This window comes from Copadichromis virginalis, linkage group LG11 (assembly GCF_057382275.1).
Source record: "Copadichromis virginalis isolate Kocher_CV1m ecotype Utaka linkage group LG11, C_Virginalis_male_GT1.1, whole genome shotgun sequence".
NCBI classification, from domain to species: domain Eukaryota; kingdom Metazoa; phylum Chordata; class Actinopteri; order Cichliformes; family Cichlidae; genus Copadichromis; species Copadichromis virginalis.
In genome coordinates this window covers 16427946-16716303 of record NC_140628.1, presented here as the reverse complement: position 1 = coordinate 16716303, position 288358 = coordinate 16427946, and the positions used below count along the sequence as shown (strand labels likewise).

Below are 288358 nucleotides of genomic sequence, written 5' to 3'. Positions count from 1 at the left end.
CACACGCTTCAGAAAGTAGCAAGTGATAATCATGCCGTTGTTATTCTCCCTGTTTATTTATCTTAACCCCTTCCATGGTTTTCCCATTATGGTTTCGTGGGTAGAGGCTGGTGTAAGGATAGAGAAAAACTTGCATAACAAACAAAAGTTTGTTATGTGTGATGTAAAAGTGCATACATTTCATAAGGCACTGATGGCTTTGTGCTCTTCGGTTCACCTTGTCTCCGTCATCTGTTTCAAAATAAATGAAACAAGGAGCGAAGCTGAGGACGAGGAAATCCATTTTGAACTGCAAGTGGAAAAGATGAATTATTTTCCAACATGAGAAATAAGGTGAGCAATAAAACCTCTCATGACACAAAAGGGTGAGAAAGGATAACAAACAAGTGAGCGAGATTTGCTGCCTTTCAGCAACCCTCTTAAGTGGTAATAGGATAACCCTGGACACGTCAAGAGCCTATCAAACTGCCCCTCACATTCGACCCCTGGGTGAGGCAGGAAGGGCCTGCTTTGTTTGTAGCAATTGGGTCCTGTGTGCGGGGCCGTAATGAAGTGACCTGAAATAATGGAAAGCCCTGGGCCCCGCGCCGATGATTTTTGCTAGGATAAGAGCAGGGATCCTGATTCTGAGTCACAGTTCATTTCATTTTTCGCCTCTGATGAGATCTCCTCCGTTATCTGATAAAATTGAACAGCCATTACCGGCAGGGGCTCAGGCCGGCCAAGCGGTAAAGCGCTGCCGACTGCTCCTAACAGAAATCCTATACACTCCACTTTGTCAGCAGTTTTGAATTCATCGTTCGCTGGGGGTTGAGCCAGATGATAGAAATAATCTTGGCCCAACCAAGATTGACACTTCATTTCAGAAATCAATATTTACAATTTACTTCTTTCAAAGTTCATTCTGAGAGAAGATTCCATATTATCCTTTCCAAATAAGCTGATCATATCTCTCTCTGGTCCTGGAATGGGTTTTCCCAAAATGTGAATTTTTTGGTTTAGAAAAAAAAAAATCAATGTCACCATTGTGGGCTTTAATCTGCCCTTTGATGACAGTAAATCTTTATCTTTTTATAGGCAAACGGCTGTGGGCCACTGACACCATTTCCTCCCAGAACAAAGCCCCTCGCCCCATGTGGACGCTGGTAGATACATGGAGCCCTAATGTGGCTGGACACGCAACCGACGGGTCATTAATCAGACACTGTGACAGCCACCTCTTCCCAATCCAGCCCCGACTTCAGCCACTAGACAAGCCTACTCAACTCCTTACCCACAGGAGCCCACGCAGAGAGCAAAGCGACAGAGGAGAAGAGGATTGAATGGACAGAAGACAGGATACAAAGGGATGAAGAGAGATGGTGCAAAGCAGTGGTATAAAGGAACTCGGGAACCACACGCAAGACTCAGAGATAAGATGTGTACGATTCAGAGAAGAGTTGATATTTGAGGTGGAATATAGTGTGGGATTAGTTTCTAAAGATCATCATGGCTTGATCATAAACTGATGTATAATACACACGTATTGACTGAAATGTACACTTTACCACACTGCTGAAGCGTGTACTGCAAGACCAAAGGCTATTGCATAATTCTGGCACCCAGCTGTTCCCAAGCACAGCAGTGCTCTTGAGCTGCTACTAGCATCAGCATACTAAAATGCACCCAGTGACAAAGCTATGCTAACATTTATAACACATATAATATTTATTTTACAAAGGCAATTCAGCATGTTACCTACCTATCATTGAGTGAGGTATATAAAAACATTGGTACTACTTTCTGCCAAGTATAGACTGATGGGAACAACTTCAGTTTTGAAGGTAACCTTATTTTGGTCATAAACATGTATGATTTGCCATACACGAAGGGATCTCTGAAGAAATTATGTGCATGGGTTGTTGGATTTGCAAGTGATCATGCATTTGCTCCGAGGTGCCCTAATCTGACTGTTATTCACTGCGTCAGTCACAAGTTAAAACTTGTGGTCCATGATTGTTACAGAGTCATTTTTACATATTTATTGACTCAAAACTCTGCTGCTGATCTCAGTAAACGTAACAGATTTGCCTCATTCTGCAGATTTGGGTAAAAGATGCTCTACAGAAAGCAGAAATAGTCCATCATTAAAGCAAACTGTTTTCTAACTCTGATATGTGGGATTCTACTGTAGCAGAATATGTATGTATTAATTTTTAAATTAACATCACAGTGCAGTGTTCAAATTTGAGAATATTTTGCAATGAAATATGAAGTTAAGTGACAAAGTGCTAAGTTGAAGGGGATTTAATTCTAACATGTTAAATCGTTGTAGTCTTTTTGCGTGACGGAATCACCTGTATCTAAAAACATGAGACTAAGAATACTTATTTTATACTACTGAATTTGAAAAATGATACACTGTTCTTGGTTATAGGCTCTTGATTATATGTTTAAGTTCTGAACTTGTTTTGTTGAAGATTGTTCTACAAACATTAGATAGCGACAGCTGAAACAAATAAAATCTGAAACAATCAGATTGTATAGGAACACCGACTCCTGAATTTTTGTTGCCACTCTGTTAATACAAGGAGATCACTAAAATTACATTTACACAGGGGAACATTTCTGCACCATATTTCATGTCAGTCTATTTGTTGTTGCGTTTTTTCATATGCCAGCCTCATGGTGGCAACACAGGATGTTAGCAAACGCTGATGGGATTCATCCGTAAACCATAAAACAATCCTATGGTTGAAGTTGGTATACTACAGACAGACTGACCCAACCAACAGATTAGCATTTTCAACTGAACCTAAATACTGTACAGTATAAGGTTATTTCACATTTGCAAAGCAGTTTGGTCATCTGGTGCAACTACAGGATCTGTTTAAGAGATAGGGTGCTAAGAAGAACAGCAAACCATTTTCTAGTTCCAGCATTGCACTCCTAAAAAAAGGTTCACCTAATACCATTCTCACTAAGGCCTATTGCTCTGTATTTTGAATATGGCTGCTCTGCAGTTACAGGAAAATGTCAAAATGATGTCAATTGTTAGATGAAAATGCTGCATTTTGGAGTTCATGTCAAGACATTACCCAATGATCAAAGCTTTTATTTGGGATTAATTGCAAGTACTCCCACTTTCTGCGTTGTTTGTTTCTAGGCCTGTGTGTCTTTGAGCTATAGAAAAGCGATAAGAACACACATTAACACAGATCATCACAAGTAAACCCTCAGAGGTACAACTTGATGCAGTTAAAGGAGAAATAACCAATCACAACTTTGGCTTTACTGAAAACCTTAACATGATTTGCAGCTAAGTTAGAGCCCAGTGAGCATGTGTGTTATCCAATTTTCATTGTTCTTTGGGATTGAAGTGATGTTCCAAATCATCTTATAGGCACAGCTAATGCAGTTTCAATTGATCACAGGTTTGAAGGAGAACCATTTTCTCATTGTCTGTCAGGCGCCCGAGGAAAGCATGGAGCGAATGTATATATCTCTGAGAAAACTGCATATGTGAGCATGAATATTTGGGTTTTTCTAACTGCACCCAGGTGATAACCACGTTTCTCTCCATTTTACAACAAGCCACTCTTCCTGAGCCAAGTATACTCCATTAAAACCCCACTTCACCATAAGCCCCAGTGGATAAAATAAAATACTGCACTTCTCCGTATTGACTGAGTAAAATGAAATAATCTATGATGCATGAACAAGCTCTAAATGAAATAATAATGTCCTTAGCAGTGAAAAACGGATTGGTGGTACAGTAATTGAGCAGATTTATTTCCACCCGTTGGAAAATGGAGGAGAGGGAGGTAGCGGTAGTCTGCTGAAAACTGCCCTGCTATTTTATTTAATCTCATATTGGAGGAATTATTGGCTGGTAATCTATTGTTAAACATCATTTAGAGTGATGGATTGAGAGCGTCAAGCTTTTCCCCACGTAATCAATTCATATCTCATTAGCACATATTATTTATGATTCTCATAAAGTCCCTGCAGGGACAGGGCTGGGAGAGAGCCGGCCCCACTGGAGGCCTTAGCTGTTGCTAAAATGAAGTGTGACATACTGTAGCTTATGACCTAATAACTGCATATATAAAAATGCTTTTGCTTGCACTATTGATTTGTTTCTGGCCGTTCTAGAAAGGAATAGGGAAGATTAAGGGTCATAAGGCTCCCGCTCCCCTTTAGCACTCAGAAAACAGATTGTGAGGAAAGAATAATAGCAGAGCTCTATAGAGAGGGCAATATGTGTTTCCTCACATTACCAAAACAAAGGCTCTATATGTGTAACTGATTTGGGTATATCATACTCAGAAAGTAAACTCATTATTATAATTACCATGTAAATCTGCAGAAGGGAGTGCTTATCACACAGTGAGTAGAAAACGAATTACTCTTTCAATGGGGAATGTAAAAGATTTGCAGAGAAACAAACGTATTAATGATATGGTTTTTTATTGTTAGCATGGAAACGCCAAAAACAACTGATCCTACTGTCTCGTTCGTCAAACTCTTGCTGAAAACACATCTTAAACTGGGAGGGAAGTGCTTTTGTTAACATGGACGTAGCACTGTAGAACCCACCTGCACTAGTCAGCTCTTGTTTTGTGTATTAATGCCCGGCTGTCACTGCAACAAAGGGCACCTCCCAAGTACTTTGTTATTTAAAGTGCGGTGCAATCATATGCTTTACAGTATTCAGATCAACAAGATCCATTTTAGAGATCGAAAAAAGACTGGCTCATCAAATATTTGACTGCAAGAACAACATCACCGTCTTCTCAAGAAAGAGAGAGAATTAGTGTGCTTTCTTTCAAGGTAAGAAAAAAAAAGCAGAATGATTTTTCCCTGACAAGCTTGAGAGGTCTTAGGTCTGAGAAATGTGATCAATATCCTGGACAGGGGCATGCTGAGCTGCAGGAGCTTTCCTTCTGTTCACTGAGCCAGCACAGAAAAGGAAAAGTGTCATATTGTGATCTTTATCCAGTAATCGTCCTGACACACAGTCAAGTGATATATATGTCCACTCATTTGCTCCGGGGCTCTATGAGTGTCCGCAGTGTGCAGCACAGATATAACATCTCTGCTGAGCCCCAGGGATGCTAGTTGATAGAAAAAAGCTTGAAGACAAAAGGGAAGGGGCGTTGAAGCCAATTATGGACGAATTATGTTAAATTAAGAATTGCCAAAAAGACAACATTGTGGGGATATTAAACGTTCCTAGGTAAACAGACCGCCTATTGCAGAAATATCACTCGAGGTTTGGCAAAGAAAGTAAGCTTGCATTTACGAACTGACTTCTTAAATCTAAACCAGTGGTTGCTGACACAAACTCAGACACATCATTAACTATGTTTCTGTGCAATCAAAAAAGAGCAGAGGTGTGTTATATTTAAAAAAGTAAAGAGTTAAACTTGTTATGAGACATTCTGCAGAGAGAAAAATCAGTTGGCATAACAGTTTCGTCATTATAAATCAAAATGCAACAAATAGCTAAAAATAAAGGCATGGAAAATAATGTTTTCTTTGTAAACAGCACTTCTCAGACAAAATACAGTGTTTCACATTTGGCTTCACTTACAAAGTGGCACATAGATAGTAAACAAAGCTAAAAACCAGGCTAAAATCATATCTCGGTTGCTTAATTTAATTCTAGTACAGGTGTGTGACAGCAACATGACATTACAGATGAAGATGATGATGGCTGAATTGTCAAGAAAGAAAAGTCATCAATTTAAGATCCTCTAATAGTGAGTGAAACAAACAGGAAGAACAACCTGACGTTGTCTGTGAAATCTTTCCAGCAGTTCCTCCCATTGCTACTGATGTCAGGGGTTCCAGGTTTGGGCCCAGGAGTTGTGTGGTGCTGTGCTACTGCCAGTTCATTGGCACCATCACCAGTCTGGTTTTGTTTAAAGAAGCCCATGGTTCTACAGTTGGCTCCAACAGACACTCCCAGACAAGCAATAACAGATTTGGCTGTATACATATAGTCTTAATCCCCAAGAGAGAGTGGGTCAGCTGTAACCCAAATTATTTAGGAAATGTTTTAAGATACAAAATTGAGTGCTGCCCCTGATACATTATCCCATAACATTATATCATTTTTATTGCCCCAGTGGAATGTAACCACAATATAGCATCCAGACAGACAGTGCAAGCAATATTGGAGGTCCAAACTAAGAATGGCATTCAACTGAGAATCAGCTCATCTATATTCATCACACGTATTTGTGTACAATTTCTGCTAATAAATAAGAATCTGTAATTTATCTATAGGTAGGATACAAATAATATCACTCAAAACACAAGTTGCATTACCAGGGGCTGAGTACTACTTACTGATAAAATACAGGGACCCATGGAATTGTTTATTTACAAACAATGGACATTTTCTGCTGCCGATTAGGTTTTAAGACCAAAAAAGCAGATATATCTGAGAGTATTCCTTTTAAAACCGAACCCTGAATTTATCTCTACAGTTACAGTGGTTAGCATGTCAAAGTGGCTATAGCAATAATTCGTGGAGCAAAACTAGTTTGACTGTGGAACATTTGTAATGTTTGTCAAAAGATTATCTAATAACAAACATGAACACATTACTGCAATCAGTGAAGCTGAGAAAGTCATAGTGGGGTCTTGTTAGAACAAACAAGATTGTTTCTATTCATTTTTGCCAACAAATAACTATGAAAATTATTTTTTTTAAAAACTGAAAATATGAGTTTTGTGAATCTATGAAAGTTGTTTGTTTGTTTGTTTGTTTGTTTGTTTGTTTGTTTGTTTGTTTGTTTGTTTTCTTAAAGTCGGCAGAGTTTTCTCAACATATCACACTATGGTTTATGTATTTCCTATACACAGTACACTTTCATTTTTTAAAATGTGACACCACAGTGTAAAGTGTAACTAATGACAGAATGCGCTGATGTGCAAATCATGTAAATTGCAATCAGAATTTTTTAGTTTCTGGGATGGTAGGACAGGTGCATGCCCCTGTCAAACAACCAGAACATGTTTGACGGTTCTCACTAGCACTAGGAAACCTGAATAAGGTTTTCAGCTTATCATAGGATTTCATGCTTTATATTTTTATGCCATTTTGCTTCATAAAACACCAGTCGGTGTAAGCAGAAGATAAGCCCGTTTAGTGCCATGCTCTCATAAAACAAATAATACGTGGTTTAGCAATGTCTCACTAAAATAAGCAAGGCCATCCTCATCTTACAACAAGTACTTTAATATACTGTAGTAGTAGAAGAGGGAGTTCTCTGAACAACACAGGGGGCTTGGTGGGTAGGTAATGTTTTAACTTGTCATATGACAGAACAAATACGGACGTCTCAAGATTTATAAAGCTATGTAATGTATGTGCAGTTTGTATGACTGTTAGAAACTACTGCAAATGTCATGTAAAACTTTCTGACTGCGAATTTATAAGGCCACTGTATGAATACACCGTTGGTTCAAACGCTCAATAAAATCTCAAAGAATAAATATACGGTATGCATAATACAGTATATCATGGATAGTGAAATATATGGCAAACTTGGAGTGATTGAGATGAGGCCTTCGACTCAATTAGGAGCCACTGAAGTTCCACCAAACAACATTTTCAGCAGGGGTAAAAATACAATGCCAATACAATACAATTGTCACACAGATAAAATGTGTGCTGACCTGCTTCTGTGGACATTTTTGGTTGTTTTTATGTGTAAGGCAAATCTATAAACATCAATTTGCACATTATAGTTGCAAACCTTGTTTTTTTGCCAGGCAACAACTGTCTTTATCTTTTAGAACAAACACCAACCCAGCAGCACAGTTTGCACTCATCTGTTCTTACCCACTGTTAACTGCAACACTTCGAAAAGTTCCATCATGAACACGGAGGAACCGAAATGACCTCTTACGAGAGGCTGTAATAAGTAACCTATAATAAGTTACATATATAATAATATTCCAGTTAATTTATTTAAATTAATAATAACTTAATAATCAGCATAAACTAATATTATAATCTGTGCAGTAACCACGGTTACATGGTGGTAGGATGCTCCAAATGAAAAACGGTAACTGTAGCTGGTCTCAGAGGTGAGGTAGCCGCCACGAACACCTTCTCTTATACAAAACTGACATCTGCTGGTCACGTACAGTACAAGTGGATGATGAGACATTATGAATAAAGACAAATGTAATGCAGTTGGACCAATTATAAAACCCTGTCATTTAACATTAGGTAGCATGTACATTAAACATGTGTAGTATTAATATAAGAAGTGATGTTGTTTTGTTTGTGAAGACCTTCCAGTATTGATTCAGCCATGCTTGTTTTTTTACAACCTTCAGATTGAAATTGTTTGCTTTTCCTTTGCTGTTACATACACTCTGTTGTACATTAACAGTGTCATATTGTGTACCTTTTCTGTTCTTTCACCATTCTCCAGCATGTGAGATGCATCTTCTAAGTTATTCATAAAGCCCCATTACACCTTATGCATTTTTAATCAGCCAGACATAGCCTTTATGCCATGATATGGAGGCTCGCAATGAATATTTACTGTCCGATTATTAATGTCCTGGACAACTATTAATAACCTGAGAGGTTGGCACATTAAAATCCACCACAGTGCTCAATCTCCAAGGGTCTCTGTCATAAATTTATCATAGTCTAAAGCATGATTTTAATGACTGAGCATATTTCTTAGATTTTAACATTTATTTAAGTCATTAAATATTTTACCTGTTATCACTTGGGCTAAAGTAGCTCTTGGTATGAACCTGGTCAAAAAGGAAAAGAAAAATCAAGTCACTCTGCATAAGGTCTCACTTCATTTGGCCCTCGCTGGATGCTGAGTAGAATATCATTGATTTTCTTTTTTCCACACCATATGTCCTTACCTCGAATGTCGGAGCTGTTCATCACCTTTTTTCCAATATTTGCTCACCATCGTGCCATCCCATCCCTCACCCTGACTTCCAGTGCGTTTAAAGATGCACTTTCAGCAACCGAAGAGAACCCAGATGACTGCACGCTTTGCTTTTTAGAAAGAGAATGGGAGATTTTCTTTGAGTTCAAATCTGAAGCATCAAATGTTTTGTTTTAGGCTGCAGTGTCCAGCTTATTGTTGGAGTTTCTGTTCATATATCGTGTTTAAATTTAAAAGCTTCCACTGTTCGGCAGTGCCCCACGACACACATGCTCGGCTCTTCCTTAACAAGAGCTGCCTTGTCTACTGTCTGCTTCTACCATTTCTTTAATCACATTTACAGCTGTAATACCTGACTGGTGAAGTGACAAGTGATACAGTGGTGATACTGGACAGGAGGGAGCATGTCTGCAGTCATGTAGTAAGGACAGTAAAGCACTGGGTTGCACACATTCATTTCCAAAAAACAGTATTACTAGGTAAACATATGTATTATATGCTTATGAGGACTGATTAAAAACAAAAACAGGAAAAGAAATTATAGAAGATGTAGCATCATGTACACAGTTCTGATCTTCTTTATGGGAAGGTATTGATATCATTCTCGTTATTTCATGGAAGCCATTTTTGACGGAGCTTTGGCGATTGAGTTTCTAGATGGATGTCCTCTATTCTACAAGACACCTGTCTCTTATCTCTCGCTTATCTGTGAGGATCGAAGCATGCAGACTCTTGAATTACCTAGCCATACAATGTCATCTGTTTGTCCCCCAAGTTGGTGTAACCTAACCTTGAAATCAGAGCCACCTAAAATAAATAAATGAAACCCTAATCAAAAATGCTACTCTCCTTTGGATGAGTGTCAAAGGGGAAGGATGATCCGTCCTGATTTGATTTTGTTTCCAAACCACATGATGCATTCGGACAATTAAAATTTCAGCAAGTCATTCGCTGATAGCCCTGTGAGTGAGTGCCGCTGGGCCGGGTCCTGGTTTTGAATTTCTTGCGGTTCGGCCGACACTCTGAGGGCAGGTTATTTATTTTGGCCCGCTGCCACGTCTGAGAAAACCATGTTTCTCTGAGTGTGTGTCTGGAGTCAAAGCAAGGTCAAAAGTGTTCAAAGTCCGTTGAAGAGTCTCGGCTCACTTTGGCACAGACTAGTCTTGCTGTATATTGGGAGCTTTGTCCACCACCACAGCAGTGGGACAACGACAAGTAGTGTTTCTGTCTTTGTATTTAATCCACAGTCTTAGACTCAGTGCAGCATAAAGAAGTGGGTCTGCTACATTCTTATTGTGCAGTTGAAAACATCCCAGTCATGTCCCTTGTTGTTTATTCTAATAGCTATTAACTTTACAAAAACAATACATAAATTGAAGGTGACAAAAATACAAGATAAGCTGCATTTATATCAATGCACTTGTACGTATATGAATATGTCTGACATCTTAGAATAGCACAAGTTAAATGCAGCAGCATAAAGTGAAATGTGCAAAGCGTATGTGTTACTGCGGTTTGATGAGTTGTTTATCTGTTTTCAGTATGAAAACGTTAAGTAGAATTAAAGCAGTGACTGGATTTGCACATACATTCTCTTCTGTGAGGTAGCTGAGGTACTTCCATTTCAGTGCTATGACTTTCAACAAAGTAGATCCTTTATACAATACATATGGTGCAATATAAATATGATTTGTTTATATGATATCCTATCTAAAGTATAAAGAATAGGTGAACTTAAAACAACAATAGCAGTGAAATGCCACGTGTTTGCAATGCCCCGTACACTGGGGGAAATTATTTGGTCCCTGCTGAATTTGTAAGTTTGTTCAGTTACATAGAAGTGAACAGTCTCTAATTTTTATGGTCATTTTAATCAAGCTAGTTAAGCAAGACAACATAAAAGTTACAGACTTTACAGACTGGCTGTCCATGTGGTGCACAAATTCCAATCGGTCAGTTAACTACAGATACTCCTAATCTCGACTCCTTATGTATATAGAGCACACAGTGTATAGGCCACAGAATTAATTTCTTCCATTCAATCTTCTTCCACACCATGGACGAAACCAAGATCTGTCAAAGGGTGTCAGGGTTGAGATTGTAGACCTGCACAAGGCCGAAATACGCTTTTTGGCCTTTTTCAATGTTTTATTTGTTCATGAGTAAATCGGTTTGGCTGAGATTAAAGTTATTAGATTAGATTAGATAAAATAAAACTTTATTAATCCCTCGGGTGGGTTCCTCCGGGGTTTTCACACAGCTGAATAAACGTCAAACAGAAAACTGATTAAACAGAAGTGTGAGATGGTTGAAAATTTACGCCAGCGTCCAGTTATATTTTAGACAGCAAGGAGCAGACGGTGACGTAATTCTGAAGGCTAGACTGTCCAATTTCACAGTCGCTCATTTCCGGTCTACCTGGCTTTCGGAGGACCCGGCCCACTTAGATCGCGAAGGCCGGGTCCTCAGGTAGACGCAGCCTCTGAATTTGGACACCCCGTTGTTGTGGCTGATAAATAAACATTGTAAAATTTCCCCACCCCAACAGCTCTTTTGAATGTCTCCCTAATTCTGAGGTCTCAAGGTTGGCAAGTATGCTGGTGATAAGACTGATAACCTCCACTCGACTGGTATTCGACTACATATAAAGATTAGCAAACTTAGTTATTATGTTTTTTCTTTACCTAACATCATTCACAAGTGGTGAAGTTTAGTATTCGATTAATTCCTAGCTAGTACTCTTTCCCATCCATTTCTTTCTTGTGATCAACTAAAAACATTTTTTTCACCAATGCCACCAGCGTGGCTTTGTAGGCTGATGCGTAGGTTTTGGTTTACTTCTTTGAAAGTATTGTTTAGCATGAGGGCAGAAAGTTTTCCATAGATAATTAAACAAAAGCAGACTTTCTCGTGTGTGTGTTTTTCTGTCCCTGTGTGTGAAGGCCTCTGCCTGTGTGAGAGACTTGTGTGCACTCACTTGTGGAGTGCTTCACAGCCAGCGCCGCTGTTCAGATAAAATAAAATGAAACTGAATGTGATTAAGATGAAGTCGTCACATATAATCGGCTGTGGCAAACCAACACTGCAGGGAGTACTGCTGTGCTGGGCAATGGACGACCAGATATGGGTGTGCAACAATCCGTGACACTCATTCACTTGGGGGGGTCAGTCCACAATGAGAGTGACAGCAGTGATGATGTCATCAAAATGGGCCCTGGCATGATGTTCTTGAGAACAATGCACAGCTACAGGGGGAATTGTCAATTTAGTACGCAGTGAAGCATTGCAACTCCACTACAGGCTGTGCATAATTCTAAGAAAGAACATGTCTTTTTTTTTTTTAAAGTGTATTGGTTCACCATAAATAATGAAACACAAATGGTGCTGTGTGCCTCCTGGCTGGCTATGCAGGGCTATTTTTGTTTTTCCTCTCCAATGAGTCTTTTCCCCTCCTCTTTGAATTTTAATCTGGAAGAAGCAAAAAGCCACTCTTCAAAAGCAAGTCAACAGGAAATAACTAAATGAGCACTCCTTAAGCATTAAAAACCATCTTGGAACTTTTTGCATGTGTTATAGCATTATTGTCTGATTGTGTGAATAGGAAAGGTGCTCAGGTGAAAGGATAGAGAAATTATAGAAAAATTAAATGACCTAAACAAGTTCACATGCTAAAGGTATAACAGTCAAAGTAATTAATTATATTAAATAAAAATATACGGAAAGAAGTAACCCTTCACTGATTAAGTCTGTTTTGTCTATTAAGGTATCTAAACACACAGCCTGGTTAGAACTAGACACATAGACATAATTATATTGGTTAATACAGAAATACATGCAGTAATATTAATAACAATAAAGCGATTTCACTTCACAGCTTTACAGATTATTGTATAAAGTTTATTACAGTATTAGCATGTAAACTTAAATGATGCCATTAATGTTGCACTTTTAGTGTTTCTAAAGTCGCAATGCTGCCATCAAGTGGAAAACTGTCAACAGTACAAGTTTAATCAATTAAGTTCAAGGAACGTTTGGCTATAGTACTTTTTGTATTTATGAGTTTGTAAGTTTCTAAGCTTATTGTTGCTGTAGCTTTAGGTATCTGTGAGGTATTATGTAGCTGAGTGCCAAGATCAAGAGTTTATAGTTGCGCTAGATGTGAGGGTGCACTGGTGCTTGCTGACACTCTAACATGCTTGCAGTTAGAATGGTAGCATGTTGTAGGAAAGAGCAAACCACCAGCAAGGAACATAGAAAAGTTATTAGCTCTATACAGCAAATATTTTCCAAAAAGGTCAAATATAACTTTGACCTATTGGTGGTGAAAAAGCTGTGTAGGGGATTGTAAATTGCATGTCAAATATTTGTGAGCTTGTAAACTACAAATGTGGAGGACGTACTGGTGCTCCAAGAGCGTTCATCCTCCATGGACACCGTAAATATCTGTGGGAAATTTGCTGTTATCCATCAGATGAAGTAGACAGCAAACATGCGGTAAAAGAAATTAGAGGATTGAATCATCAGACACCACTGATACCTAAGCAGAATTCATACCCAAGATAGGAAATTATGACAGTAGTTCACTCACGAAATGATTTTATTGCAATAATGTATGCTGAATGGCATATATTGTGATTTATCACCCTTTTTAACTGTCTAAAAGTTAAACATTGCAAATATTTATTTTATTCAATAAGATAAATTTTGCATTTTCACATATTTTGAATCTAGCTGTGTTTATGACCATTTTCAGAAGATCTTTTTATTTTTATTTTAATGGTTTGTTTAGCCACTTAACACTGAACTATGAATCATTCAAGCATACAAAGCACCTAACTCAAGAGATGAATCAGTGTTGACAAAACATTGATTCATCCCTTGAGTACACTTAGCAAAGAACCCATTTTAAATTGTATCTTTAGGCACTTTTTACCAGCATAACAAAGTAAAACACATACGATAACACATTATCCTTTGTTATCACGCTTATGAAAAATGTCAAAGACAACACTGTTTATAAGGCACCGACAAGAGCTATTAACTCACTCGACATATCCTGAAATAGTGTGCAGTGTGACCTTAAAACATCTGGGGAGCTTGGATGAGAGGAGGACTGAAGAAGAAGTGGCAGGCCTTAAAAAAACATCTACAGCAGATGAACAGCATCTATATTATTTTAGCCAGTGGTGTCAAAACCAATGCAAAAATGAGTTCAGGCTGTGCCGAAGAATAAAAGTGGTCATACCAAATATCGACTTTTCAAACTCTTTAGAACTGTACAGACTCTATTTTGCTTTATTTACTCCATGTACGATTTAATTAAGCACCGCACCCATTCTCCATTTTACTTGCAAAATGTAAAGAAATGAGGGATATTCAAGGCATTTGCACAGTAATGTGCAAAAACTCTCAGTTATGGTAACAACTCTAGGCGATGGTGGCCACATACTGCCTCTAATAAGGATGGGCTAGATGCAGAAAATATGTTTAGTGCAGGGATGAAAACAAGGTTGCATCAGATGTGCATTTTAATCTTCTCTGACAGCCAAGTAAAATACACATTTAAGGCCATGTGTTGAGATAAGGCCATGAAAGATTCATTGAAATCTAAAATTTCATGTGCTAATTCATAGCTTATTTAAATGGTGACCCAATTAGTAACACTTTGCTAAAGAAGAACATGACTAATGGCATCATTCTCCAAAAGGATACAGAGTTCAACCTGCAGAGGTCACCAAAACTCTGTCAAAGAAAATCCAGAGAAGATTGGCTTATTCTAAATTAGGTTAAAATGTTTCCTTAAAAAAAGAGATCAATCTTTTTAATAATACCAATATCACCAGTTATTAAAGTAAGATTAGAAATTAAGGCATTCTGTACATCTGCTGTTATCCTTTGCTTGAAGGAAGGGTGCAGGAAGGCTTATGATAAATCCCCATAATAAGTCACAAAAATTCAAGAAATAAACACGAATTCCTCAGGAACATTTTAGTGCTTGACTGCATTGAAATGATAACAGCATCTTTGTGAGCTAGTCTTCATCGTAACCATTATACAGTAGCTCTGTCTAGTGGGTGCCTAGTGGGCAAATGTGATGAACTAAAGGTTTTTGCTTTTAAAGTACGAGAAATTAACTGCAAGCTGTCAGAGAGACCGTAAACCTGATTGCACTTTGAACCAGACAACATGACAATGAGCATCCACAAAAAAGAACATAAAAGATCAGCTTTTTCTACTTCATGGGTCTGACGACACACACTCTCTCTCTCACACACACACAAGTATATCTTTTAAAAAGGCCTAAAAACATCTAAATCAGTTGCAGTAATAAGAAATCAAATCTGTCTGACAATCTGTACTTTGTATCCAGTTAATAAGGACTTTAGAACAAACATCTTCAGCTATGGATACCCCTATTTGCAGTACCTGAATTGTATCAGCTCAATCTAAAAATCAAATTTAATTGAAGAACTAAGTAGATCAACCCAGAGGTTTGAGCAGATAATGTAACTGGTAATAATCACCACATAATCGAATGAGTTCATCATTTTAAGCTGTAGAGGATCTAGTCAGTTTACATTCTTTTCAACAGAGATGTTCATTACAGTTGTGCTTCTAATTACTCTGCATCTCAGCAAAGTATGTGGGTCATTCTTACTATTCGGTGCCATTTGAGTCCTAATGACATAATATGGTATATTTAGTGTAAAACTTGTCTAATGCTTATTTCTAAACCATTTTCTTGTATGTTTAACCCCCCTCTACCATAGAACACATTGATATATACACAGGATAAATACATTAAAAGTAAATTACTTTTATTTTAGCACAAGTCACTAAAGTACTATGTCCCCAGTCATGCTTGCTCGACTTCAGTTACAAATATAACTTAAAAAAAAAAAAAATAAATCTAGATTTTTCATCATTTCTGGATTGGCTTATTTCTAATGTTCCTCATCAAATGTTCTTTTTTATTATTAATGCATGTTTAATACTTAAAATCTTTAAAAAATGTTGTGTCCCTGAATCAACTGTCACCCCTGTTACTCTGATAAGAATTCCATAGAACACATCACCTGATTATTCTTTTAGTCACATGACACTCCCGGATGTAACATATTTTGGAGGGAAAACTTTCAAGAAGAAGACGAGTAAGTACCACTCTTTAATCAACCCTTTTTTCAATGTTTTAGCAAGATTTTGTAATGTGGCAAAGCATAACACGTCCAACCTGTTACGCTTATAATAGTGGAAACAATTTTTTTTTTGTAATTTTTATAATATGGCTAATAAACATGTTAAAAATGGTTCTTAGTGGTCACCATGTACTAGCTTGTTGTTCATCATACTAGTAGTAATGGCTAAGTTTAGCATAAAATCTCCCCCCTGTTACCGTCACCCCTGTTATTGCTATGCACTGTAACATGAAATTTCCTTGCAGATTTTAAAAAGGGACATTGTAGCTTTTAGAAAATGTAAATATTACTATAACTGTGTATTCAAAACAGTTATTAATAGAAAATTGAATGTCCTGTAACAGGGTGGACATTTGGCACGTCATGGGTAAAGACTTTGATTTTAAAAAATATTATAATATAATATCCTTAGCTGGACCAATACATTTTTCTTATAGGTTGAAAATCCCTCTTTTAGATGAAATGTTAAAATAATTCAAAATTTTGTATTTTTTGATGAAGAGTGATCACACTGAAATGGCACCGAATAGTAGGAATGACTCATGTAGCCCTACTGAGTTCACTGTCTATTCTTCCCATTGTCACTAAGGCTGATTTTTTTGATAAGTCAAGCACCAAACACAACCTTTGAAAAAACGTACGATAGCTAAAGGGACAGCCACTCCACTGAGGTACGTTTTAGTTCATTGTTCACAGTTTCTCTGAGCCGAGTGTCTGCTTGAAATTTGTAGGCTATGAATACAGGACATAAAGAGCTACTGTGTTGGTACTTAAATATACTTGATTATTGAACCCAAATCCTATATCACCAAAACTTGGCCTGTTTCTCTGAATATAAAACACCACACACATCGCTGTACTTGTGTGTTATATCATTCTAGCCTTTCAAAACAAAATATTAGTGATAGCAAGTCAAAATTCTTTCCATTAATCAATGTTTTTTTGCTCTATCCTATACAACTGAAACCATAAAAACACTGTGTGCAATGCTCCCAACATTTGAAGGATAGCTGTTTAGTGGAGCAAAGCAACCACCAGACGTTCAGAGGAATAGCAGTTCAGCATCAAAATAGTTAACATAAACACAAGACTAATCATACTAGTGGCTCTTTGAAGATGTAATTAACACTGTTTCCTACGTTCATGACTAGGCATTGGAGGTTAAAGACTAGATCATCATTTGGAAGCAGTACAAAAGAAAGAGCAACTGGGAATTGATGTGTTTGCTTTTTGGGGGGAGTTTTAGATGCCTTTGAAACTTGGTAATAGCCCCACTGACTCCTAGGGCAACAGGAGACTTTCACATATCAATATAAAAATACAGTAACTTATGTGAATGAAAACCAGTATGGCACGGGTCAACAACTGGCTTGGAGTTACAGTTTGTTGTAGAAAATACTGAATAAGATCAACTATGGCAAAAGATAGGTGAGGTTTAATGTTAAATTGCATACCAGTAAGATGCACTTCACAGATTTGCTTTACTAAAGTAAGTATACTATGATGTATATCTCTATATTCCCCCAGCAATAGAAAAACTGTGCAAGGTCATGTTTAAGAGTACAGTCGACTAATTCTGTCTTCTTCTCCATTCTATGGACCAAACTATGGGGCCACCACTCTTTACCTTTGAATTCAGGTGTTTTCAGTACCATTGCCGCGTCTATCGATGCAACCTGCCTTTCTAAACATTTGTGAAAAATGGGTTGCTCTACAGAGCTTCCGGAATTTGAGCACAGAACACTAAAACTGTAACAAGTCAGTTTATAAAATTTCTTCCCTTCTAAATGTTCCAATCATTTGGTGGCAAAATAAAACAATTTAAGAACTCAGCCACAAAGTGGTGGATCACAATAATTCAGACCACAGTTTTCAGTTTTATTTGTCATATGCAAGTTAGCACAAGGTCAACATCGCAATGAAATGTATTTGACGAGCAGAAGACAGTCACTCAGCAGAATGGTACAGTAGAAGGGAAAAAAACAATAATAAAAAATAAATAGAAAAAATAAATAAATAAATAAAAATAAATTTTAAAAAAGTGTTGAGACATACATTGCCTAAAATAGAAAATAACTATTAAAAATAATAAATTATAGAGTTTCAAACGTCATTTGGCATTAATGTCAGCATAGAAATTGTGCACGAGGAGCTGTATGGAATGGGTTTTCCTGGCCAGGCCTTTTTTGTAGGTGCAATGTGCAGATGGCCCACTACTTTTTGTCTATAGATTCTTTGGGTGTCCATGTTTTCACATGTGACTGGATAAGTCCAACAGTCCTCTGCCACTGAGAAAGACAGAACCTGTAGAAATCTGTGAATGCAGTGTTTAGACCAGGGGTGGGCAATTCCAGGCCTCGAGGGCCGGTGTCCTGCAGGTTTTAGATCTCACCTTGGGTCAACACACCTGAATCACATGATTAGTTCGTTACCAAGCCTCTGGAGAACTTCAGGGCATGTTTAGGAGCTATTTAGCCATTTAAATCAGCTGTGTTGGTTCAAGGACACATCTAAAACCTGCAGGGACACCGGCCCTCGAGGCCTGGAGTTGCCCACCCCTGGTTTAGACTAAAAGAAAAGTCTGTGACATTTATCCATGGAAGGGCTAAAGGTTGAATAGGCTGGAACCTATCCTAGCCATAGGTCCAGAGGCAGGTCTCACCCTGGACAGGCTGCCAGTCTGTTGCAGGACTAAGACTGTGACAAAAAAGTACCGGTGAACGCCAGTGCTGCTGTTCAGCCTCCAAGTGGATGCACCTCTGATATAAATTTGAAAATACACATTTGAATATCCTACATAATTTTCAGAAAAGTTGTCCTTAGACTTTGACATTGAGTTCAAATTCACTGAGATTTGAACTCGTTCAGGATTTTTAGTAGATGCACCTATGAGATTAATTTCAAAAGCCTGCATCAGCTCCTTCTCCAGTTATCATATTTACAAACTTGCTTGTCCACGCCATCTGCCCACCTGTCGAAAATGCTATGAAAGTGCTATTAAAATGCTGCATAAATAAAAAAATAAGTTCACATTGAGGTACTTTCTTAACAGTGGTGCGATACATTATTGTGAATGAATGGCACTCATGCACTATGTCACTCAACTGACCTGAGTGTCTGACAGTATTGTAGAGAGGCAGATATAGTAATACGGCCCATCAGCTTCTAAAAGAAAGTACAACTTTGATGGCTCCTCCGTTTAACTTTAGCTTCTGTACACGTTGCTCAGTTCAGAAGTGGAAACTGTTCAGACTATAATCTGATATCATCCACGTCAAAAACAAATTTAATTTGAGCACCCAGAGCCTGAGTGAAGCAGCTGATGGGTGTGTTTTCTACTTAGAATTTTCCTGGTAAATCCTAATGTCATCAATATATGGCAAGAACAAAAACTGTTTGTGGTTCGCACAGCTCTACCTGTCCCAATTTAATTTGCTCTAAAGTGTTCTCATAAATGGCCTATTTCCTGTCACCCATTTCTCAACAGGCATTAGGCAGCTGATATGTCCTTGTAAAACTGGAGAGTGCCCTTGACTTACAAAAAGTCAGCAAACATACTGTTCAACCAAATTTATCATTCATTTATTCATTCATTTATCTCAGTATTCCAAGTAATACTGAGATAAAATAGGGAGATGCTTCACTTTGACATTTTAGTACTCCAGAGTCTTTAAAAGTTTTAAATGTCATTAAAAAATGTCAACAAAAAAATGCTACTTTTTTGAACCAGTTTTCTAGTGTAATTATTCCCAATTAATCCTGGTTAATTTTATTTTATTTGTGACACTGTATCCTATGACTCATCCATTTTAATAGGTGATACAGATGAATGTAGCATTTTAGGTCCTGATACAATTTAGCTGTGATGTATTTGCTGTGAATGATGCTGTGATAAATGTAGAGTTCAACTCTTTTCCAGGATTGGAGAAGCCAGCGATTGACCCACTGACTCCCAGTGTAGCAGACTGTTTACTCTAATGCTTTAGTTCCATCTACTGATTCCAAATAAATCAGATAGTAGACACAATAGGTTGTCTAGTCTTAATAATGTAATAGTAGATGCTTTATAATAGTTAATTTTAATTTTATTTATTTATAGGCACTTTAGAAGGAAGTGAAAATATTCATTTTTACTGGTGACTTTCCACGGTAATTCAGTTCAATTCAATTTTATTTATACATCGCCAAATCACAACAACAGTCACCTCAAGGCGCTTTATATTGTACAGTAGATCGTACAATAATAGATACAGAGAAAAACCCAACAATCATATGGCCCCCTATGAGCAAGCACTTTGGCGACAGCGGGAAGGAAAAACTCCCTTTTAACAGAAAGAAACCTCCGGCAGAACCAGGCTCAGGGAGGGGCGGGGCCATCTGCTGCGACCGGTTGGGATGAGAGAAGGAACACAGGATAAAGACATGCTGTGGAAGAGAGACAGAGGTTAATAACAGATATGATTCGATGCAGAGAGGTCTGTTAACACATAGTGAGTGAGAAAGGTGACTGGAAAGGAAAAACTCAATGCATCATGGGAATCCCCCGGCAGCCTATGTCTATTGCAGCATAACTAAGGGAGGATTCAGGGTCACCTGGTCCAGCCCTAACTATATGCTTTAGCAGAAAGGAAAGTTATAAGCCTAATCTTAAAAGTAGAGATAGTGTCTGTCTCCCGAATCCAAACCATTTATTTGTTTATTTGCCCATGAGTAAGTTTGCTAATAATGTTGGTTGAAGCTAACAAAAGCAGACAACAGAAATAAATAATAGTGCTATTTCAACAGATCTCTTCACATCAATGGGAAACGTTTTTCATGCATTTTCAACCAAGCCAGTGGATCTTCATCTCCCCCCTACAACCTCCTCGCTGAGGTAACAGTCCATATCTGCACCTTCTCATCCAGTGTGCAATTAGGCAATTAGTTTGTCCATGTTTGGACATTACTGTCCTACCCAATCTAAAATAAGATCTTAGAGTATCATCTGGGTTAAATAGTTTTTTTATTACATTTTGGGTGTTATTTTGCAGACTTCCAAAGGTTATGAATCCCTAGTGTCCCTGAGGTGAAACTATGCTTGCTTATACAAACAGCATTGCAGAAGTTTAAAAACTAAGGTTCTGGATACAAAGCCTTGTTTTTAAGTACACCTTTTGCCTATGATATTTAATAGAAGTGCTTTTCTTACAGAAATTGGACCCATCGCAACAGGCTCCTTCTGCAAGAACAGAGCAGCTTGGTTAGGCATTTGTGTCCTGCCATTATATGTGTGCAGTTCTGACCTTTTATGTTGCTATGACAACTAATTCAACAACTGCTTTGAGGAACACAGGATAAGACCAAATCATCAAAAATGTAATGCTGTTCAAATCCAGCAGAATCATAATATTCAGAAACTGTTATATTCCTCACATCAGGTCATCAGAGGAATACACTCATTATGCACTCGCACACAAATCACTATAGAAGGACATGCCTGCAAAGACTCCCAAACTTGGATTGGTATCAATGCAGTGGCATTCAATGACCTTTACAGAAAGACAAACAAAGACAATTAACCAGAAAAGAAAAGTTGCTGGCCTGTCAGCTTCCCAAGCTCATGTCATTGTTAACGGGACATGGACACAACCATGAAATCAAGACACACTACAGATGTTAATTAAACCTACTTCTGACAATAGCTAACTGTGGCCACAAGATGGCAGTAATATAAAACATGGTGAAAGCAGACAATGAGAAAAGCTTGTTCGACAGAGTGCTGTTTGAGATGATATGCTTTAACTGGTGTCTATTTTTGGATTTCCTGGGACAAGCATTGTCTCTCTTGCTTTCCCTAAAAGAATGCATTGCCGATACACTTGTATCTCAGTAAAGGCCGAACCCTCACTGGCACCTGCACTCGAGCTCCATGCCCAGATGCAATTCATGCAAACCACGAGTGATATAACTGCAATAGCTAGTTGCAGTTCTCTCTGGTTTCTGATGGCCAGGATAGGGGTAGCAAATGTGTTTTTTAGCCAACAGCTGTAGACCGGGTCATTGTGTTTGCCTGTGCTTTGAGTGAAGTTCTTTAAATTTGGTGAAAAAATGTATTAACATTCAAAAAGAACAAATTCACTTAGAGTACACAAAAGTTAAGGTTACTGTGATTTCATGTCCTTCATGTTCTTGTGAATTTAATTTCTCAAGAACATGCATTTATTAAATCTGGCACAGATTTTCTCTTTAACTTAAGGAACAATTGATTAGTGATTGAAGACTGAAGGTAAGGTCCAAAATACATCTGACATAAATGGGAAATTAGTGATATTTCACAGTTTGTTGGGCACTGAATTGGTGAGAACAACCTTGGGTGCCTAATTTCAAACTATAATGATTGCTTGTCCATTGAAAATTGGTTGTGTAGTAACTGTCATATCATGAATGTAAGCCATAATTTGACTGGTGTGTTTTCAATATTTTTTTTAATTCCAATACTGCATAATACTTTTTGATATGATAGCATTTAACCTATGTATGCTGGCCTGGGAATCCAGACTAAGACACTGTGTTGATCTACAGAATATCTCTGGAAATGTCTCAGTTTCAGCCTTCAATATGTTATCATTTTACTATTTTGAATTTATTATTGCATTTGGACTAAACCACAGCATTACTAATGTTAAAATTAATGTAATGTAATGTTGTATGAGCATTACAGACATTTATTGTATGTGTCAACTGGGCAGCAGTCTAGATTTGACTTTGCCAGTGCCCACTAATTGAACAGCCAGTCCTGAGTGTGAAAAGTAATTCTAATTCCAATTCATTCTGTCCACCTGGAACAATGTAGACAGGATGAATTAGAGTTGATGACATTTTCCTCCAGCTCCATTTGGATATTTCCCCCCTCTCTAATTGATCATTAGGAAATCCTGGTGGGGAGAACAGATTTACAGCCTCATCACTATGCCTGTAATTTTTGGGCCTTTAGACAGTACTGCATTGAAAACAGGCATGATGGAAATCACTGCAAGTGCTGCAGAAACCATCTGTAAACACAGTTCATAGACAGCCGACCACAAACGCAAGTTAAAGCTCCATACTGCAAAAAAGAAGTCATATATGAACATAATCCAAAACCACTACCAAGTTCTTTTGGCCAAAGTTTATTGGAAATGGCTTAAGGCAAAGTGAAAAACTGTTCTGTGGTCAGATGAATCAAAATTTTAAATTCTTTTTGGAAAACATGAACACCGCGTTGTCTGGACTAAAGAGGAGAGGGTTTGCTATCAGTGCTCAATTCAAAAGCCTGCACATCAGTTTGCATATCTGGAAAGGCATCATCAATGCTGAAAGGTGTTTATAGGTTTTGCATATTTCAGCAATGCTAAACTGCATACTGCATCTATTTTGACACATTTGCTGCATAGTAGAGTTAACAGGCCTTCCTGCAGTTCATACCTTTCATCAATTTAAAAACATTTTGTGAATCACAAAAAAAAAATATTAGAAAAAGCCAGGACTGTTGAGCAGGTCGAATCCCATATAAAAAAAGTCCAGTTCCAATTTACTGGCAATGGTAATTTTATTTATATGAGATGCAAACTCAATGTTCTTAACACAGAAAATAAAAACACAAAAAACTGATATTGCAGCAACACATATTGGCATGTTTTGCTGCAGCCATCAAACTCAAAATGAGCTTCATTTTCTTATGATTCTACATTTCTTCAGTTTAAACACTGATTATGTGTTTTACATTACATTCTTCATAAAATATGGGTTTATATGATTTGTAAGGCATTGCATTTTGTTTTTATTTACATTTTACATATCACATTTTTTTTATTGGCGTTGTACCTTTTCTTGCTTGTACCAACTAGTTATGACCGATTGTATCTGCATTTTGATATTGTCACCACCTTCATCACCAGAATGTAAGCAATCTGGTTTTTAAGAACTGCACCCACATAAACAAGAAGGATCATATGTTCTGTAACTAAATCAGTGGTAAATCAGCATCTGAACTTTGGAAAAGTCTATATACATTTTTTAATCATGAATAGTAGACTAGTATGTTCTGAAATAATGAAAGGCTAGGCTATCACTTGAATCAGAACCTAAGCTCCCCTCAGTCATTCTCCTCTCTTGTTCTCCAAGTCCATTTTGTTTCATCTTTGAACCACTGGAGTGTGCAGTGTTCAGTTTTCAGCATGTCATAAACCACATGATAACCTGATAACCTACTGCCATTTTCAAATTGCTGTGAAGCTCAACATAACATATTGTACATGTATAAGTTGAGAAAGCACTTAGGAAACAGTAGGAAAGAAAAACTCCCTTTTAACAGGAAGAAGCCTCTGGCAGAATAAGGCTCAGGGAGGGGCGGCCATCTGCTCGGGGGTGAGGGGAAGGAGACAGGACAAAAGGCAATCATGGGCAATTCATGACCATCCTAATGATGCAGCGAATTAAAATACAAAATATACACATCTATCACACCGAAAAGCCCTTTTTAACTGTTAGTGGTTCTATCTTAAACTGAACAGTCTTTGCAATGATGAATATGCATGATTTTGGATTGCACATATAACAAATAATGAACTTGAAATTAATTTTAAAAAGCACAAATATCCTAACATATATATAATATGTTCCTTCCCCCAAAAGACAATAAGAACGAAAATTGTAAATTTAAAGACTCTTGTTCAGACTCCTCTATGTGGATGATTATGTGGTTCAGGAGCTTTTGAAATTACTCTTGCAGGTGTAGTCTTTGTTTTGTGTCCCTCGGCATGCATTTCCATTGTGTGTTCTACTTCCTGCCACTGGGGTCATCAAAGTTGAAAATTGTATAGCATTAAAGTATAGGCTTTCCACTGCTGTGTATCCCCCTTTTCCCTTATTGTGAATTTAACTGGGATTGGCAAACAGCCCAAAATGAATCGGGCTGGTTCATTACTTTGCCTGTGATTGACAATTCGGGGCAATGCTTCTGGCTGAAATGTGACCTCAAAGCACGAGCTCGCCCTCTACAGCAACAGCAGCCAATATAATGACTACAGCAGTGTGCACTATGATAGCCTGTGGGAAGACAGATACAGCATTTGTCAGTTCTCATAACACTGTTTTGTCATATTTAAAGGCAGCAAAACTTCACCTACCTCTATATGGAGAAGGCAAACAGCCATAGGGATGTTAGAAAATTATTTGATTTTCTCTCTGCTGTTGTTGAGTGATGTGTGAGTATATAACCATAGGCATTTATGTGCTTTTTTGTGCAGAGGAGTTTTTTTGTTTCCTGTTCTCATGCTGTCCTCCCAGGAGCCCAGCATGAGTAGAGGTCTCTTTTTTTCCTCTTGTACTTTCCCATTGTAGTGTATATTTTAGTGTTTTTTTTCTGTAATGCTACCGATCTCCGACCTGTATCCCCATGTCATGTCTGTGTTGTGTGTGTAAGGTCGGGGGGGAGTGTCCTATTTCACTGCAGGGCAACCTGCACGTGGCGATTAAAGCCTTGATTGATTGATTGACATTATAAAAGATGGGTCCAGCTTCTAGGTCTAAAGTGCCTAACTGGGTTGAAACTTGTAACTGGTAGGTTGTTAGCCAAAGAGGTAGCAGTTTTACAGATGGGTGACATGACAGTAGCTACGTCCATCTTTAACATTCCAAATAGCTGTCTTCTAATTTCAGCTTATAGAAAAAAATATCGTTTCATAGCTATATCACAACTAGACTTGTAAGGTTTTCACCGTGTGTGTGTGTATGTGTGTGTGTGTGTGTGTGTGTGTGTGTGTGTGTGTGTGTGTGTGTGTGTGTGTGTGCGGGCCATCATTGCAAAAAGGTCCCAGAAACACCTGTCATGTGCAATCAACACAAGTAAGCAATCATTACATTCTGACAAAACCTCACCCTCTGTTTCCCAATAATTGTGTTACCACTGCTCGCTGCAAACTGTAGTGTGCTGGTGTCTCGGGATGTGTTGATTTGATTCCTTTTTTTTTGTTTTTTGTTTTGTTTTGGGGGATTTTTTTTAGTCCACAATAGCACCTTGCTCTTCTTTTAGCTTTTATTAACCTGCCTGGTAAAAGTATCCTATGGCTTGTGTGTTGTCCATACCCCTTCAATATATGTCTGGCAAGTCTCTGCAGCCAATATTGCTATGAACAGAGCTTTCCCTGCAGCATAAAATGGTTTAAATCAAAGTGCTTGATCATTTACTGCTCTGATTTGGTGTAATGTTTCTGATAAATCTATCTATTTTCTCCAAAAGATATCTCGTTGTAATATTAAAAATATTGTGGACACTATTGACACAACAGTAAAAGAACAGTAAAAGAGCATCAAAGTCAATACAGACCTCATTACTGAAGTGTCCAACCTTTGATGATTGGTTATTGTGGAAAAACTCTTACTATAAAAGCAATATCATTGAAGGACGATGGGAAGGCAGGAGAAGAAAGGACAGAAAGGACATTTCCAAGTTAGCAAACATCCATCAGTACCCAGAGTTAAGTAAAAGAAAATCATGATGAATTTGGTAAAACTGCAATTCCTCTCCCAAGAACAGCATCGTTTCCACTAAACATCATGGCAGCATTATGCTTCTGTGCAACTTATTATCAATTGATATGTTCTCCAAGAGACCTGTGACATGACCGTCATCTGAAGCTTAACACATACACATTTTTGTCTTAAAAAAACAATTCTGGGGCTGAACTTGAAAAAAAATGGTCCATATAACATCCCTGAATGTCTTTGGCCTGTTTGTGAAAAGAAATGGAGAGGGCTTGCCTTTCATAATATATTTGGTGGCAAAGTTAGTAACACAGCAGAGGTCAGTATTTAAAGTTAGTTGTTTTCTTCTCTTATTGATTTATGTTGCATCAAAATGAAATAGTACTATACTTGAAATCATAGCAGTCACACGTGATATAATGTAAGTTACCGATGCTGGGTCTTGTCAGTGACAGTCTAGTCTTACTCAGGTCAGATAAAATTACTTCCTTTGCTCTATAAATACTGACAATAATGACCGGCCTTATTTCATTTGGTTCTGCATTGGTCTCCAGTCTAGTTTGAGAAGGCAAACTCTACCTGTCCTAAATGTCACTGCCATGACATTTCACTGAGACGTTAAAGCCATTAGAGCCGAAGCAAGGTGAGGAGAGACATTTCTCAAATGAAATGGAATCTGGTTTTGAAAGTGAACCATGGGCTGTCACTGGAGTTATTAATGTCGACACACCTCCAGAAGGCTCCACTGTGACTTAGGGCATCTAAAATCCCTCCTTGCACTATGAAAGTCACGATGCCAGTGCCTTTATGTGGGCTCCAAACTTTTTACAACTCTTTCAGCTGGTTAAGGTCGCTACACAAATTTTAACACATCAGGCTATTTACATTTGCTCGGTTGCTGACCTTTAACTGTCAACTCTTTCCCAGCCTTCTGTATTTTTAGCTTTGGCTTGACTGCACTGCCATTGAACATCTATGGCTGACTGTAATGTGTAGAGAATAGTGTATAATAGAAAATAATGAATGCAGTACTTTAAATGATAAAACATCAATGATTATGCCAGGACCATTTTATCTAAGCTTTTTTTTCAGTTATAGAGCTGTTCAGATTCTTTTTGTAGTCACACAACACTTTCACTGTCAGAGTTCATTCAAATGTGCCAATTGACTGTCCCTGTTAATCTGATGCTTTCCCTTGACCCTTCTGATATTTTTTGTGCCAGATTTCTGCTGCCTGCTGAATAGAATAATAATTTTTTAACTTGTTCAGTAAAACCAATGGTTTCTCTTACTATACGTGAATCGGGATTCTAAAATGGAAAATCATTCGGCACTCTGAGCATTGCAGCAAATTTGCAGCAAACACATCTTGACATATTTGCCACACTAATAGATTAGTTCATTTTTCATCATTGTTCTGCACATATGGTTTGCAAAAATCTAACTCAACTGATAAAAATCTTATCAGAGTTGCACAGCAGCTTGGTGACAGAGATTTAGTTGCTGTGGCTTTGGTGCAGTAGTGATGCAAGCACTGTTATATATTAGGGCCTTGAATTCTTGCCACTTATCTCTCCCTCTGCCTTGCTGATAACAGAAAATGGATGGTATGCAATGCAAAGAAAGGAAAAAAGCATAAGTACTTTTTTATGTTACCCTTGTTAACCCCCAAATATGATACACGGTAAAGTATAAACTTTTTTCTTCATATTTCCTTGTAAGAAATTGATCACGATTGAAGGAACAGTGCTTTGTAGGTTCTAATCTATTTTAAATTTAGATTTTATTTGAAATTTTCCAAAGCATATTAAAGGAGTGGTACAGCCATCCTGTGTGAAGCTGGGGAGTGTTTGAATTATTAAATACACTGATACTTCACAGATTTGAAGAAGGGACGTGTCTACAATTATTAACACTTTTCTTCATCCTCTTTAATCTCCTTTATGGCTCCATGACAAGCCTTCAGTGTATCCCAAAAGCTGTAGCATGGTTTTGGATAAATAACTGTGCCACCAGCTTGTCTTAAGTATTAAGATCTTATTGACCTTCAAGCAATGCATTAGCAAACTCCCCAAAATACATGGAGTATTATACATTTTTGCTGCTATTGAATTCCCAATAGGCTAACTGGAAACACCAAATGTACCAGTTAGGGTGACCAGATCCCCACAAACTCAAACACTGTGTTTGTGTGTGGCAAGCAGGACATGTTAACAATGTTGGGAAGTAGTAAATGTATTATATTTGAACTTTTTCAAACATCTTGCTATATAAATACATAAAGAATAAAAGGAAACTGAAGTTTAGTTTCATGTTCCCATGTGATGGTCTATATATACTCTTGCATTCTCTGTTATTTCACTGTTATTTCAGCTGCTGTTCAGTGTAAGATTCAGAATTCAGCAGGGAGGCGTCCATAGACTTGCAATTTCTAGACAATCATGACACAAACACACATACTATTTCACTTCACACCACATTTTTTTACTGTGCGAAATTGAAAAATGACACCAGCAAAAACAAAACATATCTCAATATATACACTTTGTTTTATTTAATTTTATTTTGTGGCAATGTCCATCATATTCATTAAAATCTGCAAAGCTTCTAACTTTTTGGTAACGTTCACTCTTTGGGAACAGCATTAGACCAGCTAAACTTAATTTGACTAAAATAAAAAATAAGAAAAAAGTGCCAAAAAGCCAAACTTTAGAAAAGTTAATGTTCTGCAGAACCAGTAATATGGGACATTGTCTCAAGAAGTAGGACAGGTGGACAAGGAATAAAATAAATTTAAATAAATAATGTAGCAGTATATACAGACAAATGGTCGTTGTTTTTCTTTCCTAGCGTTATTTTTCAACGCTACACAGGAGAAAATATTGTGTGAAGTTAAACAGTATGTGTTTCATAATTATCTAAAATTGCTTGTCTTTCCCGAGTTCGTGTACATTCAATATACAATTTTGGGGGATAAGTAGCAAGCAAGTAGCATGGCAACTGTTACAATCAGTTACTCACCAATAGTAGTAATAGTTCCGTAATTAATCGAGGTGGTCGTCTTGAGGTGACACAAAAGTTTTATAAGCAAATCATGTAGTTAAAATTTAATTGACAAATGTTTTTAGAGAGAAGATAAACAAATACTCTAAAAAATAGTCCTATTCTCCTCTTATCAAACCTAAGTGGCTGTGTCGGGGGTTTTGGGGGGGCAGGGAAAATGTTGCGCTGCCACATTTATTTATAAACGCTTTGCTACAATTGGTCACGTGATCATACCGCTGGCTAATCACGTTGTAGAACTGATGTGACGCACGAGATTCAAAGTTGCCTGCAACGTTTCTGCTGAGACTCTTCTTCTACTTAAGTTTTTGACAAGCTTAAAAGAAAAAAAAAAAGAAAACTGTGTCCATGTCGGTGTCCAAGTGAAGCGGGGTTTTTACTATTACAATGGAAAACCAAGTTATTGGACCGGGTCCATACAGGGCGACGAAACTGGTGAGTGTTGTGAACTAAAGCACGTTACGTTGAAATGCTTTAACTTAATGTAAATGGAGAGACTAGGTAGTTTTTCGTGTGTGGCTTAACTATTTAAAAGAACTGCGTTCTTACAAATGTAACCGAGTCGTAAATTGAACTAATAAACAGCTCTCGCGTTATCAGTTAGTTTTATAAGCGTTTACAAGCCTGTTTAGAGTGAGGCTAAATTAAAACTAAGTACACATAGATATAGTGAATTTGCATATTATATGTAGTTACTTATCACAAACACACTCGGCACTCTTTATTTCGTGTAAGAGCTCGATACACAACACAGTTTGCTGTTAATCTCTGTTCGCCTCTGTCAGTGCGCCCCAGGACAGCTGTGGCTACAATGTAGCTTGCCATCGCCAGTGTGTGAATGTGTGTGTGTGAATGGGTGAATGACTGAATGTAGTGTGAAGCGCTTTGGGGTCCTTAGGGACTAGAAAAGCGCTATACAAATGCAGGCCATTTAATGTCATCACTTTTTACGCCCAAAGTCCAAAACAAGTATTTTAAAATATCCACTGTTTTGGGAGCACACAGCACACAGTTTTAACCCCTCGGTTCTTACTTCTGTTCAAACGCCCACCTCAGTGTGCCTCCCCATTAAAAGCAGGGCACTGAAACAGAAGCAGACAAATGAAGTTGAGCTGTCATTAATTTCATGTACACCTGTTTTCCAGGGTTGCAGAGAAAAACCTTTTTGAGTTTGAACACAGTGGAAGGCTTTTACTAGCCTTGGCCTGTTTACTCAATGACATCCAGGCTGCTGGCTCTTTGATTTAACTCTTGTAAATCAGATTTCTGCCATGGGGTATTTGGATCATTTTTTTAATTGAAATTCATTCTCATTTATCGACAGGCCACAAATACACAATGGAATCGTATAGTTTTTGTTTTTTGTTTGTTTATTTTAATTCTTCTGCAAAAAGAATTTCTAGAAACTGTCAGCTAGCTTTCCACCTGCTGCAGAAGCATTCTTCCTTCACCAGTTTCTTTTTTGATGTCTCTCTTTCAAACAGTCTGCAGGCGAGCTTATTGGCTTTCGTTTTTTAAGATTTTCTGTCTTTTCCTTTACTTTAAACCTTTTTCATGATTGAGACCAGCCAGGGCAAAGGTTTCTATTTGCAGGGATTCTTCCAGGTATTAAAGACCTTGTGTCGCCTAATTCTCTCTCCCTCCCTCTTTCTTGTTCTCTCTCTGCTTTTATCTAAGCTCAAAGCCTTTTATTTTTCTCCCACACATCTACACAGTGTAACACAATGATGGTAATGCATCCCAAAACACGATGATAAGATAGTGTTTTATTTATTTTTGATAAGTAAATCTTTTTTTTTTTTTCCCCTAACAGGAGGATAATGGAGTTGTTAGAGTAGTTTCAGAGCAGGGCCTATAAACATGGAAATGGACTGTAGAAAGTTAACCATATCAGTGTCTGTTCTTCATTTGCTATTTAAATACATGCTTGTGTATGGCTGATACTGCCATCTTAAAGTAACTAATGGGCATCATGCATGCAGATTTTCTGCTGTGGCAACATCGTATAAAAGCATAACTAAAAACAGTATTGAAGTGTCCGTGAGCACTTGAACTTGGTGAATGCATAAAATGCTGTTATCACATTAATGTATTCCATGAATGATGTTAGCCTGTGTTTTAGACTAAACTTATTTTTTTCAATTTGTCATCAAAAAGACTTGCTGTTACATTTTTGTTGTTAAATATCAGATAATATCACTCTTCAGCGTTTCTCACCACATTCTTTGTTTTGCTGTTATGCAGTGGAATGAAACTATCAGACTTTTTCGTGGTGGCATGCCACTTAGAAGGCATTGGGCACACTTTCGCTGCTATGACTGCAGCTTCACGGGAACCGAGGCTGTGGATTATCTGCATAATCTTCTGAGGGACAATCACAACTTTGGTCCTGAGGTAACCCGCTACCAGACCCTGCAGCTGCTTAGAAAGTTCCTCAAGGCCCATGTGATTGAAGATGTCAAAGGCCGCCATGGGACAGAGGACTTTGAGGACAATGGCCATTTGTACAGGTGCTCCTCTGTCATCCTGCATAGCTTCTTTGTTTTTGGTTTGTTTCTTTATTTTATATTAGAAGACATCACTGATGCATTTCCACAATACAGTTCATCTCTGTTTAGCAAGTGCATCTCTTTACCTCTTTAACTGAGCCCAGTACTATTGACTGTCTCTCCAGGTTCCCAACACTGTCTCCACTCAAGTCTTTTCCAGCAAGGCCTGTAATAAAAGACTGCAGTGACTTGCCCAGACTCATCCGCTGGGATGACTATGAGGAGCTGCCTCAGCAGGAGAACTTTGTACCTGTGAAGTCTGCTGTCCTGGTGAGAAAGAAATGTTCTAGCCCAACTGTGCTTTCATTAGCTCCTTTTATACATCCTGTTTCTCTCCAGCTTCAAGACACCTCCTGTATGTTACATCAGTGCTATAGATATTTATATATACAGCACTGGTGTAACATACAGAAGGTGTCTTGAAGCTGGCATCACAAACAAACAAAAATGAATGTTAAATAAATATCAGTAAACAGGTACAATAATTATTCCCTGTGTCATTTCTAATTATTGCACGTAACTTACTTTATGAACATCTATGGTTGGATTCAGTTTTCATTAACAGACCCCTGACATGAAGTTAAACTTAAGTTAGTAAGTATAGCTTTTGTTTGATTGTAGCACAGTTTCATGGGTTCCTTTCACAGTGCTTACTCAATTTAACTTTGAAAGTAACTTTTTCATTTTCCTTTTTAATCAGACTTCAGATTTGTGGAATAAAAGGCACAGCGTTGCTATTGGAGATGTGCATGAATGCAAGCTTATACGCAGGAAGGAGATAACATCAAAACAAGTGGATCACATCTGGAAGTCAATGACAGTGGCACAGTATGTAACTATTGTACATTACCTGTTCATCACTTCCATTGTTTGTGCTGTATGGAGGTTTAATTCTAATCCTGTTTTAGTTTGCAGCGAGTGCTGGGTCTGAAGACACTGGATGGCGTTTTGAACCCAGCGCATGTCAATGGCAAGCACATTGTTCACAATGTGTTCAGTGTCAATAAAGCAGGCATAGTTGTATTGGAGAACAAAGCTGGTATGCTGCATTGGTTCCCAGAACTATTGCTTTTTTTGTTGTTGAAACTTGCTGTATGATTATAATTCACCTATTCTGTTTGCATTTCTAGAGGACATGCCCTACTGGGTGGTAACTGCAATGAAATGCCTTGCTAACTGTAAGTATACATTTTCTGTTGACCTTAAATAATTCTTGTTTAAAAAAAAAAAAAAAAAGAGCAAGAGAGAGAGAACGAAAGGAAAAAGCAGCTTTACCTTGGGACTGGTTCATTGTGTGTGTGACTGCCATAAGTAAGATTGAAGAAGAATCATTCTGTACAATTGATTTCACTTTCATTTTATTTTATATTGTTAATGAGTTTCTGACAGGTGATATTTCTCTCTGGGCTTTTAGTGCCATAAGCACTTGTCATTTTTAGGGGTCTTTTTACAAAGCCTGTGTGTGTATTTAACTTTCCTCCACTGTTCCTTGTGAAAAGCCATAAATCTGTCTTTGTTTTCTTTCTCAGGGCCTAATGGCAATGAAAGCAAACAGCCAGTGTACCCAGGTTTCGAGAGGGATGTTCTAAGAACAGTAGCAGACTACTACCAGAGACTTAAAGAACCCCTGCTGACTTTTCATCTGTATGAAGTATTTGTCAACATTCTCAGTGAGTGCCTCACAACGTGGATTCACTACAGTGTTTTTGCACTGCTGTTTTCTGGTGTTTGTTTTGCTAACCTCTAAGTTTACCCTTCCAGTGCTGGACTTATCTTTTACTATATCACTGCAGGTTTGCTGCCAGTGCAGGAGGCAGCCAGTGAGGCTCTTCAAGTAAGCTGTCTCCTTCTGCCGCCACCCAACCGAAGACGCCTCCAGCTTTTATTGCGTCTCATGGCCCGAGTCTGTCAGAATCCCCAGCTTCCTCCACTTAATGACACGATTGCTACCCGCACACTGGTACATAATCCTACAATTTATTTATTTCACTTTGTACCATTTCGGCAGGTTAACTAAGTCCATTGTTTTAGTAAAAGCTCTTAAATCAGTATTCATATATTATAGGAGGACAAATGAGCCTGTTACATAATGGAAATTTAATAGTCCAGCAGATAATTCTATTTTCATAAAGGTTATAACCATATATGTCAACCATAGATTCGTTGATACATGTACCTCAACTTCCAACTGCTAATATAAATCAAGCAAATGGAGGTATAGTCTTTTTCATGCACGCACTGAGCCCCTAACTGTACTAGTATATCACTAGGGCTGGGAATCGTCACTGATTTCTAGAATCGATTCGATTCCGATTCACAAGGTCCCGAATCGATTCGATCCACGATTCGATTCAATTCGATTCGATTTTGAATCAGTCCGAAATATTATTATATGAACCATAATATATATAAAATTATGATAATTCACCTTGTATATGTACTGTCAAAAGAACCCTCTAAGCCTTGTGAATGAATTACATAAATTTCAAAATTAAGAACAGATACTAAAGCAGTTAAATAATGTAATTTTTAATTAACATTAGTATATATATTTTTTCATACATACATTTCAAGTGGATCAGGGATCCAGTGCAAATAGAACACATCTTTTGTAAACATCAGTAAAACCTCAGAGAAATAGTTTTGCTGTTAGTGTCTCACACAGCTTTTCTGAAATCCACTATTGTGTTTTGGAGACACACAGTATAACACAGCATGTACAAGTGAACTGACAGAAACTGACCGATCAGAAAATGAAAAACTGCCTTTTAAAATACTTCAAAAAATGAAAACATATTGAACAGTATTGTAAAACCTCTGTGAAACTAATGCAATTTAGCCTTATTTATAACTACCCTCTCACTTCTTTGAGACTGTAAGGTTTTTCTGCAAGAAGAGAAAAGCTGGTCTACATGTTGTGGAGTCAGGCAGCTCCTTTGTGCGGTAACAATGTCACCAGCAGTTGAAAACACTCGTTCAGAAGGAACACTGGTCCCAGGTATGGAAAGATACTGCTTTGCTTGTAGAGCCAAGAGAGGATACTCCCTTTCATGGTCCCTCCACCAGATCAAAGGATCCTCAGAAAGTGCAACAGGCTCAACGTCCCTGTATCGATTCACTTCTTCCTTTGCCTTCTGAGTTGGTGTTTTCTGTGGTGCTGTGGTTTTTGTTGAGTAGGCTGGCCCAAGGAGAAAAATTAATGCAGAGTCCTTTGACCTCTTAATTGGAGGGGCATAATCCACTTCATCAACACCACCAAGAGAGATGTCAGGGACAGTTTCCTCAGATGTGTCACCATCAGACTGTCGCTGTAGAAAAATGAAAACTTAATTAATAAAGAAATTACTATTTATATTCTAACTCGAGTAGTGCAAAAAAACCAATAATTTTTTGTTTTTGTTTCTGTAACTCACAATAGCTGTGTCCACGTTCTCCAAACCTGCTGCTTCCAACACCAACTGAGAGAATGTGTTGTTACAGGTCTCTTTGGACAAGAATGGCAGGGCCTTAAAGCGAGGATCTAATGCTGATGCAATGTAGAGCTTGTCCTTTAGGGCCACATATCTTGAAAAGAGATTTTGCACATTTAACTCAGTTTATTATGTTGGATATACATGTGCATGGTTACATACACTCATGCAAGATCAGAAACATTAATATACGACTTTGTTTCCATAATTTATATATAAACATCTATAGATAGATAGATATAAAATCAAAAGGCCTATTACTAGACAAGAGGGCTTAACTAACATTTTTATAATATATAGATTTTTTCACTATAATAAGAATTTTCATGTAATACATGCATCCATACAGTTACACTCATTCATGGCATATACACACAATTCATAAACATACCTTGACTTCAAGTTGTCATATACAGCAGTCTTGAGGTCTTTAATCAGTGAGGAGTCATGAGAGACACTGATCATCTTCTCCAGCAGCTGTGCATGCAGAGGTGCAATGATGGAAAGGGTCGGGGACTTTTCTTCAGACATAACCAGTGTGGCTGCTTTCAGCGGCTTCAAAGCTTTCACTATATCTTCTCCATCAGTTATGTCAGCCTCTGTAAGACTACAGAGATTACTGTCACTTCTCCTCACTTCAGGTGAGAGTAGAGCTGCAGAGATTGCTGGTTGTTGCTCTAGGAAGCGTTCCAGCATCTCCAATGTGCTGTTCCATCTGGTCACCCCATCAGTCACCAGCTTATGGGCAGGTAGATTCAGTATCTTTTGCTTCTCTTTAAGCTTGCGACTTGCAACAGTGCTGCGATGAAAAAAGGATGCTATGCGTCTCACTCAGCCAAGCAGCTGAGCAACAGCTGGAACTTTCAGTCCTGCTTGTGAAGCTAAATTGAGTGTGTGGGCAAAACAACCAATGTGCAACCAGCCCGTTATTTCTACAGCTCGCACCATATTTGCAGCATTGTCAGTTACGATGACTGGATTTTTGTTTGTAAGCTCCCATTCTTCGATTGCTTTGAACATAATTTCAGATAAATTAGCTGCTGTGTGGCTTGCTTCGGTGGTTCTTGTCTGTAAGACATGAGACACGAGTCTCCACTCCTGGTCGATATGGTGTGAGGTGATAGTCAGGTAGTTATCTGTTGCTCTGGATGTCCAGCTGTCACAGGTTATAGCGACTCTCTCTGCTGACTTGAGTGAGGCTGTAACATCGTGTTTCACTTTTTCATACATGTTTGGGATTACCACTTCACTCAAATGTTTGCGTGATGGTAAAACATAGCGTGGTTCTAGCGTATTAATGAGGTTTTGGAAGCCATCATTTTCAACAACGCTGTACGGACGTATATCTTTACATATGAAAGTTGCCACAGACTGGGTTATTTTTTGGGCACGTGGAGAAGTGGATGCCAACTTCATTGCAAATGCCTTTTCGAGTGAGCGTTGCTTGGTGTCGGCCGTTTTTGCTAGCGGGATATCTGGATGATGCCTCGTTAAATGATTTCTGAGATTTGTGGTATTTCCACAGTGCTTTACCTCCATTTTGCACATCTTACATACGGCTTTGCTTTTGTCCGGCTCTTCACTGTCTTCACAGTTCTTAAATCCAAAGTGTTGCCAGACATCTGCCTTTAGGCTCGGTGGCACATTCCCGGGAGTAGCCATGATGGTTCATGCGTCCAGGTCACTTAACTCTCGCGTGACTTCCTCATGTTAACCGCTTGCAAGTTTCATACGCGGCAAACTACATATGTATAAAAAAAAAAAAAATCGATTTCCGGATTTAATGAATCGATATCGTTTTATTCCAGTTAGAATCGATTTTAATCGATGAATCGATTTTTTTAAACCCACCCCTATATATCACTGACAGAGGTACATGAAAGAATGAAAATAGCTGACTCCATCAGATCAGGACATTAAATGTTCCTTAATGTGCTAGCTCCCCATTATAAAGTCTATGTAACTGATTTTGCTAGTTCATGTGTAAAAACACTTTATTTCAACACACTCTTTTATAGATATTTCTATATAATATTGCACAGAGTGCCAGCTCATGTTGTAATAAAACAGATACAACTGTGATAATTCATAAAACTGTTATATGAGCGTGAACATTGTAACAACATTTTAATAACTCACACTGATGCATATTTTTGAGTTACTTGGGTAAGTCTGAGGTTTTCATTTTTACGCTGCACACTTTCTTTTCAGAATGCACTTTGTTACAATTTGCTTACTGGCTTTTGTCCATCGCCTACAGTTGCCTCTACCATTCCTTCTTGTCAAATGATTCTGGTACATTTGGTATATTGCCTAATATAGTTGAAGAAAAAAATCATGCATTTGCAATTAGAATTTTGAAATGATTAAAACATGTTTGGTTGGAATTCTGGAATTGACTATTTGACAGCTTTGATCTTGAAATGTGTAAAAGTAGAAAGAAACCTATATTTTTGTCAGGCTGTGATGAATTATGGTAAGGAGAATACATTCTCCCATAGCTTCCTGTGTGGTACCAGGAAAAGGGATGAAGAGAGTGAAGCTCTTTAGAAACACAGTTTGTGCAGAATCATTGTTACCTGAAAAGAGTAAAGAGTAAATGGACTATAGTGCAATATTGTCAGGGATTTGGACAGTCCTTTATTCTTAATAACGAAAGGGAATAAAAGAAGTTAAAAAGACTCAAAATTGCATATGTGGTAGATATACAACACTTTTTTTGTGATAGGCCTATAAACATGGAAATGGACTGTAGAAAGTCTGGCTGCTTAATAGCTGCTTTTTAGTGAGAGTGGGGGAGTTCTGGGGGATTTCAGGGAGGTTGATGTGGGTGTATTATTTCCACAAGTTCAGTGTTTTTCAGTGCAGTCATTATAATGATTATTTTGTCTTACTTTGCAACAACCCCCAGGCACATTAGACCTCTCACATATAAAGATTTTATAGATTTAAGATTTTTATAAAACACTCTTCATAACAACATGCTGCAAGTGAAGCCAGTTAAAAACTTAATGAAAAAGGGTATTATATCGCTTTTATTTTATAACTCCGTATAGTAGTGTATCACTTTATTAAGTCTTCATCTTAGCAAGATAATGAACCCAAAAAATCTGTGTCTTTAACACTGCCTGCATGCAAAATTCACCCAATATAACTTTCACAAAGATGTTTATTACTTTGGATTTATGATGGGTGCTTAACATATTTGATAAATCTTCAATATTGCTGTAGCGTAAGCGGCATACTTTCACTGGCAGTGACCCCCTTATCCAACTCTCACTGTGGTGTCTGTCTAGATGGTGCAGATGTTCTCTCAGTGCGTTCTTGGCTCAGCAGACGACATGGACTTGGATGAGTTACTTGCCACCAAATTGGTGACTTTCATGATGGAGCATCACAACACCATCTTCCAGGTGCCTGCCAAGCTGCGTTGCCAAGTTGAAGAGCATCTGTCCCACCTCAAAAGAGCACAGGTTGGTACACATTCAGTCACAATGAAATTGAAATTAAGTTTAGTGTTATATTAACCAGAGCCCAACCGATTTAATTTGAAGATTTAAACAGAAGGGAACAAAGGCAACACAAGAAATGAGTGATTTATTTTTCATCTTGATGGGGTTTACAGCTTATACTAGTGATTAGAATGGCCACAGCTGTTTTTTATCAAGCACTGTGTGAGGGAAATTGAAAAGCAGTTTCAAGCTGATCATTGAACAAAGAGAGGAGCCACTTGTGTGACAGAGACAGACCTTGCGGGACAGTTTTCTGTAAAACTTTGTCCCTGCGCTCTTGATCGGCTTGGTTTGATGATGAGGGGCTTCACTTATAAGTGTGTGCACACAGTTGATTCATATTAGGTGTGTATATGATTAATTTTGGCTCGTACTTTAGTACATGAAGACTATATTGATGGTACATGTTCAACATCAGATGAAGGCCCAAATTCATTATTATCTTTTACTCCATCAATGGGCCTCTGTCCCACACTGTTATAACTATAAACATTTTTTAATGTATTGCTATGTCTTTGTGTCTTCCATCAGATCAAATATGCAGGGGCTGATACAGATTTCAGTGCATCTCCAGCTTTCTACAAGCAGATCAGCAGGGTGGAGTGCGAGGAGCAGAGGGTGATAGGCACTCAGACCCCGCTGCAGCAGTTGCTAGAAGGCCTGATTGCAGACAAAGAACTCCCCGCTAAAGACAAGAGGAAAAGACTAAAACAGGTATGCCTACACACCAAGGATGTCATTAGAGCTAGATTCAACTGGATCTGTCTCATTAGATTTTGAGGGGAAAGCCAAGCTGCTCTCAAACAACAAATTACAAGCATTTATGTAAAAGCCATTTGAATTTTAGGAATGCGTCAGAATCAATTCGCTCCAGAGACCGTGAAAGATGTGATTGCACTCTATTCGTTTTCCTGTAGTACTCTTGTTGCCATAGATGCAGTAAGTACTGGAGAGGATGCTAATGTGAAACAACATGGCACTGTCAGGTGCAGGAACAGGTCTGTTGGTACTTCTCTGTGTCTGATCATATTTTGCATCCTGGTCAGATGATCAGGGACAAGTTATATACAACTAAAAGCAGCTGATGTCACAGAGCTGTTAGCAAAAAATAAGGTAACACCTCAACTTTAACTTAAATTCATAAAGATAGGATATGTATTCAGAACTTGTAGTAGGTTTAATCTTTTGATTTTGACACAATTTTTTAAATGAAATGATTCTATAGCTTTTGTATAGATGTCAATGCCCTATATATAACCTTTACTGAGGCTAACCGTACACTAATAAAGTAAATAAATAAAGGCTTTGTGCCACTCATCGAGTCAAACATTACCTTTAGTCTATCACATAATAAATAATGTGTGCCTTTGTTTGCAGATCTAAGTCAGAATATATTTATTTGAGTGGTATGGCTGTGGTACTAAATACTAGTATCATGACATTTCTCTTGAATTTTAATCAAATTAAGGTCTAGAAGGAATGTGAATTTAAAATCCAAAACAATGTCGGTTTTCTTATAGGGTGTGTATACTGTAAAATAACGATGCATTTCCCATCATTGCAGTTTCAGAAGTCCTACCCTGAAGTCTACCATAGTCGATTTCCCACTGAAGAAAGCAAAGCTGCTGTCATACCCGAGAAAACCCCACGACTCAAACCTAATCTTATGTTCTTCAGCATCAAGAAACCCTTCCAGCCTTTTCAAAGAAGCTGGAGTTTCAGGGCATGATCTGCTACCACTAAAACATTTACACATCTTAACCTCAGAGTTGCAAAATGAGGAGTGAGGCTATAATGGTGTTCTCACCACAATTACAGCGCTCTTCATTAACCACTACAATTTTTACTAAAAAAAAAAAATTAGTCCTTGCAGCCGATGGTAAACAAGGATGATGAATTAAAGAGCCTGTTCACTCAAGTTATAGAAGGATTATAAGAGATTTTCCTCTTAATAGGTCATTTTCTAAACGGAAGCAAATGCTTCATGCAGCAAATGCAGGGGGTGAACTTACCACGCTTCTGTTTTAATAAGAAACTTGAACTAAACTATGATCCACTTACACCTAAAGAGTTATTAATCGTGATTTGTTTTTTTCTTAGATTTCATTAACTGGTACTTTGTATGGTTACAAAGATCCAAAACAGCTGAAAATGCAAGTAGCAACAGTAGTAAAATGCACTACAAAAGTATTAACAGGTTATCAGATGTTAACATTTGGTAAATTTTATAGATGAAATTCAAGTGGTCTTGAAAGATTGGTAGACAATTATATTGTATCAAAATATTCTTGGTGCTCCGAATATTCAGATGTAATTAATGATGCTGACTCAACAATGCACTGCTGCGTTTCGTTTTTTAATAATAATTTCTTAGAATAATCATCATAAATTTGAATTTAGGCAGCTTAATCGTTTTTACTTTGATCAGGTAGACCTTTACTTAATGATGAACATATCAAGAGTTTGCCTAGAAAGGGAACATATCCTCACTGGTCACTTTATTAGGTACGCTTGTTCAGCTGCTTGTTAATGCGGGTATGATTGAGATGGCATTCTCACGGCCAGCTGAGTGCATTTAGGCATCTTTGAATGTGCCATGGTTATCATCACCAGACGGGCTAGTCTTAGTATTTCAGAAACTGATCTACTGGGATTTTCCCACACAGCCATCTCGTGAGTTACAATAGAGTGGTTCAAAAAGGAGAACATCTCTAGTCACTCATGTGAACTAAGAACAGGAAACCAAAAATACAATTCACATGGCCTAACCAACTTGAACAATTGAAGACTGGAAACCCTCCGTCTGGTCTGTTGAGTCTGAGTCTGCTGTGCATTTTGACATGAATGTCATGAAAGCGCTGAGTCATCCTGCCTTGCTGGTTTATTAATGTGGGGCATATTTTCTTGGCACACTTTGGGCCTCTTGTTGCTGTATTGAGTATTGTTGCTGACCATGTCAAACCCTTTATGACCCCAGTGTATCCATCTTCTAATGGCTGCTGCTAGGACTATAATGCAACATGGCACAAGTCTCAAACTTGTTTGTTAAACATGATAGTGAGTTCACTGTACTGGTGGAAAGGGAGATTGGCATCATAGATATACAGCCAACAAACCTGCAGCACCTGTGTGATTCTATTATGTCAATATGAACCAAAATCATTTAGGAATGTTTCAAACATCTTGTTCACTCTGCCACCAAAAATTAAGGCAGATCTGGAGGGAAACCTGGTACTAACAAGGTGTACCTAATAAAGTGGTCAGTTAGTGTATGTGGCATTTTTACAGAAATGTGATGCTCTAGTTATAAATTTCATTTGTAACAACATAAATGTTGACACATTTGGGGAAAACTACACAGTCCAGATGAAAATCATAGACTTACAGTATATACACTTGTAGTAGTGTATGTATTTAATTGATACATCCCTTTCTCTGTAAACCCTCTGTACTGGAGTCCAACACTGCGCTGTAGAGAATTCATTTCATATCTTAGCTTGTTGGTTTTATTCTGTATATAAGAACTGTTTTGTTGATTGGTACATATTTCAGTGCTTCAAATGCCGTTCTTTCACGTTTAAATGCTTATTTGTGTTTTTTGTATGTCTTCTATTCAGTCAGGTTGTTTTGGGTTTTTTTAATCTTAGACTTAAAAAGTAGGGGTGCAACGATACACAAAATTCACGGTTCGGTTCGATACTTTGGTGTCACAGTTCGATATTTTTTCGATACAAAAAAATGTTCATGCCTTTTTAATTTGTCATTTATTAAAATTATAAATATATATTTTAACTCAAAAGTACAGTTTTTAAATTTAACCCTAACCCTTGTGCGTGTTTTTTATTTTGACAGCGAATGCGCACCTGCGGACCACTTATGTGCAGCCCTGGTTATTTAGCTCGTCATATCGCAGCCACAGAAATTATTTTGTCCATGAAACCATAAAGCTGCACTTTCTTTTTGCCTTATAGTCTGATTTGTCATAACTTCTCCGTTTTGTGGTAAGCTTTTCTTTGGCTGTCACTTCTTCACCCTGACCTGTCTTATTTGGCTCAGCAGAACTGAAATGCTTTTACACACGGACTCACATAAGCTCAGCGATTCTCTGCGCGATCAACCTCTCACATGTTTAAGCTTGCTGCGGGAGATTTCACTTGTCATGTTTGCATAGTAAGCTAACGATTAATAAGACGATGTCAGAGGAATTGGTGCACAAATTATCATCACTCACAGATCAGTGCTGTCGCTCTCTATACACAGTTCGCACGATTGCAAAGTGAAAGCAAAAAAACAAGCGCAAATTCAAACGCGACTTCAATATGTCACATATTGACAGTGGCTCACCGATGCCAATGACATAATTACCCAGCTACATTTCTGAAAATGCAAAAGCATTGACATATATTTTTCCTTCCTACAATAGCCCGACGGGCAGGGAAGAGATAGATTTTGGTAGCCCGACTGAAAAAATCGCTAGCCCCAGGACGTCGGGCTAGCGATATTGCAAGCCCTGTATCTGATTGAGGAATCACTCATCTTTGGAAAAGAGAGTTTATTACAGAGAAACGTCTCTTTCCAAAATAAAAGCTATACTATCCGCTTCTTCTGGGCTATATTCTCAGCAGCATAAGGAGAATCATGTGCTAACAGCTGTCTAAATGACTCGGCTAAAGTTAGTAGCATGCTTGTTGTTTTTGTCTTTGCACTAGGATGATGTAGGCGTAAATGTGCAGTCATATTCGTTGTGTTCCCACTAGTGCTTTCAGGTTAATCTGGTTGGCTAGACGGCCAACACGTTAACGAGCTAACTGCGCTAACACACTAGTTCCCACCCATGTAATTGAGCATTGCGTGGCACATCCAACATACTGTTTTACTTTCGTCCATGACTCGCTTACCTTCAGGGTCATACGTCACATGAAAACCAAAATAATTCCAAACGCCAGATCTGAATGAGGGTGGGGGAGGTCCATGTTGCAAGGAGAGCTTAACTTCTGTCTTGCTAGCTTGCCCTGCGCTCTTCCTTCTGACTATGCTGTCTGTGTTGAGCGCTCAGTGGATCTGCGCTCGACAGTGCAGCCTAGGCGGAGTAGTCGAACGCAGATTCACTGAGCGCTCAACACAGACAGCATCGTCAGAAGGAACGTTGATAAAATAAATTACAAATGTTGTATTGTTCAATACATATGCGTACCGAACCGAAAGCACTGTATCGAACGGTTCAATATCGATACGAATATCGTTGCACCCCTATTAAAAAGTGTTTTATTTTTATAGTGATTCTGTCAATGACTGGGTTTTTAATAATATCCCTAAACCAATGCTGGAATAACTGTTACACTCAAATTGCTGCTCTGTTGTGGAATTAAATAAATGTTTTTAATTTAATTTTTTTTAAATTTTGTATTAAAAAAAATAATTGGCATACATAACTGTTTCTTTTATTGCTGTTTTTCTGTTGAATGTTTTGGCTTTTTATGAGTTTGTTTCTACAGCATAAATATTTATATATCTCTATGTAGATATACAAATCATTAACAGCACTGGTAATTACCAAAATCCTGTTGCATTTTTAATGCTAAAATATAATTATTGTTTTACAAAAACACTTAAAAATATTAAAAAGCACATTATTTTTGATCACGATTTCATAATCACAGTTATTGCATTCGTGAACAGAAAAAATATGTTTAGTGGCTGAATGTTCAGATGATCTGTTCTTTGAAGCAAAATTGTCTCTGGAAGCCATTCTTCAGGAGGGGAAACACAGAAAAGGCTGAGGTATGCCAAATTACTCAAGAACTGGACTGAAAATCAGTTGTGACAAGTCTACTACAGTGAGTTTCTACAGCCTTCTGTAAAACACAGTGGAGGCTTTGTAAAGGAATGAAAAGCAGCCAACATCCAAAGAGAGGTAAATGTCCTTCAAGAAGCCTGGAGAACTATTTCTAAGGACTGCTTGTTTTGCACAGGGACATAAATATCACTATAACTAAGCCGCAGGTTTGCATCAGAACTAAAAAGTGCATACTTGAAGAACACCACCTGCCAAAAAAGAGATAAAGTGCAAGAGCATAATTAGCAAATGCAGAGCAAAATCATTTGTTATAATTCCACATTTGGGAATGTTTTTATTCTTACCGTTACGTCCCCATTCATAGCATTCTTAAGATAGATCTTCATATTTAAATAGTGAAAGAGTACTGAGTTCTCTGTTTGCTCAGATGCAGGTGTGCCAGGCTATTGGAATTCTTGTGAAGATTTATCTGACATGTGCATTAAGAAACAGCGAAAGAATAAGGAGTGTGATGCGGTCTGCTTGACCTTCAGTTATTGACGCTTCTCCGTCATCTTTTACCTTGCTGTAAGTGCATACGAAAAGCTCTTAGCTGATAGTGATAATAATAGAGATTATATGAAACTACAGAGTGCTTGGATAGCAGTGAGATGTTAAGCAGGGGCTGGTAGTCGTGACAACATAAGAGTTCTCAGAAGTTGACACCTGCCTGATCTCACAAGCAAATAATCCCAGACTGCAAAGTCTTTGCCCTGTACTCAAGGTGAAAGAACACTTTTACCTCGGTCGCCAACTTAACTCATCATTACTGATCATTCACAATAATCAAACCATCAAGTTTATGTTTTGGGGGGCGACAGCAAACATAAAGCCAAGTTGTGTCAGATTCCTAAAAACAAATAAAAGGCCAAAATGGATAAAAAGTTTGTGATTTTGCATTAATTACAAGTCGCAAAAACAATTTTATTTTTCCTGTCTTCATTGAGCAACTAAGTCATCACTCAGTGCAAGCTGGAAAAAAAATTAAGTGGACTCTTTAGTATTTAGTAACTGGTAGACTCTTGGGCACAGCGTGCTCACAAGTGCAGTGCTAACATGCTGATATTTAAAAGGCTGTTAACCTTCTTACTCCCACACTGTACAGCTGAGGCTGATGCAAACAGTTCATTTCGCGGATGTTTTGTCACAAACCGTTTTTTTTTTTAAATGGATTACTTAAAATGTAGACCTGAAAAGTCTTTGAATTCAGATGTTTTCACTCCCACTGCCACAGCACCTAGCCATACCTGCCTTTAAAAACATTTGTGAAAGAATGGTTTGGATGTCACTGTTTCAGCAAGTTTGGGAAAATTCTTCCCTTCCCTTGTAGATATTTCATTTTTAATGTAAAGTGGAAGCACCTAGAAACTACAGCATCTCAGACACTAAGTAACAGACACTAAGTAACAGATGCATACCTCTGGCTTTACACTTGGCACCATTGCACTGATAGGCTTTCTTTTCTCTTTTTTTTTTCTTTTAAGCGCAACACCTATAATTTAGCTTTCACTTAATGATTGCAGATCACAGTTTAGGAGGCATTAGTAGCAAAGTAATGACTATGGGGAAGTCATCATCTCTTATTAATTATGTAATACTGAGAGGAAAAAAAGTCTATTACATAACTTTATTGAATGGTGCTGCAGAGAAGTCTGTGGTCATTATTATGCTTCAGGTATTATCAGCACCTTATTATTCCAGCCTGTTTGCCCGCAGATACAGTATGTGTTTCATTCAGGGTGATTTGTAATAGCTGATGTCTCAGCAGAGGAGTGAAGGAGAGGGAATTAACTCCATCATCAGGGATCTCTTCAGCCTTTGTGGCAATGAGCACAAAGCCTGCCCCGAATACACAATGGCCAATTTGCTTTGATAGATCAAGAGTGTACAGATGGCATTCAAAGATGCCATGTGTTCAGCTCAGAGACCCTCAACATATATGATTTTCAAGTGTTACGAGCAGTCTCTCTATTGTAAATTGTCTAAAACATACTTGAAAGATGACCTTGAACAAAGTGGAAACAATCACTTTTCAGTTTACTGGCATCTATTATAAAAATCGAATTGGCTGAAATGGGCAACTTGTCAAAAATAAAAATGCTATTGTTTCCCTAATCAAGCTGAAATCATCGCCAGTGTTTTCAGTGCCTTCAGTTCTGAGCGGTTCATTCCCCCGTAACCTTGAAGGTTTTCTCTCGTTTACTCTCAATTCTGTCAGGAGCGGAAATAAAGCTTAGCAGTTACTTTTCACTTTCTTCTTCTTCACTTCTGAAGCTGTATAGGTCACATGCGCCTTCATAGCATTTTTCTGGTGTTACGTGTCAGTGACTCAGCCCATGCAGTCCATTTGGGAAAGCCCATGCTGTTTCCCTAATGCATTTCTGGGAACAGACATGTACCTGTTGTAATTGTTTTTTCACTCCATTTTTGAAGTACAGGTGTATTATGCGATCACAGCGACCTGAAAGCACACCGGCACAGGAGGAAAGGTGATCCCGCTCGATGTGTGATATTCTACTACTGTCAAGAGCAAAATATGCAGAAAAGTAGATATTGGATGCCACTGCTGATACTCATTTGGATGACCTTAGATGCATTGTGTTTTCAGTTGAATTAAGCTATTATTCTAAACTAAGGAAACCACTTACTTTAATTGATTCTGGTTTACACAAGCTGCACACTGTTCAAGTTTCAACTGCTCATGCATCACTCATAATTACAAGAGCACAAATATTCACAGTGTGATATCCACCTAATCTGCAAAAAGTCATCATAGCTCATCTTCCAGCAAACACCGTGATACTGTAACACAAAAAGTGTAGAAAGAGAGAGAGAGTTCTCAGCAGATACGATGCAGTCGCTGTCTTTATTAAGCACACCCTGCTAGTACGGGGTTGGACTCCTTTTGTCTTCAGATTGATTACAGTGATCTCATTGTAATGTTCAAGAAACCAGTTTGAGGTGATGTGAGCTCTGTGACATGGTCCATTAACCTGCTGGAAGCTGCCATCAGATTATGGGTACACTGTGGTCATAAAGGAATGGACATGGTCAGCAACAATACTCAGGTTCGCTGTGGTGTTTGAAAGATGCTCAGTTGGTACTAAGGGCATGAAAGTGTGCCAAGAAAATATGGCCCACACCATTACACACTACCAGCAGAAACCTGAACTACTTTTACTAGGCTGGATGGATCCATGCTTTTCATGTTGTTCACACCAACATGACCCTATCACCCAAATGTTGCAGCAAAAATTAACATTCATCTGACCAGGCAACATTTTTCCTCTTCATAGCTGACAAGTGCGGAACTCAGTGTGGTCTTCTGCCACTGTTCAAAGGTGCTCTTCTGCATACTTTGGTTGTAATGACAACCTGGATTGACGCAGCCCATCAGCACATCATTCTTGACCACGTCTATAAGACTAAATATGTTGACTTGCTGCAATGTGACTGATTAGGTATTTGTGTTAAAGAGCAGCTAAACAGGTGTGCCTACTGAAGTAGCCAGATGTGGTGCACACCCTGGACAGATCACGAGTCTGCCCCACACATTCACATCTATGGGCATTGACGTAGTCCCACTGAGTGCTTTTGGACAGCTTTGGAGGAAGCCAGAGTAACCAGAGAGAGCATGCAAACTCCACACAGAATGGTCCCGGCAAGACGGTGAACTTGAACCCAGGCAACAATGCTAGTCACCGTGCCGCCGGGCTGACCTATTTCTAGTGCTAATACAATACAAAAAAATTGATTAAATGCAGCTCATATTCACTATGAAATTGAGAAACAGAGCAATCCACACCTCCTTCGTTGGCTGACTTTTTGATATCCTCTCTGCAGTCCACACAGCTGCTCAGGGAAGTCAAATTTCTCTCTCCATCAGTGTCAGTTAGATAAAAGCCAATTCAAAGGAAATGAGGCTGCACTGTCTGTGCTCGGATGGAGTGAACAGCATCTTTGAGCGACTGACTGACTGATGTGTTTTTCTACCAAATGAAGTGAGGGTGTCTTTTTTGTTTCTTTTCCCCTTGTCGTGTGGAGCAACATGTGGCTTTGATGCTGATTTTGATTTGGATCCAAATGTAAAATTAGCAATAATAGCTTACCTTCAAGAAAGGGAACCTCATTAATCCCAAGCTGCACACGCAATTTTACCCCAACTCTTTTGCATCAGAGGCAGAGATGCTTTTATGGCAGGAATACGATCGCTTTGACGTCAACAAGAGTTTGTAGTTCTTCTGTTGCTGCAGCTGCCTGAATAGACGCCATTCAAGCAGGCAAACATGAATGGCAAAGATGATTTATAAATGACGCTGACGTCTGTTGCATTCATGCGCATGTATTAACGATATTGGACAATAAGCACACATGTAAACTCAGGGGCCGGCAGCAGCGGCTACTTCCGTTAAGGTGCACATCTCTGTGCAGGTGAGTCCATAAACAGACAATGAAAGAATGAGTCAAAGGAAGAGCAAGAGGAGTCATTCACCATACTACACCCTGTGACTCAGGACAGCCTTACACCGAGACAAGACACCCACATCATCGTCAGACAGACATTTAAACCACGAGTAAAAATGTGTTGCTGTGTGAGAATAAATTGGTAAGCAAGTTATTTTCTCCATGACAGCATATTTAATCAGGAGTAGCAGTTACTCTGACAATTTGTGCTTTGCATTAAACATTTCAGAGTTTGTCTAGTGCCAACAAAACATCACACAACAAAGTGATTTTGTCATCTTGGTGTTTAAATCACGCAGAAAAAAGAAAGCTTTCCTTGTGAATGTTTGAGCTGAGATTTACATAAAAGGACATGAATTTATTAGTTTATTTGTGTGTGTGTGTGTGTGTGTGTGTGTGTGTGTGTGTGTGTGTGTGTGTGTGTGTGTGTCTCTGCCTCTTTTTGCCTCTGTTACATTATCTTCTTTTACCTTGACATTATAGCTGAAAGTTCACCTCTATGGAGAAGATCTTTGTAAGACTTTTCTTAAAAGATTTTAAAATTAAGACAGCAAAGGGGGAGATATTACATTTTGCTTTTTCTTGGCACCCGAGTTAATTGTAAAGTAACTCGAGAGCTCAGAGCTTTCATCAGAGATTTGGGAGTGCTACTGGTGACTAACGAAAACAACCAGTTTGCCAATGACAGCATATTAAACTGTCTTGGTTCTTCTCTCACTGCTCTTAACTCCAGCCTCCATCCTTCTATTCTCCATTTATCTACCAGATGCCCTCAGATTTGCTTCCAGATCCAGTCACCTGGCTTTGTCCCCTCCTTATTAACGCCCGTAAAGGCTGATCTTCAGCTTTACCATGCACCTGCTTCCCATTCAGCATTCCCATGAGGAATGCTCAGACCTCTACATTGGAGAGACCAAACAGCCACTTCACAAGCGCATGGCACAACACAGAAGAGCCACCTCCACAGGACAAGACTCAGCAGTCCATCTGCATCTTAAGGATAAAGGACACTCTTTCGAGGATGCCAATGTTCACATTTTGGACAGAGAGGACAGATGGTTTGAAAGAGGAGTGAAAGAATCCATCTATGTCCACTGTGAGCGACCATCTTTGAACAGAGGCGGGGGTTTACGACACCAACTCTCTGCCATCTATAATCCAGTTTTGAGATCCCTTCCCAGACGCCTTAACACCCACTCACATCCTGGGCCATCTGATTTCAGGAATTCGCATGATAAGGTGGGGCCAGGTTTCACAATGAACACACCCGAAACTCTGGCTGATTGGGACCCACACCCAGTTTCACACCTTGGCTCAGGCGATTAGAGGATCATCAGGGGGTCCTTTTGTCCCTCTGTGGGGGGTTACTCCCACTAGGTTTATATCTGGGACTCTCCACCATTTGACCTTAGAACTGAAGAAGCTTCTCGGATGAGAGGTGAAACGTCTTCAAGCAACTTAAAGAAGTCCAGACGCTTTTCTTTGCAAGCTCCTTTGACTACGATGACCTGGATGACTGAGAACCTTCACAGACACTTAGGCAACAACTGGTGTCAATTTGGCAGCCAAGGCAGGAAAACTAGACAGTGGCTCAATGCACTTGAGTTGGAAGTTAGGATTTAAGATACTTAGAAACAGCCAACTACAAAACATGCAAACTCATCTGTGAAAAAGAAGTGGATTGCAGGGGGCACCTAGCAACAATCAGGGCTTGCAGTTTACTCAACTATATTTCCACCTCACTGGTGAGGAAGTGTTGTGATTTTGCCATATTGTAAAAGAAGACGCATTAACTGAGTAAACTCATACCTGTCAAATGTCTGGTAGGAGATTTCTTGCACAAACATGATACTTATTAGTCTGAGTGGGGTTTATTTTCTGTACACTTTGAATAGACAATTTATGCAAAGGGAAACTGAAAGTTGATGGCAATATCACTCGTTTCACTGCTATTTGATCTACAAAAACTATCACAGATATTTTTTGATTAATAACCTTTATTATAATGAGTGTCACTTCACAAAATGTTCGCCTTGATGCTAGAATGTGAAGGGATCATTGAAGATATTGGTCACATGATGATCCAAAGTGGTGGGATAACAAAAATTGCCATTTGTCAGAACCCTCAGCAATCCAACCTCATAGAAAGGAAAATCAAATTCCCAGTTTGCTTCTGTTTACTGTTAGGCTTAGCAATTTCATTAAAGCTAAGAGGAGCCGTTTCTCTTATTTGTACTGATTTTCAAAGCAATAAAAAAATGTCCTTTGGGTGATTTTTATTTCAGCTGCACACCTGTGGATATACTTGGTGTTTCAAAGGGGATTAAATTACTGTTTTTATATTGATATTTGGCATCTTTGTACATAGAACTGCTTTGAAAAAGCTACATATTTACAATAGAAAACATCATTGCAAAGAAACCGGTCATTGGGTTCACTGGGTGGATTTGATGCCAGGACTCTCTATACTGTGTAATCTAAAAAAACAAACTGGAGGGATCTGAACTGGTGTGGGTCTGCTCCATGGTTTCATTCTTTTGGCACTTTGAGTTATACACAGTGATAATCAAGAAGGTGAGAGTTGGTTTGGGGTATAAATGAGGCTTAAGAAAATGCTACTTTTATAAATAAAGCCTCAGTGTGACATAAGAATTCGCTTTTTGAATAAACACAGTGAAATTTCATGTATGTGAGCAAGTGTTGTTTATGGAATAAGACAACTCCACCGAGGAAATGCCAGAGTTTAATGTGACTATAATACAAGCAGCACTGCATAAGACACAATCAAAAGCCTGAATATATTTCATAATACAATCCAGATATCAATATACTTAAAAGAGAGTTATATAATTGTTTTGTCAGATTTTGATTTTATATCACAGCTGTTTTAATACAGGAATCAGAGTCAAAAAGCAAGCCACACTAAACAAAATGCACTAAAAGTTGTACAAATGTGTGTCTCTCCAGAAACTTACAGTTAGAAAGAATTACATTTATTGCATTTACTCACAAAATGGTATGTGCATACATTTGGTTTTACCATACTGTTTTTAATTCCATTTTTATTTATGAGAAAAAACATTTTACTGAGCATGGAGTAGATGAATTTTGAAGAAAAAAAAAAGAAAGAAAGTTTAATCCATAAATCTACATTTCAAAATGAAAATAAAACAATTAAGAAAATAGCCATCACATTACAGTTACAGTATATTCATTGTACTCATGAAACAGTAAATACCAAAGGGAACGCAGGGATAAAATTCTCATAGAGCCTAGAAATTAAAAGAGCTCACAGCGTTAGCAGTAATAATAAAAAGTACACAAATAAAGCAGAATAAAAGCTGGAACCACTTAGTCTGTATCCTCTGATCTTCTTCTCCTGTACTTAGATATGCCTAAACATATGATTAATATTGATCAGTAGTCTATAATTACTAAAACAGTTATACTGTAATTTGGGGACTGCAATAAAAAGTGATATCAAACTGAAAATACATTCTTGATTAAAAAGAAAAATGTTGTTCATTAACTCTTTTTACGGAAATCAGTAGCTATGTTCCCTACACCATCAGGATGTGGTTTCCAAGCACGTCCTATTTAAAAAAAAAGAAAGAAAGAAAGAAAGAAAGAAAGAAAGAAAGAAAGAAAGAAAGAAAGAAAGAAAGAATCCTGAGTCCTTTGTGGGTATAATTATCTGTGCAGTCAGCAATACAGTGAGCAAAGTCATCAACTGCATCTCTGTCAGAAAAAGCCTCGACTCTCACATCTAAGAGCCTCAATGAGAGCGAGGGCAAGACTCGGATGACCCTGATTACCGGTATTTGCTGTTCTCAGGAGAAAGATGGTGCTGTGGACTAAAATCTTAAGCAGAGTATTTGTGGTTACAGAGAATACCGAGCAGTACTGTATTTAAAGCTCTCATCTTGTGTAGTTTAAATTATTTTGTTGCACTGAGATAAAGCTACTATACGGTGATTTGGCACATCACATATATTGTACAACATTAAAATTCTTCATTTCCATTGTTCTGTTGTTTTCTTGGTTACAAAGATGGCTACCAGGAAAAGTACAACAAGCATCGGTACATTCAACAGCCAGGCTGATTGATACAGCACAACACAATCTGAAAACTGTTTACGTAGCATCATAAGCAAGTACAGCAAGATTTCCAAAGACATATGTGAATATAAGCTTTAGCTTTTAGTATTTACAACCAAATGTAATAATAAAATACATTGTTTCTCAAGCAGAGTGCAACTTAAATAGTAGGTCTTTTATTTTTAATCTACGGTGAAGGACCATCAGCAGGGATGGACAGCTTACTTGAAAAATGTTACTCATTTAATACTCATGTATATGATCCTTGTCATGAGTGCAGTTAAGATGTACCTTATTTAACAACCCCAAAACACACACAGTGATGATTACAACTTCAATATGTAGAAAAACAATTAAAAAAATCTTTTAGTTCCAGTCTTTCATATTTTTTCCTCAATGGGAGGTACAGCAGACTATTTGCCAAACAGATGGCTGTGATACTGACCACAAACTCCAGAGGTCTATTACACAAAAATATTGTCTGTAGTCATATGAAATTTGCTTTAAGATGATTATAAAGCATGTTTGATAGTTCAATCAAATCAAAACAGGCTCTTAAACCCTAAAGATGGACTACGGGGATTACAATCAAGTCATTGCCAAATAAATTAAGACAATGTTGATTTAGTCTATGGGCACCTATAGTTTCCTGGTAAACTAGTTTTGGCACTGGTTTTAATTCTCAATCTGGTGTCTGTAACAACAGACAAAATAAAGAAAAGTTATCCACTACAGAGTTAAATATTAGCCAACTTTCATTCAACTTAACTTGAAACAAAATTGTATGTTTCCATGATATTAGTGAGTCATGCTTGCTAATCTTTTTTAAAAAGGGCCTTTTTGGTACTAATTTAACTAGAATTCACAAGCACATTAGGACTATTAAAGACCTTCATATCCTAGACCCTTTTTATGAAACAAAAGAGTAGCTTTTTAGAGTTATTGCGCCATAATCACACTCCTGTCTTCGGAAAACCATTGTTTGCTTTCACTGTCCAGGTTTTCAGGGTTAACATTAGCATACCAAGCTAAAAGTAGTTAGCAACACGTAAACTGGGCTTAAATGTGTCTAGTTTATGACATGTAATTTGTAGAAACAGTTTTGGATGTAGCTAGGAGCCACCTGTTTTAGAAACAGCTAGCTAAGAGGAGCTCATTCAAGCTAGCTCAGCTAGCATGTTATCCTATACCTCTTTCATCACTAAAGAAACAAAGATGGCAAAACAACCACTGGATCAGATGCATGAATTTTGTGATCCTTTACTACTTCTTCATTGAATAATCCAAATCCTGCAAAATCATACAAGTATTTATTTATTTATTTAAACAGACTGTATTACAGGTATATATGTGTTGCTTCTTTTAATACAACTCTTACTTTTTATGAAAAATTTCCACTTATTGGACCTGCACCAATCTTGTTTTTCTTTTCCTCATGCAGAGTTTTAAATTCATTGATTTGAATAAACTCACTTTCTACAGTTTAAGAGAGGTCACTGTCGAAGAAGGATGACTTTTTCTCAGTTTCAGACAGGTTTTTTTTTTCCATTAGTGATGACATGTACAGTAGCAATCACAGCCGGATCAAAGAGGCAGTAATCGTGTCCTGCAGTCACTGGTGCCTTATCCCCTCTAGTCCAGGTGAAATTAACAGCGCTTATGTGGAATATTACAGCTTTCGCGATATCCATGCGACAGAAAAAGAAAAAGTCAAACATTTGTGCAGTTAGTTGAGGGCGGCGTATCCGCTTTGCTACGAATGTCCTTGATGTCATTGAGCGGGGAGTCACTGGTTCTAATCTGGCATTTAAACACCTGCTTATAGGCCTTTCTGAAGTTCTCCGACAGGAAGGCGTAGATGACCGGGTTGACTGATGAATTGCTGTACGCCAGGCAGTGTGCAGCCACCCGCAATACAAAGGAGGCTTGGTTTAGCGGGAAGGTCCCAAACTCCACCCAGAGGTGAACTACATGATGAGGGAGCCACGACAGGCAGAACACCACCACCACCACAAGCACCGTCTGAGCAGTCTGGGATCCACAAAGGAAAGGGAAAAAGGTAAGATTTTGTCAGTATCCACAAGGATAACAAATACAGAATTTAATATTCTATTTAAGCTTGAAGTCTTGTTTACGATAGAAGAATAAAGCTTGGAAAGTCATTGATGAGATAGTGGCATGTTTGGGACCAATCTGCATTGTAAAAATTGTGTGAGATCATTAACATCCTATAATCAAGTTCCTGCCCTCCAGTAGAAGTCTTTGAGACCATGCTCATTTTTAAGTATGCATTGCTTGAGAAACATTATGAGTTATTTTTGCTAACCAATATCTTAGATTTTGGCAGCAGTATGCACATCACTGCATTCTTATCTCTGCATCAGCAATGGAAGTGTGTGGAGAGATCTGTCAGACAGTCCATTGACAGCAAGTGAAAGAGAGAGAGAGTAAGCAGGCTCTGGCTTCAAGCCAAACTAAAGTGCGCTTCAGGAGACTTTGGATGACTAATGTCCAACAACTCAGAAGATAATGGATTAATATTCTTTGTTGATATGCCATTTTTCTTTGGCCTGAGGATCGAGGAGCTCATCACACATCAATAAACCTTCTCATACCCCCATTTACATTTAATCATTTTAGAGTTTAACAGTAAATACTGAGAACTTTGCACTGATAATATTATGATCCCATACCACAGACTTTAATTAATCAACATTACATAAGTGACTTTTAACATCTCTACATGCACATTTGGGTGATTCCTATTTGCAAATGCTACGTGTTATTTTTGTTAGGTTTACTCAGTAGCATGGCAATGTGGCATACTTGTTTAATTCTTAAATCTCATGACAGCTGTGTTGACTGTTCTGTTCTTCTGTATTACAGCTGTTTTCCCCCAAAAAAGTTAAGAGAGTTTTGAACATATTTATCAATTAGAAAACAATCAACTTAAGCACAGTGCCCAAGGCAAATAGTGCGTGAGCAGTGGATGAAGTTAACAAAGAACTGGTATGAACAAAAACAGCAGATCTGACCTTAGACAGCTGTTTAAATATTTTCAAGTACGGCCTAAAAACCTTGAAAAAGCAGACGTACTGTAAATGCCTTTTCACCCGACACTTAATGAGTCACTGGTGGCATTTCATCCACAGTCTGTGTCATAAACTCATTTCTGTAGCTACTTACAAAACCTGTAAAATGATGTGACAGTTATCATAAATCAAATTGTAATCGGAAGATTGCCGGTTCAAGCCCCGGCTCGGACAGTCTCGGTCGTTGTGTCCTTGGGCAAGACACTTCACCTGCCGCCTACTGGTGATGGCCAGAGGGGCTGATGGCGCGATATGGCAGCCTCGCATCTGTCAGTCTGCCCCAGGGCAGCTGTGGCTACAACTGTAGCTTGCCTCCACCAGTGTATGAATGTGAGAGTGAATGAATAGTGGTATTGTAAAGCGCTTTGAGGGGTCCCGAAAAGCGCTATATAAATGCAATCCATTATTATTATTATTAAATTTACATAATATCCAAGAAGAAGAAATTAAACGATGTTATTCTTCCTACAAACAAAAAAAAAAAGGAAGAAAAACTAATTACATGCTCCTTGATTTGCTGAGGTAGTAAGAAGATTTATTGCAGGGCTAATTACTTCTCATCAAAGATAACGGAAATATTGAAAATCCTGAATCAGGAATTCAGCTTTCCAAGTTTTGATGGGTATAAGTTAGAAATAATATTTAGCCAACCATCTGAGCAAGTAGCTGTCAGAAGTAACAGAGCTGATGTTAAGTGTAAAGTGAAAATATTCTCAACTAAATGAATATGAGTGCACAGATTTTCACCTCATTGGAGAGCATTCTGAGATGCAGTATTTTTACTGTTATGAAAAATGAAAAGCCTAATATGTCATTTCCTTGTATGACAACTATGCAACCTACAAGGTTTTAAAAAACATTTTTATGGCAAGCACAAAAAATGCCAGAAAGTTGCTAAATCAGCTGACTGTAAGGTCTCGATGGTAACCTAATTGTTTTGGTGTTGTAGATTTCAGCATTGCTGTTTGGTTCAGTCTAAAAAGGCACAATCTGTAAAGCAGAAAAATGACACCAATGAAGAAGTGCCAAAAACTGAAGTTCAGCTCGGTGCCACTTGACTCCAAAAAGCAAGTCTTTCGCCACAGACTCCTGTTTTGAAATGCTCAACTTTACAGCATTAAAAAGTATGATTACAGCCTATTAAAAAAGACAACTCTGAGTGGGGTGAACGTTTGTAGAATTTTTAATGGATTATCTGAGTAATTATGGCTTGCTGTGTGGAAATGTGTGCTGTGTGTGTATTACTTAGCAAAAATGTGTTGCTAGCATAGAGTTTAGCTTGCTATCCAAACTAACGTGTTTGCTATTAAAGCAACAGTTCATACTCTCATCTAAATGTGGTGCTTTTGATCCAAAAAAAAGCTAACATGACTGCCAAATGCAGAGTTTTAAACCAAATGGTGATATCACGGTGGATATGTCTTTTGGTTGGTAATAGCAGCAGGCAGCAAGTATTCACGGGCGCTAAAAGAACGCTGCTGTGTGCATCGTTAGAATCACTGTTAGGAACTTCTGAGCATAGTGATGGAGTCAAACATTCCAGCCACTAACCTGACTCCAGATACTGTTCAGTGCTGTGTGTATAGGCAACATGTTCACATGAGCGACTTTAGAGTATAATGCTATTTTATATGGCTAATATTTGTGCGGTCTGATGAAATGCCCTGCGATCCTTATTTAACTGTAACAAAATACAGTACTGCATTGATAAATTACAATAAATATAGTTTTAAAAAAATATTTTACCAGTCACATGATACTGTAGGTAAACATTTTTGTCTTGATACAAGTTAGCACTGGCCAGAGAAATCTTTCTGACCCCAACACAACTACACAACTACACACATAGACACAAAGACACGGTGACTATGAACAGGTTCTCACAGTTTTAGCGCAGTATTACAGTAAAAGCAGGGTTTTGTTTGAATGGTGTCCATAAAACATTCACATCTTCCCCTAAACCCACAGAGAGGCAGTCGTTAGGTTATTGTAAACGACTGCAGCAGAAACACCTTCTGTCATAAACTTTTAGCTCATCACTCAAGAACTGATTTACCTAACAACCCAAAGGTGATTCTTTCGAGTTTTTAAAGTCAAAAATGGACACCAAGATGACTTTTCTTCAAAGAGAAACACAAGAAAAACTGTTATCATGTTGGGAAATTATCATTTGGCAAGTTTGTGCTACATTTTTGATATTTCCACAACTAATCATCACTAGTAATCAAAAAATATCATTTGGATTCACAGTTTTCTGCAGCTCTTTTTAAATGTTCATTCAACATTGTTCTCATTACTCCCGAAGTCACTGGGAAATTACTGCATGCTGTTGGGTGTCAGTCAATTCATTCAGTCTCCCAGGCTTCAGATATGCATATTACAGCCTACACACATGCTTAAATAATTTCAGAATGACTTGGCCAAACATTTATTTTTGTAATTATCTATAACCATCTGTGTTTTCCATCTGCATAACAGACTTAAACTCCTAAGATTTAACACTGCTTACTGCATGGCTCCTCAACCTCAGATTTAAAACAGAGAAAAATATCCAGACACATATAATCAGAAAGGATTTGTAGCATATATGTGACACATATATAAAAAATCAACTCCTTGCAAAGACCTTGCAGAAAAGAAAGGTTCGTATTCCCTATGGTTTCCTAGATTTGTGTGTTGACAGTGTGTTGTGTTGTGACTTTTGAAGGCTGTGTGATTCCTCCTCTGTGAGGCTGAAGTCGATAAGAACATTGGTTGTGTTTCACAACAGCCATGGGAGCAACCTTGGTCTTCCCAGCTGCTTTTAACAATATATTTCACCAGCCTGACAGAGAGCAGCTGAGACCTAAGTTAAACCCATTTCTGCACAAATTCCCTTTGCTTTCACCAGATGCAATTTATTCTTTTTACCTGTTGATTTTCATCTTTTATGGAGGGAAACCCTTGATAATATGTCTGTGTGCTAATAGTATGAAAAAGAAGATTAGAACCAGAATGTCAGTCGGATTTTTGCTCATCTGGCTCATCAGGATTTGATATGTTTTAGACGTAATGGATTTAATCAGCATTTTGAAAAATATGCAGATTTTCATTCATGTACAGTAAACTGATAGGACTCTGATACCTCTCAGTTATAGCCTACAACCCAGAAAAAGTGGGGAACAGCTAAGTTCACCGATTCATTTTATTGGGGTGTTATTTGTGGGATTATTTTTGACAGGCAGTAAGATGGAGACAACAGGATGTCCTGAAATGGTCTGCTCTTACATAACATCATCTTATCGCAGATTAAACCTTCAGGTCAGCTTTCAAGTTGTAATTGTGAGCCTGAGAAATTTGGTGTTTTTTGGACAAAACAGTCAGGTCCATAATTTACTGGACAAAGATGCATTTTTTTTTAGTTTTGCCTCTGTAAACCACCATAGTTAATATGTGATTGAAGTACAAACCCACAGCTTTAATTCAAGAGTCTGTGTATGTTCCCAGTCATCAAAGTCATGGTAGTCTAGGCCCTTGAAAAGAAGAAGCCTCGTGGATGAGAGGTGAGGCATCTTCGAAAAACTATAATAAGTCCAGTCGCTGTCTTTTTCAAGCTCCTTGGACTTTAATTCAAGAGGTTTAACTTGACCCCAGAGGGTTTGCATGAACTGAGGACTGTTTTAAATAGAATAAGAATTGCAGTGACTGCCTGAAGTCTTGAACTCATGGACATCATGTCTTCCTCCTTTGAGATGCTTTACATTGATTTCAACCACCTTCCGTTGCTGCTTGTTTGTGGGTCGTTTTGTATTCAGTCTTGCATTTATGAACACAAAACGCTGCTCAACTTGGTCGAGCTCAGGTGACTCCGTTGGCATTTGAAGAACATTCCATGTCTGGGACTTTAGAAACTTGGATTGCTTTGCAGCTTTCGCTTATAAAACCATTTGCACTTTGATGCACTGTCTGATTGTTTTTGCAGCATTTTGCTGAATCTGACCAGAGAGTTTTCTTCATAATTCATCCTCCTACTTCTATCAGCGGTCATGTCATCAATAAACACCAGTGATACATTTCTACTGACAACCATAAGTTGTCTCCTCCAAGTTTTTACAGATAGTGCTGTATGCTTCACATCATGAGCTGCTTCTTTCATTCTCCATACTGCTCACTTGAGGTTATCCTGGTACAAGTTCATCTTTGTTTCATCTCCCCAAAGATTTCTCTGAACTCTGCAGACTCTTGTAGATGTTTTCTGGCAAAGTCTAAACTGCTGCTAGCGTAGCCAGTGGTAAATCTTCTGTTCTTGCATTCATGAAGGCGTACCGAACTCTTTGAGAGTGTTCTTTAATTGGTTAGATTTTGCAAAGTGGTTTATCTTAACCTCACACAGAATTTTGTCATCATGAACTTTAGTTATCTTCTGTTCTTACAGTGTTGCTGAGCTGGCCAGTTCATTCATTCTTTTGAAAAATGAACCAGATTATTGTTTTGGCCTCTCTTCAAGTTTTATGCTATCTCTCTGAGAGGTTTGTTTTGTTTTTTGGCCTCCCTTGCCAAACATCTGACACCGCCTTAGGTCTCATATTAAAAATACAGTGAAAAGCTATCAACTATAAATTCAACACTTTGAATTAACTTCAGATATTGTCCATCCCTCCATCCAGATAATGTGTCTGCTTCTTTTTTCATGAAAAACAAGGTAACGCTACTTACCTTCTCAGTCAATTGTCCAAATACTTTAGAGCCTCTGAAAATGGGACACTGTGTATATAAATTGCTGTAATTCCTTAACCAGTAAATTATCATTTTTACAAAGCTTCTTGAATTAAAGCTTAAAGTCTGCACTTCAATCATATCTGTTTGAATTAAAATCCACTGTGGTTTATTTGTCTAACAAAGTATAGACCCAACAGTATGTGCTACTTTGTTATATGAATTATGTTTTCAATAAATCTGTGGGAAAATGTCTGCAAAGCCCCCATAGTTTTAATTCATAGCCCAGTTTATACTGTTACGACAGGAAAGAAGTTCATTAGCACTGTACGCGGGTAATAGCAGCTTCCAGTATTTACTGTATGTTGAGATAAGCTAAGCCACCTCCTCGCTGTATTTTTAAAGGACTGATAAGAGATTTTTTTAATTAAATCAAGAAAGCTGTAAAGCATATTTCCCAGCACTCCAAGCTGCAGCCCAGACTATTCTTCATATAATATGACCAAGCCACTGTGGTTAAGTTACTGGTACCAGCCAAGTTAGTCTCTGAGTCAGGCTGCTGAGAAATCAACCAGGGGTTTGATTCACTGTTGTGCTTGTGCCAGAACACGTGTCAGTCCAAAAATAGTTTCCTCTTGAAAGTGTGTTTCATTTAGTGTCTGCCATTTCACACCATAAGAGGAAAGACAAAGAAGTGTAAGTAGCTTAAATCCCTCTAACCTGTTTGTAGATTAAATGATAGAAATAAAAGTAATAAAGTAATAACCTAGAACAGGGGTGTCGAACTCCAGGCCTCAAGGGCCGGTGTCCTGCAGGTTTTAGATATCACCTTGGGTCAGCACACCTGAATCAAATGATTAGTTCATTACCAGGCGTCTGGAGAACTTCAAGACATGTTGAGGAGGTCATTTAGCCATTTAAATAAGCTGTGTTGGATCAAGGACTCATCTGAAACCTGCGTGACATCGGCCCTCGAGGCCTGGAGTTCGACACCTCTGACCTATAAGGACTGTAGGTATTACTAAACACTTCTCCTAAGACACACTGGACTAATCAGAGAGATACTGCCAAGGAAACACAAAACATGCATATTCATCAAAAGTGCATACACATGATCCAGTTTTCAGTATAAAATTCTCATCTTTGTCAGTTTTACACCGGCTTGTATTTTTCCTCACTGCAGCTGCTGATTCCCTCTGAAAGTGTGTAAAAGTGCTCTCTTCTGACATTCATTTTAGTCTCTCAGTACCTGCAAATGTAATTTATGTATTACAGGGTTTAATGATTTGTTGGACGACCATTTATCACAAAGTTATTGGTGTGACAATCTCTTCCAGGACTCCCCGCATAGCAAACACAATAAATCATCAGAACATCAGAAATTCCCGATTCACTTTCCACAGTTGTTTAGGTTTCAGGTCATAAAAGCATGTTTCTAGAGAAGTACGCACGAAAGCACATGTAAATCCTCATCGGTCCATCTCCCCAACTGACCGGGAGTCTGTACTCCTGGCTTTGTAACATTGTAAGCAGTTATCAGATGCTGTGACATATAACAGACAGACGTATCGGTAATCAAGTAGGCGACTGCAGATAGCTACTCTCAGGAAAGTCAAATGACCTCCAAAGAGTATGATAGTCTAGATGGCAGCTTGATTGTGCATTACCTTTTGGCCATCAAGCTCAAGTGCACCAGTTAATAGTACACGTACACAATATTGCATTTATATTTATTATTCTGGCTACAAGGGAGAGTCGGAGGTAATGATTTGGTGTATGGCTATTCCTGCACCAAATTATAGGTGCTGGACTGTGGTCGGCCAAATACTTGAGTGAATTCTTATTCTTTATTCAAAAAAATGAATGCATAAACTATCAATGGCTATACTATAATGGCTATTCCCCAACCACCCAACACATCGCTATGATACGTACCTTTTTCTTTGATGCCTCTGACTTTTTGGACATATTTCTTAGTTTTTTGTGCAAGTGATTTAACACCTGTAAACAAGGGATACAGAAGTCAAATGTACATTTCTTTAGCAGTAATTCCTCTAATTATATCACTGACCTGTGTGAACAGCCTTTTCTTACCTTTGCATAACAGAAAGAAATGAGCAGCAGAGGCAGCACATAACCAAAGATAAACGTGCAAACCACATAGATCTTCTTCTGGTTCTGATCCGGCCACACTTCCCAGCAAAAGGTGTGATTTTCCCCTCTCTGAAAAATATTCTGGTAATACATGATAGGCGCAGCCATGGCCAGGGAGAGTATCCAAATCACCACCACACCAATAAGAGCGTGCTTCGCCACCCGAATAGAGGACGACTTTCTGGAGTGAACGATGGCAATGTATCGGTCCACTGACATAGCGGATAGGGTGAAGATGCTGACCAGCATAGAAACAGTGAAGAAGTAGTGGATGAATTTGCAAATAAACGCACCGAGCACCCAAGTGGGCATCATGTAGATAGTGGACTGGAAAGGGATGCAGAAGAGCAAGTAAGACAGGTCTGCTATGCTTAGGTTCAGGATGAATATGTTGGTGGTGCTTCGAGGTTTTCCCGGTTTGCTCCGGGCCAGCACGGTGATCACCATGGAGTTGCCCAGCACGCCGAGCGTAAAGATGAGCCCGAAAACCAGAAGCGTGATGAAATTATCCGTGCCGATCCCGAATAAAAGTTTCTCGTCCTCCTCCTCCTCCACACGGCTGAGGTTCCAGGGCTCTTCCAAGAGCCAAACAGAGTCTGTCAAGTTCATTATTTATTCTTTGCTCTTCGGATTAAGTTAAAAGGTAAGCAAAGGCACCTGCAGCTGGTCTGTGCTGCTTCATTGCACGGAATTTTCTGGGCAAGGGTTTATGGTCAGGTACGTTTCCATCAGCGTTCCTGCAGACAGTATTGTTGCTCTCCTGTGTCTTTGTGTCGAGACTTCGGTAAATCCCCCTCTTAGCTTTCTATATTATATTTGTGTATATTTCAAAGCGATCTCGGTTTTTGTGCAGCGTTAAATCAGCTTTGCAGCTGCGCGTTTTGGAGTCGCTCTCCCGGCGCGCACCTGACCCGAGCGCGCAGCGACCGCGCCGATACAGTCTGTTGCTTCTTTCTCCGCGTCGGGACTTTTTCCTCTCAGATTAGAGCAGGGGCTGGGCTCTACCGCTGCACGTCAGCATCAATACCACCTCCCAAGAAATAAGGGGGGGGGAGCGAGAGAGAGAGAGAATTAATGGAATACTGTTTATTCTACGTGTTTCCGAAACCATCCCATTAAAACTGAACGTCAAAGTAATTTTCCTTATCAGATTCAGTTTGTTTGTGATACTTTACGGCCAAGGTGCAAATGCTGCTCTGATCACAGGGCTGGTCTGTCAAATGTGCAATAAACCACAAAACAATATCGTTCGCCAGTCATGGTCTGATTGGCTTAAATGGCTTTTATCATAGAAAGAAAATAAACTGCCGAAACATGTTATAACAAATGGTACTTGGTTGCAGTGTCATTTTTATAATGTCTGCCTTATTTCACCCAGTAAAAAGGAAATGTACATTCTGATGCACTTTTCTGATTAGGAAAGCTCTCATTTGTCTTATTTGACCAGTTTTTAAGTTTTGGTTACTCAATAATATGAACAATAATCAAATCACAAGCAGACGAAGATTGTTTAGCAGATGTTGACCTTAGTGTGCATGTGTGTGTCTGTGTGTGTTCCCTCAGATTGTTGTGATCCCTCAGAAGACTTGGGGAGTCTTTTTTCAAATCCAAGTTGACAAGAATGTCATGCATGAACTGTTAACTTATTGTTCTGTGAATAACGTGGCGGAAAAGCGACTAAAAGTACATTATGGAAATAACACAGGGGCACGCTGACTTTTTTCCCTCTAAACAGCAACAGTGAAAATAAATTAATACCAGCCAATTTCCAAGAGTCCAAAGTGACATTTTCAAGTCGCTTGAGTTGTCTTGCAGGCAGCAATCAAAAACTAGAAGATGCGCTGTGTACTATTAAAAAAAAAAAGCAACGACAGAAATGCTGCAAATTCTTGCAAGAGAAAAGCAGTTTGACCGTTTTATTTTTTGCAGTAAAACTGCAAAATATCTGCCATTCTGCTAATAAATGTAACCACTAATCTCCAGCTCTACTCAGGATTTTTAGAATTTGCTCTTCATCTATAGAAATGTATTATTGTTGAGCACTACAGGTGAATCTCAGTGAATTTTAACCATGCATGCTCAGTCATCCTTACCTGAATGATTGAGCATGCATACAACCAGTTAATAAGCTCAAAGACCCTTAACAAGAATTGTACCTGATGTGAATTGCTTTAAATAAAGAATGAGTCTACCATGGTGCTCCTTACCCTCGTGCTGATTAGGAAAATGGATTTTACTGTGTCGCCTTTTTAATCCACTCTGTAATAAGTCAGCTGTTTGCACATGTGATTTTGTAAATTGTTGCTTGTTTATAGGTGAAGTAGCTTCAATATAGCAATATCGTTCATTTGGAGCCACATTTGGAGCTTCCTTGAAACTTTTAATTAAATCATTCAGACATTTTTTCCTTTGTGCGAGCTCCCGTGGGAACTTTTTATACAAAGCCAATTGCAAAAACGTTGGGAAAATGTTTCCAAAAATGTAATTAAAAACAGAATCCAGGAACATATCAGCCTATTTTAAATTTCATGACTGTGTGTTTCATGTGGGTTTTTACAAACTTTAGACAGGGTCATGTTTACCACTGTGTAGCATTCACTCTTCTTTTAACAACATAGACATTTGGGAACTAAGGAGACCAGCTGCTTGACTTTTGGGAGAGAAATGTTATCTTATTCGTGTCCAATACAGGATTATAGCTCCTGGAGTTTCTTTGATGTGTTTTCCTTTTCATCATGCTCCAAATGTTTTCGGTTGGTGAAAGGTCTGGACTGCAGGCAGGCCAGTTCCTCACTCTTAACTCTTCTGGTATGAAGACACGCTGTTGTGATAGATGCAGTGTGCAGTTTAGCATTGTTTTTCTCAAATATGCAAAGCCTTCCCAGAAAAGTCCCCACACTATCAGAGATGCAGGCTTGTTAAAAAGCTGGATGGCCAATCTTTGTCCAGAAGACAATTTGTTTATGTTTTCCAAAAGCAATTTCAAATTTTGAGCACAGAGCAGTATTTCACTCTGCCTAAGTCCATTTTAAGTGAACCTAGCAGCATGATCTTTATATAAGGCTTCTTCTTTGCATGACAGAACTGTAACCTGCATTTGTGGATGGCATGGAGATTTGTGTTCACAGACAGGGCTTTCTGGAATTGTTCCTGCACCCGTGCAGTCATGTCCATGTTTTCAATGTAATGCTGCCTGAGGGGCCAAAGATCACTGGCATCCAATACTGACTTTCAGCTTTGTCCCTTGTGTATACAGAGATTTCTCCAGGTTCAAAACACTAGAAGTATTTGCAATTTTACATTGGGAAACATTATTTTGAAATTATTCCAAAATATTATTTCGTAAAATTTAGATGTAGTTCTTTTTTTTCCTTTTTCCTTTTTTTTAAGAGTGATGAACCTCTGCCTCTTTAAGATGCTCTTTTTATACCCAGCCATCTTACTGGCCTGTTAGACATTTGAGAAGTTTTCTATGTTCTGTTACGATTGAATAAAATACATGCTTGTGAGATTTAGAAATCAATGCATTCTGTTGTTTACATTTTACACTGTCTTTAAACTTTTTGGGAACTGGATTTGTAATACACTGTATTACTGTTTGCCTTTCAATGACACAGACAGGAAACATCCAGGAAGAAACCACTTCTGGCATCAGCCTCAAATCCTGAAGGAACTAGAGATTTTCTTGGAAATATGGCCATCCTTTTTGATCTCAGCTACACATCTGCAGAGTGTTATTACTGCATCCTGCACAGCTTGACATTACTGTGTTAGCAAGTAGGCACCGACAGAAATCAAGACGGACCTTTGCTGAAGCATGCTAAATCTTTGAATTGGACATATGGCTGCGTTGTGTCAAAGTCATTTGTTTACAGTCTTTGTAATTAGTTTATTGCTATCAAATGCAGCAGGTTAAATTGGCAGCATATTTGTTTCACGATGCTGTTAAGCTACTTGAAAGGTTACTCGCATCCATCTAACTTTACAGCAATCTGCCGCCCCTGCCTTGAATGTCAGGCAGCCCTTGTTTAAATCCAGTTTGCTGCCTTCACCTGACGTATTTCATAACGTGGACAGACTTTTTTTGTCTTTTTTTTTTAATGCATTTACAGCATGTTCTGCTTGTAAAGCGTTTCCTTGTGGACAGTGATTGCTTCCATGTCAGAGAGTAAAGTCTTTTTTCCTGTCTATTGTTTGCCTTTCTTCTTCTCTCCTGACAGCCTTGCCGTTGGTTTTGTGCTCCGTTACCCTGAGCTGTGTTGGAAAATGAAATGCTCACGGGTTTATCGAGCTCTTCCGGCAGCAGCGGCAAGGCGGGTGAAAGGCGTAGATGAGGACAGGTCAAGGTGGAATAACTCCGTACTTTCTGCTCCTGCCAGATTTTCAGATTATCACAAGTGCAACTCGACACTCGGCGTGCCTCCCGGTGAACAGTAACTGGTGAGGCCGCAAGCAGAATGGAGTGCACTCACATCTCAACAGACATTCAATTTGGGCGTGATTCAATTGCATGTGACCTCTGAATGCTCAAAATAATTGTTATTTTAAAGGTCAGGCGCAAAACAAGCAAAGCAAACAGACACAAGAGTATTTCAGTGTAATAAAACATATCATTTGTGTGCATGCTATTAATATTTTGGATATTGTGTGCCCGCAAAGGGCCTGGCAAACAGACTTAAATGTGTTTTTTAGACCTTAAGAATTCAACAACATTCGTTTTGGTGACAATAATGAATGTAAAATCCCATTAGACGGCTCTAACTTTAACAGATGCCTGTGTTTTGGTACCAGGCTTTAGGGGGCTTAATGACAAATTGCAAAAAAAATAAAAAGAATGGTCACAATCAAAAGCAGCAGAAGCCTTTTAGCCCTCGTTTGTGTCCCACTGACTCACAGAGGATGTATTCAGGCTGCACAGAATTCATGCATGCTGCTGTTCCACGCAAATCTCTGCTGGAGGTGAAGCTTTTTTCTTGATTTTCTTGATATCAGAGCACAGGTTTTGTAGGGGTTTCCAATGAGTAGAACGTGCCTATTTTTATGAATTAGAAACACTGCATCTGGCTCTTAGCTCTTCCTGAAATGAACTGGGCATGCTTGAGAGCACTTTTTTTTTGCAAGGGGAAGGATAGATTTCAAGCATCATTGCTCTATCAGATATTGGCAAAAAGGAAAAGGCTGTTATCAGTTATTGAGAATTTCAGGAGTTAGGGCTGGAAGTAATGCAGTCTTTTCATTACTTTTATTGCTGAACTATTACAGACAGTTGCCAAGCCACAGCTTTACAAACATCTTGAGGTAATGTGTGTGACGACTGGTGTAAGACTCACAATATATTGGCTTTTTAACACACTGAATGGTGAATTTGAGGAACCAGCTATCTAACAGTAGCTATTAGCCTGTTAGTCAGACATTGCCTAAGATGAGTTTTTTAAAGTAATTTGAATTTTACCATGCATGACCATTGTGGTGGCTTCTGTGTGAGAGATCTTATCTCTTCTTCTTCTTCCCTTGTAATTAAACCTAACAGGGTGAATCCAGGTAATATTTAATATCAATCAGGTTTCTTGGAACTCATTTTCCAAAGTGTAGAGATAAAGTAGAGCTGCTTGTATAATGAGACTTTGTGCCCTTTGGGTGGTAACCTTGTTAGCCTGACCATTCAGAATGAACTCAGCATTTCCACCCTCATACCTTTGATTATGAAAGAATTGAAGCTTTTTCTGAAAATAGATAGAGCCCTTGAGTCAAAAAAGTAAAGGCCAGTGTGGAGGTGGCTCAAATCTGATTAATTTTAACAGTAAACAGTCTGGGACTAGTCAGACTGAGTATGGGTCTATGAGAAAATGTGTGGTCACATTATGTGATTTAACTGTGTATGTAGTGCACAGATTTGTGTGACTTTGTTCTTAGTTTTTGTGACGCTGTTAAGGCATTTTAGCCCCAACCAAAGAGTTTGGTGTACAAGCTTAGCTCACCACACCCTTCATACCGGTGTGGGACTGTTGTTGGTTTTGTACACATTCTCAGTGATTGAAATGAATTAATGTAATTATAGAGGTAATAAAATGAGAGTGTCCACACATCCAAACATCAAGAGTGAGCTTTTTTTTATCTATAAAAACAAAAATGCATGTAAATTGTGTGTATCAGAATGAGTGAGCAGCAGCAAGAATCCATTAGCCTATGGAGGTGATCTGCAAAGAGAAGAGGGAGGAAGACTGGTGAGCTCTTCTCCTTATATATTCTATAGGCCACACTCAACCCCTGATGGAAACCAGCTGACTAGGCCTCCTCAACACTACCCAAGGATCACATGACCTACAGTAAAATGTGGCTCATCACGCTGCATTTCTCTGTGCCTTGTATTTTTACTCAGTTGTATATAGCATTCGTATTCTATTTTTATCTTATTGTATATTTTTATTCTATTTTATTCTACTGTATATAGTATATTATTTTATTCTATTCTGTACAGCTGTGTACTGTATTTATTCTTATTGTATTCTAATTTTTGCGTCATAACTTTTGCACTGTCCACTTCCTGCTGTGACAAAACAAATTTCCCACGTGTGGGACTAATAAAGGTTATCTTATCTTATCTTATCTTATCTTAATCTCTGGAAATAGAAATATTACATCTGAGATGTGTTTTGGGTGCAATGAAAACACGAGAGAGCATGAAAATGAAGAGAGAGTGAGAAGCACATTACAAAATATAATCCCTTATCCACTGGACTGTTACACTTCTGCTGACTGAATATTTATAAAATAGGTTATCATGTCAGTCAAGTCTTTCTTAATACAACTTTATGGTCATTTTAAAAATGTTGGTGCCATTTAGAGGTCACAGCCTAAAATTAATTTTAGCCAAAATATTATTAAATAATAATTCCTTCATAGCTGAAAAGAGGACATAGTTACACTGGCAGTCTGTAAGTTCGACGCACGAGGAGGCTCAAAGTCATGTGGCAGCCATAGATCAATGAAAATTTTACATGCTAAATGGCCTGCATTTTGTATAGCGCTTTTCTAGTCCCTAAGGACCCCAAAGCGCTTCACACTACATTCAGTCATTCAGCCATTCACACACAGGCGATGGCAAGCTACATTGTAGCCACAGCTGCCCTGGGGCGCACTGACAGAGGTGAGGCTGCCGGACACTGGCACCACCGGGCCCTCTGACCACCACCAGTAGGCAAACATGGGGTTAGTATCTTGCCCAAGGATATTTGGCATGCAGCCATGAGTCAGCCTGGGATCGAACCACTGACCTTCTGATTAGTGGCTGACCTGCTCTGCCACCTGAGCTACAGCCACCCCAGGCTGCAGGATAACTGTTAGTGATGAGAAGTGGGCAAGTACTGAGTCTTAGAGGAAAAACACTGAAGCAACAGATGATGTGGTAAACACATTAGACAGTTAACTTCACATCTGCAAATCAGTGTTGTTTTGGTGACAGCGCAGCAACATTACACAGTGAATTGACAATTTTAGGCAACACTGTTACTGATGAAGGTGGTTTACAGTATATGGATGGCTAGGGATAGCTGATTGCATTTTCTTTTCATGCAATAGTGGTAATTACGTTTTTCAACGAATAACTAACAATTTGTTCTGTGGGAAGCGCAGTGGTGCACAGCGAGAAGTTACGGGGACCTTTCTGTGTGGTATTTGTTTGTAGGCAAGTCGTTCCAAATGTCCTTTCAGAGAAATTTTTCCACAGGTTTCTCCCCACAGCACATCAGCACAGAGGGGAAGCACCAGCGCAACGGGAGAATCGGGTAAATCCACAGCAAACAAAACGTTCACTCACAAAAATTCAAAGCAAGAGGAGCCTGAGTTATGCCAGCCCTGCTGGCACAACAGTCTGGCACTGACTGAGTGGGATCTTCAGCCGTAAGTAGGGGGTGAGTAATCACAGACTGCACACAGGTGAGTGATTGCCAGATTGCTTCCAAGGTATGCAGATGGAAAAATGGGAGCCGGGAGGAGCCTTTGCCCCTAAAACTCACAAGCAGAGTTAAACACACACAGACACACACAGATAGAGGAGGGCAGAGAGCAAAAGGGGAAAAAAGTGGACCATAAGACCAAATCGTGTTGGCCCTGTGATAGACCTGTCCAGGGTGTACCCCACCTTTGGCTCTGTCACACTTCAACTCAGTTCACTCCAATTTTATTATATAGCACCAAATCACAACAACAATTGCCTCAACGTGCTTTATATTGTAAGCTAGGCTCTAGCCCTGGATGGATGGATGGATGGATGGATAAAGCCAGAAACTTCCAGTGTATGAGGCTGAGTTAAGCTGTGAATCATTCAAGCATAAAAACAGCACCAAAACAAAGGAATCAACCACTTTTGTGTCTACATAGAACAGACATCTTAGCAAAGAACCAAATTTAAATCATATCTTGAGTGGTTTTGTTACTACCAGCCGGTTACAAAAACCTATAATATAGTCCCCAGAGATAACACAGTTTGACAGGAATAAAATAGCATTTTATGACCAACAAGCTGATTCTCAAAGAACTATTTGCAAAAAATTGGGCATATCTCAACACAGTGGGCAGTGTGTTCCTAAAACCTTTGAGGAAACAGCATGCAACAAAAGCAGCAGGATAGTAACAGATGAACAGACTCTGAAAGTCATATCCTTAAAAAATATAGAAGAAAAATCCAATACAGGACTTGAGAGATGTAACCGGGCGACAATTGAAGATCGCCAGTAAGGGTGGCTGTTGAGAAGCCATTCTTGTTCAGATTGATGAAATTATGAATGCAGAAAACCATAATGAGATTAAGATCCACCGTGCAATATCATTTGGAAAACATCTGATAGACACAGCCAATGCAGTAAAAGCATAACTGGATAGAAAAACATACAATCACACACATAAAACACTCTCATTCATAGCTTGCCCTCCCCAGAGCTCAGACCTTGACATCCCTGAAGCGGTGCTTCAATAATGTCATCTTCACAGAGAAAACAACAAAAGGCAGCCAACATGCAAAGAGGAGCTTTGAATGTGTTCCAAGAAGCCTGGAGAACTATTCCTGAAGACTACTTAAAGAAATTACAAGAAAGATTGCCTAAGAGCGTTCAGGATGTGTTGAAGAAGAGGGTGGTTGAAGATTTCCCCCATTCTGCTGCCTTCTAAAAATGTCAGTGTTTTTTCGGTCTGCGTGTTAGGTTTGAAGATAGCATTTGTTACACCCCCTGACAAAATGTTTAGTAACTGAGCAGAGGTTGGTATCGCAGTCCTGCAGCCTGAGTAACAATAACAGAGTCATCTGCATACTTTAAAACAGTCCTGCTTTCATACCTGCTCTGACACGTATTTGTGTATTGGGATGAATTATTATAATGGTAAGATCACACATCCATGTGAGGAGTCTGTAGAGGAGGAAGTGTGGTCAGGCAGAAATCGACTCTCATTTTTCTTTTCAGTGTGTTAGTTGAAAAGTCAAAATTGCTGCACGGATCAAATCGATCTGAAGCCCAATGGTTAAACAGTGAGGTTGAAAGGTTAAAAGTGGAAGAAACAAAATAGTAGTCTGGCATGAGACCGGATTCACTGTGTTGTGTTTAAGAAGTAAGTTAAACAAAGGGACTGAAACATCCTCTGCTCTCCTGAGGGGTCTGTAAGCAAACCTCATTGGATTAGGCACATGATCAGCTGCCCCCCATGAGATTTAAGTAAGCTAAGAACTTCCCAGTCAGTGCAGTCACAGAACTCCTGCTGGGACATACATATTCCCAGTTATCACCTTACTTGCATACAGTACATAGTTTCAACATTCCCTAAAGCTATCCGTTTTTGAGAAGCGCATTAGATGAATATTGTCAGTGTCGTGCACCCTGCAGTGATGCTGGATGTGGGAATAGTCACCCAGAGATGGAACCAGAGATAAAATGTTGCATTTTTAATATTTTAAATGTGATAAAGATATGAAGGAAGACACAGAGAATACAGTTAGAAGTGTTGCTATTTATTAGCAGAGTTGTACATGCTTATGTGGCTTTGAATCTGCTTTTCTATTTCTGAACACTTAGGTTTCACATTTCCTCACAAATGTTCACCAAAGCTCATGTGGAAACACCTGCTGCCAGTCTTCATAATGCTTTTGTCAGTTACGTGGGCAGTTAATTTAAAGGCTTTATCTAAAATAGGGGTGTCAAACATGAGGCCCTTGGGCCAGAATCAGTACAGTGAAAACTGTGGCCCAAAGGAGGGCATAAATTTTAGCTGACATTAAACTATATGCTCACATCTTTTTTGACTTTTGCTACTGATAAAGACCTCCCCCATGGCCACTCATAGTACACCAAAGTAACTAAGTAATAATTAATTCTATTGTTTTACACATTTCTTACAAAGAGAAGCCCAAAGTGCTGACTGATTTCCTTCTTTGCTACAGCAGCTTTTTCTTTATCATGTAGAAAAACTCATTGTACCAACTGCACTTCTTTTTCTCATGTTAAGATATATCACAGGGATTAAGCGTGCAGTATACCTATTTTCAAGGACAGAAAGGGGAGTTTCAGTCCGGCCCATTTAGTGACCCACGATGGGAAGTGAGTTTGGCATTACTGGTTTAAATAAATACGGAGAGTCTTACCTTCACTTTCAATGACCACATAAGCAAGTTGGACTTCTGCTGTGATTGTCCAACGTTACACATGATCATGGCTTTACTGACTCACCCTATGCTAATACTAAGAGGTGTCTGTGCTCACTGCACCTTAGCACTGAACAAGGTAAACTAAGTAAACATTCCCAGATCATTGATGTTGATGAATGATTTTTAACATTCTTTTCAATAATAGATTTAAAAAAATTAATGCTTTGAGATAAAGTCTTTTAATATGAAGCACCATAATTACTGAAATTAACAACTCTGCTCTATACCTGAACAAAAGGAAGAGGAGATGACTTGCATACTTATTTTGGAGAACTTCTTGCCTTCTGCATATGGACCTTTTATCAATACTGAAACTCCAGTGATTTATTTCCAACCCAAATGATAGATGCAAAAAGAGGGGTTGCTCTACAGGTAGATGAACATTCATAAAGAAGCTGGAAGACCTTCAGATTAGTTAGGATAATAGGAAACAGGAAAGCAGGAACTCTGTCTTGCTTCTCTATGCATGAACACTTTCAATCAGAGTAATAACCTTCCAGAAAGAAACATGAAAGTAAGACCCCTGGATTTATTCTTAGTAAATCCAGTGATACATAAAAATGCAGAATCACAAGGATGCGTCCGTTCCCAGCTCTGTAATTCACCATCTGTCCTTACAAGCAACTGCTGAAAACAGAACCTCTGGTACTCATATTTTGTTTTCAGTCAATAACCCCAGACATGATTTGTATAAAGGAAATATGACCCCCACATATCTTGCTGCATGCTTTCCTCAGCATGGATACATAAGACGACAAACAACTGCCCTCTCCCCTCAGTTACTGTGATGGATAATCCATGTTGTTTTAGACCCATTACCTCGACCGAGGGCTGGCTATTTCCATGACAACGAGTTACTGTATCTCAGTCAAAATCGGTCCAGGCTCTAAGCTAATGGGTTATTATTATATGACTGATAATGTTGAGTCATTTTCTGTGCCTTGGGCTGATCTCCTTGGTAAGCAATCAGATTGTTGATTCTGCCAGCGTCCCCCACCCCACATAATTCCCACTCTTCGCATAAGTCCCACAAAGCCCAACTTCTACAGTCACAAATCAGGAGCTCTGAGTTGGACTGGATACATTATCACAAGCTATTTGATTTCTCTGGCCAAAGCAGAATTGTGTTACAGCCTAAATCCGATCATCCTCAAGTAGGACATTTATGGGTATGGTTAAAATGTCCTGAGATAACCTATGATTCCAAAAACCTTAAAGAAAAATGGATAAACAATTGTAACTGTTGTAAAGGCAAGGCAAGTTTAGGCAAGGCAAGTTTATTTTTATAGCACAATTCAACAACAAGGTGATTCAATGTGCTAAAAGGCTCACCTTTTAGCACATTCACTTCACCAGATGCACCTTGTTTATTTTCCTCACCTTTGATTGGGTGTGGTGCTTGGCCTTAATTGCACTCACCTGTCACTCGTTATATAAGGACCGCACTCACCTACCCCTCACTCTTTCTTCACTCCCACATGGGGCGGCAGCTGAGGTGAGTTTCTCTTTGAGGCTCCTGAGTTCATGTATCATTTTGAGTTACTTAAATCATACTTTGTCCTTTTTAGAGAGAGCAGTCCATGTGTGTCTTTCTTTCCTTTACCCGTTATACAATAAAACAACAAAACCTGCAAATGATTGATGACTGCTTATTCTCATTCTAATCGGATGAGCCCATGATGATGACTACTGAAACCCTGAACCTTCCTTCCTCCAAAACATGGTCCTCCGAGCCGGAGTAGCGTTAGCGTCATGGATTCACAGCAGCCATCGACTGAAGATTTGAGACGTTCCGGTCATGATAGTCGACCTCCTGCCCACCTGCAGCAGTATGATGTTCAGTATCCTGGAAGTAGAAGTGCTAGATGTGATACAGAGTCAAACAGAATGCCAGCATAGTGACAAAGACACACATGGGCTGCAGGATCCTGACGGGGAGTCAGAAAGTCAACCAGAGACATCCCCTGCTCCTTTACCCACCAATCAAGATGAGGTGATGAGGGAACTCCTGATGACAATGAGGGAGATTAGGCAACTCATGATTCAGTTATCTCCTCCCCATTCTCGCAGTTCCTCCAGATCTTCAATTCACACTGTCTCATCTGATGAAAGCAAATCCTCTGTAAGCGGTTTACAAGCCATTCCCCAAACGCATCAGGAACATGAGTAGTTCCCAGTGATTGAGCCAGCAACATGTCAATCACCCTGTATGTCTGTGTCTATATGTCAGGTTGGGTATCAGACGCCACCTCTCTGGGGACACCTCAGGCCCTCCAAGGTTTGGAGGCCTATCTCCGCCCACCACCACTTCCCCTGCCAGTGGCGGGCGGACTCAGGTGTCGGTGCGTTGGTGGTTCTTTGTGTCTGGGGGTGGGCGTCCAGGTACACACCGGCTCACTCCTTGGCGGCCGCTTATCGGGGCCTGGAGCCTAGGGCTCGCTTGGGCCCCTTCGGAGGTTGGGTGCCCCCGGCCTCTCGGCCTGGGGCACACACAGGCACACACAGGCACACACAGACCAAACTAAACGGTTAGCTATTTCCTTTTCCTATGCTCCTGACCCATACACTCAAGCCATCAAAGCTCTTGATGAGCGTTATGGGCAACCAAGACAGCTGGCATTGAAAGAGCTACGGAATATAATGGAGCTTCCTCCTATCAGAGCAGGTGATGGTCGGACTCTGGATAACTTTGCTCTTCGTGTGCAAGCTTTAGTTGGTTTGCTTAGCACTATGGGTGATCAGGACGGACAGAACTAAATTGTGGCTCCCATGTCGATCGCCTACTTGAAAAGTTGCCCGCAGAGCATTCCAGTCGCTTCAAACGGCACATTTACAGGGAACAAGGAGATATGACGTATGACTTACCTTTGTTCTCATCCTGGTTGCAAATGGAATGCAAGTGTCAACCAAGAAAGGACAGTCCTGTTTCATCCTTTAACCAGCCACGACCTGCCCATAAGTACACCTCTCCACTCACAACAATATTACATGGGACAAATGCATCCGATCCTGTACAGGCAGCACAACCCATCATAACGACTAAGGCAACATGTGCATATTGCTGCTCACCTGAACACCACATTAGCAAGTGCCCTGAGTTCATTAACAAGACAAAGGATGAGAAAATAAACTGGATAAAGAGAAACAAACTGTGTTGGTGTTGTGCTAGAACTCATCAGGCTGCGAAGTGTGATCTGAGGAAAGCATGTGCCACCTGCATGGAAAGACATCTACAGATCCTATGTGAGGTGAATTAGAGACCTAGAACTGAAACTAATCCTGTAGTGAGGACACTGTACTTTGATAGACCTAGCGATTGTCCTAGTGTACTACTAAAGGTTGTGAAAGTGCTCCTGCGTAATGGCAAAAGAACCCTGGAAACGTATGCAATAGTTGATGATGGCTCCCAACATACCATGCTTCTGACATCTGCAGCTAAGAATCTCCACCTAACTGGGAAAGCTGAAAAATTATCACTCAGAACTGTCCATCAAGAAGTTGAAACTATTCAAGGTTCTTGTGTGAGTTTCCAGATTTCTCCCATCGCACATCCAGAGAAAACTTACACAATTAATAATGCCTTCGCTACAAGTCACTTAGCACTTTCAGACCACACCTACCCCGTATCCTCTCTTCAATGGAGATACAAGCATCTTCAAGGTATCCTATTAACCTTTATTAACAAAGCAGCTCCACTACTGCTCATAGGCTCTGATCATACCCACCTTATTACGCCTATTGCACCAGTTAGACATGGACAGTTTGGATCTCCTGCAGCAGTCAAAACCCGCTTAGGATGGACACTCCAAGGTCCAATCACAGACTTCCAACCCCAGAGCAGTTCCACGCATGCCCAATGTTTGTTCACATCTTCCAGTTCAGGTTCAGGAGAACCGCTCCAGCACATCCTTGTGTCCGCTGATGGCTCTGAATTCATTCAGCCACCTCATACTCTACCATCAGCAGTACCGGCAGTGCCCCTATCACCAGTTCCACCGCCTGTGGCTGCCATTCCACCAGTGGTCAGGGCGCTGCCTGCTCCTGCATCACCTGAACCTATATTAGACCTGTAGCATGGCTGATTCCTCTGCCCCCGCTTTGTGAAAAAGAGCATCTCTAATCTTTTGAACATATTTCTCAGTAGAAATATGGGGGCGGCTGTTGTAAAGGCTCACCTTTTAGCACATTCACTTCACCAGATGCACCTTGTTTATTTTCCTCACCTTTGATTGGGTGTGGTGCTTGGCCTTAATTACACTCACCTGTCACTCGTTTTAAAAGGACTGCACTCACCTACCCCTCACTCTTTCTTCACTCCCACATGGGGCGGCAGCTGAGGTGAGTTTCTCTTTGAGGCTCCTGAGTTCATGTATCATTTTGAGTTACTTAAATCATACTTTGTCCTTTATGGAGAGAGCAGTCCATGTGTGTCTTTCTTTCCTTTACCCGTTATACAATAAAACAACAAAACCTGCAAATGATTGATGACTGCTTATTCTCATTCTAATCGGATGAGCCCATGATGATGACTACTGAAACCCTGAACCTTCCTTCCTCCAAAACAGTAACCCTTTTTTAAAGTAGCACAACAAAGACTGGCTGAAACGGATCCAGTCTTGGTGAGCCCAAATAATTTTTCCTGAAACTTTGGGTCAAATGTTTGTCTTATTTTGAAATACATGGACATAAAGTACTGGGCCACCTACATCTTACACCTATAGGAGCTGCTTAGACTTGGAAAGCCATGCCATGAAGCTCCCAGTACAAGGTTTTTGTGCTGATGCTAATCCCAGAGGTGGTTTCCCATATGGAAAAGATAAATATAAATCTTATAAAGTTTGTATCTGTCTTGTGTGAAACTTGTGTGAAAAGCATACAAGAGTGAAAACAGATATAAGATCCCTTGAGAAAAAATTATATAATGAAACTTGTATGTTTTGGATACTTACTAAAACAATATATGAAAGTAATGAGAAAGTGGCCACTTTCAAGAGTAAATCATATAAGTTTTTACTATTTCTTTTCCATATGGGTTGGAGGTCTGCAGTTATTGAATCAGAGAAGCGTTGGCGACTTTTACATACTATGTACCTCAGCACTCGACAACTCCACTCTAACTTTATGGGTCACTTTGTGGCTGACTTGTTGCTTTCACCTAGCAGATGGATGCAGAATACTTAGGAGGAAAACTCACATAAACTGACTTATCGCCAATGGTGGGATCCTGCTATAGCAACAACTAGACTTCAGCTCTTTAGAACGACCCGTTTTTGTCATTTTTGTAAAGGCAGCCTGCATGGCTATTAGCTTGATTTTATACACCTGTGGCAATGAGACTAAAACACCTGAATTTAAGGATTAAGAGCCCATGTGGCCCAATTTTTTTTCCTCATAGTGTATGTGCACATCTATACACACAGTATGTATAATAACATTCAAATGCTTGAACAATACTCTCAAACCCTGTAAACAGATTTTATTGCTTTCTTTCTTCTTTATAGTCTGTTTTTCCATTTTTGCCCCCAGATGTGTTCCTGCATCATTACCCAGCACAATACACCACTTTCAGATTATACCAAATGCACTTTATAATGTTCCAGATGCCATTTTTTTACCCACTGCAGCAGCGATATCCCATTAAATTGTAAGAACAGACATGATGAACTGTAATGGTGGCTGTGGTGCTAAAGCATGGCATCGTTCAGTTTTTATCTCCAAGTTACTTCCAGCTAGGGTAAATTTATATTGTTGCTTACATTCACGGCCAACAAGTATAATGTCATCTTTAGATTTATCTCTGAGACCTGCTTTTGGTCATTTTAGAACTGACTTTCAAAGTCATGTGTGAATTTTTTTTTCTCTGAAAAAAACAACGAAAAGAAAAAAGTGTAAGAATGTAAGACAGTGCAGCAAACAGAAGACGAGGGAATAGAAAATGCAGAAGAGCATGAACATGCGGTGACATTTGTCACAGCTTTGTATTGTTAGTATGGTAAACCACTGTACATAGGAGCCATATGTTTCATTTCCATTGTACGTTTTTGGTATTTTTTGTTCTGTTTTGTGTGTGTGTGTGTGTGTGTGTGTGTGTGTGTGTTGTATGTTGGAGTAAAAGTACTTTCACCTCGCATGACGTGGAAATCTGAAACTATGTCGGGCAAGATCTTTAGGAAAGACAATGAACAATACCCTTCTTGAGTCTACTTATACTCTGAAAATGTTTCTAGATATCAGCATAGCTTACACAGTATGAAAGACATTTCTATTGGGTGTTACTGGCTTACAGTATTCATCTACGCAAAATTCAGACAAAAGTTTGGGGAAAGCTGCAGCCTTCTGCTGGATAATCTGTCACTGTGGTAAGTGTAAGTGTTGATTTGGCACTAAAATCTTCAATGGTGAAAACTACTTTGAAACATTTGCTGCTATCATTTGTTGCCAATTTGTATTCACTTGATAGCTCTTAAATGAAAAAAAAATCATCTTTTTGAACTTTCAGTTGGATACATTTTTTTATTAATTAATTATTTTTTTATTTTTTGCTAAATTTCGTGCTGAGTGTTTTGAGAGTGGAGTTAAGTAGCGATGGGTGGCTCTGAGAAACAAAGGATACTTCACAGTTAGGGAGATTTTTGTGAATCACATGGTAGACAAGCCCTAAAGCATACCCTGCTTTCTAATGCTTTTTGGCTCTAATAGTGACCATAAATTACAAAATTCAATTATTATTTTTATTTAATAAGACTTTTTTTTTTTTTTTTTTTTTTTTTTTTTTTGCCTGTCCCATTTGGTTCTTTAGCCATCAGAATTGTTGTCTGAAGACCAACAAGGATACCCAATGGATTTACTTTGCCAAATGGATCATCGTGGCATTGCCGTATTGGTCCATTTGGTCGATCTTTGTTTTTATTATTTATTATATTTTATTTTCAGATGTTACAGACGGGACAGACATGAGTGAGGGATAGGAAAGGGAGAAAGAAAGAGGAAGGAAAGGAAAAACAGAAGGGGAGAGGGACAGTGAGAAAGGGGGGGAGAAAAAAAATAAAAATCTCCTGGATCACCTGTTGAGAGAAGAATAGAAAACAAGCAGAAAAAAAAAACAAAGCAACATACTAAACACAACACCATCGCATTAATCTAGCTAAGTGTAAACAGCAGTAAATACTAAATATTCAATGTTGCTGTGCAGCACGCAGGACAGATGTGCTTCGAAGTAGCAGCCAAGAAAGGTGTAATTTGGGTCTACGAGCAGTGAACACCCGTGTGCATACCTGTGTGGATCCGCGCGCTTGTATTCCAAAGGTTTCTCCATGTAATGATCTGCTAGGGAGTGTGTGGGGGGGGCCACAGCCCCGTCCTCCGGGGTGTGAAGCGGGTATGGAGGAGATCAAAACTCCAGACATCCAGAGGCCCCCAGAACACAAGAGACCATGGAAGACCAACAGAGGGGCAGCCGCGCCACTGTTCCAGTAAGAGCTGAGGAGAGTCCCCGATGAGGGCTCACTCAGCAGCCGCGGAGCAGAAGCCAGGGGGAGTTGCAGTGACGCGCCCATGAGCTCCGCCGGCCCCCAGCTGTGCCTGAGTGACCGAGCCCCAGGCCGAGAGGCCGGGGGCACCCAACCTCCGAAGGGGCCCAAGCGAGCCCTAGGCTCCAGGCCCCGATAAGCGGCCGCCAAGGAGTGAGCCAGTGTGTACCTGGATGCCCACCCCCAGACACAAAGAACCACCAACGCACCGACACCTGAGGGAGTCCGCCACTGGCAGGGGAAGTGGTGGTGGGCGGAGATAGGCCTCCAAACCTTGGAGGGCCTGAGGTGTCCCCAGAGAGGTGGCGTCTGATACCCAACCTGACATATAGACACAGACATACAGGCACACACAGACACAAACATCCATTCCCCCCCCCCCCCCCCCCCCCCCCCCCCCCATGCTCTCATATGCACTCACTCCACACTCAACCAACGTGGAGACAGACATAAAGAGACGCTGTACACACGATCACACTCCCCAAGCGTACTCTACAAACCGGGTCTAGGTACCCTTGCCCCTGGAGGGGGAACTGCACCCAGACCCAGGTGGTGTTTCCCTTTTCCCTGCGGTGGGGGGAGGCAGACCACCCCGACCCCGCAGCAGCAGGGAGGCCCCACACTCCAGACCGCAGTCGGACGGCCAACTCCTCCTCCTAGCCCCCCCGCTCCAGCAGGTCGCAGAGAATGGGGGTGAGAGAAGACTCCAAACCTCCCTCCACCCGCTCATTGTAGTGTTGATGCATGTGTGTTCTAAGGTGCATTTAAAACCCAGGAGGGCTTGGAGCTACCTGCCAGAGAGCAGCAGGTAAGCGCATGGTCCCTCCTGCTAGCCCTCAATGTCTACGTGTATTTAACATTGAGAGGTGGGCAACGACGCCAGGGGTGAGGTGTACACCCTGATGGTACTTTGGATTCCGTGTATCGTGCCCACCCCCAAGATCCTATATGTATGTGTAATGAGAGTGTGAGTAATGTGAATGTCTAAGTTGTGGGATAAAATTGAGGCAGAGGCAGCCAGACGGGGGGGGGGGGTAGCCTCCTCTGCACCCTGGTGACATACCCCTACTCCAAGGTCCTGCATGTGTGGGTGGTTGTGGTGGAGCAGGAAGAGGGAGGCAGCTGGAGATGGGGAGGGAAGGAAGGGAGGGGCAAGTGACCCCTCCCTGGGGCCAGCTCCCCCGCTGACCCCAGTAGGCACCCCCATACTCCGCGACCCGCCAGAGAAAGGGGGCCCAGGCCCATCCAGACCGGGGCCCAGCGCAGCAGCACCTCCCGGCCCCACAGAGCCCGGGACAGTCCACCCAACCCCACCACAGAGAAAACTGCACCCACCCCACCATCCACTCATCTTCCAGACTACATAAGACAATAAACACCCAGGTTGAAATCTTCCTCCACCTCTCCTGTATCTCCCCCTCCTGCAGAGAGGAAAGCTCCTGCAAGATGTGACAATCTTCCCCACCAGTTGAAGAGCCCCCCAGGTGGCTCGATGCACCGGCGGCACCCTGCTCCAGGGCTGGGCCCCCATGCACCCACCCGCCCATAACCCTGGCAACACACCAACCAGGACCCAAGCCCCCGAGGCCCGGCCCGGGCCCCAGCCCAGAGACGGAGCGCCCCCAGAACCCACCCAGGGGCAGCCAGGATACCAGGTCAGTAACCCACGTCCGTCAGCACAGACCCTCCCCTAGCCCCGCTGCACGCAGCCACGAGGAAACAGTCACCTGAGAGCCAACAGAGCCCCTAACCGGACATGACCGCTACCCCGGGTTGAGCCCCCCAAGGAAGATGCCTCCGGGGAACCCCCCGACGCCCTAAGCCTGTCCCTACCCCCACACCAATCACAACAGTGAAGGCGGGACCAAACTATGACCCCCCACCCCCACTAGGTGATGGAGCTGATCAAAGGAGCCCCTCTTTTTTTGCTTAAGAAGTCGCCCCCTTGTGGCCTTTTTAAAGAATGCGATGAAACATCAATGCTTTCTTTAGGAGGTTATTGTATTAGTTTTGAAAAGTCAGACAGTGCACCACGAGCCAAATAGAGGTCAAAGCTTCAGAATTGTCTTTACACTTTAAAGATGTTCAGAAGCCCTCTTTAAAAATGTAAAAGATAATATGACGCGGCATGATACTAACATATAAGGCAATGACAGCAGTTACAGTATGAGCAACTATATGAATGGTTAAAATTCTTTAAGTGCCTGATGAACAGCAGTGTTATTATAGTTTTAATCAATCGCTTTGATGCAGTTCTCACATCAGAAATGTCAGTAACACATTTCCCCACACACATTGGCCTTTTCTCTCTGTTTTTGTGCACACTGCTATAGTTTCCATGCATACTTCACTGCTAAAGACATTTGTTATTATCTGAATCTCACAAGTCATCAAAACAGTTTGTGCTTTTGTCAGCCACAACTCTAAATCTCACACTTTCCTGAATATTCTACAGCTTGGCATTGACATTTTCAATTAAATTACTTTTGACTCATTTTGAAATATATAAAAGAACAAGGCCACTAACACATTGTCAGTGGTATGTCAGAATGCTGCTATATTATATATAAACACACACACACACACACACACACACACACACACACACACACACACACACACACACACACACATAAGAGCCTTCATCAGGAACTCAATGGGGATGTGGCGTACAACACTAGAGGCCAACTCCAAGCCCATAGCACAAGTTACCATCAAGTGCGGGATCTACCAAGGAGATGCTCTGTCCCCACTGCTGTTCTGCATAGGCCTGAACCCCCTCAGTGAGATCATTAACAAGACTGGCTACGGATACCGACTACGGAACGGAGCAGTTGTCAGCCACCTCCTGTACATGGATGACATCAAGCTGTATGCCAAGAGTGAACGAGACATCGATTCACTGATCCACACTACCAGGCTATACAGCAATGACATTGGAATGTCGTTCGGACTGGAGAAGTGTAGTCAGATGGTAACAAAGAGAGGGAAGTTAGTCAGAACTGAGGGGATTGAACTACCAGAAGGCAACATTGCAGACATAGAGGACAGTTACAAGTACCTGGGGATCCCGCAGGCGAATGGGAACCATGAAGAGGCCGCTAGAAAAGCTGCAACCACCAAGTACCTGCAGAGGGTCAGGCAAGTCCTGAGGAGTCAGCTGAATGGTAAGAACAAGATCCGGGCCATCAACACGTACGCCCTGCCCGTGATCAGGTACCCTGCTGGGGTAATAGGCTGGCCAAAGGAGGAGATAGAAGCCACTGACATAAAGACAAGAAAGCTCCTTACCATGCATGGAGGGTTTCACCCCAAGTCCAGCACCCTGAGGCTGTACGCTAAGCGGAAGGAAGGGGGCCGGGGACTGGTGAGTGTCAGCACCACAGTCCAGGATGAGACAACGAACATCCAAGAATACATTGGGAAGATGGCCCCAACTGACCGAGTGCTCAGTGAATACCTCAGGCAGCAGAAACCCAAGAAAGAGGAGGGAGACGAGGCACCATCATGGAAGGACAGGCCCCTGCACGGTATGTACCACCGGCAAATAGAGGAGGTGGCTGATATCCAGAAATCCTACCAGTGGCTGGACAAAGCTGGACTGAAAGACAGCACAGAGGCACTAATCATGGCAGCACAAGAACAAGCTCTGAGCACAAGATCCATAGAGGCTGGGGTCTATCACACCAGGCAAGACCCCAGGTGCAGGCTGTGTAAAGATGCCCCAGAGACAATCCAGCACATAACAGCAGGGTGCAAGATGCTAGCAGGCAAGGCATACATGGAACGCCATAACCAAGTGGCCGGCATAGTGTACAGGAACATCTGTGCCGAGTATAATCTGGAAGTCCCGAGGTAAAAATGGGAGATGCCCCCAAGGGTGGTGGAGAATGACCGAGCTAAGATCCTGTGGGACTTCCAGATACAGACGGACAAAATGGTGGTGGCTAACCAACCGGACATAGTGGTGGTAGAGAAACAGAAGAAGACGGCCGTAGTGATCGATGTAGCGGTTCCGAATGACAGCAATATCAGGAAGAAGGAACACGAGAAGCTGGAGAAATACCAAGGGCTCAGAGAAGAGCTCGAGAGGATGTGGAGGGTGAAGGTAACAGTGGTCCCCGTGGTAATCGGAGCACTAGGTGCGGTGACTCCCAAGCTAGGCGAGTGGCTCCAGCAGATCCCGGGAATAACATTGGAGATCTCTGTCCAGAAGAGCGCAGTCCTGGGAACAGCTAAGATACTGTGCAGGACCCTCAAGCTCCCAGGCCTCTGGTAGAGGACCCGAGCTTGAAGGATAAACCGCCCGCAGGGGCGTGCTGGGTGTTTTTTTTTATATAATGCATCAGAAAACAGACAAAGAACACATACACCATCTTTAAACAAAGTACCAACTACTGTATAGTCCTGTAAAGTCACACTACATACATACAGCAACCACTTTATTATGTACGCCTGTTCAACTGCTCATTACATTAATCCAAATATCGAATCATCCTTTCACATCAGCAGCAACTCAAAACATTTAGGCATGTAGACATGATCAAGACAGCCTGCTGAAATTCAAACCGAGCAATTAATTAAGAAAGACGACTGAACTGGGCACGGTTGCTGTACGATGTGAATAATTCAGATGTTGTTGATGTATTGGGATTTTCCCACACAATCATCTCCAGGGTTTACAGAGAATGGTCTAAAATGAGAGTGAGCAGCAGTTCTCCGGGTGAAAATACCTTGTTGATGTCAGAAGAGAACGGCCAGACTACTTCGAGCTGATGGGAAAGCAACAGTAACTCAAATAACCCCTGGTTACAAAGGTTCAAGGTAGAAACAGCCACAACACATCTGATCTTGAAGCAGATGGGCTACAGAAGCAGAAGACCACACTGGTCTTTGAAATTTTTATTAAAAACACTATCAGCAATGCTGGGAATTATTCAGGAAAGCAAGTAAGAGCTGTGACTGACAAAAGTACAAACTTTTTTGATGAGTTGTCAGATTTAAGTAAGAAGTGCATAAACACAGCAACAAATATCTATAGTAGTAAATTATGTGTAGAAACCACAGCTGTGTAAAAACAACAAGAATGTCTAGCGTGGGTGAGGCAATGCATTACTGATTTGAGAACTGCATTTGCAGTGGTAAGATCGACATTTGTGATATGAGAATTGCGCCAAAGCGATCGAGGGGGGGGGGGGGGAACCCTGTTAATTAACCTGTTGGAGGCTTTGAGTGAGGCATGAACCTGACTGCCTGTCTGTATTGTGCAATCGTTGACCCTGCTGGCTGTAAAGCTTGCTCTCAGAGTGCGCAAATCCTACAGCCGTCTGTTTTCTGTGCTCGTGAGATCCACTTTAAAATCACGTTTATTTAACCCTCCCCACCGTGAACCACGAGTCACTAATCATGCACAGACGTGCACCAGCGTGCTTTTTAGTCCATATTTCTTGGCGGATTACAGCTGCACGCCGCCCCACCCCTTAACAAACAACATCATCACTACCACTGTACCTAAATCAGGAAGCACCGACACGTTTTTCTTTTTTTCCCCTTTTTTGTTTTCTTTCCTTTTTTCGTAACGGAGACACTTTGGTGATTACAGCAACTGCGAACCATAAAGGGGGAAGAAGGCGTTATCTTCGATGCTGCTGACGACCACCGGTGACCACTACTAAAAGAAGACTGACACTTTGTTTCATCCAGTACAAGGCACAGCTGTGGATGCATTTGACACAGTCTAACCGGAGAAGGGTATGTGCACAGTCAAGGTTGTAAAATTCACAGGGAAACAAACACATACACGTAAAAGAAAGCAAGTGTAAAGACAGTGGCATACACGCGGGGGATACGACACTATTTGCATTTTATGTGGACTGCAGCTCGTGTGGTTTAGCGATAGTAAACATGTTTCACACGTCGACGCCTTTACGGCGCGTAACAAAAGCTGAAGCGAAAATATGCTCGGAATGTAGTTCCTGAGTAACTTTAGAAGACAGCGACGGAGTGAGAGCCGTGTTAGCATCCCTGTCATCACACTGTGACACTGCGTTTGTCATGTGCTTCGGTGGTGTCGCCCCACCACCAGCACTACAACAACTCCCCCGTCCATCCATCCCCGCGGCTGTCTCCTCGCGCTCCGAACACAGTTAGCATACCGTGCGATTTGACTCTTCTTCGCTTAACCGCAACATGACAAAGCGTTTCGTGTGAGAGCAACGCCTTGTTCACAGTCAGCCCTTAAGTGCCTTTAATTCGGCGTGCACCTAACTCGACAAGCTGGAATTTAATGTGGTAAATTTAAGGGTTTATTATTTGCTTCCTAATGCTTGCCACCGGAAGCCCCACTTTGTTGTTGGTAGCAGTCGTCCACTGGGCTAGCAGAGAAAGGAACTATTTAGTCTAAACAGCGTTAATATCACTTTCGGTAGATGGCTTAAATGTTTTCCGAATTTATCCGTGGTTTAAATCGACTCGTTATGTCACGTTTCCCTCGACACGAACACACGCACCGAAGTGCGGCGCCTTTAAATGGCGAGAATTCGAATGAGGATTTGCGCCCAAACTTCAGTGTGGATCACTCTGGTTACATGTTATTTACTGAGCACCTTAATGCATGCGTAAAGCTGTTGAGTGTACCTTTCACAGTTGCAGCAGTCAGCATTGCTACAACTGTTTGTTTTTAATGCTAGACAAGTCTTTAAATTGGACATTCTTTGTAGGTGTTTATCATGGGTTAGGCTTTAATTATGGTGGTGTTTTGACTAGGCTGCTGCCTTTCAGCACACTCAACCGTGTAAAGCAGAAGGAAATTGAAGTATTACATCACTGCATCCCAAGCAAAGGCTATTCTACAACAAGCTCACCTCCTTTCCTCACTTTTCATGAAACAGGCTGGTGACAGAAACCATAAGCCTCTCTGTGACTATGACGAAAGCATAGAATTTTTATCCACACACTGTTAGTGGAAGGAGCAGCAGCTTGTGCAGCTCAAGACCCAACGATAAGCTTTCCAGCTATGTGTGTATTTTTACTCTTTGCCAGTTATATATAAAAAGGGACATTGAAGCTCAAAGCTGTTATGACATGCTCACTTATTGCTGCTTTCCTCAAGCTCTAAATAAAGCACTTACACATGAGTGGGCGCCTGTGCCTGAACTACAGTGATTTATTAAAGCCTGCTGACCCTCTAGCAAGGGAACATTGTGCAAGATAACCCCTGGCTTTGTTTGATAGAAATCCCATGTAGGTTTAATCCTCACCTTTTTTCTATTTTGCTTCAGATGATGAAAAAAGTTATTAATAGTTATCGTAACATAACACAATTACACTCCGGTTTCAGTTCTGGTACAGATTGAAACGTGGATATTTTTAGTATCGCTGACTACACAGACATAGCTTTTACCAGCGGCTCCAGGTTAACCTTCGCAAAGTTTCTGGAGCCAACTCTATTTTCTGTGGAAGTACCTGAGTTGCGAAGGCCACAGGAATGCATTTGTCTAGGCCAAGAGAAAGAAATACCAGGAAGGTTTGCTCACATGTCCCGGCTGGCAATCCTTTGCCTTTATGAACATGCTGTACTTGCACCAGCAAGCCCCCCCACCCCCGTGAGTATCATGCAATCAGTTGTGCAAACATTCAGAATTTTTTCCTTCTCAGCCAACATTTTCGACCCCATTTCTGCACGTGCACTGAATCCACTTGCTACATCTGTGTTTTACAGGTGATACACTGAGGTTTGTCAACTTCCGTGCTCAGAGATTCACAAACTTCCTCCCGTTTCTCACTTCCCCCTTCCTGTCTGTGCCTGCTCTGGCAAACAGGTTGAGTCACATTACCTTCACCTCCTGCGCAGCAGTGCACTCGTTTTGTTAGTTTTACCCTAGGTGGGGTGTTGGCAGCGTTGCTCTATGAAATTCTTGACAGCATATGTTGTCATTGAAAGTAGCGTCACAGCCTTGAAAGTGTTGCTTAAACGTTATCCCTCTGGGCCAAGGATGGGCAATTAATTTTCTAAAGAAATGAAATGAAAAACTGGGACAGTTGTGGAGGGCTGCAACAGTGAGCTGAACTCAGTCCTGCTCAATATTAATTTTATGTCTTTGTAAGAGTAAATGTTATAGTTTTGTCCTAAATATAGCCCCTTGGGGAAAATGAATAATTGCCCATCCCTGCTTTAGAGTCATATTATAGATGGCAAATGCAAGCAAGTTGCTTGGGTCATACATCTTCATTGTGGAGTTCTAAGCTAGTGTTCAGGCTCCAGGTTATGTCAGTAAGGCCCCTGTGGGAGTGATGGAAAGTTCCTGTGCAAAACATCTCAAAACAAACATGAATTAACAAAGCAAATTGCTGTGCTTAGTATTGGACCACTGGGAGTATTTTTTTTCCAACTGATGTCTGGTATTCCCATAGAACTATATATACCAATTTTTTTTTTTTTTTTTAAAGACAGGAAGATCCCACAGCTGTCTTCTCAGACATTTCTATGCAATAGCAGCTCTGTATTTATACAGAGTATATTTGTAGTCTATGTTGTCATGGCCCTCCTTCGAAACATCAGAGAATCTTTGCTAGTTTAAGATGAAAAGTGCCACAGTTTGATATTTTAGTCAAAGAAAGGGGAGCTTATCCAAATAAATCACTCAACCCTGAGACCAATTATCTCATGTTAGGAGAGCAAGAAGCGAAGAAGGCAGTGACTCTGGTGTTTTAGGCAGACAGCTGGAGCCCGCAGGCTAGCATCACCTCTCTCTGTGGTGGAACTGCTGTAGTTCGGGCAGATGCGCGTGGCCAACTGCCGTTTCATTCAAGAGGAATACTGATGAAAGGGGAAAACGACTTGAAGGGTTTTCATTTAAATTCCGTTCAGCTTGTTTTGTTTTTGCTTTTAATGACGTCAATGCAAAACATGCAAAACCCGAAGCGAAGGGCGCTTTACATAGTAAGCTAAAGATGCTTTGATTTTAGAGAGAGAACTCTAATGATCTCATCTGATTCTTCTCTTTGAGCAAGCACTTAAGAGGAGGAAGAGATCTGTGGCAGAACCAGAGGGGCAGTGAAAAAGATGTCAGAAGAGCATTGAGAGACATCACAAATATGGAGAAAAGGAAAAATGTCAAATTCTGAAATTTCAGATTCTTAATATAAAATTTCAGGCTTATTTGCTTCTAAATTACTTAATTAATCCCTTTTTAATTGGCCAAGTTGTTAGTCTAAACTACAAGTTTGACATAGTCCAAGAAAGTTAGTAGGCACAAACACATTTTAATTTCAAGGGGTTTTGGCACCCTGCTCTAACTTTATCTGCATAGTCAGCCTGTACAGTTGTGCCAGTTTCTCCATATTCTAGCCTTCATAATGATTCAGCATGAAAAGGAGCTATTCAGGCAGTGCATGTGCTGAGTGCCCTCAATAAAATAGCTATTTAAAAATGTAGACGGTAAATGTGTTGTTATTGTGTTAGGCTGCCACAGATGAAAAACACTGGCATGACGTTCCATTCCCCAGCTCCTGCAGTCCACACACTGAATAGTTCTTGGAAAGGGCAGAGAACCCCAAACTTCTCCCCACCTTGTAGTGTAGAATCCTTGTGACTGCTCCAAATACCAGTCCATTTACCATTTTAAAAAGTTAAGTCTTTGAGTAAGGTGACATGTATTCTGCAAATCAGTGCTGTCTCAGAAAATGCAGTCTTCTTCTTACGGTAATGATTGCAGCGTATGTTTGTACTAGGGCTGGGCCATATTATACCGTTCACGGTAATACCGGTATAATGTTAGGCAACGATAGGAAAATGAAATATCGCGATAGAATATGAGTAAAACGCGCATGCGCAGTGCTTTTGTTTTCATACGCACATGGCCGATTGTTGAGTGAAACAGATGAACCAGAATTGGTTTGTAAAAATGGAGCAACTTCAGTGATGTGGAACTGGTTTGGTGTTTGTCCGTCAGATACACGACAAAGCACATTTCTTTGCAGAACATGCAAGCGGCCGTCGTTATTGTCGTATTTGTCGTATTTGTCGGACTAAGATGCTCTTAAATCTGGGAGTAATCTGGGTCCTAAACTCCGTAAACTTCAGGTCAAACGAACACTGCAGCATCACTGAGAGTTAAAAACTGTCTAAATTCTTTCATCTTTAATAAAACGATCAGCATTGCTGCTTTACCAGGTGAAACTATGAAGTTTAACTTCCAGGCATCCATGAAAACAAAATGTATTACATTTAACGGAGTTAGAAGTTAGCAGGAAGCTAGCGGATGTTAGCTCGCTAGTTTCGCTAGTTACCTAAGCATGATATTGCATGTTCTGACTGAGAGATTTCTGAAAAAATTCAAACGTACAGCTCTGCTATCACTTCCAACATAAATGAAGACAGGAAACTAAACAGCAGTGACGTTTGTAGGGTTACTAGAGTTGGACTAGTTGGTATATAATGATGTGCTACGTGATCGCTAGCGACACAGCTATGTTAGCATAACATAAACAGTGAAGCTGGAACACTAACACTTTACCACTTATAAAAGTTAACGTTAAGGTTCCTGATAGTTAAAGACAAATGCAATCGCATGGCAGGATGCTGTAAACGGACCAAACTTCAGTCAGGACTGAGATAATCCATCCACAATACGAGGTTAGTCATTAATATACTGCAACAACATGGGAATAGAGCAGCTGCCAGAGAATTCAACATTAATGAATCAATGGTACAGAAGTAGAGGAAGCAAGAAGAATGAGTTTAATAAAGTTTGATTTATCTGACTGCTTTGTTTCGCTTAATGTGCCTTATAATCCCGTGCACCTTATGGTACGAAAAATATGTACTGCACACTGCAGTTTAATGTTGCAAAGCACCTCTTTTTAACTTCAGTGGATATTATACATGGTTATGCTCAGGATATGTCAGCCCATTTCTACTGGAAATGCCTTTTGGTTAAACTTTCAGCAAGGAATTTGCATTTGCACTGTTACATTTTTATAAAGCTTTAATGTACATAAAAACCAGCTTCTTGTTTAAGTGAAAATAAATGGAAGGTTGTCTTTTTGCGCTAGTAATGTTGTGGAGTTGTATTTTGTCTCGCATCAATTATATCGTCAGTTATATCGTTATCGCAAATTTTCAAATATATATCGTGATAAATATTTTTGGCCATATCGCCCTGCTCTAGTTTGTACCCTACCTCCTCCTCAAAACTTGGGCCAATCTGAACGAAACTTTGCTTGAAAATTGTTACACATGCATCGATCATTAATATCCAAACAGCACAAAAGTGAGGAAATTTGTGTTTGATTTGTGCTAACAGTGCTACTTTGCAATAAATCTCATACTGTTGGAAAGCCTGTTTATTTCTCCTGAAATAGTCCCACATTTATAAGGAAAATGCATTTTTGGATTGAGGTGAAACTTGACAAAAAAAAATCTTTTTGCCAAAGAGCTTATTCTGTTACCAAATATTGTTTGGCGTTTATTGGATTGACTGAAGTCTGTAGAAACAAGTCACTGGCAAATTAAGAACTGATTCATTAACAAACGGGGGCCTCAGCAGATGTAGAGAACCATGACATTTCTTCCCCATTTCAGTCACAAGCTTGGTCACCCAATACTGTGGGATGGCGTCACATTCTTCAACCAGCATTTGTCACAAGTCAGCTAATGTGGTTGTGTTGGTCAGTCTGGCACGAACAGCACACCAAAGCTGACCCCACAAGAGTTCGATAAGGTTGAGGTCAGGACTGTAGGCAGGCCATTCCCTACTCTCTACTCCAAAATTCTGGAGGTAGTCTCTGCAAAACCTCACTCCGTGGGGTGAGCGTTGTCATCCTGGAGGACAGAGTCCGGTCCCAGTCTGTGGTGATATGGGACTGACACTGGTTGTAGAATCTCCTCTCGATATCTCTCCACATTGAGATTGTCTCCAGTGATGATAAGCCTTGTTTTTCCAGTGAGGGAGATGGTGCTCCACATCATCACCACGCTGCCTCCACCAAAAGCTGTTACCCTATCAGTGCAGCAATCAGCATAGCGTTTTCCACATCTTCTCCATACTTTGACCCAGCGATCCAGCTGCCGTAGGTAGAATCCGGCCTCATAGCCGAACGTAACGTCCCTCCACATGCTCAAGTTCCAGTGCACATCTTTCTGACACACGGGGCACCAGAAGCTCAAGATCAGCCATAAATCCCAGTGAGTTTGATTTTCCTATTCATCATCTCCCTGCTTATCCAGTGTTACCTTCTCTATTTGTGCTTATTTCACATGTCATGTGAAACCAGGGTTGTATTTATTAAACGGGTTGTTTTAAACGATCGTCTCATGTTGTTATTTTGTCCTTTGGAAAAATTGCTGGGTAGTAACTAATTCATTGACATTTTAGACTAGGTAATTGTTGCAAGTTAAATAGTTTTGTCCATTTCCATTACTTTTGCTATTGTGCTTGTGATTATAGAAAGGCCAGGGATAAAAAGGCACGAGCCTCAGAGCCCTTTAAATGTCGAGTATTGCTCTTGTGTGGTTGCTAATCAGAAAAAAGGGGGTTGAAAATGAGTTTGCATGCGCTCCTTTTAAAGTAGGACAAGTAGATTTGGAAAGAATAATTTATTTCTTTTTTTTTTTTTACATTGGTTTGACAGGTAGTAGTCAATGCTGCATGGAGGAACGGATCCCAGCCTTCGTTTTCCTGATCGACCACATATACCCCGTTTTCTCCATTTGGTGTGATTTTTATTTTTATTTTTTTTTTTGCATTTGTTTAGGAGCAGTAACGCATGGCACTCTCACATCCATTTAAATATAAATTTTTTAGTATTATATGAAAGAGAAGAAGAGAGAAAGGAGGTGAAGACGATGAAACAATCCAGTTTCTTTATAAGGATTGCCATTCTGGCATTGCACTGCCCTCCCTCTGGGACAGATTTTAACCTTTGACCTCAAAGCTATTGTCAAGAATATAGTGTACTTTCCACTGATACATAGGGAGAGCTATAGATCTCTTATCTCATCCCCTCTCTCCACTGCCTTCCGCCCAAAGGCACACATGCACACACATACGCACATGCTCCGTATTCATTACGTAATTGACTCTCGCAGTAGGGCAAAACACGGCGCAGTCACCGAGGCTTAAAAGAAGCTGTTATGTCGAACGCACAAGAGCAAACTTTAAGTGAAACAATGGAACCAAGCAACACATGCTCCGGTTAGAGACATGGGTTTGTCAGTCTGCTGCTGTGTGACGATATGCCACGCAGACGTCGTATCAAGTTATGGAAGCTAAATGAGTCCATCATACACGGGCCTCATGTGATTGTTAATCATAGGCTAGTATGTGAGAACTGCGTGCTGGGATCTGGCTCAGAGATGCAGAGTAGCTGTGTTCCTTTTTTTATTGTGTGCACACACACACACAAAAAAAGAGGTAGTGTCTCTTTGGTCACAATGATTCGGTGGAGACGAACTACAGAAATGCAGCATGGACCAAAATGAATGTGTTACTTAAAGAATGTATTGGGACCGTGCAGATTGTGGTTACAGCAGTGGTAGTAAATGAAAGTGTTTTGTTTAGGTTAATTAATGTTACAGCAAGCACTGCATGCCAGTGTGATGCTTGATGTGTTCACCTCAAAAGCTGAATACTTCACTCTGACAAAGCAAGAGAAGCTGGCTTAGACAAAAGCCGAACGCAAAATTAATGACCGGTTATCCTGAAAGCTCCTCCTTACTTACTTTTTGATCTGCTACCTTTTATATATGCATCACGAACATACTATATATGGGTCTTCTGATTGGCTTTGGTGAGGAAGGTGCAGCTTCTGGCACCTCAGTGTTGTCTGTGTCACTTTCAGGCTCATTCTCTTTCATGTTTTTGGCTAAGTGGACTTTTCGACCACACATTTCTTTGGAAGTTTTAACAGTTTGCCAGCTGAGTATTGTCACAATCTGCTTCATTAAGAGCTTTGCAGACAGTATGGTGGGCAGAGCAGAGAGCTGCAGCAAATGGCAAGAACAGGTCTTTAGTTGGATCCAAGTGCAAAAACATTTCTCCTAGGGCTGAACGATATATCGCATTTGCGATAATATCGCGACATGATCAAGTGCAATTTTCTAACCGCAAAGGCTGCGATTATACTCTGGACATGTCCAAATTCATGGGCTGCATCCTCCTGAGGCCGCATTTGTAGACCGATTACGTCACAGCGACGCGCCGAAGGCTGTCCAAATTACTACCATATCCCAGAATTCATAGCGCGGCCCAGCCAAACTCCAGTTTCCAACAATGGCGGCCGCTACTAAGTTTTAAAATTACTCATACTAATCTTTCTGGGTCACAAAATAAACTTTTAAAATATTTTCAGGCGAGAAAGTAGTTGTGTAAACATCAAATATCTGCTCGGTTTATCAAGATATCCCATATTTGCAAAAGTGCTTCGACGTTTTCAGAGGCGTCTGCTACCCACCAGCTCGACAGCTAGCCGGGAGCTCGAGGGTTACTGATGCGGCCGAGAACGGCACAACTCCCGGCACATCATTTTCAGATCACCGCGGAGTTTCGCTGCTCGGGTTAAACGTGATATATAAGTCACTTAGACAACCTAAAAATGTTATTGTTGGGCTTTTTTCAGTGTTTTGTTTGTTCGTGAGTAAATCGGTTTGGCTGAGATTAAAGTTATTAGATTAGATAAAATAAAACTTTATTAATCCCCCGGGTGGGTTCCTCCTTGGTTTTCACACAGCTGACTAAACGTCAAACAGAAAACTTATTAAACAGAAGTATGAGACAGTCGAGAATTTACGCCAGTGTCTGGTTATATTTTAGATAGCAAGAAGCAGACGGCCGAGTTTATTAAACTCCACCGAGACAGCGGTGACGCTAATCAGAACTAGACCGTCCAATTTCACGCCTTAAAACTTTAAAGGCGTGTTTGTGTGTGTGTTTATACAATTGCTATTATGTTTGCACTTTATGTGTAATGTTACTGACTGCAGAGATCAGTAAGATGTGTGTATTTTTTATTTATTAGTTTTATTTATTTAATATTATTTTTTAATTGAATGACTGTCTAGTAGTTCACAGATGTCGAAAAACTGAGTGTGGTAAAGCCACTGATTTTGTTTATGTATATTTCTGCAATCTGCACATTGTACTGACTTTCATTTTAATGTTTACACCAGGGTTCCTTGTCAGCACTTTATGCTCAGATGTTTGTAAGCTAAAAATAAACTATTGTGTATGTTCAAATATACTGTTGTGATTGAAGAAGTTAAATAAAAATGTCAGTCATCAATTCATGCATCACCTCATGTTATCATAACAGAGGTCTGTCTTCCAGGAAAGAACAGTTTAAAATTAATGTAATATAGTATTGGCCATACTATATGATGTATTGCTTGTCTTTTTTTAATAATACAGAAGACAAAGACCTTAAAAAATAATCGCATATCGCATCGCAATCGCAATATTGGGGCAAAAAATCGCAATTAGATTATTTTCCATAATCGTTCAGCCCTAATTTCTCCCTGTGTGTCATATTCTGCACTGGAGTTCTGAGGTCTTAGTAGCCACGGGTCTGTTATAAATCAGTTAGGTGATGGAGCAGATCAAAGAGAGCAGGGAGCAGCAGAGAGGTGTGGTCGTGGAGCTAGAGGATCACACGTGCGTGCAGACACAGTATTAGAGCACTAGTGTAAATTTACTTATGTCCAATAAAGACAGAGAAAAATGTGTTGGGTTTATTGTAGTTAACACAAAGCTGTCATGCATTTTTAACACAGATTTAAAGCCAGAGGTCATTTTAGTTTTATCCAAAAGTCAATACCAATAGATCTGTCTGCAGCAGCCAGTCGCTTTTTTGGAATATTTGCCTTTGGTTGTTCCTTAAATTTGCTGCTTTTAAAGCACTTTGAAGAGCTGTGGAAATATTCTCCTGGGATGCACTAGCTTTATGTGGGCTCAATAAGCCATCGTGATGACTTGAAGGTGTTTTAGCTACCCGAGAGGCTGAATAAAGAAGGGAAAAAAATCTATTTCTTCAGCTGTTGCTCTCACCCACTCTGACGCATATTTGTCGTGTTTGTCACATTTTAAGCATGCTGTATTTTCTTTAAATGGTTATTTCTTCCTTTGGTTAGATATTAATTTCAATTTGAGAACAGCAAAACTACCTGATTCTTATTTTTAGAAACTCATTCACTTTTTGATTTTCAGTCTAACGTTAGCAACTCTGATTAGAGAAGCAACACTTCTCTAATCAGAACAGGGGGTTTGTTAGTCTTGAATTGTGTTTAATGAAAACACATACAGGTTTTGCTTCTGTGTTAACTATGTTATTTTTCCTGATCCTTATGTCCCCATTTATTAAAAATGCTGTAAACAACTATGAAGCAAAACAATTTACCATAAATGGTACTGTAAATAAGCTAGGTTAATAGTAAAACTCAACAGTTGTCACTGCTTTTAGCTAACAGGCTTCTGAAACTCAGGTGTATGGCCATGATTTCACAGTGCTATCCATCATAATCGTTAACCTGTTGCATTTAGAATTCCTGGAAAAGCTTGAGCCACTCGGGCGCCGGCGAAAGAATTATTATATTTTGGTTTATGCACGCGCATTAAACACAAATCTTGGATGGCTGGGACAGCAGTTGGATTTTTAGCCATGTCTTCCAACTCGTCCGAACTCCACCTTCTTTGCTGCAGCTGGCAACTGTAATCCTTGTTCTGCTCTTGAGGGCCACTCCAACCAGAAGCTGGGACACAGAGATCTTCAAAGCTACAGAGCAGTACAAGGACTACCTTTTCCAACTGTAGGACATGCTAATATGATGCAGCTTTGTCCCTCCACACTGTTGTTTGCAATAATTTCTTCTTGAGTCTTGTTGTAGTCAGTTATGGTTTCCCTACTTTAATGCATAATTCATCCTGTTTCATCAGCATTATAAAGCATTCACTAGACCCTGATGGGGGAGATTTATGATGTAGAAAACTAATCTCTTTCACCTGTACAGGCCTATAGTAAAGAAAGAAATAGCTTTGCAGTCTGTGCTCACTGAGAAATGGATGAGGGCCTTTAGTGTTACTTGATGCAGTGAAGTAAGCCGGCCAGATATGATAATCATAAAAGCGAGTGTATACAAACCCTTATGCATGCAAAACATATATCATACAACATATATTCCTCTTTGCCTCATCCCGTCTTAAATAATCCTGGCAGTGTTTCTATAGTCTTTTTTTTTTTGTCTTGACACTGTAGAGTTTTAATTTGCATATGTGGATGCAGAAACAGACTGGGTTCAGTGTGCTTTACGTACTCAGTCATGTTACTGAACAGGGTTCTGTCAGTGAAGCTATTTTTTTCCCTTAAATTTACATTTTCAACAGGATTGTAGTCATGAACGGAATTCAGTACGTGCAGCAAACAGATGATGCAAAATCTAGAAGCTTTTATTTAAATGTCAGTATGCAGGCGTTTTTCTAAATAATGAGCCCCATTTCTTATCCACATCAAATCCATGCAGAAACACTAGGGGCTTATCAGGATGATGATTTTAAATGGCCTCAGGTAATGGACAGCTCAGATGGATATAATTGCTTATTTATATACAGGCTTCCGCTTTGCATGGTAATGGATCAGGTGGTGGGCTTTAGGTAGCCATCCTATAATAAGAGCTTTTCCATCTTAATGACTTATTTAACGATAAAATGGAAATGTTTCCAGGTACGTGCTGACAGTCACAGCAACTCATGTAGGTTAAAATAGAAAGGGGCACTCGAAATTTGGCTTTTTCCACACAAATCCCTTTGTGTCAGGGACTGTGTGTGCAAAAACAAAATCCAAGTTAGCAAGTCACTGTTAAATGCTACTACTGAGTTGTAATTGCAGCCTTGTGTTACGCCCTTCCACATGCACACTTCCACCTCTCCCTCTGTCACTCGATTATGCAACAGTCCTGTCTTGCAAGTCCTTGCAGGATCTCAGCTTTGGATTGTGTAACGCTGAGAGGGGAACAGGCTGTAAGGCCTCACATTTAGCCGCAGAGAATCCCAGCGACGCCTCGCCACATCCAGCAAATATTTGAGTCCTCAGCGGACATTTTTCCGCCACACTGATTGCACAGCCACTGGCACTCTAATTATATCCCTTTGTTTAACCAGTGGGATTATGTTTTTCTTCCAGCTTATTTTTATAGTTTTCTGTGGCTGCTTTCATCCACAAGCAGATATGATTTATAGTGAGATAATACTTTAGTTATCCCCAAGGGGAAATTCAGATATCCAGCAGCTTGGTCAAAAAACAAACATCCCTCTGGTCATAAATAATAATAATATTAATAATAATAAAACAATAAGGTAAAGTTTCACGATACCGTCTTACTTCCCTTTGTGGGAAAACTTGGTGGGAACGTTTTGATGAACTAACATGCTATACAGGTACGGGTGGGGGTAAAAATGTGCCATGTTGTTTACTTGACTCCTTAAATCCATCTTTTCTGTGAGTTACTATCTTGTAAAAGTCAGTTTGAGGAAGTCTCACGGAGACTGAACAATCCTAGAGGTTTGAAATGCTGCACAAAGGTAATACTGCTTTCATGCACACAGGCCTACAGTTAATATAATAAACAGCTTTACAGTATCTGTGCTTGCTTAGTAAAGGAAGAGAGCCTTTTATGTTACTTGAAACCAATAAAGTAAGCAGCCCAGAAAAGATTGTCCTGAAAATACAATTCCAACAGCACTTCTGTTACAAAACCTACCGCTTTTCCTTTATGAAAAGGGAATCTTAAGTTCTGACAGTCATGAACAGGCAAGAAGTAACATAGCTCTCAGCAAAGAATGTGTTGTGAATGCTTATTCATTGTAAAAACAGAAACTTTATAATTCAAGTCTAGCTGGAGCTAATGATGGTCAGAAAGAGACTGTCCATAGGTGTTTATCATGGCATAGAGGTGCACTGTAAGAAGCACATCGTGTGACAGAAAGTGCAGTTCACCTCGTCGTCTTTTATTGGTTCTAGTGCAACTAGCATGTTATTTATGTTATATTCATTCCCTCTAAGTTTTTGTGCGGTAGTTGTTGTAGGAAAGATTTCTAACGGCATATTTAAAACTGTCATTTTTGTGTTATCCACGTGACAAATGTGGTAAATGAAAGTGGTGCTCTGACTTTAGAATTCTTGTGTTAGCATGATTTGGCTAACTGCTTTATCTTTTTGGCTTATTAAAAAAAATAGCTTCAAGAAATGAATTTAATTTAATTTCAACTTTTACAAACTGATTTGGATGGTTAGAACTTATTTAAACAACCACTTTGTATTTCAAATGAAATTCTCTTCATAAAAGGGCTGTGGCTTAGAGCTAAGTTTCAGTTAGCAAGTAAACAGGAAGCGGATTGTTTACTTTTCTATAATATTCTTCTGTAATATTAAATTAGATGTTCTATCCTTTGATAATATTTTTGCCTATGAAATAATATATCAGTTACTCATAATCAGAAAAAAAATGGTTGAACTAATTACATTAACTTAATTCTTTTAAGAATTTTTTTTTTTTTTTTTTTTTTTTTTTTTTTTTGCCTTTGCTGCTGTTGTTGCAGGATGAGGTCGAAATGACCACACTGGTGGTTCTAGTGTTCAGCTTATATTAGCCACATGATTGGGAGGATTTTTAACAGCCCACAGAATACTTGAAGTGAAATTTCAACATACAAAGTGTATAGATAGTTCTGTTTTGTTTTGATGTTGGAACTAGCTAGGTTAGCTAGTTCTTGCTAATACTGCTTTAGCAAATAGCTTGTAATTTAAACGCTAAAGACACAAATGATTTTATCAACATTCACTATTAAAGCTTAGGTTGTATTTACAAGTTGTTCTGATCACAAGAAGATTTCAAATACTACACAGGGCAAACTTACTTTTCACCTTCTCCCTTTTTACATTGCAATTTTTGGTGAAATTTACTCAAGCTCACAGAATAGCTGTTTACAAAACACTTTCCAATTGAAAAAGCTCATTTCGCTCCACTGGGTATAGATTTGTGAGCTATATTATTTATGGTTTCCAGTCATTTTCTAAGCTTATTGCAATTTAACTACACTCATTCCTAAATAAAAAGCCAAACCACTGTGATGCTGCTACTGGCATTAAATCGACGTTCTCTTTTCTGATGACAGTGAATATAATAACACCTTTCAATAGGTGATATTTTTTTTCCAGTGCAGGCACAGAGGAAACTCATATTTAGTTAACCTGGATTGACCGTTGCAAAAAGCAAACATGGCATTTAAATGTGCTTGTATAATGTGCTGTATTGATTTGTTTTGTGTTTTTTGTTTTGTATTTTATTGTTTAAAAGCTCAATCATTTTTTTTTCCTTCAATTGCTTGATTGACCTCTCAGTACAGAATGTGAGCATGTCAATACGTGTGAAATTTAAATAATACAGCTGACACACATGGTAATCTTGAATTAATGAAGATTCCTTTGGGACTTTTTTTGGTTTTTTATGTTGATTCTCTCCTTCTTGACTATCAATAGACCATCAATAAACCACACTACCATTCCTTTTTTCCCTCCACATGAACAATGCTGACAGCACTTTTCCACACCTGCCATGTGAAAAAGTGAAGACAGGCCATAAAAGGTGATGAAAGGCTTTCTGATGGGTGCAGATCTCCTCTAAAAGCCAAATACATGCTGTGATTTTCTGAAAGTAAGAATATTCTTTTGGTGTAATTGGATGGTTTTTCCTTCAGTGGTGAGTGTCAGGCAGAGATTTAAATTGTTGCGATTTCTGGCCTTCATTTACTCATCACGTTCCTCCTTTTTGCACCTAAACATTTAAAGAATCTAAAGAAGTTTATTTTTGCTCTTTATTTCCTGCATTTGTTTGTTATTTACACGGCTTCCTTGTGATTTTTATGTTTGGCTTTTTAAGATTTAAGCTTAAATGAATATTCACGCTGCAGTGCACATGTTGGCACACTTAGCAAAACATTGTGTCGCCTCATTCCTCTTGATCAGGTTTCACTTCCATTCTCTGTGGAAATAAATAGACGTGTTGTATCCGTTCTCAAAGACGAACCCTTTCCTTTATAACACAAAGGTGCACACCTGTGCCGAGTCTGCCAGAGGTTTGGAGAATTGTTGAAACAAAGCACTGCACTGTTGTTAATGCTTACTGTATTACAATATCTCATGTCTCATAAAAAATAATGTATTAGATTCAGGTTGAGCATCTTGGAGACCAGTTTAAAGAGACAAGCCTGAGATGGTTGGGACATGTGCAGAGGAGGGATGATGGATATTCTGATGTTGAATACAGAGCTGCCAAGCAGGAAGAAAAGAGAGATCACAGAGGAGGTTTGTGGATGTCATGGAGGAGGACATGCAGAGGGTTGGTGTGGATGCTCGGGGCAGGGTGAGATGGAGGCAGATGATTCACTAGTCTTTTCTAAAGTACAGTAAGGTTAGCCTAGACATGTTTACTTGGCTTACTTTTAGCTGACCCGTTACAATGATATGCATGATTTCCAGATCCACATGGACAACAGAGGGGTGTAGACTCTGTCACTTTTTTATATTGTATGCACACTCAAAAAAATCAAAAATCAAATGCACAGATCTGATCTCCGGTTAAGGTATCCCCTAACTGTTTCTATTCAAATCACTCCACACGTGTGTTTCTGATGCCAGGAACACAGTGATGGGAAACGCATACAGTCTCACTTTTGAGTGTTGTAGAATTAACTGAACTATTGTCGTCTGTAATCACATGAATCTGGGAACCTATCGGATTATCTGAAAAAGAAAGCCCTACAATGCTTTCCTTTTCCCCCCCATTGCGAGAAAACCTTTAGTCAGATGATAATGGTGAGGATGAGACTAATATGTGAGACCCTGCAGCAAAGCAATAACAGGAAGGAGCAACTGTGGAGAGCGATCTAATATTTAAAGATCACATTAATGGACAGGTAGCTACTAGCAGCAGGCAGAAAGTATATTTAAATGAATGGATGAAGGAACACAGAACTATAAACACAAACAGGAGGCTAGGGTTGAGCTCAAACAAGGTCTACAGTGGTTCATTTTTGAATTGCTTTAAATGTTGCACCTCATTTCATTTGAAATAACTAGATTTGTTGCCTGCCTGTTACCATACATTTTTGGCTGTTCGTCTTCCCCTTAAGAGGAAGGACAATGAATTGAATAGTATCTACTGTATTTTTGGATTTTTCTCACTTACAGGCAGTTTTCCAACATCTCCAAACTACCCTTGTTTTGACTTCAGATGATTTAGGCGATCATATTTTAAACCAAAATAAGAAAATTATTAAAAGCCTGCTTTCACTTTATGCACACAGTGTATTGTGCTTTTTTTCTTGTGTCCTCTGAAATACAGATTCAGGGATCATAACCCTTATAAGAGGGGCGCCTCAATTTCAGCTGTATATATTCAGTTTTGTGTTATATACTGGGATATTAATAATTAGAGCTATTTGTTGTTATTTGCTATTGTTTTGGTAGTCGTGGAGCAACTGTGACCACATACTTTATTAATCCCAGAAGAAGGTATTCTGATTCTAACTGTGGCATTTTAAATGCTATTGCTGCCATTAAGAGATGGAAGGGAGGGAAAGCCCCGGTGCCTTTTTTATGGCTGTATGTGAAGCTACAGTTTCACACTGAATCTGGAGCTTGCCTCTCTTGCTGCAATAAGGAGGAGTTCGTAATCTTCACATAATATGCTGTTTACAGTCTTCCCCTGGTGTAAACTCATTGTGTGTGTTTCTTACAGGCTCTGTTAGCAGCATGGGACAGCATCTAGGAAAGAAGGAGCCCAACACAGACGGCAAGGTAAGAGGGCTCATCGCAGCTTTATATTAGTTTTCTTTTATTTGTGTGCGAGCGGTGGCTGTTATCTGCTGGACTTTGGACTCTGTGGCACAAAAGCTGTTGGGCTCCTTCACTCATGCTAATGTACTGCTGCCGCAGAGCTTTGAGCAGGAGTGACAACCAGTTTAGAGAATGTGTGTGTGTGTGTGAGTGTGAGTGTTGAATCTCTTTGGATAAAAAGCTGCATAAATGCCTTGCAAGTGTATGTGTGTCTAAGATTTTTGTGGCAAGTGTTTTGGGTTTTTCCTTTGTTTCCAAGCAATTTAGTCGATGACATTGAGGTTTTGTATTTTTAATTGTTGCTAGACTGGAATAAGAAGCATGCTCAGTGTACTTTATATTGATCTCTAAAAATAGGGAAACCCTAAACCTTGGCACACCTGAGGCAGTCATTTTTAAAATATAATTCTGTGTAGACTTGAATTGCTGCAAATTTTCAAGAGATAATATTCGGCACGCTCAGTTTTCAACAGCCGGCATCCCACTCTTAATTGAACCATGTTGCCATGGCGATATCCCAGGCACCACGAACCTCCGCGGTTCTCTTGGGTCATCCCCTCGAAACAACAAGCCTCTCCGCAGCACCACTCTACGAGAGAACCCATTTGAACTGGAGAGAGTAAATAGATGATGGCGTGCATCAGGGCTGACATTAAACCCTCTCCAAGTACACATCTCATTTAAACATTAGCTTTGGCCCAGTGATCAGCGGCGCTCAGATGGGCTACCACCCTGCTAGTGGGTGTAGAAATAAAAACACCACATTTTGGGGAATTTTTGCCCATCTGAGTCGAGAAGATAAACTGTTGCTGTGTCAGTGCACTTGGCTAAAAATAATGAACTGGAAGGTGACGCTGGCTGGTAATTTCCTGTGTGCTGCTGCTGAGAGCCTGAGCACAGATCAGTGAAGTTATAGCCAACAAATACTCCACCTCTAACAGGAGTGCTATAGCTTAAGCAGAAACTATGGTATAAAATAAACAATGATCCAGTGGAGAATTAAGTGTAGTTCGTGCCGCGAGTTGACAAATAGACTTTTTCAAATTGGCTAGGACGCAAGGTGTGCTGCTCTGCCCTGGGGCTAATGCTCCACAGAAACTGCTTCTGATAGTGTTGTATTTAAACAGAACAAATCTCAGTGTGACTTTCTTGACTCATCTGTGTGCTCTGAGACTGCTTCTGTATGCCAAGCGTGGAGGCGTATTTGGAGGCTTAAATTAGGATGTTAATGTAGTTTAATGATATTCGATCATTAACCCCGACCTTGTCTAACGACTTTAAGCCATTGCAAGAGAGGCTCCTACCGTACATGAAGAGGTTTTGAGTTTATTGTGAGGTCTCCGACCCCAAACAGTGAGCGAGTTAAAGCAAAAGGAAAGAATAAGGCAGCTTAATGTGTGCACCGTGTAAACCCTGTAGTCTGCTGTGTGCTCTGGGTTATGTGTCACTACCTGGCCAATGCCTGTGACGGGCAGAGCGGTCATGTGGTGAATGGGGGAGCCCGAACCAGCAGGGGTGCTGCTGATGCAGCCCACGCATGATTTGTCTCCTATTCCTGCAAAAACACACACTGGAGAGCGCGGAGCAGAAGCAGGAGAAGTGGATGTATTAGTCACGTGCCGAGCTGGTGGGAGAGGTGTTGGGGGAAGCGTGTCGCACTAAAGCAGCATTGTTTAGCCTATGCAGACACATATTGTGCCGTATATCTTTCTTTGTATATCAATTATTTTCCCCTTTCTTTCAGCTCCATTATCGTAAATTGAAGTCAATTTTAAAAGGTCTGGCCAAAGAGCAGGTTGTCATAGTGACCGTGGAAAGGGAACAAAGCGTGACAGGGTAAGGCAGGTTGTGTTTAGATGCTGAAGTCAGAGTCATGATCCCTCTCCCAATCCCTTATCAGTTGTACCTATCCCTTCACTCACACACCAGGCAAAGTGTTTCTCTGTCAGCTTTCGGACAATTTCTCACCGCTGTTATTTTTCAGCTCTAAATCCCACCTGGATGTATAAGATGATAACACTGGCCTTTTTATTTTGCCAGAGTAGAAATTTAGCCATAATAAGGTTTGATCAAATGTGCTTTTAGTGGCTAGTGCTTTTGAAGATTTCGCAGAACTCCCGATAGAATACAACCCAGGACTTAAATGAGTCACTGGAAAACATAACAGAGTAACAGATAAGAAATATTTGCTTTTCCTTTGCCGCTACTGTATATTGGTCCTGCTCGGATGTAGTCTGATTGCTGTGTTGTCAACACTTGATTACAGACAGAGGCACAGGCTGTTGCATGCTTACAGTTTGTATAAACAGTATTGACTAAATTTGGCAAAGTGTGAGCAAATTTTTTTAAATGAGAACCCCCAAAAAAAGCAACAAATGCTACATCGACACATGAATAGCAGCCCAAGCTAGCACCCATTTGCACGGCTTCTTGCAGTTTCAACCACCGTTTTGTTTGTGCTCATTAGTGGCCAACCACAGGCTTTGTGGCAATTCATGCTGAGACCATTTTTGCTCAGCGACATTTAAAGAAATTGACTTTACGCTTATCTCAAATGTCAGCAATTTTACCACGATGTGGTAGCATAATGCAGACTCTCTCCCCCTCCCCACCTAGAAGTACCTCTTCTTACCCATGTTGCGGACTCAGAGATACTATCAAAGCCACCAGTTTGTCAACTGACAAGAAGTTTTAACAAAGGGTTACTTTTTCTGCCTTCAAGCTCAAAAACAGCATGGGAAAGTGGCTTTTGTTACAGGAATACTATTTTCCCAGTGCTGCTTCAGGGAATTTGCAGTTACATTCTCACATGGTTTTGTAAGCCATTCTGAGAAATGTAACAAAGGAAACAACAGAAGAAAATTTTCTTGGTATGATGGTCCTGAAATGGAAAAGAATACATTCATAGAAGTATCTAGTTAGAATAATCAACGCTAGAATGAGAGCACATATTCAGACAGGCAGACAGTTTCCTAGTCTACAGATGTGCAATTTTAAGCAACGATATGCAAAATAACTTTGGGGTGGGGTGTGGGGGCTCACTTTTCTCAACTAAGGTGAGTGATTGAAGTGAACATTAGTCAGAGTGCAGGATGCCACTGATTGGCATATGAGTAGTCATAAGTAGTAATACGATGGCACCTGTCCAATATGGCGGCCAACCAAACCGGTTTGACAACCGGTTTGACCGGTTTCGTGCGTGTGCGCATGCGCGTTCAGTAATACGATGGCACTAGTCCAAGATGGCGGCCAACCAAACCGATTTGACCAGTTTCGTGTGTGTGTGCGCATGCATGTTCAGGTGTGGAAATACCACAGGGGATCAGAGGGGTTATATGAGTTTGTGTTTTTAACGGGGTTTTAATTTAATCAAACCATAGGGTTTTTAATTAAACTATTTTTATCACTTAGGTGTATCGCAACATTCAGTTATGCATGTGTTCTTAAAAGCAATTCTTTGTTTCTTGTTTCATTCTTGGCGGAGTGGAAGCTGTTTTGGTTTCTTTCCAGGGTTGATGCGATCATTTTATTTAAAAATCGGGATTTCGGAATGTTGAACTAAGAGTGAGACAAAGCCAGCTAGTTTTTTAACACAGTAAATGTCACAAATAGCATTCAGTCCTTTAGAAAATAAATGCTATAAGCAGCCAGTATCGCTCTTTTCAAACTAATCGTCTTTTAAATACACTCATTTTGTGATTCCGGTGTCAACACCTTGATTGATTGATTGATTGATTGATTGATTGGTAATTTATTTCAACATGTGAACAATATACAAGTACATTTAGAAAAGAAATGAGAGAAAAAAAAATATACTATACAAATTACATACAAAAAAACATTCTGATTAATTTACATGTTGAAAGGGAGTGGGAAGAAGTATACACTTATTTAATCCCACCCCTGTCCCATAAATTATCAGTGAATATTTAGTCAGCTTCCTTACTGATATAATTTGTAATAAAAATAGTGAACAGATTTCTGATATACTATATACTATAATATCACATCATGAATTTTTTGTTTGTTTGTTTTTAAATAGAGACATTCACTTAATTTAAATATTTTCCTTTTCTTTATAGTTCGAGAAGATCATATTTTTATAACTCTTTTTGAACAGTTTTATGTTTGGACATTGCTTTAATTCCATATTCAGTTTGTTCCATAGTTTCACTCCTTGAACAGAAACACAAAAGCCTTTTCTTGTAGTACGTACCTTCATTGTTTTGAAGTTACAAAAACCCCTTAAATTATAACTTCCTTCTTTCAAAAAAAAAAACATACTCTGAATATTACCTGGCAGTTCTTTATTTTTTGCTTTGAATAGAATTTGTGCTGTTTGGAATTTAACCTTGCACCGATGCAAGCATTTTATTTATTTAAAAACGGATCAAACGGGCCATTTCTTCTGTAAGGGGTTTCATGGTTTCAGAGTAGTTTTTAACACAACAGATAGTCGCAAATAACATTCAGCAAACGCTACAGTGATACTTCTAAAACGCTGCACACAATGTCGTCTTTTCCCCCAAAGCAACCAGTATCGCTCTTTTCAAACTAATCGTCTTTTAAATACACTCATTTTGTTGACAAAGCCAGCCAGCTAGTTTTTAACACAGTAAATGTTACAAATAGCATTCAGTCCTTTAGAAAATAAATGCTATAAGCAGCCAGTATCGCTCTTTTCAAACTAATCGTCTTTTAAATACACTCATTTTGTGATTCCGGTGTCACACCTTGCACCGATGCAAGCATTTTATTTATTTAAAAACGGATCAAACGGGCCATTTCTTCTGTAAGGGGTTTCATGGTTTCAGAGTAGTTTTTAACACAACAGATAGTCACAAATAACATTCAGCCCTTTAGAAAATAAACGCTACAGTGATACTTCTAAAACCAGTCGCCCAGACCCGCTCCAACTTTTCAACAGCTGGCTAATTGTTTGAATTTGTTCAGGATTGTAAAAGCCCACCGCGGGTATCACTAGTTGAGAGTACCATGCGAACAAGGGCCCCGCCTATTGTTTAAAGTATCGGCTCCTTTGTAATTCCTTGAGAAGACAAAAGCCCTGTAGGGTCTCATTTAAATTGATTGGAGACATACCTTTTCTTTTTGGAAACACCCACCCTATATAAAAAACACGTTCAGAGCCCGAAACCCTGAGCCATTTACGCCTCAAGAGTCGCTGCAGAGCACACCATTTTCTTTGCGATCATCAACACTAACATCGTTCTTTATAACATGGCCATCATAAACGGTAAGTAAAACAAAACCTATTATTGTGTGCTGTTCAAGTATCCATTGTCTGTGATTGTGTCTTTGTGAAAATTAAATAAAAAGACTTGTTAACATCAACATCTTAGTCATTTGTGGTTTGTAAATCATGGAAAGCACATTGCATAAAATATATCATGATCCAGCCCATCCTGCGCGGTTGGCCAGTTTAAATAAGCTACGTATAGCAGCAGGGGAGGCATCAGATGTAACACCTCCACTATCTCAGGTCAAACATTATTTAGAACAAGACGACACTTACACACTCCACAAACCTGCGAGGATCCATTTCCCCAGAAATAGAGTATTGGTGACAGGGGTCGACAAACAGTTTCAAGCCGATCTGGTTGACATGTGTGAATATGTGGCAGATAATGATAATGTGAGATATCTGCTAACATGTATAGATGTATTCTCAAAATACGCATGGGTTAGATGTCTAACAAACAAGACAGGGTGTCACGGGAGTGGAACGGACTCAGGCGCAGACTGAGGTAGCACAGTTCAACGACACTTTATTAATCACACTGGTGCACTATATACACGTGAAGGGGGGGGAAACACCAGGGTCCCGGGGATCACTTGGCTGGGGAGACACACTTCTTCGCACTCGCTCTGCTCCTCGTCCAAACAGTCTCCACACAAGCAGCTCAGCTCACTCTCCTACTCACGGGGTCCAGGGGTCACAAAAGGGCTGATCCAGGTAAACCTGTTTACACAGACGAGGGTAAGTCGAAGGCAAACACGGGAACAGTAGAATCGCAAGGAAGCCAGGCAATACTAACGAGAGTTACTCAATATTCCAGCGACGAACAGCTCAGAGCCCCAGCCTTAAGAGCCAGAGAACTGCAATCCGCTCGAGATCAGCTGCAGGTGCGTGGGCCAAGGGCAGGAGCCCAATCAGAGCTCCGCCCAGGCAGACAGGTAGGAGAGACAGAGTGAGAGAAAAACAACAAACACTTGTGGCCACACTGGGCTGGCCGGGGAGGCACAGGGACCATGACACAGGGACTGTTGTATCAGCTGCTTTTGAGGATATACTTAGTGAGGGTAGGATCCCTGTGAAACTACAAACAGATGAAGGCAAAGAGTTTTATAATGCAACCTTTAAACAGCTAATGAAGCGATATAATATCAAGCATTTCTCAACAGCTAGCGAGGTTAAATGCAGTATTGTCGAGAGATTCAATCGTAGCTTCAAGGGTAGAATGTGGAAGTACTTAACATCAGCCAACTCCCGGAGATATGTAGATGTCATACCAGATCTCACACAAGCATATAACAATGCTTATCACAGATCTATCCAAATGGCTCCGGCAGAGGTGAATAAGCATAATGAGAAGTCGGTCTTTAACGCGCTGTACAAAACGAGACCTCAGAGGGAACTGCGCTTTAAATTTAATATCGGTGACACTGTACGAATATCAAAACTGAGAGGAAAGTTTCGAAAAGGATACGAGCAGACCTACACCGATGAGATTTTCACAGTCAAGGAACGTATAGGGAGACAGCCCCCAGTGTACAGACTAGTGGATCTAGCAGGAGAGGTATTGAAAGGGTCATTTTATGAGCCTGAGATACAACGTGTGGTTGTTGATGAAAACAAAACATTTAAAATTGAAAACATATTGGCTAGAAAAAAAGTGGGTCGGAAAAAGCAGGTGCTAGTGAAATGGCTAGGATGGCCCAACAGCTTTAATTCGTGGATTCCAGAAAAAGACATTGTTGAGGCGTAATTAACTCAGATGACGCAGCTCTACACACATTCATTCAACACTGAGCATAGACTGAGAAAGCATGAATAAAAAGAACAACAATGCAGGCTTCTATGTAAGCCTCTTCTGGAATGCTTCAGCACATGTTTACCCGGGTAATAAGATATCTAATTTTAGAACAAAGCTAGCAAAACCTATTGTTTTGGATCAGCCGTATGAGGTCGCTGTTATAGAGATACAGTACCCACGCATATGGCGGACTTTTCCACAATCAGATTCGGAAGTGGAAATTCAGGACCCAGTCAAAGATGGAACCTTAGCCGTAACCACGATCGAACTGTCTGTGGGCCATTATGCATCTGTGGAACAGATAATAAAAGAATTTAATTTTAAATGTCAGCAGCACCAAGCCACTGGAGACATTAAAATGCAGTACAACGCAGTTAGTAACCATGCCTGTGTTATGGGGCCTAGGGGGACTATTCTCACATTTAAAGGGAGACTGGCGGAAATCCTAGGATTCAAAACAGGAGACCCGTTTGTACTTCATTATAAAAACACATATGCCCCACACCCCGCAGACATATACGGGGGAAAATATAACATCTTTATTTATGCAGATATCGTTGATTACCAGCTTGTGGGTGACGCCCACGCGAGGTTATTAAGAGCTATAAATATTACAGACGATGACCGCCGCTTGCCTATTCTACAATTTGACAGCCCACACTACACACCTGTGTCAAAGACATTAATCGACGACATAGAAATTGATTTGAAAGATGATCGAAATCAACACATACCCTTTTTATATGGCAAAGTGTTTGTCAAGTTACACTTCCGACCGATAACCCAGCATTTTTGAAAAAAAAAAAAAAGGATGGCCGTCTACAACACTGATGACTCAAAATATGTAAAATACTACTTATCACAGGCTGGTGGAGAGCTCGGAGGGTATGTTGGGACCAGTACACAATATGGGACAGGTCTGGGTGGGTTGTTCCGTAGCTTGTTTAGATTTGCAGTACCGCTGTTTAAAAAAGGAGTCAGCATAGTCAAACCACACCTAAAAACAGCCGCATCGGGCATAGTGTCTGATGTCATAACCAACATAACCAGACCCTCAACCACTAAGCAGGACGGTAACGGCTTGTATGTGTATACGCCCAAACCATCTAAGACCCCACCCCCAGGGCAGCCGTTGTCTAAAAAGCGTAAAACCACAAAACCTAGCAGGAGAGCCACCAAACGGACACCGTCACGCAGAGTGAAAAGACCCAGAACCAGTCGTTCAAAAACTGCAGCGTTTGACATATTCTAAATGGCACTGTTACACAGTCATTCGGGAGAATGTGTAAAAACAGAGCTCGATCTTTTTACTGTCCCATACACACAGACTAGCATTGAGAAAAGTACATTTATTGAAATCCCACCTGTATCTGCAATCACTGATGGAGGGCCGATCGAGTTTTACATCTCATCGTCGGGTGAAGATTACCTGGATCTAAATGACTCATATATCTACACACGGGTGAGAATCACAAACGCTGATGGCTCAAACCTGGCTAGGGATGCTAATGTAGGATTTATTAATTATCCTGGATGCAGCATATTTAGTCAAGTCGATATTAATTTGGGAGACCGGCTCATTAGTCAATCATCCAATACATATCCATACAGAGGTGTGATAGAATGTCTTATCAATTATAATAAGGACACTTTAGACACACAGTTCAGCACCGGGTTATTCTGTAAGGATACATCATCACACATGAATGACACATCTATAGAAGGAGAGAACCAGGGTCTGGTGACCAGAGGTGGCTACACAGCAAATAGCAGTATTGTTGAATTGATTGCACCAGTACATGCAGACCTGTTTTTTCAAGAAAAACTGTTACTTAATGGAATCGACCTGTCGCTGAAATTTGTGCGCTCTAAAGACGAATTTGCTCTCATGACAGCGGATGCCAATGCATACAGAGTTAAAATTGTCTCAGCCAGTCTCTTTGTCAAGAAAGTTAGTGTATCACCAAGCGTCAGACTTGCACACAGCAAGGCATTGCACCATGGCATTGTCAGGCTTATCCTGCTAAACCATTCCAACCAAATTTCCAGAGAAAACACTATATCAGAGAATTTTACCAGCTGATACAAACCACAGGAAGACATTTAAAGGACAGATCCTTGGCCATAACACGTGACGACTTTGGTAACGGCTACACTTTATTCTGTTTCAATCTGGAAGCTGATGAAGGACATTCAGGGAATGTGTCGTTAATTAAAACTGGGAACGTGAGATTGGAAACCCGTTTCAGAAATCCACTACCCCGTACAGTGAACCTCTTGTGTTATTCTGTATTTGATTCAGTCATTGAAATATCTAACATGAGACAGGTGCTCTTGGACTACTATTGAGACAAAAACGGTCATGAACACTATAGAACTATCAGCCGTGGTCGGCGGCATTATCAATAAAAACACACATTTCCTAGGCGTGTTAGCCTATGATCAGCTAACCACAGAACGGCTTCAAAGACTCCCCGCTATGGGTATTGTAAACACCCACCCTTCTACGATGCCAGGGGAACATTGGCTTGCTGTTTATATTTCGAGAGACAGACGCGGTTATTTTTTTGATAGTTTTGGACACTCGTTAGACAGTTTTCCCCCAGCAATAAAGATGTTTCTTCTAAAAAACTGTTCCACTGTTTTATGTTCAGGAAAACAAGTGCAGAACGACTTCTCCATCACATGTGGTCAACATTGTGTGTTTTTTTTTATATCATATGCAAAATGGTGTATCTTATGCCCGCCTGCTTAACATGTATGGGTCTGATTTAATTTGTAATGATGCTATGGTGTGTCGATTTGTCAACAACATACAACCTGTTGCTGTATGCAGTGATTATGTGTGTGTGCAATGTGGATACTGATATGTACTAATGAGAATAATAATAAAAACAACATGAGAGCATGATTTAATCGAGTCAATGGTATTTATTATCAAATCTCGTGTGTATATATATATATATATATATATATATATATATATATATATATATATATATATATATATATATATATATATATATATATATATAGATAGATAGATTCATAACATACTTTGTTTAAACATAAAAGAAATCAAACATTAACCAGTAATAAAAGACATAAAATATTTAACAGTAATAAAAGAAAATAAAACAAAACAATTTAGCAGCAATAAGTGAAAAAAAAAAACAACAGTAGAAAAACACCAAACAGCAAATATTTTTAGCAGAAAAACAATTTCTGCAATAAGAAAAAAAAAACCTGAATTCAAAAATCCAACCACTCTACAGGACCCCCCTTTAATTTGTTTTTTTTATTCTTTATTTTTTTTAGTGTACTATGTCGCAGCGGTCCACCGGGGGTGTTCTTTTTTGGTGTGTGTTTTTAAAAAACCACGGTCTTCAGACAGTGTGTGATCGGTTTTATACAAGGCGACGGTCTTACGTATGCCTGTGTTAGATATGGCTGATAACGGTATGTTTAAATCTGAGAAAGCTTTTAAAAACTCTGTCCAGCCGATAGGTCTCAAACCCTCAGAAGGTGTGTGTGTGGTTGTGACGGCTTTAATTAGATCATAAATGTGTGAACCAGGGATGGTGTGTTTATCAACAACAATTTCGCCTTTGTCATTGTAAGAGATCAAGTGTGGCGAACGGTTCACCGCTGATAGAATAAGTTCTGCATTCCTCCTACTCCTTTTAGGTATGTGTGTTAAAACATTCTCCGCAACAAGATCCCTCACCCCGGCATCACCATGAACAGGCGATGTGTCCGGTGACTGGGGTTGCACATCCCTGTTAAATTGTTCAGGTAATGATAAAGACAGTACATTCTTTTCACGGGCACCTTGTCTCACAAGGGTAAGGTATCTTTGGAGAATATCGCTGTATTTTTTAGCCTTCTCATACACATCTATGTCAGAATCTTGTAACACTTGTAGCATCTCCTTATCCAACTCGTGCTGAGACTGTTGTCTGATGCTGCCTGTTTGCTGCTGCTGCTGTTGCTTTATTAAGTCCAACTGATGTTGGGGTACCAAAAACATCTTTTGCACATGTTCCATTTTCACCTGTTTGCTATCAGACTGGTTATGAAAGGGATTGCAGCCCCTAATAACGGCAGTAAAAACCCTCCAGATTGGTTGATTGTCTTTCTCTTTTTCAAAGTTTTTATTTTTTTGTCTGCAATCAGTCTGATTATTGTTTTTTTCTTTTTTAGCTGTTTGTACTGCTGATTGGTCAGTGGAATGTTACCATGCAATACATTAAAGGCTATCTCACACAATGCATTGATAAAATCTAAATTTGAATTACTAATAATAACTCTGCGTAGAGTAGGAGGAGCCCTGTATATCATCTCCAACAGAGACAGATTCCTCCGCATGCGTGATGACATCCTTTCACCTCTTTGCTGATTTTTGTTTTGGAATGTAAACAACCGGACGGTCTGATAGTAAATTTGTTCTGAGTCTTAAATAGTCCGGGGTCTTAGCTTTATAGACTATTAAAAGATACCCGTATGTTGTGGATGTGGCATCATTAAACGCTTCTATAAAATATTTAGTATTACCCGGAAACATTTGCCTACCTAAAAGCATAACCTGATATTTATCTCTCGGATTTTTAAACAATATTAGGTAATTAGTGTTCAAGGAAATGGTTCTACTGGATTTTCCTTGAATAAACAAATTCTGAACTAGATATATACAACTCAAATTCCTATGATGCACATACTTTGTAAACACATTTTGTACTTCTAAATTGTTAGCTGCGTCGTTCATTACATCGTCTATAATTAACAAATTGTTCTTTTCTGTAGGCAGAAGGGTGTCATCAGCAAGAGATTCGGGTATACCGTTAACAAAGTTTATGTTTCTTATCTTAAGAAGCTGGTCATATAGTGGCTGCCATCCTTATCCCATAGTGATTCGGGTAATTTGTCAGGGCCTTGGAAGGGTGGCCATATCAGGATACATGTTTTAAAAATGCGCTAAATGTAGGATACATGTTTGAAAAATTATACATGCTTTTAAAAATGTGGTAAATGCAGGTTACATGTTTTAAGAAAGAAAAAATCTGGATGCATGTTTGAAAAAATAAGCAGGGTAGCTGTTTGAAAGATACGGTACAATACGTTTTTTGTTTTTTTGGAAAGAATCAGTCTTTCAGAGAAAACATTAGCAGCCTCCTTTGTAACACTCTGTGACCAACCGTAGCTGCCCGATTTTCACCACGTCCAACCCCACCAGATTGTGGTATGCCTCGGCGATGGCGTCAAAGACTTTCCTTACCGATTTCAGTTCGTGCAAGAGAGTTTCCGCCACCATGCGGACTTTGACGTCGTCCATTTTGATGTTGCGGGCAATCAGCAGATGTTGAATGGAAGGAATGAAGCGAGGGGTGAGGAGTCTTTTTCTGATGCTGTAATAATTTTCAGCGTAAAAGTCATCCACCAACACTTGCAGACACTCATGCTGTCTCTGGCTGGGGTGATCAAACTTGCAGCCGTTGCATTTGTCAGTGAGGTACTTGTTGATTACTAGGTTGACTAGGTGATACACAGCTGTTTTCACGGTATCGATAAATAAAGAAGATGCCCGACCGTCAAGCTCGACGGCTTGCTGCTGCTGCTTCTCCAAGGGGCTATAGTAACCGGGCGTGTCAGGTACTAATGAGCCCTCGTCCGAGGAACTGTCCTCCTCCTCAGTGTGACGCAGGGGTGCAGAGTCCATCCTTCTCGCTGTTTTGAGATAAAAAAAAAAAAGGTTTTGGAGGAATGAGACGGCGGTCTTGTTTTAAAATAACAGAAGGTGGGGCGTGATCCTGAAGTGGGATGATCTTAAAGGGCGGGTAGGATATGTAGCGTTTGAAATGCAAAACGTCTCCTTATCAGCTGGAAATATTAAAGCCAGAACTTGCAACATGATACTTTTTACTTCATGTACGGGGTTTCCAAAATAAATTTTATTTCAAGTCAACAAACTAATATATTTGATTCAGGTAAAACAGATCATCACATTTATTCTTGTAAAGGGTTTTCTAAAAAGTTTTATTTCATGTAAAGCGTTTCCAAGGCTGTTAGCCGCGTTGCCCTGTATTGAACTTATTTACAGTTTGTCAGTAAAGGGTGACATGCACTTCTGGCCCCTGTGTTGAATGAGCCCATGTTGGGTTTGTGAATTTGACACCTTAAGGTTTTGAAGTTGGGGATACATGCTCCTGGTGAGCACAAGATGTCTGATATCAGCTTGACATCTCAGTTATAAATGGAATTCAAAATGTTTTTGGAAGTATGACTAACGTATAATCTGACTTCTAAGGTACGCACGCAAAGGCCTAGAAGACAAGGGGACAGTTTACTTTGTGCTATAAAAACACAAACCTTAATCTTTGATCTTCCAATTTTATCTTTCTGTTCTGGTTTTAGAGTCTCTGTTTATTGAGTCGTACTTTGGGAATCACCCTGTTGTGAGACAAGGGTACGCTGGGAGAGAATATGGCATTATACAAGCAGAGTGTTTTGGCTGTTTCTGTAGATCTAAGAAATACACCTGTTATTGGTTATTAAAAAGAGTTAGCTGTGGTGCAGGTTTAAATTTATAATTGTTGCATGAACTGTTAAAGAATTAAAGACAGCTTTACACCGATAGTGGAGGCATTTTTTATTTTTTTTTACTTAAGTAAAAGTATAGCTGGTGTCAGAAATACTCAAGTAAAAGTTTGATAATGTATGGGCTCGGAAATGTGCTCAAAGTAAGAAAGTCAAAGTAGTAACCTAGCTGAATATTGCCCTGTAATAAAATAATGTTAGTAGGTGAGAGTACAAACTTAGTCTGGTGGTGAACAGGCACAAGAGGGTCAGAGGCACATTTGGCAGCCAGAGCCAGGGTTAGAGTTCAGAGACCCTGAGCCTGGTGGTTGGGCTAGCAACATGGTCTGGTGAAAGAGTCTAACATCCATGCATTACATGGTGTTGCGGCTGATAAAAAACAAAACAAACAAACAAACAAAAAGCCTATAAACTGACCCCTTGTTTAGAGGTGATTGTCAGTTTGCTGGGTTTTTTAGAGACGCTGAGAGTGAGAGAGATCATGTTCTACATTACTTTAAAAGTGATTTTCAGAGCTGTTGATGTATGAAACACTGTCCATAGAAACATGGATCAACTCTGTTTATGGCATTGAGTGTTAAATTGTGACAGTTTCAATAAAGTCTGCAAAATTCTTGCATTTATACTGGGGAGCTAGGAAAAGTTAGACCTTGGTTGTACTATTAAAAATCAGTTTCATAAAAAACCAATTAAACCGATATGAAGAAGAATGTGTTTGTAAAACTAGCGGTAAAGTATGGGAACTATAAGACAGACTGTTTCTGCTATCAAAACAGTTTGTGTTGTTAATCCTGAATGATTCTTGGTCACAACATTTTACTCCACACACATTTGGAAAATCGCATAGTTTGACAATAAATATCCCAGTAAAGACACTTCATTTCTTAAGAAATATGCAGAGGGAGTGATCTTTATCAAAAGTAGAAGTTATATCTTTAGCTAAACCGTTGTACACAAGAGCTTTAAAAATCTATAGTGTGTGAGGTTGTGTAAGTAAGGGTTGGCTTGCCCTTCTCGCCCACGTGTGACAAACCATCTGTTGGATCATGGATTTGATGCCTCAGCATTGTGAAAGTGGGGAAACATACTCCTGGTTGAGCATACGATTTCTGCTTACAACTTAGAATCTCAGTTCTAAATGAAATTAAAAATGTTTTTGTAAGTATGGCTAATGTATACTTTGACTTCTAAGGCATTCACACACACACACACACGCGCACGCACGCACGCACGCACGCACACAAACAACATAAATACAGAGAAGAAGAGGGTGTAGTTTATTACGCATCATAAAAGATATCACTAATCTTTCAACTGTATCTTTCTGTTCTGAGTTTAGAGTCCTTGTTTGTCGTACTTTGGGAGTCATACTGTTGTGATACTGGGAGAAAGGGGTAAGGTGTGAGAGGCAAAACCATCACACACAAAACTTCAAAAATCTAAAGAGTGTGTGGGACTGCTAGCTGTGTCGTTCAGCAATAAACTTATCTACAGTGTGTTAGTAAAGAGTGACTTGTACTTCTGTCCCATTAAACAATGGTTTAAGAAATTTCACTGCAAACTATAAAAGGAATCTGGGTTTAAATAGAACATAGCAGATGTTGTCTAATGTACTACACACTTTGTTTATGAATTTGGTAAACTGTTGCCTTTGTACCTGTGCTTCTTGGTGGTATTGATTGAGTCTAGCTTCAATCAAACATAATTTATCAGCTATTGAAGCTATATGACTCTGTTCAGCAGGCTGAGCGTCTGGAAGCTTCATGTAAGCATCATACGCTGGTGATATTTGAGAGTCTGTTATGCCGCCTTCTTCGAAATCTATGCGTGAATCAATGCTATTTCTGTCACATTCTGGGGTGGTGGGTATATGAACTAGATCAAAATCTGATATACTGTACTCAAAAACATCAGAGAAATCGCGAGGTAGCCACTCACTCGGGGGTGTTGCAGGTTCGCTGATGAAGATCGGTTCTGACTCTCCACTGTTGCACAAAGCTCCAGGTTTTTGTTGTTCTGGGAGGTCGATACTGCTTAAACATTCCAAAAACGTCTGGAATCGTACGGTGTCCTGATCATTATGAGGAGGGGTGCTGTTCTGCAGTCTGTGAAGATAGATAGACATGTGTTAAAACATTTTATACATGTACCCATTTCAAACTGAATAAGCGTGTCTCCCTCTCTATCTCTTTTTATCTAATTTATATATGCCTATGCTTACCTTGTAGTGTGCGTTATTCGGGATGGTCCTGCTTCTCCACACACCCGGTTCTCTGGCGTGGCTCTGTAGGTGTAAAACGGTCAGTTTAGAACATTTGTAATTGTTTAAACCTCTTTTAAATTTTTTTTTCTTTTGAAAAAATAATACACAACTATACATCCCGTTGTATACACACCTGATGTAAGGTTGGGCTCTGTGGTCGCGGTGTCTGAATGTTTTCCTGCTCAGTTTGTTAACCCTGGAACAAACAAAAACGTTATTACATAATTTAAAACAATCGCTAGTTTAAAACATACATACGTTTTAAAATCCAGTAATGCTGTACACACCTTGTGCCTGTTAGAGGACTAGTTCCAGCTGTAAAAGCGCCCGTTTCTAAAGAAAAGGGCCCTGGGCCGTTCTCCCGAACTCCTAAAAATTAAGCTTTTGTTTTAGGGAAAAAAAATAGTTTGAATATCCTATAATATGTTAACATAACACTTTTTAAAAATCCAATAATAGGTTTTGTTTTACTTACCGTTTACGATGGCCATGTTATAAAGAACGATGTTAGTGTTGATGATCGCAAAGAAAATGGTGTGCTCTGCAGCGAATCTTGAGGCGTAAATGGCTCAGGGTTTCGGGCTCTGAGCGTGTTTTTTTTATATAGGGTGGGTGTTTCCAAAAAGAAAAGGTATGTCTCCAATCAATTTAAATGAGACCCTTCAGGGCTTTTGTCTTCTCAAGGAATTACAAAGGAGCCGATACTTCAGACAATAGGCGGGGTCGCCACCCGACTGGTACACCTGCCCCATTTACCTTGTCGAGGAATTACAAAAAGAGCCAATACCGGCCACTTTAAACAATAGGCTGGGCCCTTGTTCGCATGGTACTCTCAACTAGTGATACCCGCGGTGGGCTTTTACAATCCTGAACAAATTCAAACAATTAGCCAGCTGTTGAAAAGTTGGAGCGGGTCTGGGCGACTGGTTTTAGAAGTATCACTGTAGCGTTTATTTTCTAAAGGGCTGAATGTTATTTGTGACTATCTGTTGTGTTAAAAACTACTCTGAAACCATGAAACCCCTTACAGAAGAAATGGCCCGTTTGATCCGTTTTTAAATAAATAAAATGCTTGCATCGGTGCAAGGTGTTGACACCGGAATCACAAAATGAGTGTATTTAAAAGACGATTAGTTTGAAAAGAGCGATACTGGCTGCTTATAGCATTTATTTTCTAAAGGACTGAATGCTATTTGTGACATTTACTGTGTTAAAAAACTAGCTGGCTTTGTCTCACTCTTAGTTCAACATTCCGAAATCCCGATTTTTAAATAAAATGATCGCATCAACCCTGGAAAGAAACCCCAGTAGATGTGTAAAAACTAGTTAAATTAAAACTAGGGGTTTGATTAAATGAAACGCTTGTGAACATGCTGACATCACCCATTCAGAAGAAATTCCCATTTGCGCCATTTATAAAATAAAATGCATGCCTCACTGCAAGCTGAGACATTGTCAGATTTAGAAAATTAGTGTGATTAAAACACTATTACCAACACTTTTGACTAGAGCACACCCTCTTTGTTAAGGCGCACTGTGAACCAAAACAGCTTCCACTCCGCCAAGAATGAAACAAGAAACAAAGAATTGCTTTTAAGAACACATGCATAACTGAATGTTGCGATACACCTAAGTGATAAAAATAGTTTAATTAAAAACCCTATGGTTTGATTAAATTAAAACCCCGTTAAAAACACAAACTCATATAACCCCTCTGATCCCCTGTGGTATTTCCACACCTGAACACGCATGCGCACACACACACACGCACGAAACCGGTCAAACCGGTTGTAAAACCGGTTTGGTTGGCCACCATCTTGGACAGGTGCCATCGTATTACTGAACGCGCATGCGCACACGCACGAAACCGGTCAAACCGGTTGTAAAACCGGTTTGGTTGGCCGCCATCTTGGACAGGTGCCATCGTATTACTGAACGCGCATGCGCACACGCACGAAACCGGTCAAACCGGTTGTAAAACCGGTTTGGTTGGCCGCCATCTTGGACAGGTGCCATCGTATTACTGAACGCGCATGCGCACACGCACGAAACCGGTCAAACCGGTTGTCAAACCGGTTTGGTTGGCCGCCATCTTGGACAGGTGCCATCGTATTACTACTGTCATAGATGAGTTGTTCATAAAGGATTTTACCCCTTAGCAGTAAACCTACAATGAGGGCTTTGAAGAGGCAGAAAAAACAGCGTAGAGCTACAGAAGCTCACCAAAATACTCTTAAGTGATGATTAATGTCATCATTATTAAGTGATTAAATTAAATAAACCAGTTTGTATAATCTGTCTTTTTATGTTGAGGTGATCCAACCATCACTAATGTGTCTGTCACATTGATAATTAAATTGTGTTGATTGACTTCCACCTTAAAAAAATGCTGTTAGCTGCTAGTTGCCTGCGACTGGCACTGCAAATTTAGCTTTTTGTCTCTTTAGTGATGAAGGCAGGCGGAGAAGGAGAAGTAGGGACAGTTAACTTCATGAATGAGTCATAGGCTGTGTTCTATTTACATTGATACTCAAGTCAGAGAAGCCCCACCCACCTGACTTTGCAATCCAAGACTGCGGCAGTGTACATGCGTACGAGTAAAACTTGCACTCGCTGTAGAAGCCATATACAGAGCAGTGACCAGATTTTATCACCATGCTTTATTTGTGAATGTGTTTTTAACCATAAAAACATTGCTGTATTGCCAGTGATGCATGAAAGGCTCTGCCTTGCTATAGAGCAAAGCAAAGCTTGTTTGTTCTTGCATTTCCAACTACCTCTACTACTAAAACAACTGTCAGCTCCCACATCTGAACTTTGAGGTAAAAGGAACACAGCAGTTTATTTAACATTTGTGGTTATAGCTGACTAATATATGATGTAAATTTGCTACCAAGAACCTTGGTTGCACTCACAGACATGCAATCATATGCCATCAATGTTCTCAAGAAATTAAAAAAAATTGCAAAGAGGAAGGACTACTGCCGGGATAATGTTTGTGGTCGATCTCATGACAGAGTCACCCACATCACTCACTGCTGTAAGTTTAGAAATGAAGGTGATCGTCAGATGTTTTGCAACAGGAAAAATGCAACCGAGCTCTTTCACAGTAACCGACTTACAAAAGCCATTCGCAGACATTAAACTGATAAAGGCTGAATGATTTCCTGTGACAGTATCAAATAGATGAAGTACCAGCGTGGTAAATAAACATAGGGTAGGTGAACCTACCTCACAGGTAGGTCTGCGGTTTCAAACACTTTGTTAGCTAAAATAAAGGTGTTAATTACATTGTAGTATTTATATTTACTCTTATGTCTCCAATTAAATTCTATGATTAGGTCTAATGATTTCAGTCGATTGTGCTCTGGATCACTGGGACTAGAATGTTTGTGACTTACTAGGGTCCAGCATTATCTCGTTTGGCTGGCAAGCCTGTGTGCTTGATCAGTGTAACGCCCACCTGGGTAATGACAACTGGTTACTGCAATGCTCACTGAAACGCAGAGCAGAGTGAATGCAGACTGTGTTTTTGATTTCCAGTCTCTGAGCTAAGAAACTGCTTGGACAGGTGATCTGTCTCACTACAGATCACCTGTAGAATTTTCCAAACACCTTCAGCTACACAGGAAATAAAAATACAGTGTTAAAGGAGGAAAGCACAGATTGCAGATGATGAAATTGAAAGTAACAAGTTGTAATTATTCTTACCTTACTAATTCAACTTTATATGAAAGGATTTTAGGACCTTTGACGTTAGCCGTTTCTGTAGACGAGCCATGTGGATATCTTGCAGCTCATAACCTTAAATTAGGTCCTTTTGTAATTTCACAAAAATAAGTTATGTGCTACTTTGTGACTCACTGCAATATAGTTGCAATACAGCACTATTACTGAAGCTGTTGAATTAAAGACTAAGGTCTCCAGATGAGGGAGCTGGATGCCCACTTAGTAGACGGCCAGTCTACAGAGACACAGCTGTGTGACTGTGACTGGTATGTCTGTTCCTGTGATATATAGCTACAGGGTTTACAAACCCTTTGACTAGTTATTTGCCTTGGATAACATTTTACCATTGGATACCATTGTATTCAATGCCCATGACTGGTAAAACTCTGTGGCTTTTTAGCCCAGTTAAGTCTACTGTGTCTCACTTTACTGACACATTTGTGCTTGAACGACACACTGCTCATTTTATATTGCTGTAAATGTACAGTATATTGCTCTTTGGTCTTAATTGGTTTATCTAATGGTGTTCTTACAGCTCTAATAAAGAAATAAATGTTGGGTACATTCGGTCAACATGGGGGATAAAACTGACCTTGAGAAAGTAGAGCTCCAGAGACTCCAGTGTCTTTTTATACAGTACCTTACAAATGTGAGATGAAATGTCTTCCATCTGTAAAGAATGGACAGGATGTAACACTGAAGGGTACAGTTATCACCAAACCACATGTATGAAGTGGAACCTGGATCCCTTTGAAAGTCTCAGAAGACCCAAGTGCTGAAATGTGTTCAAATCACTGTGTTCCACTCCCACTCTCTCTGCTCAAATGTCAGGAGTGCTCGGGAACACTGAACCGCTTACAGTATCCTAGTGCTGAATTGGGATCAGAGGCCTGACTGAAGCTGAAGCAGTGGAATTTTCCATTGTCACACAGCAGTACAATTACAGAGGAAGACTTAATTTATTACTTTTAATGGTGATGAGTGGACCAACCAAATAAACCTCCCAAAAAATAAGTACAATAAAAACAAGGCTAAGGCAATTTTATGATAAATGTTTTATTTGGGGGGGTTGGCCTTTAACTCTGATGTTTGTGTCTTATATTAGTGACAACAGTCCACTCTTTACATGTGTGATAGCCTTAAAAAAAAGAAAGGCATAACTTTACATTGTAGGTGCTAGGCTTAAGCCATGATATGTGGTTCTGGTCATCTATAGTAGTAAAAAGACATTTTACCAAAGCTAACATCCAAAAGTAAAGAGTAAGAGGAACAAGATCTTGAGTAGAGCCCAATCTGTTTTATGGTGGGCTAATACAGTGGTCCTTCGCTATAACGCGGTTCACCTTTTGCGGCCTCACTGTTTAGCGGATTTTTTTGTTGTTGTGCAATTTCTCATGTTAGCTGTTTATTGTCATATCTTTCTGCTTATCCAGTTTGGGGGGTGGGGAGCTGGCCCAGCTGCCATAGGGCAAGAGGTGGTATACGTGGGGTACACGGTGTCACAGGGCTAACACATTTATAATGGTGATAAATAGAAGTGGAAAAATTAAAAAAGAGCCAGGAGAAACACCATTCAGCCAGGTTATGAGTGTTGATGTTACATTGCTTGCCCACCAGAGGGCACTTTGCAACTTTGCTGTTAGCAACTGGGTTTGAAACAACAAGAACATAACAGGTCCAAGCACAGTCCGACACAGAGTAAATGAGTAATTAAAAAAAATAAATAAACCAAGGCAATATATTAGCAAAATGTTTTCAGGTTTCGTGTGTCTGAGAGAAGGAAAACAAATATAAAACAAATATCAGTCTTAAAGATCATATATTGGTCAGGCTCTAGTCTTAAGGTACTCTGGGACTTGTTTTGGTGGTCTCACAACTTATTCACCTGATTATACTCTCTTCAGGGTTTGTAATGACAGGGAGAGGGGGATCTGTTTGTGTGATTGTGTTTTATATAATCTAGAGAAATATGTCGCAGTTGGCAAGCTAAAAGTTCAGTAGGTTAGGACTGAGACGGGCAGGAAAGTATGAATAATTGTCAGGTGTTGTCGAAGCTGTCACAGGGTCAGGACGTGCTTCTGTCTCCAACATGAACCTCTTTTGAAAGCTCTACTTGACAAGAACTGTATTTTTAATAAGGCACCTGTGGCGAGTGGTGTCACACCGACAGCGAGGATGGCATTAAGATGTTAGTTTAGTTCTCTTAGTTGCCCACATCGCCCTTTTCATTTTTCCTTTGATGTGGTCGTGTTGTGACAAGTTTTTAACGAGGACCCCTTTAGTTTTGTATATAATGTGTGTCCTTCAGAGGCTGAAAATCCAAGTGTGCCTTGTGGCCAAAATGTCAGCTGTATTTTTACAGTTGCACTTAATTCAAACTGATTTATTTATTTTTAAATGTGAAGTCATTTACATGCAGATTCAGGCCCAGCATCCTCCTTGGTGGCAAGGACCTTCATTTTAATGACCATCCAAGCTTCTGTGACTGAGGGTTTTGTTTTGTTTTTTCTGTGTATTCCAATCTGTTTGCATTGCTAATTCTTTACACTATATAAAAAAGGAAAGGCTAAGAACTAAGGCAAGACAGCTAAGTCGGGGTGTGAAAGAAAATCTAGCAAAGGTTGAATGCTAAGGATTTTTAGTTGTGATTGCCATATCAAGTGTGCCGTACAACCACCAGCTGATGGATAAAAAGGATGTATTTCCTGACTGCTAAACACTCGTTTCTGGAGTTTGCTGTATCTCATTGGATGAAATTGGATCAGAGATGGTGCTAGCCCCAGAAACTTCCTAGTGATTGCTTTGGTTGGTGGCAAATGATTACCTGTAGTTTGTTTTCAAATGTTATCCTGCAAATACAAACTACCAGCCAAGAAGTAGTAAAACTTAAAAAACAGCCATGCAAACTGGAAATGGAGAAGGTTCACCCTGCAGAGTAAAAGTTGTTTCAGCGCTAGAGCCAAAATCTTTCACAAGGTGCAACTTTGAAGGCATTTGATGGATATCTCCAGTTCCATTTTTGGCATGCTTTTCAGTTTGTTATAATTTATTTATTAGAGTAGCTGAGTCCATAACCCATGAAGTCTATAACTTCACCTCAGGCTAAGATAGCAATATACTAGTGACTAAAGTAATCACAAGGAGGTTTTTGGGGAACACCTTTTTCCCTAGGGACAGGCGGTTGCCAGGGAAGTCACTGCCCAATCTCTAGGCCTGTGTGATTATGTTATTCACTTGATCTTACATTGTCACATGTCCAAAATGGCAGATAAGTTCAAGTCACACGGTTAGAGGTCACATATCTGCAAATCCTCAATAGAAATTTAAGCTTTATCAGTGCACAAAAATACATGTGGTGTTCCTTTTTTTGAATCACTGATTTACAAATCATTTGTTCACCAGCGAAGTGCAGAGTTGTAGACTCATTATTCAGTAAACAAGCAAACTGGCAAAAGGACTTGAGGAGCTGAGGTGGCAACAGTAACCTTGATGTTAGAGTTGTAACCAGAAACCTGAAGTTTGGGTTAGTCTGGGCTGGTAGCCAGGGACCTGGAAGCTAGGCTACACGTTGGCAACCAGAAGCTAAAGCTGTGGCATTAAGATGTCACTAAGGTTTGGGCCAAGAAAATGGGAGTAGAAATAAGCCAAGACAAAGGGGAGCTGAACAGAGAGAACTGACAAGACGGGAGTTTGGGAGGCAAGGGCTGAATCAGCCAAAGAAACTGCATAGATAAGAAAGCATGAATTTCAATAAGCAGAATACTAACAGAACAGTAAAAGTGGCCAGTTTACAGATGAGCACTGCAAAGGCAGAGACTGTGTTCTAGTTGCAAAGGAGTGGCAGGGCAGAGCATTTCAGAAGACCTGATTGTTCAAGTGGCTGCAGCTGGTCAGGCACTGTTCAGGCTACAGGGCACCTGTCTCCAATCCTGTAATCAAGCACCCACTAACACAGAGGCTGCACACGAAGCAAGAGAGGAGGCAGAGTCCCTGCTTGGCTATTCCTATTTCGATCAAACATGTGATTAACCATCTCATATCCTGGGAGCAGCTCTTCAATCATCCTACTTTGCTCACTGTTAAGCTACGTTCACACTGCAGGCGAAAGCGCATCAAATCAGATTTTTTTTTTTTTTGACCCTATGTGACCCATATCCGATCATGGTATGACAGTGTGAACGGCACAAATCCGATATTTTCAAATCCGATCTGAGTCACTTTCGTATGTGCTACTGAATCCGATACATATCCGATGTTTTAGAAAGCGACTGCTGTTTGAACGGTCATGTCGCATTAAATCCGTCTTTTACGTCACTGACACAAGACAGACACCAATTATCAGCGCCGGAGAAGCGCCCGAGAAGACATCGCAACGCTTCCTGGCCATCCAGTGTAGATGTCAGTGAAACTGTTGGGAAGACAACGTGAACATTTTATTTGTACTGTATAATCTGCAGATTTTGATAGAAATCTGCAACTATTCTTTGAAGCACCGCTCCTCTAAAACAGCAATAAGGATCATTATTAGGTTATCTACATTATTATGTAAATAACAAAATAACTTAAAGCAAAAATTGGGAAACGTAAAGTCTGAAGTCTTTATATTAACAGCCATCAGTCAAACAATATTGTTTGCTCTGGGTCTAAACAGAGCGCGTTGTGTGTGACGTCTTCTTTTGCACATGCGGGCCGCTTTGAGCGTTCACACTAGAGCGCGTTTGCTGTCGCATTTGTAGTGTGAACAAAAAATCGGAATTGAGCATTAAGACTTGCAGTGTGAACATAGCCTTAGTAGGAGTTGGCTGCATGACAAATATCTCGTTACCCACAGTCACTGGCATGACTTTTTTTTTCTCTAGTAGTCATTTTTCTCTTTTTTTTTTTTTTTTTTTTTTTTTTTTAAGAATTTCTGCTCTTGATGAAAGGGGGAAAAAAACGTAATTAAATCTTGTCCAGTAGTAATTTAATCTCCTCTTATCAAGACTCATTTGTTTGCATAATAAAAGGCCAAAAAAAGGAGCACTTGTTGACTTTTAAGTGATTTGCATTAGTAAGTGCTTGCTCACCACACTCTACTGTCCCTCAGCTGTTGCGACTGCGTCACAGTTGCACTTTCCTCTGTTCTGATTTAATGGTGATCAGTGTGCCCACAGTTTTTGAATGTCTCTGATTCCCCATGTAGGCAAGCCCACTAAGAAGCAGGCAAGTTCAAGTTCAAAGTTTATTCGCCACATGCAGTGGCAGGTTGCCCTGCAGTGGAATGAACCTGACCTTACACATACAACACAGACATTACATGGGGGTACAAGTCGGAGAACGGTTGCATTACAGGAAAAAAAACACTGAAATGTACACTACAGTGGGAAAGGTACAAGAGGAAAAAAAAGAGACCTCTACTCATGCTGGGCTACAGGAGGACAGCATGAGAACAGGAAACAAAAAAAACTCCTCTGCACAGAAAAACACATAAATGTCCACAGTACAACATTATAGAGCATGTGACCAGCAACAGCACTGTTCATGCCTCTTCTGAGGGGGGATGTTAAGAGGATTTATAAAATCAGAAGGCACTTCACTGTACATGATGGTCAAAGGCTGTAAACATGCCAGTCATAGTGACATAACAAATTCTTTGGATGAGCCAGAAGTGTGAATACAGACAGTAATAATAATTCATCTTGCATGCTAGTGTAAGCTTAGACTTTGTGTGTTAAAAGTGGGTGGGTTGTTGCAGATGAATCAGTATTTCTGTCATTATGTAACAACTAATGCCATTTTACTTCGTACGTTTCCCGTATCACTTCCTGCTGTTTCAATGCTGTCAAAATGGTCAGCTTACGAAATAAAAGTCACACAACAAACATGTGTGCACAGCTGTTTGTTGATGCTCTGTGAGTTAACATTAAACATGTCCCACCCACTGCAGATCCAAAATGATCACGGTGGTTACAGATTGTTTATTTCACAGGCTAACTGGGTTCTGAACAGATGTAATTATGATGCAAAACATTTTAATTGAATGACAGATTGTGTGCGGCCATCCGTATCAAATCGGTCTCTGATGGAGAGTTTTTCGGCCATTTCCCAGGTGACATCAGCAGCTAGCGAGCGACTGTGCTAACAGCGATCATCCGGTTTGAATTTGCTGACTTAATTCGACAAAGTTGGCTGTATGTGGCCTATGAACTACAGTAATTTTGACATCTCTGCAGTAGCCAGATCTCCTAAAGGATTGAAGATGATATTGAACACAGGATTTGCATATCAGAGCATGATCAAAAATGACCTTTCCATGACCTAAAATTGGGTAAATACAAACTAAGATTAATAATAACACATGCTATATTACACTGTGCTATTATTTATTTAATAAGAGTTAAGCCAAAATGTACAATCAGTGGAAAAAACTAAGAAAAAAAAACTAAGTACACTTCATATTTCAATCAATAGCTTGTGAATCACCTTGACTTTGAGTAACCTGAAATTCTCACTTTCTGCGTGACGTTATTCGTTTCTCATATTGTCTTTTAGGTGTTTTTGGCCCAGTTTTCTGTAGAATGTTTCTTCAGTTCATTGAGTTTTGTGGACATTTGCTCATGCACAGCTCTCTAAATGTCCCCCGCAGCCTTCAAGTAGGTTGAGATCTGGACTTTAACTGACTCACTACAGTTTCTTTATTTTAATCTTTCAGCAATTCTTTAGCTCATGGGGAAATTAGCGCAAGTCTGGAATATTTGCCCCTGATATTTGAATAATCTTTCTCATTGAAGAATGGCAGACTTAAAATTATTTGGAAATAGCCTTATAACCATCCTCAGACTGATGGGGAGCAACAACTGCTTCTCTAAGATCATCGCTGATTTCTTTCCTCCCTAGGATTGTGTTAACGCACATTGCAAACTGCCAAAACATCTGCTTTTACACAGCTGCTCACACTTGCTGCTGATCAATCAATGCATTTGATTAGTAGCACCTGGCTGCTACTTATACTCTTAATTCCTTTGGAAGCAGTAAGCATGTACTCAGTTTTTCACTCGCTGCTTCTGCGTTTTGGTTTAACTTCTCTTAATGAATATTAGCAAATAACATGAAAATAATTGAAACCATAATAATGTCATTTTGCATATGCATTCCAGACAAGTTTCTGCCAAAGATTCACAAGTGCATACATGCAATAAATCAATTAATCAATCAAAATAAGACAGATGATAAATAGATAAAATCCTGACAAAAAGCACCGGTCACACATTCAGTGTTGCAACAGCTTCCAGTGTGCACAGGATGTACCCACTTCTTTATGAAAGTTGAATGAAAGGGTCTCAGCTTAATTCTGTTCTCATAAAGCCCCAAAATACTAAATGGGTATAATTACCTCCCCCTCGCATTGTCTCTCTTTCTCATCACCCCTCTCTCACACAGTTGGCCTGTTTGTCTCTGCCTTTGCTTTGTTGCCATGGCACCTCAGCATCTCACCTCTTCAATCTGTTTTTGTGTTCTCATTAAAGGCTCCGTCACTTGAACCCAAAGAAACGGCAGTAGCAGAACCTGAACAACAAGATGAAGTCTTTGGTAAGAGGTCTTTGAATTAAAATTTACGTGCATATTACATATTGGAAATACTCCCATCAGACAGACGAGGAGATGTATATGTTTTTCAGTTGTTGATGAGAAAATGAATGACAGTTTGTAGTGTGCATAATCAGCTCTGGAGCAATCTAAAGATTGAATAGAGGCCTTCCCAACCCATACACGTCCACTTATGAGAGTCAAAGCTGGCATCAGTCAATTTACAGAATATCCATCATATTTTTAGCCACGTCTGGCTGGTTTTTAAAAAGTTAGCAATGATTTATGAAGGACAGCCTTTCTTAAAAGTACTGTTCCAATCATTCCAAATTTTTTTGTTGATTCTTATAGTTTAGAAAAGTTTTGTCTTTGGGTCACATTCACGGTGATGTTTCGTGTGAAAGGATCAGGTATTACAAATAAGGCCTCTGTAATACTGCAGCTCAGCAGATGAGGGCAGTTGAGTTTGATCCACAGGAGTAGACCCATGTAGGTTGGTTATGATTTGATTTTAGGAGTCAGTGCTTTTGCAAATTAGAATGTATGGGATTATTTTTGCAACCAGAGGCAATTGCAGTTGTGCGTGCAAATATGCAGACTGTCTTTTTTTTTTTTTTTTTTTTAAAAAGCAGACTAAATCTCTCTGGTGGAGTTTGCACTGTAAGGCACTCTGCTTAAAGAAAAGAAATCAAATTTCTAACACAACAAAATCAACATAGTCCCTTTTTTCATCTTCTTCTTCTTTTTGTCCCTACTGTCAGTGAAACAACTTGAGTTTGTGACACATCCTGTTGGCTCTTGTTTACTATGTAAAGATGCACCCTGCCAGGGTGAAGGAAATTGTTTACATTTATTTTTTTGTTTGTTTGTTTAAGACTTCACATACAATATGTGCTCTTCCTAAACATCCAAAGCCATCGGCCGCTGAATTGCAGTGATTTAAGGTCTCTTTAGCCACCTGCTGAAGTTTGTATTTTTGCCTAGAAGCAGCTAAAATACCCAAGAGACAGAGCGGAAAATATGTGCAGCATATTTACTTTCCTCTCCTGAATTTTGGGACGTTTTCTGGGTGAGGCTTGGTGAATACCAAGCCAGGAATGATTGGCTCACATGTAGGGCTGCACGATTAATTGTTAGAAAATCGCGATCTCGATTCATACTTATGTGCGATCTCATTTCCAAATGACAACGATTTAAAAAAAAGAAGAAAAAAAAGAAAAAAAGTCGACGATTGTACCGCACTTTGATCCGGGACGTAATCTGCATGAAAACAAGCGCTCACTCTTCCTGCTCAACAAATGACAAGGGCGGAGCCTTATACCACGTGATACAGAAGCTGTGCCGTGTGATGCTAAAATTAGCAGGGAAAAAACAACGGAGAGCACGTCAGGGATGACGAGAAAGTGACAGGAGAAAATCCGTCCCGGTCAACCACCCAAACATCAATAACGGGAACCTTATACAGCGCTTCCCTATACACGTCGAACTTCCGCAGGCACAAAGAAATTACGGAGGATATCACTTATCACCTGACTAAAGATATGGCTCCCATCAACACTGTGCAAAACGAGGGATTTAGGAAAATGATCAACACCCTAGACAAACGCTACACAGTGCCGTCCCGCAACTATTTTTTTATTGTTGCACTACCTGCTCTATACACGCAGTGTCGAGCAACGGTGGAGACGGAATTTCAAGCAGTACAACATTTTGCGGCAACAACAAAACGTGAGACATTTGTTGTTTTTATGTTTATTTATTGTTTTTATGTTCAGTCTCAACTGTTACGAAGTTGATGTGCAGTTAATAAGTGCAATAAATATTTATACTGGAAAAGAAAATCGTGAGAGAATCGTGATCTCAATTCTAAGCCAAAAAATCGTGATTCTCATTTTATGCAAAATCGTGCAGCCCTACTCACATGTATGAACTAAAGTGTCTAAAGCACAAAAGAAAATCGCAAAAGCTACTTTTTGTTTTTGCTTTAGCCACTTTTGACTGACTAATTTTCATTGAGAGCAGTGTTGTAAATGGCTCAGTCACTGCTTGTAACCAAAATAATTACTCAAAACAAAGATTTCAATATCTATTTTAAGGTTAAAACACTGAAATAATATTTAACTTTAACTCTTATTTCTTTGTAGTTCTTTAGTTTTTCATAGTTAAAAGAAAATATTTTGTATAATATTATAAATAATATAATAATTAAGTTAAACTGTTTCTGGTCTAAAACTTGAATATTAGCAGCTAAACTAGCTTTAGAGTTGCCAGAAGGCATCAACCAGTAGAACATTCTAGTCTCTATTTATTTACGTTTCATGAAATTTTTTATAACATGCAAATGCGTTTGCCAAATCACCTCAGTCCATATTCAGAATAACCTTATTCAGAAGCTTATTATTGTTATTGGCAGGTTTAGCTTTCTAAGCTAACGCTACTTATCATTTATTGGCAGCGTTAGCTTAGAAAAGTAAAAATGTTTGTACAGTTTATCACATGGATATTTATGCAGTTGTGACAAATATCCCTTTTGACTTTTAGCTATGGAAATGTAACTTGATGGTCTTTCAAAAAACGTGTGATGATATTAGCAACTAGCTGGCTAAATGTGTCATCAATACTTTTCCAAGCTTCATTTGTATCATTTTTACATAAAGTGTTGAGCCCCAACTGTTACGAGCACTTTGGTTCAGTTACCATATCACTACTAATACTAATTATCATCAATTATAATTATTAATCCAATGCTGGGCACTCGATAAAACAGGCCTGTTAACATTCCAGCTCTTGAAAGCAGCAAACACTTTGAGCAGCTCTGGCTGTATATGGCTCACATTTGACCACATCTTTTCAAAAGTGTTTCAGTCACTACTAGCAACAAACTATTTGCCATAACTCAATATTTATGTTTGTTTTATAGAGAAATAAACCTCCCCTTACACCGGTCACATGAAGAACTCGTACAAACATGTAATGTGTGTTAAATTTGTGTTGAGCAATAATTTTGCCATAGGGGGTGAAGTTTGAGACTGATTGTTGGGTATATGACTTTTACATTTATGTCTTTAAATGACCCACCACTCAAACCCGGGGGATGCTCTGAAGAAGGAGGAATTGGTCCAGTCTGGCTTCTGCACTTCTCCAACCTTCACACATTAACGTTGGGGGAACATGCAGTGCTTTAGGCTGCTTTGTGTTTTGGTAACAGCTGTTCATAAACTGAGAGACTAGACTACACACAAAAACAATTAATGTAGTATTCAGTGACTATCCAAGAAATACAAAGTCATTGAAGCGTGAAATCACTGGAAAAGATATTGGAGTGCAGACGGCACTAACCGACTCATTTTCTAAGAAAGGTCAGTATTGATTTCCTATAATGCAAAACAAATTTATCAGTCCAGCTGCAGTGTGTTTGTATGCATGCATGTGAATGAAGGCACAATTAAATTTTTCTTTCCATAATGATGTTATGTCATGGAAGCTTGTTTGAGTGTGTAATCACGCCTGTGTGCGCAGCACCAGAGAACCACCACTCTTGCTTGTTCTCACTGATTATCGGCAGGAAAGGTATATCACGCAGAAGCTTCATCAGATTGGATCCACTCGATATGCTCCTCCTCCTACAACCTCAGTAATTCATGTCCCTCCTGTTAAACACTCGTCATTGATCGGAGTGGAACAGACTTAAAGGGTCCGCTATTGACATAAGTGTTTTTAAGAGGCCACGTAGCAGTTCTGGCAGCTCATAGGTATACACAACTTAGGATACAGGTTAAAGTAGCCATCTCTTTGTAAGGCAACCTAAAACATAAATGACTCGACTGCATACCACACTCATTACTGAAAAGGGAAGAAAAATAATTAGTTTGGTATTTAGATTGATTAAGACTTTGCCCTTTCCATGTCAGCTAAGTTTTTGCTCAGCTTTTCCTGCAAACAGACTGGTTTAATGAGGTTTTTCATTGAAAGGACACCACCTCTGAGCACCTCAATATTATTAATGTGTCGATTCTGCTTCAACTCTTAATGTTTAACTGGATCTTTGCTCAGTCTGCGCTGGCCTCGGGTAGTGTGTAAAAATCATGTTTTCTTATCAGTTTCTAACTCATTGCTGCTCTGGCTTGTGCACCAAGGGTGAAATAATTTAGTACCATTAGGTGATTCTAAAGTGCTGGGCAAAGGAGGAAAATGAGGGATTTCCATCATATTGGCCCAATGTGAGTGGTTTATGACCAGCAGGTTAGCAGTCTCTATTAGAGCGTGTTGTAGGGTGTAGTGGTCATCAGCAGGTATCATGACTCATGTCTCCATACTGCACTTCCTGTTTGCAGTGCTTTTTTTTTTCTTTTTCACTGAAGGGCAAACACCACCATTGGCTGTATGGCTCTTAAAAGCCCATTATGACTCCATTACCTGCCCTAGCTTGCAGCAGGCCCACAGCAGAGCAAAACGGGCCCCCTTTAGCTGTCAGGGTGAGGGGAGGAGAAACGAACAGCAGCTGTGGATAGAAACCAGGAGAGGAAGTGTAGTGTCAGGTGGGGAAAGGCTTAGCAATTGTGGCCTGGTCAAAAATCTTGGGGCAAGATGGCTTTAGGTTGTCATTTTTTTTCTAAATTGTAGGTGGTCTGTAATGGAGAAACTCGGGAGATCAGAGTCTTGGCCAAGAACACTTTATCACACTAAGGGGCCTGAGTTTGACGCACCAACTCTAAGATTAGAGCCTGCAGTCTAACAGAGCCACAGCTGCCCAAGGTTGATTCAAAAATGTTGTTCTTAAACAAATGCCTGCAAACCTCAGTGAACTGAAGCAACATTGTCAAGAGAAGCAAACCGAAATTCATCCATAATGATATGAGAGACTAATAAAGTCATTCAGAAAATTCTGACTTCATATTATTGCTGCTAAAAGAGGTTCTGTACGCTATTGAATTGTTACCTGTACCCAGGACCTGACAACAGCCAAACGTTCCTACTAAGTTGTGGGGTCACTTGGTGGGGACTTCTATGATTAAAAAAGAAAGGGACCTTCCACTTATCAAATACGTTTAGTGCAGGTGTGGGGAACTCCAGGCCTCAAGGGCCATTGTCCTGCAGGTTTTAGATATCACCCTGGGTCATCACACCTCAATCAAATGATTAGTTCCTTACCAGGCCTCTTGAGAACTACAAGACATATTGAGGAGGTAATTTAGTCTTTAAATCAGCTGTTTTTGTATCAAGGACACATCTGTAACCTGCAGGACAGCGGCCCTTGAGGCCTGGAGTTCCCCACCCTTTAGTGGAAGTGGCCACCCCATTTGTTGGTTTACTGCTAAAGGGACTGCTAATTGCTTGTTTGCTCACAGAAAAGTGAGTACTGCAGGCACCAGTCATGGGCCAAGGTTGCCTGGATAGATTGTTTGTACTCTCTACAGGCTCAGTACTGGGTTGTTACTCCATTATTTTGGGCAATGAACATGTAACTGTCCACCCAGGCTTATTGTTGAGAACTAGTCTCAACACTTAGCTTGGTTGGACCGTATCAGTGTATGAGAGTGTATCAAAGCTGTGTTTTTCCTACAGAGCATTTGGCTTGAAAAAATTCTTTTCTTTGTAAATGCTTGGTTCCTTAGCAGCCTCTTTCTGCACTCACACTTTAAGACGGCTTTATTGTGATGAATCTGTTTAGATAACCTTAGCTGGATAATGTAAGGGGCTCTGTTATCATGCAAAATTACATGATGACAGGCAGCCTGAGGGAGCCGGAGGATCTCTTGTCTTCCCCCCCTCATATTGAAATGTGTGGGGAACAATCCTGCCTTCTGTTGGGAGGAACCAATTCTGGAGCTACTGTGAAAACGCTCTGTAGCAGTGCTCCTGGGAAATTGTCTCTAGCTACAATAGTGCTTCATAAATAAGCAAATGAAGATGAAAGATCTGACTGGAATGGAAATATCCCTGCACAAAGCAGCAGATATAGTTTTTATTCTGTTGGTGTCCCATTAAATATATTTAGTGCATATAGTCATTTTGTGGTGATTTTAATTAAGAGCAGGAATCAATATCAACCAAATATTGTTCCATTAAATACTTTAAGTATACTAAATATTTAGGAAATGCCTTTCTCACTTTAATAATCTAATTTGTTTCCCTTTGTCCACTTAATATTGTCTTAAAAAGATCCCATTTAGCCAATACTGCTGTAATATATGTGGCTTGCTTTTGTCGAACTGTGAAGAATGCTCAATATGAGTTTACACAATCTGCTATAATTGAACCATTTGAACTGTTACAGTCTCTCTATACACAGCCAATCTGTCATTAATCATAAACTAAAAGCAGAGAGCTGTTTGAATAAAGAACTATTGGGAATAAATAATACGCTGCTGAAATACTGGGCTGTTTTTTACAGCAGGGGAAATGCACGCATTAGCTCTTCACCTCCACATGTCATTCAGTAGAACCACAAAGGCTTTAAGAACATTATCCAAATCATTAGCCAGATTACACTATTTTCAGTTTATTTCTTGCCTAAAAGGAATCTACTATGTGAGAGACTGTACTGTACCAAAAAGGTTTCGGTCATGTGCACAGGGGGCTTTTGCAGCATGAAATCAATATAAACCAAATGAGTGCACTCTGAGTTCTCATTCAGCTTGGTTATTATTTTTAACTTTAGCAGCAGGACCAAAACTCTTAAGAAGAAAAGGGCTTGATGTCAATGAAGTCGTATGCCGGTTTGAATTCTGCTTTTTCATCTGCCTTGGTCACGTAACTTTTGCTTCCATTTATGTGACGACGTCTTGTTTTTTTGAACTTTGACAAATTTGAAAGTGAGCGTCTTATAGATCTGACATTCTCTCTTTTCACCTCCTTTGATGTCACGTCCCTCATCTCCTCCTCGTCCTCTTCTGTTCTCCTCTAAAAAAAATAAAGAAAGGAGGAAAAAAAGAATGCAATTTGTTAGTTTTGTTAGCATATGCTAAGTCACATATTTTCGGATGCCATGTATACATATTATGGGGAATTTAATTTATCTATATACAAGATAATTTGTCAAGTTGTGACTTGGAAATACTTCTAATGGGGCCTTGTTCCGATAACATTAAAGAACCACTGAGCTAAACTAGCCAGCTAACTACAGAGCAGAGACAGTGACTAAAAGTTGAACATAGATACTTTGATGTCACCCACTTGTTTCTGAAGCTTCGAGATAAGTGTTTTATAGCATACCTATCTTTGTTTTGAAGCTGTATATGATGAGAAAGGGGCAGGTCAGGGCATGTTGTTAGCCAGTGAACATAGTGTACTACAAATGCTTATGTTCTCTGAAACATTGCATGACCAGTATTTTGAAAGGACACGTCCTTCAATGTGCATATTAAGGAATTATGTAGCACTTCCACTGCATCTGCACAATATCTCTAAAATTACAAACAAAGAGTCTCAGAGTGACGCTGAAGAACTAGTTCATTTGTTTTTTACTTCTAGGCTGAACTTTTATGATTCGTTATTATCAGGCTGTCCTAAAAACTCTTTGAAACTCCTTCAGTTGATCGAAAATACTGCAGTGAGTAGATGCGGACTAGATAGAGATCTTTTTTAAAAAGTGGTTTGTTACTGATGCATTCTGTAGCAAGCTAGCTTGCTAAAGTAAAAGAAAATGTTAGTCACAGACTGCGTCAGTAACCATGAAAAGTATTGCGTAGACATACCAATAGCCATTTTTAGCGCTGTTCTGTAATTTTGTTAAAATTGGACGTGTTCTGGGAAATTTGGTCTGTTAGGGCGAGGCTGCTTCAGACTCCATTGATCTACTTCGAGCCTGCTGAGGTTAATGAGAGCACTGGCTGATCGGAGCAGGCGGAGTGGCTGAGACTGATTCACCTCTCTGTTTGCTCATTACTAACTGTGTAGAGAAGCTCCTGAAAATACAGATCGAGCCGTAATTAAAACAGAATCGGAGGATGCTCGCTGGAAATTGGATTTCCCCCTCATGAAGTCGGGTGCATATTTAATATCTGATTTCGTCTCTGGGTGGAGTTAATGCGGCGTTGTGTGTGTGTGTGATGTACACAGCTGGCTTTTCATTTACTGACGTGCCCTTCAGCTGACCCACAAAGCTCCCTGTGCTTTCTTCAGTTATCACTATATATCTTCTTTAATCGGCTGGCTTCGCTGTTTGCTGGAAACAAATTTATTTAATAATTTATTTATCTGAGAATGAGAGAGGAGAATAAATGAACCGAGACACCTCCTATAGTTACAAATCGCATCAACGTTGAGCGACTTCTCTTTAACAAATTGTGCAGCATGTTACAACTTCCGTAAATAAAAATTAATGTTTCAGCTCGTTGCTTTGAAGTTACTGGAAAAAATACTTCACATTTGGCCTGCTAGAGATTCTTAGCTTTCCGTGAGTGTATCAGCTTATGCAATAGCCCTACGTACATTCATGTACGTAGGGCTCTCTATTCATGACTTTTCTCATCAATATTACATCAACAACTTGCAGTGCGAGTATTGTGTGTCACTCTGCCAGATGCCACGCTTCTCTTTGACCTCATAGTGACATCATCACTATGGGTAAGTGAATATCTTAATGTGCCTGTACTGATCCCTGTGATAATGGAGGCTATAGTCAAACTTGAGGTGAGTGTGAGCAACTCAAATTTAACCTAATTTTTGCATGTTGGATTTGGTCTTCTGTGATGCGCACACATGGCATGTTGTCACTGAGATTGTGTAAGCACTGCTGACTGTGCATACAGCGCAGTATTGACAATATGTTTGGTGCTGTGGATTTGCCAGTCGCACATGTATAAAAGTGCAGTGGCTCAGTCATTTGTCTCCGTGGCGGAGGCTGACTCTAGCTGGTACGGGCCCTGGCACCGCCGATGTGAAGCACCTCCTCTCCCCTCCCTCCACCCTCAAAAGCTCTGATTGTTAAAGGGCAGCATCACTGGACTAGTGTTCTTTGGTTTGACACCATTGTTCAGTCTCCTTTTCTGTCCTCCTTCACCTTGCATTTCCTTTTTCTGACCCACTTTTGTAGTTCCCCCTTTTCTTTTCTTCTCCAGTTGATGAATTAATTACTCGGAAATTTAAAAGCCGCGCTGTTGCTGCTCTAAATGTGCCTGTGTTTATGCAGCCGTATTCATGACCTTCTGCATGCAGCCTCTGAACCAGCTCCCTGTGTATTCTTCATCTTTGTGCGTGAAGAAATTGTGCCTCATTGTGGCCATGAGTTCAGGAGACCACGTCATCTTGTCTCGGTCATCTGGCAGGACAATTACTGAATGTGTGTGTGTGTGTGTGTGTGTGTGTGTGTGTGTGTGTGTGTGTGTGTGTGGGTGGTTCTGAGGCTACAAGAGTCCAAAGGGAGGGGATAGATGGGTAACAAAACAGTACAAAGGTACTACTCTTGCTACTGTGTCCCAAATGTCAGACAAGATTATCTAGAGTCTTTACTCTTGGAGAACAGACATGCAGGTTCTGTATGGTAATCCCGATTGAGAGGGGTGTTTCAAGTGTTTTTCTGTAGTGGTCATGATGGGTTTGTATTAAAAAAACAAAACAAATGCATTTTAATCTAAGGTGGGTTCATCACATTAAATGCACAGCTGATCAAGTGGTCCTTAAGTGCCACTAGAGACACATTTGAATTCATAGTTCACTGCCTGCAATATGTGGTTGTGTGCAGCTCTAATCACTGCCAAATGTTGTTTGTGTAGTGCTTTTTTTTATGATCTGCTTTTTTATTGCTTCTCTAAGCTGTTTGCTGAACCTCCTCCATGCAAGACACAAGCACTGTAACTTCCAGAAGTAAATCAAATGCTCTATTCTAATACAGTAGATAATCACACTTTAGATTGGTTTACAGCTCTAGGATTTTTTTTTTCTTATCCTAAATCACCCCCACACACTCCCTGGATACTTTATTATGCACACCTTGGTATTACGCAGTTGGGCCCACTTCTGCCTTATTTATCAGAGATTTTGGTCGATATTGACATGTTGGTGTGGCACAGTGGAGTGGAGTTGCAAAGGCGCTGTGCTGAATTGAAATCTGGTGACTGTGAAGACCATTTGAGTACATTGCCATGTTCAAGAAACCAGTTTGAGATGACTTGAGCTTTATGACATGATGTTTTATACTGCTGGAAGAAACCACCCGAACATTGGTCAGTGTTCTTACAGTGTAACTTTCTCTGTAAACCCTGGAGATGGTTGTGGAAATTGGATGCAAAGTGTGATATTTCAGATTTGTAGTCTATGATCTAAACCAGGGGTGGGGAACTCCAGGCCTCAAGGGTTTTATAGGCGTCCTTGATCCAACACAGCTGATTTAAATGGCTAAATTACCTCCTCAACATGTCTTGAAGTTCTCCAGAGGCTTGGTAATGAACTAGTCAGTTGACCAAGGGTGCTATCTAAAACCTGCAGGACACCGGCCCTTGAGGCCTGGAGTTCCCCACCCCTGATCTAAACTGTGTTGGGAACAGTCTGCTTTATTTTAATGTAAGAAACTGCAGTTATTTCACTGTAAGATGTCTTTTTCTCATACAGACTGTCTGAACTACCTGAACTAGAAAAAGCCTTTTGGGGGTAAACCAGGACTTTCTTTTAGATCTAGTTTAAGAAATCCTTACAGCAGGTCTATCTGTCTATCTTCCTATCTATCTAAAGAAAATAGTTCTGCTGTGAGAGAAAGGAGAAAACTGATATCATATTATCAGCACTGGTGATGGCTATATACGATTCATAACCTTCTGTTCCATTTAGTCTACTGTGGTTATTTTTAGCAACAGATTCTTATAAAAAATACTGAAAATGCTTTCAGGTGCATAAAAACTAGCACTGGTGCTCTTCCACACATAGAGTTCATCTTCATTATGGTGACATTTGGATTTTGAGGTCTTGGGCGCTCGGCAGAGCAGAGTGTTTCAGAGTATGTCGGTCCTGTTTGTTTGAGGTTTGTCTCAGGTTTGTTTTTGGAGTGTAATGTCTCATCTCAAGCCTCAAGCATCCAGCTGGCTTATGAGTCCGGGACATTAGTCATGCTCACTCCCTTGCTGAAATGTGTGTATCTATAAATGTGTTTTGGCCTCTCCATGGGTGAGGAAATGTCCCTGAGCACTATGCTGATGGCATCAACCCATGTTGAGCTGCTCTGTGTGCTGGCTCTCTGTCATACTAGAGACAGCCATTCATAGTGGCTGCCAGGGAAAACCTCATCCTCCACAAACACGTCTGGCATGGCAGATATAGTTCTTTATCAAAACACCAGGCTTCACATGAGTTTACTGCGATTTGAATTTTTAAATGCTACAGCTAAGTGCACACTCAATACACTTTAATTTGGCATAGTTGTTGCCAGATTTATTTTGGTTTGTGAGCTGTATGTGACCAAACATTTAACATGATGTTCAACCTGAGATTATAAGATTTAGTGTTAAGTTTGGTGTTAAATGTGATGGTAACTTTGGATGGCAAAAATGGGCCTAAAGAAGCTAAGCGGCTCTTTTGAGTCTCTTTTAGGACGCAATCATAACTTTAAGCTATAATATAACTTAAACAGTTGAGATATACAGTATAAAAAGTAATAGTTTCACTACAGCTGAAATGAAGGGGAAGTATCTAGAGACAGCGAAAACATTTGTGGAACATGTTAACATTATAGAAAGGCTCGTTTTTAACATTTGCATGTATGACTTTTAGGGACTGCCTCCAGTAAGTGGTTGGTGGTTTAATTCCTGGATGTTTCAGTCTACATCCCAAAGTATCCTTGGGCAAAACACTGAAACCTGAGTTGCTCCCTATGTGTTCACTGGAGTGTGAGTGTCTGAGTGTTAGCTTTAAGACACTGGTGTAGGAAAAGTGATTGAATGTGTGTGAATGAGCCATGTAGTAAAAAGCACTTCTTGATCAAGTAGAGTAGAGAAGCGCTGTACAAAAATCAGTCCATTCACCATACAGTGCAGAATGTGTGGGTTTTTCATCAAAACAAAATCAGACAATTAATTATATGAGAAAATGTCATCCTAATGTCAAGAAAACAAAGAGAAAATTGTCCCTGTTTGTCAGAAACAAGTCATTGTGAGGAGCTGTTCAATTAAAAGTTTATTTGTATAGCACATTGAAAAACAGAGTTGACCAAAGTGCTTCACGATCGGTTAAAAACACGAGAAAAAAATAGACTCAATTAACAATTAAAAAAACATAAACCAGTCTGATGGTACTCATACTGAACTTGAATTAAAAGCCAAAGTGAGTTTTAAGACGCAATTTAAAAGACTGAATAGACTCTGAAGTATGAATCTCCTCTAGCAGATTATTCCAGAGTCTGGGTGCTGCTACTGCGAAAGCCTGATCTCCTCTATGCTGTTGGTAATGACAAAGCATTGAAGCACTTCAAGGTCAGCCTTACAGCTGCTTGAATAAAAGCAGCAGCTGTGACACTGCTATGTGTATAATGGTGCCTTGCATCATGCATAGCAAACAAAAATCCAACTGTGGTGGGTCCTCACTCTTTGGATTTTTCAGATTAAAACCAAACAGAAAGACTGTAAGCTATATCTCATGTTGATTTATAATCACTCGAGCTTAACAGCAATGTGCATTGTTTCCCCAGGATGAAGTTCTTTTCCATTTAAAATCACTGTTTCAAGTGAAGTTCGGAGGTCATGAACATGGCTTGGATAATCAGGGAATGGTTCTACTGCTTATCTCTGCTAGGGAAATCTCTGGAAGACTAACGCCCTGAATGCCAGCGGGGGTTACAGAGACAGAGGACGTCTTTTTTTCCCGCTCTTAGCTTGTGGGTGCTTCAGATCCACCATCAATGCAGCAGCAGATAGATTTTTGCCCCTGGGTAGGAGGGTTGGTCCGGGGCCACATAGCGATGGATGTTTTTTCAGAGGAATGCTTCCCGTGCCTCAGTCCCACCACAGTCCTTGTTCTTGTCCCAGATGCTTGGCTGCACATCCTCTTCACACTGAGGAAGAGGAGGAAAAATGAGGAGATTGAGGCCCACTCCCTGCATGCCTTCCTCCTTCTAGATGCTGAAATTTCGCCTCTTGCACGGTGCTGAATTTCTTCATTGAACAGATCAGACAGGCCAGTTGTCTTTACCTCACTACTGAATGTAGATCCTGCAGGAAGCAGAGGTGGTGATGGTAATTGTTCATGTCACAATAATCAGAGATTTCAAAGGTGGGAAGGGACACCTGTAACTTCACCAGCATTACCCGCCCATCTAGGCACTTTTGTCACCTAAATTTTCATCTGGATATCTTGAAGCTGGTGTGGAGAAGTATTAAAGATGACACATCTAAAGATGAAAAGTTTATTTTGAATAAGACGAGCATCTCTTAATGCAAAGAAAATAGCAAAAACCTAGAGTGATATGTTTGAAAGAGCATGCACAGCAGTCTGACATTACTCACTGGTTCCTCTGCAGTGGTTTAAGGAGCCCTCGGCAGAAGCATTGATGGTAGGGCTTGAGGAGTTCTCATTATCTCCCGTCTTCAAACCATGAATAAATGCAGTATTTATGAAAAAAAGCCAACATGGTGAAGTGAGCATGCTTTCAGCAGATGCTTGCTTCTCTCCACCCTGCTATACATCATACTGCTGGATAATTGGCCCTTAGTGTTGTTTACAACTTGTGCGTCTCATGTATGTCGTGTCGTCTCAGGTGTAGCCATGCAGCTGGATAAAAAGTTTTTAATATAGTCAAAGACTACATGGGGGAGAAACTATGACATGAATTGCTTGATTCTCTTCTCTTCAAAAATGACTTCAAATCAAGCTAGTTGTCAGACTGAGCGGCACAGACAGTTGCAATCAATGGAATTGGCGAGGTGTTTGAAGGATATTTCTTAGGTGTTGATTGAGTCACCGACTCCCGGAAAATGCTATTAAAGGGTAGATTGAATCCTGGAAGAAACAAGTCATTCTGTATTTAGATGAAGAGCCTGGGATTCGCTAAAATGTCAGAGTTCACGCTGTCGCTCAGCCGTCAGTGACCTAGCAGCTGAAACTAGAGGCCTTCAAAGCATTTACCTACAGTTCAGCTTGTTTAGAAGTACTGTGCGAGCTGAACGTAATACTTCTTGACAGCAGCAAGGAATTATCAGTGAACATGTCGCAGAAAAGTTACCGAAAATCTGTGAGAACACACAGATATTTGACAAGCTAGCTAACAAGGACATCTTGTCTTCCCAGCTTCATTACCTGGGATTCTGAGCTTGTTCTATTACTTTAATTGCAGTTCCATGGGCCACTGTTGTGCAAGTAGTTATACAGCAGGATAGTGTCCTGTTTCTTCTCCCAATTAAATTTGAAAACTTAATATGAATTTGGGGGGTTTTAAATCAAAATCTTCTATCTAACGTCCATCTAATTTCACTCTCAGCATGTTTTGTTCGTTGAGCTAAAACCGTGTGTCCAAAGCAATCTGGTAATCTTTCAGAAAGACTCTTTCAGCAGTTTAATTTTTTATAGACAAATGATAATAGGGTGCAAAATAAGCAGTAGACAAAATGAAAGCAGCAGGTCACAATCACAATTGATGGCTTTTTGCCTCGGCTGTTGTTTGATCAAATAGAAGACTATGGTAGATCAAAAACACAGATGGCAGTCTGCTCCACTGTACGCAGAATGGTAATGGACACAAAACAGCCTTATCTCATAAGAGATCCAATAGAACCACTTAAAGGTGACGATGATCGATCATTGAACGGTAACAATAACATTTTCACAGTTTAGGACTTAAACAAATGGGTTCACGTCACTTTGTCATCTTCTACCCTTCATCATTAGGCAGCTGATGATATGTCTGCATGTTAGGGAGGAGGGGGTGTGTTTGTCCACCAGAGTATGGTTTGTTGAGTGAGTCCAGATTGGCTTCAAATGCCAACATATTGGTTCAGTAATCTCTGAGTCATCAGCATTGATCAACAGCCCCGTCAGTCACCCACATGTGTGCTATCCAGCTGTCATAAGCACACACGGAGTTCACTAATTAAGCTCTTACTCACAAGCATGCAACCTTATTTCTGGTAATATAAGATGAACATGTAGTTAATACTATGCTGGCATGTTATTGCCTGCAGTTACTGCACGTCAGGATATTATTCAGTGTAATTTGTATTTTCTTGGTATTGCGTTAGGTGATGCCAGCACCACTGTGCTGAGGAAAAAAGCAGATGATGGAAATCTAAAAGGCCTCATGGGCAGACCACTAAAAAAAACAAAAAAAAAAAAAAGTCTTATTAATTCTGCAGTTTGCTGTGCAATAACTGATACCACAAAACCTGTTGAGCATTTTAATATACTATCCCTGCTTTGTGTGATATATAACATTTTGTTCAAGAGGGAAATCCAAACAACAGAGGGTCTCATTCCCTCACTCGTCTGAAACTCCCGCTGTCGCCATATTTTTTTTCCTATCTGGTAGATTATAAACATGCATGCTCAGTATGTGTTTATATGCTAGGTAGAAAATTTTAGAGTTGGGATGCATTCGCTGGATGTTGGGGAAAGAAAACTCACAGTGAATTAGATGCAAACAGCTCAATATTTCCCTGGCAATTTATACTCGATGGTTACGCTAAAGCCATTTTAACCATCACACGTGGAAGAATTCGCAATACATCGAGTATATTCGATATATCTCCCACCACTACCATTAGGTTTAAAAATGGACAGGGAAACAAAGAACAAAATGTGAAACTAAGTCAAAAAGCCAATGTATGGCATAAGTGGCTACATCCATCATATATAGCACTACTCCAGCACCCGGGGCTTGTTGTTGCTTATTGCTCATGCCTGTGAGGAAATTTCTTATGGTATCTGGCTCTAACTTTCAGGTCATTGCAATGCTGCAGAATTTGAAGGCCATCAAATGGATCCCTGATGGTATTCTTGTTGTAGATAAGAATCTAAAAACAATCTAAAAATCATTTTTTGTCGTAGTGCAGTATGTATTTGGTGCTTCAAGCAAATGAGATGACTAAGACTTTCCTTTGGAAATGCCACAGATCAATACAGCACCTCAAACACAGAGTTACACTGAGCCTTACTATTGGCTGCATATGTGAACAAACTGTAGTAACAGCACACAGGCTATTGGCCTCACACCAATTTGGTGGTGAAGAACTGGATCAGTGCTAGGACTACAACTTAAAGCAGCCTGTTTTTTTTTGTTTTGTTTTGTTTTTTTTTTGTTTTTTCCTAAGGAAAAAATGAGAGTAATACAGTGAATAGGTTGTTGTGGCAATTTTGGCTTTAATATGAGCTGCATCGTATTTGACTAGACCTTTTTTGCACATTTTATTTATTCGTAAGTATTTCTGTAGCTAATATAAACTCTTTATAAGAGGTCTTTGAACTGGATGTCTCACCTGCCTTAAAGCAAATGTTATGCCTGAAAGATTTTTATTAGATTACAGGGCCTTGCTTTCTCAAAATGGCCTTTTAAAGGATATGGCTTTCTTCAGAGGCTCTCACACCTTTCCAGGCATTAAATTGCAAGGGTATTAGAGGTAACTGGGCAACCTGAAAGTATTGGGATTGAATAAGCGATGAAAAAGCAGCACTGGTAGCAAAATACCTGCATTATTAGATCTGTTTAATAAGGCACTTTAAACGTCATTTTAGAAATGGTGGTGTTTTTTTTTTTGGTTTTTTTTTTTAAAACAGCTTCTTTCTTTCTCTATGGTGATGTGAGACTTTTATTGCAAAACCTTTTGGACAGACACAATCAAAAGCAGTGTGTATAGGCATTTATGTTTTGTCTTTAAAAAGCTGGGTGAGAGGCTGATCATCATTATGTGTCAGTCTGTCTTAAAAGCTGTAAGTAAGAACAAAATGTACCCCTTTCACTTTTTTTCTGAGATCTGAGACGATGTTTGAATGTGAATATACTTTTTTTTTTTTTTTTAAACTAATAAAGGTAAAAGCCTGAAAATTTTCACTGGTCTTTGTTACCATTATAATTAATCAGGATCTGTAATTTGGGACGGATACATCAATAAATGTCTGAGTATTGGCTTGTTAAAATAGGCGGAATAATGGATGATGGAATGACCCATCTTTCAATTGATCTTTAAGTGATTCACGAGATGTAAATCTTCCAGAAGAAAAGAAGATTCATTGGATGTGTTTCTGTAGAAGTAATTCCACCTAAAATTGTGGTAAATCAAAGCTTAACTTCTGCATAGACTAGATCCAAACTTGCTCTATACCCACAGCCAGCAGCCTGGTAGCTCTCGGGTCCTAAATCGGATAAGTGTCACCGTGCATCGGGCTGAAAATCCATACTTATAGGAGTTATTTTAGTGACAGTGGGCCCTTTGTTTATTTGTAATAACTATGCAGCTGTGACAAAAGACCACTGTTTCAGCCAGCATTAGCATGCAGATTCTCTGGTGTAGTGCTACACCATTTCTGTCAGTACAGTGTGCGTATTGTTTTGGACGGAGGAATGCACTGGATGTCCTCTGCTGTGGGAGCTGGCCAGTTTAACGGATAGCTGTCAAAGTGGACGATTCAGAGAGTGTGTGGGGGGGGGGGCAAGGCTCTACAGCAGGGGGGAGGGGGATTGCCCCCCGTAGAGCCGCCCCTGAGTTGAAGCGAAAAAGTGCCACGATGGGAAGATAATCCGTTGCCATTGTCAAGTTTCAGAGTGATTGTTTTAAAACTGCTCTTGTAAAGTGAAATAGTTGAATTATTGCAAAATAAAAATAAAAATCAAGAGTCTAATTACTTGTGTTTGAGTCAAAACTAGTGATCCCACCTACTACAGCATACAAGTAGAGCCCACAATGTGGTAAGAGCCCCTGAGAAGGGAGTAGTTAACTTATTGAACATCTTTCAGTTACTCATGTCTCATTCACACCTTTTCCAGCTCACTGGTTGGTTTCATTGCAGCTAACATGTAAATTGTATTAGCTCTGTTGGTCTTCGCTGCAGCAGGAAGGCCCTGCTCTCATCAAAAGAAGCCATTGTGCTGCTCTGGGTTTGTTGTGTGCCATGCAGGCCCAAGCCCATAGATGACCCTTGTTGTTTCTCGCGCAGGCCTGAGTGAGGCAGATGCAAACCAGAACAATGGCTGCGTCTCGGAGAAGCCAGCGGTGACTGACTCCACAGACCCCCACCAGTGTTGGAGCCCCGCCAGCACAGCTGACCCTGACGCTGCCACACCACGCCCCCACCTGGTCCGCCTCTTCTCCCGAGATGCCCCGGGCCGAGAGGACAACACCTTCAAAGACCGACCCTCCGAATCGGACGAGCTGCAGACCATCCAGGAGCACAGCGGAGCGGCTTCAGAGTGCGGGTCGGAGAGCCAAGAACAGGACCTAGATTAGGCTAGCTTTTTTTTTCCTCCCCTCCCTTTCCTCTATTTTTTTCTTTTTCCTCCTCTGTCGGCTCTCATTTAAGAGAGACGCAAGAACCCCACATTTGACAAACACAAGCGTAATACCAACTGCTAATACAACCATGGCATCCGCAAGCAGCTCTGCACAGGCCGCCTTCGGCCTGGGTCGGAGGAAGAAGAACCCCGGCCTCCTGGATCAGATTGGAAAGTTCTTTGGAGGGGACAAGAAGAGGAAGGGCAAGGTGAGGAAACCAAGAGATTCAGTCCTTCTTATGTACCTTAGTTTGTTCTGCAGAGTGGCTCCCAGAACCACTTGTTACTTGTGATTCGCTAACACACATTGTTAGAATCTGTTGTCAGATATCTGTCATGTATAATAGTGTTGGTTTTACTGTTGATTTTATGTTAAACCAAAGTCTGACATTGTCATGCGATTCACATTACCTGGCTGATCCTGAATCGACACTGGATAATGACTTTGGGCGGGGGTTATTTTCTTCGTTTTGTTTTTTTGTTTTAATTCTAAAGACGCTGTGATTTTGACCCATTTAAGAATATTTCTTTATTCTGTTTATTTGAATGGTACTGACATTAATAACATTTTCCTCTTCAGTCAGATCTAATATCTCTAGATGTAACGTTATAGTGTTTCACATGTTGCTGTCATTAAGCTTGTTGTTAATTGGAACGTTTGTCAAACTGGAGAACAGCTCAGTTCAGGTACTTTTTGCAATGATGGTGATGATAAGCTGGGAAATTCACCTCCTTGTATGTAAAAAAAATTTTTAAGCTATAATTTGATAAACGAGCCACAGGGAGGTACTTCACTACTGTTTGCACGTTGCCACAGTCTGCTAAGTCACTTTCAAAGTTGAGGATGAAATGATGCTACAACTGATCAAACAAGTAGTACATGTACAGTGTATTAGCATATAAATAAGTATATTAGTGTAGGAGCTTAATATCATCCCAGGTTTGGGAATATACAAGTCTGCATCCTGTTAAGAAAGAACAGGCTTGTCTGGCAGGCGAGCGATTATGAAGCATCTGAGCCTGCGCTGCTTTCTAATAACCATGTACTCCGATGTTGTTGAGATGACCTCCTTTATGAACAGTAGCAAATCTTTAACAGTATTCCTGTGAGGCCCACTTTGTTCAAAAAATTAAGAAAGAGAGAAAGAAAATCCCATTTTAAAACAAAAAACAACAACAACATTTTTTTTATATATGTTGCTATAGTGCCTGCCAATAGTCTGAACATTTGTGATAGCAAATGTTCCATTTATTCTCCTGGCACCAGTCTTGGCAGCGTTGCCACAGCTCAGCCGGCTCCACTCGCTTTCGGTCCATTCAGCGATGCCCTCTGGAGGTGGTGACGAAATAGAAAATTCCAAGCTTCAGCACCTAATCTGGTTTATGAGCGCAGAGAGTTTACCACACAGCGCTGAGTATATCTGCTTGTCTTGATGATGCTACTGCAGCAAGCTGAGCCTGCAATGTAGTTCTCTGAGAAAGAAGGAATGGAAGTGCGCTTGATCTGTATGATCCATCACGAGTCACGTCTACTCACTGTGACAGCTGTCTGAAAACATGATAATAGTTTGAAAGGAATCATATGGTATGGCGAGCTTATTCCTGGGGGCAACAATATCTCTCTGATTGTATGCTTTTTCCTTTTGTAAAGCTCTTCTAACCCCGCAGAGTGCTAATCAGAGTGCTTTGGCACATAATAATTGCAGAGAAATCATTGAACAACATGAAAATATGCATTTTTCCCTTTGCCTTATGCCAGCCATGAAATTGTTTTCAGTGTAAGATTCAGGATAAAATGGGGTTATATATATATATATCTATATATATCTATATATATATCACAGTTCTTTTTTTTTTCCCTAGCCTGTTCAGCTGATCAGACATTATTTTACTTTGGAAAATAAATTAAGGGAACGTGTCGACAGAACAAATTATGAAGCGTTCATGTAATGTCAGCTCTTAATTCGCTGCCGTGTTTGTTTGGTTTCTCTCATTTTTGCCGTGGCCATGAAATTGTATCTTGTTTCTCGTATTGATGGCGAGTCTACAAAAGACAAACTATAAATATATATTTATGTGTTCACCGAGGATTTGCCTTCAAATGAACGAGTGCTCACATCTCAAATAAATGATAGGTTGGTCTCACCTCTGTTGCCTCTAGCAAAACAAACAACACAGGAAAAAAAAAAAAAAAAAACCTGCACTAATTTTTGGCTGCAAACACTTATTTTTCCAGAAAGATTTCCTCTTAAAGACAGATATTTTTGAATCTCAGTATCTAGTCTGTGTGCACAGATTCTCCACAGACGTTCCTGATGCATACTTTGATTTGCGGGCTGCAGTATTAGTAAGACAGATTGTCTCAGTGTTTCTCGTTGGATTGTGAATATGCATGCTTATTTCAGTAGAGTTGAATTGTTTTCATACCGGCAGATGTGGAGTCTATTGCACACTGATCCCTCGTGCTTATTAATGTTCTTTCTGTCTGATTTATTTACATATTTTTCAATCTAAACCTGAGTCGGGGCTTTGAGAAGATATAAAGACCGTCCCCAAGTAGTCTAAAGTTGTGAGAAGACGCCATAAAAAACAAACTCAGGTCTTAGGACACAATACAGCTGCAGTTAATCTGCATCTGAATAGTAACGGGATTTGATTATTTCAAACAGGGATAATGATGTGCTAATTGGATAGAAAATTACGTTTGCATGAGCATTAGCTATTCAAGCAGAAATGAAGACTCATAAAGAACTGAGAATAATTATGAAGTCTTAATTTGCCTCCTAATTTTCTGAATGACATGCATAGTGAGTCATATTCTAGTGCAGGAGTAGTGTCAGGCTTTTTACAGGACAGCTCACAGTTGGAGCCCAATGTTTTGAGGACTCTTAAATGCCAGTGTCTTGGGATGGGGGAGAGGGGCTCTGCGACCCCCTGTCTCATTGCTTTGCTCACCTCAGGTTCTCATGTGATCCATGATCCATTCTGAGATTTTATTTAAAACAACAGTGGCCCAGCAATAATCCACTGCTGTGTAATGCCTTTGTAATAACTGTATCTGCTGTGACCGGTGATCTGTTCCTAACCTGATCCTGTTTAAGCTTTTTGGATATTTGCTTGATTAAAACTCTTTAACAACATCAGCGCATTGTTTTTGTTTTAACTGTGTTTGGCTCAATGTCTCTTTCTAGTTCTAAGTGCAATAAATTATTTTAACTGCTCTAACAACTGTTCAACTCGTATTTACTGCAGATCAGAGGGGAAATAAGGGTGGAAAAAAATCATGTTAAACTATACTTTTTGGTTGTAAAGGCTGAGCCAGAAGACAAGATACTATATTTAACTGTTCAGTCAGTCATATAAATATGAGGCGTTATTGGAAAGCTGATCTACTTTTTATTTCTACTTGGAGCTAAGTAATGGATAACTGGATTGAATTGTTTGTATGAGTCTGAAGATGAAATTAAAAGATAATACAACAGAGCTGAGTTCAGTGATTACCTAAAGCTGATTGAAAACAGAAGTTTATGTTCAGCACTATAAGACCAAGAAACAAGTCGGCCACTGTGGCACAGTAACTTACTGCAGACTAAAAACAAATGCTGTCTTTTGAGGAGATTGGCCGGCGGCGGGGGGGGTAATGTACAAGCATTTCAAATGTTTCCTCTGTGTGTTTGGGTTATGCACCACTTAGCAAATATAATCAATCTAATAATGGAAGTGTGTGTGTGGAAAAGCATGAGGTGGGAGGAAGGACTGAAGATGTTTCAATTAAAACAAACAAAAACAAATTGTCTTGTATTGCTATTAATTGGTATTATTGACTATGACTAATGATTATTGAATACAAGTAATTTTGACTTTAAAAATGTGTTTGTTCTGTTTTGGGCTTGTTTGTTTTTTTGTTAGTAGTAGCTACTGTAGCTGGTTTACCTCCAGCTCTTACCTCCGCTAAGTTAAAAAACAAGTGGGTTATAATTTTAAATGTGGTGAAATTATAGTAATACTGATCATTATTGGAATTTAAAATGAATAATAAATGTTCCCCAAAACTTGGAACCACATTCAAATGAATGCTACGCTACTTGCAACTTTGGTTGCTCTAAAACAAGAAAAAAAAAACTGCATAGGCTACACGGAGTACTAAGTGATAACCACAGTGGTTTGACAATTTAAAAAGAAAATACAATTTGTAAGTTACAAATTACAAATAACCAAATATTAACTTTATTGTTGATATGGTTAGTTTTGATATGGTAACCAGTTATCTTGTAAGGTGCCAGTCACATTTATAATTTCATAGGTAAAAAGAGACAGTCTATTATAGAATATTTGTAAGTCTTATTAAAGGCAGGATAGGCAATAATGACAAAACGTAAAGAAGTAATGAAGCTCTTGACAAGTGACCACTTTATTGCAGGATTAAGCTAGGTTTGCTGCTAGCTAACGGGCTAACATCAACCTGCTTCTGCTGCATAAATGGCTGCCTTGCTTAGTCACTACAAAACCGGTAAGGGGGAGCCAAAATTGCATGGTTGTAGACTGGTGAAGAGGCTACAAAAGAGATGAAAATTTACGGTTGAATTTACATAATGTTAGCCCAGCTAACAAAACTGAAAACTCGAGTAAACAGTTGTTGTAGTCCTCAAACTGTCATGGTAGTCTTTGTGCTAAGCTAGTAGTCTCTTAACTACATCGCCATAGTTAGCATGAATTAGAGCTCTGAAGACTCGACAAATAAACATGAGTATATTTGACAAATGTCAAACTATTTCATTAAAACAATAATGGCAGCTCAGTGCAGTCTCAATTAAGGAATGGAAATAGAAAAACATGTAGGTATTTAACATGAAAAGTGGCTGGCACAAAGAGCTAAAATCTCAAGGAACTTTAGCAGGCACTTAAATGAAAGCAGCACACAAATCCAAAAAAACTCCGTCACACCTGCTTGCTTGATGTCGTTTCTCTTCAGACATAAAGCTATCAGTGATTGCAACCGCCCTCTCTTTCAGATGCCAATTAAGTTTAAAAAGTAGTTCCAGAAGCTGAACAGAACCACTGCAGGAACTTGGTTTTAATGCCTCCATATCATTTGCTCAAGAGTCGAATGGCTCCATTAACAGCAGGAGAGGCACTAATGGACGACCGCGCCCCCTGTTTTTTTTTTTTTTTTTTTGTCTTCTCAAAACTAATGTGTAATATTCATTTGAAATGTAGATGAAGCACTCACAGGAGCAGTTACAGAAGTTATTATGCACATGTTTCACCAAATGATAAAGAAAATGGAAGAGAGCAAAACAGAGAAAACAAAAGGAAAAGGATTTTCTCTCCTCAAAGGGGGCAACTGACAGAAAATGAGGATATAGCAACAAAAATCCTGCCAATTTTTACTTTTTCTTCTCCTCTCAGTCACCGAGATCACTCGAATTCCTCAACTTTTTTCATTCACACCTCCACTCACACATAAGCATTAAAGGGTCAGCACTGAAGCAGCAGAGAGCACACAAAGACATCACTGAGGAAATGCAAGAAGAAAACAGGGCGTCCCTGTTTCTGGGAAGTTTTTATTGTAATTTTACATTTTTTCTTTCTTTTTCTTTTCTTTTCTTTTTTTTTTTTTTTTTTTTAAACAAAACCCATTAAAGTTAGTGTGTGTGACACCAGATGGCTCTCAGATTGCGTAATGGTGTTGGCAGTAAAGTTTTCCCCCTTTGGTTACCTTAAGGTTCTTTGATGTGAGGTAATGGATGTGAATCCTCCTCTCCCACACACACACACACACATACAGAGGTTTTCCTGTTACATTAGTAGGGTCACTGAAACTGATCAACGCACTAACATTAGCACACAGTGAGTAGGTGGAAATGAATTTTGTTCCTTTTTCTCTGGGTTGCTGCTTATTGCCGCTATTTGTGTTAGTTTTATGCATTTCACCTGCCACCTTTTTGTGTCCCCGTGATGTTTCCATCAGTTAAATATTTTAAATGCACCACAGTTCTCACACAGGCATAAAAAGTCACCTCGATGTACCCTTTAAAGCATGACTTTAAAGCAATTAGCTGCATTTAATTCTACTTTGGGATGATAATTACTCTTTATTTTTGACATCAACCCTTTGACAGGAGAACACAGACAACTCCAACAGCTCATTTGTACCATTTTTGTTTTGAATAGCTTGTGGCTAGAGGTTTTGCCCCTAAAGGTTATGAGGTGACGTGCAACGATTTTGCACAATGATATCATCAGCCACTTCTGAATACACCACGACTTTCAGGAGTGAAGACATTCACACCTTGATGCAGCAGCACTGTCCATTATGAAACACTCTAAAATTAAAACTAAAATTAGTCATGTTTCAGGTAGTTAATACCATATGTGACATTATTTTCAATTGGCTAAATTAGAGATTCATGAAATCCCAACCTTGCTGACATTTACTATTAGCGACACTGAGTAAAGGTCAGTGAAGCCATATTACTGTTATGCTTCCTTCCCTTTTTTTTCCAGGGCTCTTTCCGAGGCGCTCTCTCCCCGGGCCCTCAGAAAGCTTCTGCAACTTCCCCACGTAAGCGCGGGGCCGAGAACGCCGTGGTCCATTTCTTCCGCACGATTGTGAGTAATCCCTAAAGTGAACTGTACCTTAGAAACACTCATATCCTCTCACACCAGACATTTCACATTGAGTCAGACATGTTTTTTGTCAGCGTGGGCTTTTCTTCCATTGTTATTCAGTATTTGTGTCTTTACTCTCCTATTACTTCCTTTGGTCTCTAACTAAAAGCCTTTTCCGCCTGCGTCGTGAAGAATGAGTCAAATAACGTTGAGTCAAACAAAGTTGAGTCCTTGCAGCGATTTGATGACACTGCAGAAGTGGTGGTGTTGAAAATGTCATGAGAAAACCCCGCTTTGATTTAGGGACTTGTATGATACAGAAAGTAAATCAAGATAATCGCCTAAAAGTAATCAAAGTAATCGCCTTTAATAGAAGTTCTTGCAGTTAACAGTCTTTGCACCCCATTGTGGGACTTATCGAACAGTGCCAGCTGCTGGTTGGTGGACCAGATTGTGCGTTTAGCATCTCGCGACATAAAGTGCCAATTCTTATTGGCTATTCGCCTTTTTATCAATTATGGCATTTTGTAGTCACAAGATCTGTTTATTTAATTGGAACCGTCTCATTTGCTGAGGTCGACGTTAATATGCTCGCCGTTATACGTGATGAACGATTCAAGTGGCGGGAACAGGCCACCGCTCTGTGAAAACCTTCTTACCTTCTGTCATTAACTCTTCTTCAGGTGTCCCCTGCCCCTCCCAAGTCTAGGGTGAGTCTTTCTTACTTTGTTAAAAGGATTCTGCATTTATGTTTGATTCGAAATGACAGCTGCGATAGGCTACAGACCCTAACGTGCATAAGCAGTTAAGAGGATGGATGGTGTATCTTTATGGTGTATCATAAGGTCTAAAGACACTGAATAAAGGTACATTTTTTAAAAATGTAATATTTTATTTATTGTTTTCTAATAGAATCAGTTTCAGGTAGTAAAGGTCAACTCGTTGAGCATCAGTTGAAACAGTAAATACAGATGAGATGTGTAAATGTGCAGAAACAGCCTTGGGGAACATATATGTGCAGCTTTATGCTTTGTGGGCAATGCTTTCCTTGCTAAATGTCACTAAATTTGTGCTCTTTTCGATGTGAGCATCTGCCTTGCTCCTCCTTCCTCTACCTCCCTTTGCACCTCCTGTGCACCTGCCTTCCCCTCTGTGACCCTGTGACTCCCCTCCTTCCCTCTGGATGGACTCTCCTACCTGCCTCCTCTCCTTCCCATCCCGCCTTTGCACTGAGTAAGACACCCTTTTTTTGCTATTTGTCTCCTCTCTCTCCTATCTCTTGTCTTTGTCTTTCGCTTCTCTACACACCCAGTGGAGAGGACTAGCAGCCAAGATAGGCCTGGTAGGTGGTTTAAAACACAAAAAAAAATCCAAATGGAGGTATCATGCCTAATTAAACTTGAAGGAAGCTGAGTTCATCTTCTCAAACTGCCTTCAGCATGATGCCTGTGGCTCTCTTTCCATTTACTCTCCATCATCCACTTAAGCCTTCATAATCTGTCCATACATTAGCGATAATGCCCTCATTTCCTTCCTTGACTTAAGTCCATTTTCAAAGTATATCAGTTCCATTTGGTGACCTCGCAGCCCGACTCATCCACATCATGTGCGCATATTGTGCATCCATGATAACACAGGCCTACTCCTCTTCATCATCCTTGTTGCATTTCCGAAATTACTTTGAGAACGACTGAAGCGAGGCCGCCTTCTGCTTCATTTGGCAAGCATTTAATTTAATGTCTCCATCATGTATGTGAAGCAGCAGCAGGATGACTGTGGGTAAAAGTGAAAAAGCAGACTTGCTTAGGGGCTGTGCAGAAATTACTGGCAAGGGAGAGAATGAAGTTGTTCTTTGGACCCGAGGTAGACGAGTATTCAAATTTGTTTAAATAGTTATTTATTACACAAGTATACTCACCAGCTACATTATTAGGCACACCTAAAACTGGTTCAGGCTTGTGATGGTCTAATGATGTGAGGAATATTTTCTTGGTGCATTTTGGGCCCTTTAGTACCAACTGGGCATTGTTTAAACCAGGGGTCTCGAACCAGGCCTCGCTGGCTTGTGTCCTGCAGGTTTTAGATGTGTCCTTGATCCAACAGAGCTGATTTAAATGGCTGAATTACCTCCTCAACATGTCCTGAAGTTCTCTAGAGGCCTGATAATGAACTAATCATTTGATTCAGGTGTGCTGACATCTAAAACCTGCAGCCCACCAGCCTTCAAGGCCTGGTGTTCGAGACCCCTGGTTTAAACACCACAAACTGCCTGACTATTGGTAGCAAGGTGCACCTAATAAAGTGCTTAATTACACTTTTAGAAAAAGCCTTTGTTTTTGTTTTTATCATGTGTCAAGTGTCATAAGGGTGGTACATGAATAAAGGCAATGGAGTAAAAGGATTTGAATGTGTTGCGAGGACAGCCTAATTCAAGCTCAGCTCCCTGCTGTAATTTTCAGACGGTCCCTAACTGCTTTTCTCAGAGCAGTCCTCAGTATGTTGGGTTGATTACATTTTTACACCTACTTGAAAAGAATGTCCAAGGACTTTCATCCTAGTGTCTGAAATATTACCAGATTGAAACACTGATTATGCTGATTAACAATCAGCACTTGGGGTGTTTTTAAAAGGCACACCGATCCATCAATACAGGGCAGTTTTAAATGTCAACACCTATGATAATACGAATGGTCCTCTTCTATTTATCAAACAGAAGAAATGACATTCAAATAATCAGCAAAAACTGGATATGCTGCTTGATGGTTTTATGCATAATTCAAATATTTGGATGAAAACCTCACCAGCGGATTGCAGCATATTCTGCAAACATTTACACAATTTTTGGAAAGCACACCAATCTGTCACGAAGAAAACCATCCCTTGTAACTCTGAATTTATCATTGTCATATGCTGGGCTGGAAATTTCTTCAGGGCTCTCTATCAGAGGATTAAGAGATGGCTGAGCTTTCTGCAGAGTCCTTTAACACACTTTAATTCTTCCCTCCCACTGCCAGGGCCCCCAGAAGTCACAGTCTGCTAAAGGCAAGAAGGCCAGTGCAGGGGACGGCAAAGGCACCCTGACTAGGATCTTCAAAATGGTAAAAAAATAAATAAAATCACACTGCTTTCTCTGTTTCTTCATGCTGATTTTCTTCACTAGTAATGCAAACAGAAAATGATTCTCCCTAATCCCTCTCCGTGCCTTGTCTTCTTCTTTGCCACAGTGATAATATCAGCAGCAGAGTGAGTAACCGATACTTGGTGGAGGGATACTTGAGTTTGAGTCGCTGCTCGTTTGTTCAGCATTGATATGCTTAGAAGCCATTGTAATGTCATTGCTAAAGCAGGCAGCAACAGAATAATAAGAGGCTTTTAGACACAAAATTGTTCATCGTGCACGCTACAAGCTTTACGCCAGCGCTGATATAATCATGCAGAAGATCCACTTTTGATGAGGGTTCGCTGGGACTATTTCTAATGCTTATAATATAACCCCTTTTTTATGCTGTTACAAAATAAGGTCTGGCATTAATCATGTGACAAGCAATACAGTGTTTAGTTTAGTTTAGTCCTTTTTTTGTGTTCGGGAATGTATTAACTGGCACAAAAAACACATTAGCAGCCAAAATATAGGAGCTGCACAGGAGCTGCTGATCTCCCGCTGCCTCCATCTGTTAATGTGTTTTATTGTGTGATTCTCTGGTGTTTAAGACGCAGGTAATTTACAAACAGATGAGAGAACTGATGCAAAAATAATAAAGAAGCTGAGAAAATTTTAATGAATGTCACATAGACAGACAGCAATAATGTTCCAAGTCTGTACTAATGCGTATCCCATAGATTAGCACTGGCTGATTGCATGTTTCTGTTATGTTAAAAAAAAATTTATATTCACCATCATTTATATTTTCACCATCAGCTTCACATTGCTGCCTTCACGGCCCCTCCAGAGCAGTTCCTAATAACCAGATTTGTTTTGGTGCGTCTTGAAGAGGAGTGTGAGTCTTCATGCTCTGCTAGTTATTTCCTGACAGGATTTAATTAGCCAGCCACTCTGACTGTACCTGAGATTGTTATTTAGCTTAGCGATTACTGCTAGTAGAGAGATATTCAAATTTCCCCTGGGCAGCATGTCTGTAGTGCTAAATTGTTGTCAGTGAGCTACAAGAGTGTAAACAGCTCAAGAGGCGACGCACTCCTGGGACGCTCCATTTGAATCTTCCTAATAAGGCTGATTAGTGTTGACTTAGTGCTGTCACAGTAGCATTTCTACACATAAATGTCAGCAAGGCCCAAATGGAAGTAAGATATTTTTTTAAGTCCGAACACCATCGCTCCCTTTCGGGACAGATGTCGAGTTTCATGTGAAATGGCTAGAGCAGTCAGCAGCCGCTGTTTTATGAATAAAAAGCCTTGTACATTGCAGGATTATCTCCTACTGCAGTCTGTAAAGATTTGTCTCATTTGAATAATCTTTATGCCTTTTGCTCTGCTTGCTTTTTCTGGCAGAGTAGCAGGCACGAACAAGAACAAGCGAGACAGGAAAAAAAATAAAAAATTCAATAAAGTCTGTAAAGAGAGAGCTCTGAGATAAAATCAGCCTGTCTGCTCTGGACTCTTTTTGGGATGAAAATCAATGGGTGACTGGAAATCTTTGCTTTGAAGATGACAAAGCAAATGTATTTGCAACTGGCCAACGATCTTCAACCTATCCTGCTCTCATGTTTCCTCTGTGCTGGATGAGCCCCAGCTTTTACAAACTCTGACTACATTTCTGATACCTTTCACAGACTTTTTCCCTATTTTTGTTTCATTTTCTTACAATTCTGTTTGGCGTTCACATTTTTTTTTTTACTTTGTGTCATTTTAAAACTCACATCTGTCACTTGCATAATCACTTTTACTTCAGCATCAGAAGCTTTGCCATATTGCACAACATTGCTTAAATATATTAGATTCTGACACACTTTCTCATAATTCTAAATCCATTTTTTTTTTTTTATGGAAACAGTATCTCTGTGAAGGTTCTCAGTCATCCAGGTCATCGTAGTCTAAGGAGCGTCTGGACTTCTTTAAGTTGCTTGAAGACGTTTCACCTCTAATCCGAGAAGCTTCTTCAGTTCTAAGGTCAAATGGTGGAGAGTCCCAGATTTAAACCCAGTGGGAGTTTCCCCCCACAGAGGGACAAAAGGACCCCCTGATGATCCTCTATGTAATCACATGAGCCAAGGCATGAAAGCGGGTGTGGGTCACAATCAGCCAGGGTTTCAGGTGAGCTCATTATGAAACCTGGCCCCACCCTATCATGTGATTTCCTGAGGTCAGATAGCCCAGGGTGTGAGTGGGCGTTAAGGCGTCTGGGAAGGGATCTCAAAACTGGATTATAGATGGCAGAGAGTTGGTGTCGTAAACCCCCGCCTCTGTTCAAAGATGGTCGCTCACAGTGGACATAAATGGCTTATTTCACTCCTCCTTCAAACCATCTGTCCTCTCTGTCCAAAATGTGAACATTGGCATCCTCGAAAGAGTGACCTTTGACCTGTAGGTGCAGATGGACTGCTGAGTCTTGTCCTGTGGAGGTGGCTCTTCTGTGTTGTGCCATGCGCTTGTGAAGTGGCTGTTTGGGCTCTCCAATGTAGAGGTCTGAGCATTCCTCGCTGCACTGTACAGCATACACCACATTGTTACGTTTGTGTTTTGGAGTTTTGTCTTTCGGATGAACCAGTTTTTGTCTGAGTGTGTTGCTGGGTCTGAAATACACTGAGCTTAAATCTGGGACTCTCCACCATTTGACCCTAGAACTGAAGAAGCTTCTCCTTAGACCATGGAAACAGTTGCATATCTCAGCTACATTGTTATATAAATGCATTTATATAAAAAATGAATTGAAACTGGCCAGAGGAGGTGGTTAGTTTGTCATATTACTCATTACACTGACCTAAATTTACTGCTCTTGTATTGAAGTTTGTTTTCCAGATGCAGGTGGGTGACACATTGGTCTTAACACATTGCTTATGACTTTAACTTTAGCTAATAAGATTTTCAAGCAAATGTTAAGGTCATTGTTCAGTTTGAGAACGTATGGGAGATAAAAAGCCTGAAGGTTGGTTAATTCATCAATGTGTGTCAATTTCAGGCTTAATGGGAAAGCTGATGAAATCATGTATTCAAAAGAGAAACAGCAACTTATCTGGGCAGCTTATCTTTTCACAAGGCTGATGGTTTATAATGACCGTCATTCACAGTGAAGGCTGTTTTTTTCATTCAGAAGTTATTAGCTGAATGATCTATTCGTGGATTTGTCTGCAAAGTGCTTAAGTGAATACTGTAATTACACTCTGTGCAAAATGACCGGAGGGCTCTCTTTTAGTGCTGAAGCCGACATGTCATGTGCACATTTTCATCATGTGTCTTGTCTTATGCAGGGAAGCAGGAGTGCTTCTCCAGCCAAACGCTGAGGTCCATCTGTACAGCCCCTTCCAACAGCACGACGGAAGACGTTCAAGAGCACGGGGGGGTGTTTAAAAAAAAAAAAAAAAAAAAAAGAGAGGAAGAAAACGAGGAAATCTTAGTCATCCCTTAGACTCACCTTCCCTTCCACCTCTGTTAACACTGTAATGCTCACTAAATCCCTCATTTCTTTCCACCCCCCCGCCCCAAACACTCTTTTGGCTGGTAGATAGCGACACAATCTGTCTCCTCCCTCCTTTCCCTGCATTGCATTGTGCTAAGTCTATGCAGTCATCATCACCGGTGTGAACCGTTTGCCGAAGTTGATCCCGAAGCCGCTCACATGTGCAGCCTGAACGCCCCCACCCCTCTATATTTACGTGTATTTGGGTTTCTGTGGATGTCTCCATGTATTTCTTTCTAACACAAGGTGGCTAAAACTGAAGCAGACCCGGAGAGCTGAAGGTTAGGGCCGGTGCAAGTCCGACTGACTTGACCGTCATTGCCGTCTGCCGATCGGGTGAAAAGACCGGGTGACTTCTGTTTTAGAAAAGAGCGGTTTTCTGTCTCGTCACGCTGTCTACGTCACTTAAGTTAAGCGTCCTGTCCTACATGTACGTTGATCTGCGTTTGTCATCATAGGACCTAAGGCTGAATCTGGAGTTTTGTTGTAAAAGTTTCCAAATTTTCTAAATTGAGTTTCTCCTGTAGTCTCTTTCAGTCTATGAGATAATGACTAATCTACCTGTCCACACATAACAGTGCAGTTTTCCACCTTTTTTAAAACCTTGAATCTGAATCACGATGCCACATTCAGACCTTTCTTCAGTGCTTTAGTGTACTGTAAGTCTCCTCATCTCATTGCTTCTGTCTCCTGTTTGGCACAGATACTGTAAACTGAATTCATTAAAAAATAAAGCTCAACAATAAGTGCCTTTCCTCCTGACTACCAAATACAATGTGCTGTTTTTCCTTCATGTGGATAATAAAAAACACACAATTTCAAAAAGGTGCTCTGTAACTAACTTTGTAATGACACATTATGAGGTGTTTTTGTTCTTTTTGACAATTTGTGAGTTTTCTGTAAAAAAACAAACAAGAAAAAGAAGAAGTTTTGTGCTGTTCCATCCATCTTCCAAAAGCAGCCACGTGTGATCTGCAGCATCCCCACCCGCCCCCTGTTTGCTTGAGCCTTCTGAGAGCTGTGTTGTTTTTCTTTGTTCTGAAAGGACCCTGAGAATGAATGTAAACTTCCTCCTCATTACTGTATGTGTAATAAAACACGACCTGCCACTTAACTGAGAATAAAACATTTAAAAAATATATATATCTATATATATATAAATATATAAAACCAGCTCTACTGACTGCAGTGTGTCTTTTTGTCTAGAGCAGCAAATGATGTATCTTTTAAAAAAACAAAACAACAAAAAACACTGAAACAAAGTGATATAACAAGGTCACACCAAACAAAGACATGCCAGTCTTTTTTTTCCCATTAAGCCTAAATTCGTGATTCACTCGGTAATCACTATTTGGGCCAAGCTTTCTGAGCTCATGACCGGAGCAGATGGAGTACCTGCTCGCTATTCTAGCACATGTGTAATCACACAGAGTATATGCAGTTTCATGTCATGCTGAAATTACTGAAGTACAAAAGCTTGCTGGAGCATTGAAAGTATGAATGCATTTCCCCCAAGAGGATACATGTGAAATTCTTTTTACCACAGCTTTCATAATTAAAGATAAACACGGCCCTCCAAACATGTTTTTTTCTTCCTTTTCCACGTCATTTTGGAGTGGTTATTCAAAAGTGAATCAGAGGCCACAGAAACACCAGCCATGTAACAGCTGTATGAGTTCTAATTTGAACCTGGGGAAATCTATTGTAGTTGCACAGTGAATGGGGAAGTTAATGGAAAACAGGATGGAGTTACCCAACATGGATATTTGTCTGTTTTATGTGACGATATAGCAAAGAGGTACAGATAGGTCCAGAGTTTGCTGTGTAGACTTTCAAAGACTTTAAGAAAAGTACTGCATTAACTGTTCAGGAATTACAACCATTTTTAATATGTTGACCCCATTTCAGATGCTCTGAAGTAGCTGGACAAATTGACATGATTTTAATTCCAAGGTCTGTTTTTAAGACATGCATGAAAATCCTGACATCTATAACCTGAAGTTTCCTCCCTTGAGATGCTGAAAGTCTGGACTTCAATCGCATATTGATTGTTTGATTTAAAATCCCCACTGTGGGTTTACAGAGACAAAAAAAAAAAAAAGACATTTTAATTGTGTGAAAATTGTGCCAGGAGTTCCTACATCCAGATCACAAACTCACCAGTGAATAGATTACATCATGTTTGGTCCAAAAAACTCAAGAAAAAACAGTTGTTGACTAGTTTTATATCAACGCTGGTGTTGGGTCAAATCCAGCAAACAGCTACTTTGTATTTTTATGTAGAAGCACTGCCTCTACCCAACAAATCAGAGCAAGGCCGGGCTCGTTGCTCAAGCCGACCACGGTTGTGACTCCAGGTGCCTTCTGGAATTTTCTTGTTAAAAATGCTCCGTTTGAATTCACTCGCCAAAATCTAGTGTGCAGATCTTGAGTGACTTATGAGCACATTCCCTGTCACATTTCGCACCTGGAGAGGCAGTTTATAAAAATAGCTTGAACCCCCCCTCCTTTTTTTTTTTTTTTGCTTGCACACTGACTCAGATAAGCAGCACAAAATCAGCAGGGGACCACCTTTTTATATTGCCTGAATGCTCCTCCTGTGCAAAAGCAACTGTCCTCATTTGACTCTTGGCAACAAAGCCGATAAGCCCCCATTATCCAAAACGTCAAAACAGTTTATTCTATCTGTAATTCATAGTAATGAACAAACAACCAGCTTTAATTAGTAGAAAAATTACTTTAATCTTAACTTATTATGGACAATAGAAAAGAAGAAGAAACAGCTGTACATTGGCTTTGCTTCATAACAAATGCAACCTAATGCTCAAATTATATATATCCAATAATCTGTGTTGTGGTGGTTCATCAAAAAATATACCCCATCTAACTACACTATTTACAAAGTGAGACAGTAAAGAAAAAGTGTTGCAGTCCTCAATCATGAATCTGGAAAATGGCGCAGCTTTCACAGTGAGCCGCTGTTTTCAAACTAAAACATCAATCGAAAATAAACATTTCACTCGGAGATGAAATATGTACAGTATAAATATGACAAAAGTAAACCAGTAGAAAAGAAGTGCTTTCTGTCTTATGTACTGTAAGACGGTTGCTTTTAGGCCATGACAGCGGTAAGCTGCCTGCAGCTCCCTGTGAGCACACCACCGAAGAAGAGACGACACTGGTCGCTAGGAAGTTTCTGCAGCACGCTCCAGTTTCCTCTATTTCCAGCAGGGCCGGCATTAGAGGGAGACCTCTGTCTCCAGAATGGAGACTTATCTGGGATGCCTGTGTTCCCTGAACCAAACCTCTCCAGCGGTTATCATACTGATGACAATCAGACCGCAGCAGAACGGATTAAAGTCATTAGGCCAATCAGAGGGAGCCAGACTCCCCTTGCTTTGATGCTGAATTGAATAAACAGCCAGGGACCGCTACAAGGACAGAGGACTTGAATGTACAGCATTAAGACCACCTGACTGATATTGTGCAGGTCCTCCTTGTGTTGTCCTTCTGAAACAGCTCGGACCCATTTTCAGATGGAGACAGGAGCTATGGGGGTGTTTGTCCACAGTCGGGTGGGCCATGGAGTTCTCCCAGTTCAGATTGCTGCACAATCCAAGTGGGATTTGGGGAATTTGAAGGGCTTTTTGATAAGTTTCTTGAGTAATTTCTGAGAGGTGGCGGGGCTCCACTGCCCTGCAGAAGTAGGCCGGAGAGTAGAGGTGCATTTGGTCGGCAACAAAGCTTAGCTGGGTGCCAGGTGTCAAAGAAACATCCACATGAATGCCGAGATCCGAGCAGAACAGTAACGAAAAGAAATGATGAACGCTATTCACTTCAGCTGATGGTAGGGCCTCAAATCAGTTTTCAGCCACACAGCCCCTTTCAGAGGATTATTGTGTTTGGCAAAGCTTTGCTGTTTAGCCAGTAAGTGCTCATGAGACTCTGCAGTGCTTTCTGATACTTGGCAGTCATGCGGGCTGCGGTCAGGAGAAGACGTTCGGCCAGTCTCCTGTTGCTTCAGGAACCACTTCCAGGTCAAGTTCAGGGGTCACCTCGACCCGAGGCGCCGCTTCCTCTTGGCCCAGGGGCACATCTTGTATTTGACCTGGAAGCAGAAAGAGGGAAAAAATGAGTGGATTTGCACGATTCTTCCAGTGAAATTCTCTTTAGCATTGGCAAAAACACATTAACACACACGTTGGTAGAGCAGCACCATCAGCTCTGATGCCTGACTCAATTTACCAGTGGCTGTCATGCAAATAAGAATCAAAAGCAGCCTTTCCCTCTCTGCGCTGTTCCATCATTTGTTTTAATGTACCCTCATCCTCACTGTTAGCCTTCAGTCTGAAAAAACAGCACCTGAGACTCGTGTCACAGTATAAAACAACAATAAGTCAACTTGGCGTACGTTTTTTCTACCGCTACAGACCTCACAGTCCTTTACTAATATTTTAGAATCATTTCATTATCTGAAACACTTCAAACAAATATTCATTAGGCTGAAAACTGTTTTTCAGAACAGAAAGGGCTGAATCTTACTCTTTGAAGCAGACACATGACTCGAATAGCAAAGAGACAAATTTTTCCATTTTTTTCCTGAACATTTTAACCTTGCTGATGAGCCTGCAGTTGCGTGAAGTCACAGATGGAATACTAGGAAGTATTCATATTAAAATATATAATATAGCTTTCTGCTTTAAAAGCTCTTTTTGAATTTTTCAATTTCACAATGACAAAATGTATTAAGAGCAAAAAGAAAAGGCTGTCAGATCATATCGAGGCTGTCAGGAGTGTTTCTGCCCTTATTCCTCACTGAAACAATGCTCAAGTCTGACTGAAAAGTGTTGAAATGAAAAATGAAAAGAATAAAAAAGATTAAAAGATTTTTTTGGGAGGGGGGTGTCCTTCATCTCTTGTGGTTTTACAAAGAATAAAGTAAAAATTTTCTAAAGGGGTCATGAGAAAAATACTCAAAGTCCTTGTGCCCATCATACATTTTGAGATGACTTTGAAAAGACAAGTCTGTCACCTTCTTACATCTTGCAACATGTCGATGGACAAAGACTTGATAACTTTGCAACGTGTGGGGATCTTGCAGGGTCATGAATGTAGACATTATGTTTCCAGCCAGACTTTTTTTTATGTTATAAAATAGTCTTGAGCAATAGTTTGCCAGGCTTTCTGAAGGTCTTTCCAAGTTAGGCACTTAACACTTCCATCCATCCATCCATCTTCTTCTGCTGCTTATCCGGGACCGGGTCACAGGGGCAGCAGCCTAAGTAGAGAAGCCCAGACCTCCCTTTACCCGGCCACCTGCTTTAGCTTGGGAACACTAAATGGGTTCCCAGGCCAGCCGAGAGATATAATCTCTCCAGCGTGTCCTGGGTCTGCGCTGGGGCCTCCTCCCAGTTGGACACGCCTGGAACACCTCACCCAGGAGACGCCCAGGAGGCATCCTTGTCAGATGCCCCAACCACCTCAACTGGCTCCTTTCGATGTGAAGGAGCAGGAGCTCTAGTCTGAACCCCTCCCGGATGGCCACCACCTCATCCTATCTCTAAGGGAGAATACAGCCACCCCTCTGAGGTAGCCTATTTCTGCCGCATGTATCTGCAATCTCGTTCTTTCAGTCACTACCCAAAGTTCATGACCATAGGTGAGGGTAGGAACATAGATCGAACAGAGGGGACCATGGCCTCAGATTTGGAGATGCTAATTCTCATTCCCAGCGCTTCACACTCAGCTGCGACTGTTCCAGTGCGAGTTGGAACTTAATACTGATCTATGAATTATTCAAGCTTAAAAAAGGCACCTAACTCTTGGGAAGAACCAGTGTTGTGCCGACACACAAAGAGGAGACAGTGTCGCTACTAGAATTTTATTAAATTACTGATTTTTGTCTTTTCATCGTGCAAACCTTCCTCAGTCCATAATCGGTGGCCTTAAACTTCCTAATGCCAAGTGTCTGTGTTAATAAATCTTCCTTATTAACACAGACTGCTCTCGTCTTGCCTTTCTCTTGTGCATGTCATGTGGTGAATATAAGCACTCCAAACAGCACCATGACAACCTTTCTCTCTTTAAATAGATTAAGGAACTTAAGGACCATTTGATGTAAAGTGGTCATTAAACTGAGTCTATTAACAAGATTCCTGTGGGTCAGGTCTAAAATGAACATCAAAGAAAATGAATCCATATTTTTAGACATTTTTCTGTGGTTATACGATCTGGATACAGTGTGTTTAAGACTGAAGAAAACAAATATTTTCTAATGAGATGAACGTTTTGTCATTTTTAAATCTGTTTAATGGTTTAATTCATTCACTCAGTGTTGTTCCTTTGTATTCATCATCCCTTTATTCAGGCTAAGGTTAAAGAATTACATGTGTTAGTGAGTTAATTGATCCATTCATGCATGTTAACATTTGCTTATATTAAACAATCAGGTTATAATTGATTATAAACCAGTGGGGACGACAGTGGCTCAGGGGGTTGGGAAGCGCATCTGTAACCGGAAGGTCGCCGGTTTGTTCCCCGGGCTCTCTCAAATTCAAATTTATTTGTCACGTACACAGTCATACACAGTACGATATGCAGTGAAATGCTTAGACAACTGCTCGTGACCTACAGAAAAAAAAAAGGAAAAGGCTATGAATAAGATAGGAAATAAATATGAAAAATTAAAAAGGGTAAATTTAACTAGGAAGGAATAAAATATAAAAAAATTAAGGTTAAAAATGAAATAACTGTACAACACAAATTAGAATGAAGGGTAAATTTAACTGGGAAAGAATAAGATAAAATATATAAATTAAAGTTGAAAATAAAATAACTGTACAACAAAATACACAATACACAGTATAGAAATATATAAAAATGTATGAAGAAATATATATATATATATATATATATATATATATATATACACACACACACACATACACAATAACAGCAGCTGTACAAGTATTAACTGGAAATGAAGAATATAGTGCCCAGTGTTGTGCAATCCACATTATGTCTTGTGCAGTGCAAATATGCTTAAAGTCATTTAAGTGATGAAGTGAAAACAATGTCCAGAAAGTCCAGTGTGTGTGTAAGAACTATATGTGTGGGTCAGTACTGTGTGGTGTGTGATTAAGAGACCGTATCGCCTGCGGGAAGAAGCTCCTCCTCAGTCTCTCTGTGTTGGTCTTCAGGGAGCGGAATCGCTTTCCTGACCTCAACAGAGAGAACAGTCTGTTGTTGGGATGGCTGAGGTCCTTCACGATCTTCCTGGCCTTGGTCCAGCACTGCCTGCTGTAGATTGAGTGCAGGTCAGGGAGCTCGGAGCGGATGGTGCGCTCAGCTGAGCACAACCCTCTGTAGAGCTCGTCTGTCCTGCATGGTGCTGTTCCCGAACCAGGTTAAGATGTTTCCCGTCAGGATGCTCTCTATGGTGCACGAGTAAAAGTTCCTGAGCACCTTGGAGGGCAGTTGGAAGTCTCTCAAGCGTCTGAGGTGGTAGAGACGCTGTCGGGCCTTTTTCACCACGGTGTTGATGTGACAGGACCATGACAGGTCCTGCGTGATGTGAACTCCGAGGTATTTGAAGCTGTCCACTCTCTCCACTGGGCACTCGTTGATGACGGGGGTCTGGTAGTTCCTCTCCTGCTTAGTGCTGAAGTCCACTATCAGCTCCTTTGTCTTACTGACGTTTAGAAGGAGGTTGTTCCTCTGTCCTGGTCGTTGTGTCCTTGGGCAAGACACTTCACCTACCTCCTACTGGTGATAGCCAGAGGGGCCGATGGCGCGATATGGCAGAAGCGGTGGCAGAAGCGAGGCTTCTGCCCCAGGGCAGCTGTGGCTGCAACTGTAGCTTGCCTCCACCAGTGTGTGAATGTGAGAGTAAATGAATAGTGGAATTGTAAAGCACTTTAGGTGCCTTGAAAAGCGCTATATAAATGCAATCCATTATATTATTATTATTATTATTATTATTATTATTATTATTATTATTATTATTATTATTACTACTACTACTAAACCCCGTATTTGACAAACTTAAGTTCACTAAAGACCTCTAAATTCCAGTGTACTGATACAGCTGGCTCATGATATGAGATAGGTAGACAAATAAAAGCTCCAAGATTTACTGGCCACCTGGAAAATAGTGGTTAGGACATTGGAGATGAATCTCAGCTTGAAAAACCAAGAAGATGTGCTGAAGACAGTATACTGCTTGAAAACTGTCACTTTACTCAAATGTTTGTACCTTGAACACATGGTCCCACACAAGCGTCTAACCGTTCTTGTACAAGATGTTGATGAAAAGCTTATAAAAAACCCTCATTGAGAAGCCAGGCCGCTAACACAAAGAAGAGCAGGTGGCTGCGTTTTGAATCACACATTAATATTCTGCCCTGTCGCTGTGATTTGCACACGCTGTGTCTGTAAGTTGAAAATACAGTTTTCAAGTGCATGGACACGGCTGCTTTGTGTCTTATCTGCACTGTAGCAAGAATCAGTCACGCATTTCATGCTGCGTGACTTTGTTGTTTTCTGAAAATATGAGACATTAGTCAACCTCAAAACATATTCTTTTAATTTCGGCATGTCTTTAAGATTTGGATAACTATAAAAGTAAAAAAACAACTTTGAAAAAGACACTTGGTTTTCTTTATTCAGCCAGAGGGTACAGAGCAGGAACCTTTTGCGGAGCTGGATTTCAAGTTAAATAAGCTGTTCTGTTAAACAGATCTGACAGCTCTGTTCTCCTCCTCAGGCCCTCCTCAGTATGTACCGCTCAGGTTCCCAGAACAGCGAACACTGTGTATGTGTCCAAGGTTAAACAAAAGAGGGTCTTGGGTAGGGATGGGTATCGAAACCCGGTTCTTGTTGAGAACCGGTTCCCACTGTTTCAATTCCTTGGAATCGTTTGCCATTTTTGCAAACGATTCCCTTATCGATTCCAGTCGCCCCGAATGACGTCACCACGTTGCGGAGCGTCATTTACCCGGCAGGAAACACGGCGCCAGTGGCTCAAATGCTCAAAAGCTTGGTTATACTTTACGAGAACGGATGACAACAGGGCAACTTGCAATACTTGCAAAGTAGATATTTCATTTAAGGGAGGAAACACTACGAATATGCAAAAGCATTTGCTCACAAAACACGTGATGACCTTAAATGAATGTCGTGTTTTTAATTCCGCTCCGGACTCGTGAATCTCAACCCAGCAGCAGCGGTAATGTTTGCACGTCCTCTCCCGTTAATGCGGCAGGTAAATAATCAACTAACAGTGCATATTATGTTAGCGCGATCTGCCTTATTACAAAACCTGCCATTACTGTGCATTTAGGTGACCATGATGAGAGAGACAGACAGAGTCTGGCTGGCTCAGATGCTGGCAGTTCTCACTGCAGTCTACCGGTAGCGTCTCCTTTCAGGCCAGGATAGACGAATGTCACCGAGCAGTGACTAAGTTTGTGGTCAAAGGCTTGCACCCATTTGCCACAGCAGATGCCCCCGATTTCACTTTGGTAAGTGAATGTGTTTAATTGTAGGCAGGGACATTACTGGATATTCTTGTGTAATTGCTACAGAATAATTTATGTTACACTTTGTTATTGCTACAGGAGAATATTTATTTTATTATTTTACATATACATTTTTTTTCCTGGGGACCCTGTGACACCCCATTGAAGAGCCGTAGGCTGGATCTCTTAAGATCTCACTGTTGGGTTTGTAAGGCCATGTTACTCCTAAATTTCTATCTTGTTCAAAGAGAAGATAAAAAACAAAGTTCTAAGCTAATCGACCATTAGAATCGACATGCTAATCGACATGTTCTCCTTTTTTAAAAATAAGAATCGATAAGAGAATCGATAAAGAATCGAATCGTTAAACAGAATCGAAAATGGAATCGGAATCGTTAAAATCTTATCAATACCCATCCCTAGTCTTGGGGTAAACTTTGAAAGACAATAAATTAACATTCATGTCAATGATAGATATCAAAGTGGAGGCTTCTGGGAACAGCTGATGGACCACTCAGCAAAGCTCCCCTGCTGTGAAGCTTCACCAAGCCTGCAAGATGAAGGCGACTGCACGTGTGTGTGTGTGTGTTTGATGAGACTGAGTGTTGGCATTCTAACAACTCATTCTTAATGAGAAGGATCATGAAGTGAAGCCCCACAGATACTACATGCGAGGATGAGAGATGGTGTGTGTTTTTTCTAATGGGGACAGCCTGTAGTGCTTTTCAATCATTTAAGCGCTCAGAGACACCTTTTAATGTTCACCATTCCCACCGTGTAGGAAATGTAACCTTGACACTAAGAGACACAAAGACTTTTTTGTGACGCGCTAAATTCCTCAATGACCTTGGAAACATTTTTTTTCTGACTGAAAGAGAATCTAACAGGAGAGAGATGCGGGTTTTTTTCTAATTAGTGCCGTGACACCCGGCGCTTACCGTAGCCGTGCGATCTCTTCATGTGATGCTTCATGTTGCTTTTCTGGGTGAATCTGATGTTGCACACCTCACACTTGAATGGCTTCTTTCCAGTGTGTTTGACCATGTGGACCTGCAGAGCGCTCTTCTGGTTGAAGGCCTTGTCACACTGAGTGCACTTGAAAGGCCGCTCACCTGCAGTAACACACAGGCCCACAGTTTAATCAGTATCAACAGATGCTACCCCAATATGTTCAAAAACTCACACATACTGTGTGTACATTCTTAGTAAAGATTCTCCTCTGATTCACAAACAGCTGAACAAAACGCTCCCATTGATGGATAATGATATAAGGATTTTATTCCTGTAAATAAGCAGCTGTGAAGTGAACTGCATTGTGCACAAACTGCTTTCACAAGCTATGTTATTAACAAAAGTGTACTACAATCTGAGTAGGAAACAAAAGCCACACAAATCCTGACATGTTTCCTCTTGTGAGTAATTTTCTAGGTGTCGAAATTAAACTGCCATAACCCGCTGCGTCCTTGATGAGGGTGCTGAAAGGTCACTGTTACTGTAGGAGTGTGCATTTAGAGGTGGTGATTTTCTGGTTTCATTAAGGAGAGATGGTGAACCTAAAGCAAGTGTTTTTAATGCTGCAGTCTCCTGCAGTTCAGTTACTGGGATCTAAAATGCAGACCCTTCAGTACGCCAGATGTAAGAAAACTCTTCACGTATTAATGCCGTGTCCTGCTGAAACAAACAAATCAGCATCCAGCTGAACCGAAGCAGCTGGATGCTATTGTGATAATGGCCATGTAAAGAAATCATATTCTTTTTCCCCTCAAGACACAATTTATTTCACATCTTCTGACACACAGGCAAAGCAGCTATGCCTACATTGTTTATGCTTAAGCTACAACTCTTTGCACTAACTTGCTGTACAAAACTAACCAAAGAAACAGCTCCTATTCCTAAGGAATTCAGGGCTACACAACCAGAGTCGTTTCTCCTCAAACATTTTTCATTTCAGGGCCTGTCACGTCTGTTAAGCTAGGCATGAGATAACAAGCAGTGACAAACATCAGTCGTAAGCTGGGAGCAAAGGGGAAGTGGAACATTTCTGGGGGGTTTTCTGCTAAAAGATAAAGCATAACAAACCCCGCAGCACAAAATTATGAGCTAACCCAGCAGAGAGAGATCCAATGAAAGATAGGACAGAAATATGTTTTTTATGTGCTTATAAACTTTGCATAAGTTTTTGAATTAGTGAGCCTGAAAGGGGAAGATTGTAGCTGCTTAATATGACACACACTGCTTGAAATCCCACTTTTTTTCAATAATCATATTATTAGTCTCAACAAAGGAGTTAATGTACGAGGGTAATCCCAAAAGTAAGGTCTCCTATTGTTTTAGAAATACAAACAACCGTGTATTTATGACGGGCGACTTGTGGACGCGCGGTGTCGTGGAGAATGCTTACGCCCTTGCTCAGTATTCCTGTTCTCCAGTTCTGAAATGCCCATCTGAGTTTTTCCAGTGTTTCACAGTACCTGTCAGCATCGCCACAGCCCTCCACGCTGTGCTGAGTCACCTAGAGCAGTGGCAGAACTACGTCCGAATGTTCTTCGTGGACTACAGCTCAGCCTTTAATACAATCATCCCGGACAGCCTCATCACCAAACTGGTCACTCTTGGCCTCCCTCCTTTCACATGTGCCTGGATAAAGGACTTTCTCACAAACCGGCCCCAGACTGTAAGACTCGGCCCTCATCTCTCCTTCACTCGCACACTGAGCACCAGCTCCCCACAGGGCTGTGTGCTGAGCCCCCTCCTGTATTCTCTCTACACCCACGACTGCAGTTCGACCCACAACAACACTCTCATCATCAAGTTTGCAGATGACACCACGGTAGTCGGACTCATCTCAAAGGGAGACGAGGCAGAGTACAGAGAGGAAGTCCTGAAGCTGGCAGCATGGTGTTCAGAAAACAACCTGGCACTGAACACTAAGAAAACCAAAGAGCTCATTGTTGACTTCAGGAGACACAGCACTGACTTGGCCCCCCTTTACATCAACGGGGAGTGTGTAGAGAGGGTCCACACCTTCCGGTTCCTTGGTGTCCTCATCTCTGCTGACATCTCCTGGACAGACAATATCTCAGCGGTCGTCAAGAGGGCCCAACAGCGGCTGCACTTCCTGAGAGTCCACAGGAAGTACAAGCTGAACTCCAACCTGCTGCTGACCTTTTACCGCTCGTCCATTGAGAGCCTGCTAACCTACTGCATCACGGTATGGTACGGCAGCTGCACCAAGGCGGATAGAGTGAGGCTTCAGAGTGTAGTCAAGACAGCACAGAAGATGATCGGCTGCCCTCTCCCCTCCCTGATGGACATTTATTCCTCCCGCAGCCTCAGCAGAGCAGCAAACATTATCAAGGACAGCTCCCACCCTGGTTTCAACATGTTCAGCCTGCGCTACAGGTGCATCAGCACAAAAACCCACAGACTCAAAAACAGTTTCTTTCCCAAAGCCATAACTGACCCCCCCCCCATTTTTTTTTTTCTTCCCACTTCCTCTATGGACCACCACTGTGCAATACCAATCCTATGGGCAATAACTCAACTGTATATACACAACACTATTTATTACATATTACTTTTTTTTTTTTTTTAAAACGGCCTGTACTACAACCCAGTGACTACAACATGTTGCCAAGGTTGAAAGAACATTTGTCCGGAAGGCGATTCTGCTACAGTGGCAGCAAGCGGGTATGACATGGGTATTATAAAACTGCCACAGCGTTTAAAAATCGACCAAAATGGCGATTATGTCGAAAAATAAATAAGTCTTCAAGCTTTGAAATGATGTTAATATTAAAGAAAATACACGGTCGTTTGTATTTCTAAAACAATAGCAGACTCTTTCCTCTTATCTACCACCCCTCCTCTGAACATGTCCAAACCATCTCAGCCTTTTACATCTACTGTCAGATTAGGGTTTGGGATTTTAAACTATAATGAACGACAGTGTTTTGTCACCTGTGTGCGTTCGATTGTGTCTCTCCAGCTGACTGCGCTTGGCGAAGGCTTTTACGCAGGAGGAACAACTGAAGACTCTGGGCTTCTGGGAGCTGGGTGACGGGCCCGGCTGGTGCACTCGTTTATGTTCCTGCAGATAAAATGAGTTTACAGTTACAGTCTAACTCTGTCCTCAGCAGACAGGCGCTCACAGCATCAGTGCGAAAAACCTGCACAAATATTTGTATTTCATCATTTGTATTTGTATTCCTCAAAGAAATTAGCAGCATCCTTTGACCTTGTCACAGAGAATTAGGGCTGCTTTGACAACACAAGGAGATTAATTACACCCAGTATTAATATACTGCCAGGTCTCTCTTGGAAATGAGATTTTTAATCTCAATGAGATTTTTTACCTGGATAAATAAAGGATTAATAAAAATATGCTCATCTCAGTAAATGTTTATTAAGATCAGTGTTGATCAGGAGTACTGATCTCAATGACATAAATCTATGTAAGGTAGTCATCGTTTCTGAATTACTGAAGATATATTACCTCTCACATTTCTGTGCTCCACGTTCTATTTATATATTACTATTATCAGACAACATTTTAAGCTAGTTTTAGTACCGTGGTAGTGCTTTTTTGTATTATCAAGGAAATCTAACACTACTTATGCTAACACTTTGTACTCAGTTTTCCAAGTAACCAACACTGACCAGCTATTACATCCTAGCTGTACAAATGCTAAACTCTAATGAAGTAGAAGTCAATAGTGCAGCCCTCTGAATATTCATACATGTAGCAAATGAAATTCGAGGCTATCACGATACTGGGTTGCATTGCTGATATGAAAAATAATGTTTGGAGGAACATTTTGTTCACTGTGGCTCTAACAGTTAAGCAGTGACACTTTTATTCTGTGACTATCTAGTATCATAGCAACAAAAGTAAAAGAGCTGACAAAAAACACACTATGGTGTACACTGAATAACTGATAGGGTGATTTTGTTGCATCTGGCGTGAGCTAGGCTAGTCAGTCTCCCATTTCTACACTGTAAGCTATCCTGGCTGTAGATTTATCTCTGATATACACACAAAAGACACCTCCTTAACTTTTGGCAAAAAAGGCAGTGAGTTATTATATATTAATTGAGGTAAATATTCTATTGCAGCTTAAAAAGCTCCAGTGATTTATGACAGTGGACTACTGTACAATTGTACCACATTATTAATGTATCTGTATTCCTGATATTTCCGGAGGAATTTGCTTTGAAGCAAAAATGGATTGGGTATTCTGTAAGTGTGCAGTTAATTTTTTCAGTATATTATGAAGCTAAAGTTTTTGGATGTCTGGCTGTAATTAAAAAAGCCAAATCATTATCTGGGGTCCAACAGGAAAAATGAAAAATAACTGCAGGACTAATTCATTTTAAAAAAACCCGTCAACATCCAACTTCTGGTTGTAGACTAATAAAGAGTCTCAGGGATGTGGAAAGAGGTCAGCCGCTCTCTGTGTGACAGCAATTAATCTCCACCGCACTACATTCATGGGAGACAGTTACTGTTCAACGCACTGGGGCACATTTACAGAAAAAAAAGGGCTTTCACTTTGTGGCCTTTGAGAAGAAAGACGAAAAATAGCAGGAAGAGGGCTTGAGTACAGAGCTGTGTCTTCCTTCTCCCTGGCATTTGTGTGCTTGACTGTGAAGAGGGTCAGTGGCAAAGAGAAGCATGCACGCTCCTTCACAGTCTGATTGCTTTGTTGTGTAGTTAAAAGTGACAGGGACTGCAACTTGAAGATTTACCCGTACACAGGCTGTGCTGTATTGAGTTTTTTGATGCATTAAAATGTGAAGCTACTTTTCTTACAGTCTTCAAATCTATAACTTTCACACCTAAGGTAGAGGCACTGACTAATAAAAATAAAATAAAAAAACAAACCGTGCCATGCAAGTTGACATACTGCTTTAATAAAACCTAAAGAGGGTCATTTATCATTTCTATGTCTTTATATAAAAAGCAGGGTTTTTTTCCTGTATTCCAATAGCTGGATGATTTAGATAAATGCTCTCAGCAGCTTAGATTTAAAACAATTTTTCAACAGGCTGTGTCTGTATAAGTTCTTACTTTCAGGTGTGTAGCTCGCTTGAAGGCCTTTCTACAGAGGCTGCAGACATGACAGCGGTCCTTGCCGTGAGCCTGTCTGCAGTGACGTCGCAGTGTATTGGCATTCTGGCACACTTGATTACAGTAGAAACACTGATTTCGGTTATCAGTATCCACCTGGAGCTCTTTCCCACCCTTATCAGTGGAAATCTGAAGCACGCACAAAGACAAAGAGCTTACAATGCATAATGGTGATGGTATAAACATCAGCTGACAGGCACTCTTTGAGCTCTTCCCCTGGATTGGTGAAGCAAGCAAAACAAATATACTTACAGTATATCCATTGTCTGTTGCTCCATTTGCGGACTGGGACTGGTGGCTAACCAGTATGACCTGCTGGCCTGTGGTCCCTGGCTGTCCTGTTAGGCCAGAATCATTCAGTACTGCAGGGAAAGTCTGACCCTAAAAAACAAAATATACATTGAAAAAGCGCTTCATGACATAACTCATGTCTGACACATTTTGATTGTCATGTTAAATTAGTAATAATGCAAAATAGCAGCTACTACAGTCTGTAAATTGTGCTGGACATTTGGGTTTTTTTTTATACCTGTGTATTGAGGTTTAAGGTGACGCCATCCAGCATGCCCTGAGCATCTGCAAGGGTTAGTGTGACGCTGCCATCACTGGCCACAGTTCCTGGTGACATCACTAGGCTCTGGGAGGCAGCAGTGTGAGACAGGGTGGTGCTTGGTGGCAGACTGGTGACTGACAGGAGAGAGTGGTTAAAAGGTTAATACCCAGCTGGTTTATGCCACCAGCAACTGTGCGCAAAATGCAGACATACAAAGAAACTGTGTTTAAATGAACATTATCCTCTTAGACACAACAGACCTGGATGCCATAAAAAAGCTCATTTTTCACTTATCCACAAAACCTTTTTGCAATATTAGTGTCTCCATTGGTGTAGTGGTTAACAAATGTTCTTGGCAAATGAAGGGTCACTGGTTCAATTACAGACAAAAATCCCCTTTGGGGTTACGTCAGGGAGAGAATCCGGCGTAAAACGCTGGCTGTCTGTGACAACGGAAAGCTGCAGTTTTAGCCCACTTACATTCACTAACCTCGCCTCTCATACTGCCTTATCAGAGCAGTTTTCATTTCCTGTTGGGTCTATGAAATCATATCTCTGGCTGGCCAGAATGAAGGATAATTTCACTCCACGTTTTAAAGAACAGTCTTTTGACAAGTATCCTCTCACACAAATCTGGGACACCTGAGACAGATGAGGGTTTGGGCTGGCAACCACAGCTCTTTTGGTGCTTTGCTCTCTGACTGAAACTAACACTGGCAGATTCATTAGGTTTGGGAGGATATTGCATTAGAGACGCACAAAACTAGACAATATTTGGTTTGAATAAAAATACAGTTTCTCAGTCAAATCACGGGTTGGACCGTGTCTGCAGACAGAGTGACAGGAAGGTTTTAGCCAAAGCAACAAAATCAAAGATGCTCTGTGTGTCTCAGAGAAGCTGTGGGAACATTATTATTATTATTTTTCTTTCCACTTGAGTTAAGTGGAAGGTAATGAAGAGATATAGATGAGACTGAAAATTTGATTAGGCTTCTAGGTGACCAGCTCTCTGACAGACTGGACTTCATAACTATAAAGTAGTTATTCAAGCTTCCAGAAGTTGTATTAAAGTATGCTGATAAACTGCTAATTCAGTTTGATAATATGTTTAAATTGTACTGCTTGTCCTATTTTACATGGAGGTGAACAGGGGTGAGTCTAAACCAGTATGTACTGGACCATATTTATTTCAAGGCTTTCATTTTTACATTTAATTTTATTTTTCTACCTTTTTCAGATCAAAGCCAGTAAAACCCCACTGACCTCAGCGTTGTTAGGTTTTAAAGGCACAAACTCACTCATTCAGTTGTACACTTGAACTTGCACAGCATAAAAACTCACAGATACAAACGCCACAAAAATCTTCACTTTCAGAACTCTTTTTACCTCCTACTAATGTCAGAAATCTTTCCAAAATAACAAAATTAAGATAAATGTTTATGCCTTTGTTTATATTGCATATATATCTTTTTTTATTTGACTTGAGAGTATTTATATATTTTTGCATTTAATATAATATTTTCTTTAAAAATATATATAAACAGGGTCACGGGGTTAAGCTGTTTTTCTTTTTTTTGACAGATGCTGTATGCACTGTAAAACACTGGAATTTCTAACATGGAAACCAATGAGCAGCTCATTTTGAAAGACCTGTAATTTTTTTTCTCTTTCGAATATTTACTAATGCTTATTAAGAAGACAAAAGTATTTATTATCAAATTAGTCAATCAGTCAAAGTAACAATCGATAGCTGCAACCCTAAAATCAGACATAAGTGGGTAGCTAAAGAAAGAGGTGTTAACCATCTGTCAAAATTAGCTGCTAGCATTCGAATTGAGGGGTTCCAAAACACTTGAATCCAGCAGCATTGACAGTCAATTGCAACAATTGACGAGCCTGCTTTAGCTTTTTGTCTGGAGAAAAAATAAAAAAAATAAAAACACAACCCTGAGTTGCAATTTTTCTGGCACGCTCCCTGTTAGAGAGCAGAAAAGTTCAAGCTTCATTTTTGTCATAGCAATTTTTTAATATCTCTTGAGTGGCAGACGATTAGGGTTTCTCAGGTTTGAAAATCTATCTGGCAGCTTTCCTCGTGCACTTTGATCTCTCCACAGTTGGGGGACCTCTCACAGTTTGTGCTGGTGAAGTAGAACCCTCTACTTCTAATAAAGTTTAGTTTCTCTGAAACCCAAAAGTCTTGTCATATTACAAAAAAAGTCAAAGGAAATCTGTTGGGATCCTGAACAAAATGTGAATGAAAACAAAATGTTGGCAGTTGCAAGTCATAAGAGGATGAACGAAAGAGTGCGTGCAGCAGCACAGAAGGGATGCTTCAGGGCTGAGAGAGTGTAAACAACGTGGAGGAAAAACATAACAGCCTTTATAGGAGTCTGATAAACAGGCATATCTTTTTCAGATCATGGAGAGCAACTGCAAGTCTGCAAGTCATGCCAGCTACTGTAGTTTAGCTTTTGAAAAAACGGCTTTTGTGAAAGAAGGTGCAAGTCAAATTCAGGATCTTCTCTGGTCATGCATGTCTTTCATGACCAGGGCAATATTACATGCAGATGCATATTTGAAGTAAGCTGTAAAAATCGTTTGGAAAGAATGCAACTCTCTTATCACACGCGGTTAGAAGACGGGTATAGTCTTACCAGCATTTCCAGTATTGGCGGGGCTTTGAGGTAGCAGGTGGTCATTGGTGATGGTCAGAGTTGCACTGGTGGTTTGGCCGTTTAGCGGTGACGCTAGCCTGATGCTGCCGTTCATCTCAGCGGCACTGGGATTGTTTGGCTGGGGGAGCAGATCCTGACCTGCAATTGTATTGTAGAACATGAGCTTTAATTATTTTCATGAGGTTATTTGCTTCTATTATAAAGATGCTAAGTGTTTTCTGAAATGTAGTTCATATTTTGAAGGGTGGTCAAACGCAAACAAAGTAACAAAGTAAGATTCAAACAAAGTAACTCAACAAAATTCCTTCAGGGTTAATTGAATTAGGTTTTACACATGATTAATATGCCATGCAATGCCACATACGGTGTAGTTTAATAAGTGCTTAACTTTTATTAACCAAACATATTGTCACACTAAAATAAGAAGAATATGACTGATAACATTTTTCTCTCTTAAGACGATGTATTTCCAGCCCAATAATTTCTGCTGCCTGGGCAGGAAAAAATCTTATTTTTGATGGAACTACACTTATTCATAAATAAAAAACTTGAAATGAGAATAGCTTCTTAAAGCTTTAATGTGAAAGACTGCAATCACGATACAATAAGTCAGAGAGCTGAAATGAAAGAGATATTGAGCTGAGCTGAGTAGACTTAGCAGGCTTAGTGATACAGCTACATCCCTCCTTCACATTGTTGATGCAATGAACTTTAAATCCCCAGATGATACAGCCAAATGGGTGATGCTGATGGTGTATACAAAAGCTGAAAAATGGCCTCTAATAGAGTGTCTTTAGATCTGGGTTTGTGAAATGGCTCTGAGTTATTATTGGCTTCATTTTTTCCTCTTTGCCTGCTAGTGTGTTTGCCTGAGTGAGAAAATCAATAGTGATAGTTGAGAGCTTTTTTTAAATTATTATTTTCCCATGTTTGTTATCAATAGCCCCTTTCTGCCTTTACTAAAAAACATGTTCAGCAGAGCTGTGTATTTTTGGTATTTGATATTTTTGTTTCTACCTGATATGGTGAGGGTGATCTCCTGAGGATTTCCTCCTGCTGTGCCAGAACCAGCAGCTGAAGCCTGGACTTGGGCGAGAGCTTGTGTCAGGCTGGAGTTGTTGATGGTCAGGGTGATCTCCTGACCGCTGTTGCCACCTGCCACTAGCGCAGAGCTGCCCATGACATTGCTTAGGTCCTGAGAACCTGCACAACCCACAGCAACATAACACAGATGGTGACCTCCTAGTACAATGTGGCCACTCTGTATGTTTTTTTCACTTAGAGCTGTCATACATACTGGCAGCATCCTGCTCAGATAGTCCAGCCATTGTGACCTGCGCAGGTGTGATAGTGGAGGGCTGCAAGGCCAGGCTGGTCAGTGGGTGGATGACAACGTTGGCAGACACTGAGGTGTCAGTTGTAGACATGAGCTGGCTCCCTGAGTGGGAGACCAGACCTGTATCGACACTCAGGGGCTGCGAGAGGAGGCCGCCTTGCTGTAGAGTCTGCTGCAGGAGGGCGGGATCGATCTGAAAGGAGAGAGTATTACTTAACTTGAAAATGAAGGAGAGCATGTGTGGGGGAATCAGCAACAATGTTAGGATTTTCTTTTCTTTTACATTATGGAATAAAGTAATGATAAGATTTCCTTTCAATGCTTTTAAACATTTTCAAAGTTTTATGTATGACTTTGTTGACTGACACTGTTCTCATTCCTAGCTTGTATCACTATAGGATGTGCCTCCCTGTCGATTACTCAGAAGCATGACTGCCACCCTGCCACCACTCACCCTTCAATAGCTTACACTATTTCAATAACCATTACTCAAACACGTTTTCTTCGGAGCACATCTCAACCTACATTAGGCTGGCTAGACATGGATAGTAATATGGATAATAACACAGAGTTCGGCAGGGGTGATGTGTAACCTGTAGTGTGATGTTGTTGATGTTGCTGGTGTCGATGCCGGAGATCTGGACGTTGGGACACACCAGGTTGGCGGGCGTCAGCTGCAAGTGGATGCCGTCCAGCGTGGTAAGGCCATCTGGGAGCGACACGGTCAAGTCTCCTGCAGCTGAGGCACACACACAGACACAAACATATGTAAATGTTTGACAGGAGAGTAGCTATGTAATAATACAGGATTAGGACCACGCGAATAAGACTATAATTAACGGTTAATGGATAACAGTTCTTAGCAGGAAAATGTGAGTTAAAAGTTTTCTATGTTTGGGGGGGGGGGAATCCTGAATACTCCACTGTCCTGCTCCAGGTGAAGGGTGGGAAAAGTAAATTTATATGTTGCCAGACTTCATCAATCTAATCGTTTAAACATTTTAGCGAATGTTTGACTGCAGTGCTGCATTTAGAAATCAGAGCTCCTCCAAAAACCCAATTAATAATCACAATGTCGTCCCTGCATCATTTGTTGTTTCCCTTTTCTTTTATTCGATCACTGTGAATGTTTGGAGATGCTTTGATAGACTTTTCTCATCACATAAAGACCGATTTCCTTCAAAAACAACCACGCACTGCGCTGGGGCTTCAATGAAGGCGTGTTTTTGTCTGCTTGACATCGGGTGCCGCGGTGCAACCCTTTTTTGCCCTTGATGTTGCCAACTGAATATGAAGCAATGAGACTACAAATGATGATCCTCTGGGGCATTCCTGTCACAACTGCTGACAACAACCAACTGTTGGTGCATTAATCGTACACCTATCATTTCTACCAAGGAATGTGTAACTCTTTGTGGCATTCACAAGAAATGTGTTGCCAGTGGGTCGTCAATAATACTGCACAGTGATATCTTGGATATTGAAATTTGGGCACCAGTCTTCACTCATTTCGTGCTCTTATGGTGCTTTACTGAAAACATTAGGACCTGTCAGTTAAAATCAAAGGTGTGTTATAAACAAAACACCATTGTTCTTGCTGCAATTCTCTCTTTTACAGCATTAAAGTAATGGCTCATTAATTATCCCTACCTGACATGGAGGCGGGCAGGAGGGCCTGTCCTACTAGTCCTGACTGCAGTAGATTCTGGTCAAACTGTCCTGTGAGAACCTGGTTAGCTGGGAGGTAAATGCTGGGGTCAGCACTGGGTGTTTGCAGCAGCCCCACAGACTGAAGAGCCTCTGATCCAGTTGGCTGCTGCCCCTGACTTGGAGCCACACCCTGCCCAGTCGCTGGGTCTTGACCCTGTCTGGCTTGACTGGAGGACGAGGAAGAACGCTTGGATTTGCGGCCGTCGCCATTTGGACGGAAGTGACACTGGATGTGTGTTTTGCGGTGACCCGAAGTTCTGAAGCGGAGTTCGCAGAAGGGACACTTGAAGGGCTTGGAGCCGGTGTGGAGGCGCATGTGCACCTTCAGGCTCCCCTTTGTAGAGAAGGAGGTGTTGCACATATGACAGCTGAAAAGCTTCTGACCTGAATAAGAAACAAAGAGGATGTTATGTGCGGCAAACTGAAAATGAATCGTTGCTCTTTAAAAACCGCAGGTTTATTTTTGACCAGCATGTGAATTTTGAATCTTGAATCTAGTCTTGGTTCTTTGATCTGAGAAAGAGAAAAACGTCAAACCTTTAATGTCAGCCAATAACTTTTACTACTTTTAATAAACTTTTTTTTTTCTTTTTTCTCTTATCTTGATTAACTTGCTTTAGGCGTGCACTTTTCAGTGATCTCGTTGTCCTGTAAAATTCACAATGCATTTTAAGATGCTATTAATCACATCTAAATGGCTACAAATGTCAAGGTCTCAGTAGATGAGCTGTATAAGCCGATCTGCTGAGACTGTATTCCAGCAGTTGGCCTCCTTTTTGGTCCATGCTCTTATTTTAAATTACTAAAGCACTGCATCATCTTGTTACGATGTACAGCCATTTTTATAAAACCTAATGTTATGTATGAATGTATTCTTGACTGTGTGTTTGAAAAAAAGGGTTATACAAATATATGACTAGCTAGGTCTACTAAAACGAACGGAATTAACAGAGCTCAATCTTACTGTGTCAGCTTCTTTAAGGTAAGGTTGGTGTTTGTGGTGACACAAACAAGTCAGCAACATATTCTACTGATTAACCACTAACCTGTATGTGTTTTAACGTGGCAGTCCAGGGTCGACTTCACTGTAAAACTCTTCCCACATTCGTCACACTTGTAAGGCCTCTCTCCTGTGTGGATCCTGATGTGTCTGGACATTGAAAAGGATTGATATAGTTATACTTGCAAGAGCACAAGGACACATGAGAATATCAAAGTGATGATTACATTTCTTTTAAACAAACTAAATGCATTATAAAGTAAAGACACACCCTAATATGAATAGATATATACAAATGGTTATCATCCATGGACATACAGTTTATCTTTCTGGTGAGTTGTTTAGCTGAGAAACTGAAAAAGATCATGAAAAAAAATGTGTTTGTGGTGCAGTTTTAATAACATGGAGCAGAATTTGAAGAGATTTAAAATGCATTTATTTTGACCTCCTCTCTGATGTCCTTGATTTGTTTTCCTTGGCTTCATACATATAAACTATTGCTTGTTGTTAATCTATCCAACATCTACTTAATGCATTAAATTATAGCTTGATGATTTATATCTAAGGCTGTTTCTTATTTCCTTTAGATGGTTAATGTAATCTCCACTGCATTTTCACAGCCCAACTGTGGGTGTGAGGACACAGTAGCAATGTTAATGCTATTATGCTGTGTCATTATTCAGTTCAGACAAGTGCTGTAAAACTAAATAAGGTCCACAGTCCTATAAGCCTCCAACCATCAACACTGACACAATTCAGACTTTGACTACTGCAGACAAACAAATTTCTTCTAAATTTATATACGCAGCACAACATTTACCTGACGAGGTCGCTGGGCTTCTTGAAGCTCTTGGGGCAGTAATTGCAGCAGTTGGCAAACTTGGGTTCGGTTTCCAGCTCCACGGCTTTGTCTTTAATCTCACTGATCCGATCTCTTTCAGCTGCCGACTGGGAAAGTATTCGCTCCGAAACTGAGGCCTCCTCGCCGGGATCCTTCGCCAATTCGGCTGCCTGCTCTTCAGTGAACGTGATAATTTCCATACCCCTCCTCTTTGATGTCTTTTGTTCACTTTCCTCTTCATTTTCCTCTTCTTCCACATCTTGACTTGACTCCAGGCTTATAACTGTGATAAACAGAGTCAGTTTTTTCACTTTCTATCTTTGGTTGACACTTTCTTTTGATGCAAGGCAGCTTGGACTGAGACAAAGATGCACTCAGACAAGCTGAAGCCTGATATAATGTATGTTGTACTTGATTAATGTGGCACTCTTCGCTGAAGGAAAAGTGGTGCATGTACAGCTCTGCATAACAGTGTAAGATGGAGAGACCATATAGTTTAATATAAATACAGTATAACTCAATGCAGTAATGCTTACTTTGATCGTCCATGGCGTGCTCCTTTTTCATATGCCTCTTACAAAGCAGGCTGGTCCGGAAGCTCTCATCACACATGGAGCATTTGAAAGACTTGATGTGAATGATCATGTGGCGATTCAGGCTGCCATTTGTGGTGAAGGAGGCGTCACAAACATTACACTTAAAGGGCTTCACTCCTGTTGGGAAGACAGAACAGAGGTAAGGTGTTGTGTGATCCTTGTGACAGCCTCTAGGGTGTCACTACTGTTACTGCCAGTCCCTGAAAAAGACTTACAAATTAAAAAATTAAAATGAAATCAATGTCATGTTTAGTATGTTTAGTTCATAGACTTATTCCACTTTTGAAGGACTAGAGTGTAGATAATTTAGGCAAATTAGGATGCCATTGTGAAACATGGCATACTCGACCTCGAGCTCACCTGTATGGGTATTCAGATGGGACTTGAGTACTCCAGCTGATACAAAGGCTCGTCCACAGAGGTTACATCCGAATGGTTTCTCCCCAGTGTGCGATCTCACGTGCTGTTTCAAGTGGCTTGACTTTTTAAAGGCTTTACTGCACCAACTGCACCTGATGATGGAAAAAACAGCAACAACATGAATGAATGAATCGCTGTAAATCTTTATGAATTATTGTTATTCACCAGATCTGGGAGAGTAATTTATGCGAATTGGAACAATTCTTAACATGTAATTATTTTATTACATTTTTAATAACATAGCAATATTTCACTGGACGTATGATCTACACTGCCTTGTTATTTGTGAAATAGAGAAAGGACATACACACAAGACAGCTTAAGAAAACAGCAGCTTGCCTTTCGCAAACATGTTTTATTTTAACTGGTGGTTTTGTGCAACATCTGTTAGTCTTCTCTTAAACATGACCATAAACCACATAAAAGCATAAGGCATTATCTGATAATGATAATAAAAGAAAGAGAAGAAATGCAGGGCATAGGAAGAGGTCATGATGAAGCAAAGGCCCTGGGCTGTATTTTAAAGATAGACCACTCGTCAGTCAGGTGAGCCTTTACATCATCTGCCAGAGCTAAACTGAATAATTTAGTACAAACTACAGGCTCAGCTTTTCGAATATAAAAGAGTTTGGCCCAGTAGCAGTAGCAGTATCCACATAGTGCAGTTAAAGTATTTAGATTTATTTAGAAACTGAACTATTCTCTGGTCAGTTTTTATGGACTGTATGGATAGACAGCAAACTGTCACCAACTGTCTAACTACAAATAAATTAGAAAACCAATAATATTGAATTTCATTTCAGTTAAATCCATAAATAAGGCAAAATAAGTAGACAAAAAATGATGTCAATCCATTTCAACATAATGAGAAGCCTGAGACACATGAGCGAATAAATCTCTGTAAATACTATTGCTTTATCTGTGGAAAAGTTTAAATTGAAAGACACTGATAACAAAGTTAGGTAAGGTTATTAAGGACAAAGTTATAAACCATCTGCCTTCTCAAGGTCACTGCTTATAACACTTAATATCATTAATCTTTTTAGGCTCTGGAAACAGATTGTTTGGGTGATTTAGGTGACACAAAATTAATAACAAGACTGTAGATCAAGAAAAAAGGACAGGAGAGCCTAGCAGAGGTTTATGATCAATGATCATGTCAGAAAACCTGCTGCACCCAGACTCATCAGGCGTAAGTGCTGCAGAAATCAGCTCTAAATGGTGGAATGAGCAGACTGACACTACCCTCGAATAACCCGTGGTCTGTAAAACTGCTCTCAAACAACACAAGGGCACATTTTCTACTTTGATGAGATAAAAATTGAACTCTTCAGTCTGAATGCCAAATGCTGTGGTGTAAACCAGGTTCTGCTCATTGTACGGTTGAGATCACTTCTGTAATGGATCAGCCTTAAGGTAGTCAATCCAGGAGGAGGTGAGTCATGATGATAGAGGGAGCAGATTGTGGACAACATAAGAATGGGCAAAGATTTACTTTAAAGTACAGTCACTTGTAGCAAATATAACAAGAACAGCTTTGGTAATCTCACTGAATGTCCCGAATCATCTGGCCTAAGCAGAGAAAACTGGAGAGGAGACCTTTGACTAGAGCTCAGCTAGTGACCTCTATCCTGACAGATTTCTGAAATAATTTAGCAAAGACAAACTGCAGAACCTGCCTTTGAGAAATATGGGTGCACAGACAGGCAAGGAAGTGTGGAAGCTGTAATTCAAACTAATGATGTTTTTAAAAGATAGTAATTTAAACACTAAAGAGGTGGGAGTCATTTCTTAAGACAGTCGTATAGGTACATGGAAACACACACACCTGTAGGCTCTCTTAGTGTTGTCTTCACAGTCTTCCTGGTACTCCTGTGTCTCTGTAGGCAACTGGAGGTCGTTTTGACTGCTCTGCTGAAGAAGCCCATTCGTCTGCATAAAAAAAAGATCAATACTGGCTCAACTTAAAACACATACAAATACATGTGCACTTTCAAGGACAGGGAATAAATGAGGTTACTGACACTAGTATATGCATAACATATGCATGATAGAGAGAGATACAAGGAGGGAAAACAGTACACCTCTCTGAACAGTGTCTGGGAGGCTGTGGTTGCTGCTGCACGCAATGTTGATGGTGAACAGATCAAAACACTGACAGAATCCATGGATGGCAGGCTTTTGAGTGTCCTTGCAAAGAAAGGTGGCTATATTGGTCGCTGATTTGTTTTTGTTTTGTTTTTGAATGTCAGAAATGTATATTTGTGAATGTTGAGATGTTATATTGGTGTCACTGGTAAAAATAAATAATTGAAATGTGTATATTTTTTTTTTTGTTAAGTTGCCCAATAATTATGCACAGTAATAGTCATCTGCACACACAGATATCCCCCTAAAATAGCTAAAACTAAAAACAAACTAAAAACTACGTCCAAAAACATTCAGCTTTGATATTAATGAGTTTTTTGGGTTCATTGAGAACATGGTTGTTGTTCAATAATAAAATTATTCCTCAAAAATACAACTTGCCTAATAATTCTGCACTCCCTGTATATCAGATCCAGTGGGCTAATTTGAACCCAGTGAAAACACGATTTTTAGTTTCAGGTGGTTGCACACTAATGAAAATGTAATGATGTATTTAAAATGAAAGAAGGAAAGCTACTCATAACTTACCACCTCAGCAGGTGGGACATGAAGCAGATTTGGAGGGTGATAGCTGGATGAAAGGGCCTGAGACTCCAGGGTGCTGGAGTCCTGCAGCTGCTGGACTGTGGAGAACTGGGACTGATTGTAGCTTGTTTCAGTGATGGTGAAGCCTAGATGGAGTCAGACGAGAATAATCAGTCTTGTTTATAGTCAAATCCAAAGATCTAACCTCTGGCTGACAGCAATATTGGGTCTACCTGAAAAAAACAAAAAAAAAAAACCCAAACACAAGACATGTTTCACTTTTTTTCAACTAAAAACATAATAGGAATAATAATAGGAATCTATGAAATCTGAAAAAGTGTCTAAGATCTGCATTACACAGCACAATATCAGCCATCAGGGAGGATGGCTTTTATTGATTTAAAAAAAAAAAAAGCTGAACTCAACACTATCAGTCTTCCAAAGTGTCAGACCGCCCCTGGGATTTCAGCCTGCAGCAGAAAGGTGTTTTATTGTTATAGCTGGTATTGTTTGTTTATCTGTGCTCTTCTTCTCTCTTTGCTCTTTTTCCACTTCTTCCTGATAAAAGTGTTTTTCCCCCTCACTACTGCAAAGCGCCTGCTCATTGGGGACCTCTAGGTTACCTTTATAATACTGGGAGGTCTTTACATTACAATGTAAAGCTTCCCTTGAGATAACAGTTGCCATGCTACATAATTAAAGCTGAACTGATGCTGTGTGATGTACACCCTAGAGGCTGTTACAAGAATATTCTGCAATTATTGCACTGGCTAAAAGAACACAAGGTGACTGTCTTGAATTGTTTTTGCATTCATGCATGCAGTTTGAGGCGATTGCACGGGTTGCCTGAAGGAAAGCAGTCTGTCTCCCATCTGGAGATCGGCTACAATCACCCTTGGACAGAATCGCAAAGGTTTGCAAGTAATTTAATCTAATTTATAAAAGCAGACAGATGTTCCAAATCTATGATGCCCTGGCTGGACTCTGAATGTAAGTAGCTAATGTGAATTTGCATTTGTGCAGACAGCAACAGATCATTGTACACCCCCCCCCCCCGGGCTTTAAATCTGGGACTCTCCACCATTTGACCCTAGAACTGAAGAAGCTTCTCGGATGAGAGGTGAAACGTCTTCAAGCAACTTGAAGAAGTCCAGACGCTTTTCTTTCCAAGCTCCTTAGAGCAGCGGTCCCCAATCCCTGGTCCGAGGCCCGGGGAGCACCAGTAAAAAGACAATAAATTGTTTGATTTTTTTCCTCTTCCATTTCTGATTTCTCATCTCCAATCCAACTTCAGCATGTCACAAAGTTACTTAACCATGTAAAGGCAGATGTGTACATGTTTGCTTTCATGTAAAAAGCACTGATATGATCTAAAACAGCGGTCCCCAACCCCTGGGCCTCGGCCGGTCCGTGAGTCATTTGGTACCGGGCCGCGAGAGTTGAGGCTCAGGTGTGAAATGTATAGTTTTCAGGGTTTTTATCGGTTTTCAGCGTTATTTTGTTATCGTTTTGATCGTTAACTCGGTTTTTCTGGGTCTTTTCACGTGTGTTATGAATAAATCTTCTTTTTTTCGGTACCGGTACTAGTTTTATTTTGTTGTATTTATCTGTGACACCTTAAAGGCCGGTCCGTGAAAATATTGCCGGGCATAAACTGGTCTGTGGCGAAAAAAGGTTGGGGACCGCTGCCTTAAAGTATCCGATCACAATGTTTTTGTTCGTGCCGCGACCTCAATCACTGTTTTCTCTAGTGTGACTGTAGCGTTAATAAAGTGGCAGTGTGGGCACATTCTTTATGTGACACTTTTAAGAGCCACCAAATGTGCAGCAGAAACAGTGTGTGAACCTTAAATCAACCTTCAATCAACCACAGTGTAGTTACTGTAAACAACACATATATAAAGTAGCAAGAAATACAGGGCTTCTCCCAGAGAACCTCCTCACAGAATTGAAAAGTTCAGTTTGCCTCACAGATGTTTGTGCTGATCTCAAAGGAAGCTGGCTGGCAACAGCAGTCAGCCGCCATGGTGAGTTAGTGCAAGAAGAAGAAGAAAAATGTTTGAGAACACACTGATTTCAAAAGACATATGGAGATACCAGACACATTGGTAGAGGGTATATATAGTTTGATGAAATTAACTGTTGCTCGGTTTGTTGTGGGAATTGTAAAGAGTCTTCCTTTCTCCCACGATCGCTCTGTCATTTGGGACCTTTGTGAAGCTGAAGTAAGGGTTATTCCACCAATTCTATTTATGTGTGACTGATTTCCTTTGGTATTAATTCAAAATAAGAGATTTCATAACTAATATGGCCAATACCTACACTTTGTTAGTTAAGCCTTATAACAGAAAGCGTGCATATAACTAAAGGTACTATGCACGAGTTACTACTACTCTTCATATATTACTGGTTCTTGAATTCTGAAACAGTGAACCTGTGTTTTGCACAGACGATATAGCAAATAAACATACCATGTTATCTTTGTCACATAACAGCCCACACATGCTATGTTTATACCTTGTGTTAGAGCTTGCTGGTCAAACGAAGACTGAGGAAGTGCTGGTGTCTCAAACTGGCTGATATTCTGAGGCAAAGCATGCTGGGTAGTCACATATGAGTCTGTCACGACAAAGAAAGAGATGCAAAGCAACAAGTTAGTTAGTGCTCACAGAAACAAACAGTAGAACAATATTTCCACTGTTAAACTTTCAATTGAGGTTAAAAAAGCAAGTTACATTGCAGATTCCCTAACTAACACAGCTCACCATGCACAGTTACATGCACAGAACATTTTTAGAATAACAAAAATAACTGTGTGTTATGTGTGACAATATTTATTTATAAGTATCATATTAAAATACTGTAAGCTACACTTTATTTTTAGCAGTGTACCTTCTTTAAATGCAAAGTAGATTTGCTTTCTGTATATTAATGAAGTCTTATCAAATATAGAGAGCTGAGGTCAAGATTATGGAACCTGACTACATGATGTACATTTTAAATCTAGAGAGTTTTCAGATGTCAGCTAGGCTGAGCTGCTTCTTTCTGGAGATGACTTTCAATTTACTTTAAGGGACCAGATCCTGGACCTTAGAGAGGGATTACTAATCATTCTATTACTATCCTTGGAGTGCTAAAGCTCTGGAGGCTGTGTGCTGAGCTATACTGCGTGAAACCATATGTGTTGGTCTACAGAGCAAACAGATGGAGACGATGGGGAGGTACATTGAAGTTATTCTGCTCTCTGACACGTTTAAGAAAACTGAAAGTTTTCAGTGCAATGAAACTTAACTCACACAACGCACAGATTACCTCAGAAAACTTTCTTGAAGGTGAGTCACAGAGTTTTTGGAAGAATTTGGTAATTTAATGCTACGCTTTCTCTGCAAAATGAGGTTTCAGTGTTACAGCTTTCACGAGTTCTACTGAATCTTTCACAACTTGCACATATTCCATTATACAATATGACATGAATTCAGTTGCTCTTACCTTCTCCTTGTACAGTCAGGTTTGCGTCCAGTGTCACTTGCTGGCCTCCATTTACAACCTCTGTCTGGCTCAGTCCCAGCATGCTCTGCTGCTCTGCTGTTTCAGCCGGGGCTTGCTGGAGAGTGTCACCCTCTATTTCCACTTGCATGTCATGGGCTACAGTGCCAGCTCCCAGGGGGTCTTCTCCTGACTGGGGTTGTAGCTGCTGGGCCAGTTCATACCTGGTTTGACAGGACATAGCTCTGATTGATACATTCACAGAGCACAACAACATCCCTGTAAACAGTCCAATCCATCTGTGAAAAAGCAGACTGTCAGAAATCAGACCTGTGCGTCTTCATGTGTTTCCTACAGTTAGGTGATGACTTAAAGGTCTTCTGGCAGTAGGGGCACATGTAAGGTCGCAGGTCACTGTGAGTGGTCATGTGGCGCCTTAAGCTGCCGCTGGTGGTGAACGTTGTGTCGCACATACAACACCTGTATGCCTTTAGCCCCGAATGTGTTCGGATGTGAGCTTTGAGGACTCCCGAGGAGGCAAAACTGCGACTGCACTGGACACACTTGTAGGGCCTTTCTCCTGTATGAGACCTGGCAACATTCAAAAACAGGTTCAGTGTGTATTGGGACATCAAGCAGCCTAAAAGGTACTAGCACACTGCTGTAGATGAGATTTTGAGGAATGCTGCCAATACTAAGGAACAGAATTCATTGGTATATCCTTAGTACAAGGTGGAAAATCACTATGCATGGTCCAGCATGACCTGTCAGGATGATATATTACTTGGTGAACTTGAATCAAATTCCCTAAATTTTTTAAGTATCAGTACAGGTTCATGGGTAATTCAAGGGCACTGTCAGTAGGGGTAGGCAGACATAGATCCTCAGCTTGCATTACAAGTTAGAACTCAAAATCTGCCAGAAAACAAGAATAATGAGGCACCAGCCATTAAAAAGGCACTACACACATGGCAGCATCATTATTTATCATTATCCTCAAAGACAAATGACTAGATTTCTGTCATAAAGATTGGCTAGAAAGTTCAACAGAGATACACAGAGCAGAGCAGCTGAGTGATTAGACCACTTATTGCTCTCCATCCATAAATGACAGGGTCATTTGAAACAAGGTTAATAAAGTTCAGCCATGTGCGGTGTAAAACAAGCAAATAAATTGGGGGGGAAAAGGATTAAGAGTATATCGTTAGCTTCATAGCATAAGTGCCTAAGTCATTGACTTAGTCAAATGACTTAGGCAATTATGCTATGAAGCTAACGATATATATATTTACAGGTTGAAGTGGGTTTGCTGAATATAGCTATTTCTCTTTTTCAACTCTTCTGTACTTCCCCTTCACACTCTCTTTCTTCTCTTGCATGAATTCAATCTCATTTATTTCATTCTCACCAAATTCATTATGTCTGTCAACAAACCTCCAACTCCCTCTAATCTGTTCCACTGTTTCTCCTTCCTTCTGTCTGCAGATGAGCTTAAGACAAGCAAAATGAAACCTTGCTGAGCGGTACACACTTGTTAATACTTCTCTGATATGATTATGTAGACTAACATTATAAGATCAGCTAAGAAAGGATTTGTGGGACACGCTGCTCTGCTGACTTCAGTGTGAAATCATTTCGTGTTAGACGCAAATCTAAAAAGTCAAGCGTTTGCTAAACTTTGTTATTTGGGGGAAAAATATTCAAATTGCAGGTTATTTCCACTTTTAAGGTTTATTCCTAGAGGACCATTAAAAACGGGTTGACAATGTGGATCCTGCCAAAAACTAATTTCAGAACCAAAGATGTCTCTTCTTTTGATGGCCTGTGGTGTCCTCCTGTCATTCAGTATCTGACTTGTTAAATGTCAGATCTATTGTCAGTGATGCCTCCTCTGTTCTGCTCTTCTCACCTCCAGCCTTCAACATACGTGGTTATCCTGACCATAATTCTCTTCACCTGTGTTGTATTCTAAAAAGAAACTAGCAAGTAGCAACAGATTATGAAAAAAAACACTTGCACTGGCCCTCAAAAAGCTATTGTGTTCTCGCTCTTTGAGACTATGCACTGAAACATCACTATTACATAGAAGCTTTACCTGACATGCTGTTTAAGGTGACTTGACTTCTTATAGGCTTTACTGCAGAACTGGCACTTGTATGGCCGGTCATTGGCCACAACATCCAGGTACTGTTGAAAAGCCAGGCGGGGGTTTTGGGATGGGATGAGACCTGTTAAAAACAACACGTGAGCTTACAACAGCTAGCCTTCTGTGTGGTGAAAATAATGCAGCATCGCCCAATATGTGTGCCTGTCACCATGCTCTCTTACCAAAGTCAGTGATGAGGATGGGTTCCTGCAAGGGGATATCTGGTAGCGGTAGGTTGCTTTTGGACACTTTGGCTTTGTTTGCTTTCCGTGGAAATTTATGCTTCTTCTGCTGCAAGCTTTTGAAGTGAGAAGCGATGTGTGTTTTCCTGTGTCCCGACGTACGAAAGATCTTGTCGCAGTGAGGGCAGGGGAAAGGCCTCACACCTTAAACAAGTCAGGGAAAAAAATAGATGTTTTGGAAAATTTATATTTAGAGAATAACTTTTTCTAAACAACAACAGAAAAATAAAATAAAATGAAAATCTAAACTCAGATAGAGGTTTTAAAGTTATTAACTAAATCAACATGAAAACATAACACATATAAAAATATACGCTCTCGTAATTTGCTTTCATTTTGGCTACATAAGGTTAAAAGCCTTCATTTAGCAGGTAACAGTGTATGAAACAAAACAGACACAAAACTTTGAAAGCATGAAGCCTTCGGAGACATACGTCTGAAAACACATTTATCAAAACTTTACCTTAGAACTAACACACAACCAGCACTAAAGTAAACACCTAACAGAGTGACACTACACAGCAATTAGAGACAAAAACGAATGCACCAGTGCACATAGTAGCTCAAACACATATAGCGTATACAGTATATACATGAATACAAATGAGGGTTCTAGCTTTAGTGGCACCATGAGATTTATGCAGGTCCTGCCTGAGCAATTTGTTGCATAATTTACCACAACATATCTTATTTATTCTAAATAACAGCGGCTGAAACATATTTAGAGCCCACACACTTCTCCTTTAACTTATGCTTAAAGTAACTATGCTAGAGTAACAAGTAAATAATGTAACATACGGAGTGACTCTATAAAGTGAAATGTGCTGGTGTTGCTATGGCTTCAAGTGTGACCCCTTCACAAAGCGGACCCGCTTCTCACCTGTATGCAGCCGCATGTGCACTTTCATGCTGCCAGAGGTGGAGAAGCACTTCAGACAGCTCTGACACTCGAAGGCCTTGATACCCGTGTGCGTCTTCATATGTGCTGTGAGGGTGCTCTTGACAGCAAAAGCTCTGAAGCACTGTTTGCACTTGAAAGGCTTCTCGTGGGTGTGGATGCGTATATGACGAACAAGGTCACTGGGCTTCTTAAACTCCTTGGAGCAGTAGGGGCATCCGTGCCAGCGAACGCCATCCTCCTCCCTGATGGAGCCTGGAAAGGGCAGAACATAATTTTATTTTAAAAAAAGAAAACAATTATCTCTGTAACAGTATTTATTAAATGAATCTCACTGAAAGGGTAAACTCATAAAGAGTAAAATATCCCCTCCTACCTGGCATTTGTATAGGTTTCTTAAAAATGCTCCTCTTTTTCTCCCTGTTCAGTTTGTCTGTACTTTGCACTTTCTTGTTTTCCACAACAGCGCCATCGGTCGTTTGGTTCTCTGACTCTCTTGGTGGGGCGTCACTCTGGGGTTGGACCACACTCAGCCCGCTGTTCTCCAGCGCTTGCTGTAGTACCAGAGGACCACCACAACTTTAATATACATGCACACCTCACACACACAAGCAATTTCAAATAACCACAGCAATGGATTTGAAAAGAAGCAATCAACCGAACAATCAAGATGTGATTGTAGTGTAAACTTAGAAATTACAGTCGTCTTTACAAAATCATTTCATTTTTAAAAGTAAAACACACACACACACTAATGTCATTACAAATCAAGGGATTTTTTTTACTTGAAAGAGAACCCTTTAAAGTGCAGGACCTGTGGACATCAGTAAATAACGAGGTTCTTTTAACAAAGTGCAAAGAATATTTCCGGGAAAAGCAAAATCGAAAACACGATTGCTGCTTAAAACTTTGAAAAACACTGAAAGTGATTATTTAAAAATATCTCATTATTCATGTACTAATAATTTTAATATGGCCACTAAAATAAAAAATTAAAAAAGCCATGATGCAAAGCAAAGTTCAGCGACAATCATATCTTATCATGCTGGGGAGTAGAGGCCGTTTTAAACTCTGTGATGATGCTCATCTCTAAAAGTTCCTGGTGCATATTTGTTAAACTGCCCTCTCTCCTGGATGGATGGTGTTTGCAGAACAGTGAAAAAATCTTGACATTCAATCACCAAATGAAAGCAGAGCATATCATTCATCACTCAGGAGTCTTTTTAGTTCAAAACTTCTGTCTGAATATATCATGCTTATCTGCAGTTTAAGTCCATTCTCATTGAGTGAAGATTAATGTCTGTAATGTACAAGCTGGGTCTGCGGATTGTCGTCCAGATTGTTACTGGATACTGCTTTTTATATTGTAACAATCATGCGATTACACGCCACTCACCTGTAGGATGTCCTGGTTAATAGCAGTTTCCATTGTGATAGCTGGCTCTGGGGGCTGGGGCTGGGCTGTCTCCCCACTGACCTGTTCTGACAGCTCTAGAAGTTGCTGGATGACATCTGTCACTCCCTCGCCAACTTCTGGCACCCCTGTAGCCTGACCTGTTGTTTCAGCCTCCTATAAAAAAGACAAAAAAAGAGGTGAGGGGACCAGGAAAGACACAGAGCAACGTGACGAAGAGCTGGGACAGGTCACAATTTGTGGGATGACTTAACTTTGATTAGTGGCTCTGTTGAGCTTGAAACAAAGCACTGGTGATTATTAAATAAAATATTAATGCCCACATTATTTATGCACATATTAACACGGAGATACAACTTCTCAACACAAGGTTCGTTTAAGTGTAGATATGGCAGGTAGATCATCACTGAATAATGAAGGCTGTAATTAATAACCTGCTAACAACCAAATAATGGAAACACACCATTCTCGTTCTAACTAGGGCGACGACTGGCTTTATGCTGCTTTGTATGATTGTACACCAGGTCAAATTTGGCAGCAGCTGTTCTTGATTGTTCTAGAGCAGGGGGAAATATTTTACCAGGTCAAAACTGAAAGACGGTGCTGCTCTTTTAGTGCAATAAAATTGAAGTTTTTAGAGTTTCTAGCAGTGGTGACATGGATGTATTGAAATACCAATGGCAAAAAAAAACAAACCACAACCATTATCTACCACTAAAAAACAAACTAAAACAAAAAACTAAAACCCTTTATCCTGTGCAGTAATCTTTGGATAAAGAAGGAAATAAAAGTCCACAATTTGAGAAGCATTATCAGTAACAGTGCCTCTGGGGTTCGCTAAAGCTACCAACCACAGTGAATCAAACTAGACTTGTCTGCATTCAATACAGCTGAGGTTTTTTTTTAGTGCTGCACTTTGTTTTTCCTGCTGCTGGCACACTGAAAAAGTGATAATAATTCTGGATCATAATCGAGTTATGGGAAGCTACTTCTTTCCTCAGGGAAAAAAAAAAAGAGAAAAACAGCATAATTTTCTGAAGTATAAGCAAACAGCCTACGTATGAACTAATTTGGGAAACAAACTCCAGGGTGTCTCGTTAACATTAAACATGAGGACCACAGGACACTTAAGAACCCTCTGTTCAGATGCTGGACCAAAGAAATGTTTTCCAGCGGATGTTCTCGTTTGGTACACAACCTTCTCTTACCGAAGTGGTGGATGGCACCTCAATCACGGATATGTGCATTTTGCTGATGTGGGCGTTCAGACTGCCAAGTTTCTTAAATACACAGCTGCAGTCCATGCACGGGAACAGCGGCACCCCTTTGGTCTGTAAGAGAACACAAACACACAAAGCACATTACAGCTAGCTAGCTATATAATAATATTTCCACATATATCAGAGTGTTTAACTGGACACGAGGTAAACCTTTACTTTCCCCTTCATAAAAAAAAAACAAAAAAACTGCCTCATAAACAATGAAATTATATGTTTATGAATCCTTAGGAATCACAGGTTGGGTACTAGTTTCTCGAATTCCCTTGATCATTGTGATGATGATAGCGGTAATCTAATAAAACCACACATCAATTAGATTACTGTGAGCATTGCATATAATGGAGCTGAAGTGCCTGAAGTAGATGTAAAACTGACTCTAAACATCAGGGGAAAAGCCTACAGGGTGTGATCATGAAGCTCCAAAATCCTACATACTGTATTAAAAACTTTTTAAATTAAATAAAAAAAATAAAAAAAACTTTTAAAACTGGTAAGTCTCCCTTCAAGGTCGTCTTATCATGGACCCGTAATCGACATTTACATTGAAGGTTCTCTTCTGTCCATTCATACCCACAGTTTCCCCACGGACATCAGACTTGCTAACTTAGAAAACAATCGACATGTGAACTTTTGAGTTGAGGATCAGAGCTGGCTAATATCACGAGAACAAACAGCATCTTTGTGCATGCTGTTTTTTAAATCGAGGCAATCTTCACTAACAGCTGACCCCACTCACCACACTTTGCGGTGCACAACTTTCTACGCTTCTTCAAAATAAAATTCAAGCTGAAGCATGTTGATTAGCGCATGTTGCTAAGGACCAGTGCATGGTGTCAGAATCATCAGTATCAGAATCTGAATGCTTTGTTAATCCCTTAGGACAGAGGTTCCCAAAGTGTGGGGCCCGACCCTAGGGGGGGTCTATGAAAATTTTTTTTAAAAAAAGAACGCTTGGACACTGCTAGCATAATGGACAGGTTTTCGACGGGGCTCCCACACAAAGGCAAAGCAGGAGATGAAGCATCGCTAAATATGTTTCCAAACCAACTTCCTTCCAAGCCAAAGACTAGAAAATATGGCGAAGTGTATCTTCCCTTTGGCTTCACCTGCACAAGTGCCAAGGTAGGTCTCCCCTGCCGAATTGGTTTTCCCAGTGACTACGTGCTGGGCTCTCCAAATCACGGACAAACAGTATCCCACATTCTTGATTTTTAGTTCACAAACACTTCTTGTAATAACTAACTACTGCTGACATTTTGGAGATGTTAGCTCTTTACACAGTAAAGTTACAGTGGGATACAAATAATATCAGGCTGATCCTGCCACAATTTGTTCCTCCTGTCCAAATCACAGACAAACAGTATCCCACAGTTGTTTATGTTTTTAAACCCATTTTGCACAGAGAGGCATTTTTTGAGAAATGTATGTTGAATATTATTACACAGGAAAAAACAACTACACTTAAAATAATCACACCGTGACGTCTCTGCCTTTCTAAATGGAGGGACAGTAACTGCATGTGTATATATAAGCGTGTAAAACCTGAAGATAGTCAGATTAACAGTAACAGTATTTTGTCTCTATCTGCCATTCTGCAATTCATCTCATGTAAACAATAACATGGCGCACAGCGTGACGTGGAAAAAGGCACATACCTTTGACGTTGCGTAACGAACTCTGTATTCCTCGTCCACACGTAAACGCAAAAAAAGGGTTTTAAAAAATCTCCATTTTCAGTGATTTGAAACGTCGTTTACGTGTGGACGGAGGCCCAAACGCATAGAAGCAGCTGCGTTTTCAAAAATACCCATTTAAGTGTGGACTTAGTAGTGTATTTTATTACTACCAGATTTTATTGCAGTTTGATTGTATTTGCTTAATTGTTTACTAAATGTATGAGGTGTGAAATAAACCGCAATGGAGTTTGAAAACAAAATATGGATGCGTGTGGTTGGAGGATGTGTTTGCGTGGCGGGGGGGCGCTAACATTTTTCTTGTAAAACAAAGGGGGGCCTAGCAAAAAAAGTTTGGGAACCACTGCCTTAGGAAATGATATGGTTACAGTTGCTCCAAGTCAATAAGAACAGTACTAAAGACTGAACTAAATTAAAGAATACAATATATTAAAAAGTTTGCAAAATATAAGAATTAGCTCTAATGTCTGCATATAGCTTATTTATAATGGACAGAGTCACAGAACTGTAAAACTGCACTCTGTAGACTTCTATCAATATCTATAACTATGTCAAATCTACTTTCATATGAACATAAAGAGTGCATACATCAATCTATAAATCACTCTTTCAAGCTGTTTTAGACCTCAAGTAAGCTTCTTATGGTTGCTCTGCTGCTAGAACCAGCGATCTTTCATGTGTTAGGCAAAAGATTTTTAACTACTACATTATATAGTCACTGTGTCAGACATGAAGTATGATGTTTATAAAGAAGTAAAATATAAATTGTCCATTTAGTTTTTACAATTTTCTTCCTTTTCTAAAAATTCAATCCCTCAAGTGTACACCACAAATGTGACCAGATTTCAGTCAGATGTTGTGTTACTTTGCTGTGAGGGAGCTTTGTGTCTACATTCTACATAGACGTCCTACATATGTCTGTATGTTATAGCTGTAAAATCCTTGAGACTGAGCAAACGTGTAGGTAGAATGCTGAAGAACACTTCCATAACTGAAAACACAGCAGTATATGGAAATGAGGTAAGTCTAATATTTAATCTAAATGCAGTTACAAAAAAAAAAATATCTATAGGTCTTTTGAGCTTGACACCAAAAACTTTTGATTGCTTTTCCTGTGAGGGTAAACCACTGGTGAAGTAGATGAAGCTGGTTAAAGTCTGTATTCACTGGAAAGGATGCATGTTGAAGTCTGTTTGGAAGAGTGTGGGGCATATGAAAGAGCCCCAGAAAGGTATCATCAGTGCCAGGATGATGGGCTTGTTGCACTGGCCTGTGCTGGTGTGGAACATATGGGAGAGATGGCTGGACAGAGGAGGAGGACTGTTATTTTCTTGTAGTGGTGGTGATGAAGCGGGAGAAAAGGACTGTCAAAGATGGGGAATAACTAGAAGAGAAGATCATATGGGGAGCTGGTAAAAAGGGTGAGGGTACAGATGGCCACAATGACAAATGAATCATGACAGAAATGTCTGTGGAAGATGAAAAAGGAAGCCGAGTGAAAGTGTAAGAACTGGAGGGCATACTCTTCTATTATTGAAATATATTTCAATGTAATTCACTGGGGAGCTGATCCAGGGGTGGTATGTATATAGTGCTTTAGTTTGACCCCCTTCACCTTAAAGGTCACAGTGGAAAGAATCTGTATTTTTTTTCCTCTAATTCTGTTAACTCCAATGTAAAAGTCTACACCTCAACTACAGTGCTGTGCAGAAGTCTTGAGCCACCTGTCGTTTCTTTATATTTTGCTTCCTAAAGATTAATTAGTCCTGAGCAACAGTTCTCAAGTCTTTCTGAGAGTTTCTTCAGTCCAGTCCTTGGTCAATGACGTGTACCCATTTCCTATTTTCCTCGCAAAATTTATTATTATTTTTTTAAAGGGGGCAGCTCGTGACTTTTGCACAGTACTGTAATTGTTACCTGGTTGATTCTGGAGCAGAGGAAATGTTGAGAAAATTGTGTCAGGGTACAAGTTACATATACATTGTATATATCCCCTACTAGCTGATATAAATCAAATGAGGAAATAGCAGCATGCGTTTTAAGACAGTAATCCTTGGAAGGCATTTGTAATGCTGCCATTGGTTCTTCATAAAGTTTTTCACAAAGCCAGAAACTGTTTTATCAAGAATGCAAAAGCAAGCTAAACAGAGTTCAAGGTTCACGTTCCCATTTCACAAAAGTCAAAAGCCAGCTATAACTGGAGGTGGCTGTAGTGGATCAGTCTAACTTATAAGGTGTGAAATTGTGGTGAATGAATACGCATATAGGGCTATGTGATATGACCAAAATCTCATATGCCGATATAAGACATTTATCGCCCTGACAACAATATAAATCACAAAAATGTAATATTTTCTGTAAATTCTGTGAATCTCGGGCAACTCGACTTGCGTGAAATTTTTCCAGCCGGGCGTCCTTTACCTGGGGTCGAGTGTTTTAACCGATGCATGAAACTATACATTTTTAGACATAAGTCGAAACGGCCACCATTTTCTTTCAAAGTTTGAGTCTAAGGTTTATTTTTTAGCACCTGACGGCTCTTTTTTGCTTCTCATCCGTAAACTCTCTGCATGCTCTTTCACGTGATTCAGTTTATTTTGAAAAGTCTCAACAGGATCTTGAGCTTTATTGTGAAAGGTTTATGTGGAAAACAATCAAGCGGACAGCGGAGCCACGCGATGGTTTTACTGTCGTTGTTGCTAACGACAACACATAAAAACAGGTGCTCGTCCGTCCGTAGTGTGGTTATATTAAATATAAGAGAATGAGAGAACTTTAAGAAATGAATATAGCCACTGCAGTGACCATCAAAACGATGAAAAAAAATATTGCTGTAAACTGTTTATTTTACGACACCACGAAACAAACGATAGCGTTTGTTGTCATCCAATCCGGTTGTTCAGTCTGACGTCACTAGCCGTGTCTGGGTCTAAACTCCACTGCAGGTCCATATATCAAACGATCACTATGGGATTACTGAGAGTTGAAAAACTGTCTAAAGTCTTTCATCTTTAATAAAATGATCAGCGTTCTGCTCTACCAGGTGTAACAATTGAGTTTAACATCCAGGCATCCATGAAAACGGAATTTATGACATTTAACGGAGTTAGAAGTTAGCAGGGAGTTAGCTCGCTAGCTTCTATCTAAATACAATATAGCATGTCCTGACTGCGGGGTTTTGGAAACAAATTAAAACGTACAGCTCTGCTATCACTTCCAGCATAAATGAAGACAGAAAACTAAACAGCAGTGACGTTTGTAGGGTTACTGAAGTTGGGCTAGCTGGTATATAATGATGTGCTACGTGACCGCTAGCGACACAGCTATGTTAGCATAATATAAACAAGCTAACTTTTTTTCCACTGGATAAAAGTTAACGTGAGTGTTCTCGGTGGTCAGGAACAAATGTAATTGCATGGCAGGATGCTGTAAAAGGACCAAACTTCAGCCAGGAGAACAACTGAGATAATCCATCCACAATACGAGGTTAGTCATTCATATACTGCTGCATGGGCTGGGCTGTAGTTACATCGTAAGGTTTTAAAAACTGAGCTTAAATAAATGATTAGCGGTAATAAAAGCCGAGGGAGGTCAACAGTGATCACTGACTGTTTTAGGAGCTTTCTGAGATCAAATAGAAGAAAATACATAACATTAAACATGTTAACAACACAAAAGCCATATTAAACGCAGACTACTTTAGACCCGGAAGTAGGATTCGTCGCGTCATCACTGAACAACCGGATATCGAACAGCCCTATATGCATATGCATAATATTCTGTCCTTTACTTTTAGACAAATTATAATACCATAAATTCATTAGTATTAGGTTAATATGATACTCATATTGTAAATTGGTGTTTTATCAATCAATGAAACGACTAATGTTCTGCAGCTGATTTTAAATCACAGATTCCCAGGAGAATGAGTTTTTTCCAAAAGCTTCAGCACTACAATCTGTGTCAAGCAAAGGCTTTGGATGCCATTAAACACTTTCTCCCCTGACTCCTCAGTAAGCACCAAAGCATGAAATCTTTTGTGAATAACCCCTGACTTTTTCTTTTTTTTAAGTCAGCCAATTGTAAGAACAAACTGTCTACAAAAGCAAAGCTAAAGAACTCTTGTGAAAAACTGATGCATTATTTAAAGGGTCCAGCCGTTGGGCTCTCCAGTTCAATCAACTGACCAAATCACCATCTTTTATCATGGAATGCACAATGGTGTATGCAGGTAAGACAACACACACTTCAATTCATTTGACCGATTGAACCGGTGACAAAAAAGTTATGCAACGTTTTTCTCAAAAGCACTTTTTATTCACAATCCAAATAACAGACCACAACCAGCCATTTAATATGATTGCCAATCTCTGACAGCTCACTAACCTAAGTGTGAAGCTTTTTATTAATCAGTAAAATCTGTTGAAAGAGCCGTAATTAAAACGCCCCCGCTTCAGTAACAAAGAAGGATGTGCTAACATATTTGTAGCAATTTCCTGTATCTCTTCTTTAGGTGCATAATTAAGCTTGATTTATATTTATATTGTTTAAGCAACCCGACTGCAACAATGAGAATTTTACACCTCCTTGCTTCTGACTATAAGAAAGTACAGACTGTGTGTGCTACAGAAAAGACCCAGGTAAACCTATTTCTCTCAGCAGCCAGGTTGGCTGAAGTGAACTAAATTAGTTTAAGGCTTGGTGTGCAAGCACAACACATCATTCATGCTCACCTAGCGCTGCTCATTGTGATGAGGGACCTTTGAGGGACCTTTACAATCATTATGCCACAGAGCTGAGTTAGTTCAGCTTGTAGCCACATTACTGGAAGTAGTCATTAAACCAGGAGATACCACCACCTCTTTAAATCCAACCATTAACTAGTTCAGTTTATAAATTCGAGAAACAGACACAACCACACACATGAGAATTTAGGTCCCCAGAGAGATCTATGATGTGTGTCCTTCGTCTGACCCCTCAACCACAGTGTAGCACTAAGTGGAAGACTTGACGGTCCCCATTTAGCCTCCCTGACAATATGAGGAAGGATAAATCAGCTAGGCTGCAAAAAAATGGCTTCTGCGAGGTGTTTACAAAGGAGAAAAATCAAACAAGGAACCTTATGCCCTTCCTGACACACAAACAATATGACAAAGTACCGTGCTTTGAGTATAACAAGCTGTGAACAGAGGTTCTGGCAATTTAGTGTGTGGCTCAACAAGATGTACAAGAAAAAATACATATATGTATCTGGGGAAACAGTACAACTGAAAGACATGCTAGTGAATTGTAGAAAGCTGGTAAACTTTTCATGAACATGATGTTTTGGGTGTTAACTGTTTACATAAATTTGTGTGAAGTCCTTAACTCGAAACCATTTAAAGTCCTTAGAACTTTTACTTTGAAATGTAGTTTTAGTTTCCTGAATTTAAGTCGATTCACTAAGTTAAAAAGGAACTTGCAAGTAAACAAAACAAGGAGCTCATTAACCGTTTCTAATAAAAACAATGGCTGACTTCACCCAAGGAAAACCTTTCTTTAGGTGAGATTAAACTGGTACCATTTCTATACAATGTGATACCAGGATTTCAGAAATGTAAAACATTATAGCATCAATTCCCCTTTAATGACCATATCTAATCTTTATAAACAAATTAATTACACAGTCTTGAAACATGCATCTGAAGCCATGACTGTGTTTTTACTGTGCTCTTACCTCAGAATGAACCCTCTGAACGTGAGAGTGCAGGTTCCCCTTCTGGGAGAAGGAGGCAGGGCACAACATGCAGAGGTGAGGTTTCTCCCCAGTGTGTCTCACCATGTGAGTCTGTAGCACCACCTTCTGGTTGAAAGCCTTGCCACAGTGCGTGCACTTGTAGGGTCTCTCACCTGCAGAGGAAGAGCACGATGAGGTCAAGAATCAAGCTGTAATAATGACAATATTTATAATAATATCAAATTTATACAATCTCAATGAATCCCTTGTCATCTCCAGAAAATTCAACAACAAAATTAAAACTATTCCTGGAGATATAGTAATTATTATATGTTATACAATACATGGTTGTGTTTAATGTATGATCATTAAAAAACTCACCAGCATTGCTTCAATAAGAATTTGTCCAACAATATTACCCACATATGTGACTGTCAGTGGTAGGATATCTAATTTTGTTACAGTACAACCATGCAATTTTATCACCTTGGTAACAACATAAGGCTGGTATTACTTCAAGCTAAATTAAGATGACTCAAATACAGTCCTGTACCATTCCAACATCACTGCAAACCACAGAGGTGCAAATGAACCATAATGTGTGTTTCTATAGTCTTTACCTCATCAACTGAAAGGTTGTTTGAGATTCAAAGCACAAGAGAAGTCAATTCAATTCTGCATTAAAAAAAACCCCAGCTCAGCCCAGCCAAACAATTTAACATGTGGATGATGGGTAAACAACATGTGGGTGGCAGCTACTGGCTACATTAACCTGAACCCAGATGGCTGAACGTTCACAGGAACCACAAGAACATTTGAATTGAAACGGAATATCGAATTCTACCCACACAATCTCTCCATACCACAGCTGAGCAATGGGCCCAGCTGAAGGTGTGCAGTTTTTCCAGATAAGCAGTGCAGCTACTTACGAATTTGTAGCCTTATATGAAAGAGCAAAAGAAAAGAAAACCAGAATAAGCGCTGTTTTTTTCCTGCTCATAAAAATGTTTGTAGCTACCAAAGAGTTTTCCATCAAAAGAAAATCATCAGGATTATTTTTAACCTGTGGTTTTAAGTCTTAATATGTTTTTGTATATCAAATACCCATATATAACAGGAGAAAATGGTAATACAAACTCCATGTTTTAACCATATCAGGGCCAATTGTGGCATAGCTTAAACCCCCCAAACCCTCATTCTGAGCTACAAAAAAGTCCTTGATTATATATGGCTTGTATATTTTAATTTTATTGGACAGCATTCACAGGAAGAAAGTGCCTCAAAGGGACATAAAATTTAAAAACAAAATGAAAGAAAACAAAAAGTCTCCAAACACCTTGAAAGTCCACTGCAGGCTACTGAACCCCCATCAATTCAAGCTGCTGACAGTATCCACTCACTCTTCAGGTTTCTGGAACCTCAAATGCAAAATTCATTCACAAATGAAATATAAGAAGCAACCGCTCACACTGTTTCAGAGAACTGATTCAGAGAAGCCAGAGAAATATCTATACCTCTCTCCACCACACATACCACAAGGGCTCAAGAACACTATAGAGGAACAGTGTCAGTAAACAAAGTTGTTACTGCAGTGCACACACAAAAGAAAGTTAAAACCACAAATGGTCAAAGGAGCTTGCAAAGAAAAGCGTCTGGACTTCTTTAAGTTACTTGAAGACGTTTCACCTCTCATCCGAGAAGCTTCTTCAGTTCTAAGGTCAAATGGTGGAGAGTCTCTGATATAAACCTAGTGGGAGTAACCCCCCACAACCCTCCATTTGACCTTAGAACTGAAGAAGCTTCTCGGATGAGAGGTGAAACGTCTTCAAGCAACTTAAAGAAGTCCAGACGCTTTTCTTTGCAAGCTCCTTTGACTACGATGACCTGGATGACTGAGAACAACCTTCACAGACAAAACCACAAATGCTTCTTTGGTTAGATTTTAAATTCGTTTTAGAAACTATTGACGGGTTCTGAATAGATGTTTACCAGCACACAGGTCAGTAGCCAGCATCAGTGGTGGCGGTGCATTCGTACATGGGGTTTATTAACATCTTTGCTTAATGGTGTTTACAGATTATATAATTGAAGCCTTTGCTTATTTAAAGCAGGACATAGATCAGCTACATTCTGCTCACACAAATGTTTGACACATTATAAAACAAGTAGCTGAATACTATAGAAGCTATACAAGCAAGAATGGCAGACATCTGGTTTTCAAAACTACACCAGCTGATCTCCTCAGTCCCTAAAATAAGAGTTTCCTCAAAAGAAGACTCAAATTACAAAAACGTATTGTTGGCATCCAATTTAACGTGAGCCTGCAGTCTGCTACAAACTATAAAACCCTTCACTTTCAAAGTTTAACATGATGTTTATATCAATTATCCTATATTTAATAGAAATTGATATAAACATCATGTTAAACTTTAAAAGTGAGAAGTTTTTACAGTTAGCCTGCGTGTCTATTGATCCTGCTTATCATTTCTACTTGTATAAATACATTGCATGCGTATGGACTTTTTTTTTCATTCCACAAACGGAGAGAGTTAAGTGCACACTGCATCCAGGACAGTCTTTTTGTGGTGGTTTTCATCTTTGCTCTGTGTTCATACCTGAATACTAAGAGAAAGATTATGTGTGTGTCCTCATTAGGATAGGGATTTGTGTTGGTGTGTATGGATGTAGCCTGTGGGTTTATATTGTTAACTGGTAATTATGATGCAATGTATTTCAGGTCATTTTATAGAAAAACAGTAAAATAACTTTTTACTTTTAATAAAAGTGTTCTGTGTAATGTATGAATCTGTAATATATTACTTTTTTTTGTGTCACTACAAAAAGGGGAAACACCTCCAAAATGAACAATTATTATTTGACCACACAGCATTGCATAGCAATGTTGGGGATTCCCAAATTTTGTAAACTTTACATTCCTTCACATAAGACTCATAATGCTCATCCTAATATTTTAATTTAACATCTAAGCCAGACCTTCCCAAAGTGTGGGTTCCCGCCCCACACTTTTTTTCTTGTAAAACAAAGGGGGGCCTAGCAAAAAAAGTTTGGGAACCACTGATCTAAGCTAATTAAAACCACTGTGAACTATCAAGGAGAAACAATTAGATCCTCTTCTCAATGCTGAATGGCTGTCTAAAGTTTTTTTTGTTTATAAATTCATTATCCAGAACAAAGAAAATTAGCCTAAAGGATCCTGTATTGGCCTGAAGTAGATACAAATTCTACCCTCCAGTTTCTGCAGTATTTTTGCTCTGAGCTTAAATCTCAATATAAGCACCATAATCAGGTTTTTCTTTTTCCATTCTCACTCACCTGTGTGTATTCGGATGTGCCTGATGAGCTGGCTGGGCTTTTTGAAAGCCTTTCCACAATGATGGCAGCTGTTTGTGAACCCACTGCGATCTATGTTTTTCTTGTAGTTTCTTGAAGTAGAAGTAAGTGGCCTGTAAAGGAAAGAACCATGAGAAAAAAATCTAGTTTAATATAGTGTGCATTAACATAGGACCACGGAAGGTCACTCATAATACAACAAAACAGTTTTTTAAGCCTTATGTTTGAGATTTAGACAATTATCCTTTGTGTAATTATTTTCTTTACAATTAAAACAAATGTTTGTTCTATAAGTAAAGACAAAATGGTATGTGGCATTACACACAAGTGCTTTCTGAATGGTTTAATGAGTTTTAAAAGTACTCAGCTGTACACTTACAGGAAATTGAACTTCTTTAAAACAGGCCTTAGTCCAATAAGTAGCATATTTGTTACTAGTCTGCAAATTAACATTATCATAGAAACCATGTCTAAAAGAATAGCTCTGAAGTAGCATAAAGCATTAAATTGGCTTAGCCTCTAGCAGTAACAGGCTACAGAGAGTTTTGAGAACAGCTGCATAGACTCGCTTAAGCATTTTTGTGCTTAGCTCAAATGAAAGATTATCTGACAATGACTACAAATGTACTTATTTTCCATGAACGCCATGAAAGATGGTGCTTTAATTTCATCACTCTGCAGAGCTGCAAATTCACCTAAAACTGTTTTTGCAAAAATGTTTTTTTCTTCATAAAAGATTCATCTATCCTGAATCAGACACCCCTCGGTCTGTACAAAATACTAGATATGTCGATGCTTTGAATTTTTCTTTAAACAGCTGCATGATTCATACCAAATTTTTAACCCAAAGCTTTTCCACTTGACTGTGTCAAATGTAATAAATCAGCATCCTGAAGTGTCTTGTTTGACCTCATTTTGATGTGACTCTTCATATGCTCCTTTATTTGCGCAGACGTCTTGAACTCCTTGTCGCAGGTCTTGCAGGTGTAGACCTTGATGCCCGAGAGCTCCTTCCGATGCTCCTCCAAATGCAGAGAGAGCTGGCTTTGAAGAACAAACTCATCTCCGCACTCAACACAGATCAGATTCTGCAAGAATGGAAACCAATAACATAGAAAGCAGTCTAAAAGAGAAATAAAAGTGCATAATATGCACAGAAACCACAGCATGAGGCATTTTACCTCCTCCTTCTCATGCAGCATGATATGGGATTTAAGGCTGGCGATGCGAGAGAACTTCTTATTGCAAACGGGGCAGGTGAAGTCCGATGTAGTGTGTGTGGACCTGTGTAGCGTGAGGTTGAACTCCACGTTGAACGTCTGTGAGCACTGGTCACAACGATGAGGCTGCAAGAGAAAGAGAAATGAAAGAATGGGAAAAAAAATGACCTTCTGCTGTGAGCTTCTTGTTGCTGCTGTCACTATGTGAAGGCAGATGGAGACAGAGAAGAGACTAAAAAGACAAGATGGAACAGCTGAATCTCAATCAATGTACTACTTTGTCTAAATTAAGAAACTGCTTTGTTGTGAAGGGTAGAGAGTACTGTAAAAAATCCCCATGAGGCAAAAATGGCCCCAATATTAAATTTCTTTTCTATTAGGAGAACAAGCTGACTTCATTTTAGAGTGCTTTTTTGAATCTAGTCAAGTCTGAGAGTGGTACTGACACAGTTGAGTCTTACTCACTCTGGCATACTCAGAGGCCACTGCTCTTCAACCTGGAAAGTGGGAGCAAAGGCAATGGACTTGAAATTTAAATGGCCCAGAGCTACAGGTGCAGCTGCAAATGAAACGAATTAAGCTCCAATTGACATCTTTTTGCTCCCGGTCTCTCTATTCTAACTTTCTCCTCAGTAGCATGGCATTAAGAACTAAATCCCTTAACTTGCCTGTGATTGTGCGCAATGTGTGAGATCCTGAGAATAAAGAAGTGAGAGAGGGAGTGTGACCAAAAGCGAGCAAGAAGTGAAGCAGGCAGAGATGTGAGTGCTGCGAGTGCTTTAAAATGCATAAATGAATGTGATGTAGAATGAGTTCCCAAGGAACGCAGTCCGATTATCCTACACCAAGAGAAACCACCAACACAACCATTATCACAGTGTACCCGCTTCATACAACATCGCCATACGTGATCATAAAGAAGTGAAGAGAAGTTTTCAAAATGTTATTTCAAGAATACTTTTTGTCCTATGTGGTGACTCAGGTGCTAGCCATCACACTACCATCATCTTACTTCACTGTTGGCATGATGTTCCTTTTCTGAAATCCTGTGTTACTGTTATGCCAGATGTAGTGGGACACACGCCTTCCAAAAAGTTCAGCTTTTTCTCCTCAGTTCACAGAGTATTTACTCAAAAGTCTTGGGAATCATCAAGATGTTTTCTGGCTAAACTGAGATGAACCTCTTTTTGCTCAGCAGTGGTTTTTGTCTTGGGACTCTGCATGCGGGTCGTTTTTGCCCACTCTCTTTCTTATGGTGGAGTCATGAGCACCGACTTTAACTGAGGCAAGTGAGACCAGTTCTTCGGATGTCGTTCTGGAGTCTTTTGTGACCTCTTGGATGAGTCGTTGCTGCGCTCTTGGATTAATTTTGGTGAGCCAGCCACTCCTGGGAAGTTTCCCCCCTGTTCCATGTTTTTGACATTTGTGGATAGTGGCTCTCACTGTGGTTCACTGGAGTCCCACAGTTTTAAAAATGGCTTTATAACCTTTTCCAGACCAAGAGATCTCAATTACTTTGTTTCTCATTTGTTCCTGAATTTACTTGGATAATGGCATCATGTCTGGCTTTTGAGTATCTTTTGGTCTACTCCACTTTGTCAGACAGGTCAGAAAGTGATTTCTTGATTGAGAACAGGTATGGCATTAATCAGGCCTGGGTGTGGCAAGAGAAACTGAACTCAGCTTTTTGCAAAAAAAAATGGAAGGAAGGAAACAAGTTTTGTTGTTGACTGCTTGAGGTTTTCTTTTAAAATCTTCACATATCCTTCATTCTTCCTTCCAACTTGATGAAATTCTCAGTTCCAGACGTGCCAAAGGATTCCCACAGCCTAATACTCCAACCACCGTGTTACACTGAGGGGACACTGTGGAGATGTACACCTCTCCTTTCTTTCTCTAAACATAAGCAGTGCATCTGTGACCAGAGAGCTCTAGCTTCTTTCCATATGATCAAAGGATGTGTTTCCAGTGTGCATAATCTTTCTCCAGGTTGTTATCGACATACTTCAGTCCGGCTGCAGTCAAGTGAAGATTTTCTTGGTCTTGTAGTCCATTCGTGTGCACGGTTGTAGTGATTGGCTTCTTTGAGATTTCAATTCCTGACCTGGCTAAGTCATTTACTGGCGTCATGGCAGTTGTTCTTGAGTCATTAGATACATCTCTTACTATTTTTCTTTCCAGAATCTTTGAAATCTTTGGCGTCCGATCTATGCCAGCCTATGATAACTTTGTATATCCATCTCCTCCTGTGTTAGCATAAGTGATTCTTTTTCTCAATTTTAAACTGATCTCCTTTGTCTTTGGCACTTTCTCAAGTGACAATTCAAACCCTTTCTGTAGCTTTTCTACTGTGTGTAAATGGGAAGATAACCCTCAGATTTAACTTGACTTTACAAGCTTTGAACATTACAAAGTTAAAGCACATCACTGCACAGCTGTAGTTTGTACTATGGCTAAATAAAAAGGTCAGTTTGTCAGAGGGCTAATAATAGTGACCCTGGTCATTTTTGTTTTGCTTAAATAACTGTGTTATTGTGAGCAAACATAAATAACTTAATATTTTTAAAGAAAACTAATATTTTTTAGACATGTTAAAAATCCCTTGCTCTGTTAAAAAGGCACTAGGGGAAAGTTTGACAAAAACTTTAAATTTCATATTTTGTTTGGATCTGTACATCAGTTAATGTTTTTCAGAAACTTTAATAGGAATGTTAGGACTTTCCTATGTGGCAGCATGACATGTGTTAGGTGGGAAAAAGAACTCTGAAACTACAGAGGGAAGACTGCAGCTGACATCATACAGTAATATTTACTGTGCTGTCACTGGAAAGGTAGGGTGAGAAACCATGGTCTTTTGACTGTTTGTAACAGTACATTTCAGAAGCTTTCAAAGTAAATGGCTGTAAATAAGGTGAGACCTGTGCTAAGACTGCCAAACAGACTACAGCAAGTTTAAACTTTCACGCTGTGAAAAATGATCCAAGCTGAAACATCCAGGATAGCTCCAGCTTTAATGCTAAGCTACTAGAGTGGCCCAAATGCAACCTGTAGCTGTAGCTGGGTCATCCACTGCAGCTTTAACACCATGTCTGTCATTCCCTTCACCTGCTCACATGGTATGAGACTAACACTTTCTTCTTTTTCCATCATCACAAACCCTAATACTCCAACCAAATAAATCAAGTAATTAGCCTAATTCTTTTCAAAAAATTTATTTAAGGATTTTGATTTTTTTTTCCATTTGAGTTGACCAGATTCAGTACTTTTAATCTGCTACTTTGCAGATTATGCAAACTCTAGGTCAAGTATAATTTTAGAGTAATTATTTTTATTGTATGCATCGACTACAAGCTACACTTGACTATTAATATTGTAGCATCCAGAGTGGGTGTGATAGAGCCTGACTGATATCAGGTTTAGAAATCACCAGTATTTGGCGATTTAAAAATCAGATATATCAGGTGATATTTTTTTCTATCAGACTAGGGCTGCCACGATTAGTCGACTAGTCACGATTACATCGACTATCAAAATCGTCGACGACTAATTTAATAGTCGACGCGTCGTTTGAAGCTTTGTAAGATCACAAAAGACGTAGGAATGAGTCGTAGGATTTAAGAGTGTAATAACGGACTGAAACAGAAGAGGGCAGCACTGCATGTACAAGGATGCCAGCTGCCGTTAAACCCCGAAGAAGAAGAAGAAGAAGCTGTGTCCCAGAATTCATAGCGCAGCCCAGCTCAGTTTCCAACAATGGCGGCAGCTAGTTAGTTTTAAAATTACTCTTATTATTCTTTCTGGGTCACAAAATAAACGTTGAACATATTTCGTTTTCGGAGACGTCTGTTACCCACTAGCTCGATAGCTAGCCAGGGGCAAGGCTCACTAGAGCCCGTGAGAACACCAGACTCCCGTCAAATCGTTTTCAAACACACCACCGTCTTTCGCTACTCAGGTTAAACATACATAAGTCACTTAGATAACTTAAACATGCTATTGTTTGGCTTTTTTTTTGTATTTTATTTCTTCCTGAGTAAATCGGTTTGGCTGAGATTAAAGTTATAGTTTTTACACAGCTGAATAAACGTCAAGCAGACAGCTGATTATCAGAAGTGTGAGATGTTCAAGAATATACTCCAGTGTCCCGTTATATTTTAGATAGCAAGGAGTTTATTAAACTTCACCGAAACAATCTGTAAATTTCATTAAAATTTAATAAACTATCATCTTGTCTTTATTTTTAGTTAGCACATACCTTAAACACTTAAAGCTGTAAGCTAATGATAGTTATATAAGAGCAGATGCATGCTGGTGCAATATGCTGTACGTTTTACGTCCAATGGATGCATGATCGACTAATCGCAAAAATAATCGGTGACTAGTCGACTATCAAAATAAACGTTTGTGGCAGCCCTATATCAGACAAACAAAACGTAAACATATTCTGCCTGACTATGCTCAGATCACTGGTTGTTGTTGTGGTATTTCAAACATTCTTGCAGAGTGCCCTCTGATGGCCAAACTATGTAACATGAACACTTATAACTTGGTTAATGGGCATTTCTCCTGTATCTTCTTCACTTCTTAAAAATGTTCACTAATCAACTGTTATAAATAAAGGATACAGATATATTGCCAAATAGCTAATGTCGGTGTTGGAATTCATTTTGAGGACGTTCTGGGTTTCTAGTAGCAAACTGTAGATGTTAGCTAAAATATTAGGTGTGCTATCATACAGTCAGGTCTATAATTTGTCGTTCAAACACGTCATTTTTGTAGCTTTGCCTTCTACACTTTCACAGTGTCGAGGTTTAAGTAAAACAAGTACAGATCCAGCTTTAATTCAATGGATTTTAAAAAAAATATTGTATTACAGGCATTTTTATCCGTAGTGCCCACTTAAATTACTGGACTATGTAAACTAAGTCATTTTAACTAAAAAAAATCTGTGATGACTTAATAAGCACTTTAATTTAGCAGTAATAGAAATCATTTGACATTTAAGCTCGTCAACTTTAAAGTAGTCGCTTACTTTTTTTTAATGTTCCCAACTTTTTGTCAAGGGCTAGATCATTTTCAAGCAAATACAATACACAACAACTAAAACCCTGGACATCATCACTCAACTCAACAAATATTTGAACTGACATTAAATGCTTGAAAATCAATTAAAAAAGCACTACCAGAACTACCCTAAAATCCTGGATGACCGTCAGTGACCTACATCTAAAGTGAGCAGACCCAAGATATTGTGTCCTGCTGACACATCCATCTTGTACCTACCTTATCATTGACCTCATGTTCACGGAGGTGCTTCTGCAGCTGGCTCTCTGTGGTAAAAATCTGGGAGCATATTGTGCACTTCTTATCCTTGAGCTCCCCATCACTGAAGCCCTCTGCCTTAGATTCACTGGGATCCGCATCTGATGACAGGCACAAGAAGTGACACATGAGTATCTTAATGTGCTTTAAGAGGATTTCTCCTGTGAAGGATAGCTAAAGTACATGTTGTACCTCTTCACTAACACAGGTTATGTGTTGCCTGGATATTTTTCTTTGAAGTCTGGATTCAAGCAGTAGGTAGCATTTATATTGTACACGTCACATGACTCTTCATTCAGATAGTGTATTTATGATATAACAGCAGATGTCAGGTCTAAGATTAGCATTAAACATATCTAGAAGCAATATTTGTAAACATAAGTTATCATTCTGATCGTATATGAAATTAACAAAAGTATTTGTCCTTTTCAGCTCATTTACAATCGCATGTCATATGTGCTTTTAGTTATACACATGCACCTGTTTAACTTGATTTCAAGTGTTGCATGTCCACTGGAGTGGTTAAGTCGCCGGCAGGGTCGGACTGTATAATCCAGCCATCAAGTTTGATATAATGTCGGGTCCTCCTCGTTTACTCGTCAATCAGTGGGATCACGGGGTAACATTCAGTTTAAGTTATGCGGCCACCGAGCAGCTGTAACAACCTTGTGTTCTGACAATGTTATCAAATTGCAAAATGAATGCATTTCCACAGCACATGATAACATTTTCTTTGGGTCGTGTTAAATGTGCGGTTGTGACAACTTGTTCCAAGATATGCATCGGCAGCTGGACAGCCTCGCTACAGCGCTTCACAGTATCAAAACAACAATGGCCAACATTTTAGCGCGTTAGCCAAGAAGCTAACGATAGCGAAACCAGCTAGTTAGCAACAACATGCTAACAACGAAATACTATTAAATGTATACTCCATGTAAAAAAAAAAAAAGCGTACATTAACTAACGCCACACAGCACCGAGCTCCGCTCCTCGCGGACACCAATTTAGACTGGAAGCCAATAAGAAGAGGCACCGAAACGTTATTAATATCATTCCGCCTCAATCACTCCTTCGCCGTACAAAGCAAAGCCCACCCGCAATACTATATCCGGGGACTATATGCACTACATTGAAGTGTTATTATATGCGCTACAGGGGTGTTTGGCAAAACAATAGCAGGTTATTTGGATAGCCCATTATATATATATTTTATTCTTTGCATTTTGGCACTTGTTACCTGTTTCGTCGTTGCTTTGAACTCTCAGTTTGCGAGGCCGGCCCCGCGGCATAGTTCCAGTACTCAGGGTGGGTGTGCTGTGAACGATTTGCTTTTCAAAATGGCGACTCTGTCATCAGTAGACAGCAGCGTCCTCGCGAAGACACACAGCCGCACGGACTAGGGAGACATCTACTGTTTGGTTTGTTGTACTTCACTTTTTGTGTACTACAACAGCAACTTTCAAGTTTTGAAGCTACGTTGTTATGAAATGCTTGGAATATGCGCAAAGCCACTTATCTTAGCAGTAAACGAGCCGTAAAAAGATAAAATAACAAGACACAAGTACAGTCAAATTCGTCAAAATGTTTTTTTCTTTTTAAAAAAGGAGGTATTTATTTTCATTAATGGCCAATAATAATAAAATAATAACAACAATAATGATAATAATAATAATCAGACCAACAGACTAAAACACACTTTCTTAGGCATTTCAGATACACTGATTGGAACGTTTTAATAGCCCACTAAAAGAGAGAAAATGCCACAAAGTGAATTAAAATGCTAGTGACACATTAAAGAGCCTATCTGTAAAAGGATGAGTGTAATATTGCTGGCAGAGAATATAAAAGCACCCATAAAATGCTCCGCATTAATTCAACTATAAACTTGCTTTTGACGTAGTTTAAATCCTCTAGGAGTATGAGATAAAAAAATATCATAACGTGCAATATGTTAGTTTGGAGTTCACAATTGAGATCCTAATAATTTTTCAAAGACAAGTTGTAATCTGACTTTAGCTTAATTTAACACCAGCAGAGGGAAGCAATGAGTTATGAATAGCTTTGGTCATTTATGGGCCGAAAATCCTGAAGACACTAACTGGATGATTGTGAAATGTTGCATTACCTGAATGATTGTATACTTCACTCTTATCTCCGGGGAGTCCAAATGATTTGATATCTAGTGAATGTTTTGAACTTTACAGTGCAGACACACTGCTGAATTAAAAGACAGTTGGTGCACACACCCATGCAAATATACCCAGGATGACTAAGGGCATGTTAAAGACTATGCATGCTTCTCATTTGCTTGTCTTTGTCTGATAATAATCTAGGTTTGTATTGATGGCAGCACTTTTCATTTCACACAAAGTCAAAAGGATTTTATTTTATTTTGTATTTTAGTAGGTAAAACACAGGGAAGCAGAGCTCGGAGCTAAAATAGAGGAACAAGACTATTGCTGTTTAGGTTACTGAAACCCCTGCAGAGGTTTGTGGCCAAATATAAATAAATCCTGCTCAAAGTTTCATCCTGGCATTACGGTATATAAGTGTAGAAGAAGAAAACACACCCAAATGCAAATCTAACATATTGACTAACATGTACTCACAGAATTGGAAAAAAAGGCACCACTCCTACTAATTTGAAAAATATTAAAAATACATGCTTTTTAATGAAAAACGATGCTTGTTCAGCTTTGCTCTGTTGCCCTTTTGTTCTGTAGACGTGTTTGGCAGCATGTAAGGATGAGCCTGATTGACTCAGCAACATTTTCCCCAGAGGCCTACAGGTGGAAAAGCAACGACTTTTGTCTGTATTTTTATTTGTTTCCAAAAGGGGAAGTCATCTCCTTGAGTTTTAGTGAATAAGCAAACAACCAAGTGCATGTTCATTGTGTAAGAACATCTGTTCCTGCCAGGCCGCCACTTACTTTGCACGTCCCCTCGTGGCTGCACAGGCCACTGATCTCACCACTGAAAACAAAAGCCTGGACACATCACTCTGACCTTGTGGGATTGTCCACGCCCCTACTTGCTCCCTTTCCTTTTTCTTTCTTATTCACCCCCCTCACTTTCCTTTCACCACAGTCAAGAGGAAAGTGATCAATCATTAAAACTGTCGTGGGCTCGGTGCAGTGGGATTCTCAGGAAGACCACATCTTTAAGAGATATGCTAAAGCCACGGTGTGATAAAAACACGCTGCGAGGGAAAATAAAGTGAGGGAGCTGCTGTCGTTGGGTCCCATCACTTGCTTTGTCATTCATGCTTAACAAGCCTCACTAAAAAAAAAAAAAAAGCCCACTGACAATCAATGGCACTGGCAGTGCTTTTCCACAGACTGGGCTAGACATGAGTCAGACTTGGAAATGCGGTGCTTGTTTGCAGCACTTCGCAAATTAGGTATCTTGTGAATAACTCCCTCCCAATTAAAGATTTAAACCTTGATTTCTTAGCTGTCAGCCGCTGTAGTTGAACTTTAATGACAAAAGACTATTCACAGAAGCGTCAGCTGTCAGGAGCGGTGTCCTTGCTGCTTCACTTTTCAAACCAAGACATTGTTGTCTGCAGATTCACCACAGCCTCACAGAAAGCACAGAGACTATAACTCAGGCTCAAACAAAGGATAAATTCAGACCTAATATTCTCAACATGTAGCACGAGGCCTGGCTGTAAATTCCTTGATGACGGGGAGGGGGGGTGACAGGTCATACGATGACCCTTGCAATGACCCTGTTCAGTAACATTTCACATGCTGCCAGTGTTTCTTCTCCCAGGTGCAGCCGAGACTCCCCCTGTGCTGTCAGAGAGCACTGTCCGGATCCATGAAACCAATCATTCTTTGGCATCATGGAAACAGCGTTTGACAGCCGTGGTCGCCATGGGCATCCTCCCCTGTGACCATCCTCGACGGGGGACCGGGGAGGTAAGGCCATCGCTCAGCAACCCTCTCTGGATGGCTGGTTCACTGCTCTAGAAAGCAAGCTTTTCTGCACAGAAAAGAAAAGCAAAACCAAAAAAATCCTGTAGTTTAGTTTTACTGTGAAAATTCAAAACACATCCAAAGGACGAGGGACTTCTGAATGATTGTTGCATGTGAAAGTCTGCAGCTGCGAGGAGGCGGATCATAAAAATATGGAACATTCGTAAGAATTCGGCTAAATGAATATTTAACATTTCACAGTCTGAAACACTAGAATTCATAAGATGAGGTGTTGCTATCCGGCAGGCATGTAGTGCAAAATAACACCAGCAGAACAGAACAGAGTGTCAGAAAACTCAGTAAGCAATGTACATGCTATGAGGATAAAGCAAGCATTTGAAAGCAGGGCAGTATCAGACATAGTACGTATACAAAGATTGTGCAATGTGTGCATGATGCAAACACAAGGTGCCTAAGTGGAACAGATATATGTCATGAGGCTCAAAATAATGTCAAAGAAATGTCGTTAGATGAGACGCAGTTGGTGTGATAACCATTAGATTGGATTTCACCCTCTCATTGCACCACACTGTCTTTCCTCTGTGTACCTTTGTCTTTCAATTGTCTGTCAGTGTACTGTGCACAGGGACACGGAGAAGATAAGGCAGTTGTTTTTTTGCATAGACTCCCACGTGATTTTGAATGGGTGAGGGGGGGCAACATTGTACAAACAAGTACACGCAACTGCTGGAAAAAAAAAGTCCTTGTACTGATATAAAACAGATCTCAACTACTCTAAAATAAAGCTCAATTCACGGTCAGCCACGCCAGAAAGATGAAATAGCATTGCAGGAGTGTTTTGTAATCAATAATGCATGGCTGCCTATCTTCTGGAAAAGAGAAAGCCCCTCCAAACACACCAGAGGCATCACACACTTTTCATTTCATGCTGAAGGTCAGCAGAGCCGCATGGAAGTCCCTGCAGTCTGTAACGCAAAGAAGTTAACGCGTGCAAAAATGTATTATTACATTTTTTAAATTCATTCATCGCAAGCATTAATCCATTTTTATTATGCTGCCCTGTCATCTGAGGAAAGCTTCCGTTGAAGTAATCTGATCACTAATGTAATCTAATCATTTCAAAAAACAAGATCAGGATAACAAGATGAAGGCTGTAGACTATAATCAAGAAAGTACTTACTGGATACTCAGTGATATGAATGCGAAGTTAATAATTACTATATATCATACATCAAACAAACACGTAGAACCTGTGTGGAACCTAAATTTAACTTCAGTATACTTACAGGGAAAAGTTCATGAACAGTTAAACATGAAGCATTTTTTAACCATGCACAGTTATTAAGTGGATTCTAAATAAATAAAAACCACAGAACAACACTTTCTCCTGCGTTATTTAATGATGATATAAAAAACATAAATATGGCCTTTGAAACAAAGAACAATTTTATGGTTATAGACTAAAAAAGACACACATCTCTAATTCCAGGCTATGCCAAATGACTGAGTAAAGGCTACAGCAGTAGTGTAAATGAAAAATGCATCTGTTTATGTTAACAATTACCTTCCTATATCTACCCTGTAATTACGAAATAGGTTCTCCAAGAAGTACTTAAAGTGTAATTTATTGCCTCTTCCTTCCAAAAATCACCTCACACCTCTTTTTTCATTCTTCCTTTATGCTTACGCTTGGTAAGTACCCAATTAGTGTTTTATTGATATCCTGCGCGCACAAAGTAATTAACCAGATGATTGCAAGTTGTTCTGATTGATATAACACAATTTTCTGTGAATATTTATCCTTGATATGAACTCGCGCTCACACCTCTCAATTTTTTTTATCAACGCCCATCTGTTCAGTCCAGATTACTGTTAAATATTAATCCGTCTCCATCCTTACTGCATTATGACAGCATGCTCATCACCTGCTTGGGAGAGTCATCATCTGTATTGATTTCCCCCGGCATCTGCACATCTGGATGCTAAATTATTCTGACGCAGAGCAGCCTTCTCTCTCCTTAGCTGCTGTAAATACAAACCATGCATACACATATGTAAAATTACCCTTCCAACACGTACGCGCATTTGTGCACACAGCAATACAGACATCTACGATTGCCTCACTGTAGTGCACATGCACCCAGGATCCCATCCCCCATCTTTTTGCAGAAAACGGTTTGTTGTTATATTTGCCTACACAGATGTGCCTAATCACGTACACGCGTTCCTATATGCACACATGCATGCACCCACCTTGTCTCTCTTTCTGCGCCTAAAATGCTGAGCTCGAGGATGGCACGTAGGAATAATCAACTTCCTACCACATGAAGCCACAGCCCCACGACAGCTCAGATCAGTTAGACACCATTAAAGGCTGGTCCCAGAACAGCCACTGAGACTACCTAATGTCTTCTTTTCCCCCTCTGCACGGTGCTAACTAAATCCATCTCCTGCCTCACCCAAACCTAATTACAGGTAGAGATGCACTGTGTGAGATGAAAAGCTAGGAGACGCTTTGATTGATGCTGAGCTCCTGCAAAACAGAGCAAATAGGTAATTAACATGACAATGGGGATGAGGCAGGGGTCTCATACAAAGACAGAAGTGTGGTGGTGTGGGTTGCAGGAGCAGAGGTGTCCTTATGTGTATTGTGTGCTCTTCGTTTAAAGGAAGAAGAAAAAAACACCAGAGTGTAGATATAAAGAGAGCTTAGGAGGAGAAACTTTGATATGTTGTCAGATGTTTTTGTTATCTGTGCAGTGGTGAGGAGGAACAGATAACAGTCTTACAAAGTGCTGCAGGGAATGACCAGACGCTTAATGGAGGTGTTGAAACCTCGTGCGGGGATAAATAATTTAGCCTTTGACAAAGTATACCTCATAAATTTTTCATTACAGCATATTTATGGGTGAATCATGAAGATGTGATATCTGTATCAGTTTAAATTGTCAAGTGTATAGTGTAAGAGCTACGGCTCCTCTGACCAAATCATTTGATTCACTTCTCAGTTAGCAGGCTGATGTCGAGGAGAATGTGGCTCGTTTTGAATGTAAACCATTAACGTGGAGTGTTTAAATGTCACGTTAATGCTGAGATAACGCTAAAAACGGTGATGTGAGAGCAACACTACACAATCCAAGGCTGGCTCAGGAGAATAAAACGCACACCTCATAAGCAATGGATGTGCTGGGGGAGTTGCGTTATAACATGATTCCTCTACGGGCAATGTGTTATACTTTTGCCTGGGTTTCTATGTTGGCAACAATTGCTTGGCAGCAAGTTTGGTAATCCCATACTTCTTGTTAGTTTGACTTTAGATCCCTTTAAAGCCATAGTTACAGACAGGAAACCAAATAATACTCAATTATATGCAACCTAGAGCTGCAAATGCACTAATAAAGACTATAAACATTTAGTTTGCAGACAGATATAACTGTATGATAATACAGTGTTTATCATTTTGGCAAACAACTAAAAGAAAAAAAGGGGTTAAAAAAAGGTCATAAGATATTTACAGCAGTTTTGACAGTAAAAAGCAAACTATAACTTCCTGTGGGAGGAACAGAGATCTCACACTATGAGAGAATGGCTGATCAGCTACGGACGATCCACCACCTCTGACCAAATAAGCTCCGATCTGCGGCCGGCAAATTGCATGTGACTTACAAACTGGCACCAATGTTGTGTCTGTAATAATAACTGTCTAATCTGGAGGCACAGAGCCATACATCCAGTAACTGTTGACAGCTGGCATTGTTCTGAAACTGCATGGTTAGCTATTCTTATTCATATGTCACAACATGATGAAATTTTCCAGGCTTGTCTACCGGCCAGTTGAAAATGTTAAGAAAAAGCGCTTCAGAGTAAATTTGATGGGCTGAACGCATTCTGTACTGTACAGGAGACACGGCACGAGATTGAGTGACAATGGTCTACAGCCAATCAGGACGCAGAACACAATGCGCTGAAAAAAACAACAACAACAAAAACCAGCACGCAAAATGGCACAAAAAATTCTGCGAAACAGCGAGGCTGCGAAAAGTGAACCACGTTATAGCGAGGGTCCGCTGTATTTCCTTATGAACTGCAGTGTAGCAATAAATAATATACATGGAAAACACTCAATTACACTTACTTGAGTAAATGTACTTACTTTCTTTCTATATCTAGATAGAAAGAAAGTAAGTAGTCATTAGTCATTGCTAATTTTCTCTGTACTTTTCTTGCACAACAATATGCAGAGAAGCAACGCTAACTCTTACTGAAGAGAAACAGGCCTTTTTTAATAAACAAACAGCTCCGATATAATTAGCAAGATCAAGATAAGTGGAGCACAGTCCAAGACGTCTGTTATATGTTTTCTGTGCGCTGCAAAACAACTCTTCACAATTGCTAATAAAGACCTGCCTATTTATGGTGAATATAGTGTACATGTGCCTAGGAAACATATATGGGATCATGAAGTATGAAGACAAGTGTAATTATTAAAGTTCTGTAGAAAGAATACCCCTGTAAATGCTCACATAACAACTAGAACATTATTAGATTGTAAGTAGTTTTCTTAACTAAAGTAAGGGCCAGGGATTCCCAACTTGTGAATCTGCCCCTGTGGGCTCACATAACAAATTTAAGGGTTTGTGGTGTGATTAATGAAGCTCTGTTACACAAAATTTCTCAGTCTTTTTTAGTTTTCCCCTGAATCTGTAAAGTCTGTTTTGGTTGATTAATTTATAGTATCAAATAGTTATTTGCAAATCCACCTTGCAGAAAATAATCTGCAGCCGTGCCAAGACATCATGTTTTGTTTACCTTTTTGATGATGTAATATGTTGTTTAGAATAAATAGATTGTGAAGTCACATTTTAAGCATTTTTTTTTGTAAGTTGATTTATTATTATGCTTCTTTAAGTTCAGCGATTTATAACTGCAGCGAGGACGCTGCTGATTTTTTTTTCCTGACACACAAAAAGGGGGAAAAAAGGAGAAAAACCCCAAAACATTTTAAGCATTTTGTATTGGATTGACTGCACGCTTGTGGTGCAGCTGCAAAGAGTTTTTCATGATATTAAACATTTTTGCACTGGTTAAACACCCAGTTTCTATACACGAACTGCTGCAGTAACAGTGTACTTAATCAGGGTTAACATTACTTAGCAGGTGACCCCTTACTGACCCATTCTAAAGTACAATCGCTCTCCCTACAATTTGTATAAATGCAGTGATGTGTTATCATGCTGAACTACACCATGTTTCATTCATAGCCCAAACTGTAAAAAATACTGGCGCAGCATTATAAAGTTGCAGCCACTGCCCATCAGCTTAGATTACATTCAGACCCAAGCACACAAGAAAATGCTGTAAACCCCCTGCTTGATGGCCCATCACATGATTCAAAAACACAGTAATTCCTACTCGTTTGCAGAAATGTTCCCCTGGGATTACTGTTGTGGGACAAGACTCCTTTGTTTTAGGTTTTTGGTTTAACATTCCCACTGCTTTCAAATCATTTCACAACTACAAAACTGCTTTCTGTTCATCTACCGAGGGGGAAAAAAGAGCTGTAATCAGCCAAATCACACTAACCTGCCTCCGTCATTTCAGCGTACGTAAGAAGCAGACGCAAACAAAGATAAGACTCGCGCATTCTGCAAATCACCTTTTCATTACAGTAAATCGTTTTCTGCATTTTTCTACATTTTCTGATACCAATTAAGCCACAATGACAATGCGTGTAGAGCCAAGCTATATGTCTACTTTGCACAATGTGGTTGTGTATCAGAGAAGTGGGTGTGAATGAGAGACTTGCAAATGCTTTCAAAGGGGACGCTCTGAAACTTCCAATGCACATTTGTCATGCTTTTAAGTGATTTACAAATGAGAGGCATGAGGGCTTTGTGAGGGAGATGGAGAAAGAGTTTTTCAGAGGGGAGCTTTGTGTGTCTCTGCCTACCCTGAGCATATAGATGGAGCTGGAAATTGTGTTTGTGCGTCATCAGCGGTCATTAAACCAAGACACACACCAGAGCCACTGGCAGTATGGTGATGAAGTGGAGGTGGAAAAAAAAGGCAGACGATCGTGAGGCAGATGATAAATACTTTTCTGGGTCTTTTATTATTAATTGCAAGAAGTGACCATGGGAAAATTAAGCGAGAACAAAATGAGAACAAATGTTTTGCTTCTGATAGTTTTTTTTAATACATGTAAACTCCAGATACATCGAATGGAAATGGAATCAGTTTGTTTTCTCATCCATTTATGTCCATTTTACTGCAAATCCCCTGATACCACACCCACTCTTTCCCATGCACACACACACTCATATTGTCTCATTTTCTCTCACACACTGACACACACACAATAACAGTATACGTTATCTCAAGTAAACACGCTAACTCAACGTCACAGATGATGTCTTGCTGACTTTTGACTCATTTCTGATAGTTCAGCATTCAGCAGTGGCGTCTTGTTTAAGCCAAGCAGCACTTGAACAAAGATGAGAGGGAAGAGGGGAAAAAAAGACAGAGGAAGAGGGAGGAGGGACAATCTAAAAGCTACCCATCCCCCCTCTTTGTAAAAAAAAAAAAAAAAAAGTAGAAAGAAATGCGTGCCTTGCCATGATTTCCTCTCTCACTTATATGAGGCCACTGTTTTACTTTCTATATTTAAGCACTCAAGAAAATGTAAAACACTCAGACACCCCTATAGCTGTGTCTATACATGCACCGTGGCATTGGTTTCAGTGCTAACAGCTTTGCCACTTAAGGCAACAGGTTTCTATGAGCATAAGCAGTTTTCAAATGACACTAAACTCTAAATGTTTTCTTTCGACATAATCTTCAGTCATTTGGGAGAAACTAACAATGGCCAACCCTAAACTGACACATTTCAACGTCAGCTGTTTCTAGCATGGCTTCTGTGTAAAAGCTATTGACAGTGGCCTGAGCTGTGTGTGCTTCTGTGTGTCTTTGTGTGTTTGTGTATATGTGGGTGGGTGATCCAGGCTTTACTTTGCAGAAAGGATTGGGGGTCGGTTGGCTGTTGTGAAGTAGGACGGTGCTGGTGTTGGTGTTGCTTGGTGGGGGTTTCGGGGCTTCTTGTCTCCCTTGCGCACTCATTACTTTGGTAAAGTAAAACTAGATAGGGCTAATTACAAAGTGGGTTTGAGCACTTGAGGGCTATCCAAACAACAGCTGTCTGTGGCATAAGCAGGAGAGTCAAACACACGGTTGTCTATACAGACACACACAAGCATCTTGGATATAATTAGGAAGATAGAGATAAGTGGAGGGCAATTCAAGAAGTCTGTTATGTGTTTTCTGTGCACTGCAAAACAACTATTTACACCTCTTCACAATGGCTAATAAAAACTTGCTTATTTGTGCTAAATGTTGTGTAAATGTGCAAGAATATATATCAAGCAAGTATAATTATTACAGTTCTGCAGAAACAACCCCTGTAAATGCTGACATACCAGTGACAGTAAGGCTGCACATGTATCGTCAAATAACACTGAGTCTCAGCCTGTGAACCACTGTGGGATCACAAAATAAATGCAAGGGGTTGTGGCATGATTAATGAACCTCTGGCGCACAAATTTGCGTAGGGTTTTTTTAAGGTTTTTTTTCCCCCTTAAAATCTTTAGACTGTTTATTTTTCCTGTTTATGAAATGCTGGACTCTTTTTAGGTCATGGAGGGAAACTCTATTTGGTAAAACAGTGACAAGTTGCTCCAGCTAGAGACTCATTTGTTTTGCAATGGATCCGAAGCCAAAAAGGTTGGGAATAACTGCTTTAATACATTAAAATGACTTCAATTCCATAATAGACTTTGTTCTGAAATATAAGTAGCAATAAAAACAGTTCTTAGAGACAGAAAGTGAAATTATAAATCTTTAAAAAATAAGCATAAAAGTACATAAAGTACAAAAACCTAAACGTTTGCTAAGATATAAAACTTTATAATACTTGCCAACAATATGTGTCTATTAGTTTTCCCACCTGAGGACGGTGAATGTACTGCATAGAAAAATCAAGGCCGCTGAGCCATGTGTGCTGCTTTCTCAGGAACTAATTACTGAAACCACGTGCTGCAGTTTTTATCTGGAATGACAGCTTGCATACACCTGCCTGCACATGTGCACATCACACATGAAAAAGCCTTCCTGTGACATATTTTACTTGAGTATTTATAGCAAGTAGAGAAGAGCCAGGTAGGTAATAAATATCTAGCAAGCAGATCTTTTCAAAAGGACAGGACTGCAGCCAGGCACTCTTACAAATATGTATCCTCAGTGAACTTGAGCACTGATTTGGTAGATGGGCATTTTACAGTACAGTGTCTTTTTGATTCTGATTAGGCATCCTTAATAAAGACCTTATAAGTTTTAACAATTTGCTTTATCATAGTTATTAAATGATTCAGTACTGATTTATATTTCAAAGTCATTACCCATTAATGGGAGGATTCAATCATTATACAAGCATTAGTATATGCTCATGAACTTCCCATTTTCTGATAAGCCATAAACTCTATAGTTAGATAAATAATTAATGAATGCTTTTAATATTCGCTTGTGCAGTTGTTGTAAAATGGATTCAGATCCAGAATATTTGCAGAAATAGAAATAAAGAAAAGTGATAGTCAGATTTTACTACCTGACAATCCAAAATTTATGTCATAGATCAGAAGCATTACTGGAAAGTAACTCATAGAAACTCTATATAAACTGCAGCTTATTTAAGAGAGACCACATAAATCACATGTGCTATATATACAGTATAAATGTGTGCAAGTCTGACAATAGTAGCAGAAAAATAAAAATTCAATTTTTCAGGACTGATAATGGAGGGAGTGTGTGTGTGTGGGGGTGGACACGATGGTGAGTGAGAGTGGTTAAGGGGAGGGTTAGGTGAGTGGGCATTTAAGCAGATTTTACATATAACTCCTATTTATGATTTTGGAAGTGTCTGCAAAGCAGCTAATATAAGAGCCTGAACTATTTTTGCAGCTCACATCCTGTTTCATGCATCAGCTGTAGAGCTGGGCTATGAAGTGGAAAAACTATGATATAGAGATGCAGCCATACTCTGACATCTTTTGATTGATTATTTTTTTTAAAGTTGTGCTTATAATCCTTATAGGACTTTTTAATGTTTCTTTAAAGCACAACCTGTTTATGTGTTTAAAGAATTAAAAAGTTTTCATTGCAATTATTAAGATGGACCTGAATTGAGGCATTAATTGCAATTATAAAACTATTTTTAAGAGAATAATTTTAATTTTTATGATGATCAATAGTTGGAGCCATTAACTGCAAATGAAGCCCAATGCAAACTGAATTTTACATGCAATGTATAATGCGTTTTATTGTGCTATTTGCACTGGTGGCTACTAGGTGTAATATTAAGAATTCCTTGTACTTGTAGATGTAGTTGTAGACGACAAAATGAGCCTACATGGTTATGAGGTTTTTTTTTAGGTCTCTGGTAAGAAATGATCAGGGCCCCAACATGTGCTGACGCTTTACCACAATACAGTTATTAATTCTCGATTTCTACATCACTAGCTATGTGACCTCGGTTACAATGATGTTGTACTTAATAGAAAAAGGGTCACCTAAAACCACTGTTTGTAAAAAGCCTTCCATCTCAGGCTCACACAAACACACTCGCACCTACACTTACGCATGAAATTGCAGTCATTTATGGGTTTTTTAACCAACAAATTTGTACGTGAGCCTTCCTTGAAGTTCCATCAAAATGTGTTAAAAGCCAACGAGTAAATAAAGAAAAGCTGACAACTTGCAGAGGTGATCTTATATTTTTATCCACTACCCTATCACTGCCTCACATGTGCTCCATTTTACAGCAGGTGCCAGACCAAAAAAAGAAAGAAAGAAATGCTTTAAAAATTTGATTTTAGAATAATGTATGCTTTTTAGCTGATATAGTTAGCAGATCTAACAGACCTTTTAAGATCATTAGCACATTAAATAATTTAGGAAGTCTGTGTTATTGACATTTGAGTGAATTGTGGTGAAATGTTTCGCAGCCTCATTGTTGAATCACGGAAACATGGACATTTCAGCAGTAGTGCATTTCTGTCTACTTGCAGAGCTTGCTAGATTGAAATAATAGAGCCTCATGCCAGACAATAATGTGAGTTAAGTCCTTTAGGCAAGCAGCTGCAGAGATAGCCAAACAAAAGATAATCAATATCATATGGTGTGTCGCCTGGAGTCTAGACTTTAGCCTCTCGCCGGCATACTCATCATATGCCTTTGAGTGGTTGTCTATCACCGCAGTCAGTGTCAGACACAATGTCAAACAGGCAACACGTCTAGGGCTCAGTGTTAATTACAACATCACTGCACAAATAAACACGATGGCAATATGACAGCTTGCGACACAAGGTATCATTGCGGGTGTGACTAAGCAAGTTAGCCAGATTAAAATAGGGCAGATTGAAATTTGGGGAGCTGAAAAAGCTCACATATTAGTTAGATGTTACCAAATCGCACAACGCACACAAAGGTAAAACGGATGTCACTTATAACTGCACATGATTTGCATGAGACCGAACAGCACAACAGCAGTGGCTTCAACATCGCTATGTGAGCTGATGTATAGAACGCATGTACACAAGCTTTATTCGCCTTTTCCTGCCACATCAAATACACATGTGCACATACTACCAGCTCCTTCTCTTTCCTCCCTGCTTCTTTTGAAGCTGAGGACAGACAGAGCTGTCTCTGTGTTTGGATTAAAGGGCTGCGACAGGAGCGGACACTTCCCTTCTCCTGTGACAGGGTGTAAGTGAGAGGTTCGCTGTCGCCAGTAAAATAAACCATGGGTGCATGTTGGTGACTTCCTGTTTGCCTTGTGTAAGTCAGACATGGGATCCTCATATGGCTTCTGCAACACGCTCACACAATGACAAGTTGTAATGATGAAATCCAACCCTGTGATAGTCTATGTAGCCCCCACCTCCCCCTGATCGGTGCTTTTTGTCTTTTTTGTTTGCTCTTGCAGCACCTTGTTTCTGAACATGCATGGCTGCCTTTGAAAGAGCACACTGTACGTGTACTGTCTGCAGGGAAGGGTGAGCAGTAGTTTTGCTTGTAGGGATCATGCAGCTCTGTTTTTTTTTTTCACTTGCACTTTTAGTCATCTTAAAATCCGCTTCATTAGTGTGTCTAATGTGTATGCATTCTTGCAGTGAGTGTAGGGCTGCACTTGTTCCTGCATCTGCAGCTGTGACTGTTCAGAAATTGTGTGTGTGTGTGTGTGTGTGTGTGTGTGTGTGTGTGTGTGTGTGTGTGTGTGTGTGTGTGTGTGTGTGTGTGTGTGTTTTAGAGTGATAATTCTGCTGAGAGGCAGGCAGACAGTACAGGGGAGGGTGAAGGAGGAGGAGGAGGAGGAGGAGGAGGAAGAAGAGGAGGAGGAGGAAGAGGAAGACAATGTCAGCGCTGCAGTATGATCCTGTATCCATCAGGCTGCCTCCTGCAGTCACCGCTGCTTAAAATGCACTGCCACAAACACACACACGCATACACACACAGGAAATGGCCTCATTCAGTGTAGCACACAGTGCGCAGTTTCTCATTCCAGATGGGATTATGATGTTATTATTTCACGATTACACCAAATAACTATATTAACAACAGAACACAACCTGGGACTTCTCAATCAGTCACCTTCCCTTTATACAGAGAAGACTTTTCAACAACCCCCCTCCCCTGCCTGATACACCGATACACACCTCACCATTCCTGGTCTAACAACAGCAACAGGAGCCAGTCATTCACCTTAATATTCATCATCCCTCCTCGTGCCAGCAAATTAGCCATTACAAGCATGATTTAATGATGTTTGTGCTGTGATGCTAGAACATTAATGCTGATCCGGTGACGTAACACAGATTTGCATTCTATTGGGAGTTTTTTGTTTTTTGTTTTTTTTTTCCTTCCTCTTTGCAGGTGGATGTTCTGGCCCCAACTGAGAACAACATTTCTAAAATAGCATTGAATGATCACTCATGTGGGTGGATCCACCCTCACTTCCCCTCCCCACCCTATGGAATTTGATAAGTTGGAGAGGAAAGGTGGCCGACCAAAACAGAACAAGAGAGAGAGAGAGAGAAAAGGGAGGGTGGGAGAGTAGGGGTAGAATGAGAGAAATGTGAATTTTTTAAAAAAAGGAAGGGAGGGGAGGAGTGTAAGCAGGAAATAGATGAGATCCAAAAGCAGTGTGAGATCAAGTCAACAAGACCGAGAAAAAGAGAGAGAAAAGAGAGGGGCGGGGGGGGGCAGCACTTCCTCCTGTATGGCAGTCACAATGAAGAAGTAAGAGAATATAATCTTCCTAAATTCAAAATCATATGCAGCTGGTCTGGCAAGCTTTGTATCATCACCTAAGAAGACAGAAAAGCTGCGAGCGGGTCACACGCAATTTACCATGAGGAAGAAAGAGAAATGGTTTCTGTACCAACAAGATTTATTTATTTCCAACCTATAAAAGACATTTGATTTCTCTCCTGGTCTGAGCAGAAGTGTCATCTGAGTCCAGAAGACGGTGTTATTTATTTATTTCAAAAGAGAGAATGCGATATATCCCCCATAAATATTTTACATTCTACAGCAAGAGGTGGGCTTCCTCCTGCTGCTCACAGATACTGTATGTGCTCACGGGCTGGTTAGGCAACAAAGCATCCCTCCACACCCCCACCCACCTACCCCAGCACTCCCCGAGGTATCTCCTTGAGGGTTCTCCTTGCACTCCTCTGCCAGCTGACAATTAGCATGCAGTTGCTAATGCACTAGGAGCTAATTGAGCACAAGGGGGCTGGAGGTGTCAGTCACTGGAGAAGGCTTGTATATGGGAGCATATACTAGAACTGCCATTTTAAGATAAGGAATGTGGGTCACAGCATGAGGCAAATTAAAGTAAGACAGGTTAGCCCCCTACCAAAAATAGCAAATATTTATCACGTGTTAAATAGAGGAACAAAAAACCCCCAAAAAACAGATAATTTATTGCTTTGTGGGTGTGAGTCATATTTGCTGCTTACTGATGCTTGAAGTAAATTGTGGATTTCACATTCACGTTCTCCTTTTATTTGAAACTCTAGTTAGGTAATACAAATAAATAAATAAATAAACACTGATGCCACACACACTAATGTGAATCAGTGCTGGCTGGAGAACTGCACTATCACTGTGTTAAAACCAGGGGTAGCTATTATAAGAGCTGCCCCAAGCTCTGTGTGTGTGTGTGTGTGTGTGTGTGTGTGTGTGTGTGTGTGTGTGTGTGTGTGTGTGTGTGTGTGTGTGTGTGTCTGCCACGCATGCACAAGTAGATATGCATGCAGCACTTTGGAAATGCATGCATGCACTGTTTATCTAGATGTGCCACCAGTGCAATATTTATCAGAAATCCAAATCCTTTTTTTCTAAAAAGGTGAAGGTTCATTTGGGTATATTTAAAAAAAAAAGATTGGGTGCAGACTGAAGGGCAACAAACGACAGAGAAGCTTCTCTGCTGGCTCGTTCAGAGAGAAAAAGACAGAGAGGCAAAGAGGGGGGAGAGAGAGAGAGAGAGAAAAGAGGGAGAGGACACCTTGGTGATGTGTGTGTGTGTGTGTGTGTGTGTGTGTGTGTGTGTGTGTGTGTGTGTGTGTGTGTGTGTTTGGCCTGACATTCCCTCTGACTTGGAAAGCAGGAATGAAGAGAAAGGGAGGCTGTTTTAAAGACGGCTCTTCTCTAACAGGAAGTATCTGAACAGTGACTCACACGCTACATGGAGAGAGAGTATGGAGGCAACTACATGGAACTACATATCTCTAATGTGTGTGTATGATGAGTTATAAATATAAGTGGGATTGCATAAATATGCATAAAAAATAACATGATAATAATGAACATCAATAGCGCTAGTGAATGTGTGTGTGCGTGCGTGTGTGCGTGTAAGGAAGTTTACATGCACTCTTGTGTTCTGGTTAAATCAAATTTAAAAAAATGGTGCGTTTTACTAAACAAATCTGTTAGCGTGTGCCAGAGGGGCTATCACTAATTCTCATGTGTTTAGCTCAGTGGATCACATTTCAACAAGGATACGATGCCTTACTCAAAAGCCTCAGTGTGCACGTTCTTTTGTATGCGCGCATTTGGATAGGAGTACTGCTTAATTCTGAGGAATAAGCGATGCGTATCTGGTTTATGATACACAAATGTCAAATGTATATAAGGATGTGTGGATTTCAGCGTCAGTGTGTGCAAGTTCTCAGCACACCACCCCCCCTATGGAGCTCTGGGGGTTTGCCTATACTAAGAGCAGTGCCTGCCATTACAATTCCACGACTTGTCGCTGATAAGATGTCTGTGTATCTTAAGTCACTGGTATATCAGCAGTCAGCAACATGGCTCCCTCTCACTGCGTCGTGCTGAGCAAACAAGCCTGACCTCTGCGCAACACCCACAACAACACAGCAGAGTGACAGTTATTACACATGACTTCAGAGTACAATAAGCTACAGAGCATTTTGTTAGCAGTAGGGTTGATTTGCATAGTATTGTGATGTTTATGCCTGGACAATTTAAAAAAAAAAACTTGCTCTGGTGGTTTAATGAAAAGCATTTTTTAAAGGTCCCACACTGATATACAGTTTTAAGTGTAATCACAATTGTTGGAACTGAATAAGCATGCGTGTCCACACTTTTCCACACCTTTGGGCTATCGCATTCATTTTTCATGCTTTTCCAGACTTTCCAGTCCTGCAAGGGAGGCACTGTTTACTCGTTCCTGTCTCACATTTTTTGGGGCATGTTTAAAAACAAAGAGAAAAAAGTGAGCCAATTAATCAAACAATTTCATTTTAACTAAATTTCAAAAAAATAGAACTAGCAGCGGTGTGTGTGTGTGTGTGTGTGTGTGTGTGTGTGTGTGTGTGTGTGTGTGTGTGTGTGTGTGTGTGTGTGTGTGTGTGTGCGCTGACAGTCATTGAATTTCTCCTATGTCTGTGTATTGGACTTTTTAGTATTGACCTCTCTGTGTTATTCTGTTTGTCTCTTCTACATGCGTGTGTATGTGTGTGTGTGTTTGTGCATGTGTTTGTGTAACAGGATTAACAACCTGCTTAACTTAAACCAGACTATAGTCATGCATTCCATCAAGAGGAAAAAGAAGAAGAAGATACACGTTGTAAGACTATCCTACCAGTTTTAAATCTTTAAACTGAGGGCAAATTCTGTCTGTAAATCGCTTGTATAGTTACCGTGTCAGGCTTATACTGGCTTTACCACAAGGACAAGTAAAACAAAACAAAACACTCAATGTTTAACAAGCAGAGAATGAGACAATATGCTGGCAGCATATTATCTATGTGTCGTTGTACAGTATGTAACAGCTGTGTTAAAAAAGGGAAAGAGGTTCTCTCAAGGTTAAACACACAATGTAGTTACTCAGATTTTGTTAACCATATGGTTAACAATATATATTTATATATATATATATATTGGTTTATCTTACTGCAATATGTATATATATATATATATATATATATATATATATATATATATATATATATATATTTATATATATATATATATATATATATATATATATATATATATATATATATATATATATATATATATATATATATGATATATATATATATGATATATATATATATATATATATATATATATATATATATATATATATATATATATATATATATATATATATATATATATATATATATCATATATATATATCATATATATATATATCATCTCTATACTCTAGATAGATCTCAACAACATCCTGGATCAACTGTCAATATAATCAGACTCGACGGGAGAAGAGTGAAATTTCATCGGCACCTTGTGTCTTTATGTGTCGTGGCATTAAAAAACAAAACAAAACAAAAACCTGAGCGTTTTTCTAAGAAGTGGTTGGGTTGGGCAGTTTCACACTCCTGACGCACTTTTTTGAGTCCTTAGCAGTATCAACAACTTTTCGCTGATGAGACAATAGCAGATAGTTCCATTTAATGCGTGAGAAACCATTCGGTTGGAGAAGAGGGGTGTCAGGAAATTGCCAAAACACTCACCCAAAGACGAAGTCGAGCATATTTATTTTAAGTCACGAGCCTGTGTGATATGAACGGTAAGAGCTGAGTTTATGCATGTGTTACAAAAACGAAGCACAAGCGTGATGGTCGAGTGAAAGCGTAGAGGAAACCTTGCCACCTCACGGGACAGAATGGATTCGACCTACTCAATCATACTCTTCAGCATACACTGCAAAGAGCATGCTTTCACCTTTAGGATTGTCTGTGCTTCTTGAAGTCACCCTGGATTATTCTTTTGGATAACGCAGGTACGCACATCTCGTCTTTCCCTGCCTTTTAGACACATAGAAAAACACAGGGGCGATCTCGTCGGTGTTTGGATTTGGTTGTAGGTGGTATGCGATTGTCTGATCTAGATTTATAAATAGGTTACATGCAAGAAAGGGTGTAGTGGTTGGTTTAAATACATATGTATTTCTATATATATAACAGTGTGTGTGTATATATCGTGTATGGCTATCACAATGTAACATAACCAGAAGTATGTACAAGTGTGTATAAATTCTCCACTCTTTACAGATTTACAGACACTGAGTGAGTCACAGCAGTTTGATGATACTTCGAATTTGTGAGACTCCTCATACCTAATGTGATCCTTCAAAAAAAAAAAAAAAAGGAAGGATAGAAAAAAGGGACTAAACCAAACTAACGCGTTTGAATAAAAGGTGGAGTACTTGGTTAATATGCTCCACCGACATCCTTCAGCTCAGGCAAACTTTCCATCAGCTCGACACACACACATACACACACACACACACACTCATCTCTTCCTTGAGTAATGTTTTGGATAATAAACTCTATCATTGCAGCATCAGAAACACAGATGGCAGCTGTAGACTTCTGAGTAGTGTTAAAAAAAAGAGGCAGCTCAGAGGCTCAATACAGAAAACATCCAAGAGGAGGAAGAGGAGGAGGAACAGTTTCTCTCTCTCTTTTTTAGAGATTGTTTTATTCACACGGAGGGTGGAGGTGGACGTTAGGGAAGGGTGGGGGCAATATCCATATTAGGAAGCCGTGTCCTACATAATAGACATGGCACAACTGCCACTGAGCAAGGCACAGGTGCCGGGCAGCAGTCGGGGTCCGGTGGCTCTTTTAGACCTTACATATGAGGATCTGAAACCGCTGGAAGCTCTCTGGTGTGTCGCGTTTCTTCTTCTTTCAATCTCTGCGCCTGCTGAAGCTCTCACAATCTGCATGCGGGGTGTGTGCCCGTACGCGTGTGTGTTGGGGGGGGGGGTTGATCGTGTAGTTCGTGTGAGATAGTGTAAGTAGGAGCTACTACTTGCCCCCCCGCAGTTGATGACACACACCTACAGGATGTGTGCCTGCTGTTATGGTAAAGGTTCACAATAGCACTAAGCTCCAACCGGGGGGGTTACTGCAAGACAATTGGGATGACTGAGGCTTGTTTCGCCTTGTTTCACATAACCGTGTACGTGACGTGTACATACAGGTGACTGTGATACAAAAATGAGGGAGTGTATGTGCGTGTGCAAAACTAAGCCCAGAACACCAGTGTCAAAGGGATTTCATACCAATATAACACACGAGCACATTTGCGCACGGGGGTCATTGTGAGATGAGCGTCTTCTTCACTTCTCTGTACACTTTATCATTAATTGCCAATACACATGCGGGCGCCAGTTCACGTGTCCCTGATAGGAAGCGATGGACATACGTGAAAGCACGAAGAGTGGAATGTGCGTCCTCTGCGTGGGGGGCAGAGGTTTGGTGACACAGCGAGGACAAACTTTTTTTCTTCGCTTTTGTTCGCCTTCGATCTTGCACCTCACCGTTTCACAAACACAATCTCTCTCTCTCTCTTACACACACAGATGGGGCTTCTTTCCATGCACGGTGCGTTCAGGTGCTCTCATAACCTCTGCCATTCACATGCTAGAAAATGTGATCAGAAAGTAGTGTGTGGTGGTTTTAAAAGAGGAAGGATTTGTTGAATCTCGCTGTGACATGGGGGATGTTGCATGGCTTATGAAAAGATAGTCTGTGCGGACCAGCCTAGTGTGCTTCCTTTACTTGAAACGCATGCGAATTGTAGGAAATGGAGTGACTCAACGTGAAAAGTAACAAATACATGAAATTATTAATTTTAATGAAGTGACATCAAAAACTACAGGCTAATCTAAATCAACAATGCCCTGCGGAACCTTTATTTCCAATCACTCAATAAATGTCTTACTCAATGCAATCCGCAAAGTGACGTCTTCCAACGTTATCTGATCATTCTGTGTACAAAAGTTATTGACTCAAAAGACGAGCAGATGAGAGAAACCAGAAAATACAGAAACTATATAAATGCCTAAGCAAAAATAATTACCATTTAACTGGCTAGCACCTCTAACAACACACGCCATAATGTACACTATCTTTTAGAGCCGTATTCAACATACAGTAGTATTTGTTTACGTCGCTGCTAAATTTACTACATAATTCCAACCGTGTGTCACTTTATCCCTGAGTCATGACATATCCGACAACACCTAAAAGCATCAACAGCAGCGAAACGACAAGAGACAAGACAGACAGAGAGAAAGAAGCAGAGAGAGGAACCTGTACTGTGGTAGCTACAACACAAGGAGACAGGAATTCGGCCGAGATAATAATAATAATAATAGTAATCGTGCAGGATTGTGGCGAAGTTGATCAGCGGGCTGCTGTTGTCAGTCGCCGCACTGGCTCACACAGCGGGGTCTCCTCTGTATCTCTGCTGGATCTGGACTCTTGGACGCTTTAGGAAACCTGCACCCCCCGCCCCCTTTCTTTCTCCGACTGTTTGAGCTGCTCAGCGTTGTTTTAACTGGTGAGGAAGTGAGTTCACATAATTATTACTGTTTGTAATTTAGAGGGTGTGTTCGTGCTGGCTGGTCTTGCTACTACTACTGCTGCTGCTACTACTGCAGCAGCTGCTGGTGCTCCTGCAATCTTTGGCTGTTACACATTCTTTAGTTTGAAACCTTGTCATTTCCTTTAAGTGAGAGGCGAGAGAGAAGTGACTAAGAGAAGGTCAGTAAAAAAAAAAAACGGCATGTGCTACAGTGGAGATAAGGGTCATTTTGGGGAATGTTTGACTGATAAGTGGAACCTTGTGGCTAGGAAAAGCAACAACAACAAAAAGAAGAAGTAGAAGCCAACATAATCCTGTGATACACTTAGGAATGGTGCTATGCAAATAGTAGGCAAAACTGACATCCCAAAGGAGCTTCACGGGGATATTAGAACTATATCATAAAACGTACTATAAGGGGTTATATTATATATATTATAATATATTATATTATAAGGGGTTGTAAAGAAAGTTGTCACTGGAGACAGTTATGTAAAAGCATAGTTTGCAGTAGAGATAGAGGAGAAAGTGTGCGCATGCATGGCAGTGTGCACATGTGCCAAAACAGGCTCACCTTCCTGCTTTGTAGTTTGAGCAATACAGATGATGAAAAAACACACAGGGAGGGAGGAGGGGGGTAGCTGTTCTCTTTATCTGCTGGTGTAGGAAGTTTGACTTCAAATAGGAGCCTAAATAATGGTGGCTTTGTATCGAGTGGAGTTTCCACACACACACACACATGCGTATACACCAAATACTGTGATATTCAGCTGTTCCCTACAAGTAAGAAAATTTTGGCAAAAGGGTTGTGTTCCCTTCACTGTCCCCCGCTACAACGGCTTTGTTTCTAATTGTGCACGGGACTCTCAGCTGCCAGTTTTCTCTTGTCTATTTTCTTTGAGATTGACTTTCTGTGGCATACTGTTTTCCCCTGTAGCTGTTGAAAGATACAGCATTTTTCTTCTGTGTAAGGGTCACAGACACAAACACATACAGAAAGAGAAAGAAGTAGAGAGCGGAGGGAGCGAACAAGGGAGGAGGGAGGAAGAGAGGCAGAGTGTGTTGTTTTGCAGACAGGATTACATTGTCTCCCCCATGTTAGATTTCAGACATTATGTTAAATATTTCTAGGCCTGCGACTCTCGCCCTGTGCTCGTGCCAGCAAATATAACACCCTGCAGCACGGCACAACAACAATAAATGATCTAACTTCCCCAAATTGACTGTTAGATAATAAATAGCAGTTACGTGTGATCTGAGTCTCATGGATACTAACAAGAATAGGTGTGATAGGCAAACAGATTTAGTCAGTTATGGAGGGGGGTGTTTGGGGAAAAAAGTAGTTTTTCTGAATGTTTAATTGATTTTTTTTTTCGTTTGTTTAGTTTTTTTCCTTTTCTTAATCCAAGAGTGAAGGAAAAGCTGTAAACAGGATTAGCTGACGAGTTCAGCGTTGGGGGTATTATTTTTTCTTAGAAGGTTATGTCATAGAAGTAAATAAGCAGTGACGTCACTTGTTGACCATCGCAGCAGAGTGAAAGAGGAACATGACCTGTGTTTAAATGTGAATTATGACGGTTCATCACTTGACTACCGTAATACAAATGTAAGTCATGTTCAGGGAGTTGAGAACTTTTTGGAAAGCACAGATGCCTCACATTCACAAACAAGTCCCCGGAGAGCTTATGCATGGCTCGAGTGAAGCCTTTGTGTTTGATTGCCTTCCACCTGCGTGTCTTTGCATAAACCGAAGAAGTGCTGCGTATATCTTCAGTAGAACTGCCTGTCTGTCGCACGTAGTTTGTGCACTCAGTTTTCCATCCCTGTGCTTATCAAGATCAAACTCTGAGCCATACCTTGACTTTTTATCTTACCCTGACACTTTTTTTTAAATTTGTAAAGTTCATCCAGCCCCTAACTCCTCCCCTCCTGTTCTTCCTGTATCTGTGGGAGTAAAATTAGCAATTAATTTTTTTTTTTTTTTTTTTTGGAGTGGGGGTTTGTATTGTCCCTTCAGAGTGTAGAAGTGTTTTATTGGTGTGGCGAGAAACAATGAGGACAAGGCAGGGCTTTGTGGTGGCAGAAATGCATTTTTAACCCATGTGAATGAATGGCGCCTCACATTCCACAGCAGCAGGCCCTTTACTGAATGGCAGCACTAACTCGGCTGTTTTCATTACTCATTACTGCCTTGTGCCTTTTCACCATGTACAGAGTCATTTACCTTCACCACACTGGAGGGGGGTTAAACACTATACAGACTCTTGTTTATAGTTGATTTTCAGAACTGGACATGGGGTAAAACTTATGATTTGCCTAACTGTCTCTTGCTCAACAATCAGTATTAAAGCTGCTCTAGGATATAGACATTAAGAAAGGATGAACTGATAATGTTCAGTGGGAAAGTTCTGCTTGTAGTGATATAATGTGCATGATCTATTGTGACTTTTTAGCTCAGTGTTTTGTCTGTCTGGCCTCGAGCTTTATTGTTCCACTTCATTGTTGATGCTCTCATTGAGTCATTTCCAGCATAGACCTTAAGAGAAAAACTTCATAAATAGTCAGTGTAAAGAGCAAATCATTGGCTAAAAAAAGTGTATATTTTTCTTATGAACTGATGGGAAGTAAAAAAAAAAAAAAAGAGTCGGCAAGAAACATGAATGTTCCTCTTCATAAGCAGGGTGCACAGATTTAAAACAACAATAATAATCCCTGTTAGTATCTTTTTCAGAAAATGGCAATGGCTTAAGTGTCTAAATCTTTTAGTAAAGACCTTTGTAAAAATCCTTTTTCCCTGTAATACTGGGGTGTGAGCATTCTCTGTTGGTGGTATCTAAGACCTTGCTGAATTCACAGAGAATGGTTCCAAAGCTGGCTAATTGTGTTGTCCTGGATACACAATTCGTAAATCCGATCCATTCAGTCCATTTTCCACTGTAATTACTACCCTGCTTTGACCGTACTTTCTCATCTCTGTCCCAACCGTTCGTGGTAATGTTGTGTGGTTTGAAACTATAATTGATATGAAAGGAAAAAAAGTAATCAAATCAGAGGACAGATATGTTTTTGTGCAGAGGCATATAGTCTGAAGTCATTCCGTGTGCCCTGCTGCCCCCCTTCCCTCTCTCAGCTCTTCCTTGTTATGTTTTAGATCATATCAGCGCTTTTTACATGAAAGCAAACATGTACGCATCTGCCTTTACATGGTTAAGTAACTTTGTGACATGCTGAAGTTGGATTGGAGATGGGCAATGATGAACGCAAAAACAATTTTCTGGTATGAATCAGAAATGGAAGAGGAAAAAAATCAAACAATTTATTGTCTTTTTACTGGTGCTCCACAGCCACATCATTTTAATACGGGGTCTAGTGTCTATTCTCTGGTGATGGCATTGATTCCCTGCTACATGGTGGGGGTTTCCACTCTGAAAGGGCAGTCTCTCTGTGTTAGCCTAGAAACACCAAGCTCCTGGATTAAATTATAAATGAGCCCTCCGTGGGAAACGTATTGCTTACTGCTTAGGATAATCAGAAGGAATTTTGCATTTGCTGTCATCCTACACATTTCCAGTGGATGTTTTGTCCTCTCTACTAACTTCTGTTCCTGTGGTGCCCACAGTTTTCTTAAAACTTTTGATAACAGGTGTGCAGTTAATCCCTTTATTCCAATTGCACCTGCACCCTCTACCCCCTCCCGTATGGATCAATACAGTCTGTGCCAAGCCAAGCAGCATTGTCCAGGTACTAAACTGTGAAGACAGATATCTGTCTAAATTAGACCCAAATAAAATGATGTAGTAATCAGGGGATTAAGATAGGAGAGGGGTTAAGGGGTTAGAGCTGGTGGGGGGTAGGGAGGGGATTTAGGCACAGGCCATTTTAGTCATCTACTCATAGTGTTGGGGTGGGGAGAGAAAGACAATGGTGTGTTTTTTTTTTTTTTTTTTTTTTTTTTTTTAAATTAAGTACGCATCCATTCAGCAAAGTGTGATCTTCAGACTTGGGAAGGATTCACTTTTTCCCACCTAAAGTTTACTAATGCAGTGGTGGAAAACCCCTCTGAGACAGCAAGCCCTAATAGGAGTGAATAACTTCCCTTTGAAAGCCATATATAGATTTTTTTTTTTCCAGAAAGAAACCCAGAAAAACCCAGTGTGCACATTTATATAGAGTACATCTGGCACAGCTTACTTTATATCTATCCTTACTAGGGTTACTGATACAATAATGGCAGAGCACAGTTCCCTTCATAAACTAGCTGAAGCTGGTTTAGGTGGGTGTAGGTGCAACCTACAGTAATGATTTTCAACTAAATTCCACATTTTTCATGACATTTTAATACTGTCATTTGCACACATCCACTGAGAGTCTAATGGAAACTGTTTGTGACACAAGGTAGCATTTTTAGTCATTGAGAGATTGCTCATTTCCAAAGTATTTTAGTGATGTTAGGAGTAGTTAGTGTGAGGGGTTCCTCTTACTGCAATGTATTTATTTATTTTTTTACTCAGGTTATATATAAAGTATCTATTTTTATATGTTTACTCTTTTCTTCTTAGGTATAAGCTCCCCAAGAACACATACGTTTGTTTCCATTTTAAATAATGAAATCAACAGCGTAACCCGTGTGTGTATTTGCATGTGCTTTTTATACCTGATGGTAAGAGCTGGATCTTTGGTTCTTGGTAAAAAGAAAAAACAAACAAATAGAATAAAATAACTAAATTAGTACAACACCCCCCTGAAACAGGTCAATTTGAGCTTTTAAAATTTAATACAAATCCTATATTTCCATACTTTGTAGTGCAAAATAGAAAGTACACTAAAATAATGTTAGCAGGCATTTGCAATTGCTGCTGGCAGCCTTAGCTAAATATGGCAGCTCATCCTACTAAACCTAGCAAACAAACATTTTTAAAACATCATCTCCATACCTGAGCTATGTGTGTTGTGTGTCTAATAAGCCTGGTTGCCCTGATACAAGAGCCAAATGCATGCCATTTACAAAGCATGGCAAAGTTTTCTCTTCTCTTTTTCTAGCAGCCTGCTAACTCTACATGCTAACATTAGCCTTCTGCTCTTGAGGCAAAACTTGTTAAAAACTTCAATTAGCGAACCCAAACCTCTACAGGACTCGCGCAGGATGAACCAGATATTAAATAGAAAAAGATATAACAGTCGGACTGTTATATCGACTGCTAAACCAGTGTGTCATACATTTGCGCTACATTGTACCTTTTTGACACGTGTAGGTGTGTGCCAGTATTTTTGCAGTTTTCCACCACTGACAGTTTGCCTGGTCTGATTAGCGCTATTGCTGATACTCCTACTAGTTGCCCTAATAAATAATATTTTCACCAGCAGTGAGTAGGCTGGGACCATCACTGAAATCAGGGGTGGGCCCCGCTGAGTGGCTGATGATCTGATGATCAGTGTTGGATATCAACTCCATTTATCAGTGCCGCCATTTATTAGTGGACGACGCTCACAGCAGGGTTGGGCCTGTAGGGATGCAAGCAGTGTTGCAGAGTCTTGTCAGTGCATAGATTTCTTCAGTTACAAAGAGTGGGATGTGTTGGAGAGTTTTTGCAGAAAATCTGACTCTTGCTTCAGTTCAAACACAAGCTCCTTTGCCACATTACAAGCCACATTGTCCATCACCGTCACTCATGTTGATTTTCCGCCTTACGCATTATTGACGATACAATGAAATAACAACCAGGAGCAACGCAGCGCTGAGCTGACTGCGCTGGATTCATTAGCGGCACTTATCAGGTTTGAGCTGACATAGTGATCATAGTTAATAGATTTCTGCCTGCGTCCATGAACCGAAGCTTGGCATCGTTGCTGTGATTGCTGCTGGATTAAAGAAGAGAAATAAGCTTAGCTGAGAGAAACAGCCCAGAGGACCACGTGGCTATGATTGGGGATTCAGAGAGAGAGAGAAGAGGAGAGGAACGGCAGTCTTTGTCCAGCCCAGATGTCACTGTAGTAGACTGCCCTTATTGATCTGCTGCTTTACACAAACACACACACATATCCTGCACACCACTCACATACACGGTCTAATTAGATAGCAATACAAAGGAAATTTAAGAAGTGAGACCTTCAATTTGGCTACATAAACACCATTTACTGCTGATTTATTACTTACTTTACATTGAAATATGTGTCTCGTTATAAAATATTCTTTTGTGCGTAAGCATACATCAGTTGAAGAATATTTTGAAATATCTCCATCTCTGCATTCTTTCTACCTTGCCTGGCCTGGTTTTTATGTCTGTCCTTTTTTAAGGTTTGATAAACCAAGACGACACAGTCACTTAGCATGTAGGTATCTGTGTGTGTTTCACAGGGCTCGGCAGGGAGGGGACGCAGCACCCAAACTTAATCCAAACTCACAGCAGCCCAGAGGGCATTAAGGGTGGGTGGGGGGTTGGGTGAACCCATTCCTAAGAAGAGAGGTTCATTTTTTAACATACCCATTCCCTGCCGTCTAATAAACACACTAAATGGGGATGCAAGTGCCTACAGAAATTTTTAAGAACCCCATTGCTTACATGTACAGGTTCAGATTTTTTTAAGGCTTGATTTCTTTGGAAAATTCACCACAGTCCAAAAAAACTTATATGCAGGGAAGAAGTTAAGAATAGGTGACTTCCACTTGGGCAGCACAGACAAAGAAAATGCCACTTATGGGAACTAAAAATACAAACATAAAAAAAGAGGAAGTTATGAATAACCACTTTAAAAGTAATTGTTTTACTTCTTGCCACACTGTCCCTACACATACACACACCTCCTCATTAACTACTGTTGTCGCTCCATTCTTATATATAAAAAAAACTTTAAATACAACACACTTTAAAGTCTGCTGTCTACTTCTCCACTTGACTTGATCCATCTTAAGTGCCCCATATTTACTACTACATTGCTAGCAACGTCTATTAGTTAGAAGAAGTCTTTTTGGGGGGGAGGGGGGACACAGAATCAGAGAGAAAATGGAAGAGGAGTGGATGTAGTTAGTCCAGATTGAAGGCCAGTGATGTTACATGTCTGACTAACTTAGGGAAACAAGCTGGAAATGTCTCCAGGCTACTGCAGCTAATCATTCAGCCCACAGAGGAACTGATCGTTAGCCACTGATGTCAGCCTAACCTTGCCACGATGTGTTCTAGTGAGTTGTGTTTGTATGTGTGTGCGTGCGGGTTGTGGGGGTTATAGATGGAAAGATGGACTTTACTCTGTTTAAAAAAACAAAAACAAAAAACAAACAAACAAATGCTGATCATAATGGATGAGGAACCGCCTCCTGCTGAGGGAATATAACATAAAAATACAACAATTGCTGTAACAAACTCCCCAAATGTTCATGTTTTACTTTTTCTCAAAATGAATCAATAGAATGAATAACAAGAAAGAGCAAAGAAACAAAAACAGAAAAACATCCAAATTTTGGTAATATTTACTCTGAGACCACTATCTATTCAACTATAGCAAAATTAAAGCCCTCTTGGAGAAGAGGGACAGTCATAGAACAGTGATTACATCATCTCTGAGGCACTGAGGAAGTAGGACCAGGAGGTGCTCTGGGTCAAGCAGGCGTCAGGTTCACTGAGGACAGAGGTGAGGGGGAAGAGGGTCGCCCAAAGACTAGCCAGCTCACCCGAAATCTCAATGTGGCTCAGACATCCAGGTGAATTGCAAGCATGCATGCGTGATGAAATCAATCTGGATGCAGATTGGAGGCCATGTGCGTGTCTGTGATCTGCTCTCGAGGATTCTCCTGTACATGGAAGGAGAAGGGAAAACAACCTTATCACTTTAACTTTTTTTTATCTTTCCGTGTCTGTTCCATATGGCTGGTAGGTTATAGTTTGCAGTCAGAAGTAGCACAAATACTGAAGCGTTGTTATGACTGGGAGTGACATACGTTGCATTGTGTGCTCTTTCAAGTGAGACCAGCTGAAGATGTAGAGACTAGTTGAGCTCTTTGCCTATGTTTGTCTATTTCTTAGATCAAACTATTATGTAATATTAAAAGTAAAGTTCGCTTTCAAGAGGAAAAAAAGTTACTAAAAGATTTTTTTTTTGTCTCCCAAGGGAACAATGAGAAGTCTAACAAATATCCTCAGGTGCTGCCACTTGAGTTAGCATCAGTTGGGACTAAAGACTACAAATCTGACAATATGAAAAAGAAAGAAAGAAATGGATGTATGAAAATTGAAAGAAGTGATCTGACTTAATCAGCTACTGAGCCTGCTTGAGTGTTTGAGGCTATTAGCTGGAGGCAACATTACCTCCTACTAACATCACACACATCATTCTGGACAGTCGGTGGCAAAGTTGCCTTTGTGTGAGAATTTGGGAAAAACTTTGTGTAGATTAAAAAAATCTGCAGCTTCAGTGGTTTTCATTTTTAGTATTCATTTAGTAATATCACAGTTATAACTGTATTTAATCTTTGACAGCATCATATCCAGTGCATTTAGCCTGTTAAGAACAGAAACCTGTTTTTGGTCTCCCATTGTGTTTCCTGGTTGCTGTCTGCTTTTTACCTCTGTTCCCAGCTGTCTCTCTGTTCGTCTGTTGCTCCGGGCCTTGCAGTCAACTACACAGGAAAGAAGAGACCAAAGATAGGGAGCTTTTTAGCACCCCCTCCCCACCTTTCCCCCCACCCCCCATCCACAACACACAACCCTAACACCCCAACATCCACAGCTACTAGCAGCAGATGCAACAACACTCTTGACGCTTTGTAAAGAATCCCTCAGCACACAGACAGCCTCCCTTTAGCTATCTGCCTGGCCTCAGTGCCCTGTTCCTACATTGTATCCAGATGTGAGGAGGATGGTTGAAGGGAGGAAGGTAAAAGGGCCCCTGGTACTGCCCTCCCCAGCCCTAGACCATGCCAGCTAATCCCATCCCAATAGCAAAGATTTATTAACAAACTCCCTGCTAAAAAGAAATGAGGCCAGCAGAGCAAATACCCCAGATTTTCATTTCAATATTTGCACGTTTAAATGCTGCACATAGCAACAAACAGCGCAGTGGCCGTTTCTGCTCTTTTACCCTAAAACTAAAACCGAGGAGATGAAAATCTGTTGCTCTTAAATACAACTGGCTGCGATCATCTAATCCCTGGCTGCAGACCTCTATTTAAAGAGCGTAGCCGCTAATCCCATCGGATTATACCTGACCAACTGTACAAAATCACCTAATTAATAGTCTTAAGGATGGTCACAAAAGGCGGGCTTCCCTTGAAAATAAGACCTTAATAAATCATACAAAAAATCTGACCCATATACAGAGTCATAATCTCGGGCATAATCTCAAACACAGAAACAGGAGACTCAAGGTCAGAACTCCTCATGGTCAGGACTCGTCTAGAAACTAGAATCTGGAAGTGGGTCAAAAAACTCCCAAAACATTTTAATGCAGTAAATGCATTACTTTACACTGAATCATACTGAGACCACTGTGAGATGTAAATTCCCCCTTAAACCACTGCTATAGTTGTGCTATCTGTAACGTCGTACTGGCTTACTGCTGTACATATACTGATATGACTCCTTTAAATGCATATTGATTTTTTTTAAATTTGGTTTGTGTCCCAGAAGCAGGTGGTGTACTCAGATTTAAGTATCTGGGCAGCAAGCTCTGTGCCATGAGAGGTAGAACTAAGGAGGAGGTTTTACGGAGCTTTGTGGGTGAATTAGAGTACTTGTATGAGCAAAAAAAATCAGTTTGGGCCAAATTTAAGTTCAAATTTAGAACTTCTGTTTCTATTTTCAAACGTCAATGGAATTGTTATGGGCAGCTTAAAACAAGTGTTGCTACTAAATGTGTGGAACTAATTTAGACTGCCTTATTAGATCAGTTCAGTGCATGAGGTATTGGTTAATTCTACAATAAATACGTAATTAATTAGGCTGCATCACACTGGAAATATAAGCAACTAGTTTTCTTAGTCTCTTGCCCTGACTCTTTCCAATGCTTCCACATTATTGTCCACGTGTACGACCACATATATGATCCTAAACTATATTTGTTGCTATGACAGTGCCATATTTTTTTTTTTCCTTTTTGTATGGTAGAGCCCTGCTTATCTTGAATTGATGTTATTGCAAATGCAGGTTTATCAGCAGACTTTGTGTCTGCCTCCATGTGTTTATGTTTCTTATTAGAAGTTAGCTGTGTCCATTTTTAGTAACCCATCCTGCCATCTTCAGTCAGTACAATGTGTTGTGTAAAGTTGTCCACTGGTGCGGTTTGGAGAGGGGGACTGTGTGTAATCCTCAATCCTCTGTCCCTCACTTCATGTGTGAGCTGTTGCTTTTTAGCAGTGGTTAGGTGGCTGGTTGCCTGGTTTAAATGGCCTGGGTAATGCAAGCAGCTCCCACTGGAGGTTTCTGATCTCTTTAGGGAAAGCTGTGCAAACATCACTGTTTGATGCAATATTTGCCTTCTCCTATATTATCCTCAGCTGCCTGTCCAATTTAATGACTCAACATTAAGTGGTGAGCTGCGTCAAGCTGCTACAATTAAGAATTTGGGCTTTTTCTCAGACTTTCATTATCAGAATACAAAATTGATTGTTCACTGAAAAGAAGACTTGATGGGTAGATTGCTACAACTACATAACTTGAATGGTTATGGCTAAGCACATAACTCTAACCCTTCGTTGTCTTAGAGTTTTTCTTTAATATAATATACAGTCATCTTGGTGCGATAGACAAAACTTAATTCAAATTCAGTCAGATATCTCCTGGAAGTTAAAGAGTTCATCGAGATCGAGCACAGGCAAAGCTGCCAGACAGCCTTTTTTTCTACAGTTTGACTTGACCTTCAGGAGGTTTTTCATCTTACATTTTTAAAAAAGTTAACACAATAGAAAGGTATAGAACACAGTGAGTTAAAAGATCCTACAAAGTTTCTCTGATCATGAATTGAACCATGGCCATTGTGGTTGTGTGGTATGCCTTAACCACTGGTGCACCAGACATAATATTTCAGGAACAATATGTTCTGTCCAGAATTGAATGATAAACTAACTCATTAGCAGTGTAGGGACTAATGCGTTATTAGGTAACGCGTTACAGTAACTGCGTTATTATTGTGGTAACGAGCACGGTAACTAGTTATTATGCCAAAATCAGGAACGCGTTTATCGTTTCTGGGATTTAGATAGGGTCGTTATTCGTTACTTCGTGTGTTGCGTTCGACTTACCTCGGAAATTGAAACACGGACCTGGGAATGATGTCACACTCGAGTAAACGGCGTTCTGGTTAGCCTCGTCAGAGAAGTCGGGGTTCCAATATGGTGACGCCCTCGAAAACGGTTGTTTTGCTAGCCCTCTACAAAAACAAATTACTATTAAACACATATGCAGCTCATCTGCAGTCTGGAGTTACCTACATCTTCCTACTCGGAAGGCAGAATTTCCGAGTTCCGAGTACAATCAAAAGCACCACGACTGCAGTTTCCGTGTTGGACATAAAAAGTGCACGTGACGCTGTGACGTAGGCTAGAATCTTAGACCACTGAAGCACTAAATCTACCATCATATTTTATTTATCTACATGACCTGACTGGAGGAAATATTATTTTGGTTAAATATTGACTATTTATGTGGCTAAAAATATTTATTATTTTATTTTTCTTTGTGAGGCTGAAAATACTTTTAAGTTTGCCCGCCATTACTGAACATGAGGTCTCCAGTTGGTGCAGTTCAGCTGTTTTCAGTTAAGTTTACAAAGAATGGACAAACCTCACTGTGTTTATGTTGAACCATTTTTGCACTAAATTATTTGCACTATTTTGATACCTACAGCTCCTAAATGGTCTGAGGTACAGTTTAGTGTTGGCACTGCTAAAAGTATACTTTCTACCCATTTCAATGATAAAAATAAATATACCTTTCAAAAGTTTATGTCGTGTTTTGTTATCCACTGCTTCTTCCTAGTGATACTACGTACAAAGATTAGATTTATAACACTGTTGCACCAACCCCAAAATTATGTGTTTGCATTTATAGAGGTTTGAAACAATAGAAATAGATTAAAACAGACAGATAAAAAGTGAGACACAAAAACAAACATTGTTCATTTCTAATTTAGCTTCATTCATTTTATCATTAACTTGCACTCACACTACTACACTGACATTTTAGGTTCAGGCCATTAGGTGACACAGTGCATTTGTGGCAGGATAGCACTAACATGTAAGCAAGCTAGAAGACTGGCATCCTTGCTGGTATCCAGTTAGGGAACCAACACATTAATAAGAGAATTCTGAATAAAACCAAAGTTAATTTCCCTAGTAACTAGTTACTTTGAAAGTAACGAATAACTTGAGGTAACTGAGTTACTTTTGATAGAAGTAACTAGTAATGTAACTAAGTTACTAATTTAAAGTAACTTACCCAACACTGCTCATTAACTTCATAAAGTCTGTTGTAGACTACTGTAGCTCCATGAACACACTGTGACAGCTAAAGAAAAAGGCAAAGCCTGACTCTGAAAGAGTCTAAACACACTATTACTCTTTGAGGCCATAATTAGCCCCAAAGTTGCTTTGAGGTAAGCTACCAGAAGCATGGTAGCATATCAATAGCTAGAGTAACAGCATGCTCTTTGTGATTTTTAAAAGAGGTAACACATGCTAAGCTTCCAGATTTAGCATCTTAACATGTTTACATTTGCTAACAAATTAAAATTTGGTGCTCAATGAAAATCACATTTAGTACAGGTTATGCTCATGAAAGTATTATCTCAATAAATACTCGAACGTCAATAAAAGTTAATGGAAAGTCATTGTGTAGAGTTTATCTTGGAACACAAACGTTAGCCAAAAAAGGTATTTCTACAAACTAGAGATGTCAAGCTAACTTAATGATGGAACTGTGTGTGATTGTACAGAGCAAAGGTTATGTGGGCAAGTAGGCTACTCTTTATAGTTGTTATATACCTTTGTTGCCATCATGTTTCAATCTGAATCAAAGTACTATGATAAACCATGTTTATCATCAGTCAGTGAGGTGCTAAATATATAAAATTCAACTGTTTTAATAATATAGCGCTGATGCCCAGCAGCTATCACCTCAAGGAATTTAATATTGTATACTACAGACCTTACAAATGAAAAGTACCACTGAATGATTTTTCTACTGAAAGCTTCAGTTTTTATTTAGCAATAATAAATAACAGGAAAATATAAGAACTACAAAAATTATTTCATTACTAAAACTGTTGTTCAAAAAGTCTGAAAACCTAGTGTTTCAGAAGTATTAGAGATTTTGTTATAGTTTCACAAACTCATACACTGCATGTACAAGATACTTGAATACAGCAATTTGTTATCATCAACTTATTTGTTATCACATAACCTATTACTAGACAGGGTGGCAGCCTGACGTTCATGCCAGTATACGTTCTGCTTGCTTCTACATGTCAATATGGTAAACCCACCACTATGTAAACAGTGCAACTGGTGCAGATCAGTTTGTGGCATGGAGTTTTATTGCAAACAGGCAGCTTGCATAATTCTGCTTGTTTGCCAGTAGAATGAAGTGATCTGGTTTTCTTAGGCCCACCTGCATCTGGAGGGAAAATAAACTGACATTGTGGGCTGATTTAGATGCATATGGAGTGTTTTCCTCCCTGTTTTGTCATATGTATATTCATCTGTTAGAAACACTTGAAGTGTCTTGGATGTAATTTACTTAGTCATTCACAGGTTTTTCATGTTTTGGAGTTTTTGTGTGTCACCTACGCAGGTGTTGTTCATCTTCCTTTTTTTGTCATGTTTTGCAAGAAAACTTGTCAAATGTGACTTTTGGCTGCTGCTTCTTTGAAACAAGCTTGTTCAGTTAAACCTCTGAAGACAGATGTTCCATCAGTATATATAGTAGCAGATTTAGATCTCTTTTTTCACTGTTATGTACAAACATTAGAAATCTGTAGTGGGAGATTTTTTGTTGTTGTTGCCTGTTTGATTTAATATTTTTCAAGTAAAATATATCAAAACAAAGTAAGAAAATTTCCTGTGTTTAAGAGCTCATGCAGGTATATGAAACGTGACAAACAGACATGCATGTTCACACGCACACATCCACATTTGAGCTGCACAGCTTGGTTGGAGGAAGAGGGGAGGGGGTTGTTACAGTGTAACTATACTAGCAGATTGTCTCTGTAGGACTGTTGGATGAATGTTAAGAGACAGTGCATTCTAGCCAATTTCCTGTGCTGTGGTTACTCTGCAAATAATCGCTGTGATGTCTGGTATTGGTGTTTGGACTCTGCTCTCCTGAAGAATTTGATTACAAGCAAAAAAAAAGGGAGAAAATGCAGTACTAATGAGCTAAAAGTTTTTTTTTCTCTTACCAATCTTCTCAACAGACAGTGGTGATTTGCAGTCCAAATTCCTAAAAATATTGCATACGCCTGTAAAATGGACATCTGCAGTGTGCAGCTCCAACGCTGCAGCTCTCACACTCTCTCTTTCTACCTCGATCTCCCACATCTTCCCTTCTCGCTCCTCTCAGTCAGCTCTTATTATCCTAATCCATCTCCTGCCATGACTTTACATCACTATTTACCACTTATCTTCCCTCTGCTGCCCTCCTTCTCATTATTTGCTCAGCCTTTTCTACTCTCCCTGACATGCATCTATCTCCCTCTCTTGTTTCTGATGCTGCTTTGTTTTCCTCTGTATTGGTTTAGGGTTTTTCCACTGGGCGGGTTAACAAGCCAGCATGAGTTCATCAATGTGAATCAGTCAGCCTGATAAGACGTGACCCAGATGGGATCTCCAGTTCTTTTTATACAGCCATCAATCACAACTACCTAGCCACATAAGCTCACACTAACAGTAATGCCTGTCAGCCTGTGCACAGCCTGAAATATGGCATGTAGCTTTAGTGCGCTCTTTAGAAAAACTCTGTCCCACATGAAAGACTAACAATGTTTGTTATTCTCATCTTGCATCCCCAATTCCTGCTTGTTGCTTCTTTTTTTCAAAATTATTTTTGGCTATGAAATCCTGGGCAGATGTTACAGTCAGTGCACACACACACGTGCACACACACACGTGCACACACACGGACACATAAACAACTCCCGGAATATTCCTCATAATGGTCAATAATAAGTTTACAGTAACCTCAGTGAACTTTGTGGAATCTTATATTTGCGGTGGTGTCACTTTCATATTCCCACTGTAATAATCCCCCAAGGCCCACTATGTTTCTAGGTCAGTGATTTTATAGACATTTGCTTTGTATGCTAAAAACGTGTTAGCTTAGGAAAGAAATAGAAAAGTATACTGATACACCTCTCTTGTCTGTGCAGTAAATGTTAATCTAGCACCAGCAAATTAGCTTAGCTTCCAAACTAAGAAAATTTGCTTAGCTTAGCTTCCTAGCTAATGTTGCTACGTCGCTGCAAATTGTCTCTTTGTTCTTTTAAACGCACTCTTACAGCATGGAAACAAAAAAACAAACAAACCAGTCCTAAATTTAAACTTGTTATGTTTTCTCAAATTTCAAATTTTACAGGTTAACAAACAAAAAAACAAATTTGTTTTCAGTTATTTACTGCAAATTTTCATTTTGAAGATGGCAAACCATGTCTGTTCTTTAAATTATTGTGGTTTACTAACAATACAAGTAGCACAGTCTGTGTAAAAGATGACTGTAACTGCTGTGACATTACCTATTTGTTTTTGAAGTGCCCTTTTAACACCCCCGACCGTTTCCATTGTTGTCATCCTGAGAGCCAAATTACCCCCCAGATGTGATGAGGAGGGGCGGGTCTGACTCTAAACCTACTTGGTTAAAGACCTCTGACCAGTTGTTAGCCAGTGAGTTTCAGTGTGGTTTCATACCACAGATAATCCTCTATTTTGAAAAATAGATTACAAAATAGACTCTATTGTTTATCCAATACGACCCAAAATGAGTAACTGAGCCCATAAATTAAACAGTAAAATGTTTACGAGGGCTAAGTCAGAAATCTGTTTCCCCATAGACTTTTATAGAGCTGAAGTCTTTTTGCAATCACAACTATCACCATCTGGTGGCCTTCAGATGTAATGCAGGTTAAAGGTACTTCTGTGTGAGCTACATCATTACTCAGTGAGCAAATGGGTGACTGGCCAAGTTGTAGCTCTACATTTGTATGGCTGTGCTAAGTAGTGGTTTCCCCCTCATCTGAGAGGTTTGCGAGGATAAGTACCTCTAGAAAAATAGTGCATCAGAAACTACTCAGTAAGCTCTAGTTTTCTCTAATAATTTGGACAGGTATTTACACAGAGATAAATTAAGTTAAACACTGCAAATGTGGGCATCATTACCTGACCTTTGTCTTTGTCTGGCTTTTTTCTTTTTTGTGTGCTATATTAGAAATCTTCATTATAGAAAGTAATGCTTATGAACTTGTTTTCTTCACGGTGTCTTTGAATATTTAGTCCTCGTGGGTTTATAAAGGGGAAGTGCCACTTACCTACTAGGCCAAAAACAATCAGAAGTTCAAGGTATCGGCTAAAAGAAGGAGCGCTAATTAAGCTAATGATCTGCTGGCAGTGACTTCATATCTGTGGAACAGGTTAAGTGTTTCAAAAGAATGTGAAACTTGTGTGGGCTTGGGTTCGGTTATTAATGTAGCTTAGCTTTAACTTAGCAGTACACACAACAAAGTGTTTTCATGCACATTTGACTACTCAGTTATTTAAATGTATCAGCTATATATTTACCTATATATTATTATTGTTTGACAGCTTTACATTTACTTTTAAGTTTAAGCAGCTGACGCACACACACACAGATGGATAGAAATGCTACGCCAGTGTGCTCTGCTATGTTTGCCTATCACCTAACATTCAAAGCTGTATAACTGAACTGACCAAAAATAAGTGAAGTTCCTGTGTGAAATGTGCGTAGACTGTAGTCTGGTGCAATTATTGAGAATCTTACTTCCACTATAGTGTAACTCTGACATTGTTAGAAACAACAGTTATGCACCATGTCAGTGGGCATTAATTCAGCAAGCTAGCCATGACTTTATTATGCCTGATATTTTTGTCATATACCATTAAAACAAGCTATATGATAGCTATAATAATTACCTGCGACGCTCCCATCCACAAAAGCAAAAAAAAGTGAGCATGGCATTACTTTTATTCTACGCTCTTATTCGCAAATCCACATACAACTATGTCTTTAAACTTTTTTTGTATTCTACGTAGCAGTTTTTCCAAGGGAAGTAATTGAATTTTGCCCTGAGGTTACTTTGTTTGGAGTTTTGTTAGTTTAGTGTGTGTGTGTGTGTGTGTGTGTGTGTGTGTGTGTGTGTGTGTGTGTGTGTGTGTGTGTGTGCTTGTACTCTATTTCAGTGTGTGAACACCCCACAACAACAACAACTGGCTGTTTGAGCCCACACACTATTTCTGTAGTAGAGCCATCAGGAGATTTCTGTGGAAACCCTCCCATCCTGTATTACACACACACACACACACACACACACACACACACACACACACACACACACACACACACACACACACACACACAAAAAGACTCAAAAACAGATCTGATGCCCTGTTTGGTTCTCATATGTGCTCTTGACAACTCTTGCAGGATGTGATCTTCAGATTTTGCCCAAAGGTAAAGGTTTGAAAAGAAAAGCACAGCAAGTAACGAAAAAGCAAATAACCAAGCAAATCAGCAGCCAAACAAACTGTATTCAAGCACACACACAAAACCGCCCCACATATTCTGAGAGACACCTAATGCAACACCTCGGCATGGACACCTTTTACGTTTTCCAGCAGAACATTGGACGCTAACACATTTTAAATACTGTGCTGAGGAGGGTGATGTTGAAATTTGAGATAATGTTTGTGGAAACTCTCCAGTCTGAAGTAAAATTTCAGCCTTTCTAAAAAGCTGCAAGGGGAATCATGATAAACACAAGGCCTTTAATAAATCGCATTGCCATAGCTAGCTGGTAAAATAAGCAATAAGTTAGTTAATTGTGATTTTTGTGAGTCGATTACAAAAAGATCTTCTTGGCTGTTGTCTCAGTGATGCTCGGTCTTTGTGCTGTTGTTTGGGCGACTTAGTGCAGGCTCAGAGACGCCCTTTAGTATGCAACAGCTTGATCAATACAAAATTTACTCTATCCCTCTCCCACGTTGATTGTGTGCAAGCGACATCTCCACGTGTTTGCACCTGTGCGCAAACTCGCTAACCGCCTGACTATCTCGCCTCAGCAAGCCACAAAATAAAAGGGTTACATCAGAAAGTGTGACAGGGTGGAAGACTGGTGGCCAACTTTGAGGTCGCTGGTCTAATTACACTTCAGAGAGATTGCAGAGGTCGCGCGGGGCTGCGGGCGAGACTGAGGAGAGTGCAGAGGAAGAGGATGAAGAAGGCAGGGAGAGTGGACAGTAGGGAGTGGGGTTAAAAGAGATGGAGAAGTTTCAATTTAACTCTACTGCACGAGTGGCTATAGTGCCTTCGCCACTGTGCTTCTTCATCTTTCTCCCAACCCTAATGCCTTCAGTTTTACCCTGAGACAAAGCATATAAACGAGTTGCATTTGCGGCCTTTCACACAGATCCGAGCAGTAAAGAATGAAACGTCTTATCTTTGATCAAACACTGCTGCGACTCTCTAAATGACTTGTTTGTTTTTGTGTGCAGAACGGTTCTGCTTGAGTGGCCCTAAATGTCTTTCCATGTAAGGGAAAATCAAAAAAGATCCCCTTATATAAGGACATTCTAATCATCCTTACATCCACTCCAGTGCTTTAGGATTAAGACTTGGATTTAGGGGTTGTGGTTAGATTAATGTTGGGCTCGGGGTTAAAGTTAGGTTTAGTGGCTTAGGAACCAACGATTAAAAAACGCAGTCTTGCACAAGAAGTCTTGTCTTTCGCAAGAAACGTGTCTGCTCGTTTTTGAACTTGGAGGTAATTTACGCGAGGGTTATGATGGTTTAGTCTGCGCTGCATGGTGACAGTAGATCCTAGTTTGTGTATGTGTGTGAGGAATGCTGCTGTGGTTTAGGAGAGGGCTAGAGACGGTGTGTGTGTGTGTGTGTGTGTGTGTGTGTTGAGGGGGGCACTGTGGGCAGGAGCACCCAGGGGTTAACGAGCGGTGTGAGAAAAACAGGCAGAGTTTGAGAAGGAGGGGGAGGGAAATATGCACACACTTATACACACACACACAGAGGAAGCCGAAGATGGTTGGGTCCATAAGAGCAGGCAGCGCTTGTTGGCTTTATACTTGTGGGAGCAGGTATCAAACAATGGAAAATGTAGTGTTCTCACAATTCTTGGCAGGGGGGACAAAAGTACTGGCCTTTATCCATTTTCATGTGATACACAAGAAACTCCAAAATATTAATAATAAATAAATAAATTAAAAAAACAGGTGTCTCTTTTGATTGCAGTTGCAGCCACAGTGAATCGTACTGAAAGACAAAAGCCTCCATTGCAGTGTGTTTGGTTAGTGTGTGGGCCTGAGAACTGCACTCTTCTTTTTCCTGACCCGTCCAGTAATCCCACAAGCATGGGTGGGTCACTAAAATGTAACATGACAGTACTGACCCAAACACCTGCCACTTCCTAAACACACACACACATGCACGCACGCACACACACACACACACACACACACACACACACACACACACACACACACACACAAAAGCGCACATACATAAACAGAGACCCAGTGGGATCTTTCTGTCCAAAAGGCCCTTCTCACGCAAATAGAGTAGGCAGACAGGATCCCTTCTCAGTCTATTTATCAGAGAAGGGGGGGTGGCGGCTTGAGGAGAGACAGACAGCATGGACCCCCTCTATTGTTCTGGCTGGGTTTAAGGGATGGGTGGGGGGCGTAGGGATGGGACCAGGGATAGGATGGGAATTGGAGACCCCAACAATGCCACAAAACCCCCCACTGCTCTTCCTGCTTATGAGAATGACCTGCTCTGACAAGAGAAGGAAGAGAGGGAAAACTATAATATCACTCAGCCCACACCGGACCCTGATTGGTCAGAGATCTGGTTATAGATTAGCCCTAAGTGGGATTCAGTTTGGAGTCAGTCAAACTCTGCCAGACCTCGTTCAGAGAACACCAAATTCTTTAGGGGTGGGGTGCAGGATGGCAAAATGGAGGAGGTCAGATCTTGTCATTAGACTATGTTTAATTTGTTAAATACACAATCAGAAGAATCAGGCATGAGTGGGTACAGACAGTCTGAGCCAGAATCAAAACAAGTCATTTAAAACTAGTCATTTGTGGGTATCGCAGCTAGCATTACCAGGAAGAATCCAGCACAAAATGGGACTAAAAGTCTTGAACCCACATCTGGACCACATCCATCTGCAGTTCATCTCTAAAGGAAGTCAATCTCCTGTCTAGCTTACACACACACACACACACACACACACACACACACACACACACACACACACACACACACACACACACACACAAAAGCATATTTTTGGTTTATGGTGGAGATATGTGAAAAATGTTGCAGGGATGATGACATACATTTCTTAGCAGTGCAGGAATAATGTACACAATTCTGAACATATTTTACTGACACAACATGTTTTTTTTTCTAGAGTGAAGAAAGAAAGTTTTATGTGTGTTTCCTTCTCACAGCTGCTGACAGGATTTTTGGTATATGGCATGTAAGTCAATAAATAGTACTTAACAGCAACTGGAGCAGAGACTGATCTGTGAACCACAAAAAGTTGATTCTTTTTTTGTTTGTTTTTTTTTCCAGCTACGGCATTTTTACCCTAAAAATGCCAGAACTCTGTGTGAGTGTGTGTGTGTGTGTGTGTGTTTCTTTTTTTTTTTTTTTTTTTTTGTGAACATCCTGTAGGTGTGTGTTAGAGATGCCTATCCGGCTGTGGTCTATTTCTCTCTCTTCATCGTGGCACATACAGCAGACCTCTTTGTCTGCCAGTTTAGAGCTGGGTGGGAGGTGAAGAGCAGTTTGTTCATAATGGATTATTGATTGGTCTGAGAATACACACGCAGTGTATTCTCAGACCAATCTGTGTGTGTGTGAGTGTTTAAGACTCCATTGCCTCTGTCCCACTCTGAGCATTGAATGTCTCCACTTTATGAGCAACTGTATAGAGGATAGTAAGTTTATTTGTAAAGTGCTCCCTGTATGTTATGCTCCCTGAAGCTGTGTGCGTGTGTGTGTGTGTGTGTGTGTGTGTGTGTGTGTGTGTGTGTGTGTGTGTGTGTGTGTGAGAGAGCCCTTTCTGTATGTGCTGTTAAGCTATCAATGCTGCCTGTATGAAACAGTAGTAAAAGCCAACATTGTGCATATACGGACGTTCAAAAGATGTGTGTGTGTATGGGACATTAAAAGACCCCTCTGTTTTGCTTGTTGATTCCACAGTTCCCCCTGCATGTATTTGTGTGTGTGTGTGTGTGTGTGTGTGTGTGTTTATTTTAACAGAAGGTCCACTCTTTATTTTTCTCCCCCTCTGTCTATTTTTTTTTCATAACCTCAAATGCTGATCTCTGTGCTGCTGTGTGGGAGGGAAACAGATCCCATCTCTGCTGAAGGATGTCCCACATGAGAATGACCTAGAGTCGTTACCAGTGATAAGGTGACAGCGTGAGTGACTGACTGCGTTATGAAAGCCAATCTCCTCAAACCCGGGTATGGGAGATTTGTGCCGTGGACGCCTCTGAGGCAACTGCTGTGATGGAGGCAGAATGGTGGCATTTTCTGTCACAAAAGAGCAAAACGGCGAGGGCGAGCAAACGGTTGCAAAAACTGTGCAGCCAAATGGGAGCATGCCTTTTACTCACATGTTCTCTGCAGGCAGAATATACAGCCTCTAGAGGGTGCTGTTGCAGCTGGTACTCTTAAATAAATTGTGCTTGCCTTGCTACCAGTGGTGGAGCTAAATGGATGAAGCTTGGTTTTTACGTCTGCCTTTGCGACGGCACTGCTGTGTGAAAACAAATCTGTAAACAGATCCTCTGCTTGCACAGTTTGACACAGTTTTTGTTTTTTGTTTTTTGAGATTCTCTCCAGATGTGAACCCCGGACGATCCAGAAACAAAAAAAAAACAAAAAAAACGAGCCAAGCTGCTCTGTAAAGGTTGCGCAGGGTTGGGAAAATGAGAACGGATTTCCTCCTCTTACCGGTTTACAACTGCTAGGGTTTGGCGTTCAGAAGGCAGATCAGCTGAGGTGAACGTGTCAGGAAGGAAGACAGGAAAAGGATTGTTTTTTTTTTCTTCTTATTTGATGCAGCAGTCATTATCAGCTGAGTGTGTGAGACTCAAAGGAGGCTTAAGTGTCCGTTAATGGCATGTCTGATATCTGAGTGGCAGTTTTGCCAACTGGGTTTAGACTGATCATTGTGTTTGAGGGCGATCTGTTTCCTGCAAGTAACCAAAAAAAGGTTAAACACTCCAGTTACGAAGTAGCTGAACTAAACACAGTAAACTAGGATCATTTTCCAGCTATGTGCTCTCACCATCTCCAGTCCTATTAATTCCTCCCCTCTTACTGTGCACGAGGTTAATTAGCTGGAGGATGTCAATGGCAGTCACAAAGTGGAATGGGCTCCGTGTCTCAGAGAAAAACTCCTATCCATTTATTGTGCCACGGTGATCTTTAGTAGAGCTTCTATCTCTTTTTGTTTTTGATGACTCTGATGATTGGTCATTTTCTCTGTCTCTCCTGGACTGTTTCTCTCTCCTTAAGCCAATTTGTCTTTTTTTTTTTTCTTCATCCTTTAGCCTCTATGGCGACAAGCCTGCATTGTTTCCCTTCTGGTGGTTAATCTCATTACATTTCAATTGGCACATGTGCTTGTCTGGTGGATGACAGGCTTACAGTTGAATAGTCTCAACCCCTCCCAACCCTCTTGACCCCCAGTCAGCAAGGCCATTTAATAGCAAATAAGATCATTATCCTCTGTTTTTAGCGCCAGAACTGGAAAAAACTACTAAGTACTAATGAGTAACATTAGGCTGGAGACAGAGAGCAGATGGAACAGATTGAGGGGAAACTGAGGTGGATAAATGGCTGTGGGTAGATGGCTTTGTTTTCCTTATTGTCCCTCATCACTTGAATTTCTGTCTGTTACAGTGACAACTGGAGTCTTCTCGTGATAATATTTGGCTCATATAACAGTTTATGAATATCTTCTCTAAGATAGCTACATAAATTAAACACTGCGCCATGGGTCATGGTGTTAAAATAATAAGGGCTTAGCAATTACAGCAGCAAACTGTGGTCTCTTTCAGGAGGCTGCACAGATGAAATGCAGATCATGAACTTACAGTAGTAATTATTCTACATACAGTGATACTTCTAATGCTTCTGATCTAAATCAGCAGCTATGCTAGCGGCTCTGTGACACTAAATTTAGTGCAGTGCGCTGAAATTCTTAAAATGGCATTGAAATATTGAGCAGGTCTATTGTTATCTAGTTTTCTTTGTATTAGCATGTTAGCATTTGTTGCCACTAAAAACAGAGTGCAGTTTAGACAGATGAGGATTTCATTAGTAATTCATTCATAAACTGACAAACTCTTGTATCAATTCTATGCAAATCCACGACACGACATCAAAGCCCAGTGCATCCAATAGGCCTCAGTCACACAGGCCTAGAGACCTGTCAGCAACCCCCTGTCAACCTCCGTTTGCTAGGAAAAAATGTGTACCTTTTGACCAGCTGCTGTCTGTCACCAGCTAAAATCAGTATCAAAGAGGGTGTGACACCAAAAACCTTGGAGTTGCTTTTGTTTCCATCAAATTGCTGCAGTTTGCATGGACGGTGGCAAACTCCTTGCAAGTGAGCGTAGCAAAAGGTGAAAAATTGCTATTCAAACCTGAAACAGAGAACATTTGACTTCAAATAAAAGTTGTGCTTTAACGCTGCGTCCCGCACGTTTCAAAAGGAACAACTTTTGCGCATGGACTTTTCACAATTTTATTTCTCATTTGGAAAGTAGCTTCCAACTGATTGCAGACTAGTCCGTTTTTCCTTGCAAACGGTTGGTGACCATAGCAACTTGCTAGCAACCAAAGCAATTGCACGGAGGGTTTTCAGTATAGTACAACCTTTTGTTAACTGGTGTTTGCCAAAAGGTTGCCGACCACTATCTAGGCCTGTTTGCCTGGAGCCTTACATACTGAGATCTTTTTAAATTGATAAGCAAAAACTTTGAAAAGGACCACAAAGGTCATATTTGGGGTGGCTGTAGCTCAGGTGGCAGAGCAGGTCAGCCACTAATCAGAAGGTCGGTGGTTCGATCCCAGGCTGCCTCCTGGCTGCATGCCAAATATCCTTGGGCAAGATACTAACCCAGTGTTTGCCTACTGGTGGTGGTCAGAGGGCCCGGTGGCGCCGGCAGCCTCGCCTCTGTCAGTGCGCCCCAGGGCAGCTATGGCTACAATGTAGCTTGCCATTGCCAGTGTGTGAATGGGTGAATGACTGAATGTAGTGTAAAGCGCTTTGGGGTCCTTAGGGACTAAGTAAAGCGCTATACAAATGCAGGCCATTTACCATATTTAATCGCCTGCATTTGGGTTATGCATGTCACTGCCATCCACAAAGCCATGCCCTTAACACTGTGTATGCTTTTACAGGTTGACAGTTTTCAGTTAAACAGAAATAAATTATGATTAACTGTATTATGTTTAGACAGTTGTCTCGATCTGATACAGTACTTTATTTCAGGGTAATGTGAGGCACAGCTCCACTTATGGCAGCAATGGTACGTCTTCACTATAAATCTTAGCAGACTAAGCTCGCCCAGAGGAAGCATGGTAGCCTACTGAGGCTGATTTCAATAGCATAAATCATTCTTGAGAGATAGATAGCTTTGGTGCAGGGTAGTCATTTTCAGTGCAAGAATTTAAGACACATGATTGTTCTGGTGCTAACTTTCCTCCTCCACCACCTTATACTCTTATGATTATGATCAATTATCCACTTATAATTAGAGATCAGCAGTAACTCAGCTCACGGGTTCTGACACTTTATGTATAAGCCTGTAATAATGTTGTCAGTCAGATTTCACATAGTTCATGCTTTCAGGCAGGTTTCCCATGGAAATCTTTTCATGCTTGAGAGTTTTGTGATAGTAACTTATGTGATATGTCCGGTTTTATAAAGGAAAATGTTTCCTTGTTTTAAATCAACAGGGCTGCCTTATGCATTGATGTTTTAATGAGCTGACGGTTAGAAAAGAATAAAGATGTGAATGACCTTTAATCAGTATTGTGAAAGAGTGGGACAGCCCATGAGGAAAAACGTCAATATGGTGAAAAGTAGGCACTTTGAACAGTATTCAGGGTACACTATGGCTAATTCAGGTTAGGCCTGGATTTTCGGGATTATTGGTATAAAGAAATGTCGTAGACACAAACAGTTTAAGAAAATCAGTATTTCACCTGTTCATGGAAATACTGTGTATGCAGTCAACACGGAAGTTTCTGTTTGTCTCATCGCTCTCTCTTATCTATCTCTTTCTGTTTGACTCTCTCTCTGACCCCATTCAACTCCAGTCGAGAAATAGAGCAAAGCAAACTGTCTGAAGAGCCACTTCCTGTTGTGTACTTAAGATCCCTGTCATGTGATAGAATCAGTTGAGACGGGTGCATGAGGCCACTGTGGGGAGGGAATATGGTGGCACTGCTGATGTTGCTGATGTGAAAGCGACCCCCCACCACCACCACCACCACCACCACCACTCCTCCAGCACAACCCCCACCCAACTCCAACCCCGATTGTGTAAAGTGTCGACTCAGCCATTGTGTCAGAGCCCCCACGCTCTCCTCCCACCCACATCCCCACCCGACTCGTGCACAATCACTGCACACACATCCACGTGCATAGTGGCAGCGAACAGTGCAAGATACAGACTCACAGTGTCCTATAGACACACGCGCACACACACACGAACACACACCTAAACCCTGTACATTTTTGTCAGACTGTTCGGTGGGCAAGAAGGTCAAGTGCTTATCACCACAGTGAGCTTTGAGGTCCAAGAAAGGTTAGGAAGCTGCTTTTTGAATAGGGTAGCCATACATACTATGGTATGTATATGAATACATTATACTTGCTAAACTTGTAAACATTGCTATTATGAGAATGGAACTGCATTCATGATAAAATATTCATACCAAAATGCTTACTGTAGGTAGGTTGATAGTAACTGTAATAGTTCTATTATGAAACCTTCAAAAGGAAGATTCTGCAGCTGCTTTTTTTTTTTTTTTTTTTTAAATGTTCTGCTGCAAAAAGTGACAATTAGTCCATCATTTTAAAGTGTGACTTGAAATGAGAGCTATGGATGAGTCATTTGGCTCATTGTGTCTTTTTCTCAGCAGTGCTGTCAGTGACTGCTGACTTTATCTGTTGGGAGTCTATGTACAAAACAAGTCCATTTGCGCAGGGCTGTGCAGCTTTACATGGCTTTGGAGGTACAATTCAGGGACGCACGTGATGGTTATGAAGCAGATTTAACACACAGACAATTATACGTTAGGGCTACATCATAGTAAAAGATGCAAAGACATCTTTCTTTACCTTACACAAGCGTGTGTAGCTTTGTTAGGTTAGTGACTTTATAATTAAGTTAGCAAAAAGTAACAAATCATAAACAACATATCAAATGTTATTCCTCGTTGCTTCGTTTTAACATTTCTTCCATCGGAACTCCAACAAGCAGGATAAAGGTTGTTTTTTTTTTGTTTTTTTTAATAAGAATATGTCAGACCCCGAGATCCTTGCATCTGATAAGCCCGGATGTGGCATATACATCTATGGCTGTGTACACAGCCACTACAGTGGCTTGTTGAGGTGGATTTAGAAAACTAAAAGTCTTCTTGAAATGATGCGCTGCAGCTGAACTAACATGCCTTTCTCATTTTTATTCACAGGTGGATAGTATACGTGTGGGTCCCCGCTTAAAGAACGCTCGCCGTTTGGCAGTACAATGAAGACCAGAAGAGTAGCGAATGACCACCTCTGAGGCAGAGACCTTCAGACATGCCACTCCACCGACACAATGACATGAAACTGCGTGAAACTTTCACATTATTTTGACAAAGAGATTGTTTAAATCTCAGTTATTATATGCCGACCTTTTCGACCCTGAGAGAGCAAATGACAAGTAGCTGTTTGTGATTTGAGTCACCGAGGATGGCTATATTGCGTGGCATCCAGTGACTAGACTTCAGCTGCTATATTAGTAGCCTGATCGAATGATTGAAGGCAGATAGTGTTTTCAACGTGCCAACAAGGACGCATCAGACATCTCTAGATGTACAGCTGCAGATAGCAGTAGTTATAAATACTTTTTGAGCTTATGAAAGGCCACCTAGACAGGGTAGTTTAATTCATACCATGAATCCCAGAGACAGTGTGGACGTAATGGAGACTCAGTCAGGAGGTCAGAAGGAGAAGTTGAGCGTAGACAAAGCCAACCCTAAAAATGAGATGGAGGCCGAGGACGACAAAACTCCTGGGAGTTACGACTGCAACATCTGTGGACGCAGCTTTCCTTTCCTTAGCTCTTTGTCGCAGCATATGAGACGCCACACGGGTGCGCGCCCTTACAAATGCCCCTACTGTGACCACAGAGCCTCGCAGAAGGGCAACCTCAAAGTCCACATTCGCAGTCACAAGCTGGGCACGCTGTCTAGCCACCACTCCAATGAGGATGAAGATGGTGCTGCTGAGGAGGAGGAGATGAGGGTTTCAGAGGGTCTCGATGGAGGCACCAGCCCAACCAAGAGCAGCTCTGCCTGTAACCGGATGATAAATGGGGATGGCGGTGAGGAAACCCGTAGGAAAGTCCCTGTGAGGAGCATGAAAAGGGAAAAGTCCGTCACTGAGCAGCGGCCTTACTGTTGCCGTTTGTGCGGCTACGAGGCCCAGCGGGAAGACCAGCTCCTCAGCCACATTGAGAAGGTCCACATAACAGCAGACACAGAAGAGGAGACCGCTGTCAAGGAGGAGGCTGCGACCGAAGCTGACGTCATCCAGCCCCAGAGTGACGGGACCTTCCCTTGTGAGACTTGTGGTCAGGTCTTCTCCCAGTCCTGGTTCTTGAAGTCACATATGAAGAAACACGCGGGGATCCTGGATCACTGCTGTCGCATCTGTGGGAGACGTTTCCGCGAAGCGTGGTTTCTCAAATCTCACATGAAAACACACAACACCAAATCTAGGTCACGGTCAAAAGCAGAGTCAACTGAGCATCCAGCCACCATCAATGATGTAGCCCAGGATCCTGATATTGTTACCGGCTCCGTTACTTCTGTCTACCAAATGTGCTCCAAATGTGGAAACCTGTTTCACAACAGAGAGAGCCTAAGAGCCCACGATAAAGTTCACAGTCTCGGCTATAGCAGGAAGTCCCCGAGCCAAGGGAGGCCCGATGATGATGAGGACTCCCCAGCTGCTAAGAAACGTTTCCTTGACTACTTAAACCTCCAGCCTTTTGAGGGAAAGAACCAGGATGAAGAGGAGGAAAGTGAGGAAAAGATAATAGGTCAAAGAATCCCAGAGCTAGATCCAGTTTGCAGTTACCAGGCCTGGCAGTTAGCCACTAAAGGAAGGGTTGTGGAGCCGGTAGAGTCTAGTTACAAGGCCTCTTGTGGGGCAGGAAGTATCGGAGAGGAAGCCCTAGCCGGTGCTGCTGTGGTTTTTGAAAAGGAGAGCAGCCGTTATGTCCTGCAAGGTCAAGAGAAACGCAGTTCGGGTAGACGCAGCAGCTCCGGTTTGGGAAGCCACACCTCTTCAGGGGACCGGACACCAGACAGCCTCAGTGATTCCGAGTACCGGCCTTCGTCTCGTCAGGACAGAAGGCGCCCATCCCAGTCGCAAGCTTCTTCCTGCAAGTCCAACGAGTGCTTTGAGTGTGGCAAGGTGTTCCGCAGCCGTCACCAGATGATCGTCCACCAGCGGGTTCACAGGAAGGATGGAGGCAGGGCCTCTGTTGGAGACAAGGAAAGAAGCGCAAGAGATGAGCGATGGGGCTCCACCAGTGACCCAGAGTCAGGTTCTCCCAGCTGGCCCAGCACCCCGGGATATGGAGATTCTCCACCAGCTTCCACCCTTGGAGACCAGGCCTCAGAGATGGGTACTGCAAACTCTGGAGAGCTTTCGGGTTAGTAAACAGTATTTTCTATTGGCTTAATCTTGTTTTATTCCCTTTTTATTTGTTTGAAATAACCCTCTTCCATTATAGATGCCACATAATATATAATATACGCAAAGAGCTGAGGATCAATTAATGTGATGATAAGGAGTCTAGTTAAATAAGCTATGACCAACAATTCTATCAAAATATAATGTGAAACATAAGTGTAGAACCATATCTTGAAGGATTTTAGGCTCAGGAGTGATTGTAGTGCTTTTAAAGCCTTGCAGTAAATATCTGCTGATGAAATGTGCTTTGTGAAGCTGCAGCTTCTCAGCTCATCAGCCTTTATAGAGTGGGAAGTAGAGCCACCATGTGGCAAAATGTCCAAGTTACATATTTGTGCACGGCACTCTATAAAAACAGAGTGCCGCTCTTAGATGCCATTATATATGGCCAATAAACTTTAACAGTTGCCGGAAAGTCAGTTTACAACAGTGCCATTATTATGTAATGCAGAACAATGAACGGTTAGCAGTTAAATGAGAGTTTGTGCCTTTCAGCGGCATGTCAACAGAGCAGAGGACATTTTTGGAATGCCTATCATTTTTTTCACCTCCACAACCAATAAACACTGCTAAGCAAAGGGGGGAAAAAAAGGAGAAGAAGAAGAAAGGACACCCATAATCATGGGTTAAAAATGCTAAAGGAGGAATTCCTGCGTTACAGCTCTCTGCTGTTTATCTTTCAAACTTCAGATTTCTGTCTGCACAGCTACGGGACGGCGGATAGCATAGAATTGTTGTGATTGTTTCTTTTCCTCCCTGCTAGTACAGAAATGCAAAAATAGCAGCAGCATTTCTTCAGGCCTGATCGAGCTGTGCGCTATTTCAGGTCTTCCTGTCTCAGGAAACTCCCCTCACCTCCCTCCTGCTTATATGTGTGTGAATATGATTTTTTTTTTCTCTCTCTGATTTGTGTCTTAGCCATGAACACATGTTTGCTTGCTTCCCTTAACACACTGGTATTGTTTATTATATAATAACAAATTATTAGCTTTACTGGGAACATCAAAAAGTCATTGAAGGCAGGCTCGGACTGTTTTTTTTTTTGTTTTTTTTTTATAGTTGTGCAGCACTGTGAGGAATTCACTCTCTAAAAAGAACAATCTGAGACTGCGCTTGACTGTGTGAGATTGTGTTAGTTATACTAGAAATGCCTAAAATCTCTTTTAAACATTTAAAAAATATTTTTACGTGTGTACAACAGTGATGCAAAATTACAGTTTAGTGTGCACATTGCTTCATCGAGGGAAGGTCAAAGGTAAAATGAAGGTAGCAAACACCGCTGAATCCACCGTTCCAATATCCGAGCAGTGCTATCTAGCTTAGATAACGTCTCTTCATCAGAGATCACTGTCACTGAGGTCAGGTTGGATTTTATACACAGAGGGTGTCAGGATCAGTCTGTTGAAACATTAAATTAACAGTTAGCGATGAAAACGTATTTAGGATTCGGCGATTAACTAATGTGTTTTATTCTCAAGCAGCAAAAGATTTTATTTATCTGGCCATCCATCCTTTTCCTCGTTACCTTTCTTCCTCGTCTGCCTGCTGACTCTTCTAATCTCTAAGGTTACCTCCTGTGACACTTCCACTGTCACTCATCCACTCTCCTTACCACTGAGCCAGCCAAGCAGCCTGATGTTTGAGGGATTGGTTATTTATAGCGTCACTTTCCAGTGAGGGGCCATGCAGGCTGAGAGGACGCTCCTTTCGAGCCACCACACTATTTGTGTTTACTAATACACATATGTTGTGTACTCCACCCTTTATATGATGGCCCCACACCACTGGTTATTAACTGAATAATAAAAGTACTGGTTTGGTAACCAGAAAACATCAGTTGTTCCACTCTAACTGGTAGTCTACCCTGTGCCACGCTTTACCTTTGGCGGGGTCCTGGGCTGTGAGCGCTGGCCAACGTTGCCAACAGGAAGCCAAATGGAAAAACAGATGGCAGATTGCTGGTGCTGTAAAAAAAAAGAGGAGGGATTATGGAGAATACAATAATGTGCTACTTAGAGTATCTGATGTATTTTATCATACATATGAGTCTGCATGTGCGATTACCCTGCCTCTGGCAGTCTTTCATACTGAAAAAGTCTAACTTTAGGATTGTTCTTCCTCACATATATATTTTTTTATTTAAAACCAAATATTGCTACTCATTCTACATCTATTACTAGTGTTTCCATTCAGTTTGATATCATCGCCTCTGTCAGCGCGCCCCAGGGTGGCTGTGGCTACAATGTAGCTTGCCATCACCAGTGTGTGAATGGGTGGATGACTGGATATGTAAAGCGCTTTGGGGTCCTTAGGGACTAGTAAAGCGCTATATAAATACAGACCATTTTACCATTTACCATTTTACCATCATTATTAATGATCTCTGTTCCTGTTGAAAATTTGGACACTTAGGGAAATCCAGTCATAACAATCACATTCACTGTTAGAAACCTGTCAACTGCCACCTTGTGGGGAGTTTATAGAATTGCACCTGCATGGCTTAGCAGCATTGGCTCAGTACATTTAACACATGCAATGTAAAGCAGTGCCAGCATAAGAGCGTGCCAGTAAATAAACCAGTTTTACAGCCCTGTAACACTCCTCATTTGTTTATATGTCAATAAGGAGTTTATTGAACTCTATGGCAATGTTCGATGCTATGTTGTAACTATTTCCATCCATATGGACTATAAAACAGCCCAGCAGTTGCCAAGGAAATGTACATCTCTCTGAAATAATATTCAAATATTTATACATAACCTTCACATGAGTTTTGCATGGTCACAGACTATTACTGAAGAAATACCAAATCTTAATGAAATGTTAAAATGTAATTTTGTTTTGTTTTCTGCTATTCTGTATATTCTTGCATTAGTAGATATAATTGTTTTATTTTAGTATGCATAAAATAAAAAGAGAGGTTTTGGAAAGACTGATCAATGCTGCAGCCTGGTGGACATTTACTAAAACTACATCTAGTCGAACCAACATGAATGTGAAAGAAATGATCCCTGGGTTAACTATTAAGTGTATTAAACTATAATCAACATGACATCCTTTGTAGCCACTGACCTTTTTGTTGTTGTTGCTTTTCCCTACAGATGAGAAGCCTTACATCTGCAGCATGTGTGACTTTGTCGCCACAGATTCACAGGCCTATTTAACTCATGTCCGTGTCCAACATCCACCTGCCTCTAAAGATAGATCCAGCACCATTCCCAGTCCCAGCTCGGACAGAGGAACTCCCAGCAGTAATATCAAACTTAAGAAAGCACTTCTTCATGGAGTAAACAACTCTACATCCCCTCCTGGCTACCGTTCAGCTCAGTCCACTGCACTCGATCCCAGCGTAGCACCTTTGGATCTATGTGTCAGGGCTGAGGGCATCAGGGGTATAGCCTCTTTAGCCTTGGACAAGAAAAGCCTCCCTAGCCACAAGTGCTCCTTCTGCTCTCACTCCACCCGCTACCCCGAGGTGCTCTGGATGCACCAGACTGTGGCTCACCGCATTAATGGCAATAGTTCCAATCTGGCTCCTAAATGGGCTCTTAAAACCAACTCAAAAGGCTCCAAGGACAGTTCGTTATCCTCTAGGAGACGCACAGGACCTCCACCTTTCCTGGAAGGGAAGGAGTGTCAGCCTCTCCCTTCGCTGATGCGCACCCAGCGCACACGGCCTCCAGCGTGCTCTAGCGAGGCTCTAAAAAAGAGCAAGCCAGCCAGTTATTCAGCCACACCATCATCATCTTTTGCTCCCTGTGCCTCTTCCTCAAGGGGCCCCTCTTCTAGCTTGGGCACCCAAGCTGGGAGAGTCCCAGCACGGCCAGGCAGCAGCAACATCAGACCCACGGAGGACCACACTCATCAGTCACGCTTCAGACCCAAAGTGGAAGTGTACCCACGGGGAAGCTCGCTGTCATCCTCCAGCTCCTTGGAGAAGAACACTGGCACCCCTTCACGCCCCTCAGCCCCAACTGCCGGCTCCACTACATCTTCCAGAGCTGACCGCTACTTGTTGCCCCAAGAGGGACTGGGTTTCATGCTGTCTAGCAAACACGGCCTAGCAGAGTACAGTCGAGCTAGGGGCACCCCTCATCAGCAGCTTCCTAATCCTCACAGCCAGGTTCGGGCTAACGCTACGAGGCCCAGCACCATTACCCATAGTTCAACTGCAGGACCCAACTTTGGTGCCTCGCAGGCGAAGGGTGGCGCTTTTCAGAATTCCTCCTGTCCCTCCTCATCCTCTTCTTCATTACCTTCAGAGGCTCGCAGGGAGGTAAAGCAGGAGCCAATTACCGAGACACCAGAGACGCCAAGTGACGTCCTCGGCTTCCTCAAAAACTACAGCCCTCATGAATTTGCTACCATGTACCACCGCTGGGGTGCAGCCAATGCCCTCATGGATCCTACTGGTAGGCATCAATTTATTTATTTTTATGGCTGATTTACTTTTGTTTGTGAAAATTAGCAGTGGCGTAGTCCAAGTTCTGTTTTATTGTGTTTTTATAATGCCAAACATTGGAAAAAAGCTGCACTGCAGAAAGTCCCTCATCATAAGCTCACATCCAAAATGCCCAGAGGGCCTTGGCTTTGCCAAATGTCAGGAGTATGTAGAAGAGTATTTTCCAGTGTCTGAGCAACTTTTTCAGCTGATATGATTAGAAGTGATTAAACCTGACAAGCTATCGAAGAAAAAGACACCAGCAGCCTCAAACATCCAAACTTGTAGAGCAGGCACACATATTTCTCTTTATCTCACACACTTGGCACTCCATCTGGGAGAAAGTGATCGACAGGCAAACACACACACAGTCTGATGAGGTTTTTAATAACGATGGGATCCATTAAACGAGCGCACACGTGTGCTCGCATGTTTGTGAGGCATAATGAAAGTCTTTATCTGAGGCAGCATGTGTGTCCATATGTGCCTGAAATTTTTAGATGCAAAAGGAACGTGTGTTTGTGTGTGTGTGTAGCCTCTATTTATTTATTTTTTTGTAATCGTGAAAGACGTGAGAGAACCTTTGCTACTCTCAGGTCTGCGAGGCATGCCTACTCTCCAGCTCCACTCTCCCGGAAAGCTGTCACAAACTGTTTAGGTCACGGCTCTGCCTGACGAGAGACTCGCACAGATGCGAATGGAGGGAGGAAAAACAGAGAGAGGGAACAGAAGAGGCAAAGAGAGAGATGAGACAGAATAATTACCCCACCAGCTGCTTTGGAAATGGTCATTACCGAACATCCGTATTATTTGCCCATTTTCAGTTGTGTCTCTGAGGTCAATTGGGGCTGTGTGGAGCCAGGGGTCAAAGACAACAGCCCCAGAGCAGACGCATGACATCGCTGTCACCCATCCAGGCGCATATCGTCACGATCTGCCTTAGCCCTTTGAGTCATATGCGATAAAGTGACCTTTTTTGAGCAACTGAGTCTTTCTCCCTTTCTCTCTGTAATATGTGCACGAGTGTGCGCGTGTCTGCTTGTGTTTTCCGTCCAGCTCTGTCTTGTCTTTCATTAGTGCGTCAGTGAGAAGGGCTGGCGGCCCAGAGTAGAAGTAGAGTATCCAGAGGCCAGCAGTCGGGCTGCCAGAGACACTCTCTGTCACCTCTTCCGCATCCCTGTCCTCCTTGTTCCCGCAGCTGCCCCCCCCCACATCCCTCCCTCTCTGCCTACACACATACACAAATGTACCAGAGTTATGGGCACTTCCCAGGTATATGCCAGGCCTTAAGCTTATGGTGTTTATGCGTCCTCAGTGAAAGCACCCCTGAATCTCCGGGCCTCTTTTTTGTCAACGAGAGAGGTCCGAGGCAAGCACGCATGTGTGTTGTCATTAAGTAGACCATCCTTAAATGTCTCTCGTCCTCGTGCTGCCCCTGTATTTACATGCAACGCAGGGGGGAAAAGAAAAATCCGGCACGAGTGACGTGTCTTTGCTGCATAGCTGTCGAAATTATGAACACAGAGCGGGTTTTATGGTGAATTCCTGCTCTTTTTAACCACTTTTTAGTATGCATTCCATCTGGTTTACAAAGCACAGGCGGGCTTCTTGTCCCCTTAACAATTAATTTCCCGGTGGCGTTTTTCTTATACTGCCTCGTTATAGCTTTAGAGCTCTCATTAGATGTGGCGAGATAAAAGTTGATTGATTTTCCCGCGCTTTCCTTTTGTTGTAAATCAATTTTAAAGTAAAATCCATGTAGCGTTAAAGGCGTCGGTGAGTTCTCTGTTTAATTTTGTTTACCTAAAAGTTTCGCAGATTCTTCTCGCAGGATGTGTGCTAAAGTAGCATAGTGAACTTTGTGATTTGTGACGTCAAAGTTAATCGGTTCTTTTCCGGCAGTATAAAATTTACAAGTTCGTCCTGTTGACCCGCATTAAGCTGGCATGGCAAATTGATGGTTTTTGTCTAAATGTTTAGTTATTGAAAATAACTGCGTAAAAGCAGGACGTAACAAAAAGGCTGAAGCCAGGGAGTGTCCGTTTAGTCATGTGACATCAAGGAAAACTGACTTACGAGCTTTGAGCGTGTGTTATCAACAAGTTGATTTCTTTTCGCGTTTTAAGGACATGAACATGTAAAGGTGAGCGGTGCATGTAATGTCGCAGTTGTTGCATTATTATGTGTGTGTCTAAATGATGCCAGTGTGTGCCACAGCCCGTGCTTCACTTTCCTCCCTTGGCCCAAGCGCGCATATATACAACTCTTATAACTCATACACATGCCAACACACACATGCGCACACACACACATACCTGACATGTGACACACGGGCAGCGGAGCGGGCACATCACAGCCGGGGCGTTTTAATTGCCTGTAATTTATGCGGTGTGTGTGCACGCTTTGTGTGTCTGGCTGTCAGCCTCTGAGATGATGCTGTGTGACAGCTGCAGTCCAGCCCCTGGAGCTAGCCGCTCATAATGACACATTAGACATACTAATGATGCCTGCGCGAGTCCACTACTGATGCTACCTACCTCCACCGCTCCAGCCAGGCTCTGCGCTTTATGTACACCCACTCACTTTCTGCCTGAATCCGACCTTTACGTCTTTAGACAAGCTGTGGAAAAACTGCCACGTGAAAATGTCTTCCTGTTTGAAATAATATGACTCTGATGTTCACTCTTGACCCATTTTATTAAAAGAAAAATCCTAAATGTAAAGCCTATGCAAACTCAGAGTATTCTTTGTCCCCTAATAGTCCATTTTCTTACACACACACACACACACACACACACACACACACACACACACACACACACACACACACACATATATATATAATATAAATTGGTGTTGTTGTTGTTTTATTTCTGTTCTAAGAATCAAAAGTTCAAATTCACTGCATTTGGCCTCCTCTAAATCCAGAATGGCTTGCAGTGGTTTTGACCTCTGGAATTTGCAGAGCCACCATTTAATCCTGTGTTTCCTCCCTCACGTGTTTGTGTGCGCAGGGATGCTGAGGTCTCTCATGCGGCAGGGACAGTATTTCTGCAATGAGTGTGGGAAGAGTTTCAGCCAACCCAGCCACCTGCGAACTCATATGAGATCCCATACAGGTAAATACAGCCATTACGCACTGGGGAAAAAAAAAAAAAAACCCCAAACAGAAGCAAGTACATATTTGTCACACACGTGCTGGATCTAATGTAGAAGTGTCTAAGCCTTGGGTTAAAATCGTCTTCACTCTCACTTTTTTGAGGTGGATTTCACAACCTTTGTTTGTCACAAAAAAATTTAAACAATGAAAAAAAAAAAAATCTAACAAATGCACATTTGACTGTGACAAAATGTAAGGCCACTCATATGAACTAAGTATAGTGAAATCCTGTGACTGCAGTAGGGCTGCAAATGTGCTAATTGATAGTAAAAATGACAGATTAGATGCTTATTTGCACCAGTATTGACACCAACGCGGCCATCTTCGCCTCCTCAAATTGACACAACTTCACTAGTGTTTGGAATAATTGGCATTCACAATGCTAAACAACAGTGAAGCTCTCATTTTAACAACACTGAAGTACTAAAACATTTATAATAAATATTAATCTGGCCAGAGCACACCTTAACGTTACCTATTAGCAATAACCCAACAGCAGCATTAGCCGTCTGTTGGGTTCTCGTTAAGGCAGCGGCTGGGGCCTATGGCTGATGATAAAATGATAATATTAATGTGTGAGTTAGGCAAAAAATGTTATCACTCCTGCCTGTCTGTAATATTAGTAGATAGTGACAGGATAACACAATTATTTGTGTCTAAAAAGTCTTAAAATCCCAGACTGAAGCTGATAAAGTTCTGCCAGAAACTACAGAGAAGCAGTGACAGCCTACAGTACCAAATTTATGTGATTAGCAGTGGTTCCAAAACATATTGTCTTTTTTTTTTTTTGTGCTTTTTTGCATTACAGTCTTAAAATATTCATCACAGATACACACCATTTTGTTTCTGTAGTTTTCTATGTCAGTACTGAGTGTCAAAATCTAGTATCGTGACAACCCTGGACTGCAGCAAGCAAAATATACAATACATTATTCTGCTGAATGTTTGTCACATTACGACATGAGCACCATTTTTTTTTTTATACACAAGTAAACAGAAAATGTGATTGTTTTCTCTAAAATAAAAAAACCAAGCTTATAACAAATGTAATATCATTTAAACCACTGAGCACAGTTAGAAATATTAATTCTTTTTAAGATATCAAATAAAGCTCTGGATCTCCAAACCCTAAACCAAAGATTATTGTTTGAAAAGTTCTCTGCTATGACTTTCTAAAGTTATACAGAGCAACTCAAAGAGGATAAATGGTGTAGTAGTCAAGGTGCAAAAACATCAGTCACAGAAACCATTAAATTACCCAAAATGCAAAAGATATGAAATAAGGGGGGGAAACAAGGGAAGGAAGTCCAGAGCTCTACTTTAACATGTACAACTTTATTTAGCTACTTGCTATTCCTGCAGTATTAGATGTTCCCAGTTTCTAGTTTCTCTCACCAGTCACTCATTCCTGTACCACCTGTGCGCACACAGATCTATCCACCCAGCAACGCCGACATGAGATATAGAGGATATATGCACAGGGATTCACATTCTCAACAATATTTCATCATCAGGCTCCCTGTACGTCCGCTCCGTCCTGGCATTCTGCAAATAAATCAAAACAGATCTTTTTGTTCAGTTGAGTGTGACAACCGGTCTGTGAGTCCTTCCCCGCCCTGGGCTGGGCAGCTGTCTCTATTTTTTAAACTGAAACATGATTTGCTCCGGATACTGACCTGTGACAAATTGTATACATTATTAATTACATGTCAATTAGAGAGATGGAATTGTGCATTCTAATGAAGCAGAACAGCATTTGTCCACGCCAGCCTTACGAATCCATTTGCATGCATCCCAGTGCCATTCACTAAACAGCTTGATTCAGACACTCCGGCTCTTCCTCTACTTTCACTTATTCCCTCTGCTTTTCATTCCCCTCCTTTCTTTCCCTTTCATTTCCTTTCCTAGATCCTTTGTCTTCTTTCTCACTTCAGTTATTTTCCTTTTTGTCTCCACATCTTGTCACCTTTGCGGTCTTTTTATCTCCTCCGTCTGTCTCATTTTGCCTTTCTCCCTATCCCTGCTTTTCCTTTATCCATAGACTCCCCCACTCTCCTCCCCCCTCTTTGATTTCTGGTTCTTTTCTTCCCTTTTCTCTCTTGTTTCTTCCTCACATTCTTTCCCTCTCCTCCTTCTCCCTTCCTCTCTTTCTTTTTAATTTTCACTTTTATTTTTTGTCCTCGCATACTCTCTTCTCCTTGGCTGCCTGATTTCCTGCCTCCTCCTCCTCCTCTTCTTCTTCTCCTTTCCCTCTCCTGTCCTGTCATGTCCATCAGCCGGGCCAGCGGTGATCACAGTAGACAGTGAGATAAGTAGCTTCTTTATAGAGAGTGTGAATGATATGTGGCACAGCCAGTGATTCTAAGTGACAGAGGCCAAATGGTAAGTGATGCAGAGCTCAGCTTCCCTCCAAGCTCTATTGTAAACACACACACACACACACACACACACACACACACACACACACACACACACACACACACACACACACACACGCCCATGCACAGGCTCTGTAAACACTCACAGGGGCTGTAATTAATGTTGTCACCGACAGTTGTCTTCAGCATGGACGTGCACACGCACAGAAAAGGCCAGCCACCCCGAGGCCTCTATTAACATGCGTCATATTAAATCACCGACTCGCCTCCACCAGATTCCATCACCATCATCACCACCACCATCGTCGTCGTCGTCATCATCATCATCATCATCATCATCATCACCACCATCATCACTGCCAGCTCCCCTCTATTAACAAGGGTGCTGGTGTCAAAATGCTTTTTGTTTGCGTGGTGGTAGACCAAAAAAAAAAAAAAATGCTTGTGTGGATCTGGTAGAGCGTTTAACCAAATCCTCCCTCCCCCTTCCTTCCTCCTCCTCTTCCTCTCCCCCCCACCCACCCAATCCTCCTTCTCCCCCCACAGTTGGGTTTGATTTTAACGGACTCCACAGAGGTACTGACGCTCACACCACCGCTTCTGAAGCTCCCAAACAAGTATGTGGCACAATGGCTAATCACTGGGCTCGCTCATCGCTCCCGCATGTTTCTTAATGTTACTGTCTCACCTCTGCATGTGTGTGTCTGTGTCAGTCACTCAGCTTCCTAGCCTTTGTGTGTGTGTGTGTGTGTGTGTGTGTGTTTGTTTTTGTTTTTTTTTGTTCATGTTTAACATTCACATGTGGCGCCCTCTGCACACGGCATTAACACCTGGCATTCTCACATGCTGCTGGATCACACCTCACGTAAGAGTGTGTATTCACAGTTGTCTCATTGACGAGCTTCACTTTTGCTTTGAAAACAATGAGGTTTGCTCAATTGCACTAAAAGGCTGGGATACTTCAAACTAACGCCTGATTTAGATGTCTATGGGAAAACTACGCCGTAACCTGATGTGCATTTACCGAGAAATGTAACTACACATGAGATTGGAAGAGCCCGCAATGACTGAATGATGTGGAACTGCATAGGGTTAAAAAGGATTTCCAGTTACATTGTAAGTTACAACGTAGATTCCCCCGCAGCTATCTAAATCAGGCAGAAGCATTATTGGTTAAAGAACAGCGCATGCTTTTTACTTGTCATGAGATGCATTTTTCCCCCCCACATTGTCATTACAAATATCACATCCCCCTTTTTCCTCATCACACTGGAAAGGATGTGCAGGCTCTGATCTGACACATTCAGACATATACAGTTAAATCTGCATCCATGTGTAGAGGGTGAATAGCTCTGCCTGGCATTTTGGCTAACCGTACCCATACTTTGACACTTCTTTCACCTAAAATATTGAATTTAGGTGTTTTGATGTATGCATTTGAACTCAAAGGGCAGTTGCTGCTTTGCTGCAGTGCCAGACGGGCTTTGGGATTTGCAGTTTATCGAAATTTCACTGTACATTCGACACATTCACATGGGCTCATCAGCATGTTGCAATTGCAAAATGACAGCATGTAGATTCTAATGTACAAAATTGCTTCATTTGCTACAATTCAAACTTTATAAATCTTCAAGCAGCTACAATTCAGGAAAATGATCATTCCTAGCAATATCTGTTAGCAGGTATTTTGAGCATAAACGAATTTCCAGCACTAAAAGCCATCTGTTATCATGTCAGCAGATGTAACTTTACTGCTTTTATTCATCCTGATATCTTAACTGACACTGTAAACTAACTGATGCTGTTAACTGGAGTTAACAGCGGTAACATGGCAGTTTTTGCCGAGAGACTAAGAGGTTGAGATCATACGCATGGCAAGAGGACAGCAAAAAGCTTGGGTTTGCATAGAAATAATAAATCTTAAATGCCAATATACTCAACTATTCAAAGACTGTATATAAAAATGCGATAATGCCTTAATCATGCATTTCTGTTAATGGCCAGCAGAGGGCAACTCTTGTGGTTGCAAAAAAGTAGTGAAATTGTATAAAACTCAGTGAGAAAATGTCCATATTTCTGACTTGTTTTATGATTCCAGTTAGTCTTTTTCTGAAGACTCAACAGTCTGAATTGCTAGTTTCATGACTTATTTAATAAATTTTATTTATTTACTTTTTTTTAAAGTTTATTTTTAATAAATAAAAAAACAATAAAGCGGGGAATGCATCTGCAGTACCATCAGATTTACAGTCAAAGCCACTCATTGCTTCTTGTATCGGGTCTCAAAAATCACTTCAAAAAGGCAGTCCACAAACCACTGGGCAACATCACAGTATCTCCTACTTTCACCGTTCACATACAGTGTACTATAACATCTTTGTTTATGAGCAGGTGTAAATACAACAAGAACCAAGAGGATTGTGTGGAAATGAAACTGAACACAAGTAATTAACAAACTTTAAAAATTGCAGAAACGATGAGTAAGGATTGGGGTCAGTGGGAACATTGGGCTAAAGCTACTCTGCTTTGACATTCGGAGAGACCCGGGCTGTACACGCGGCACCTCCATCATAATTAATCAAGCACGCCCATGTGAACTCAGATTTAACACACACACTGTGAGTGATGGGAGCGGACGCTGCAGAGGGGTCCAATTAAATGTAGTGTTGACGCTGCTTTACGGTGCCGATAACCTTTAGTATAATTTAGTGCACCGGTCCTGTCAGTGATGTTTTCCCTCGCAGGACGGTGTCGCGGAGGTTTTCGCTTCCCCCACACGTCTCACCCTCACCATCTTTGCAGCTGTTTTTGGGGGTTTTGAAGGGGGGGGGGGGTTCGGTGTGATTAATTATACTTTTTTGTTTTTTATCTCTCTCGCTTTCTGTCTTACACCAGCCCCCCACTCCCCCCTTCCTTTTCTCACCGTTGCGTTTCTGATGATGTATGATAACAGCTATATTTCCCTGTTTCTTCTTCTGGGAGAAGGGGTGCGGGAGGGGCACGGGGAGTCATTTGTTTTCCCGCTTTGATATTCTTCCATTTATCAAAATGATAATTAGGTGCAATTAAATGGCACGCTCATTTGTTTTGCTCAGGTGTGCGTTGCTTATTTTTATTTATTTTTGTTTTTTCAGAGGTGTCTGTGCCATTGTAGGTCATTCTAATTAGAAGCGAGAGTATAGGGTGCGCACAGAGTGTGTTTGAGAGGGGGTGTGTTTGTGTAGGGGGCCGCTGGGTGGCCCAGGTGATTGAGAGAAACGTATGGAGACAAAAGTGGGACTCTTTGGACAGGGGGATGTGTGGCACTCTTCTCCAGATGGCAGGAAAGGGCGAGGAACAGTTACTCCATCTGGGTCAGGATAGAGAACTTTTTAAGTGAAAATAGATTTAAAAATAAATAAATAAATATGAAGGCTTCACTTAACCTACAGAGTGTTGCTGTACTTCTAGCTGGATTCCACCATGTGTCTTTGCTTATGTTTGCTTGTGTTCTCTGGCCTCCTCCCCTTCTTTTTCCATTCCCACTGCAGCAAGCCTCATCTATGCTTTGCATCATTTTTGTCTCGTATATTTAAACATCCCTGTCCTCTCTAAATTCTGTGTACGGTGTCACCTCTGGCCGCCATATGACCTTTCAACTTTGTGTGTGTGTTCCTCAGGGGAAAGGCCATTCTGTTGCCAACTCTGCCCATACCGAGCCTCTCAGAAAGGGAACTTAAAGACACATGTCCAGAGTGTCCACCATATGCCTTTTGACAACAGCCAGTACCAAGACAGGAGGAGCTTGTTACTGAGCCAGGGGGAGCGAGGAGGACCGGCTGCCAAACACCCACCAAACCCACAACAGCAACAGTAAACACCTTCAGCTGATCTGATCACAACCTGGACCAGCTTCTTACACAATCCCAAAGCCCTGTCACCGTTCCTGAAATTCACAGATCTAGACACAAGAACCTACGACTAACAGTTCACTTTTTGAGCCTTTCCTCTTCACCGTCACCCTTTAATGATGTAGAATTTTCTACATTGAAGGTTATTGTAGTTTTTTTGTTGTTGTTTTTTTTACTGTAAAAAAGCGTGTTCAAGTTGTGCTAGAAAATTTCAAAATCACAAAGACGGCCCGGAGCAGAAAAAGTCTTTTTAATAGAAATGACACCTGATGGAAATCTGCTTTAAGAAGCTGCGTGGGTCAGGTGTGCACACCTCTCACCATAGAAGAAGTGAAGAGTGAAATGCAAAGTTTCTCTTTGGCAGGGAGGCTGGACTCACCAACATTCAGTCTTTTGCTTCATTGGGTCTTCTTTATCACGAAGGTTGGCTTGTGACCTTTAAATGATTTCTGATCATGGGAGCCCTGAAAATTCGATGAGTTGCCTCTTGCTGCCATTTTTGGAGGTACCAACAAGTAAAGTTGCTGCCAGCTGCTTTACAGGAGAAGGAAAGTAAATGAGGAGAGAAACTGAACTCAGATGCAACTGCTGGCATTGTGATCGAGGACTGTGGCATTGCATGGCTGCTGTAGATGCCCCCACAAACCTTTTTTTTTTTTTTTTAATTGTTTATTTTTTTTGTTCTTTTAAGCTTTATTGTACGTGAGATTTTGTGCATTTCTCAGGACACTGACCATCAACACACAGCAAGAGAAGAAAGAAGCTCTACGGTTCATCGACAACCAGCTGGCACATAGCAAGTTTGTCTCCTGTGGGCTCTGACTCAGAAGACTTGCCTCTTTCTGTCAGCGTGTGTGTGTGCGCGTGTGTGTGTGTGTGTGTGTGTGTGTGTGCGCGCGCTTGTTTAGGTGTGCTAAACTCACTCCCCTTCAGTCGACAGTGTAATGGTGCGAGTGCGGTGACCATTCTAGAGCTTGTGATTAGAAAGAGAGGGAAAGATGGAGAGAGGTAGGATAAGAAAGGGACAAAAAAGAGAGGGAACAGTAATGGAGATGTATGCTCATGAAAAAGGCAATATAAATGAGCATACCATTTTTTATGGCCCTTCAATTATTGTCCATTTAAAAGGAAGGGACTGAGTGGAGTTTTCCTCAGTAACTCGTTCATATTAGAGTGTCACCATCTCAGACTATTTGGGCTTTAAATGAGGCGGACTCCACTAAAGCAGGAAGAAAGTGGCAGGAAGAAGTCGGCTCCAGATTGCAAAGAAAAATACGGTGCTGATCATGTTAGGGGGAAGAGATGCGTCCTAAGATTTTTCCATTGCTAAAGAGCAGTTCTGAACTTTTGACCGCGCTGTCTCTTAAAAATTTCATGATGTCATCTTATGCTGGATTTAGAAAGCATAAATCTTTTGCCTTACATAAACAGTAATGGCTGAACCTTTATGCTGTCTGTTTTCTATCTGGAATCCACCATGATGCTTTGATTTTTAAAAAATAAATGCATCTTGTGCCCAACAACTCGGCATGAGCACGTCACCGGCAACAAACAGTCATACAGAAAAATGACACAAAATTACCGGCCGCCTGTCGATTGAACGTTTTCGATTGAATGATAGTCTTTTGCTTAATGAGTCAACTTCAGTTTTTTAAATATATTTTTTGAGAGGAAATGGTTTGAGTTGCAAGACTGATAAAGGATGTTATGGAAGTAACATAGGTAACGATGGGCTACATTACACAAAAATGCAAAACTGTGATAAGGAGCCTTGTAAATAGCTCATGCACTAAGCATGTTGGTATTAACACTGCAGCCAGGAAGTAGGAGAATATTTGGCCCCTAATTCCAGCTTTTACCCTCTTGTTGATTCAGAACCCATAGGCAGGCTGAATACCATCTAAGGGCCCCATTATAGCCGTCAAGCGGCACCTGACGAACGCAGAGTTGACGCCAAATTGACATCGCATCCACTGTAGCAAGCCTTCGTTCCTGCCCGTATGCGCCTCCAAATTTCTGAAACCTGGAATGTTGTGCAGCTGCCGCCGCACCTGGATTGGAGACAGCATCCTGTTGGATTTTACCGCTGTTTTAACGATATGTCGGCACAGAAGATCAGAGATTATACAGACAGATTTTGCAAATGTCTGAAAGGATAAGACTTAAAAATAAACAAAACAAAAACAGCTATTTCTTTGCATCTGATTTTGACATCACCTCCTATTTGTGCTGTAGTTGAGCTACTGGCTGACACCTATTATTCAGCGGGTACATGCACTGTAACAGCAAGCGACCAACTTGACGTCTATGATGGGGCCTTAATAACCGAAGAAAGCAGCAGTGCAAGTGCATTCTTTTTTTTTTCCCTTTGCAAAGTAGTGTGACCGTTTTTAAACTTGTTCAAATGTTCAAAGTCACGACTGGGCCTGCCGTTCCTTCCTGTCCCCAGTCTTCGTACTAAGTCCCCGGCCATTCTTAGTGGACAGACGTGACCGTGATGTTAATCTTCTCGTGTTAGGATTTAAAGCTGTGCCTTTAATGGTTTTATTTTAAAGATAAAGTGGGCACATAATGAAACGTATCCACCATCCTGTGTAACAGTGTGTTTATTGGACCGACAATGCAGAGCTGATTAGGTTACCAGAACATTTAAGCAGAGCCTATCCCCTGGGCTGTCAGTCTGATTCTTTGAATGGTGATATGACGCTTTGCATTCGAGGGGGTCAGAGAAAGAGTAGGCAGAGGTGAGGAGGTCAGCCTATCAGAGAGTTCATGAGTAAATACACAAGGTGGAGACACTGAATTGTAGAGCTGTCACAGCCTTAACACAGGTGTGTGTGTGTGTGTGTGTGTGTGTGTGTGTGTGTGTGTGTGTGTGTGTGTGTGTGTGTGTGAGTGAGAGAGAGTGTGCGCGTGCATTTCAAACCTCTTTATACTGTATTAGAGGTTGACTAAACTTCCCGTGTACTACAGCCTCCGTCTCGATGCTTTCTATATTATCCTACCTCCTGTAATGAAAGCATGCTAACATTTATTGGCTGATGTCAAGCAGGGCTGTTTGTTTTACTTGTCCTTCACCCTTAAAATAGCCCCCAGGATTGAATACGCCATGCCCAGCATGTAGGGGAAGAGGAGAAGTAAAGCGAAGCAGCTCAAGACTCTGAAGAAGAGTAAAGCAGTCGGTTTCTCTGATTCAAAATTCACACCAGTTGTAGATGACGGAGCTTACAGAGTACTGTATTTTCCATCTATTTTGAGACCTCAGTAGTTTTTACGCAAATGTGTGATGAAACAGTTGTTATGCCATTGGGTTGTTTAGTTATGCATACAATATCGTGTGCTTGAATCGGACTAATAATGCACAAACGTGTATGTTGAAGGTGTGGTTAGTGAAAATACTTGAAATGGATTCTCTAGCCTTTGAGGTAGGGTAGTACTAATACCAATGTTGTACAGAAGTCCCTTTAAGATAAATTCCTCAGCTATGAATTTGTACTCCGAAGTGTGACTTAGAAAAACTATGAAGCAGGAGTAAGTGTAATATAAAGTGTATATCTCTAATCTCTTAAACTCTTACCAAACCCTTTATATACAGCGGTAGAAACCAAATGGCATTACTAGTGCACTTAGACTAGGTTAGTGCTTTAACCATTCTTATTTTGTCCAGTTCTAGCTAAGGTTTCTTTGAGAATGTCTTTTTAACGGTGCCGGCTAACACTTTTCTTTTCATTTCTTTTTTGGGGCTTTTATTTTGTTAGAATGATTCTATAGATATGAATGCAAAATGATTTGTTCTGTGACTGCTGTGTGGTACAGCTTTTTAGCTACGTTTCCTCAAGGGAGGTTTGATAATGCTAGGCGCAGCAGTGCTTATTTTTTCATAAAGATGTAAAAGTGTGTTTTTAGTCTATTTGCTAAACTGTAGGATTTGTTGAGTAGCTAGTCATGGTTTGCCCTCCCAGAGGGGCTGGCAGGTGTTTCTTTTTTCTCTTTGGTTGGGTTTGTTTTACATGTCTCTTAAGTTGTATTATTTGTGTCCGTATTCATATTTCTTTTTTTTAATTTGTTATGAACTCGATGATGAATTTACCTTAGAAGACATTATTATTCCAGATGTATTTGGTTGATATCTGTATTTATTATCACTTCAAAACAGGATAAGAGGACAGAAGCAGACAGGAGTGTTTGTTTTAATTCGATTTTTCCGGGTTGTTTTTATACTGTGTAGTTTTCAAGCCAGCAAGCCGATGTGAAAGCTCTACCTCGTCTGAGCCATTCTCAGTTCTGTTATACTTTTGTACATCATTTCAAAAAGATGTAATGTCATGTCCACAATAAAGACACACAAAATGACACCTGTTGGCACCGTTTTATCTTTTCTTCACTTGTTTGTTTTAAATTTACCTCAGCCAGCGTGACTGAGCGAGTCCAAGTTTAGATGAAAAAGCTTCACACGTTCACAGTTTTTAAGATTTCATTTTTCTCGGTTACTTACGCCGCCTGTGTGTGAATGTCACCTAGAACCGTGCAGCCCGTTGTCTTTGAATACTGACGGTAACATTTTGTGTTTGTTCATTTTCCATCACACGAATTATTCTCATCACG

At 40.3% G+C, this 288358-nt stretch overlaps 6 protein-coding genes and 1 long non-coding RNA gene across 13 annotated transcripts; 4 read left to right on the top strand and 3 right to left on the bottom strand.

Annotated features, from left to right (window-relative positions):
• Window positions 1–29949: 29949 nt before the first annotated feature.
• LOC146698298 (DEP domain-containing protein 1B-like) lies at window positions 29950–43355 on the top strand. The gene is made up of 11 exons (XM_085473363.1): window positions 29950–30118; window positions 31928–32193; window positions 32358–32502; window positions 32933–33060; window positions 33141–33271; window positions 33363–33410; window positions 33762–33902; window positions 34026–34192; window positions 38999–39175; window positions 39746–39928; window positions 40779–43355. Exons 1-11 carry the CDS (start codon window positions 30071–30073, stop codon window positions 40941–40943), a joined length of 1599 nt encoding a protein of 532 aa, XP_085329489.1. The 5' UTR covers window positions 29950–30070; the 3' UTR covers window positions 40944–43355.
• Window positions 43356–52244: 8889 nt separating this feature from the next.
• On the bottom strand, window positions 52245–64475 carry LOC146698297 (galanin receptor type 1-like). Its single transcript, XM_085473362.1, has 3 exons — window positions 63494–64475; window positions 63335–63400; window positions 52245–55643 (listed from the first exon to the last, which is right to left on the bottom strand). Exons 1-3 carry the CDS (start codon window positions 64160–64162, stop codon window positions 55323–55325), a joined length of 1056 nt encoding a protein of 351 aa, XP_085329488.1. The 5' UTR covers window positions 64163–64475; the 3' UTR covers window positions 52245–55322.
• A 22793-nt stretch (window positions 64476–87268) lies between these two features.
• On the top strand, window positions 87269–150219 carry LOC146698296 (myelin basic protein-like). The gene is made up of 4 exons (XM_085473361.1): window positions 87269–87523; window positions 104559–104617; window positions 131803–131866; window positions 149930–150219. The coding sequence occupies exons 2-4, from the start codon at window positions 104573–104575 to the stop codon at window positions 150217–150219; spliced, it is 399 nt and encodes a 132-aa protein (XP_085329487.1). The 5' UTR covers window positions 87269–87523; window positions 104559–104572.
• Window positions 150220–150226: 7 nt separating this feature from the next.
• On the top strand, window positions 150227–164683 carry mbpb (myelin basic protein b). 4 transcript variants are annotated; one of them, XM_085473358.1, is made up of 7 exons: window positions 150232–150472; window positions 156771–156875; window positions 157559–157585; window positions 158188–158217; window positions 159890–159973; window positions 160100–160118; window positions 163301–164683. In XM_085473358.1, exons 1-6 carry the CDS (start codon window positions 150353–150355, stop codon window positions 160100–160102), a joined length of 369 nt encoding a protein of 122 aa, XP_085329484.1. In that variant the 5' UTR covers window positions 150232–150352; the 3' UTR covers window positions 160103–160118; window positions 163301–164683. The 4 variants fall into 4 exon arrangements, with proteins under 4 accessions (XP_085329485.1, XP_085329486.1, XP_085329483.1 ...); XM_085473357.1 differs by lacking the exon at window positions 160100–160118 and having other exon boundaries at window positions 150230–150472; XM_085473359.1 differs by lacking the exons at window positions 158188–158217; window positions 160100–160118 and having other exon boundaries at window positions 150227–150472.
• Window positions 164684–166214: 1531 nt separating this feature from the next.
• On the bottom strand, window positions 166215–219061 carry LOC146698294 (zinc finger protein 236). The gene is made up of 32 exons (XM_085473356.1): window positions 218968–219061; window positions 217692–217831; window positions 212370–212534; window positions 212098–212276; window positions 211171–211301; window positions 207838–208010; window positions 200356–200478; window positions 199130–199303; window positions 198110–198287; window positions 197716–197988; window positions 196776–196979; window positions 196543–196675; window positions 194778–195038; window positions 194451–194671; window positions 193479–193580; window positions 190965–191107; window positions 190117–190220; window positions 188229–188380; window positions 187809–187985; window positions 187252–187555; window positions 186478–186581; window positions 185372–185815; window positions 184315–184460; window positions 183683–183914; window positions 183403–183588; window positions 182365–182523; window positions 179687–179844; window positions 179410–179538; window positions 179098–179286; window positions 176988–177117; window positions 173966–174139; window positions 166215–167617 (listed from the first exon to the last, which is right to left on the bottom strand). The coding sequence occupies exons 1-32, from the start codon at window positions 219017–219019 to the stop codon at window positions 167496–167498; spliced, it is 5562 nt and encodes a 1853-aa protein (XP_085329482.1). The 5' UTR covers window positions 219020–219061; the 3' UTR covers window positions 166215–167495.
• An 18914-nt stretch (window positions 219062–237975) lies between these two features.
• LOC146698292 (zinc finger protein 516-like) lies at window positions 237976–288108 on the top strand. Of its 4 annotated transcripts, none has more exons than XM_085473352.1 (6): window positions 237976–238055; window positions 267610–269843; window positions 272986–274296; window positions 277340–277444; window positions 280410–280480; window positions 283523–283646. In XM_085473352.1, exons 2-6 carry the CDS (start codon window positions 268076–268078, stop codon window positions 283580–283582), a joined length of 3315 nt encoding a protein of 1104 aa, XP_085329478.1. In that variant the 5' UTR covers window positions 237976–238055; window positions 267610–268075; the 3' UTR covers window positions 283583–283646. The 4 variants fall into 4 exon arrangements, with proteins under 4 accessions (XP_085329478.1, XP_085329480.1, XP_085329479.1 ...); XM_085473353.1 differs by lacking the exon at window positions 237976–238055 and adding an exon at window positions 240260–240628; XM_085473354.1 differs by lacking the exons at window positions 280410–280480; window positions 283523–283646 and adding an exon at window positions 280040–280296.
• On the bottom strand, window positions 248117–253091 carry LOC146698293 (uncharacterized). The gene is made up of 4 exons (XR_014922933.1): window positions 253078–253091; window positions 251883–252010; window positions 249211–249263; window positions 248117–248438 (listed from the first exon to the last, which is right to left on the bottom strand). It is a non-coding gene; the product is annotated as an uncharacterized LOC146698293 (long non-coding RNA).
• Window positions 288109–288358: the final 250 nt, after the last annotated feature.

What these genes read in the sequence shown, in the direction of transcription:
- LOC146698297 (XM_085473362.1), bottom strand. Translation starts at nt 64,162, where the DNA reads ATGAACTTGACAGACTCTGTTTGGCTCTTGGAAGAGCCCTGGAACCTC. An exon ending in TTTCTTTCTGTTATGCAAAG is followed by an intron (nt 63,401 to 63,493) that starts GTAAGAAAAGGC and finishes CCTTGTTTACAG; the next exon opens with GTGTTAAATCACTTGCACAA. An exon ending in CAGAGGCATCAAAGAAAAAG is followed by an intron (nt 55,644 to 63,334) that starts GTACGTATCATA and finishes TGTGGATCCCAG; the next exon opens with ACTGCTCAGACGGTGCTTGT.
- LOC146698294 (XM_085473356.1), bottom strand. Translation starts at nt 219,019, where the DNA reads ATGCCGCGGGGCCGGCCTCGCAAACTGAGAGTTCAAAGCAACGACGAA. An exon ending in CACCTTAAACAGCATGTCAG is followed by an intron (nt 195,039 to 196,542) that starts GTAAAGCTTCTA and finishes GAATGTTGCCAG; the next exon opens with GTCTCATACAGGAGAAAGGC. An exon ending in GCACGCCATGGACGATCAAA is followed by an intron (nt 187,556 to 187,808) that starts GTAAGCATTACT and finishes TGTTTATCACAG; the next exon opens with TTATAAGCCTGGAGTCAAGT.
- mbpb (XM_085473357.1), top strand. Translation starts at nt 150,353, where the DNA reads ATGGCATCCGCAAGCAGCTCTGCACAGGCCGCCTTCGGCCTGGGTCGG. An exon ending in ACAAGAAGAGGAAGGGCAAG is followed by an intron (nt 150,473 to 156,770) that starts GTGAGGAAACCA and finishes TTTTTTTTCCAG; the next exon opens with GGCTCTTTCCGAGGCGCTCT. An exon ending in TAGCAGCCAAGATAGGCCTG is followed by an intron (nt 158,218 to 159,889) that starts GTAGGTGGTTTA and finishes TCCCACTGCCAG; the next exon opens with GGCCCCCAGAAGTCACAGTC.
- LOC146698292 (XM_085473355.1), top strand. Translation starts at nt 268,076, where the DNA reads ATGAATCCCAGAGACAGTGTGGACGTAATGGAGACTCAGTCAGGAGGT. An exon ending in AAACTCTGGAGAGCTTTCGG is followed by an intron (nt 269,844 to 272,985) that starts GTTAGTAAACAG and finishes TTTTCCCTACAG; the next exon opens with ATGAGAAGCCTTACATCTGC. An exon ending in TCATATGAGATCCCATACAG is followed by an intron (nt 277,445 to 283,522) that starts GTAAATACAGCC and finishes TGTGTTCCTCAG; the next exon opens with GGGAAAGGCCATTCTGTTGC.
- LOC146698298 (XM_085473363.1), top strand. Translation starts at nt 30,071, where the DNA reads ATGGAAAACCAAGTTATTGGACCGGGTCCATACAGGGCGACGAAACTG. An exon ending in AGTATTTGTCAACATTCTCA is followed by an intron (nt 33,903 to 34,025) that starts GTGAGTGCCTCA and finishes ATATCACTGCAG; the next exon opens with GTTTGCTGCCAGTGCAGGAG. An exon ending in CCCACCTCAAAAGAGCACAG is followed by an intron (nt 39,176 to 39,745) that starts GTTGGTACACAT and finishes GTCTTCCATCAG; the next exon opens with ATCAAATATGCAGGGGCTGA.
- LOC146698296 (XM_085473361.1), top strand. Translation starts at nt 104,573, where the DNA reads ATGGGACAGCATCTAGGAAAGAAGGAGCCCAACACAGACGGCAAG. An exon ending in AGCCCAACACAGACGGCAAG is followed by an intron (nt 104,618 to 131,802) that starts GTAAGAGGGCTC and finishes TTCTCATTAAAG; the next exon opens with GCTCCGTCACTTGAACCCAA. An exon ending in ACAACAAGATGAAGTCTTTG is followed by an intron (nt 131,867 to 149,929) that starts GTAAGAGGTCTT and finishes TTTCTCGCGCAG; the next exon opens with GCCTGAGTGAGGCAGATGCA.